The sequence below is a fragment of the Diplotaxodon limnothrissa genome, linkage group LG9, assembly GCF_057381915.1.
Source record: "Diplotaxodon limnothrissa isolate DT_005_m linkage group LG9, D_limnothrissa_male_GT1.1, whole genome shotgun sequence".
NCBI lineage: Eukaryota > Metazoa > Chordata > Actinopteri > Cichliformes > Cichlidae > Diplotaxodon > Diplotaxodon limnothrissa.
Window position 1 is genome coordinate 14,227,285 of NC_140604.1, and position 260,960 is coordinate 14,488,244.

At 40.7% G+C, this 260,960-nt stretch overlaps 5 protein-coding genes and 1 long non-coding RNA gene across 6 annotated transcripts; 2 read left to right on the plus strand and 4 right to left on the minus strand.

Annotated features, from left to right (window-relative positions):
• Positions 1 to 15,735: 15,735 nt before the first annotated feature.
• Positions 15,736 to 16,861, minus strand: LOC146625326 (uncharacterized). The gene is made up of 4 exons (XM_085362767.1): positions 16,710 to 16,861; positions 16,417 to 16,552; positions 15,977 to 16,049; positions 15,736 to 15,807 (listed from the first exon to the last, which is right to left on the minus strand). Exons 1-4 carry the CDS (start codon positions 16,783 to 16,785, stop codon positions 15,772 to 15,774), a joined length of 321 nt encoding a protein of 106 aa, XP_085218893.1. The 5' UTR covers positions 16,786 to 16,861; the 3' UTR covers positions 15,736 to 15,771.
• A 6,846-nt stretch (positions 16,862 to 23,707) lies between these two features.
• LOC146625327 (uncharacterized) lies at positions 23,708 to 144,568 on the minus strand. The gene is made up of 9 exons (XM_085362770.1): positions 144,476 to 144,568; positions 140,538 to 140,594; positions 135,617 to 135,722; positions 129,524 to 130,096; positions 129,159 to 129,271; positions 97,622 to 97,946; positions 56,212 to 56,463; positions 24,955 to 25,467; positions 23,708 to 24,629 (listed from the first exon to the last, which is right to left on the minus strand). The coding sequence occupies exons 3-9, from the start codon at positions 135,632 to 135,634 to the stop codon at positions 23,937 to 23,939; spliced, it is 2,487 nt and encodes an 828-aa protein (XP_085218896.1). The 5' UTR covers positions 135,635 to 135,722; positions 140,538 to 140,594; positions 144,476 to 144,568; the 3' UTR covers positions 23,708 to 23,936.
• Positions 35,303 to 190,925, plus strand: LOC146625328 (uncharacterized). Its single transcript, XM_085362768.1, has 7 exons — positions 35,303 to 36,066; positions 43,711 to 43,816; positions 45,853 to 46,449; positions 113,002 to 113,133; positions 113,302 to 113,766; positions 189,090 to 189,686; positions 190,012 to 190,925. The coding sequence occupies exons 2-7, from the start codon at positions 43,799 to 43,801 to the stop codon at positions 190,702 to 190,704; spliced, it is 2,502 nt and encodes an 833-aa protein (XP_085218894.1). The 5' UTR covers positions 35,303 to 36,066; positions 43,711 to 43,798; the 3' UTR covers positions 190,705 to 190,925.
• Positions 157,290 to 163,043, minus strand: LOC146625329 (uncharacterized). Its single transcript, XM_085362003.1, has 3 exons — positions 162,876 to 163,043; positions 158,534 to 159,130; positions 157,290 to 158,208 (listed from the first exon to the last, which is right to left on the minus strand). The coding sequence occupies exons 1-3, from the start codon at positions 162,891 to 162,893 to the stop codon at positions 157,516 to 157,518; spliced, it is 1,308 nt and encodes a 435-aa protein (XP_085218129.1). The 5' UTR covers positions 162,894 to 163,043; the 3' UTR covers positions 157,290 to 157,515.
• A 5,576-nt stretch (positions 190,926 to 196,501) lies between the features above and the next one.
• On the plus strand, positions 196,502 to 198,032 carry LOC146625330 (uncharacterized). Its single transcript, XM_085362161.1, has 3 exons — positions 196,502 to 196,953; positions 197,099 to 197,415; positions 197,624 to 198,032. The coding sequence occupies exons 1-3, from the start codon at positions 196,502 to 196,504 to the stop codon at positions 197,977 to 197,979; spliced, it is 1,125 nt and encodes a 374-aa protein (XP_085218287.1). The 3' UTR covers positions 197,980 to 198,032.
• Positions 198,033 to 223,507: 25,475 nt separating this feature from the next.
• Positions 223,508 to 226,603, minus strand: LOC146625331 (uncharacterized). The gene is made up of 3 exons (XR_014906494.1): positions 226,513 to 226,603; positions 225,721 to 225,826; positions 223,508 to 224,038 (listed from the first exon to the last, which is right to left on the minus strand). It is a non-coding gene; the product is annotated as an uncharacterized LOC146625331 (long non-coding RNA).
• Between the last annotated feature and the right edge of the window lie 34,357 nt (positions 226,604 to 260,960).

Below are 260,960 nucleotides of genomic sequence, written 5' to 3' on the forward strand. Positions count from 1 at the left end.
AGTTTAGGGTTTTTTTTTCGCTGTAAAAAGGTTTTCTTCCCACGCACGATGGACGCTAATGTTTTTGTCACTTTTTATGGAATCAAACTCAAAGTAAGGTCAGTACTTCCACACTTTAAACGCTGCACGCTCATACTCTCTCCCGCACTCGATATTATCCATTGTTGATCTGCACACAGCTGCTGTCACCAACGTCGCACTTGCTTACGTCACTGTCATGAGACATTCTCGCAAAAAAAATCACGGTTTTAGTAACGCAGCGTTCCTACGGGAAAGTAACGGTAATCTAATTACCGATTTTGCAATAGTAATCCCTTACTTTACTCGTTACTTGAAAAAAGTAATCAGATTACAGTAACGCGCCCATCTCTGGTTATGAGCAACTGTGACAATCACATTCAACTCCTCCCAAGATATTGATGCATCATTAGTCTGAAGCACTTACATGATTTCCTCCAGAGATAAATCTGTATTATAATCATCATCTGCTTGGGGCGACCATGGTTCAGGTGGTTGGGAAGCTCATCTGTAAACGGGAGGTTACAGATGAGGCTCGATCCCCCTGCTCTCTCTGTCCTGGTCGTTGTGTCCTTGGGCAAGACACTTCACCTACCGCATACTGGTGTTGGCCAGAGGGGCCGATGGCGCGATATGGCAGCCTCGCTTCTGTCAGTCTGCCCCAGGGCAGCTGTGGCTACAACTGTAGCTTGCCTCCACCAGTGTGTGTGAATGTGAGAGTGAATGAATAGTGGAATTGTAAAGCGCTTTGGGTGCCTAGAAAACCGCTATAAAAATGCAATCCATTATCTAAGGCTTCATCAATTAAATTACCCAAACTCCCTCTAACCCTGGCTGGAACATGGTCTAGACTATCTACAGCAATCGTTCTAAAATCAACACGCTGCTGCAGTTCTCTGGAATTAAAATCAGGTTTATCCTTAGTCCTAACCCCACCACCCCTCTGCACAGTGTCAACTTCAATCACATTATCAGCATTGTCAACTGATTCAAAATGATCACTAGAAGATGCTAGAAGATCATCAAACATCAAAATGACCTGCGGCTCTTGAACATCAGTATCACCCTTTGCTTCAAAATGATCACTACACTGTACAACCTCATTAGTTACCAGAACTTATGCCTCAAAAAACCAAGAAAGCTTGTAATGCTGTTAAAATCAGCCCAACTTTTATGTAAGAAAGTCTACCAGCCAACATACTGGACACTGTTCTGCTGAACAACAAACAGTTATGTTGCCATCATTGTTAGAATCTTACAGTGAAACAAAGGCTCAGATTTAATTATCCTGAAACTAAGTTAAGGCTTTCCACAACTTTGTTTTGCAAGTTACATTATTTATAAAATCAAAATAAAATGTATTTACGGTTCAGCCACAAGTGCAGTCTCTAGATCACACAACACATTTGTTTTGTATTCAAACACAGAAGCTTGGTATATTGTAATATTTCAGGGATTGCTTGTTTCCAGTCGTGGCATTACTGCTCAAATGACTGTCGTGGATTTAGGTGATCCAAATGTAAGTGCAGAAGAAAGTCTTTAACAGAACATAACTGTCAGAGTGATAATTTAGGATTGTCACTTGTATTTGGAAACATATCATCAAAAAAATGCACAGAAATCAATTATTTTTCAAGAAATATTAAATAGATTCAACATCTTTCTTCAACAAAATTGCAGACTGCACAGATGGTACCCTCTCAAAGGAAAAAGTACTATAGCTTACTAGGGTATATATATTAGACTTAATAGCTACTATATACAGTAATTGACTTCTATTCCTTTTACATCAAATTAAAACTTTGGGTGTCAGATAATTATTTATTAAAAGCTAGACATTTTAAATGAGAATAAGAAAGAAAAGTATGTCTTTGTGCCCCCTTTTCCCTGTTAATGCCCTATCGGCCCCCCTGGCTAAACTTTGCTAGATCCGCCCCTGCACAGTTACCAGCCGTCAGCTAGAAAAAGATCCTGGTGTAGAAAGAAATATTAACTAAATTCTAACAACAGCTTATCAAGCTTAAACGTGCTGCTGTTGTTCAGCCACTGGTTTCCTCTTTCTGGTGCAAAGTGGGCCAAAAACAAAGAGAGACAGACTCACAACAGAAAAGCCGATCAGCTGATCGTTAAGCCGTTTCATGATTGAAGTAGCAGCAAGAAGAGGCAGTCGCTTGTTAAGCTTAACGCAGGAATGCTTTACAAACATTCAGAGATGGACTTACACACTTGCTTTACTTCTCTCGGGGATAACTTTGTCGGAGATGAAATGCCGGGTTGCTAGCGAAGCTCCACATGCTATCCAGACCACCGACAGGTCCCGCATGCCACAGCCGCTCTATCACGTGATGCATACTGCTCCGACGTGCTAACGTTCTGAGGTGAGTTATGGCGTGTTGCAAGTTTTGCGAGGTGCTTTCGTGATATTTAATGGATCGGATTACATTTTTTATTGTTCTCCGATATCCGATCCAGTAATTTAGGTCAGTATCGGACCGATACCGATACTAATATCGGATCGGTCCATCTCTAGATGAGACTATGCATATTCATGTAATTGCAATAAAAGGAGCACTAACGGGAGTTTCTGCAGACACTCTGACGTGGTTCGAGTGGAAGGAACAGCGCTTGACCTCAGTTGGCCTCCCTCGCGCGTGATCACACGAAGAGCTGTGTTTTGTTTTGCTGCTGCAGTTGATTGTCTAATTGTTCCAGCAGGGTTTGTACTTAGATAAACCCAACAATAACTTCCCTTAAGTGCAGTGACAGTGGATGTGGGTTGGAGATGCAATGAGCTTGAACCTGCAGGTGACCATCTTCACTGACCAACCATCTGTGACAGAGGACTCATCTCCTGCTGCTGTCCTGCAAGCAAACAATCGTGTTTTTTAGAGCACCAACTTATTTGCTGTCTTAAAACCTTTTGTTCTGCATTTGCGATAGAACAGACTCCAATTTAGACAATCTCAGGCTCCCTCCCCACCGGAGTGGTGACCTTGAATGTCCCGCTTGTCAGTCTGGATAGCCCTGAGCACCACCTGACATACAATAATGTTGTGGAATCTTTTTTTTTTTAAAGGGGCTGTGCAATCATGGCCAATAACTTTTCATTCTGATGATCTCCAGAATAATTTAGGGACAAAACAAATTTCAATGTTCAAACACCTGCAGACTTCACTATATACAGTGTAGACAGTGTGGTCTCTCTAAACTAAGTTTGTGGGATATGATCTTTCAAGAAGTATTTTTAGAGATAATCAGGCCTTTAGCTACAGTTTGTTAGACAAAACTAAACCGCACACAGTTTAAGGACTGCAATGATTCCTCAAAAGTAGTTTTCATTATGAAAATCAGTGTGTGAATTAAGAAATCTAAAAGGTGTTTGTGACCCGCAGGAGGTACCTATTTCAATAGTACAGAGCTGCAGGCACACAGTCAGTTAAAAAGGGTTTCATGTTAATACAAAATAAAATTAACCATGTAACAGTAGTACCTAAAACAATTAAAAGCTTTACTTTATTAAATACGGTTAAAACTATAAAACTGTATCACAGTATGCGAGAGACAGGATAAGCGACAGTGAACTTGATAAAAACAAATCAACATGTGACACACATTAAAAAGGAGGCAACTCACAATTAAACCCCGACTTGGCAAAAAACTTTAAAAAGGTAAATCATCAGTGTCATCTCCCCTAAAGCTCAAGAGCGGCAATGTGTGTGGCATTGATTGATTATTTGTGTTTTATGGTGTTTTAGTCTTAACTTTTTATTATATTTTGTTAGGTTTTAAAGGTTGCCTGTGTGTGTTTGTTCCTTTTTCTCTGTTTATCATTTACTGAGTTGTTTTGTGTTTTATGTTGCTTGATTTATAGGTTTCTTTTATTTTGCTTTAGTGAAGGCACGGCCGCTTGCTGTGGGGGCTAGGGACGTGTGGTGGAATTCCCTCTGATGCATATGAGTGTACACACTGGGAAACAAGTATAACACACAATTTAAGTTACAGAAAGACTGCACGGTAGAGTAATTGGTGGCACCCTTGGGCACTCCGATCTGTAGGTTGCCTCCCCAGGTGGCCGGTCTCCACCATTTTGATTAACTATTTTATTGAGCTGCTATTTTTAACTAGGGCAGCACGTGGCAGCGAACCTTGTTCTTTTAAGTAATGTTTGTGTCTTAATGAAATGTCTTAATCTAAGGTTTGGTATTGCTAATCCTGCTATTTAAGTCGGTTTCTTATCTGCGGCTCTATATTGGTGGTAGTTTCTCTAATAAGTTGTCTTCTATGAAATTGACTTGCCAAACCTCTGCTTGTTAATGACGAGCCTGTGTGCCTTTTGTTACTGTTACAACGTTTAGACTGGCTGTTGTAATCTCTCCTGGGGTGTACTCCCTCCCCAGGTGGCACCCTTAACACTATTTAGTTACCTTTACCAGTTTTCCTCCTTCACACCACCACACATACAATAATAATAATAATAATAATGGATTGGATTTATATAACGCTTTTCAATGCACCCAAAGCGCTTTACAATTCCATTATTCATTCACTCACATTCACACACTGGTGGAGGCAGCTACAGTTGTAGCCACAGCTGCCCTGGGGCAGACTGACAGAAGCGAGGCTGCCATATCGCGCCATCGGCCCCTCTGGCCAACACCAGTAGGGGAAATGTCTTGCCCAGGGACACAACGACCAGGAGAGCCCGGCGATCGAACTGGCGACTTTCCGGTTCCAGGCTTTCCAACCTCCTGCGCCACGGTCGCATACAAGAGCCCATCAAGAACTATACAAACAAAAACAACTGGGCTGACTGCAATTTCATACGAATACATTTCAGGGCTGTAGCCAAATATTTGACTACACTGATACACATGACATTTTTTTAAATGATTTTGGTTTTTGCTTTGCTATTTTCTTTCAATCAGTTTTTCAACAACGTTTTCATGTTTTTAAGTTTAATTGAGGTGTATTTCCATTAACCATTTTTATGGTCACCACAAACATGCACCATATATATGTCTTTGGGAGGAAGCAGGAGTACCAGGATCATGCAAACTCCACACGGAAAGACAGTCTTGGATTTGAGGCCAGGACCTTCTTGCTATAAAGCAACAGTACTAACCACCACGCCACTGCAAGACCCTTACTGGCATCAAGCACTGTAGAGAAGTAGTTATTAAAAGCTGTGCACATGTCTGAAATGTTACCTCGCTTTCCAACATAGTGAAGTTCTTCTTTTACTGTTAAAAACAAGTTGTGATAGAATTAAAAATATGAAATTTCTTGGTCTGTAAGAAAAACCAACCAAGAAGTAGTGCAGGCAGATAGATAACAGTGTTTGCTTGGAATAAATGAACCAAGTGCTTCAGTTTATCTAACTACAACTTCTCCTCTCTCTCCACTTTTGCTTTCCTCTCTCACTCTCTACACCACAGGGAGAACTACAGTGTCCTAAAGGCATCTCCTACAAACACAGATATGAATTCCTGGATGAAGATGAAACTGTGACCACAGAGAAGCATCAATAAAATAAAAAATGCTGATTTTCAGGCTCATGTTAAAAGTTGTTACTGAGAATAAATGATCAATTTAGAAAGGTGACTCTCTTTTTCCTTTGTATTGATGATTCACTGTATTTCTATGCTTACTGTCTGCAGCAGTGACAGAAACACCGGAGTTATAAATAACCGATCAGCTAGTTCACTGACCTCAGAGACCATGTCAGCTCTGACATCAGAGGTGTGCGACTGACAGTGGTTTTACTAATACACATGTTATAAATAGAGTCATTGCAGACCTGAGCTTGTAAAGCTTTGCATGTTTCACCTCTGAAACATCTCATGACACAGCTTGAATACACACAGGACCAAATGTGTCTGAATTTCCACAAGAAATGACTTTGCACAGCCAACAATGAGCGCCATGGCAACGGTAGTGGTGATGAAAAACATATGAACGAGTGAAGAAACAAATTTAATTTCTAATGCGAGTTATGGACATCACATGTTGGTGTATTTTGTCGACAGCATAACACAGATTAAAACCATAACCTGACTGGTCAGCAAGAAAATGTAGCTTCTGTTGTGATGTCACTGTAAAATCACATATTTTATTCTAATATTTTAGACTCGTTTTGGCAAGACGGGATGTTACCTCAGCTTTGGAGCCACAGACACCTCTGGTATCATAACGCCTCCATCATTCAACATCAAACTGGATAAATCTGACAACAGCTTCCCATCTGACCTCTTCAAAGTTTTTAGTTGTTGACTTATTTACTTATTTTATATACAATTTAATGAAGGCATGTAAAATGAATCCTTCATACAGTTTCATTTTGACTCTGTTGGATTTCTATGTTCAGCCTTCAGATTATGATGAATAAACTAAATGTGGGACAAACACAGTGTTTGTGTGGGACAACAGCACATTACCAAAGCAGGGAGGCTGTCAAATATCTTATATTTTAATGCAATGTTTTAAATTCTCTTGCTAAGTCAATACAACAGGAAGAAAAGGAGGCTAAACTTTGTTGTTATGATCTCACACAATAGGTTGTATTTTATACAGCTGTTCTGCCTGGTAACAGTCTTTGGGTTTCAGTAATGATGTATCCATAGATCAACATGCCTTTTTTAGCCATTTCTGAATATTTTAGCAATTTTTAGCCAAGTATGACTTACAAATAATGTCACATCACATCATATTTTCCCTCAGTTTCTCAGAGTATATTACTGCATCATTTTCTTTGTGTTCATTTCCATCATATTTACCAAAATCTGCACAGCGTGTAACTTTCGTGACTTTCCCTGTGAGTCTCCGTGGGTATAGAATTAGACAGGCTAAACTTAATTTAAGTATAAGAAATGTTTCCATTCAGCTGCACTGACTAAAGCCAGACCTTATGAAAGTGCATGTCCTGCAGAGTCGGTCAAAATGTGGGACAGGGGGACATAAAATGTTGTGCAGCTGCGCTTAAAGAGGGACATCAGGTCACCCTATACAGATACAGGGTTCATGGCCCAGTGTCCTCATAAATGCACATAATGTACATGATCCAAAGCAACACTTTTCCTCAGTTTCCTCTTACGTGAAAGTTTTCTTTCATTATCAGCTTTTCGTTAATATTATTTGTAAGGATTAATAAAAATAATGGTTTTGCCTCAGCTCTGTTATGAACTGATTTCTACCTGTTATATTTTACATGTTAACAATTTGAAAGAAATGTGACACTGAGTCAGAACAGAAATTTCTCTGCACTGCCGCCCAGAAAAGAATCACCAAACTGCATTAGATTTTACTTTAAACATGATCCATATTTATTTAGAGTCACAAAGAACAACTTTTATTACTGTCATCTACAACAAATTAGGAATGATGTTGATGGCTTAAAGGCTAAAATAATAACTTACATAATAAATAAATAAATACATCTGCAAAAAGAATTACAATTAAATAAGTACAAAATGTTGTCTTTGCTCTGATGTTTTGTGGTCTCATTGTTGCTTCATACACTTATCACCGGAGGACATTTCAGTTCTCCCTGTGGAGAAGAAAACAGAGAAATATTTACAGTTAGAAATATTTTATTATTACTGTCTGTTAGGCTGATCTATAGTTTTGTTTTTGTACGTTACTTCACAGTGGGAGTCTGACATTATCATCCATCAGTTTCACACCAGCAGAGGCTAATGAGTGGCTTCCCCCTCCTACATTTTTAGAGGTTTCCTTTCATCCCATATCTCTTTATAAAACACTGACTTCACTGGATGAGCCACAGCAGTTGTGGCCAAATCTAAAAATAGCTCATTTTTCTTAGAGAAAGAAACAGTGTGTTGGAAAGTGTGGGTGTGCAGATTTATTATGAAATGGCTGCAGCTAATGACACCCAATGATTGCTCAGCACAACAGTCACTACGTACTCTTTTACATAAGTGGAGTGCTTTTACTGACCCACAGTCAAGTGGGTAATAAAAGCTTTAAATTGAAAATATGTACTTTAATATAAAAAATCCTCTTATAAATTAACCAATAATGTTGTACACATTTTGTGACAAGACGTAACAGCAGTAATCAGCTGCCTTGTTAGTTAGTTCCTAATTCCATAGTTGAACTCCACCTCCACCATGCTGGGATACAGTTGGTGACAGTCGCCAACCTCGTGTGCATAGTGACACCAGCTCTCCTGCAGGTCCTGGTTAGAGCGGCCCAAACCAGTAGCTCCCAGTGGATTTCCAGAAAAGAACGTCTGCTGTCACCAGGCACAGTTTGAGATGATGGAGCTGGAGTTCATTCAACCGCGAGATGAGAGATTTGAGGCAGCTGAAAGACGCAGCGACTAAACTAGACGGGAGGGGATTTTCCAGTGATAAATTCACTGTAGTCAACGTATCGTGCTGACTATGATGGAAGATGGACGTTTGGCAACTTAGTTTAGTCGGGTGTTTCCTTTAGTGGAACTCAATCCAGTAATCTTGTTTGCAGAAGAGTCACTTTGAGCGATGTCACCTTTGACTCACCTTCTCTATTTTGTCTTTGAGCCACTCAGAATTTGGATCAATGCACCATATCTTATTTTTATGCCGCTTGTTGATGATGCTAAAAGCAGAAACACAAACAATTGAAACAAGTTGTTACATCAGTGTCTCAGTGCAACATGTATAATGTACTCGTTATTAACATGGAAAATTCAGAGTTGTGTTTAAATCTAGGCTTGCTCACAGGAAGGCGTGTTGCCTGCAGCGATAGCGTGGTTTTTGTTCAAAGCAACTTTGGATTGTCTTTACTTCCTGGGTGATGACCTTGTGGCAGCACGGCAAATCCAAACTCTGAGCTGAGGAATGGGCTGCACGAAAAGAGAACAACAATGAGCTTAATCAGCATGACATGACACGAGTGTTATTGTAAGTATGAAATGAACTCATCAAATATTAGGAATACTGCTATTATTCATGATTATTAAATGTTCCTGAAAGACATTGATCATTTTCTCTTAATTTTGACATTAAATGATTCATTTCATTCAAGAGATTTTCTTAAAAGAAAAAGAAAGTGGGCTCTAGATCTTTACGTGACCCCTAGTTTCTGTTATCCAATAAAAAATTATTACAACTAAGCAAACAGGCATCAGGTTTCTCTTAAGAGGATCAAAACGTGAGATTTAACCTCTAAAAGTACATTTACTGATTGAATTGCTGTATTGAGGTTGTTTGCACTCACAATAAAACTGTCAAAACAATATTAAACATCTCTCTGGTGTCATTAAAGTTTGAGATACAATAAAGATAGTGTTTCCTTCTATATAGCGAAAACACTGCAAACACCATTAAAAGAAGAGCTGTACCTTTCTGCACAGAGACGAGCATCACGACAGGCAGACAGAGCAGGAAAATCCAGCGGCTGATGGAGAGAGTCGGACACATCTTCACGAGCTGAAAGGCGCCAAATCTGACTCTGGATCAGTGCTCTAAGCAAGTTTGTTAGGCTGACGCTTGTGTGATCTTATATACTGTAGTTTGTCACAAAAAGAGGAAATGTGGAAATTGAGCAGGTATTCTGAGGAAATGATGTACAGCAACAAACACTCCCACTGTGTGTTCTTCATGTCTTTATATGTTCACGTTTGTTGTTTTCTTCTCCTTTCTTCAAACTGGCCACATGCTGCCATCATCACCTCTTACTCGTCATCACGCTCATAGCTAGATTGATAAATTGTGGCTGATGTGCAATCCATGCATGTACTCATTTTAGCTCAATGACTACGTGCTGTTCAAAGTAGGCCGGACCTTGAACTTTGACCTGTTTCTTCACCAAATAGGAGTTATCATTGAAGGGTTTTTCAGATCCACATTTTTAGCTTTGAACAGCAGAATCCAAAGCTTGACTGTGTGGTTGTAGCAAAGCCTCCAATGAAAGGGATTTTCTTATTGTCTATCCTTTTTTAGGTTGGTTCCTTTCAGTACACCACCCTACAGTTAAAGTTACATGTTCAGTGGACATTTTTGTAACTTTTTGACTACAGACAGAGCTCATTTAAAAGTATACATTTACAGAGTAAATCAGGCCGCCAGTTTTCTGTCCGTAAGACATCACCAACTGCATAGAGCTGCCATGAAAACTGCTGTTTAAAATGAATTTTAAAAATCTATTAAGCATGTAAGAGCACAGAGTGTCATGCCTTTCCAGCCAATTAAAGCCTTAAAAACATAAAATCATTTACCAGAGTGCACACTACACCAGAAAAAGAGCTAGATCGGGAGAGAGGAAAGTGAAGTGTAGTTGGGATCCAATTGATCCAAAGGAGAGAGCGGAGTTCTATGTTCCTACCCTAACCTATGGCCACAAGTTGGGGCCATAGTATTGAGTATTGACTGAAGGAGTAAGATCAATGATTCATGGATTTCATGGATCTGGGTTTTCCTGTATTCCGACAGAGGACCCATGTATCATCCCCGAACTGCTGTTTTGTGAGCTCTTGTTCTGTGCATTTGCCCGGTGAGCCCAATGGTTATTTACAAGCCGATGGTTTTGTTGTTTTTGTAACGGCATAAACAATGAAAGGTGGTGGATTGGCCAGATTGTGGCCGATGTGTAAAAATTACCGAATTGTTTGGTGGTGTCTGTGGCGAAGCTTCCACAGAGGCCAGCGGGTGAATGAGGGAAAGGTGAGGCAGGAGGAGGAGAGACTCGAGGCAGGTGTCAGGTGAACTAAACTTTAGGTAAGAAGTTATGACCTGCAGTCTATCTGGGTCAGATATAAAACAAGTTTAGGTGTAGCACGAAAAAAACCTTTTCTTTCTGATTCTCATTTAAAATATCACGCTTTTATTAATTATCTAAATCGTATAAACAAAGTTTTTATCTGATGTAAAATGTATAGAAATCATATATTCCAACAAGACAGTGCACATCACTGTCACAACAACGTTTGTTTTCATTCAAAGGCTTTATGGCTTTTCCTATAATACCTGGTAGGCCGGTCTCTACTCAAAACGCCATGGTCAATTTTTTTTACCGACAGATCCATACAGACCCAGTACTGGTATTTTTTCTTATGCAGATGAGGCATTATTTCTGTACCATTGTTTAATTCCAGAGGTTTTTAAGTTATTTTTTCTTGCACGTGTTGACATGTAAAAGCCAATGTGACATATTTTATTTCACAACTCATTAACTGCACAGAGAAGGCATCGTTTAAATATGTTAAATATGTTTCTTTAAGCAAGTTCATCAGACAAGCTTTAACATGAAATACAATAAAGCTAAACTAGAAACACAAACATAAAAGTAAAAAATAAAACAAAACCAGGAAACAGAACCTGAATAATACCAGAAGGACAGCAGAAACACACAGTCCAGTGAGGGTTCAACACAACAACTGAGTTGAGAGTGACGCGGGAATGCGACACAGCAGGAGAGCAAAGCTGGGAGTGATCAGACCTAGACAAAGGAAGCAAAGCAGAATACTTTAACAAATGACAGACTGTCAAAGTAAAACAAGAAGTATAACACAGAGGTGCAGACGTGACACTGATATTGTTTATCAAAAACTTTGTAGCGTCCCCACAAACCACATCTGTGTCACTTCTGTAGGGAGAAACAGTGAGCACCCACTACCACCTCTGCTTTATACCCTCCCTAAAATCCCCTGGGTCCTAAAGCCTTTCCATTTACACTATGTTCAGGTTTGTTGCATCAAATTTAAACTCAGCCCTGTGTCACACGCTGCCAACATTACCTCTTACATGTCATCACATTCATAGCCAGATTGATAAACTGTGGGTTGACTTTTCAGTTTGATAACCACCAGCGTGTGACCGCTTACTCTGATTGCTTATATTAAAGTAAGAAAAACAAAATATGGAAAATAAATCCTCTAAAATATTCTTACCAAATTGGCTCTTTCTTCTGAAGACATTCACCTGGGACAAATCAAGATTTGAAAAAATAAAGATTAACTCACATCATCTGTTTGACCGGAACCACTAAGGTCTACTTGGGTTACGTGTACAGCTAGCAGAGGTGGGTCTGAGAGCAGTCTTCCTGACTTCATGTGAGAGGTCAGTGTGTCACAGCTTCTAAAAATCAGTTTCAGCCTTAAAGTGTATAACATCACAAATCAGACTCTGCAAGAGAAGAGAGAGCAAGCAAGAAGGAAGTGCTGAGTTAGACTGTGTGTGCTACTCTGTTTGTGGGTAACAGAGCCGAGTCTGACAGCAAAGCTATTAATTTACTGGCTGATTTATGTTCCTACCCTCACGTTTGGCCACATGTTGTGGGTAGTGATTGAGTGTGAGATCTGTTATTCGGGGGGTTTCCAAGAGATTTAGAACTGACAAACTAAAACGGTTAAATGTCAATAAGTCTTATTGTAACTAATGAAACTGAGATAATGCAAAGTGAACCTAAAGGATTGTCCCTCAGGAGACAGATTCAGTGTTTCCTGATGCAAGGACTCACAGACAGATGGTTCATTTATTCAACTGCATACTTTTCCCAGTTCTCCAAGATAAGCTCATCCAAAGCTCCTTTATAAAGTCCAAATCCTCTTGGAATGTGTTGCAAATGTAAAACTCTCTAAAACTCAAATGTATTAATCATACACAGACACACTTGATAGAGAGGGATGGCAGAGATCAACACCTGGAGGACAAGGAGGACTAGAAAGAGTAGATCATAGTTTAAAGCTGAAGAAAGGAGCTTTGTCTAATAGGTGTCTGGACTCATCCTCAGATCATTCAGGTGTTCACAGCAAAACTGATAGTGCCCACATCTAACAGAAAGAACTGAGGTTGTTTGAGCAGCTGACTAAGACACTTCCTTGGTAAGGTGTTTCTGGCCATGAATAGGAAAACTCAGAATATAGCAAATCATAAACAGAGAACACTACAGCAACATGAAATCACAGACCAAGAAAGGGTATTAGCAACAGTGCTCCATGTTGAAAGATGTCACAGTTCCTAACACCTTTAATAGACTGAGAAAGTGGGAAAGTGAGGCCCTCTTGAAGTATAACTGGTTTCATTCAGTGGGTATGATTCAGAAAAGGTCACTTTTAACTGGCATCACCTTAAGACAAGTTTCCAAATTTAGGATGTCCCAGTCTGTTACATCTCCTCTCCCCTCTCATGACTCTTCAGCTGTGGCCCAAAACGTCGGCTGCATCCTCTGGAGACATCATGGTCATGGCTTCCTCTGTCATTTAATACTCTTTATGACCCTTCCACCTGCTTTTTAAACATACATTTTCCCCTGAGTTCAAATGATTTATTAATACAGTTTTGAAATGGATAATCATGTATTTTGTATGTGATCAGTGGAGTATTAAAGATTACTAAAAAAAAACAAAACAGTAATCTTAAGCTAAATTATGGTGTATATTTGTTGAAAATGACAAAGAATAGAGGTGGTTTTTGTGGTGACCACTCATTAAAAGCTGTTAAAAACAAAAGTCATAGAGGAAAGTACTTTCAGATTTGACCACAAAACTGGGTCACCCATTAATTGCAGATGGTTGTTGAAAGGAAACCCCCATAAAGTTACATGTAGGAGGTGCAAACCACTAATAAAATCAACACCCGCAGGTTAACATGAACGAAACTGATCACGTCACAGAGAGTCCCTGTGCTCGGTCTGTGGAAAGCCCTTCCACAGACCAAGGGAACATCTCTCTTTCTCTCTCCATATATATATATATATATATATATATATATATATAGTTTGAGTCCGTTCAAGCAGGAGATGAGAGATTTGAAACAACTGAAGAACGACACTAGCAAGATTAATTAGCACTTCCCCTGCCGGTGGCGGACTCCCTCAGGTATCGGTGCGTTGGTGGTTCTTTGTATCTGGGGGTGGGCGTCCGGGTACACACCGGCTCACTCCTTGGCGGCCGCTTATTGGGGCTCGCTCGGGCCACTTCGGAGGTGGGGTGCCCCCGGCCTCTCGGCCTGGGGCTCGGTCACTCAGGCACAGCTGGCTGCCGGCGGAGCTCAAGGGCGCGTCACTGCAACTCCCCCTGGCTTCTGCTCCGCGGCTGCTGAATGAGCCCTCATCTGGGACTCTCCTTAGCTCTTACTGGGACAGTGGCGCAGCTGCCCCTCTGTGGGTCTTCCTTGGTCTCTTGTGTTCTGGGGGCCTCTGGATGTCTGGAGTTTTGATCTCCTCCATACCTGCTTGATACCATAGAGGACAGGGCTGTGGCTCCCCACACTCTATAGCAGATCATTACATGGAGAAACCTTTGGAATACAAGCATGCTGATCCACACAGGTGTACACATGGGTATTCACAGACGCGGACTACAGCTTTCTTGGCTGCTGCCTCAAAGCACACTGTGCGCTGTCTATCTTGCGTGCTGCACAATATCGTTTATTATTTAGTAACTATTGATATCTACTGCTAGCTAGTTTATTGTGATGGTGCTTTTTTTTTTTTTTTTTTTCTATTATTATGTTGCTCTTTGTTGTTTGCTGTCTCCCCTGTTTTTTTTTTGTTTTTCTCTCTCTCCATACAGGTGACCCAGGAGTTTTTTTGTTTTTTTTTTGTTTGTTTGTTTTTTTTTTCTCTCTCTCTCTTCCCCCCCTTCTCACCGTCTCTTCTCCCCTTTGGTTTTCTTTCTTTCTCTCCCCCTCTTTCTTTCATTCTTTCCCCCTGTCCTAAAAAAAAAAAAAAAAAAAAGGATGACAAAGGATGAACTGAAGCTCCGCCATCACGTGATGTCACATGCTGCTGTTTCTGATGTCACTTCCAAAAAAAAAAAAAAAAAAAAAAAAAAAAAAAGATTAATTAGCAGGGAGGTAATTACAGTAATTACATTTTTATATTTTGTCTCTCAGTGATTCAAAATCACTGAATCATACCTGTTTGTTATCCTAAAAGCAGAGACACAATACATGGCCTAAAATATTAGGCTCTTTGGCTCTGCTAGATATACAAACAATAATAGAAGGAGGACTCTTTAAAGATCAATAGCTTCAGTTATTTAAGCTGATCTCACTATTTCTGTTCCTGTGACTCAAACAAATAGGTTTGACATCACATTATTCTTTCTTACACTGACACCACTTTCACAAAAGTTTCAAAGATGACTGTTAAGATCCTGTTAAATCTATAGTTATACCTCCTCTGCTGCCATCTGCAGTGGGAGGGACTAAGATGTGAGGAGTGGAGTTAATTATCTGCAATCTAAGGAAGGACAAAGACGTATGTTTCTTGGCTGACTTGGGAACGCCTCAGTGTTTCCCTAAAGGAGCTGGAGGAGGTGGCTGAGGAGAGGGAGGTATGGGTGTCTTAATCAGTATGAATAAAATATGTATTTGTGAATAACTTTTCAAGTTATTTCTGAATGTTCACTTTTACTTCTGCCATATCGGTTAAATGCTGCCTCCTGGTGTCCTGTGATCATGACGTCATCATGAAATAATCACAACAATAAGTATTTTGTTGTCAGTTATAACACCTACAGCAAATAATAATTAATCACACAGACCATTAAACAAAATCTGATTGCAAAAACTTTTTTATTCATTTATCTTTGTTCTCAGATTGAAGACAGAATAAGAAAACTTCAAACATTCATACTTAATAAAATTTGTAACAATTATAAACAAAACTGTTTTTTAAAGCGCTATCAGTAATTACTGAGAAAAGTCAACATTTCTTAATAAATATTTCTGTTAAAGTGTGAATTAACAAGCAAAAAATACTAGGGTCTTGTTTCCTACAGCTTTTGTTTCATCGTTTCCATCATCTTCATTTAGAAATCACTGGAGGACACAGCAGAGTTCTCTGTGGTGGTAAAAGAATGAAGGTGACATGAAAAGAAGAAGCACCATTAGACAGATACACACAGTGTCTTTTTATTACCTATATTATAATCTTCACATATTTGATAGAAAGTCACTGCTGGTTTTTCTAAACTTTGTGTCCACATTTTTATTAATATTTCGTTTCTCACCTCATTTATTTTCCTTTTAAGCCACTCGGTGTTTGGTCTGAGGAAAAATGTTCTATTTCCACTTGTTTTGACCCTGGAAGAAAAAAACAGAAGGATAAAGAAAGAAGTTTAGAGCGAAGAAGACAAATCAAAGGATTAGACATTTTCACTTTATTGTTAACTGAACATGTGCAGGGTCCATTTTGCATTATGCTGTGAGAGAACAGCTCAGGTTTCCTCCAAGCTCATAAGCACAAACTCACAGATTCCCCAACGTCACCACATTAGAAACAATCACAGAGCAAACAGTAGTGCTGTATGTTAGAGAGGGGAACATTTATCTGCTACATCAAGGTTTCAGTGCAAATCTCATTTTCATTGTTGTGTTTGTGGATTTTTAATCAAGAATTAATTTCTACATTTTATTTGGTTTAAGTGTATTTAGAAGAAGTTCTACTTACACATAGCCATGAAGGCAGCCATGTCTGTCGTCTTCAAAGCAGCTGTTGATGTTTTTTGCCCATTTAGGTGTAGACATGTTTATTACAAGTCTGTTAGAATGTGTTTTATAGCAGGTTTTCCCCACGTGGTCAGCCCCTGCAGCACATCATCACACACATTGTCATTATTCTTCAGAGCCTTTCAGATATCATGGAGAATGAAATAAGCTGAACTCTCAGATGTTGTATAAATAATTTACTGATCTGTTAGCTGGTGTTACTGAACTTTGACAACAGAGAAATAAAAACTGTACCTGATACAGAGATGAGCATCATCACACTCAGGGAGATCAGAAGAATCAGGCGGCTGGTGGAGAGACTCGAACACATGTTGAGACGCTGAAAGGCACCAAATCTGAGTCTGGATCTGAGCCGTGAACAGGTTTGTTACCAGCTGATGAACTTGTCAAAGTGTGACAGCAGCTCATCTTATATACTGTAGCTTGTCACTGAATTAGGGGCTGTTTGGTGATGTATTTACACAAAAATAAACACTGATGGAAACACACCAACCATAAACTGCTGTGGTGAGCAGCTTCCTTCCTCATGTTTGTTTCAACAAACTTTGTTGAAATTTGTTGAACAGCTTAATGTGTCTGTAATTTGTTTAAACATGCTAATATGTATAGTAGTAGTATTAACATTACTAACAGCAGTAGTAGTGGTAGTAGAATCGTAGATCTTCAGACGACAGCCAGTACAAACAGATTATTTATTAAATACAATGTTGGACATGAAACACAAGTATACGAGTTTAACCGTAAACATAAGCTGCTGTAAAATCAATCCATTTAACACTGAAGGGAAACATTTTACTAATTATTATTTTTATTTTTGATATTTTTTCACAGTTTTCCAATAACACAGTTTTGTGTATTATGGGAAGCGATATTTCCAGAGCTGAGGGCAGCAGTGTTCAACTGGATTGTTGCACATCTCTAATAAACACATGGAGAATTAAATGCATCTGTTTGAATGAATGTTTTTGTTTCACTCTTTTGTTGACTTGTTGGAAACTTGCACTACTTTGTTTAATAGTGACAGGAAAGGTAAAGTTAGTTAGTTTATTACATACAGAGAAGTATTTGAATATGTTTTATTGATAAATGCTCCCTCGGTGTGTGGAAAGGATTTCCATTGGCTGAGCACGGGGACTCTCTGTGACGTGATCTTCCACCAGTTTCGTTCCTGTTGACCTGTGGGTGTCGGTTTTATTAGTGGTTTGCACCGCCCACATCTAAATTCATGGTGGTTTCCTTTCAAAGACATCTCAGAATAAAACAGTGACATTACTGGTGACCAGCTTCTGTGGCCACATTTAAGAGGACTTTCCCTGTGACTTTGTCTTTAATAGCGTTTAATGAGTGGGCTTCACAGAAACTGCTTTTAGTAACTGTCAACAGGTACAGACCTTAAATTACACGCTTAAGATTACCATTTAGTAATCTTCACTACCACACTGATCATCCTGTGATGATTTATTTCCAAACTTTATTGAGTGTTTGAACTCAGGGAAAAGGTATGTTTTTAAAAAGCAGGTGGAAGGGCCATAGACAGTATTAATAGATAGAGGCCATGACTGTGATGTCATCTACTCGTTTCGAGACTCATTATGAAGCATCATCACTTCAGCCATCGTGGTGTGTTGAAACAGGCTGTGATAAGTGAAGTCATTAGCCAGAAAGCTTCGATGGGGAATCGTCATTTCTGACTCTGAGTGTTTACACAGTTTACAAAAATTTATTTTTTGTTCTACTCAGTATTAAATTAGGAACGTCTATACAACAGGAAGACTTTTGTCAACCAGATGGTTTGCCCTCTGGTGGCCATTAGAAATATGGCAATTTCAAGGCTCTACATTAGCTCTACTCTTTACCTGGACATCTTCAGTAGTGGCTGTGGTTCCTCACTGTAGATTGGCAGATTTGAGCCCTGGTGATTTCTGGGTTGTTCCTTATCATCCTAATTAATTTCCTCTTAAAGCAAATGAATGACACATTTAAAGAATTTAAAGAATTTGTCTTTAAGTGCAATTGTTTGAACCTTTGACGTCACACTTTCTTATAAACAGCTTCACAAGTCATTCTAGAATATTGTAAATATACAATGCATTCCCCTGATTTTCCTGTCGTTCTCACCCATATGGAAAAGATATATATATATCTTATAAAGTTTGTATCTGTCTTGTGTGGAACTTGTATGAAAAGCATACAAGAGTGAAAACAGATTTAAGATCCCTTGAAAAATTATATAAATGAAACTTTGTATGTTTTGGATACTTACTAAAACAATATATGAAAGTAATGAGAAAGTGGCCACTTTCATGAGTAAATCATATAAGCCTTATATGATTCACTATATGAAGTCTTTTATACATTTTTTCTATTTCTTTTCCATATGGGCAGTGAGATCAATCCAACGAGTACTATGAGGCCAAAAACTGGTATTAACAAACCTCGCACAGAAACAAAGAAGAATGAGAACTTAGAGATGAAGCTCCATCTCTCTCTCACACACATACTCAGGCTCAGCTGTGTTCCAAACACAGCGGCCAAACTAAAGTGTGAGCAGGCCTAAAAATAAAAAATAAAATAAACACTCACGAGGCATTTAAACACAACAATTACCTTTCTGTCTGAGACTTAAAACAAAAGGTGACATGGAAAAATCTTTGAAACACCTGCTGTTATAGTGGTCCTATATATTGATACTGTTGAAGTTTTAAATCTATAAAAGAAAAATTACACTGCACATGTCTACAAACAACAATGCCCTGGACTGTCAGTGGTCATGTCCACAGACCAGCTGGACCACATACGCTGTACGCTGCCTTTATCAACACCAGAGCTCTAGGCAGGTAGATGGGCCGTTCCCAGACTGCCAGCAGACTGCAAATGTGCTCTCCACACTGAGCCATAAATTATGGCTGTACAACTCATGCTACAAAGGATATTAAGCAAAAACATGTTTCAGGCATTGCAGTTGTCAAAATTGAGACAATACAATTAGAGAAGTCAGAAAGACCGATTCATGCATCTGAACAACCAGTTGACGCACTGGAATTAATGGAGGATTTCTTCTCCCGACTCGATCTGCCTACCATACCAACAAAACAACAGACCACCCCCAATGCTCCCATTTCTAGAGAGGAAGTACTAAACGCTATAAAAACAGAAATGCCCCAAGACCTGATGGTGCTTTCAGGGCCCCGAAAAGCGCTGTATAAATGCAATCCATTATTATTCATTGCAATCCATTATTTAATAGTAAATTTTATAAAGAATTCAGTGAGCTGTTAATAGATCCATTAGTCAATATGTTTAATTATTCATTCTTGAATAATAGTTTACCTCAGACTCTAAGGGAAGCTAATAGTGTGCAGAGTCTTGTTCCTCTTATAGACCGATAGCTCTTCTAAATGTGGACCAGAAGATACTTTCTAAAATAGCTACTCGACTCAAAATTCTCTTGCCTATAATTATTAAAGAAGATCAAACAGGCTTTATAAAAGGCCATAATTCCCGTAATAATGTCAGGCACCTTCTCAGCAAAGGAACATGAGTGGTTTGGTTGTTTCTCTGGAAGCTGAAAAAGCTTTTGACCGGATAGAATGGACATACTTATTTTACACTTCGAATAAATTCAGTCTTGTTAATGATTTCATTAAGTGGGTAAATATTCTGTATGATACTCCTCTGGTGTCCATTTTGACTAATGGACTGAAATCAGATAGTTTCCCATTGTTTAGAGGAACGAGGCAAGGCTGCCCCCTGTCACCTATTTTTTTTGCTATTGCCATCGAATCGTTAGCCAAGGCTATAGGGAGGGCACCTGATGTACAGTGTTACGGCCCTGGGCCGGCTTTGTACTTTTGTTGTGCTGTGTCTTTAAGACTCCACAGGTCCTTCCCGATTGGAGAGCTGGCGGCGGCTGATTGGTCCCTGATCATGTGGCTCTTTTCAAAATCCCTCACCAGCAGTTGTTGTAGGGCCAGCCACTGACAGCAGCAGCAGACCTGACCCTGGCCTCATGCTTGTGATTCTCGTGAATTACTGAGCTTGTATATAGTGTGTAAATTAGTCTTCAATTGTAACTAGCACATTGTAAATAGACACTGAAACAGAAGGGGTGAGCTGCCTTATTATTTTTCTTGTACTGTTTTCTAGTGATAGTGAGATGAAGCCTCTTGATGAACTGAAGCTTTCCATCCATCTGGTCGACTCATGGTTTGAAACATTGTGATTTCATTTGCTCTATTCCGCCATCAAGTGGACGATTCAAGTGAAACAGGCTCTGTGATTATAATGATGTGATGTGTAAACCGCTAAACTGAATAAATAAATTGTTTTCATGGTTATTTATCACGAATATCGTCTCAGTATGTCTGATACAAAAGACAAAGTGGAAACTATCAACACAGAGTTTTGGTATGATTGTGTAACTGTGTAATCATGCTTATGTACATCAGGATAATGACACAAAGTAGTGTGTGGCGCTTCACTTTTTAATAAACTAAAAGAAAGAAATCAGATTATAGGATCTGTAGTGTTGTTTATTTATATTATGGTACTTGTGATATTTATTACTGTGTGCATACTATATTAGGAGAGATGAGATAAAAAAAAAAAAAAATCTTCCTTGCTGGTTCCATCGAAGAAGAAATGCTCAAGTAACTGTGTAGCATGTAGGTAATCCAATTCCACAACACAGCGTGATGAGGGAATCAGCTGTGTTTTGCTGCCCATTTTATTTCGAATCTGGCACGAACCGGCGAGCCAGTTTCTGAATCAGTCACGTGGTACGGACTGCCCGCGAGGCCTCGAACGTCACTGCATACGTAATCAAAGCGAGCCTCAAAAACTCCCCCGAGATTACCCGACACACGCTTCGAAGCTTCGAGACACAAGATACATCACTACTGTTTTCTCCTGTTTATTTCAGTTAGGGAGTTACAGACAACAGACAAAGAACAGACAAAATTTGTCTTTTGTTTGGTTTTTGTTTCACATAGGGTTTTAGATGGCACCTCTTCTCCTGACTTAGCTTGTTTTGTTTGTTATTTTGGCCTTTGTTTACCCCGGAGCTTAGTTTTCAGTGTAGATAAATAAACCACCATTTACTTAAGAAATTGTTTTTTCTGTGTATGGTTTTGGGGACCAGGGCGGGGTCACTTCCTTTTTTAACTCTTATGCTACGTTCCTGTACCCCTAGACTGGGGCGTAACAACGGGGCTTGCAAATTGATTATGAGCATAAGATCAGTTTATATGCAGATAATGTTTTAATATTTATTTCTGATCCAGAGACATCAATACCGGCTTTACTTAACATTATTGATACATTTAGTCAATTTTCTGGTTATAAAGTAAATTTGACTAAGTAGAAGGCTATGCCAATTGGCAGCCTTAATTCAGTGCCAACTGGACTGTTTTCTTTCCCCTTCAAGTGGTCGCCCACAGGTTTTGTATACTTAGGGATATTTATAATAAGAGATGGAATTCCCTACCCTTTTCCTGGCTAGGATGTATAGCTTTGGTTAAGATGAATATTTTGCCTCGACTGTTATGTCCTGTTCAAATGATTCCAGTTATATTTTCAAATACGGTGATGAAGGATCTGAACGGCTGGCTAAGGAGCAAACGCAGACCAAACGTATGATGGCTACACTACAACTCCCAGGTTCAGTATGGGGTCTAGATTTACCAAATATTAGAACATATCAATTGAGTACTCACATGTGCTATATTCATGACTGGGTCACAAATAACTCACACTCTATCTGGTTGGGGATTGAAACTTCTCTTTTAAAGTATTGTCAGGGTTCCTGGGTGTTCACCCAGTCAGTGTTTTCAGTTGTTTCATGTTCAGTTTATTCACCTGTTCACATTTCCTGTTTTCATGTTTGGTTCCTGTGTGTTATTAGTTCTATTATGATCAGCTGTGTTCTCACTGGTCCCTAATCGTTATCATTAGCCAGTGTATTTAAACCCTCAGTTTCCACCTGTTCCTTGTCGTGTCATTGTTGATGTTATGTTGTCGTTCCCGCCTGTGTTCAGTTCAGCCAGCCATTCAGTCTTTCAGTCTGTTGGTCCTTTTGTTCCTGCTCTGTCTATCCACTCATTCCAATAAATCATCATCACCCTGCACAGTGAGTCCTGCGTTGGGGTCATCTCTTCCTCGCCTCCACACAACCGCTGACAAGTATCCATTAAGGGTCTTACTGTTCTTTAAGAACTTTGAAGATATTAGTTCAAGCTAGGAAAAAATCAAATCACACTTAATACACTTTAGGCCTGGTGGTCAGTATGTCGACGGGAAGGTTGAAGTTAACATCTGTGTTCACCCCTATTGTGAATAACGTTGACTTTAAACCAGGGATGTTCGATGTAGGTTTTAAGCAATGAATTTGAAACTGCGTCGTACTGGGACCACAGGCATTGTACTGTATTGTATACTTGATTAAATGATTGATTGATTGATTGATTGATTGCGTGGATCTGAGCTGGTGTTTTGTTTTGTGCTTAGTTCTCAGTCTGTTTGTTTTTGTTGTTGCTTTGTTTTTGGATTGTTTGGTGGGGGTTTTTTGGTTGTTTTTTATTGTTCTGTACTTTATTTATTAACACTTTATTATGTTATGTAATTGTGTACTATTTGTGAAAATGAAAAAAATAGTTAAAAGATATTGTTTAAAAAACTGATCAAAGTCCACTGAATCTGGTAACCTAATTAAAACATTGTAAGTTCAGGTCTTCACTTTGCGTTTCTTTGTGAAAACAGCACAGCAAAGGAGACTCAGTGAAGTTTTGGTATAAGGGATAAATCTTCTGACCGAACCTGCTGGGACTGTGTGAGGTCCTGAGGCTAAGAGTAAGGATTTATCCACAGGAGAGCTGCGTTCTTACAAACCATCCCACTGTGTAAACCTGACATCTGTGGAACAGCTGAGCTGTATGATGTGTACAAGGACACAAAACATTATTTACCATCAGATCCCGAGCCCTCCATGTGTTAATCAAGACACTGCTGCTGTGCTACATCCATAAATAATGAATAAATTAGGAGCTGAAGCTAAAAGGACCGTTTATTTGTACCATCTTCATGTCAACACATTCAAGAACATCACAAATGAAAGAAACATTAAAAACTAACTTTTTCTTTCAGGTGGTTTCAGAAAAAACAGAAACATGAAACACCTCCAAGACTCTCTTTGAAAGAACTAAAAACCTTTATTCTCATGGTCCAATCATGAGTGAACTCCCCGATGAAGCCTTGTGTGCTAAAACATGTCAGAGTTTTAAAGGTTAAACATGAGTTTCCAAAACGTTTTGCTGGAGAACAATGAACTATTTGACTGAGTTTCAATTATTTACAGACGAGCAAAACCAGGACAGAGAAAAAAGGACAAAACTGACTCAGTAAAACGACAGAAAATAAGATCCCATGTAAATCTGTATTATGTAGAAGTTCAGCCCAGCAACCAGTTCAGTTCAACACAAGTTTAAATGATTCTATCTGAACTCTGTGGAGCCTGATCTCAAGCTTTTTGAGTCTGACACTGAAACCAGAGGATCTTTCTGTCTCTTCAGATTCACTGTGATCCAGTGATGGGAGTGATTTCAGCCCTGAGTGATCACGCTGATGTTTGCACAGAGCAGACAATGAGGTGAATGTTTGGGCACATTGGTAACAGTGAAACAGTTTATTAGTAACGTGGGATCGTTTGTGTGTGGAGTATGAACTGAGATTCCTGAAGCTCTTGTCACACTGGTCACAGCTGTAGTTTCCTTCCATGTGTGTACGTTCATGCCTGTTACGATTACCTGAATCTGAGAAGCTTTTGTCACAGTGTCTGCACTTGTATGGTTTCTCTCCTGTGTGGACTCGTTTGTGTCTTTTAAGCTCCCTTGCAGTGGTGAAGCATGACCCACACTGATCACAGAGGTGCTTTTTAACCCCACTGTGAATCCGTTCATGTCGTTTTAACTCAGTTGATGTGGGGAAGCTACTCCCACATTCTTTGCAGTATTTCAGTTTGTCTCCAGTGTGTCTACGTTGATGTGTTTTAAGGGTGTTTTGCTGACTGAAAGTTTTTCCACAAAGGTCACAATGAAAGTCTTTCCCACCACCACAGTGATGACAGGGTTGAGAACTGGATCCATCTGTGTCTCTCTGCTTCTAAACAAAGACACAAAGACAGTGTAAGTCAGTCCTTCAACACTTTTATCCTGAACGTCGCCTGAAATAAAGAGCATCTCTGCAGACGTCCAATTACATTTGACTGTTTCAGTTAACACACTCAGTTTACTGGGCTGCAATAACTACAATACTACCACCATAATACTACAGTAATACTAAAATCATAACTGACATGAAAATCTGAATAATCAGTCAGAGCTGCTTTTCCATGCAGTAGAATTGCTAACATGCTAACACAGTTTAATGAGCAGAGTTGTTCCAAACAGTCAGGCTAAAATGACAAGATAACAATACAAATACATACCTCACAGTAACTGCACTTGTAGAGTCTCTTTCTGGTGTGGATCTGTTGGTGTTGTCTCAGGTAATGTGGAGATTTAAAAGTCTTCTCACACAGGTCACATTTATAAGGTCTCTCCTCAGTGTGGCTAAACATGTGTCGTTGTAACTGTGTGTCTGTAGCAAAGTATTTGCCACACTGTTCACAGCAGTACACATCATGTCTGGTGTGAATGCGTAGGTGTATATTTCGGTTCCCTCTCTGGCTGAAAGTTTTTCCACAGATGTCACAGCTGTATGCCTTAATTCCAGAGTGGGTAACTAGATGACCCTGTAAGTAGCTACTGCGAGTAAAAGCTCTGCCACACTGATCACAGCTGTACGCTTTAACTCCACTGTGGATGAGATGGTGTTGTTTTAGGGAACTCTTCAAGGAAAAAGACTTTTCACACAAGTCACAGCTGAACGGTCTCTCTCCAGTGTGGATGACCTGATGCTGTTTTAGATTAGCCTTCAAAGTAAAACCCTTCCCACACTCGTCACAGGTGTGTTTTTTCTCTCTCTTTCTTCTGTGAGGTTTGTCGGCCTCCTGAGAGCGCTGACTTCTCGCTCCATGTTGGTCCTGCAGTGACAGAGATACAAACAGAGGCAGTGAGTGAAATGCAGTCGTGGAACAAACTCAACCTTCAAACTCCCTCCATTAACACTAGTTTTAAACCTGAAGGTGGAGTGTGGCACCAAACACCTTAAAGGTCTCTTATCCCCACCTACTGGTAGTTCTAACACATTACATCCAACCTGCTGTTAAAAATAATTCATGACTGTTCAAACACTAAAATCATGCCCATCCCTCCTGATTGTACACAGATATATAAAAATGTATACATATATAATATATAAATATTTAACAGGTCTATACTTTTTTACATTTCCTGTTGCTGTTCCCTATTATATATATTTCCATAATTTTCTAATTTATTCAATGATAATAAATCAAATGTAACAGTTACCAGCCTGGTTCAGTGAAGGAAAATGTCAGAGTCTGATTGTAGCCTCATGATTTCTTTAAAACTTTTACTCCCTACACATATCTGTATTTTCTACTCCTTACATTTTTAAAACAGGCTTGTTACTTTTGGTTTAAGCCATTTGAGGAGAGTAATGTCATCACTGCAGGCATCAAACATCAAACTGATTTGAACCTAAACAGTAACACATGAAAGGCAATCCTGATCGTGCACTAATCACCAGGGTATGAAACATAAAAAGAGATGAAAGAGGCAAAACTGTGTGCAAAACATAGTCAAGAGTTAAAGTGGACCAATGTTCTTTTTTGGCACAACACCTGAATCACTGCAGGTGCTCATAAGTTGCCGTCACGGTACTTCAGCATCCAGCTAGCAATACAGAAGATGAGCAAGAATAAATGGATTCATATCTTTTAAGTGGCAGGTAATTTAAAACGCAGCATTTCTATCAGCTCAAAAAACATCAGCAAACACACAAACTGACAATAAAAAAGTGTGTTGCTGGCTAAAGGTCCAGCTGCTGCACATCACAGGGAGAGAAAAGAAAGAGAGCTAACTTCACTCAGAGATGGAGAAAGATAAGACACACAGGACAGGAGAGGAAGAAGAGAGGTTAGATTTAAAGGGAAGGACTGCTCAGTGGGATGTGATCAACTGGAGATTAAAGTTTACATGTAAGTCCTCATGTGTTGAAATCAGATATTGGGTCTGTACATGTGACATTGTTTTTTCAGGTTGTAAAACTTGTTGCAAAACAATCTGAGGCAGACTAACTGTGTTATTTAAAGACTGCATGAAGATCCTCTGCAGGTTAGTGCAGGATAAACAGGTTCGTTTGCTGAACTGTGATGGATTTAAAGTAAAGAACAGTGTGTGACTGGTGCACAGTGACTGTGGTGCTCATGTCACAGTTAGATTACATCAAGTGTAGCAGAGATTCATTTAAACTGAAGCTCATGATGCTGACATTCATTCACTGAGTTCCACCTTCATACCAACAGTATAGTGTCTAATATAAAGACAGTGTACTGTCAGTGTAGAGGATGGAAACCAGCCAGGACAGCTCATGAAACATCTGCTGACATCTGGTTGAATTCAGTTGTGTACATCCACAGAGAGCAGCAGGTCAGCTGATCACAGCCTGTACTTGAAGAAAATCTACTGGAGCTCTCAACAGAAATTATTGTGAGCTGTGATTCTTTTCCCCACGCTGAGCCACTACAGCTGATTTTAGGGTTCCCACCTGCTCAATCTCACTTTAACCTCTTCCCTGCTCATGTTCCTGTTTAGAGGCAAAGTCACCCTCTACAGTGTAGGCAACAGAAAATACACACATGTTTTATTTTCCTTCATTTTCTACTTAACTGATTCAAACAGAGAACCTTTATTAGAAAGAAATAGTTCGTACTTCATTTACTAATCTTAATTTATTATTACATTAATAAAGCACAAGGTTCAGTTAGCTTTGGATAAAAACAGGTGGTAAAAATGTTCTTCAAGGAGCTACTTTTACTTTCTTACTCTGATTACATTTCAGAGCCCGTACTTTTCCACTTGAGTAAACAAGTTAAATCAGTACTTCAGCTTTTGATGGCATATTTGATGGAGTACTTCTTTACACTAGTATCTGTCACCTTCTGTGTTGAGCTCATTGTTTCCTCTGTAGTGACTCAGCTGAGCCCAGATGGCTGAAAATGTTCCTCTGCTGCTCCGTCAGACTCTTCTCCTCCTGCTGATCAGCTGGGACACAAAACAGATCTTTTTTAGGCTCCACACTGCACTGAAGAGTCAAAGTGTCTCATATGTTCATCTGACAACACAATGGACATATTTTAGTTTCCCTTTCACCTTCATGTTTCCCTCTCACCACATATCTAAACCAAATTCATGACCAGCAGCTTTTACAGCTGTGGCTCCAGCAAACATCAGCTGATAGTACAAAGTAATATTAAATAAATTCTAACAGCTTATCAAGCGTAAGCGTGTTGATATTGTTTAGCACGACATCCGCTGTTTTCCTTTCTCTGGACGCCTGCCATTTATACAGCCGTATTTCGCACATGACTATGAAAGGCAGAAGAGGAAGTAATTACTTCTAATGTAGACAATTCGGATGATATAGGTTGTGTCCCAATCCAGCGACCGCACGCTCCGGAATACGCATTTTGAGACCTATTACATCACAGCGACGCGACGACAGCTGTCCCAATCCGCAGTGTACTCCAAATGCGCCGTCGATTTCCCCAGATTTGAAGTGTGGTCCGGTGTACACTTTGTGGTCCCATATATCCCACAATTCATAGCACGGCAGTGGGTGTGGAGCAGTGTGTGAGGAAGAGGAGGAGGAAGAGGAAGAGCCAGCAGCAGCTGACAGATGGAGAGAATAGACAGACTGTTCCCTGTTTGTGAAGGACTGCTAGGAAAGTTTAAAATCACTAACTGTGTGTCCTGAATCAGTCTTATTAGGTAATGTTCAAATAATGTTATCATTCCAGTGTTTTCATTGTGGGAGAAAGTACTCACGGCCTTCAAGTTACACACTATGAAAGGCAGCAACAAGTTTAACATTCAGAAACCTAAAGTATGTATCAGCAGCAGAATGCAGCTAAAAATAAATGTTTGTTTCAGTTCTATGAAGCTTTGAGTATTTTGCATTAGTAGCACTGCTGTGTTTGTTGCATCATATTGCTGTAATTGTTTATATGCTTTATATATTCTGAGGTAAGTTGATCTATAGTGTTACATCATATTCTATAAGGATGTTATGTGTTTGTGTACTTTCTGCCCAGTTTGACCCATTTAGCAGAAGTCAGCCTGTTTAAGGCTCTGATATCTATTCTGTATGACTTAAAGCAGTTATGACATGGTATCAGTGTTGGGTGTAATGCATTACTAAGTAACGCGTTACTGTAATTAAATGACTTTTCCACTGAAAAGTAGAGTAACTGGTTACTGTTCATTTTTAGGTATTTTAATTACAGTTACTTACAATGTACTTGCGTTACATTGTAAAATAATTAAACTCGCTGAATATCATTATTTAATTTCAATAATTTATCTTCTAAACATAGAAGTAAACTCTGCCGCTTTAGCATCGCTGTAGTGCAGCTGCACGTCATTTCGCGCCAGTTTGCTGCGTAGTCGTATTCTACAGCGGAAGATGTCGGACTCGGCTGAAGCGAGTGGCTGTTTTATGAAATGGACATATTCCCGTCACTTCACTTTTCTGAAACAAGCAGACAAGAACATTACAGTAATATGTAAGCTATGTCCTGGGGAGAAAAAACTATCGGCTGCTGTTAATAGCGCGAGTAATCTACTGAAGCGCCTGACACGAGAGCATAGACGAACACTTCTGAGTGATCCTTGTTCATCATCCATGGATAACACCGCGGCAACTCCTGCTAAGCAGGCAAAACGTGATTTTACTTCAGCAGCACAGAAATAATAATAATAATAATGGATACTTTATTGATCCCCATGGGGAAATTACTTGTTTTTTCTCTGCATTTGACCCATTCACTCAGTGAAGCAGTGGGCAGCCCACTAAGCAGGCGCCCGGGGAGCAGTGTGTAGGGACGGTACCTTGCTCAGGGGTACCTCAGGGTAGCCGTTAAGTGGATTCGAACCGCCGACCTTCCGATCATGGGGCGACCACTTTACCTACTGAGCTATCCCTGCCCCAGAAAGCGTCTGAAGGTGAGCTTAAAAAATGATTGCGGGCTCCATTGTGGAAGCGATGCTACCGCTGCGTACTGTAGAGTCTCTGTCTTTAAAAAAATGTACTTATTATTTAAAGAGTTTAATTTCTATTGTCCATTGACTATTACTAAATATTAAAAATAATAAATGACAGATTTAGATATATTTTCATAAACTATTAATTTACCACATCAATAAACAGCATGGCAGGGCAAAATATTTTTTCTAACATGGCAACCTTTAAAAAGTGAAAGGAGACAGAAAGACAGGTGAGAAAGAATAAAACTTAACTGACTTTTTGATGCCATTTTACACAAAGTACTGGTGCAGTATCTATAAAATGTGGGAAAATACTGGCATCATGTACAGTACTATCTTCTGAAGAAATTATGTTGGGACCCTGAAAAAAATTAATATGTACAATAATGGATTTCTATACATTTGACATCAGATGAAAACTTTGGTTGTAAGATTCGGATAATTATTTGTTAAAAGCGAGAAATTTTAAACGAGAATAAGAAAGAAAAGTATTTTTTGTGCCCTCCTTTTCTTGTTAATGCCCTACCTGGCCCCCTGGCAAAACTTTGCTAGATCCGCCCCTGCACAGTTACCAGCTGTCAGCTACATAGAAAAGGATCCTGGTGTTATTTGTCTCTCAGAAACAGTTCATAGCTTTTCTTCAACCCATTCATGTAAACCTGTTTCTCCATCACCTGTTCAGCTCTGATGATTCAGTAAGGACATCTCCTGGTTTCATCTTCATGTTTTCCTCTCACTAGATATCCAAACCGATATCATGACCAGCAGCAGTGGCTCCAACAAACATCAGCTGATACTAGATATTAATATTATATAAATTCTAACAACTGCTTATCAAGTTTAAAGGCGCTTCTGCTGTTTAACGCGACCTCCGCTAGTTTCCTCTTTCTGGCGCAAAATGGGAGGTAAATAAGCAAGAGAGACGGGACTTGCAGCAGAAACGCCGATCAGCTGATCATTGATCAGTTTCATGATTGAAGTAGCAGCAGGAGAGGGAGGGGGGAGAATGAGAGAAGAAGAGGCAGCTGACAGCGTAAAGACGCAGAATAACTCCAACTTTTTGTCTTTGTTTATTGTAGCTGAAGTACGGGACAAATCGCGTTTATTTTCAGCTCAATACCAAACGCCTAATATTAACTCTGAATACCAGAGGATTCCGTTTTTTACAGAGGTAGGCGACTCTACTAACTAACCTTATGAATAAAATAAAGTTCACCAGTAACATCATAGCACCCACACAGCCACCTCGGGTCTCTCCTCCTCCGCCTCCCCTTTCCCTCATCCACCTGCTGGCCTCCACCACTTGCTAATTTTACTGAATCTGTAAAAGCTCCACCATAGCCACTACCAAACAATTGAGTTATTTTTACACGTCTGCCAGCATCTGTCCAATCCCCCACCTTTCACTGTTTACAGGGGAAAAAAGACAACAACAAAAAAAAATCGGCCCATTTAAAACGAAAAACTTCCATCGGCCCACCGGTGAACACCGGGCCAGTCCAGCTATGTTGAGAGCGGAAGCAACACATTGCAAGCAAGCGCAAATGCAAAACTTGAGCGAGAGGGGCTGCTATTGTGTGTGTGTGTGGATAATAGCAAACACTGAAATACATTTTTCTTGCACTCAGCAATGAATTTTGCTCCCTCAAATTTAGCTTTTCTTTGATCAAAATAAATTTCTCCTCAAAATGCAACACTTGCACCTGCAATTTTTTTTTACGTGCGTTAGGAATAGTGGTACAAATATAACACCATACTTATACACACACACAGCTGTGGTTTCCTGTTTTTGCTACATTCTGGAGAGCCTCGCCTTTAACGGTCTTCTCCCACCCCCTCTCACAGAGAGCAACAGAAAACTTCATGAACTCAGATCAATGTTACTTTGACACTTACCTCTAGATAGGCCGGAACAAAAAACTGGGAAACAAACAGCAATGAGCAGGAACTCTTTAGTTGTGTCCCAATCCAGCAACCGCACCCGGCGTTGGTCGAACAGATGTGTGGCAGTCTTGCGCTTCAGGAGCTGCCAAACCAGCAAAAAAACGCCAAATGTGTCACCTGTGACACTTGTGAGGTTATCTCAAACACACTCCGTCAGTCTTGATGCTGTTGAACAACAAAATGTTTAAAAATGTGGCGAGTTTACCTGGTGATATCCTCATTTAAAAGTGTTTAAAAACAGCAAACAATTAACACCACGCCGACGTTGTTCACAGGACAGCAAGAGTAAACGATCGGGAGACTCTTGTCGTCGTTATCGTGGTTATTTCTCCGATTTCAGCGTTTTTGCTTCACAGCTAAAGCCAGCAGTTTACTTTGTGCACTATGATGGACTCGAGTCAACCAGCGCCACCTCTGGCCAAGTGCCACAGCCTACAGCCAGATCAACCTGTGACACACATCTGCAGCACGTTTGAATTCGTGTCATGCACAACACATTTGTACCTTTCAATTGTGTCTGTTTGTGCGTCATGCAAATAAACCTTTGAAAAGAATGAAATGACACTAATATTTCACTAGTGTTGTAACATCACATGTCGTTAGCGTAGTCTGTCTGTGACTTTTCTCTGCGAACAAACATTTCAGAGTTGGTTGTTATATACAGTCTGTACAAGTGTGGTTAATCTAATAAACATTTGTAAGGAGATGGCAGTTACTGTGAATGTACAGCAGGTGATTAGTAATAAACAGTCAGACAATGACTGACAATCTCATTCAGTCTTGCAGATCGAATGCACCTCCTGTGGAAAGTGGTACCACACAGTGTGTGTGGACTTCCCCTGTGCAGAAGGTAGCTACAAATGTTGTGGGTGCTAAATAAACAGAAAGAATTGATCCCTGTTGTCTTTGCTTACTGATTGTTTTTAGCGTTGACAATCCACATTGCTGGCATTGCATCTTTCAACATGTTTGTGGGTAGATCTGGATGTACCAGGGGTAAGTGCAGCCACTCAGCCTCTACTCAATGTCATCATAGCAGCAGGTGCAGATGTGTTAATCTAGTAGTAGGCTGTGGTACTTGGCCACAGGTGGCAGCAGTGGACTGACCTCCATTTGAAACTGCTCCAGCTGCTATGTGATAGTGGATCTGCTACAAATTGAAGATCATAAGCAAGTTTTGGAAATCAACCCTTGTATTATGTTGAAGAACAAACAATTGACATTGATTTTGTTGCGGGTCATTTTGACCCATACTGTGTAGATCCACTCAGGATTATCCAAAAACTGCAATAAAACAATAGCAACTTTATTTTCCATTAGATAAACATGTAGAACATGTAGGACATACAACAGTTAGACTTTCCATAACTATTTTAGGAACAATTTGGTTTTTCGTTCTTACAAACACATTTCTTTTGAACTTGCCCAAATTCTCAGTTTTTCAATGCTCAACATTTTCTATTTTGTCTACATGATGGACAGAATGTAACTGTGTGCTTTCTGCAGATGTACTTCTTGCATTTCTCACAAAATGTGCTTGTTTTCAAACAGGAACCTTCCTAACTAAGATTTAAAACAAAAGATTTCTACGTCTCCTCCAGTCTCACAAACAGATGACAAACCAAGCGACACACCTGAGTCACTGACTTTCTTAAATCCACTCACTCTCACTGGCTGTTTATTACTAATCACTGTGTAACTGCTGTGAATTCACAGTAACTGCCATCTCCTTACAAATCTTCATTGGATTAACCACACTTATACAGACTGTATATGTTGCCCCCCTGGTGTGACAGGTGCCTGGGAGGGGTGCGATCCTAGATCCCACAGCTGTGTATTGAAATAAAGAGGCACAGATCATGAACTTGTTTACAATTCAACTGCAGGATTTATTCTGCAGATTTGCCTCCCAGGGGGGTTTACGCTCCTCCTGGCCGCTATGCGCCACCTAGTGGTATTTTTTTAAGTAATGCCATGGAAGATGTAAAGTGTAATTAGAAAATACTGAATCAACACTGAACGATATAACAAAGACCAAAATATAACTGGGGTGTTCCCTTTATTTCCTTGTATGAAGACATAAACTGAACTAACATCCCCATAAGTCTTTTTATCTCTTAACTTTTTAACTATTAGTGTAATCCAGATTTACCAGCCACACATTTCAACTTTTAAACACATATGTTAACATTTTACATATATAACTCTCCAGCCATGTTGATGGATTGCCTGTATTGGCTGGAAATATTCATTTCCAGGGAAAAGACACAGACAGACGATGCTTACAGGATGTGATGTGACAACACTAATGAAATATTGATGTGTCATATTTGTCCAAGGTGTACTTCATTGTTATGGAAAAAGAGAATATTAAAATCATGATGACCAATTGGAGTGGTGATTTCTATGACTTTGTGTATATAATTTGGAATTTTTTACCACTGTAGGCCAATAAGGAATATATGATATCATTTCATTCTTTTCAAAGGTTTATTTGCATGACGCACAAACAGACACAATTGAAAGGTACAAATGTGCATGACACGAATTCAAACGTGGTGCAGATGTGTGTCACAGGTTGATCTGGCTGTAGGCTGTGGCACTTGGCCAGAGGTGGCGCTGGTTGACTCGACTCCATGTTAGTGCACAAAGTAAACTGCTCGCTGTAGTTGCGAAGCAAAAACGCTGAAATCGGAGAAATAAACCGTGCGAGGGGAACGATAACGACGACAAGAGTCTCCCGATCGTTTACTCTTGCTCTCCTGTGAACAACATCGGCGTGGTGTTACTTGTTTGCTGTTTTCGCGATCGCGTCGCGAATGAGGATATCACCAGGTAAACTCGCCACATTTTTAAACATTTTGTTGTTCAACAGCATCACGACTGACGGAGTGTGTTTGAGATAACCTCACAAGTGTCACAGTTGACACATTTGGCGTTTTCTTGCTGGTTTGTCGGTAGCAGCTCCTGAAACGCAAGACTGCCACACATCTGTTCGACTAACGCCAGTTGATCTAAACGCCAGTAGATCTGGAACACCGGCGGCAGTAGCGGTTTTAGACACGGGCGGCATCACGGGCATCGGCAAAAAAAAAAAAATGCTGGTACTCATGCTGCCCCGACGTCTGCCAGCGCATATTGGGAATGGCATGAGCACCGATCGGTTTTCTATCGCCCATTTCCTGCAGCCACTGTGGAGCTCCACAGTAACCGGATACACGTGACCTCCACAGTAGCCATAAACACGCATGGATACCGTGGAAGTTACTGTGAGTGGTTAATAAGTTAAGTCATGGTGAAGGGAAAGTGGTGGTTTTTCGTTTTTTGAGAAGTACTGGTCTCATCAAGAGGATCTGGGGATTCAGGAGTGACTGACGGTTAACAGCCAGGAGATCGCAGTAATACAACAGTTTTGGATGCAAGCTGCCGTTAAACTTGACTGAAGAAGAAGAAGGAAGGTACTGTGGAGCTCCACAGTGGCTGCAGCCAGGTGCTCTTATAGACTTGGGACACAGCTACAGAGTTCCTGCTCATTGCTGTTTGTTTCTCAGTTTTTTGTTCTGGCCTATCTAGAGGTAAGTGTCAAAGTAACATTGATCTGAGTTCATGAAGTAACATTGATCCGTCCAAACTCCGGTCAATTTTTAATTGGCCCGCAAGTAATTTTATAAATACAATAGAATATGGCGCGCACTTAAACTTTTGCTTGAGTTTGTTGCACTTCTTAGTTTTAACAACAGGGGGAGCTGCTGTTGATCAAGTCAGTTGCGCCACCAAAAAGGACAATCACAGAAGAAAGTTACTAAACTTGGCAGAACCAAAGAAGCGAAAGGTAGAAAGTGAGTGCAGAAAATTTCAGACACGGTGGGAGAGTGAATATTTCTTCAAAGAATTCAAAGGGAAGTGTGTCTGTTTGATCTGCACTGAAACTGTGGCAGTTATGAAAGAGTATAATGTACTACGTCATTATGAAACCAAACATCAGGCCTATGCATCCTACACTGGTGCTGAGATGGAGCAGAAATGTAAGCAAAGGGTAGCTCTCCTGCAGGGTCAGCAACAATGATTTTTTTTCGTGCTCAAATTGTCCAGGAAAAGGCTCAAATAGCCAGCTATGAGGTCGCCCAACTCATCGCAAGACATGGCAAGCCTTTTTCAGATGGAGACCTCTTAAAACACGGCCTCGTTAAAGTCACCGAAATAATGTGCCCGGAAAACGTGCAGGACTTCAACAACGTCAGCATGTCCAGAAATCCAGTTGTGTGACGCATTGATGACTCATCAGCCAACATTAAACTGCAAATGTCTGATAAAGCTGTGCTTTTGATTTTTACTCCATCGCATGCGATGAGAGCACCGATGCCACAGACACCGCACAGCTGCTATTTTTTTGCGGGTAGTGGACGAGAGCACGAGCGCTTTAGGTGAGTAAAAGATATATTCAACAGTAACCGTGTGTTAATAAGCATGCATGTGCAGGTACACATGCTTCAAATATCAATAATGCGCATCAATTCTGTTTTTCGTATATGCGTTTTTCTTGTTAACACACAGACTACACATCGCTGTAAAACTCACACGCAGTCAGCTGATCTCATCTGATGCAGATTTGCTCCTTGATCAGCACCGCAGCTGGATGGCCCGATTTACATTCCCAGCGCAGCTGATACTCACCAGAATAGTTTACTAAAATTATATGCACTCCTGTTATTAAGTCCGGTTCAGTCTGTTAATGTTGATAATCGTTTCAAAACGAACGTTAATAGGTGTGTTGCTAAGCCTAATAACTTAAATGACAAACTTGAAATGTACCCGTCCCATTTTCCCCTTTATTGTTCTTTTCCTCTGTGCTGTAAATCTTCTGTTTAAGACGAAATCTGAGGCTGCTGTTCTGAGAATGAGCTACCAAAGCTTTTTCTGAATAAATCAATAAAGATCCATTTATGGAAAGCTGGGATGAAGGCAGTTTTGTCTTTAATTATATTCAACAATATAACACATTTGACCACTTTTAAGTGATTTTTCTAACTTTAATACACTAAAGTTAAGGTTATATACCTAATTTCTATTAAGTGGCCCAGCCCCTCCTATATTTTTATGTATGTGGCCCCAGGGCCGTTGCTAGCCATTTGGGTGCCCTAAGCACAAATGCTTTATGGTGCCCCCCCCCCCCCCGCCACTGAAAAAAAAAAAAAAAAACATTAATACTTTTGAATTTCTCAGTGGAATTTGTTTAATTAAATAACAACAAACATGACAGTTAAACAAATAAATAAGGTTAAAGGAGGTTAAAAATACTGTTACAAATAAATACTGAAACAAAAATTGAACATTGGAACAAGAACAAAGAGCCTGGCAATAATGTGTAATTTTTTTTATAAAAAAATAATATATATAATATAATAGTATTATTATTAATATATTTACAAATAGTTTCACAATAGAATTTAAATAAGAAACTTAAATAAGAAAAATAAGAATTTGAACACAAAAGCCACATTCCTTAAGTAACTATGTTAAACATTTTTACAATTCGTTGTCAGAGTATGCCCTAGACTCTAGGGCATACTCTGACAACCAGAAAATGCAGGCGTGTGCCTCTCTAGGGCCTAGAGAGGCACACGCCTGCATTTTCTGGTTGCAAAATCAGCTATAAGGTCATCATATGATAGCTTCTGAGCCACGTCACCATTGATGCTGATAACAGCCAGACCACTTAAACGTTCCTGCCCCATTGATGAACGCAGGTACGTTTTAATGAGTTTGAGCTTTGAAAAGCTTCGCTCAGCAGAGGCAACTGTGACAGGCAGGGTCAGTGCAATACGCAGAGCAATCCACAGATTGGGATATACCTCTTGAAGCTGATTGTCATGTAAAAATGACAGCATTTCCAAAGCAGACGTCTGTGGTGGCAGCTGAGGAAGGTTGATGATTTCCTGCATCATCTCAGGTCCATCAATGTCAGCTACTCCCTTATCTGTCAGTGTCTTCTGTACTTCAGTGCAGTGTTTTTTTTAAATCCTCCTTGGACATCCCATTCACTTTGCTGAAATCAAGCAGCACTCCATATTTCTCCTTCACTTGATTCATGGTCTCAAACCTCTCCTGTAGGGAGATTAAAGCAGAGTCCACAACACAATTGAAAAATGTGACCTCAAGCTTTTTAAGGGCATCATGGAGGGGCTCATCAACAGCTTCATATGCAAACTGCCTTTTTGTGCTCCTGAGCCTTTTCTCCTTCAACTGTGGTTCTATGTTCAGGGCCTCACAGAGTTCTTTGGCAGCTGACACAGCCTCATCAAACCCAGACTGTCTGTATTTAGAGAGGTTACTTTTGGCAGTGTCAATGAGCCTGACAGCAACATCGAGCTGCATGGAGCTGGACTGTAGTAACTTGTTCACCTGGTTTGTGATTGTAAGAAGTTCACACCACACGATGGAGCAAATCAAAAATCGAAATGAGGCTACTTCCTCAGCAAGCACTTGAGCCTCCACCTTTGCGACTGCATCACTTACAGCTTCTCTGGCCTCCAGGAGAGCATCCCTCACTTCTTTTGTCTGACTCCGGACAGCAGTTACACTTTGAAGCCTGCTTTCCCATCTAACGTCACTCCAAGATTTAAGTGTCAATTTCACATGTTTTGTTAAAATGGCCCATCGCTGGGTGGCACTGGAAAAGAAATTGAACAACTTCTGCAAATACCCAAAGTAGCCAGTTGCATCTGGAGAGGACTTGGCAGCATCAGCTATGACCAGATTCATCGTGTGAGCTCCACAAGGCACAAACAATGCTCTCGGGTTTAATTGTAGCAGTCTGGCCTGAACACCTTGCTTCTTCCCCTTCATGTTGGCCCCATTGTCATAGGCCTGTCCTCGACAGTTTTCAAATGGAATGCCAAGCTCCTTCAACTTGTCAAGGACAACATTGGACAGGTTAAGGCCAGTTGTTTGCTCCACATTTATATAGCCAAGAAAGTATTCTTTAATATCTGGTTGTGCTTGGAAACAAACAATGCGTACTATGACTGACATTTGTTCAGTGTGACTCACATCTGGAGTACAGTCAAGAATGATGGAGAAGTATTTTGCCAACTGGATTTGCTTCACAATGGCGCGGAATGTTTCTGAAGAGATAATCTGAATTAGTTCGTTCTGTGTCTCAGGGCTGAGGTAATGTGTGTGGGAACCTTCATCTTTTATGTTGGCCAAGTGATTTGCCATTACAAGGTCATATGTTGCCATAAGCTCTACTTCCTTCAAGAAGTTGCCATTGTCCGGCTCATAAAGACAGTCAGAAGAGCCCCTAAAAGACAAATTTCTGGAAGCCAGTGAGAGAGTTATTGAGAGTAATCATTTGAGAATCTCTCGCCACTTTTTCCTTTCTGCCTCTAGTAAGGTCAACTCCTGTTGATCTATTGCCATGCTTTTCTTTAGCCGTGTGTCCAGTTCTCTCCACTTAAGCATGCACTGTATGTGGTCTTGGCTACACTCATGACCCCTCAAACGGATGTTGATGTTCGACCAGTCACTGAAGCCCTCTGTACTCAGCTTTATATCCTTCACACTGAAAAGCTTACATGCAAAGCAGAACACAGCATTGTTCTGCGGTGAGTACACTAACCAGCTCCGGTGAACCTTTTCTCCATTGGGAAGAATTTTGAACTTAAGGCTAGTGTGAAATGCTCTTCCATCAGGCCCCTTTGGAAAATTAAAATCAGAGCTGACATTAAAAGGACCTCTCCGCACAATTTCAACACGATCAGCATCTACAATGTGAGCTGGCCAAAGAGCAGGATCGGTTGAAGGGGGCACACATGTCTCCACAGTGTCACTTTCTGATAGTCTCTCAGTGACAGGACTCTCAGTGGTACTTGTGTATGGAACTGTACCTGAACTGGTGGTTGATGGTTCTTGTTCTTCTTGGCTAGGGATTGTTGCAGGGTCTACAATGGCTGGTGGTTGATGTCCAGGGATGGCACTACTACTGGATGGTTCATCCTGTCCTTGAGATCCTCCTTGAACATATTTAAGCATTGACCCTGCATACAAGAGAAAATATTCAGGGATTTTACAGAAATACAATTTTGAATCTACAGTAGGCCTACGAAAGATTGCATTATAAGACTAATAAATTAAGTAAGTCACTGGTACATTTAAAAATTACTAACTATATTTTACATGTATAGATTTTCATAATGGCAAATGGCAATATAAACATGCTGTACATAATTTGATATAAATGCGCAAGTAGGAAATCTATATTACTGGAAGATATAGGTTTCATATTACAGTTTCATCAACAGATGTCGCCCTTGATCTATGAACCTAAAGAAAGACGAGAACTATTTATGTGTTCAGACGTCAATGGCATAAATAAGATATGCGTCTTTATAGATATCCTGAAATGCAGCAACATACAAAGTAATCTTGTCTAATCTGATAATAATACTTGACTGCATCACTGACCTATCCCAAAGTTAAGGTTAATCAGTAGCATGCATGACGTTAGCCAGCTAGCAACCTGAGGAGGGAAATGCTAGTCTCACGAATCACGATAACGTTAGCAATCGTGAGTCACGATTGCTAACGTTATCTGAAAACCGTCAATTGAGTGACCATGATGAGTTGCTTTTAGTAGTCCATTCTATATTCATATCCACAACGTAAACAAACTACCCAACATCAATCATTTGCAACATTTGTTAACACAGTATGAACACTGCTAACAGGAGCTATCACAGAGTTGACGGACATGAGCGTGCAAGCAAGGGCTACAATAATGAACTTTTTTTATTATTATTATTTAAACATTGCCTTACCGGCAAGCGACGCCTGAGTTTCATCACGCTTCCTCTTCTTCTTTCTTTTCTCCGCTCCCGACTCCTGTTGCCGTTTCGAGGCCATGTTCAAACAGGTGTTTACCAATTATAGAACAGACCACTGGGAGTGGGGGGGCACCAGGAGGAGACTGGAGACAGGGCACAAAGCAGATTCACCCCTTTTCTCGGGAAAATTGTTTTATGTTGCTTTTGTATTGTTTAACCATATTAATGCATATGATATTTATAGTATTAATATGGTTTACTTTTTTTTTTTACGACCCTGATTTTTTTGGTGCCCTACCGGCCATTTGGTGCCCTACGCAGTGTGCGTTATGTGCGTTTGCGGAGCTACAGCACTGTGTGGCCCTCAGTGAAAAAAGTTTGGACACCCCTGCTGTACACCGTTATATTTGTGCCACAAAACCAGCCGATCACAGACTTCGATGCAAAAAAATCTGATTGGCTGTTTTGGTCTCCAATCAGCTCGAAATGACGAAATGCAAAAATCCCAGAATGCATTTCGTCCAAAACTCAAGCGAGTAGCGATGGTAAATTTGATTCTTTTTACTGAATCGAGTTTCAATGAGTCACTCACCAAAGTGAATCGGTGCTACTGTGAACCGAGGAGCTGTTGTCTTGATGTGAGCTTTCTACTCAGGGTTTTTTCTTCCAGTTCACAGCAGAAATGTTTATGTTAAGAAACTGAATGTTGTTTTTCTCCATAATTTTAAACTAGATATATTTCTACTAATGAAATTAGTTTGCTAACAGCAACAGGGATGAGTCAATGAGTCATTTGTCAGTAAAGCAGGGCTTTCAAACCCGCCATTTGCGGCCCACGTCACCTCTACTTGCATATTGATGTGAAGAAATTATTATTTTTTAATTATTATACAAAAAATGATTTAATACGATGGCAGAGCGTTACAGGCATGGCCCTTTAAGACTGTAGCCTCATGGGCGGTGTAGTCCTTGCTGCAGGGAGAACGTGTGGGACCGCCCCTCCTGCTGTGTGTGTGTGTGAGCATGAGGGAGGGACAGTCGAGTGTTAATACTCGACTGTACACCGTGTTCATGTTTTCCTCCGAAACAATAAAGTTCTGCTGGAGCAGCCTTTCAATGCCTCTTTCTGTCTCTCGCTAGCAAAGTTGACGCAGACAGTAAAGCTAGTTCCCGACTACAAGCCCCCAAAGTATTAGCCAGAGGTCTCCTTACCACGGTTTGGAGCCGCGGACCTGGCCGAGGTAACAAGAGAGTGCAAACATGTTGAGGGATTGGCTGTGTTAGTTCAGTGACAGATTTATTTGGAAAGAAAACAATTTTCACTTGCAGTTGAAAACTAAAGTGTACGCTTATGCCTGCATTTTTATTTTGTTAAATACAAACAAATTTGTGGCAAAGGTGCTTCCACGTGTCTGGCCAGAAAGAGCTGTTTATTTGGTAGTTCAATGAAACTACTGTACTATATTGTACTATACTGCTGAGTGACTGTCTTCTGCTCGTCAAATATATTTCATTGCAATGTTGATCCTGTGCTAACTTGCATATGACAAATGAAACTTAAAGGCTTCAGATAGTTAAGAGTGAGAAAAAAATTCCCTTCATGTTTGCCATTTTGTCTTTCTTACACAATATTTGGAATTAAATAAACCAAACAAAACACTAAAATTTAGGAAATATTAGTGGGTGTTTTCGTGTTTGTTATTTTGTACTGCTAGGACACTAAAGTGGCCCTCCAATTAGATGACGGTCCCAGAAGTGGCCCGCGGCCCATGTGAGTTTGAGACCCCTGCAGTAAACAGACTCTCGAGTGTTGAACGATTTGTTCATGATTTGCACATCACTACAAGCGAGGCAGTGGCAGAGGAATGAAGAGTGGCGGAGTTTGAAATATTACTCTTTCTGGGTGACAAAATAAACGTTTAAGATGTTTTCAGGTAACAATGGTGCTGTGTAAACTTCGAATATCTGCTTCATTTATCAAGACATCACCTATTTGCAAAGTGATCTAACGTTTTCGGAGATCATGTTACCCACCAACTGACCGCATAGCTGGACTGGCCATTGGGCATACCGGGGATTTGCCCGGTGGGCCGATGGTGACTGTTAAGTCTAATTGTTGAATGTTGCCATTGTGTTTCTTAAATTTGTACAGTCTTAGTTCAAGCAGTAGGATCAAAGCCATTCCTTTGATCCTGACCACCTCTCCAACCACTCTGTACTGGGGGAGGTTTTATTGTAGATGCATCCTACCGGAAAGATCTGTTTCTTTTTATGTAAGCTTCCTGGGTTTATGACCCTTTGGTCAGCAGGAGGTCTGACACACACACACACACACACACACACACACACACACACACACACACACACACACACACACACACACACACACTCTCACAGAAGTTCACACATATACATAAAATGCTTTGTCTTAGAACAAAGGGGGCGTGGCTTTGTTCTGACGTGTTTTGTGTGAACTGTCTCCCAATAAAAGGCAGCAGGAGGTCAGATCTGGGGGTCATTTTCGTGGTGGACACAGACGAGGCCTCCCTTGCGCAAATAATCGATCGATCGACTGTCTTGTTTTCTTCATGATGAATAAGTCTCTAGAATTAGCGGGGCTTGTGGAAACACAGACCCAACAGTGACTTTTCATTTTTGTTTGTTTGTTTTTGTAACAGTGTAAACAGTAAAAGGTGGTGGATTAGCCAATTGGTCATGATCAACTCTGGGCTGGACCAATTACAATAGATCCGTATTGAGCTGAAAAAGAACGCAATTCTAGAAGCTAGAATAAAAAAAAAAACAGACACAAAGCTGGAGTTATTCTGTGTCTTTGCTGCACAGCTGCCTCTCCTCTCATTCTCTCCCCCTCCCTCTCCTGTTGTTACTTCAATCATGAAACTGATCAATGATCAGCTGATCGGCTTTTCTGTCCAAGTCCCGTCTCTCTTGTTTGTTTATCGTCCACTTTGCGCCAGAGAAAGGAAAACAACATCAGCACGCTTACGCTTGATAAGCTGTTAGAATTTATTTAATATTACTTTGTACTATCAGCTGATGTTTGCTGGAGCCACAGCTGTAAAACCTGCTGGTCATGAATTTGGTTTAGATATGTGGTGAGAGGGAAACATGAAGGTGAAAGGGAAACTAAAATATGTCCATTGTGTTGTCAGATGAACATATGAGACACTTTGACTCTTCAGTGCAGTGTGGAGCCTAACAAAGATCTGTTTTGTGTCCCAGCTGATCAGCAGGAGGAGAAGAGTCTGACGGAGCAGCAGAGGAACATTTTCAGCCATCTGGACTCAGCTGAGTCACTACAGAGGAAACAATGAGCTCAACACAGAAGGTGACAGATACTAGTGTAAAGAAGTACTCCATCAAATATGCCATCAAAAGCTGAAGTACTGATTTAACTTGTTTACTCAAGTGGAAAAGTACGGGCTCTGAAATGTAATCAGAGTAAGAAAGTAAAAGTAGCTCCTTGAACATTTTTACCACCTGTTTTTATCCAAAGTTAACTGAACCTTGTGCTTTATTAATGTAATAATAAAATAAGATTAGTAGATGAAGTACGAACTATTTATTTCTAATAAAGGTTCTCTGTTTGAATCAGTTAAGTAGAAAATGAAGGAAAATAAAACATATGTGTATTTTCTGTTGCCTACATTGTAGAGGGTGACTTTCCTCTAAACAGGAACATGAGCAGGGAAGAGGTTAAAGTGGGATTGAGCAGGTGGGAACCCTAAAATCAGCTGTAGTGGCTCAGCGTGGGGAAAAGAATCACAGCTCACAATAATTTCTGTTGAGAGCTCCAGTAGATTTTCTTAAAGTACAGGCTGTGATCAGCTGACCTGCTGCTCTCTGTGGATGTACACAACTGAATTCAACCAGATGTCAGCAGATGTTTCATGAGCTGTCCTGGCTGGTTTCCATCCTCTACACTGACAATACACTGTCTTTATATTAGACACTATACTGTTGGTATGAAGGTGGAACTCAGTGAATGAATGTCAGCATCATGAGCTTCAGTTTAAATGAATCTCTGCTACACTTGATGTAATCTAACTGTGACATGAGCACCACAGTCACTGTGCACCAGTCACACACTGTTCTTTACTTTAAATCCATCACAGTTCAGCAAACGAACCTGTTTATCCTGCACTAACCTGCAGAGGATCTTCATGCAGTCTTTAAATAACACAGTTAATCTGCCTCAGATTGTTTTGCAGCATCTTTCATAATCTGATAAAACATAATGTCACATGTACCGACCCAATATCTGATTTCAACACATGAGGACTTACATGTAAACTTTAATCTCCAGTTGATCACATCCCACTGAGCAGTCCTTCCCTTTAAATCTAACCTCTCTTCTTCCTCTCCTGTCCTGTGTGTCTTATCTTTCTCCATCTCTGAGTGAAGTTAGCTCTCTTTCTTTTCTCTCCCTGTGATGTGCAGCAGCTGGACCTTTAGCCAGCAACACACTTTTTTATTGTCAGTTTGTGTGTTTGCTGATGTTTTTTGAGCTGATAGAAATGCTGCGTTTTAAATTACCTGCCACTTAAAAGATATGAATCCATTTATTCTTGCTCATCTTCTGTATTGCTAGCTGGATGCTGAAGTACCGTGACGGCAACTTATGAGCACCTGCAGTGATTCAGGTGTTGTGCCAAAAAAGAACATTGGTCCACTTTAACTCTTGACTATGTTTTGCACACAGTTTTGCCTCTTTCATCTCTTTTTATGTTTCATACCCTGGTGATTAGTGCACGATCAGGATTGCCTTTCATGTGTTACTGTTTAGGTTCAAATCAGTTTGATGTTTGATGCCTGCAGCGATGACATTACTCTCCTCAAATGGCTTAAACCAAAAGTAACAAGCCTGTTTTGAAAATGTAAGGAGTAGAAAATACAGATATGTGTAGGGAGTAAAAGTTTTAAAGAAATCCTGAGGCTACAATCAGACTCTGACATTTTCCTTCACTGAACCAGGCTGGTAACTGTTACATTTGATTTATTATAATTGAATAAATTAGAAAATTATAGAAATATATAATAGGGAACAGCAATAGGAAATATAAAAAAGTATAGACCTGGTAAATATTTATATATTATATATGTATACATTTTTATATATCTGTGTACAATCAGGAGGGATGGGCATGATTTTAGTGTTTGAACAGTCATGAATTATTTTTAACAGCAGGTTGGGTGTAATGTGTTAGAACTACCAGCAGGTGGGGATAAGAGACCTTTAAGGTGTTTGGTGCCACACTCCACCTTCAGGTTTAAAACTAGTGTTAATGGAGGGAGTTTGAAGGTTGAGTTTGTTCCACGACTGCATTTCACTCACTGCCTCTGTTTGTATCTCTGTCACTGCAGGACCAACATGGAGCGAGAAGTCAGCGCTCTCAGGAGGCCGACAAACCTCACAGAAGAAAGAGAGAGAAAAAACACACCTGTGACGAGTGTGGGATGGGTTTTATTTACAAGTGTCATCTAAAACAGCATCAGGTCATCCACACTGGAGAGAGACCGTTCAGCTGTGACTTGTGTGGAAAGTCTTTTACCTGGAAGGAATCCCTAAAAACACACCAACTCATCCACAGTGGAGTTAAAGCGTACAGCTGTGATCAGTGTGGCAGAGCTTTTACTCGCAGTAGCAGCTTACAGGATCATCTAGTTAGCCACTCTGGAATTAAGGCGTACAGCTGTGACATCTGTGGAAAAACTTTCAGCCGGAGAGGGAACCGAAATATACACCTACGCATTCACACCAGACATGATGTGTACTGCTGTGAACAGTGTGGCAAATACTTTGCTACAGACACACAGTTACAACAACACATGTTTACCCACACTGAGGGACGACCTTATAAATGTGACCTGTGTGAGAAGACTTTTAAATCTCCACGTTACCTGAGAGAACACCAACAGATCCACACCAGAAAGAGACTCTACAAGTGCAGTTACTGTGAGGTATGTATTTATATTGTTATCTTGTCATTTTAGCCTGACTGTTTGGAACAACTCTGCTCATTAAACTGTGTTAGCATGTTAGCAATTCTACTGCATGGAGAAGCAGCTCTGAGTGATTATTCAGATTTTCATGTCAGTTATGATTTTAGTATTACTGTAGTATTATGGTGGTAGTATTGTAGTTATTGCAGCCCAGTAAACTGAGTGTGTTAACTGAAACAGTCAAATGTAATTGGACGTCTGTAGAGATGCTCTTTATTTCAGGCGACGTTCAGGATAAAAGTGTTGAAGGACTGACTTACACTGTCTTTGTGTCTTTGTTTAGAAGCAGAGCGACACAGATGGATCCAGTTCTCAACCCTGTCACCAATGTGGTGGTGGGAAAGACTTTCGTTGTGACCTCTGTGGAAAAACCTTCAGTTGGCAAAAGAACCTAAAAAAACATCAACGTAGACACACTGGAGACAAACTGAAATACTGCAAAGAATGTGGGAGAAGCTTCACCACACCAAGTGAGTTAAAAAAACATGAACTGATTCACAGTGGGGTTAAAAAGCATCTCTGTGATCAGTGTGGGTCATCCTTCACCACTGCAAGGGAGCTTAAATCACACAAACGAGTCCACACAGGAGAGAAACCATACAAGTGCAGACACTGTGACAAAAGCTTCTCAGATTCATGTAGTCGTAACAATCATGAACGTACACACGTGGAAGGAAACTACAGCTGTGACCAGTGTGACAAGAGCTTCAGGAATCTCAGTTCATACTCCAAACACAAACGATCCCACGTTATTAATAAACTGTTTCACTGTTACCAATGTGCCCAAACATTCACCTCATTGTCTGCTCTGTGCAAACATCAGCGTGATCACTCAGGGCTGAAATCACTCCCATAACTGGATCACAGTGAATCTGAAGAGACAGAAAGATCCTCTGGTTTCAGTGTCAGACTCAAAAAGCTTGAGATCAGGCTCCACAGAGTTCAGATAGAATCATTTAAACTTGTGTTGAACTGAACTGGTTGCTGGGCTGAACTTCTACATAATACAGATTTACATGGGATCTTATTTTCTGTCGTTTTACTGAGTCAGTTTTGTCCTTTTTTCTCTGTCCTGGTTTTGCTCGTCTGTAAATAATTGAAACTCAGTCAAATAGTTCATTGTTCTCCAGCAAAACGTTTTGGAAACTCATGTTTAACCTTTCAAACTCTGACATGTTTTAGCACACAAGGCTTCATCGGGGAGTTCACTCATGATTGGACCATGAGAATAAAGGTTTTCAGTTCTTTCAAAGAGAGTCTTGGAGGTGTTTGATGTTTCTGTTTTTTCTGAAACCACCTGAAAGAAAAACTAATTTTTCTTCCTTTATGTAGTGTGGAAGTTTTTAATGTTTCTTTCATCTGTGATGTTCTTGAATGTGTTGACATGAAGATGGTACAAATAAACTGTCCTTTTAGCTTCAGCTCCTAATTTATTCATTATTTATGGATGTAGCACAGCAGCAGTGTCTTGATTAACACATGGAGGGCTCGGGATCTGATGGTAAATAATGTTTTGTGTCCTTGTACACATCATACAGCTCAGCTGTTCCACAGATGTCAGGTTTACACAGTGGGATGGTTTGCAAGAACGCAGCTCTCCTGTGGATAAATCCTTACTCTTAGCCTCAGGACCTCACACAGTCCCAGCAGGTTCGGTCAGAAGATTTATCCCTTATATCAAAACGTCACAGAGTCTCCTTTGCTGTGCTGTTTTCACAAAGAAACGTAAACTGAAGACCTGAACTTACAATGTTTTAATTAGTTTAGCAGATTCAGTGTCTCCATGATCGAATCTGCTGTTTTTGTGCTGCTGTTGGTAGAAAGCCGTTTAATGCTGAAATGAACTGGCTGCATGCATCTCTGAATGTAAATTGGTGCACTATTAATAGATCACTCTGGAACGGTATCGTCACCATAATTTGCCCACTTAGTAAATCTCACTCATGGCCAAGAAATTGAAATAAATCTTGTTTCCCTGCTGGATAGTGATCCACTGTAACTCTGCTCCTCCTTCCTGTTTAGGATTTCTGTGGCTGAAGTAAAATTCCCTCCATCCATCACTTATCCCAGCTAACCCAAAGTAAAAGAAAGTTTTGCTCATCTTAAAAAAGCATTACAATAATGGGCATTACCAATGCAAACTGAATGATACAGAAGATGAAAGAATAGAGTTTGATCAGTTAATAAAGCTCATGATCTTGATTCATTGTGGCTGCTACACAGATACTTCTGGGTCACTTCTCTCAGTTAGGAGCTTTCCTACTACTTTTCACACCTACGGTCAATTTCAAATCATCAGTTAACCTAACCCTATGCATGTTTTTGGACTGTGAGAAGCCACCAGAGTACCAGAGAGAACATAAGCAGACATGGGAAGACTCCAGACAGAAAGGCCCTAGACCAGATTCAAACACTGGATCTTCTTCGATGAGAATTTCCTGTTCTTCCACATCTCAAAGGTTCGTGTTGTGCAGCCTCAGCAGAAGAAGAAGGGTGAGATAAGAGAAGTGAGGAAATGCAGCGGTTACATTAATAAGAAAGATGAATCGGTCTTTCTGACTTCTCTAATTGTAACATGTAACATGAGTTGTACAGCCATAATTTATGGCTCAGTGTGGAGAGCACGTTTGCAGTCTGCTGGCAGTCTGGGGACGGCCCGTCTACCTGCCCAGAGCTCTGGTGTTGATGAAGCCAGTGTACAGCGTATGTGGTCCAGCTGGTCTGTGGGCCTCTCTCGCATGTGCTTTTGTTGGTCTGTCAGCCGCACAGAAGAGTAAAGTTATAACAAACACAGAGCTGAAGTGAAACTAAGTGTTAAAAACAATGAATTGTGTCCTCTGCAAAAAAAAGTTCTTACTTTTTTTAAGAACAGGGTGCACTACCGCATGTTTAAAAGCAGTTGGGACACAGCCCACTAACAATGATAAATTCATTAAAAATAAGATGCAAGGCCCAATTTCCTCAAAACTTTCCTTGATAATTCAGGATGAAAGGATATCATGCACAGAATTTGAGTTTCTCAATTGTTCAATTATTCCCTTAAGAGTGAAGACTTAAGACTGAATTAAAAATTTTGAATAACATTCGGGGCTGTTAGCTATTAGTCTCAATAATATCTGATAGGAAAGCTGCTTTAGCTGCCTTTATGGAGTTCTGGTATAGAAGGCGGCTCCTACAAAGAATGCCATAGGATATCTGAAGCCTGTCTTTTTTCCACCTCCTTTCAGATTGACGGCAGACACGACGTAAAGCTCATATAGTGTCATTTAGTCATGGTTGATGAGAAGTTCTGGGACGTTTCATCTTTATAGGGGCCACAGTATCTAAGATGGAACAACAGGTGGATAACATAGCGTTGGCATAATCATCAACCAAGGGAGGTGTGTAACAGTTAGTATCAGTGAAATCTGGATCAAAAAAGGCAAAGTTCAAAAAGGCTGTAATGAAGTTAGCCACAGTCTCAGAGTTAATGATACGTACAGGGCGATGACAGCCTTTAGAATTTAAATCAATTGCACATAGCTCAACATCAAACACGAGCAAAAAATGGTCAGAAATACCAGCATTATCAACGTCCATAGTACAAATATCCAAAGCATATGAGAGGACCAAATCCAAGGTATGGCCTTTAAGATGAGTAGGTTCCCTGACCCACTGTGTAAGGTTAAAAGACTCAGTTAGGGCAAGAAAATCTTTGGCTAGGGGGTCATCAGCACAACAAATATGTATGTTAAAATATCCAGTAATAAGAGCTTGGTCATAACTTAATAAAAATGAACCTAAGAAGTCAGCAAATTCACAAAATAAAAGACCTATTATATTTAGGTGGTCGATAAATCACAGCACATAGAATCGTTGGGGGTCCGGCAAGCTCCAATAGTTGAGCCTCAAAACTACAATAGGTAGGAGAGGGCAGTTGCCGAACTTTAAGTTTGTTTTTAAAAACAGAGGCAACGCCTCCACCTCTTCCCGAGGGTCTCGGTGAACTAAAGAATACACAGTCCGGGGGAAGTAGCTCTGAAAAGGAAAAGGACTCACCAGGACGAATCCAAGTTTCAGTCAATAACAGAGCATCAAGCCAAGAGTTGAGGAAGAGGCCATTTAAGATGAAGGTTTTATTCACCAGCGATCTTGCGTTTAATAGAACCATCCGAGAGATAGGCATCTTATCTCTGCTGGAAGCACGTCTTAGTTGGCTTAAATACCTGTGACGAACACCATCACTTGGGGAACCAATCCAAACACGAACAGGCAGAGTGACTACCGGAGAAACCGGACAGGCTTGTTTACCGACCGGACAGATCCAGCGATGGTTGAGCAGCCCAAAGGACAATGGATCCCGAGCGGATGGAAGTCGTATAATCCCCGCGGTGGTGAGGGAATTAGCTGCAGCTGATGTTTTAAGGTAAGCCTTAAAGTGAACCCGAAACCCACTCCGTTTGCCCCGCTTCCTGTCACGCTTGTTAGGCGGGGGGCAGAGAGGGGAACCGTATGAACCAGTGGAAGAGATGATACGTGGAAATGTAGTGTCTCCCAAGATCCAACCCAGCATATGGGGGGAAAACAAAGATTTAACAGAGTATCCCGGTCATAGGTGATTAATGCATAACCATCTGGGGGGCATAGTGCCAGAAAGATAGTAAATAATAAACAAATATCAAGGAAAAGAGCTCGACAACAGAGACGAGGACGGCCTGCCGTACAATGGCGCCATCTTACTCTATTATTATAATGATATTATAATGAAAACATCTGTGATACATTCACAGAGGACGAGGACACAAAGGGACGACACGCAGAGGCTGTATTAAAGTCTACCATCCAAATCTTTAGTCCTAAACAGGCAGTGGTTACAAACAGGAAGACAAGCAGTCCATTAAACAGTCTACAGGGTCAAACATACAGAGAATTCAAACAGCAATAAAAAACATAACTGGACACTGAAAAACTTCACAAAGTGATGTGTGAGGCACCAAAGGGAAGCAGCTGAGTATATTCAATGAATTATCTTCAAATACAAAAGACAGAAACTCCTAAAGCTGCCTCCACCAGTGTGTGAATGTGAGAGTGAATGAATAGTGGTATTGTAAAGCGCTTTGGGTGCCTTGAAAAGCGCTATATAAATCCAATCCATTATTATTATAAAGGCAGCATGAAAAATGAGCAGGATACACAAAGGTCAGAGATTACAAATTAAATCAGAAAATGACTTCAAACTTACTGAGAGCAAGGCCTCTGTTACAAATCTGTCTAATAGAAAAACATGCTGTACAGATACAATAAGGTAAGTGTTCATGGTCATTTAAAAACTGGCTCTACCTGAACCACTTAAATATTTTATGAAGTCACTGAGTCGACAATTTCTAAAGTTTGTTTTCTTAATTGCAGTTAGAGTGTGGCTGGTAAGGATGAAAACACATACAGAGCGTAAACTGTCTTTGTTAGTAACAAACGTCAGGAAAGAAAAGACAAAACACACAAACACTCATGATATTCATGAATAATTAGAAAGCATCTAAACATTCTGGTTGCGGATTTTTACAGTCTTATTTGCACTCGGTCATCTTCATAATCATCCTGTTCAATACATGACAGGGGAGGTCCTGAGGTGGGCGGGGCTCTCTGGTGATGTCAGCATGAAAGGCAGGACCAGCATCTGCCACATGTTGGTGAAGCATCACAGTACACTGGTGTGGGTTCCTTTCCAGATGTTGGACATTTGATACTTCAATGTTGAGGCGAACAAGAAGACACAGTGTTGGGTCTTCTTGGCAAAGGTCTCGAAAAGCATCTCGTCTCTCACTGACTGTGAGGACACCCGAAGATGGTACTACTTCCCACTTTTCTTGGTCTCTGGTCTTGGATCTCATGAACTTTTTGGCAACCCTCCAGACCCACGCCACGGTCCCAATCAGCCTTCTCAGGTTGCTGAATCGCCTTGCGTCGATTAGCTGTTGGGTTGCTACTCCTGCCAGTGGTCTTCTCGACTCTACGTGTGCTGAGTCCTGAGCTGCCTTGATGTGGATTCTGGTAAGGACCGCAACAAAAGTCTTTTTCTGTAGCTTTGTGACCTTTTCTCGAGCTTGGGCAGCGACTTCTCCGGTGGATTTCTTCAACCACTCATCTTCAGGAAGTTGGAGAAACTTTGGACCCGACTGCCACTCGGAGTCCTCGGTTAGGGCATTTGGATTGGCCCCTCTGGTGAGAATGTTTGCAATGTTTGCTGACCCGGGAATCCATCACCAATCTTGGACATCAGTGGATGTCCAAATGTCTGGATTTCACCAATGCGGTTTGCGAAGAAGGTCTGGAAACCGTAGCTCTCACGCTGGATTGCACCCAAGACGGTCTGGCTGTCGACGAGGTGGTACCATTTTTTGACCTGGATTCTGCAGTGTCTCTGGAAGTAGATCTTCAGGCGGGCAGCAAAGACGGCGCCACACATCTCTGCTTTAACAGGATCGCCTTTGTGGTTGAGAGGTGTCAGTTTAGCTTTGGACTCTACTAGTCTCACACTATGGCTGCAGCTCCAGCAAAGGTACATCACTGCGCCATATGTATGTTCACTGCCATCAGAGAACGTGATGGGACTGGGCTCTGCACAGGGATCTGGTGGTCTGAAGCTTGTGAAGAACTTCTTAGTCATGCAGGACTCCTGTTCACTGCTAAACAGTTACAGCGTCACAGAAAGAACCTTGAGAGCAAACTGCTGCTGAAGCTTAACCATCACCTCACTGAGTGAAGAAATGGCACATTTTTGCTAAATATGCAGAAATAAATGCAACCCATACAATTTATGGTAAACTGAGCTTCCTTGTATGAACATGTGTTGAAGATGCCTCGTTTTAATATTTTCTCTGAAAACGTTTTGAAGATACTAAAATTTGTATATTTATTCATTTTTGTTTGTCTGATAGCATTTATTTATAAAATAAATCGGACATTTAAAACAGTTACTCACTGCTTGAGTAGTATTTTCACCAAATACTTTTTTACTCTTACTTGAGTAACTTTTTTGACAACTACTTTTCACTTTTACTTGAGTAATAATATTTTAAAGTAATGCTACTCTTACTTGAGTACATTTTTTTGGATACTCAACCCAACTCTGCATCCTGATCAATACATGACAGGGGAGGTCCTGAGGTAGGCGGGGCTCTCTGCCTTTCATGGTGACATCACCAGAGGACCTGTCACGGCCAGGAGGATCAGCAGGGTGCTGATAAGCTGTTTCTGCGTTTCTCTCGCTCTCGTGCGCTCTCTCTCATTCTGTCTCTCTCTTGCCGGGGTGGAACTCATTGCGGGTTCACGCCCTTGGCCCACGCCACTCAGAGGAACAAACGTCTGAGACTCATTAGTGTGCCAGCATTTAAGCCAGGGAGTGACTGCTGTTCTTTGATGGATCATTATGTATGATTCGTGTTAGTGCCGTCAAGTTACCCGCAAGCTTTCCCTCGTGTTCCTGAGCTTTGAACTAACAAATGTTTCCCTGTGGTGAGTGTCAGAGAGAGAGAGCCTGACCTTGTGCATGGATTGTTTGATGAGGAGCGAGTGTATTTTCCCTGGAGCCCTGTACCCCCACTTTTGTACATAGCACTATCTCTGCACCTTTTTATATACACCCAGTGAACCATGTAAATATATTCCTTGTGAGCTTCCTTAAACACTTCAAGTTGTAAGCTAATAATAGTTAAATAAGAGCAGATGCATGCTGGTGCAATAAACTATACGTTTTACGTCCAATGGATGCATGATCTTAGTCGATTAATTGCAAAGATAATCAGTGACTAATCGACTATCAAAATAATCCTATGTGGCAGTCCTAGTTCTTACAAACCATCCCACTGTGTAAACCTGACATCTGTGGAACAGCTGAGCTGTATGATGTGTACAAGGACACAAAACATTATTTACCATCAGATCCCGAGCCCTCCATGTGTTAATCAAGAAACTGCTGCTGTGCTACTTCCATAAATGATGAATAATTTAGGAGCTAAAGCTAAAAGGACAGTTTATTTGTACCATCTTCATGTCAACACATTCAAGAACATCACAGATGAAAGAAACATCTGAGAAAACTTCTACACTACATAAAGCAAGAAAAATAGTTTTTCTTTCAGGTGGTTTCAGAAAAAACAGAAACATCAAACACCTCCAAGACTCTCTTTGAAAGAACTAAAAACCTTTATTCTCATGGTCCAATCATGAGTGAACTCCCCGATGAAGCCTTGTGTGCTAAAACATGTCAGAGTTTTAAAGGTTAAACATGAGTTTCCAAAACGTTTTGCTGGAGAACAATGAACTATTTGACTGAGTTTCAATTATTTACAGACGAGCAAAACCAGGACAGAGAAAAAAGGACAAAACTGACTCAGTAAAACGACAGAAAATAAGATCCCATGTAAATCTGTATTATGTAGAAGTTCAGCCCAGCAACCAGTTCAGTTCAACACAAGTTTAAATGATTCTATCTGAACTCTGTGGAGCCTGATCTCAAGCTTTTTGAGTCTGACACTGAAACCAGAGGATCTTTCTGTCTCTTCAGATTCACTGTGATCCAGTGATGGGAGTGATTATAGTCCCGAGTGATCACGCTGATGTTTGCACAGAGCAGACAATGAGGTGAATGTTTGGGCACATTGGTAACAGTGAAACAGTTTATTAGTAACGTGGGATCGTTTGTGTTTGGAGTATGAACTGAGATTCCTGAAGCTCTTGTCACACTGGTCACAGCTGTAGTTTCCTTCCATGTGTGTACGTTCATGCCTGTTACGATTACCTGAATGTGAGAAGCTTTTGTCACAGTGTCTGCACTTGTATGGTTTCTCTCCTGTGTGGACTCGTTTGTGTGATTTAAGTTTACATGCAGAGGTGAAGGATGACCCACACTGATCACAGAGGTGCTTTTTAACCCCACTGTGAATCAGTTCATGTTGTTTTAACTCAGTTGGTGTGGTGAAGCTTCTCCCACATTCTTTGCAGTATTGCAGTTTGTCTCCAGTGTGTCTACGTTGATGTCTTTTTAGGTTCGGTTGCCAACTGAAAGTTTTTCCACAGAGGCCACAATGAAAGTCTTTCCCACCACCACAGTGATGACAGGGTTGAGAACTGGATCCATCTGTGTCGCTCTGCTTCTAAACAAAGACACAAAGACAGTGTAAGTCAGTCCTTCAACACTTTTATCCTGAACGTCGCCTGAAATAAAGAGCATCTCTGCAGACGTCCAATTACATTTGACTGTTTCAGTTAACACACTCAGTTTACTGGGCTGCAATAACTACAATACTACCACCATAATACTACAGTAATACTAAAATCATAACTGACATGAAAATCTGAATAATCACTCAGAGCTGCTTTTCCATGCAGTAGAATTGCTAACATGCTAACACAGTTTAATGAGCAGAGTTGTTCCAAACAGTCAGGCTAAAATGACAAGATAACAATATAAATACATACCTCACAGTAACTGCACTTGTAGAGTCTCTTTCTGGTGTGGATCTGTTGGTGTTCTCTCAGGTTACGTGGAGATTTAAAAGTCTTCTCACACAGGTCACATTTATAAGGTCGTCCCTCAGTGTGGGTAAACATGTGTTGTTGTAACTGTGTGTGAGTTATAAACTGTTTGCCACACTGTTCACAGCAGTACACATCATGTCTGGTGTGAATGCGTAGGTGTATATTTCGGTTCCCTCTCCGGCTGAAAGTTTTTCCACAGATGTCACAGCTGTACGCCTTAATTCCAGAGTGGCTAACTAGATGATCCTGTAAGTGGCTACTGCGAGTAAAAGCTCTGCCACACTGATCACAGCTGTACGCTTTAACTCCACTGTGGATGAGTTGGTGTTGTTTTAGGTAACCCTTCGTGGAAAAAGACTTTCCACACAAGTCACAGCTGAACGGTCTCTCTCCAGTGTGGATGACCTGATGCTGTTTTAGATTAGCCTTCAAAGTAAAATCCTTCCCACACTCGTCAGAGGTGCATGTTTTCTCTCCCTTTCTTCTGTGAGGTTTGTCGGCCTCCTGAGAGCGCTGACTTCTCGCTCCATGTTGGTCCTGCAGTGACAGAGATACAAACAGAGGCAGTGAGTGAAATGCAGTCGTGGAACAAACTCAACCTTCAAACTCCCTCCATTAACACTAGTTTTAAACCTGAAGGTGGAGTGTGGCACCAAACACCTTAAAGGTCTCTTATCCCCACCTGCTGGTAGTTCTAACACATTACATCCAACCTGCTGTTAAAAATAATTCATGACTGTTTAAACACTAAAATCATGCCCATCCCTCCTGATTGTACACAGATATATAAAAATGTATACATATATAAATATTTACCAGGTCTATACTTTTTTTTATTTCCTATTGTTGTTCCCTGATTTTTACATATACACATATATATACACACATATATTAAAAAAAAAAAAAGAAAACAAAACAAAACACCCAGCATGCCCCTGCGGGCGGTTTATCCTTCAAGCTCGGGTCCTCTACCAGAGGCCTGGGAGCTTGAGGGTCCTGCGCAGTATCTTAGCTGTTCCCAGGACTGCGCTCTTCTGGACAGAGATTTCCGATGTTGTTCCCGGGATCTGCTGGAGCCACTCGCCTAGCTTGGGAGTCACCGCACCTAGTGCTCCGATTACCACGGGGACCACCGTTACCTTCACCCTCCACATCCTCTCGAGCTCTTCTCTGAGCCCTTGGTATTTCTCCAGCTTCTCGTGTTCCTTCTTCCTGATATTGCTGTCATTCGGAACCGCTACATCGATCACTACGGCCGCCTTCTTCTGTTTGTCTACCACCACTATGTCCGGTTGGTTAGCCACCACCATTTTGTCCGTCTGTATCTGGAAGTCCCACAGGATCTTAGCTCGGTCATTCTCCACCACCCTTGGGGGCATCTCCCATTTTGACCTCGGGACTTCTAGGTTATACTCGGCACAGATGTTCCTGTACACTATGCCGGCCACTTGGTTATGGCGTTCCATGTATGCCTTGCCTGCTAGCATCTTGCACCCTGCTGTTATGTGCTGGATTGTCTCTGGGGCATCTTTACACAGCCTGCACCTGGGGTCTTGCCTGGTGTGATAGACCCCAGCCTCTATGGATCTTGTGCTCAGAGCTTGTTCTTGTGCTGCCATGATTAGTGCCTCTGTGCTGTCTTTCAGTCCAGCTTTGTCCAGCCACTGGTAGGATTTCTGGATATCAGCCACCTCCTCTATCTGCCGGTGGTACATACCGTGCAGGGGCCTGTCCTTCCATGATGGTTCCTCGTCTCCCTCCTCTTTCTTGGGTTTCTGCTGCCTGAGGTATTCACTGAGCACTCGGTCAGTTGGGGCCATCTTCCCAATGTATTCTTGGATGTTCCTTGTCTCATCCTGGACTGTGGTGCTGACACTCACCAGTCCCCGGCCCCCTTCCTTCCGCTTAGCGTACAGCCTCAGGGTGCTGGACTTGGGGTGAAACCCTCCATGCATGGTAAGGAGCTTTCTTGTCTTGATGTCAGTGGCTTCTATCTCCTCCTTTGGCCAGCCTATTACCCCAGCAGGGTACCTGATCACGGGCAGGGCGTACGTGTTGATGGCCCAGATCTTGTTCTTACCATTCAGCTGACTCCTCAGGACTTGCCTGACCCTCTGCAGGTACTTGGTGGTTGCAGCTTTTCTAGCGGCCTCTTCATGGTTCCCATTCGCCTGTGGGATCCCCAGGTACTTGTAACTGTCCTCTATGTCTGCAATGTTGCCTTCTGGTAGTTCAATCCCCTCAGTTCTGACTACCTTCCCTCTCTTTGTTACCATCCGACTACACTTCTCCAGTCCGAACGACATTCCAATGTCATTGCTGTATAGCCTGGTAGTGTGGATCAGTGAATCGATGTCTCGTTCACTCTTGGCATACAGCTTGATGTCATCCATGTACAGGAGGTGGCTGACAACTGCTCCGTTCCGTAGTCGGTATCCGTAGCCAGTCTTGTTAATGATCTCACTGAGGGGGTTCAGGCCTATGCAGAACAGCAGTGGGGACAGAGCATCTCCTTGGTAGATCCCGCACTTGATGGTGACTTGTGCTATGGGCTTGGAGTTGGCCTCTAGTGTTGTACGCCACATCCCCATTGAGTTCCTGATGAAGGCTCTTAGGGTCCCATTGATCTTGTACAATTCTAGGCATTCCAGTATCCAGCTGTGGGGCATTGAGTCATAGGCCTTCTTGTAATCAATCCAGGCAGTGCACAGGTTGGTCAGTATATATAAGGGGTGCAACGATACACAAAATTCACGGTTCGGTTCGATACTTTGGTGTCACGGTTCGATATTTTTTCGATACAAAAAAAATGTTCATGCCTTTTTAATTTGTCATTTATTAAAATTATAAATATATATTTTAACTCAAAAGTACAGTTTTTAAATTTAACCCTAACCCTTGTGCGTGTTTTTTATTTTGACAGCGAATGCGCACCTGCGGACCACTTATGTGCAGCCCTGGTTATTTAGCTCGTCATATTGCAGCCACAGAAATTCTTTTGTCCATGAAACCATAAAGCTGCACTTTCTTTTTGCCTTATAGTCTGATTTGTCATAACTTCTCCGTTTTGCGGTAAGCTTTTCTTTGGCTGTCAGTTCTTCACCCTGACCTGTCTTATTTGGCTCAGCAGAACTAAAATATATATCCTGCTGCTTTTACACACGCACTCACATAAGCTCAGCGATTCTCTGCGCGATCAACCTCTCACATGTTTAAGCTTGCTGCGGGAGATTTCACTTGTCATGTTTGCGTAGTAAGCTAACGATTAATAAGACGATGTCAGAGGAATTGGTGCACAGATTATCATCACTCACAGATCAGTGCTGTCGCTCTCTATACACAGTTCGCGCGATTGCAAAGTGAAAGCAAAAAAACGAGCGCAAATTCAAACGCGATTTCAATATGTCACATATTGACAGTGGCTCACCGATGCCAATGACATAATTACCCAGCTACATTTCTGAAAGAATGCAAAAGCATTGACATATATTTTTCCTTCCTACAATAGCCCGACGGGCAGGGAAGAGATAGATTTTGGTAGCCCGACTGAAAAAAATCGCTAGCCCCAGGACGTCGGGCTAGCGATATTGCGAGCCCTGTATCTGATTGAGGAATCACTCATCTTTGGAAAAGAGAGTTTATTACAGAGAAATGGCTCTTTCCAAAATAAAAGCTATACTATCCGCTTCTTCTGGGCTATATTCTCAGCAGCATAAGGAGAATCATGTGCTAACAGCTGTCTAAATGACTCGGCTAAAGTTAGTAGCATGCTTGTTGTTTTGGTCTTTGCACTAGGATGATGTCGGCGTAAATGTGCAGTCATATTCGTTGTGTTCCCACTAGTGCTTTCAGGTTAATCTCGTTGAAATGACCTTAACGCCACAACACGGCAAATCTCCGTTAACGAGCTACCGCCGATCGCCCCGTGCATGGGGCTAGACGGCCAACACGTTAACGAGCTAACTGCGCTAACACACTAGTTCCCACCCATGTAATTGAGCATTGCATGGCACATCCAACATACTGTTTTACTTTAGTCCATGACTCGCTTACCTTCAGGGTCATACGTCACATGAAAACCAAAATAATTCCAAACGCCAGATCTGAATGAGGGTGGGGGAGGTCCATGTTGCAAGGAGAGCTTAACTTCTGTCTCGCTAGCTTGCCCTGCGCTCTTCCTTCTGACATGCTGTCTGTGTTGAGCGCTCAGTGGATCTGCGCTCGACAGTGCAGCCTAGGCGGAGTAGTCGAACGCAGATTCACTGAGCGCTCAACACAGACAGCATCGTCAGAAGGAAAGTTGATAAAATAAATTACAAATTTTGTATTGTTCGATACATATGTGTACCGAACCGAAAGCACTGTATCGAACGGTTCAATATCGATACGAATATCGTTGCACCCCTAATATATATATATATATATTTTTTTTTTTTTTAATTATTTTTAGATGTTTACAAGTATTTACGGCTCCCAGTGTTTCCTTTTCCTTAGAAACTGGGTCCAAATGGCTCTTTGGGTTTTAAAGGTTGTTGATGCTTGTGCTAGATGACAAATCTTCAGTATGTTACGCTTTCCGCCACCCAACACATCCCTATACCGTTTGGAATGAATCTACACATGTACGTTTACTGTAATCGTTTTGGAAAACACTATCTAACATGATTAAGGTGGTGCTTGTGTTAGGGATCAGGTTATGGTCATAGCTGGAATACACAGCTGGAACGTGTATTACTGCCGGCAGCGCCAATCTATTGCTTTCCATCCACAACCCGGTGCATATCATAGGAATACAGAAGGTTAACTTTTGCGTGCCTGAGGAACGCCTCGGGATGTGACAAATCGTCGGTATGTTACGCTGTCGAATGAGAACAAGGTCGACACACAGGACAGGAGAGGAAGAGGGGGGTTAGGTTTAAAGGTAAGGACTGCTCAGTGGGATTTGATTAATATACATGTCTGTACATGTGACATTGTTTTTTCAGGTTGTAAAACTTGTTGCAAAACAATCTGAGGCAGACTAACTGTGTTATTTAAAGACTGCATGAAGATCCTCTGCAGGTTAGTGCAGGATAAACAGGTTCGTTTGCTGAACTGTGATGGATTTAAAGTAAAGAACAGTGTGTGACTGGTGCACAGTGACTGTGGTGCTCATGTCACAGTTAGATTACATCAAGTGTAGCAGAGATTCATTTAAACTGAAGCTCATGATGCTGACATTCATTCACTGAGTTCCACCTTCATACCAACAGTATAGTGTCTAATATAAAGACAGTGTACTGTCAGTGTAGAGGATGGAAATCAGCCAGGACAGCTCATGAAACATCTGCTGACATCTGGTTGAATTCAGTTGTGTACATCCACAGAGAGCAGCAGGTCAGCTGATCACAGCCTGTACTTTAAGAAAATCTACTGGAGCTCTCAACAGAAATTATTGTGAGCTGTGATTCTTTTCCCCACGCTGAGCCACTACAGCTGATTTTAGGGTTCCCACCTGCTCAATCCCACTTTAACCTCTTCCCTGCTCATGTTCCTGTTTAGAGGCAAAGTCACCCTCTACAGTGTAGGCATTGTATTATTACATTATTAAAACATTACATTACATTAATATAGCACAAGGATCAATAAGTTTTGCGTAAAATATATATCAGTACTTCAGCTTTTAATGGAGTTTTAGTTATCACTAGTATCTGTCACCTTCTGTGTTGAGCTCATTGTTTCCTCTGTAGTGACTCAGCTGAGTCCAGATGGCTGAAAATGTTCCTCTGCTGCTCCGTCAGACTCTTCTCCTCCTGCTGATCAGCTGGGACACAAAACAGATCTTTGTTAGGCTCCACACTGCACTGAAGAGTCAAAGTGTCTCATATGGTCATCTGACAGCACAAAGAACAAACTTTAGCTTCCCCAAGAGGGCAACTTGTTTGAAACAAACACAAAAGGTTTAAGCACCAATACCAAATTTAGCAGTATGGCACAGCAGTACCAGGAGAGACTGAGGCCTGTTATTAGAATCAAATGCCCACAGGGTTCGTACGCCTTTTTCAGGGTCAAATTCAAGCACTTTCTAAGCACTTTCAAGGTCCCTTTTCAAGCTTTTCCAGCGAACCCTGTGCCCAGTGGGCAGACACAACTTTGCGCCAATAAGATTAAGGCAGCTGTGTTTTAATATAAATAAATGGATTTCATTATAGCACTTTTCCGCCAACATACGCTGTTTTCCTCTTTCTGGGGCAAAGTGGGCGATAAACAAAGAAATGCTCGGTATGTCCGATGGCCAGTCCAGCTGAATTGTACAATACTGATACTTGAGAGTGCGCGTGTGCGATGCAAGCACGTGTAGAGTGTGTGTTGAGCGCGTGATCAGTAGTGACAAAAACAATTCACAAAGCGTGACCATACTATACTCGTGGCTCACTTCTAATCTATTGTTTTGCACACTTATACACATACCCAGCTGTTTAGCTACACTCTAGAGCCTCGCCTTTAACGGTCTTCTCCCGCCCGCTCTCACAGAGAGGAGCAGAAAACTTCATTCAGAAAACTTCATAAAGCTCAAGACTGACTGAACTCAGATCAAACTTACCTTGGCACTTACTTTTAGATGGGAGAGGGAAAAACTGAGAAACAAACAGCAATGAAACGGGAACTCTGTGGCTTCTTCTTCGTCGTTGTCGTGTTCGTCGTCTTCTTCTTCTTTTTGGCGGTCAGCGCTTTAAGGTACATTATCACCACCTGCTGGACTGGATGGTCATCCATTGTCCACAGACCCTTGGAAGTTTCTGTTCAGATTAAAAATGGAATTCAAGGATCTCGTGACTTGGGTTTGTGGCTTTCACTGTTTACTCTTTAATTTTCTGCCACGTGTAGCAAACCCCACAGCTCAAATCAATGAAGAATTTAGTATTTTTAAGATGTTCTTCGCAGCATTGCTGCAAACAACATACATAGCTGCAACCAGCAGCTATGTAGGCCTAAAATGTGGTCCAAACATGTGAAACAGGTTTACCACCAGAAGAAACAGACTGTAAATAAAAGACTGCGAAAATGAAAAAAATCTTACTCTGACTTTGGATTGCAACCACATTCCCATTTGTCTCTTTAGTCTTTTATTTATGGCTCCAATTATTTGTAACAATGTAACATGTAACAGTCCTGAACTCTGTAATTAACAAATGTGGCATTTTATCTTGAACGACTGAAATGGCTCCTTCAACTTGTAGCTTGAGATTTTTCACAAGCCTCCTTCTGATCAGAAAGTTTGTGTGGTCAGTTGTTTTTGTGTGTTTATCATACTGTAGGCATTTGTCACTCTTTTGAGACAGTTTTCTCGCCACATAAGTTCCTTGAATGCCTCACACACAGCTGCAGGACATTTAGCTAGCATCGGCTTTCAAGATATTCTTTCATACATTCTTCTGTCGTGTTTCATGTATTTGCTCCAACATTCAACATTGCTAAAACTGCATTGTTTCTGTGGCTTGTTGGTCTGGGTAATGATTGGGTGTGCAAGCTCCCGGGTTCAGCTCCTGGACAAGCCCATGTGGTGTTATATGAACCCTATAAAGACATTTGGTAGAGATATAATAACAACTTTCCAAAAATCTCAGCCAATTAATTCTCTCTATGAATATAATTAACAAATAAATTCTGCTGATGTGTTAATCCACAGCAGCTGGATAATAAAGTTTACTGTGTGAGCCATCTCACTTCATCTTTATTCCACCTTACAGGAAGCGTCTGCGTCTCAGCTTGAAAGTTTTTTTTGTTTTGTTTTTTTAATGCACCTATTTATTTTATTTTACTATGGAAATTAAAACTCATCAGATTAAAAAACCTCAAGCAAAACAATCAATAAAGCTGCATAAACTGGTAACATATACACAAACAAACAAATACATACATTAAGTACATTAAATACAGGCCATAAAAATTAGAAACTAAAACGACCAAAACTTCAGAATCTATAAAGAAGGAAAACTTGAACATGATGAAAAGTGATGAAAAGTGTCTAATGACAGAAAAAAACATAATAATATTCAGGTCAAACATTTGCAGGCTGAAATAGCTGCATCCAAGTCATTCAAGTTGAAAATCTCCTTAAGTCTATTAAGTGAGATCAGCTCATTCAGTTTTTGTTGATTTCAGCTGATTTCAAGAGGAAGGAGCTGCAAATCTGAACACTCTTTTTTCCCAACATAACTCTTTTGACACTGAGTTGGTAGTGGGGTATGTTCCTACACCTTTCATGACAACTATCCTCAGCCACATATTCCTGGATATGTATAATGACACCATCAACTTCCCATTTCACCATCATTGGCTTCTTTGATGTGACTTAGTGTTGACTCTGTGTACCTGTGAAACTCCATGACATTGGGTAAGAGGGCTTTATCATGTTATATGTGAGAGAATTTAGAGTAACAGTAGTCGAACATGCCAAATCACTCCACAGCTTACTGCCATTCCCCGGCTGTAACCTGCATATGCATCACATTAAACCTAAATCCTGTACCATAGCCACATGATGGGCATGAAGATGAGGTTCATGTTGCCAGATAGCTTCATCCCCACAAACATAAACATTCTTCAAAAAACAAAGGTTGTAAATATTTGCTGTATTTACAAGCATGTGCAAACAAACAAGACAATAATAAAAGAAAAATATATCAACATTTTACAAATGATACACTGAATGTAAAAACCAAATATGAGCACAACTCCACATGTACAATTGTCACTGCATATAAACATGACAGATGACATATTATAAGAAGTATAAACATATAATATACAATATGATCTGAAGCTGGTACTGGTGTATTTAAATTCCTTTTCTTTAGGCTCACATACACATTACTGCTTACCCTAATCATCTCATACAAGATGCTACTTACTTTTTGTGCAGTATTTACCTTAACATGCACTATGGTATAATAGCCCACTCACTTCTATAGTGCTGGTGATGTAGACAATAATGTCAGTTGATATGTAAAACTAGGAGAAGTAGACCACAAATGGGAGATATCGAGTGCTGGGAACACATTCTGTCTGATATTATTAATCTATCAGATTCTTGAATGTTTTATGTACTTAAGCCACAGTTAGAGAGTGAAACAGAGACTGACACTGGCTGAAATGTGTAGTAAATATTTTATTTTGAACTTTTATGAAGAAATACAAACTTTGAACTTTGAACTCTGGGCTGGTTTACTGTGTGTAATATTGCAAAGCACACTTTGCCTTTGTCAAGCAAACAACAACAATCACACACGCACACACAAACGTATAAAAACGATCACACAAAGAGGGACACAGAGGATGGAGACACAAGAGGAACCTAATGGACAAGGACCCAGAAAGGGAAAATCTACCACCATTCGCAAACGTCGTGTCGATTATTATACAGCAATAAAAAAGTTAATCCAGATACACACTTCAAATGTGAATTTGCATTTCATCTCATGTTTTCCATCGTTTGTTTTTTTTTAAAAAAAAAAACACTAGTGCTGTAATATCAATTCAAATTAGAATAAAAAAAATAAAGAGACGTACGAAACACTGTGGATGTGCTTTAATGTACTAGAAATACTACTCACCATCAGTTACAAATGAAAGAAATGAACAAAAGCTCGTTTTTGTCACGGGCCGGTATTTTGAGTTTTATGCCCGTTTGTATTATGTTCTGGTTTGTATAGTAGAGACTTAAACCTTCAGTTAGTTCTATGGTTGTGTTCTCTGTTTCCCTGTTTAGTTTTATCTATTTAGGTTACTCTCATGTCTGTGTCTCCCCACTATGTTTGTAGCATCGTGTCTTCAGCGTGTGTTTGTTGTGTCCTCTGGGTTTAAGTCTCCCTCACCTTTGTGTGTCCCTGTTATGTCTTTGTGTCTCGTCTGCCTGTTCCGTCCTTATGTTGTTGTTTTTTTGCCTGTCCCTTTTGGCTCTTTTGCCATCAGAATTATTGTCTAAAGGCAAAGAAAGATGCCCAACGGATTTACTTTACCAAATTGACCATCCCAGCCTTGCCATAATGGTCCATTTGATTCACCTTTTATTGTTTATTTTATTTTCACTTGCTGAATATGGGACAGACTTGACTGGAGGAAAGAAGGGGAGAAAGAAAGAGGGAAAGAGAAACAGCTGAGAAGAGGGACGGGGGAGAAGGGCAAAAAACAAAAACCAACAGAATGGGCAGGAAAAAAAAAGACAAAAAATGCATATATCGATCACCTGGATCACCTGATGAGAAAGAAAAAAGAAAGCAAGCAGAAGAGAACAAGAGTAATAGAATAAACAACATCACGATGATATATGGGAATATGACAGTAAATACTAAATATTAAACATTATTGTGCAGCACATAAGATCAACAGAACACAGTGTGCTTTGAGGTAGGAGCCAAAAAGGGTGTAGTTTGTGGGTGTGATCACCCGTGTGTACACCTGTGAGCATGGACACGCTTGTTTTTTTAAAAGGTTCCTTCTTGTAATAATCTGCTAGAGGGTGTGGGGGGGCCACAGCCCCATCCACCAGGGCATGAAGCAGGTATGGAGGAGATCAAAACTCCAGACATCCAGAGGCCCCCAGAACACAAGAGACCAAGGAAGACCAACAGAGGGGCAGCCGCACCACTGTCCCAGAAAGAGCTGAGGAGAGTCCCAGATGAGGGCTCACTCAGCAGCCGCGGAGCAGAAGCCAGGGGGAGTTGCAGTGACGCGCCCGTGAGCTCCGCCGGCAGCCAGCTGTGCCTGAGTGACCGAGCCCCAGGCCGAGAGGCCGGGGGCACCCCACCTCCGAAGTGGCCCGAGCGAGCCCCAGGCTCCAGGCCCCGATAAGCGGCCGCCAAGGAGTGAGCCGGCGTGTACCTGGACGCCCACCCCCAGACATAAAGAACCACCAACGCACCGATGTCTGAGGGCATCTGCCACTGGCAGGGGAAGTGGTGGTGGGGGGAGATAGGCCTCCAAACCTTGGAGGGCCTGAGATGTCCCCAGAGAGGTGGTGTCTGATACCCAACCTGACATATAGACACAGACATACAGGCACACACAGATACAAACATCCATTCCCCCCCTCATGCTCTCATATGCACTCACTCCACACTCAACCAACGTGCAGACAGACATAAAGAGACGCTGTACACACGATCACACTCCCCAAGCGTACTCTACAAACCGGGTCTAGGTACCCTTGCCCCTGGAGGGGGGAACTGCACCCAGACCCAGGTGGTGTTACCCTTTTCCCTGCGGTGGGGAGAGGCAGACCGCCCCGACTCCGCAGCAGCAGGGAGGCCCCACACTCCAGACCGCAGTCGGATGGCCAACTCCTCCTCCTAGCCCCCCCGCTCCAGCAGGTCGCAGAGAATGGGGGTGAGAGAAGACTCCAAACCTCCCTCCAACCACTCATATGTAGTGTTGATGCATGTGTGTTCTAAGGTGCATTTAAAACCCAGGAGGGCTTGGAGCTACCTGCCAGAGAGCAGCAGGTAAGCGCATGGTCCCTCCTGCTAGCCCTCAATGTCTACGTGTATTTAAAATTGAGAGGTGGGCAACGACGCCAGGGGTGAGGTGTACACCCTGATGGTACTTTGGATTCCGTGTATCGTTCCCACCCCCAAGATCCTATATGTATGTGTAATGAGAGTGTGAGTAATGTGAATGTCTAAGTTGTGAGATAAAATTGAGGCAGAGGCAGCCAGAAGGGGACAGAGGGGGGGGGTAGCCTCCTCTGTCCCCTGGTGACATACCCCTACTCCAAGGCCCTGCATGTGTGGGTGGTTGTGGTGGAGCGGGAAGAGGGAGGCAGCTAGAGATGGGGAGGGAAGGAAGGGAGGGGCAAGTGACCCCTCCCTGGGGCCAGCTCCCCCGCTGACCCCAGTAGGCACCCCCATACTCCGCGACCCGCCAGGGAAAGGGGGCCCAGGCCCATCCAGACCGGGGCTCAGTGCAGCAGCGCCTCCCGGCCCCACAGAGCCCGGGACAGTCCACCCAACCCCACCACAGAGAAAACTGCACCCACCCCACCATCCACTCATCTTCCAGACTACATAAGACAATAAACACCCAGGCTGAGATCTTCCTCCACCTCTCCTGTATCTCCCCTTCCTGCAGAGAGAGTTCCTGAAGAGAGGAAAGCTCCGTCCTTACGTTATCCTCCCTGTGTTTCATTCCATGTCTGTCATGTGTATCCATGTATATTTCCCCAGCTAATCTTGTCTCTCCCTCTCTCTCTCGTGTCCCCTCGACCCCTGTGTCAAATTCGTGTTGTCACAGTCTATGTCTCACTATCTCCTGATTACATTTTTACAAATATATTTTACAAATATAAATACACAATGTATTGACAACCACTGCACATGTAAGAAAAATCCACAGATACATAAATCAGCAGTCATATTGCAGTGTGTGTTAGAGAGAGAGAGAGAGAGAGAGTGAGAGAGCGAGAGAGAGCCCCCAGGAGCCAGAGGCATCCAGAGATGGATGCACATACAAACAGATGAAGTTTACTAAAGAACAAAACATGAACATACAGAACCAGGGGTAAAAAAATAATAATAATTATATGAGTATGCGAAAAAAATTCACATACATATACTGTATATGTGAATTTTTGAGGCTCTCAGAACAATAGAACTTTTTTGTTGGTTGAGTCTGATATTGATTGTATGTACAATTCCATATCCTTATAAAAAGGCAGAAATATGGTGTTTTATTAATAAACTTACATTTATGAATAAAATATTTAGCTAAAAGTATTAACAATTTTTTTTTATAAAAAAAACATTTATCATTCTTCCTGGAGAACTTAAAGAAACAGAATAAAAACATTTTCCCATCATTAAGAAAACTCCCTTAAAATATGGACATTAACAAAACTGCTAAATTCCTTCCAGAATCTCTGTGTAGAGGAACAGTACCAAAAAAGATGTGCCACACTTTCTGGATGATCCCCACAGAAAGTTCAATTAGTATTTATGTAGTGACTGGCTGGTTTAACATTTATGAAGAATTTTACATGAGATTTCCTTCACCTTGTTTACAATTAGATATTTATGGGATCATCCAGACGGTCTTCCAGGTGATATCTGGAACATGTCGGTTCCAGTAAGATATTATATATATGGGAGAGACACGATATCTTCTTGGAATAAACTACGTATTCTCTTATTGCTGTTACCAAGTTCCTGTGAAAAGCAGATTTTTCCCACTGCTGACTCAGCTGGATCAGGGAGAGTGACTGAGGTAGATATTGAACTGTCAGTGTTTTTATATAACATTAAAGTACCTGAGGGTATGGCACCAAGCACCATTGAGAATTCCCAAACACTGATGGGAAAATTATATAGTGTAAGGAATTCATTGTAAGTAAGTAGTGCTCCCTCTTTATTAACCAGCTGAGCCAAGGTCAAGGTAACTTTATTTATACCCATAGGCAAGGTAAATTTTCTTTACAGAAAAAATGACAGCATTTGGCATCCCTTTAAAAACACACATACCTAGTAAAGATATAAACCTCACTGTGGCACATATGTAGTAATTTTAATATTTCGAATCAAAAACAGTTCTTATTTAATTCAGTGACAGAAACGGGGACAAAGCTATTTTTATAACGCTTTGTCCTGCATCTCGGAAATAGAAACCTCTGTCCTGAGGGAAGAAGCTGAAATTCACCCCTTAGAGGATGGGAACCATTTTTAAGGATTGATAAAGCCATCCTCTGTACCTCCTTAGAGTACAGGGAGGCTAAACAAGACTGTGGCTCACCTATCAGACGACTGGACCATCTCACTATCTGATTTAGAGAGTTTTGCTCTGTGACAGAGGTCTGACGAAACCATGCCACCAAACAAAAGGATAAAACAGACTCAATAAAAGAATGATAAAACAAAGTTAAAATTTTTTGGTCAATGTGGAAATGAGCAAGTTTCCTAAGACAATAAAGGTGCTGGTGACCCTTTTTACAAACTGATTTGCAATTTTGATCAAAGTTCAGTTTTTCATTGATTATGGTCCCAAGATATTTATATGATTGTACTTGCTCTATTTTCTGACCTTTAATTAAAGTGACTGCATGCCCATTTTGTTGTTTCCTAAAATCAATCACCATATCTTTTGTTTTAGATATGTTCAGCTGGATATAAGACTCCTCACACCACTGAACAAAGTCATCAATGACTGGACCGTGGTTAGTTTCACCCTCTTTCAGTAAGCTGACAATAACAGAGTCATCTGCATATTTAATGATGGCCCTGTTTTCACATCTGCTCTGACACATGTTTGTATAGAGAATGAATAATAAGGGAGATAAAACAGACTCAATAAAAGAATGATAAAACAAAGTTAAAATTTTTTTGGTTTGGAGCTTGCAATGCGTCCTGTCACGAGGGAGGGGAGAGAGACACCAATGATCCTCTCTGCAGCTCTCACTATGCGTTGGAGGGTTCCTCCAACGCATAGTGAGAGCTGCAGAGAGGATCATTGGTGTCTCTCTCCCCTCCCTCCAGGACATTTACAGCACCCGTCTCACTAAAAAAGCCCTTTGCATAGCGGCCAATCCCACGCACCCAATGCAAAGCTTCTTCAAGCTGCTGCCGTCAGGGAGGAGACTGCGGAGTCTCCAGGCCAGGACCAGCAGACTGAAGGACAGCTTCATCCATCAGGCTGTCAGGAAGCTTAACTCCCTCCCGATTCTGCCCCCCTCTCCCCTCTTCTCCACCACGGTCTCACTGAACTCTGTCACACACACACACACACACACACACACACACACACACACACACACACACACACACACACTCACTCTCTGACGCACTCACTGGCCTGCTCCAGTCACTTTGTGGAGCATTGGACTGCCATTACCTCATAAGACTTTGTCTGTCACACTATCTTTTATCGTACATTACTAAATCTCCATCTGCACTATTTGCCTATTTGCACTACTCTGTCTGGTTTGCACTCAATGCCATTTACCCTTACCTGAATATTGTATATTGTATATTGTATAGTTTCTTGTTATATGTAAAATTGTATTGTATTTAGAGATGGACCGATCCGATATTACGTATCGGTATCGGTCCGATACTGACCTAAATTACTGGATCGGATATCGGAGAAAAATAAAAAATGTAATCCGATCCATTAAATATCACGAAAGCACCTCACAAAACTTGCAACACGCTGTAACTCACCTCAGAACGTTAGCACGTCGGAGCAGTATGCATCACGTGATAGAGCGGCTGTGGCATGCGGGACCTGTCGGTGGTCTGGATAGCATTTGGAGCTTCGCTACCAACCCGGCATGTCATCTCCGACAAAGTTATCCCCGAGAGAAGTAAAGCAAGTGTGTAAGTCCATCTCTGAATGTATGTAAAGCATTCCTGCGTTAAGCTTAACAAGCGACTGCCTCTTCTTGCTGCTACTTCAATCATGAAACTGCTTAATGATCAGCTGATCGGCTTTTCTGTCGCGAGTGAGTCTGTCTCTCTGGTTTGTTTTTGGCCCACTTTGCACCAGAAAGAGGAAACCAGCGGCTGAACAACAGCAGCACGTTTAAGCTTGATAAGCTGTTGTTAGAATTTATTTAATATTACTTTCTACTCGAGGATCTTTTTCTACGTAGCTGATGGCTGGTAACTGTGCAGGGGCGGATCTAGCAAAGTTTAGCCAGGGGGGCCGATAGGGCATTAACAGGGAAAAGGGGGCACAAAGACATACTTTTCTTTCTTATTCTCATTTAAAATGTCTAGCTTTTAATAAATAATTATCTGACACCCAAAGTTTTAATTTGATGTAAAAGGAATAGAAGTCAATTACTGTATATAGTGACTATTAAGTCTAATATATATACCCTAGTAAGCTATAGTACTTTTTCCTTTGAGAGGGTACCATCTGTGCAGTCTGCAATTTTGTTGAAGAAAGATGTTGAATCTATTTAATATTTCTTGAAAAATAATTGATTTCTGTGCATTTTTTTTCACACTGAATCAAATTAAGGTTGATTACATCGATTAACCCTTTACAGCCGATCGGAGCGGGCACGCTCTGTTTTGCGTAACTATTTTTAAATCCCGGTAGCTCTGCAACCAAGTAAGCTAGCGCAATAATTTTTTTTGCATATGAAACTGGAGGAGTTGTACTTACATCTTATGCCATCAGCTTGTCCTAGGTCACAGTTTCCTTCCACATATAGCTTTGCAAAAACTGCATAAAAATCACTTGCAGCAACAAAAACATGATATTCCAGAAACACGCTTCGCCGATCCATCAGCTGTTTGTAACACTTCCTACGTCCATCAGCGCGAACTATCACATGACCGCATGACCTGCCCGAAACCGGAAGTGACGTCATTTTGCGGAAATGTAGTTTTTTACGATCGGGGCCTTATGAGCTTGTGTTTTACTTGTTATGTGTTTTAAAAAGTTATGTTTGACTTTATGACTTTCTGTGTCGTTTCTGGGATGCTTAAGACTCATATTGCACTGCTGGAAATAGTTTATTTTGATGCATATGCTGTTATTTTGCAAATTTGCACTATAATATTTATTTTCGTTTTTCCTGCAGTATATAAAAATTGGTGTATTTCAAAAATAAAACTATGAAGACACTCAAAATAAATTTCCTGTGGTGGGAAACTAGTTTGTGTAACTTTTTTGTATTTACAGTTTTGAGGGATAAGCCTCTTAAATTTCTCTAACTAGAAATATATGTTAAAAAAACAAAAACGATTTTCAATTTTTTTGTAGTTTATTGCACTTTTTTGCAATTTATGTAATTACTATGCACCTAATGCAGACATATTATTAAAGTTTGGGCTATAATGGTTGTATTGATGTATAGCAACTTGAAATGCTCCCAAAAATGGCTCCACAGCATGTAAAAATATAATATAAGCTCTGGCGAACTTGGTTCTATGGTAGGTCTAAAAGGGTTAAGCATCATGAGGTGGAGTGTGAGGGGTGGTTCCCTATTTTTTATTTATTTATTTTTGTTGTTGCTGGGAGTTGGAACCCTATTAGTTAGGTTGCTTAATATTTATGCTAAGTACTCTTTAAAATACCAGAATAGGGAGGATGGTGTAGGTTTAAGTTTATTAGATTGATCAGTATTGCTGAACTATGAAATTTTTTTTTTTTGCATACAGGTATAACAGAATAGCTTTAGTGTAGTTGTTGTTTTAAACTTGAGTATGAACTTATACAAAATGCAGCAAGATATTTAAAAAAACAGTTTTGTTGATTAAAAAACACTATATCGGATTCATATCGGTATCGGCAGATAACCAAATTTATGATATCGGTATCGGACATAAAAAAGTGGTATCGTGCCATCTCTAATTGTATTTATTTAAATTTCTACTTTTTAATTATTTTACTTGCATTTTTTAATCACTCTCTTATATTTAAATGTTTATTTGCTATTCATCTAGGGGTTGAGAGTAACGAAATTTCAATTCTCTGTATGTCCTGTACATGTGGCAGAATTGACAAATAAAGCTGACTTTGACTTTGACTTTGATAAGACGCACCCTTGAGGAGAACCTGTGGAGGAGAACACTGGGTCAGACAGAATCCCATTTATTCTCACTCTTTATGACCTGTTAGTTAAAAAAATCTAAAATCCAGCCCATCAGGTTTTTCCTGATTTCAAACTGTTCTAAAAGTCTTTTAATTAAAATATGGGCCTGTATTGTATTAAAAGCCAAAGAAAAATCAATGAAAAGAAGTCTTGCAAAAGTCCCTTTACTCTCTACATGTTTAAGAATCAGATTTAACAAAGTCAAAAGTGCGTCCTCCACTCCTCTATTGGGCCTATATGCAAACTGCATTGGATCCAGCTGATGTTCAGTCTCTTTCATAATCACATTTCTGATGATTTTTTCAAAGACTTTCATTACAACTGAAGTGAGGGCAACAGGTCTGAAGTCATTTAGAATTTTTGGACGACTAGATTTAGGGACAGGAACCACGACTGCTTCTTTCCAAAGAGAGGGCACATGTTGTGTTTGCAATTTATAAGCATTCTTCACCGATCCGTAACAAAGGTCCAACATTTTATCCCGTCTGGTAGGACAGGATAGATATTGATACAGATTGCCCAAAGTATTTTTAAGAGAGACATGGTTAAAATCCCCCATTATAAAGTTTGGTGCGTCAGGAGAGAGCACCTGCAGCTTCTGCACTACGTCTGAAATGATGCTGCAAGTGGAGGCGTGGTGTGCCCTCGGGTGAATGTAAACTACGGTAATAAAAAGTTGTGGAAACTCACGAGGGAGATAAAAAGGGCGCAGTGACACGGATAAAAGTTCAACATCTGGTGTACAAATACACTCTCTAACACTCACAGCGCTACAGTAACGTTTGTTCACATACAAGCATACTCCCCCTCCTTGAGATTTCCCTGTTACCCGTGCATCCCGATCGCGGCGAAAGGGAGCTCCAAAACCGTCAATTGAAAAATCAGCGTCCTGATCCAGCTCCGTCAGCCATGTCTCAGAAAAAGCCCCATTACACAGCTGAAGTCTTTCTGGAACCTGACGTTTCCCTGGAGTTCATCCAGCTTGTTCCTAAGAGACTGAACATTTCCAAGGATAACAGATTGCAGGGGAAACCGACTGACCTGTTGTCTCCTCAGACGCAATTTAACACCTCCACATCTCCCTCTTTTCCTCTTCCTCTTCTCACTCATTCTGTTAGAGTCTTTATGTATAAAATCCGGCATACATGAGGTGACCTCGCGGGAGTAGAAATCCAACCACAATGAAGAAAAAAGAATCCATGACGTTCTCACTGTTGTGGAGCGTCACTTTGTAAGAAAACTGTCACTTCTTTCAACCAAAACACATGCCAGCGATAGAAACGAAAAGAAACGATAAGAACTTAAAAACTTAGGATGCCAAGCTCTCACTCACTGCCAGTCGCTGCGTGCGCATGCCACCAATAGGATCCCATTTTGGACCCAAGATTCCAGGAAAAGTGATTTATTTTTAAATAAAATATCTCTGTTGTTCCAGATGTATGGAACGCCAGGACTGCCATAATGAATTAATTAAATACACCATTAAATAATTAATTAAATGTGGCAATAATTAATTAAAATTGGAATTAATTAATTAAATAAATAGTTATGACACATGTAATTATTAATTATTGACACATTTAATTAATTATTTATGTATTTCACATTTTAATTAATTATTGACACATTTAATTAATTATTGACACATTTAATTAATTATTTATGTATTTCACATTTTAATTAATTATTGACACATTTAATTAATTATTGACACATTTAATTAATTATTTAATGATATATTTATTTATTTCATTTTGGCAGTCCTGACGCCTGGCTCTCGTCATGAAATAATTTTATCTGTCAGCCTCACCCATCAAACTCAGGGGGCGGGGTTAACGCTGCCCATGCAGCTTCTCTAACATTTGATTGGTTGCCGTGCAAAGTAAGTCAAAACAGGTCGATCCTAGAAAATCGATTGCTTGTGTAGACTTGGGGCAGCCAGTTATCCCAGAATGCAGATCAAATCACAAGCAGCAATGGTGGTGGTGTAGTTTTAAAATACCCCGTTTTTCTGTCACCAGCTACACTTTTAACAGTGTTTTAGCCGCGAATGTCGCGACGTATGTCTGGCCAGGTTGTCAACATAGAACATGCTTGCAAAAGTGCTCAGATGTTTTCAGAGATTTCACTAGCTCTGCTAACAGTTAGCATGCAGAGTGCACCGAGGGGGTTACGTTAACCGGTTTGTTTACATATTCCACTCTCCGTGTTCCACATGTTGCATTCGCAGATTCTCATTTTCACCGAACGATCGTCTCTTTCCGCCTGGTCTTGTGTCTCTGTGCTTCTGTAACATAAAGAACGAGCTGACATTTTTCTCACGAAACCAGCGATCAGCTCAACAGACCCTCAGTTTACCTGCATGCATCCTCCTCCTCATCTGTCAGTTGTTTAACACCTGCTGCTAATTCAAGAAACACGCCTAGTTACCTGGTGATAGTCACAGTTTAACTGGGCAGCCGGTGCTCGATATAACGCAATGTCAGCGCATTTTTCTGCACAAGATAAGTAAATATAGTGTTTTCCCCGAGCGCAGAGCTGCTGGAGCTTGTTTCCTTACAGAGCACTTTATAGGCGAGCCAGCTTCATCAGCGGCTGATGTCCAATCACCGGCACACAGCTTTCAAACCTCAGCTGAGTTTTAGCTCTCAGTGGTTAAACGCTGGACTTCATTCACTCAGGTTCTGTCTGTCGGGTCACGTTTACTTCGCTGTTTTATTTACAACTGAGCAAATCGGTTTGGCTGAGGTTAAAGTTACGTTTCATAACTGCATAGTTTCACAGACGTTTAATGGTTCACTGGCACATGTGTTAGACTGAACTATCATCTAAATATCATCTGTTTTTTAATAGTTATTCAACTGTATTCTAAGCACCAGCTGTCTGTTAGAATGTGATTTTTTTTCTCTCTCTGTTGGCAGAGGTATAAAAATGCGCAGGAAAATCTGACGTGCATGGCGAACTTCACCGACGATATTTAGGGAGGAATAAACACACAAACATAAATGAACCATTTGTCTGTCTCCATAATTGAGAGCATTTTCTCTTCTTATGTCAACACTCTCTCTCTTTTTTTTTTCTTTTTTTTTGCTTTTTCGGTCATGTTATGTTTACCTGTCAAAGGCTTGTTACAAACTATGAAACACATTGTGCAGACTTCTGGATGTTAGAAGAAAACTAATACTGCTCATGAATGAGACTAAAGGCAGGAAGGTGTCCTTTAAAACTAAACATGTTAATAGGACCTCCCTGTTTATATCATAGTTTATGATATAGCACGTGTATTTCAGTAATAGCCTGCTGAGGCCACTATACGTGCTGGCCTCATATCAAATGTGAAGGCAGACTGAGTCTATGTTTGACGTTTTTTATATCTAATCTTCCTTTTCAAACATTTAAACAGCAGCGAGTCTGCAGCTGAGGGAATACAAATTCAAATTGTCGGAACAGGTTTGCTCGTTTCTTGGATTCATTTGGTGATTTATTAAATGTATAACTGTTATTCTAATCTGCTGCTGAGTCTCTTACACTTTTCTTTATGCTGTATATTTTCACGTCTCTGGAATAGTTGGCAGTTAGATAGTCAGCTGGGAAACTTTGTGTTAACTCATGGAGCTGAGGATATCGTGGATATGCTGACCTCGCTGCGTGGTGTACAGAGCGAGGTCAGCATGATTAATATTCACAATAAAAATATTAGCCGAACATCATGAAGTCTGTATGTGTTTCACAGTGTCGAACAACCTTTGTACAGTTAAAGCCAGCAGTTACTACATGACGGAAACACCAACGTTATCTCTTTTATGTGTTTATACACAGGTCACGCTGATTACTGAACAAAAACCCAAAGATCAGATGTTAAACAGATTTATTTGCTCTCTCTCCTCCTTAAACATGTTTTTAATGTTAGTTATAATTCAGAATTGGCGACTGAAACACGTAGGACACATAAGAACATCAGGAAATAAAACATCGATAAATATAACCTCAGTAAAAGAAGTCAGCGGGGGTTACTACAGCTGTGTACCGGGGCCTGCGCTTTGTCGGTGGGATTGCTTGCGAGGCGAGCGGGTCTATCCCACGCTTTGCCGTGAGACTGGGCAGACATCTCCGAAATCATCGAAACACTTTTGCAAAGAGGCTGTATCTTGACAAACCGACCAGACACATGAAGATTAAACCACTACATTCTCGGCTAAAAAAATATTAAAACGGTATTTGGTAACACACAAACAGGGTTTTTCAAAGCTCAGTTCTGTTAGCTTCCACATGCCGGTTGTTGTGTGCTAGAAACAATGGCCACCAGGCCAAAGCAATGGTTTTGACTCGATCAGCGTTAACCCCGCCCCCTGAGTTTGATGGGTGAGGCTGACAGATAAAATTATTTCATGACGAGAGCCAGGCGTCAGGACTGCCAAAATGAAATAAATAAATATATCATTAAATAATTAATTAAATGTGTCAATAATTAATGAAATGTGTCAATAATTAATTAAAATGTGAAATACATAAATAATTAATTAAATGTGTCAATAATTAATTAATTAAATGTGTCAATAATTAATTAAAATGTGAAATACATAAATAATTAATTAAATGTGTCAATAATTAATTAATTACATGTGTCATAACTATTTATTTAATTAATTAATTCCAATTTTAATTAATTATTGCCACATTTAATTAATTATTTAATGGTGTATTTAATTAATTCATTATGGCAGTCCTGGCGTTCCATACAGATGAGGTGGACATCACAACAATGTGATTGGTCACTGGAAATGTTGAACCTGGAACAACATTTATTATGATGATGTGGGAACAACACCAACACGAGGAGATCATTCCAGGATGAATGTCAAAGGGAAAGTCCCTGGGACGCTTCCAGTTATGTTTGCATCTGGCGTAGTCATCTGACCGGTCTGTGCTATATCACCCCTCCTGACCCGGAGTGGTATAACATTTTGTAGAAAAGTTTGATCGATTCGCTCGCTCTCTCTCTCTCTCTTACAAAAATAATAAATTCTCTGGGGGGGTTTTCTCATAAGTTTATGGTACCCGACGGAGGAAGCATTGACCAGGACGGTTGTCTGACTTCTTCTTGATGTGCGTAAAACAAGGCCATTTTCTTTTAGGGTTTCTGTCTATTCTCTGTTAACGGGAAAACCCGTTGTAAAAGTAGCTATAAAAATGAAGAAAAACTCTTTACTTTGGTATGAGTGGCTGCACAAAACCAAAATACCTCATTGGGGTGTTTAAATAAAATTATTTAGTTTTGAATTTAGTTCTGAGTTCTGAATATGTGCGCGGTGCTTTTTTTTCCACTAAGGGTTATTTTACACGTACAAGGAGTTGAGGCCTGCATGAAATTCTTTGCTAGGTTACAAGCATTAAGAAATACTAATATCGATTAGAGGGGTTGTTGACGTCTTCTTGACCTGCGGTGTGTGCAAAATAAGACTGTTTTCTTTTAAGGATTCTATTTTCTGTTAATGAGAAAACCCGTTGTAAAAGTAGCTCAAAAGATGAAGAAAAACTCTTTACTTTTGGTCTGATAAGGAGTGGCTGCACCAAACCAAAATACCTCATCGAGGCGTTTTAATAAAATTATTTGGGATAGAGTTCTGAATATGTGAGCGGTGCTTTTTTTACTAAGAGATTTTTTTTACACGTGCGAGGAGACGAGTGGGTGGCCTGTAGGTTAATATAAGAAAGTAAAATAAATCCGCTATTGTAAAAAGAAATGGCTCTCTACAAGCAATAGAAAGTCCTTCTTCTCATTACAAGCGTTGGTGTAGCATGCCTCCACCCGGCTCTATAAATATAAATGCAATCCGTTACTAGTCAGATAATCTTAAAGGTTTTTATTTTATTGCGCCTGTAATAAGATTAACATAAGAAAGAAAAATAAAGCCGCTATTGAAGAAAGAAATAGCTCTTTACTGAGAAAAAGGTTATCAAGATCATTGTCATAATACTGAAACATTTAAACAGAATTCAAACTATGAGTTTGTCTGTGAAAAACGAACTGTCTTGATCATTCTGTCTGTCTCTATGCAGCATGCGCTCCGATCTCCGCTGACTCATCAGAAATCTGCTGCGTCACCGCCCTGAACTTTTCCTCCCCCCAGGAACCACCCCTCCTTTTTTCCCACCGGATGCAATTAGTCACACATATGGAATAGATTAGACACTTCCGGAGTACTTTCTGTAAGGTCAAAAGGTCAAGGCTAGGGACATCAATCAAACTGATGACACATGTTGTAGGGTTATGTTTTTTTTCAATAAGGATGTTATGTGTTTGTATACTTTCTGCCCAGTTTGACCCATTTAGCAAAAGTCAGCCCGTTTAAGGCTCTGATATCTATTCTGTGTGACTTAAGGCAGTTATGACATGGTCTGATTTTCTCACCCAATAAAGGAATATTTCATATATCATTCTACTCGTCATTCTATCAGACACAGTTATCACAGCTCGTACATTTTCTTTTTACACATATATGTAAGCACTGAGCCAAATTTAGTAATGCCAACATACTGAAGGAACAACATTTGTCTCTTATATATGATACATCTATATATACACTGTCAAAGATACTTGAGTGTCTTTGAGTGAAGATTTAAGGTGATAGGATATATAAATAGCTGCAACTAGTATCTTTACTGAAGCTCAGTATTTGACACAGAGTTCACTCACATGTGCTGTACCAGTTTACCTGCACATGTGATGTGACAATAGAAGTGATTTGATTTGAGAGTTCAAACTCACTGCTGTAATAACTAATAATGATTAGTATAATAACTATAATATTGGCCATATCATATTTACACTGACTTTAGTCTCATGAACAACATTAACTATTTGTTATTTACTAGCTAATCTTATATGACTGTTCAGTACATATATGAAGCCCAACAATCATGTTTTACAGTCCTGTGGTCTCAGCCTCAGATACTTATTAAATCAAACAAAGCTCATGTAGAAACAAACAAACGAACAAAATATGTTCTCCTTCATTTCTGTCAACCACACGTTTCCAGCTATCATGGTTGCTAGGCAACCTGGGCAGCGCGACGGAGGCTAGACCGTCCCATTTCACAAGCCTCACACTTCCGGCCTTAGCGGTCTTTGAGTACGCGGCGCTTGAGGACCATTGAGGCTGCGTACTTTAAGGCTGCAGACCCTGAATTGGGATACAGCCTATGTTAAAAGACTTTGAAGCGAGTTGCTAAAGAATCGAGGCTGCTGCTAGCTTACGTAGCATTAGCACTGTGCCGCAAGTTGGTCGCCTGTTTACGAGCGGCACCATTGTTTATTGTTGGTCTGCATATGGAAGACTGTTAATGCTTGCATATGGTTAAGAGAAGCTGGTTATAAATACTATTGTTACTGCTTAAGTTCTAATGCAGATTGATCATTTAATTTAGCACTTTAATAGAAAGCAGTATTTAAGAATACTCAAGTAAAATAATAATAATAATAATGGATACTTTATTGATCCCCATGGGGAAATTACTTGTAAATATTGTACTACAAAGCTTTATGCACTGCATTGATGTGTTAAAAAACATGTTTGGGATTGTTCACAGTATTTGCAGATGTGTGATAACAAACAATTTGTTTTTTGGTTTGTATTTAAAGGTTTTTCACCTATGGCTGACTATGACCGAAAAGAAGATTAAAGAAAAAGGAAAACAAAAGAACTGCCTGGTCATTGAGTGAAATCCAGTTAAACACCTGTGGTAGATGCATCAATCCCTTTCAAGCGGGGAAGCTGCAAAAACTTAAAGAGCTTGACAGTTTCAAAGATATTTAGTTTATATATTTTATATGAGACAGTACTTGTGTAAGAATGACTGATGTTGCGCCAAAAACTGATTGCCAAAAATTGATTTCCGGTTTTTGCCCTAAACTGATTGCTCGTGTGTGCGCGCCTGTGTGTCTGTGCACTCTCGTGTCTCTGGGACCATGCTTGTGTGTGTGAAAATGTGTTAAACCAGAGTAAAAGCGCTTAGTTAAACTTGTGCTTTTGTAACATTCAGTATGGCGAGACATACAGGTTGCATGCCTCGGGGGAAGACTTTATTTCAATTTATTTGCATTTGTATAATCCGAACAAGGAGATTTAGAATCAAAGTCAGAGTCGCAAAAAACTGTCGCCCTGGCTCCCAGCAAAAAACTCTTGAAAAAACTGCCGTCTTTTCTCCCAAAACGCACAACAACAACAACAAAAAACCCCTAGAATAACTCGATAGAACTCTCACGGCTCCCAACCCAACCCTTAGGCAAATAAGCAGGAAACCTCCTGGAAAACCCTCCGTCTTTCTCCAAAACACGCGCAACAACAACAACAAAAACCCCTAGAATAACTTAGGGAACCCTCTATTTCCCAAAACCTTATATTCAAAAACAGGGGAAAACTCCTGAAAAAATCCTTAGTCTTTTTTCTTCAAACGATCCCTCTTCCTCAAATTCTCAAGTTCTCCCTTCGCTCTTACTCGAACCCGCAGCCGCAGCCAGCGCAGAAAGAAAAAGTGTTTGTCCTACTCCCCGGCTTAGCTCCCGAATGCTGCTTAGCTCGTTCGAAAATTTGCGCCGGAGACCAACTCGTCTCTGAGGCGTGCCTAACTTCGCCCCACTGCCAATCACATAACAAATGGGCGGCTCCCCTCGCACCCCGGTTAGCCAATCGGATGCAGGTCCGATTTACATTCACAGCGATAGGTTTATTCTCTCGCTCACATTCAGGAGAAATAATTTAACATTTAGGCCTAAATTGAACTGTTTTTTTTTCCCTCAGAAAAAAGAAGACTTTTCTCTTTTTTCGCAAACAACATGAACGCCAGACCTGCCAACCTCACTGTGGTCTCTCAGACCCCAGTAACTAGCTACAGAGCCCCCGCGACTCCAGCGCAACTCACACGAATGCATCTTTGTAGGGTTCAGCCAGCACCCGCTAACCCAATGTAGGACAGCATCCGTCTCAGCTCCGGCGGATTTTGGGGCTATTCCTTCAGCCTCAGAGAGAGCGAAATCTATTTCTATCAACTAAAAGCAGGTGAAAGTTTTGGCCCGCTAACACCGCAGATTGCCTTTACTTCGTCTGACTGGGGTGTTTTGAGCCTCATCGCGACGCCCGAAGTGCAGAAGAGCCTGCGGGAAATGAGCTCGCAACAACCGGGAACCAGGGATCATCAACAACTGCCGTGGCTTTCCCTATGTACATATCAATCGGTAAGTGTTAATCTTCCTGTCTAACTACATTTTTGCATTTTCCTTTTGACCATTCTCTCAATCCTTTCACTTAAAAAAATATATCACAAGGGTTTGTAACACGTAAACAACATGGACGCCATCCATTCATTCGCTTCCGCTTATCCTTTTCAGGCTCTCCCTAGAAGACACAGGCTGCGCCCCCGCCTCCACCCAGTCGCCGCACGTTCGCTCAGGTCACCAGCCATCCAGCCGGTGTGCCGACGTTTAAAATCCCTCGCCGCCCAGCCCCGCAGGTCGCGGCCCAGGGTCCCCTAGGATCACAGAACCCTAAGACCCACTGGCCCAGGAAACATGTCCCGCCTGCTGCTGCTCAGGGTGCCCCATCACCAGCCAAGCAGTCGGACCACAAGAAGAACAACATGCCTAACATCCCCCATGGGGGAGATCGGAGCCGGACAAGCCCGGGCTCCAAGTTCACTCTAGGACACAGTTCCGGAGCCCGTTCGGAGAAGTGTGTTCTGCCTCCACCTTTCAGCGCCTGGGACTCGAGTTGGATCCCACAGAGTGAATGAATATAAATAATGAATGAATGAATGAATATGAATGAATGAATATTCTTTATTGTCATTGTCACAAGTACAATGAAATTGAAAGATGTCTCCGGTCAGTGCAACATCACGAAAGATAAATACTTAAAAAACTATAATAGATAGGATATAAAGGATAAAAATACATATAAAATACAGTATTCTCATACGGTAAATACACCCACGCAATCCAGGCCTAAGGCCCCATACAGACACTCAACATATAACCTAGTTGATATACCACTCAAACTATCAATCACTCAATCAGTTTGTTAGCGCATCCAACAAAACATGTCTAAAAGCATTCCAACATCAAGGGCACAAATGACAACCAGGGCAATGAGAGTCATCTACTTTTTGTAGCATTAAGACATGATATTGCAATTGGATAGAAACTGTGTTTGAGTCTGTTAGTCCTTGTGTGTGTTGTTCTATACCGTTTGCCTGAAGGCAGCAGTTCGAACATGGAGTGTCCAGGGTGTGAGGTGTCCTTTATGATGTTATGGGCTCTTTTGAGGCAGCGAGAACTGTGTAGATCTTTCAGTTTGAGGAGAGGGCAGCCGATTGTCCTTTGGGCAGCGTTGATTACTCCCTGGAGTGCTTTCCTCTGAGCCACTGTGCAGCTAGCGTACCATATGCCTATGCAGTACGTTAGTATGCTTTCGATGGAGGCTCTGTAAAAAGACACCAGCAGTCTCTGTGTGATGTTGTTCTTCCTAAGCACTCTCAGAAAGTACAGTCTCTGTTGTGTCCTTTTCAGTAGCTCAGAGGTATTCACACTCCAGGATAGGTTTCCCTCTATGCTGACTCCCAGGAAGCGGAACTCTGCCACCCTCTCCACATGGTCGTCGCTGATGATTAGTGGTTGGATTTCTGTCTTGTGTCTTCTGTAGTCAATTATGAGTTCTTTGGTCTTTTTCGTGTTTAGGAGAAGGTTATTATCCTTGCACCATGAAGACAGCCGCTCCACCTCATCTCTGTAGGCAGACTCATCTCCCCCAGATATGAGCCACACCACAGTAGTGTCATCTGCGAACTTTACAATGGTGTTGCTCTGGTGGGCGGGGGCGCAGTCGTGTGTATAAAGCGAGTAGAGCAGTGGACTAAGCACGCAGCCCTGTGGCGACCCAGTGCTTAGATTTAGGGCTGGAGATGTGTAACATCCCACTCTCACTCTCTGTCTGCGGTCAGTGAGGAAGCTATTGATCCACTTACAGGTGCTGTGAGGAAGCCCTAGTTCTTTTAGCTTGGCGTCCAGTTTGTATGGAAGAATGGTGTTAAATGCCGAGCTATAATCCACAAAGAGCATACAGAGAGTGCATTTCAGCAAAGAGACGACGAGACACTGTTCAGCTGAATCAAGCATGTCAGTCTCACAAAACATACTGTTTATTTACCCAAGATTAAGTCAAGACATATTGCTGATCATTAGTGGAAACTGAATAGAGAAGTGGAGCAAGGCAGCTGCCTTGGGGTAAACCGCAGTTCGTAACTGAGAAATAACCATTACAATAAACCTTCTGCTATCTTCTGTCCAAATAACTTTTCATCCAGCACAAAGCAGCTGGTGAAAATCCATAACATTTTAGTTTATCAATCAAAAGATCATCATTTATCAAATCAAATGCAGCACTAAAGTACAAGAATACCACTTTCCCATCATCTAGATGTTTATACCATATATTATCTGTCATATGAATTAGAGCTGAGCTGGTAAAATGACCAGCTTGGTTCAGTGAAGAAAAATGTCTGATTGTAACCTAAGGGTTTTTTACATTAAGAAAAAGAAACCAAACATCAAACCAATTTAAGCCTAAACAGTAACACATGAAAGTAGAGCAGGGCGATATGACCAAAAATATTTATCACGATATACATTTGAAAATTTGTGAAAACAATATAATTGACGATATAATTGACAACTTTATTAGTGCAAAAACACCATCAATGTATTTTCACTTAAACAAGCAGCTGTTTTTTATGTGCATTAGTTCAAGTTCAACTTTATTGTCACTTCAACCATATACAGTTTAAAAATACACAGTGAGGCGAAACAACGTTCCTCCAGGAACCAAGGTGCTACAAGACAAGTTAGTGCAAAAAAATAATAATATATAATATATCTAGTAATAATATTGTGCAAAAGAGCATTTACAGGTTGGTGTGTGCGATAGTTTGGTGGTGTAGGTCAGTGTGTTTGCGCTTGTGTTGGTTAGTCAGTCCAGTCTCAATGTTTTGAGGTATTTGAGTTAAGCTGAGTGATAATGTTAGTGTATGTGTGTGTGTGCGTGTTTATCAGTCAGTCCCTTTTTGCTGAGGAGACGGATGGCTTGTGGAAAAAAGCTGTTGCACAGTCTGGATGTGAGTGCCCGAATGCTTCGGTACCTTTTTCCAGATGGCAGGAGTGTAAAGAGTGTGTGAGAGGGGTGTGTCCGATCAGCCACAATGCTGGTGGCTTTGCGAATGCAGCGTGTGGTGTAGATGTCCTCAATAGAGGGTAGAGAGACCCCGATGATCTTCTCTGCTGTTCCCACTATCCGCTGTAGGGTCTTGCGGTCTGATATGGCACAGCTCCCAAACCAGACAGTGATGCAGCCGCTCAGGATGCTCTCAATAGTTCCTCTATAGAAGGTGGTCAGGATCGGTGGTGGAAGCCGGGCCTTTCTCAGTCTTCTCAGAAAGAAGAGACGCTGTTGGGCTTTCTTGTGCAGGGAGCTGGTGTTGAGGGACCAGCCGAGGTCCTTCTCCAGGTGTACGCCCAGGAATTTGGTGCTGTCAACGATCTCCACAGAGGAGCCATTGATGCTCAGCGGTGAGTGGTCGCCTCGTGTCCTCCTAAAGTCAACAACCATCTCTTTTGTCTTGTCAACATTCAGAGACAGGTTGTTGTCCTTACACCAGTCCGTTAGTCTCTGCACTTCCTCTCTGTACGCTGACTCGTCGTTCTTGCTAATGAGACCCACCACGGTCGTGTCATCAGCGAATTTAATGATGTGATTTGAACTGTGTGTTGCTACACAGTCATGAGTCAGCAGTGTGAACAGCAGAGGACTGAGCACACAGCCTTGTGGGGCCCCAGTGCTCAGTGTGGTGGTGCTGGAGGTGCAGTTCCCGATCCGTACTGACTGAGGCCTTCCGGTCAGAAAGTCCAGGATCCAGTTGCAGAGGGAGGTGTTCAGGCCTAACAGGCTCAGCTTTCCGATCAGTTGTTGGGGGATGATCGTGTTAAATGCTGAGCTGAAATCTATGTACAGCATTCGGACGTGTGAGTCCTTCTTGTCCAAGTGTGTCAGGGCAAGATGGAGTGCAGTGGAGATGGCGTCGTCCGTTGAGCGGTTATGGCGGTATGCAAATTGCATTGGGTCCAGCATTAAAGTTATATAAAAAATTAACAGTGCAAATGCAAATGGCTTGCTGACAGTTTAACCAAAAGGCATTTCCAGAGGAAATTGGCTGACATTTGCTCCAAGGCATTTGTATTTGCACTGTTAAATTTTTATATAACTTTAATGCACATAAAAAACAGCTGTTGGTTTAAGTGAAAATACATTAATGGGGTTTTTTTTTTTGCACTAATAAAGTTGTTGAGTTGTAAAGTATTTTGTCTCGGGTCAATCATATCGTCAGTTACATTGTTATCGCAAATTTTCAAATGTATATCGTGATAAATATTTTTGGTCATATCGCCCTGCTCTGTCTGTCACCTTCTGTGTTGAGCTCATTGTTTTCTCTGTAGCGGCTGAGCTGAGTCCAAGTAGCTGAAAATGTTCCTCTGCTGCTCCGTCAGACTCTTCTCCTCCTGCTGATCAGCTGGGACACAAAACAGATCTTTGTTAGGCTCCACACTGCACTGAAGAGTCAAAGTGTCTCATATGTTCATCTGACAACAAAAAACAAAAAAATTTTGCTTCCCCAAGTGGGCAAACAGACACAAAAGGTTTGAGCACAGATACCAAATTTAGCAGTATGGCAGACCAGTAGCAGGAGAGACTGAGGCCTGTTATTAGAATCAAATGCCCAGTGGGCCGACACACCGATTTGCACCGATAAGACAAAGACAGCTGAGTTTTATCCTGGAATACATTTTTTTTTACATTTCCTTGAAATGTTTTTCATTGTAGCACTTTTACCTCCAACTAGGGGTGCAACGATACACAAAATTCACAGTTCAGTTCGATACTTTGGTGTCACAGTTCAATATTTTTTCGATACAAAAAAAAATGTTCATGCCTTTTTAATTTGTCATTTATTAAAATTATAAATATATATTTTAACTCAAAAGTACAGTTTTTAAATTTAATGTTGATGAAACAACAAAAATAAATAAATCTGATAGAAAACTCAATCATCTTTGGAAAAGAGTTTATTACAGAGAAATGGCTCTTTCCAAAAAAAAAGCTATTCTATACGCTTCTTCTGGGCTATACTCTCAGCAGCATATTAAACATCAGGTCCCCATAAGGAGAATCATGTGCTAACGGCTGCCTAAATGACTCGGGTAAAGTTTGTAGCATGCGTGCTTGTTGTTTTTGTCTGCTTCCACTTGTCTTTGCACTAGGATGATGTCGGCGTAAATGTGCAGTCATATTCGTTGTGTTCCCACTAGTGCTGTCAGCGTTAAACTCGTTAAAATGACGTTAACGCCATAACGCTGCAAATCTCCCTTAACGAGTTACCATGGATCGTGTGCGTGGGGCTGTACGGCATCAACACGTTAACAAGCTAACTGCGCTAACGCACTAGTTCCCACCAATTGAGCATTGCGTGGCACATTCGACATACTGTTTTACTTTTGTCCATGACGCGCTTACCTTCAGGGTCATGCTTCACATGAACATCAAGATAGTTTCAAACGCCAGATCTGAATGAAGGTGGGGGAGGTTCAATTTCGGGTAGCGTTGAGGCAGTTGCCATATTGCAACGAGCTTGGCTTCTGTCTTGCTAGCTTGCGCTGCGCTCAGTGGATCTGCACTCGACAGTGCAGCCTAGGCGGGGTAGTCGAACGCAGATCCACTGAGCGCTCAACACAGACAGCATCGTCGGAAGAAAAGTTGATAAAACAAATAAAAGATTTTGTATTGTTCGATACATATGCCTACAGAACCGAAAGCACTGTATCGAACGTATTTGCTTGTTTATTTTTTTTAAAAACACACACTCCCTTCACCTCTTCTACATTCTTATGTTTCTCCCAGAGCAGATCTGAGGGGCAGCCCCTCAGTCATACACATATACTTTTAATCTCACCCTTAAGGGGTGGTCCCCAGGAGTTTCACAGCATGGTTTAGAACAGTGGTTCTCAAACTGTGGTACACATACCACTAGTAGTACTTAGTCTCTCTCTGGTGGTAAACGGAAAATCTCAATTTTTTTTAAAGACTAAACAATATGTAATTGTGGAGGTATGCAAAGACGACAAGCGTTCCCGGGGCTCTTCTAGGAGAGAGAGTGTACCAGAAAACGTCTCCCCGAGCATGAGTCCTCTATAAAGAGCAGCTTATTGCCAGTGGTGGGGGCCCCTTCTGCAAGTGAGTAGTAACCCTTTGCAGCCAGCAACAGTGAATTGGCGAAGCCAGCTGTCGGAGGAAGACTTGAGTGAAGAGGAATCTGCCGTCAAACGTCCCTAGCAAGGACAGTGTGCTCTACATGAGCTCAAGAGCAATACCGTCACCCAGGCCCGAGAGAGGAGTTTCTCGGTCCGAGGGAGTAGCGCTGTAGACGTGGACAAAATTGTTGGTACCCTTCAGTCAATGAAAGAAGAACTCACAATGGTCACAGAAAAAAACTTTAATCTGACAAAAGTAATAATAAATAAAATTCTATGAATCTTAACCAATGAAAATCAGACATTGCTTTTCAACCATGCTTCAACTGAATTATTTAAATAATAAATGGATGAAACAGGGCTGGACTAAAATGATGGTACCCCTAGAAAAGAATGAAAATAATGTGACCAAAGCGACATGTTAATTCAAGGTGTGTCCACTAATCAGCATCACAGGTGTCTACAATCTTGTAATAAGTCAGTGGGCCTATATATAGGACTCCAGGTGTTGTTTGGTGACATGGTGAGTACCACACTCAACATGGACCAGAGGAAGCAAAGGAAGGAGTTGTCTCAGGAGATCAGAAAGAAAATCATAGACAAGCATGTTAAAGTTAAAGGCTATAAGACCATCTACCAGCAGCTAGATGTTCCTGTGACTACAGTTGCACATGTTATTCAGAAATTTACGATCCATGAAACTGTAGCCAACCTCCCTGGATGTGGCCGCAGGAGGAAAAGTGATGACAGATCAAAGAGACGGATAATCCGAAAGGTAACAAAAGAGCCCAGAAAGACTTCTAAAGAGATCCAAGCTGAAGTTCATACTCAAGGAACATCAGTGTCAGATCGCACGAGCCGTCATTGTTTCAACCAATCCCCGGGTCTCGGACCGGTACCGGTCCGTGAGTCGTTTGGTACCGGCTGCGAGAGTTGAGGCTCAGGTGTGAAATGTATGGTTTTCAGGGTTTATATCGGTTTTCAGTGTTATTTTGTTATCGTTAACTCTGTTTAATGGGCGACCGTGGCTCAGGGGGTTGGGAATCGCATCTGTAACTGGAAGGTCGCCGGTTCGATCCCTGGGCTCTCTGTCCTGGTCGTTGTGTCCCTGTGCAAGACACTTAACCCTACTTGCCTACTGGTGTTGGCCAGAGGGGCCGATGGCGCGATATGGCAGCCTCGCTTCTGTCAGTCTGCCCCAGGGCAGCTGTGGCTACAACTATAGCTGCCTCCACCAGTGTATGAATGTGAGAGTGAATGAATAGTGGTATTGTAAAGCGCTTTGGGTGCCTTGAAAAGCCCTATATAAATCCAATCCATTATTATTATTCCTGGGTCTTTTCACGTGTGTTATGAATAAATCTTCTTTTTTTCGGTACCAGTACTAGTTTTATTTTGTTGTATCCGCGACACCTTAAACGCCGGTTCGTGAAAATATTATCGGGCATAAACCGGTCCGTGGCGCAAAAAAGGTTGGGGACCGCTGACTCAGACAACTTAAAAATATTATTGTTTGGCTTTTTTCAGTGTTTTATTTGTTCCTGACTAAATCAGTTAGGCTGAGATCAAAGTTATTAAATTAAATAAATAATAATAATAATAATAATAATAATGGATTGGATTTATATAGCGCTTTTCAAGGCACCCAAAGCGCTTTACAATGCCACTATTCATTCACTCTCGCATTCATACACAATAAAACATTATTATTCCCTCGGGAGGGTTCCTCTGGGAGTTTCACACAGCTGAAAACACGTCAAACAGAAAACTGATTAAACAAAAGTGTGAGATGGTCAAGAATTTATGCGTCTGGTTATATTTTAGATAGCAAGGAGCAGACGGCAAAGTTTCACTCCACTGAGAGAGGTTGTGATGCAATTCTGAAGGCTAGACCGTCCAACCTCACAATCAGTCACGTCCAGCCTACCAGATTTTCGAAGGACCTGGCCCACACCCACACACCTTTTGAATGTTGGCAAATATGTGTATGTGGTGTCTGTGAAGGTTCTCAGTCATCGTAGTCTAAGGAGCTTGGAAAGAAAAGTGTCTGGACTTCTTTAAGAAGCTTGAAATACATTTAAATCTGGGACTCTCCACCATTTGACCCTTAGAACGGAAGAAGCTTCTCGGATGATAAGAGGTGAAACGTCTTCATGTGTATGTGGTGTTAAATAGGCCTATACTACTGCGCTTTGATGTCGCTCGTAAGGGTGAAACTCATTGTGAAACGTTTGAGAACCACTGCTACAGAACAATGGTAATTTCCCTTATATGGTAACACCTGCAACCCACGTGACACCCAGAATAGAGATTGACAGACCACGTGACTTTCGCGCATTGCATGCCGGGTACTAGTGGCAAAACAATCAAACCAATGAATCAAATGCAAGCATTTGCAGCACCGCAAAACGTTCATTCTCCGGTTCCAATACCTTCTTGCTTTTTCTTTGCCCCCCAAAAAAGGTATGTAAAAAACAAAGGAGAACAATGCCGGTCCGTACAAAGACAGACTTGATGAAAAGTCAAAGAAAAGATACGAGGAAAAAATCAAACGAGTGAAAGGGTTAGACCCTGACGAGCACACAGAGTGGACAAAATACGTTAGCATGCTGCCCAACTTTCACCACGCTCATATTTATAATTATACGGTTCTTGGAGTGAGTGCATACACTCATGACGTTTTTAGTAACTTCAGGTCACTGCAACAAGCCCAGGTACAGTTTACCGACGGATGGGTACAGGACCTTGAAATGCACCGAAAGACCATCGTACGTATCATAAGTTTACCAGTCTCACAAATCGTCTTCATAAATACACATTCGTTAACAGTTTATTAATAGGACCTTTGAGCTCAACAGTAATTAATTAGTAGTGGAAATAATTTCTGGTACGCATCACAGAAATGTAGCAGTGACAATAATATTGTATGCTGTAATCGTACTGGCCAATTAGTGATACAAAAAAAAACTGTTTTATCCTGTGAATAAAAGTATATGTTTTTGTCAATGTACCATAATAACAGAAGCGAAACGCAATGTTGTGTCAGGACAATTCACCATTTATGCACAATAAACAAAGGACCATAGCGCAACAATTTCTGTTCAGCACCAGACTTGCTTGTAACTTATATCACCAATTATGTTATGAAAAATTACATGTTAACTACTACAAAACACTTACCTTTGTGGAAATGCTTGGAGCAGACTAACCTGTGAGCTGGAGTGTTCTGGGACGTTATATTTAGTCTTCGAATGGCTGCAATCCAGGCCATCCGTTGGCTCTTTGTTACTTCAGAAACATGGCTTGAACAATTTCTCTTCAACGACGTAATCCGATAACAACCGATCTCTTTACACGTCGGCTTCCCGTAGCTCTCATGTGACCGGCTATTGCTGTTAATAATACAACAGCTTCTTGCCATTTTTGTTTCTTTTTAATCGCTGTGTAACTGATTTCAATCCGGTCGTTAAGTGATGATGTGACGAATCCTACTTCCGGACCTAAAGTAGTCTGCGTTTAATATGGCTTTTGTGTTGTTAACATGTTTAATGTTTTGTATTTTCTTCTATTTAATCTCAAAAAGCTCCTAAAACAGTCAGTGATCACTGTTGACCTCCCTCGGCTTTTATTACCGCTAATCATTTATTTAAGCTCAGTTTTTAAAACCTTAGGATGTAACTACAGCCCAGCCCACGCAGCAGTATATGAATGACTAACCTCGTATTGTGGATGGATTATCTCAGTTGTTCTCCTGGCTGAAGTTTGGTCCTTTTACAGCATCCTGCCATGCGATTACATTTGTTCCTGACCACCGAGAACACTCACGTTAACTTTTATCGAGTGGAAAAAAAGTTAGCTTGTTTATATTATGCTAACATGGCTGTGTCGCTAGCGGTCACGTAGCACATCATTATATACCAGCTAGCCAAACTTCAGTAACCCTACAAACGTCACTTTAGTTTTCTGTCTTCATTTATGTTGGAAGTGATAACAGAGCTGTACGTTTCAAATTGTTTCCAAAACCCCGCAGTCAGGACATGCTATATTGTAGTTATGTCTGTGAAGGTTCTCAGTCATCCAGGTCATCGTAGTCAAAGGAGCTTGCAAAGAAAAGCGTCTGGACTTCTTTAAGCTACTTGAAGACGTTTCACCTCTCATCCGAGAAGCTTCTTCAGTTCTAAGGTCAAATGGTGGAGAGTCCCAGATATAAACCTAGTGGGAGTAACCCCCCACAGAGGGACCAAGATAAGATGTCCTGATAAGAAGGACAGACGCAACAACATTGTCATCCCCTATGTAGCCGGTGTATCAGAAAAACTCAGGAGAGTTTTCTCCAAGCATGACATCCCGGTGCATTTCAGACCCAGCAACACGCTCAGACAAAAACTGGTTCACCCGAAAGACAAAACCCCTTCCCAGACGCCTTAACGCCCACTCACATCCTGGGCCATCTGATCTCAGGAATTCGCATGATAAGGTGGGGCCAGGTTTCACAATGAACTCACCCGAAACTCTGGCTGATTGGGACCCACACCCAGTTTCACACCTTGTCTCAGGCGATTAGAGGATCATCAGGGGGTCCTTTTGTCCCTCTGTGGGGGGTTACTCCCACTAGGTTTATATCTGGGACTCTCCACCATTTGACCTTAGAACTGAAGAAGCTTCTCGGATGAGAGGTGAAACGTCTTCAAGTAACTTAAAGAAGTCCAGACGCTTTTCTTTGCAAGCTCCTTTGACTATATTGTATTTAGATAGAAGCTAGCGAGCTAACTTCCTGCTAACTTCTAACTCCATTAAATGTCATAAATTCAGTTTTCATGGATGGCTGGATGTTAAACTCAATTGTTACACCTGGTAGAGCAGAATGCTGATCATTTTATTAAAGACTTTAGACAGTTTTTCAACTAATAATAATAATAATAATAATAATAATAATAATAATAATAATAATAATAATAATGGATTGGATTTATATAGCGCTTTTCAAGGGACCCAAAGCGCTTTACAATGCCACTAGTCAATCACTCTGACATTCACACACTGGTGGAGGCAAACCACATTTGTAGCCACAGCTGCCCTGGGGCAGACTGACAGAAGCGAGGCTTCCATAACGCGCCATCAGATGAAGTTTACGAAAGAACAGAACATGAACATAAAAAAACAAGGGGTAAAACAATAATTACATGAGTACACGAAAAAAATCAACATATATAAATATTGTTCTGAGAGCCTTTTTGTTGGTTGAGTCTGATATTGATTGTATGCACAATTCCATATCCTTATAAAAAGGCAAAAATATGGCATTTTATTAATAAACTTACATTTATGGATAGAAAATTTAGCTAAACGTATTAAGAAATGTATAATAAAAAAAATTTATCATTCTTCCTGGAGAACTTAAAGAAACAGAATAAAACATTTCCCCATCATTAAGAAAACTCCCTTAAAATATGGACAATAACAAAACTGCTAAATTCCTTCCAGAATCTCTGTGTAGAGGAACAGTACCAACAAAGATGTGTCACAGTTTCTGGATGATCCCCACAGAAAGTTCAACTAGTATTTATGTGTCTTTTAAATGTTACCATATAGTGACTGGCTGGGTAACATTTATGAAGAATTTTATATGAGATTTCCTTCACCTTGTTTACAATTAGATATTTATGGGCTCATCCAGACTGTCTTCCAGGTGATATCTGGAACATGTCGGTTCCAGTAAGATATTATATATATGGGAGAGACACGATATCTTCTTGGAATAAACTACGTATTCTCTTATTGCTGTTACCAAGTTCCTGTGAAAAGCAGATTTTTCCCACTGCTGACTCAGCTGGATCAGGGAGAGTGACTGAGGTAGATATTGAACTGTCAGTGTTTTTATATAACATTAAAGTACCTGAGTGTATGGCACCAAGCACCATTGAGAATTCCCAAACACTGATGGGAAAACTATATAGTGTAAGGGATTCATTGTAAGTAAGTAGTGCTCCCTCTTTATTAACCAGCTGAGCCATCAATAGGATCCCATTTTGGACCCAAGTTTCCAGGAAAAGTGATAATAAAAGAAATAAAATATCTCTGTTGTTCCAGATGAGTTATATGTGTGGTGAGAAGTTGTGTTTATAAATGAGGGTCCACGCTAAGAGGACTTGCTTATGGAAGGATGAAAGATTTACAGGGAGTTTTCCAACACTGTAATTACAATTTAAAATAAAATTAAAGCCACCAAAATAGGAGAAAATATGATATGGTATAAAATTCCAGATAGAGGTAGGGTTTTAAGAAAATGTTTAGCCCAAATCATTTTGAAAGTGTTATTTAAAGTAGAAAAGTCTAAAATGTTAAGCTCACCTGATTCATAGTTATTCATCACAACAGATTTTCTAATATGTGTATGGTTTTTCCATATAAAATTAAAGAGCATGCGGTCAATGTCTTTACTAATTTTCTTATCCAGATGTAAGGAGAGAGCAGCATATGCCAGTCGTGATATCCCTTCAGTTTTAGTAATTGACACTCTACCTGTCAGAGCAACACGTTCTCACTCCCAACTCGTCAAATGTATGACACATGGTCAGGCTCCCTCTGCTTCACTTATCGACGTGCAGGGTACCCCCCTCGCATCGAGAATTGACGTGCAGGGTCCTCCCATTGAATACTATGCTGCTCCCTAATCGTTGTTTATTGACGACAAGAGATTTCCGCGGAAGAGCCTCTTGTTTGTATATTTATACATTTCCGAAATCACATTGTAGTGACATATACTGAACACAATATATTGTGTAATGTAAACAACTACCTGAGAAACAGCAGATAAATTCATTTTAGTTATTACTTCTGTATCGTGTATTGCATTTATGGATGGAGTGGTGTATGCTGGGTAATGGCACAGCTAGCGACTGGGTGACTTTATTCACCCGCTTCGGCTGTTATCAGTCCATACAATGGGCATTATTAGCACAAATCAATCCCATAGATATGGGCCATCTCCTTCTAGATTGTTCAGAAGGTTGTTATCATCCATCCACATGGAGGATCACTAACAGGAGCGTGGGAAGACTCCAGAATCCACTCTGGCTGGAATCCGGTGGATTTAGCAGTGTTTACAGGTAAGACCATTTAAACGGACAGCATTTATAGAATGACTATTAAAAGTCAGTGAGTGTCAATAATCATGAGTGAACTCCCCGATGAAGCCTTGTGTGCTAAAACATGTCAGAGTTTAAAGGTTAAACATGAGTTTCCAAAACGTTTTGCTGGAGAACAATGAACTATTTGACTGAGTTTCAATTATTTACAGACGAGCAAAACCAGGACAGAGAAAAAAAGGACAAAACCGACTCAGTAAAACAACAGAAAATAAGATCCCATGTAAATCTGTATTATGTAGAAGTTCAGCCCAGCAACCAGTTCAGTTCAACACAAGTTTAAATGATTCTATCTGAACTCTGTGGAGCCTGATCTCAAGCTTTTTGAGTCTGACACTGAAACCAGAGGATCTTTCTGTCTCTTCAGATTCACTGTGATCCAGTGATGGGAGTGATTTCAGCCCTGAGTGATCACGCTGATGTTTGCACAGAGCAGACAATGAGGTGAATGTTTGGGCACATTGGTAACAGTGAAACAGTTTATTAGTAACGTGGGATCGTTTGTGTTTGGAGTATGAACTGAGATTCCTGAAGCTCTTGTCACACTGGTCACAGCTGTAGTTTCCTTCCATGTGTGCACGTTCATGCTTGTTACAAGTACTTGAATCTGAGAAGCTTTTGTCACAGTGTCTGCACTTGTATGGTTTCTCTCCTGTGTGGACTCGTTTGTGTGTTTTAAGCTCCCTTGCAGTGGTGAAGGATGACCCACACTGATCACAGAGGTGCTTTTTAACCCCACTGTGAATCAGTTCATGCCGTTTTAAGTCACCTGATGTGGTGAAGCTTCTCCCACATTCTTTGCAGTATTTCACTTTGTCTCCAGTGTGTCTACGTTGATGTATTTTTAGGTCAGCTTGGCAACTGAAAGTTTTTCCACAAAGGTCACAATGAAAGTCTTTCCCACCACCACGGTGATGACAGGGTTGAGAACTGGATCCATCTGTGTCGCTCTGCTTCTAAACAAAGACACAAAGACAGTGTAAGTCAGTCCTTCAACATTTTTATCCTGAACGTCGCCTGAAATAAAGAGCATCTCTGCAGACGTCCAATTACATTTGACTGTTTCAGTTAACACACTCAGTTTACTGGGCTGCAATAACTACAATACTACCACCATAATACTACAGTAATACTAAAATCATAACTGACATGAAAATCTGAATAATCACTCAGAGCTGCTTTTCCATGCAGTAGAATTGCTAACATGCTAACACAGTTTAATGAGCAGAGTTGTTCCAAACAGTCAGGCTAAAATGACAAGATAACAATATAAATACATACCTCACAGTAACTGCACTTGTAGAGTCTCTTTCTGGTGTGGATCTGTTGGTGTCGTCTCAGGTAATGTGGAGATTTAAAAGTCTTCTCACACAGGTCACATTTATAAGGTCGTCCCTCAGTGTGGGTAAACATGTGTCGTTGTAACTTTTCGTCTGTTGTAAACTCTTTGCCACACTGTTCACAGCAGTACACATCATGTCTGGTGTGAATGCGTAGGTGTATATTTCTGTGCCCTATCTGACTGAAGGTTTTTCCACAGATGTCACAGCTGTATGCCTTAATTCCAGAGTGGCTAACTAGATGCCTCTGTAAGTTGCTACTTTGAGTAAAAGCTCTGCCACACTGATCACAGCTGTACGCTTTAACTCCACTGTGGATGAGTTGGTGTGATTTTAGGTGACCCTTCCAGGAAAAAGACTTTCCACACAAGTCACAGCTGAACGGTCTCTCTCCAGTGTGGATGACCTGATGCTGTTTTAGATTAGCCTTCTCAGTAAACTCCTTCCCACACTCGTCACAGCTGTACGCCTTAATTCCAGAGTGGCTAACTAGATGCCTCTGTAAGCTGCTACTGTGAGTAAAAGCTCTGCCACACTGATCACAGCTGTACGCTTTAACTCCACTGTGGATGAGATGGTGTTGTTTTAGAGCAACCTTCCAGGAAAAAGACTTTCCACACAAGTCACAGCTGAACGGTCTCTCTCCAGTGTGGATGACCTGATGACGTTTTAGTTCATTCTTCCTAGCAAAATCCTTCCCACACTTGTCACAGGTGTGTTTTTTCTCTCTCTTTCTTCTGTGAGGTTTGTCGGCCTCCTGAGAGCGCTGACTTCTCGCTCCATGTTGGTCCTGCAGTGACAGAGATACAAACAGAGGCAGTGAGTGAAATGCAGTCGTGGAACAAACTCAACCTTCAAACTCCCTCCATTAACACTAGTTTTAAACCTGAAGGTGGAGTGTGGCACCAAACACCTTAAAGGTCTCTTATCCCCACCTGCTGGTAGTTCTAACACATTACATCCAACCTGCTGTTAAAAATAATTCATAACTGTTTAAGCAGTGTTTAAAATCATGCCCATCTCTCCTGATTGTACACACACACACACACACACACACACACACACACACACTTTTATATTATTTTATAATTTATATTATTTTGTTGTTTCCTATTACATATTTCTATAATTTGTATAGATTTATACATAACTATTCAGTGATATTAAATCCTATGTTTGTTTATTTGTTTATTCATAAGGAACCCCATTAGCTTCCACAACAGATGTTGCTCGTCTTCTGTCATATACAATCACATGGAGGAAAAAACATGGCAGCGACGGAGAATGAGAAGGGTGAAAGCGGATCGTTGAATGAAACAGATGAACCAGAATTGGTTTGTAAAAATGCTGCAACTTCCGTGATGTGGAACTGGTTTAGCTTTCGTACGTCAGATACACAACAAACATTATTTGTGGTAGAGCATGCTAGCAGGCCGTCGTTATTACTGTGTTTTTTTAGAGTTGTAAAGTATTTTGTCTAGTGTCAATTATATCATCAGCTACATCATTAACGCAAATTTTCAAATGTATATCGTGATAAATATTTTTGGTCATATCGCCCTGCTCTGTCTGTCACCTTCTGTGTTGAGCTCATTGTTTCCTCTGTAGTGGCTGAGCTGAGTCCAAGTAGCTGAAAATGTTCCTCTGCTGCTCCGTCAGACTCTTCTCCTCCTGCTGATCAGCTGGGACACAAAACAGATCTTTGTTAGGCTCCACACTGCACTGAAGAGTCAAAGTGTCATGTGGGTGGCTGTAGCTCAGGTGGCAGAGCAGGTCAGCCCCTAATCAGAAGGTCGGTGGTTCGATCCCAGGCTGCATCCTGGCTGCATGCCAAATATCCTTGGGCAAGATACTAACCCCATGTTTGCCTACTGGTGGTGGTCAGAGGGCCCGGTGGCGCCAGTGTCCGGCAGCCTCGCCTCTGTCAGTGCCCCAGGGCAGCTGTGGCTACAATGTAGCTTGCCATCACCAGTGTGTGAATGTGTGTGTGAATGGGTGAATGACTGAATGTAGTGTAAAGCGCTTTGGGGTCCTATGGACTAGAAAAGCGCTATACAAATGCAGGCCATTTACCATTTACCATATGTTCATCTGACAAGTAAAAGAACACATTTTTGCTTCCCGAGGTGGGCAACTTATTGGAAACAAACACAAAAGGTTTGAGCACTGATACCTGGCATTGCTGGCATTGAAAGATGCAATGCCAGCAATGTGGATGGTTAAGACTAAAACAATCATTAAGCAAAGACTAACCCCCACCTAGAGCTGGGCGATATAAGATTTTTTCATATCACCATATGTTGTTTTTTTTCATTTCAGGCGATAACGATATCTATCACGATATAAGCCAAATAACTATATTTGTAAGATTTAAATGTGCCGTTGCTCACAAGTAAAATGTGAAATAATCAGCAGCTTGTTTTTATTTAAATATTTATTTCCCATAATAAGTTCAACAGGGTAGATGTACTTAAGGAACATGAGACTTTTTCAGATAAATAAAGGCAAATATTGGAAACTACACAAAAGGCAGCCGCTAAAGAGTTTAAGTTTCAAAATAGAACAAACGAAACAGACTAAATTGTCAATTCCACTTAGAAACAAAATTTTAATTCTAAAAATAAATCTTAGTTCGTTTTACAGAAGAACAGACAAAATTGACTTACTTTTGTCGATATCAAATAAACTGAGAACTAAAAGGAAATTCCCTATCTCTCCTTGTTTTATAGCTGAGCTTTTCAAACAGTTTTAACAGTTACTTTAGTCTGACAAAAGCCGAATGACGAATTAGCGCTTCCAGTCAGAGACTGAGCATGCACTGGTTTATTGTATTTCCAGACTTGCTTTCGGCACAATTTACAGTGCGCGCTACTCTGTTTTTTGTCAGACTTGAAATAGCCGAAATACCTTCACACTACGGAACTTCTATGGCTCTTCCATTCGACAAACTCTCCAGCATTGGAAACATAATTGTTTTTTTCTTCGGTAACCTTCGTTCACGCTCTCGGTTGATTTTTCTCTAGTCGGTGTTACGGATTCAAATATTGGGATGGAGACAAGAGGAAAAACCACAATAACAACACTGGTCCGGCCGGGTTGAGTCAAACGATGATTTTAATGAACACACGCGTGGGAGATGGACACCGTGCGCAGACAGCATCAGATCTCAAAATGGTGGAGCATTGATCAAACTCTTATAGCCTCTGGTGCCCCCACCTTATCATAAAAGCCTAAACATTCACATTCTTTCTCTCACACGGCGCCTAAGCTACGACCTTGGCTCCCCGTTTATCTGCTCGTGCTGAGATGGGGCAGAAAACTCCAGTATGCTCTGTTCTCTTCTAATCAGACAAATAAGGCGATGACTTTCTGCGAACAGTATTTCTTATAACTCAGCAATATAATGCATCATATAACAATATCATTCATTCACAACAAATCAGCAGTCTAATGTAATGCAACTCAGTTTAACAAATGCAATAGTTATCACCTTCTTCTAATTCAGGAGAATAATGCAAACTAAAACTACATAATCATTCACAATCTTTAATTAGGGGTCTAACATGGCATAAAATAATATTATAATCTCACATCGGCAAACTCATTTCCTTCATTACCTGGGCAGCCCGGCTGGCTGCTTCCCAAACAAATACACATGTGCGCCTTGGCGCTTGTGCTGCACGTAACAAGTCACGTGATGCTGCGGCTGTGATTGGTTCGGCTCTGCGCTACTTAATTTGGATTGGCTGTTCTTTTTTTTTTTTTTTTTTTTTTTTTTGAGAGGACAAGAGCGGCGAGGTCTATCGCGATAGTTTAATTTTTCTATCGAGAAAAAGTTATTTCGCAATACATATCATTATCGTTCTATCACCAAGCTCTACCCACACCACGATTTTTTGATATGGGTAACCGCCCGTGTCGCCCGTATCAAAAACCGCTACTGCGTGTCACAAGTTAATCTGGCTGTAGGCTATGGTACTTGGCCAGAGGTTGCGCTGGTTGACTCGACTCCATTTGAGTGCACACAAAGTAAATTGCACGCTTTAGTTGTGCAGCGAAAATGAAAATCGCCCGTATCAAAAACCGCTACTGCCTATACTACTGTGCTGTGATGTCGCTCGTAAGGGTGAAACTCATTGTGAAACGTTTGAGAACCACTGCTACAGAACAATGGAGATTTCCGTTATATGGTAACGCCCTTAACTCACGTGACGCCCAGAATTGTACAATACTGATGCTTGAGAGCGCGCGTGTGATGCCAGTATGTGTAGAGTGTTGAGCGCGTGATCAGTGGTGAGAAAAACAACTCACGAAACTTGACCTTTCTATGCTCGTGGCTCACTTGCACTTCTAATCTATTCGTTTGCACACTTACACACACCCAGCAGCTGTTTCCTGTTTTGCTACACTCTGGAGAGCCTCGCCTTTAACGGTCTCCTCTCACAGAGAGCAACAGAAAACTTCGAAAAACTCGAGATTGACTGAACTCAGTTCAAAGTTACCTTGGCACTTACCTTTAGATGTGAGAGGTAGCGATGGTCCGCTTGAAGCTGACGCTCCGGTGCGTGTGTCAGAAAGATAAACACGCTGCTTCAGAAGCACCGTGTCGAGGTTCGATTCGTTTGGCCAGAGTCACGTGATTAGTGACGTCTGAAGCTTCATTTAGAGTGTACTTTTTTTATTACTGAACTTTATTGAAACACACAATAAGTATACAACATACACGAAAGAACAGAACATGAACATACAAAATCAGGGGTAAAAAAAACTAATTATATGAGTACGTGAAAAAATCAACATATAAATATTGTTCTGAGAGCCTTTTTGTTGGTTGAGTCTGATATTAATTGTATGTACAATTCCATATCCTTATAAAAACGCAGAAATATGGTTTTTTATTAATAAGCTTACATTTATGGATAAACTATTTATCTAAAAGTATTAACAAATTTATCATTCTTCCTGGTGAACTTAAAGAAACAGAATAAAACATTTCCCCATCATTAAGAAAACTCCCTTAAAATATGGACAATAACAAAACTGTTAAATTCTTCCAGAATCTCTGTGTAGAGGAACAGTACCAAAAAAGATGTGTCACAGTTTCTGGATGATCCCCACAGAAAGTTCAATTAGTATTTATGTGTCTTTTAAATGTTACCATATAGTGACTGGCTGGGTAACATTTATGAAGAATTTTATATGAGATTTCCTTCACCTTGTTTACAATTAGATATTTATGGGATCATCCAGACTGTCTTCCAGGTGATATCTGGAACATGTTGGTTCCAGTAAGATATTATATATATGGGAGAGACACGATATCTTCTTGGAATAAACTACATATTCTCTTATTGCTGTTACCAAGTTCCTGTGAAAAGCAGATTTTTCCCACTGCTGACTCAGCTGGATCAGGGAGAGTGACTGAGGTAGATATTGACCTGTCAGTGTTTTTATATAACATTAAAGTACCTGAGGGTATGGCACCAAGCACCATTGAGAATTCCCAAACACTGACTTGAAAATTATATAGTGTAAGGAATTCATTGTAAGTAAGTAGTGCTCCCTCTTTATTAACCAGCTGAGCCATCAATAGGATCACATTTTGGACCCAAGTTTCCAGGAAATGTGATTTATTTTTAAATAAAATATGTCCGTTGTTTTTCCATATAAAATTAAAGAGCATGCAGTCAATGTCTTTACTAATCTTCTTATCCAGATGTAAGGAGAGAGCAGCATATGCCAGTCGGGATATCCCTTCAGCTTTAGTAATTAAAACTCTACCTTTCAGAGATAAATCCCTTTGCAGCCACTGGTTGAACTTTTTTCGGATTCTTTTTTGTATAATCGGAGTGAAGTTTGACGAGCATCTTGACTTTTGGTCTTTGGATATTAACAAATTTTTATCATTAGAGAAAAAATTACCAATAATCATCCCACAGATGTAATATTATCTACAGCTACTTTTAGTACCATCGATGTTAAGTTAGACTCTTTTTCTCCAATTGATCTTTCTGAGTTAACTTCAATAATTACTTCCTCCAAACCATCAGCTCTTTCTTTTGCTCTCGGAGGAGGTGGACGCACTTTTTCTCCTCTCCCTAAATCTTCCCTGCTTATGTCCTTGTCTAGTCTCGTGGGGGTTTTTTTGTATTTTCCCTGGAACACTCTCTCACAGTCTGTTCTCTAAAACCTAAAAGAGGAATTATGGATTGGATCAACTGGTCCCTAAATGCAATTGACACCCCTTTCTCAACGAGAAGTTTGGGCTTGGGTGAGCCTGAGTGCTGAAGATATCTACCTATTCGGAACCATGGTAACAGGGTTCTGGCTGATCGGAGCTGGCTTGGCCCTGGCTTATCGAAGAATTAAGAAAGCGGAATCGGCTGTTCAAACCCCCACAAGGCTGCCCACTGGGATTGGAACGATGGGAGAGGCGTGAGTTTCTCAAAATGGGCTCATTGAGTCAGCACGGATAAGATCTTGGAGAGGCTACGGCTGCTGTGAATACTCAGAATAAGATCTCTGACTGCAAACTGGATACATCTTGGAAGGGCTAGCTCGGAATAACATCTCTGGGCGCAAAATTGGATTACATCTCGGGGAGGCACACTGCTGTGAGTTCTCAGAAATTGGCTCCTTGAGCACAAGAAATGACAACATCACAGAACGCAAGCATGGCGAAGCTCGCGGCTCTCCAACGGGAGAGTGAGAGACCAGTGTTGGACTGTAGAACTGCTTTGAAATTCATATGAGCTGTTCACACTAAAGTAAAAAATACCATTACTTCATGCGGATACCCTCTCGGCGCCAGCTGCAAGGCCGGAGCTGAACACCCTGATAACGACTGTGTTTAGTCTGTTCCTTCCCATTCCATGCAAGGCCACCAGGGTTGGCTGGAAGACTGTTTACTTAGCCTGGCAGGGCGAAGGACACTGTCTCAGCTGAACTATGGACACGCACACGCACACACATACATATACTGATACTGATAAGCACTCACCGACGCATCACCCTCCCTACCCCGGATCCAACGCCACCTCCAACGCTTACCTCCCCTCTGATGTGGACATCGGGTCAGTTGGAGGCGCAATCGAAAGATTGCAGCGGTCCCAGATCAGATGTACACACTGGAACTCTTTCCCATGTTGCTTGTCTGTGTTTATTGTGCTATGGTGTGTTGATATCTGTGCATTCCTGTATTATCCTTTTGTGTTACACATTTCAATGTTTGTTCCTCGCTACCTAGCCTGACCTGTCTCCCCAATGTGATGTTTGTGTATTGTATGTACGGTCGGCAAGGTCTGTCATCTCGGTTGTGGGCAAAAGACCTGCAACTGACAAATAAAGGCTATCTCATCATCATCTCTCATCATCTCATCAACGTGTCTTTTATACCCCATTCCTACAAAACTGCTCAAAGACGTCCTGCCATTAATTAATTCTTCAGTCTTAAATATGATCAACCTATCTCTAATAATCAGCTATGTACCACAGGCCTACAAGGTGGCTGTAGTTAAACCTTTACTCAAAAAGCCATCTCTAGACCCAGCAGTCTTAGCTAATTATAGGCCAATCTCCAACCTTCCTTTCATATCAAAAATCCTTGAAAGAGTAGTTGTCAAACAGCTAACAGATCATCTGCAGAGGAATGGCTTATTTGAAGAGTTTCAGTCAGGTTTCAGAGCTCATCACAGCACAGAAACAGCTTTAGTGAAGGTTACAAATTATCTTCTTATGGCCTCTGACAGAGGACTCATCTCTGTGCTTGTCCTGTTAGACCTTAGTGCTGCGTTCGATACTGTTGACCATAATATCCTATTAGAGCGATTAGAACATGCTATAGGTATTACAGGTACTGTGCTGCAGTGGTTTGTATCATATCTATCTAATAGACTCCAATTTGTACATGTAAATGGAGAGTCCTCTTCACCCACTAAGGTCAATTATAGAGTTCCACAGGGTTCAGTGCTAGGACCAATTCAATTTACATTATACATGCTTCCCTTAGGCAGCATCATTAGAAGACATAGCATAAATTTTCACTGCTATGCAGATGACACGCAGCTCTATCTATCCATGAAACCAGGTAACACACACCAATTAGTTAAACTGCAGGAATGTCTTAAAGACATAAAGACCTGGATGGCCGCTAACTTTCTGCTTCTTAATTCAGATAAAACTGAGGTTATTGTACTCGGCCCTGAAAGTCTTAGAAATATGATATCTAACCAGATTCTTACTCTGGATGGCATTACCTTGGCCTCCAGTAATGCTGTGAGGAACCTTGAAGTCATTTTTGACCAGGATATATCCTTCAATGCACATATTAAATAAACATATAAGACTGCCTTCTTCCATTTGCGCAACATCTCTAAAATTAGAAATATCCTGTCTCAGAGTGATGCTGAAAAACTAGTTCATGCATTTATTACTTCCAGTCTGGACTACTGTAATTCATTATTATCAGGATGTCCTAAAAACTCACTGAAAAGCCTTCAGCTAATCCAAAATGCTGCAGCAAGAGTGCTGACAGGGACTAGAAAGACAGAGCATATTTCTCCTGTTTTGGCTTCCCTTCATTGGCTTCCTGTTAAATCCAGAATTGAATTCAAAATCCTGCTCCTCACATACAAGGTCTTAAATAATCAGGCCCCATCTTATCTTAATGACCTTGTAGTACCATATCACCCTATTAGAGCACTTCGCTCTCGCTCTGCAGGCCTACTTGCTGTCCCTACAGGGAGTGCAGAATTATTAGGCAAATTAGTATTTTGTCCACATCATCCTCTTCATGCATGTTGTCTTACTCCAAGCTGTATAGGCTTGAAAGCCTACTACCAATTAAGCATATTAGGTGATGTGCATCGCTGTAATGAGAAGGGGTGTGGTCTAATGACATTAACACCCTATATCAGGTGTGCATAATTATTAGGCAACATCCTTTCCTTCCTCAGAAAAGTCAAAAATAGTGAGACATCTTGCAGAGGGATGCAGCAGTCTCAAAATTGCAAAGCTTCTGAAGCGTGATCATCGAACAATCATTCAAAATAGTCAACAGGGTCGCAAGAAGCGTGCGGAAAAACCAAGGCGCAAAATAACTGCCCATGAACTGAGAAAAGTCAAGCGTGCAGCTGCCAAGATGCCACTTGCCACCAGTTTGGCCATATTTCAGAGCTGCAACATCACTGGAGTGCCCAAAAGCACAAGGTGTGCAATTCTCAGAGACATGGCCAAGGTAAGAAAGGCTGAAAGACGACCACCACTGAACAAGACACACAAGCTGAAACGTCAAGACTGGGCCAAGAAATATCTCAAGACTGGTTTTTCTAAGGTTTTATGGACTGATGAAATGAGAGTGAGTCTTGATGGGCCAGATGGATGGGCCCGTGGCTGGATTGGTAAAGGGCAGAGAGCTCCAGTCCGACTCAGACGCCAGCAAGGTGGAGGTGGAGTACTGGTTTGGGCTGGTATCATCAAAGATGAGCTTGTGGGGCCTTTTCGGGTTGAGGATGGAGTCAAGCTCAACTCCCAGTCCTACTGCCAGTTTCTGGAAGACACCTTCTTCAAGCAGTGGTACAGGAAGAAGTCTGCATCCTTCAAGAAAAACATGATTTTCATGCAGGACAATGCTCCATCACACGCGTCCAAGTACTCCACAGTGTGGCTGGCAAGAAAGGGTATAAAAGAAGAAAAACTAATGACATGGCCACCTTGTTCACCTGATCTGAACCCCATTGAGAACCTGTGGTCCATCATCAAATGTGAGATTTACAAGGAGGGAAAACAGTACACCTCTCTGAACAGTGTCTGGGAGGCTGTGGTTGCTGCTGCACGCAATGTTGATGGTGAACAGATCAAAACACTGACAGAATCCATGGATGGCAGGCTTTTGAGTGTCCTTGCAAAGAAAGGTGGCTATATTGGTCGCTGATTTGTTTTTGTTTTGTTTTTGAATGTCAGAAATGTATATTTGTGAATGTGGAGATGTTATATTGGTTTCACTGGTAAAAATAAATAATTGAAATGGGTATATATTTGTTTTCTGTTAATTTGCCTAATAATTGTGCACCGTAATAGTCACCTGCACACACAGATATCCCCCTAAAATAGCTAAAACTAAAAACAAACTAAAAACTACTTCCAAAAACATTCAGCTTTGATATTAATGAGTTTTTTGGGTTCATTGAGAACATGGTTGTTGTTCAATAATAAAATTATTCCTCAAAAATACAACTTGCCTAATAATTCTGCACTCCCTGTGTAGCTACTTTTTACAACAGGTTTTCCCATTAACAGAAAATAGACAGAAACCCTAAAAGAAAATGGCCTTGTTTTACGCACATCAAGAAGGAGTCAGACGACCGTCGGTTCAATCCCGGTCAATGTTTCCTCCGTCGGGTACCATAAATGTATGAGAAACCCCCCCCCCCAGAGAATTTATTATTTTTGTAAGAGTGAGAAAGAGAGGGAGAGAGAGAATCGATCCAACTTTCCTACAAAACGTTATACCACTCCGGGTCAAGACGGGCGATATAGCACGGACCGGTCAGATGACTACGCCGGATGGAAACATAACCGGAAGCGTCCCGGGGACTTTCCCTTTGACCTTCATCCTGGAATGATCTGATATCCTCATGTCGGTGTTGTTCCCACATCATCATAATAAATGTTGTACCAGGTTCAACATTGCCAGTGACCAATCACATTGTTGTGACGTCCACCTCATCTGGAACAAGAGAGATATTTTATTTAAAAATAAATCACTTTTCCTGGAAACTTAGGTCCAAAATGGGATCCTATTGGTGGCTCAGCTGGTTAATAAAGAGGGAGTACGACTTACTTACAATGAATTCCTTACATTTTATAATTTTCCCGTAAGTGTTTGGGAATTCTCAATGGTGCTTGGTGCCATACCCTCAGGTACTTTAATGTTATATAAAAACACTGACAGGTCAATATCTACCTCTGTCACTCTCTCTGATCCAGCTGAGTCAGCAGTGGGAAAAATCTGCTTTTCACAGGAACTTGGTAACAGCAATAAGAGAATACGTAGTTTATTCCAAGAAGATATCGTGTCTCTCCCATATATATCTTACTGGAACCAACATGTTCCAGATATCACCTGGAAGACAGTCTGGATGATCCCATAAATATCTAATTGTAAACAAAGTGAAGGAAATCTCATATAAAATTCTTCATAAATGTTACCCAGCCAGTCACTATATGGCAACATTTAAAAGACACATAAATACTAGTTGAACTTTCTGTGGGGATCATCTAGAAACTGTAGCACATCTTTTTGGTACTGTTCCTCTACACAGAGATTCTGGAAGAATTTAGCAGTTTTGTTATTGTCCATATTTTAAGGGAGTTTTCTTAATGATGGGAAAATGTTTTATTCTGTTTCTTTAAGTTCACCAGGAAGAATGATAAATGTTTTTTTATAATAAATTTGTTAATACTTTTGGCTAATTTTTTATCCATAAATGTAAGTTTATTAATAAATCACCATATTTCTGCCTTTTTAGAAGGATATGGAATAGTACATGAAGGAAACGGTTTCCAAGGCCTAATCCGTGGATCGACTTCCTTCGAGGCGTGGACGTCTATCAGCAGAGAATGTACCTTCACCTATCAGCAGAGAATGTCCCTTAGTCTGTAACACAGTCAAATATATTCTCAAGCAATATTCAAGCATGCCATTCAGCGTGTTAGTACGAGCTCGGGAGCAGCTTGGGAGAACAAGAAAACAGAGACTGCTTTAGATTGTCTTCCCAAATTGACTCAACTTTATTCACAAGTACAACAGTTTATATAGAGGGTAAAATTCATGAGATAGCAGATTATCAGTTTAAACCAGTACAGACCAAGATAAGGGAGCGTCTTCCTGCCCTTGGGTGAAGAAGCATCCTTTGTGTAGTTTATTAGTTCAGCTACAATTGTGATTATCTCAGCGACATATTTTCAAGGCACAAAACAAAGAGTTCTTTCATTAGTGAAATCTGAAACAAACCATTTGGCCTTCAACAGGCGTCTAAAAGATTAAGAAACTAATGTAGCTGAGGGAGTGATCTCTGTGGTATTTCAACCTTGTACCAGCCTGTGATTCTCACACATCAATTCTTGGGTCAAAGAGAAAAATAACTAAAACAAAGGGGCCTTATTGAATGACAGAGTTTTCCTGCATAATGTCACTATAAAACAATATCCAGTAAATGCTACCATGGTACTAAAATACCTAACAGTACATACAATCAATATCAGACTCAACCAACAAAAAGGCTCTCAGAACAATATATATATGTTGATTTTTGCGCATACTGATGAGATAATTTTTTACCCCTGATTTTGTATGTTCATGTTCTGTTCTTTTGTAAACTTCATGTGTTTGTATGTTGTATACTTATTGTGTTTCAATAAAGTTCAATTTTAAAAAAGTACATTCTAAATGAAGCTTCAGACGTCACTAATCACGTGACTCTGGCCAAACGAATCAAGCCTCGACACGTGGTTCTGAAGCAGTATGTTGATCTTTTTCACACACGCACCGGAGCGTCAGCTTCAAGCGGACCATCGCTACCTCTCACATCTAAAGGTAAGTGTCAAGGTAACTTTGAACTGAGTTCAGTCAATCTCGAGTTTTTTTAAGTTTTCTGTTGCTCTCTGTGAGAGGAGACCGTTAAAGGCGAGGCTCTCCAGAGTGTAGCAAAACAGGAAACAGCAGCTGGCTGTGTGTGCGTGTGTGCAAAAGAATAGATTAGAAGTGCAAGTGAGCCACGAGTATAGAAAGGTCAAGTTTCGTGAGTTGTTTTTCTCACCACTGATCACGCGCTCAACACTCTACACATACTGGCATCACACGCGCGCTCTCGAGCATCAGTATGTACAATTCTGGGCGTCACGTGAGTTGAGGGTGTTACCATATAACGGAAATCTCCATTGTTCTGTAGCAGTGGTTCTCAAACGTTTCACAATGAGTTTCACCCTTACGAGCGACATCACAGCACAGTAGTATAGGCAGTAGCGGTTTTTGATACGGGCGATTTTCATTTTCGCTGCACAGCTAAAGCGTGCAATTTACTTTGTGTGCACTCAAATGGAGTCGAGTCAACCAGCGCAACCTCTGGCCAAGTACCATAGCCTACAGCCAGATTAACTTGTGACACGCAGTAGCGGTTTTTGATACGGGCGGTTGCCCGTATCAAAAAATCGTGGTGGGGATTAGTTGTCTTTGCTTAATGATTGTTTTAGTCTTGACAATCCTCATTGCTGGCATTGCATCTTTCAATGCCAGCAATGCCAGGTATCAGTGCTCAAGCCTTTTGTGTTTGTTTCCAACAAGTTTCCCACCTCGGGAAGCAAAAATGTGTTCTTTTACTTGTGAGATGAACATATGAGACACTTTGACTCTTCAGTGCAGTGTGGAGCCTAACAAAGATCTGTTTTGTGTCCCAGCTGATCAGCAGGAGGAGAAGAGTCTGACGGAGCAGCAGAGGAACATTTTCAGCTACTTGGACTCAGCTCAGCCACTACAGAGAAAACAATGAGCTCAACACAGAAGGTGACAGACAGAGCAGGGCGATATGACCAAAAATATTTATCATGATATACATTTGAAAATTTGCGATAACGATGTAGCTGATGATATAATTGACGCGAGACAAAATACTTTACAACTCCACAAAAAACACGGTAATAACGACGGCCTGCTAGCATGTCCTACCACAAATAGTGTTTGTTGTGTATCTGACGTACGAAAGCTAAACCAGTTCCACACCACTGAAGTTGCAGCATTTTTACAAACCAATTCTGATTCTAATTTGTGTTGTACAGTTATTTCATTTTTAACCTTAATTTATATTTTATTCCTTCCTAGTTAAATTTACCCTTTTTAATTTTTCATATTTATTTCCTATCTTATTCATAGCCTTTTCCTTTTTTGTTTTCTTTAGGTCACGAGCAGTTGTCCAAGCATTTCACTACATATCGTACTGTGTATGACTGTGTACGTGACAAATAAAATTTGAATTTGAATTTGATTTGGTTCATCTGTTTCATTCAACGATCCGCTTTCACCCTTCTCATTCTCCGTTGCCGCCATGCTTTTTCCTCCATGTGCGTATGAAAACAAAGGCACTGCGCATGCGCGTTTTACCCATATTCTATCGTGATATTTCATTTTCTTATCGTTGCCCAACATTATACCGGTATTACCGTCAACGGTATGATATAGCCCAGCCCTACATGAAAGGCACCCTAATTGTGCACTAATCACACATTAAAATGATCAAAAGAGGCAAAACTGTGTGCCAGAGTCTCGGGTCAGCGTTTGTTTTTATGTCACAGCACCAGAACGATTGCAGGCGCTCATAAGAAGTTACCATAAATCACCACCTTTCATGGTCTCAGCACATCAACTGTTATTAAGAAAATGGGACAAGGCATAGCTATGGCTATGAAATGCTCTTTCTGTATCACTTCAATTATGAAAGATGTCATTAATGCACTAGTAATGTCTCATCTGGAGTATTGTTCAATCATTTGGTCAGCAGCTAATAAGACAGATCTACACAGACTTCAGTTAGTCCAGAATAAGGCGTCCAGATTAGTGTTAAGATGTTCATACTATAATAATATTGATAAAATGCATAATCAACTTTCTTGGCTTCCTGTACAGGCTAAAATATTCTATGGCTTACTTGTATTTATAAAGAAAGCAATTCTGTTAAACACACCACATTTATTTCTGCTCAGCTGCAGTATCCAGATGAAATACATAATCATATTACACAGTTTTCAACAAACTGCAATTTAGTAAATGCTCGAGTTAAAAGTAACTTTTTGTAAAACTGTTATATTTAGAGCAACGTTTAAGTGGAATAAATTGTCTTATAAAATTAGAGAATTATTCAAACTATTCAAAACTTCAACGAACACGTAAAAGCCGATTTACAGAACTTTTAGTTGTTGTAAATATTGTAAGAGATGATTTGTTTTTGAAATTTGTGCAATGTGTCTCAATGTTATTGATATTATTATTATTATTATTATTATTGATTGCTTATATTTTAACAATTGTGAAACCTCACTGTGGATGTAAGAGCCAAATTATGTGGATATCTTGAATCCACTTTATTGTATAATATTTTATGTGATAGTATTTGACGGAAGACGAGCAACATCTGTTGTGGAAGCTAATGGGGTTCTTTTTGAATAAACAAATAAACAAACATAGGATTTATTATCACTGAATAATTATGTATAAATCTATACAAAATATAGAAATATGTATTAGAAACAACAAAATAATATAAATTATAAAGTAATATAAAAGTGTGTGTGTACAATCAGGAGGGATGGGCATGATTTTAGTGTTTGAACAGTCATGAATTATTTTTAACAGCAGGTTGGATGTAATGTGTTAGAACTACCAGCAGGTGGGGATAAGAGACCTTTAAGGTGTTTGGTGCCACACTCCACCTTCAGGTTTAAAACTAGTGTTAATGGAGGGAGTTTGAAGGTTGAGTTTGTTCCACGACTGCATTTCACTCACTGCCTCTGTTTGTATCTCTGTCACTGCAGGACCAACATGGAGCGAGAAGTCAGCGCTCTCAGGAGGCCGACAAACCTCACAGAAGAAAGAGAGAGAAAAAACACACCTGTGACGAGTGTGGGAAGGGTTTTACTTTGAAGGCTAATCTAAAACACCATCAGGTCATCCACACTGAAGTTAAAGCGTACAGCTGTGATCAGTGTGGCAGAGCTTTTACTCACAGTTGGAACTTACAGAATCATCTACTTACCCACTCTGGAATTAAGGCATACAGCTGTGACGAGTGTGGGAAGGAGTTTGCTAGGAAGGATAAACTAAAACAGCATCAGGTCATTCACACTGGAGAGAGACCGTTCAGCTGTGAGTTGTGTGGAAAGTCTTTTTCCTTGAAGCGTTCCCTAAAAACACACCAACTCATCCACAGTGGAGTTAAAGCGTACAGCTGTGATCAGTGTGGCAGAGCTTTTACTCACAGTAGCAGCTTACAGAGTCATCTAGTTACCCACTCTGGAATTAAGGCATACAGCTGTGACATCTGTGGAAAAACTTTCAGCCAGAAGGGAAGCCGAAATATACACCTACGCATTCACACCAGACATGATGTGTACTGCTGTGAACAGTGTGGCAAACAGTTTATAACTCACACACAGTTAAAACGACACATGTTTACCCACACTGAGGGACGACCTTATAAATGTGACCTGTGTGAGAAGACTTTTAAAGCTCCACGTTACCTGAGACAACACCAACAGATCCACACCAGAAAGAGACTCTACAAGTGCAGTTACTGTGAGGTATGTATTTATATTGTTATCTTGTCATTTTAGCCTGACTGTTTGGAACAACTCTGCTCATTAAACTGTGTTAGCATGTTAGAAATTCTACTGCATGGAAAAGCAGCTCTGAGTGATTATTCAGATTTTCATGTCAGTTATGATTTTAGTATTACTGTAGTATTATGGTGGTAGTATTGTAGTTATTGCAGCCCAGTAAACTGAGTGTGTTAACTGAAACAGTCAAATGTAATTGGACGTCTGCAGAGATGCTCTTTATTTCAGGCGACGTTCAGGATAAAAATGTTGAAGGACTGACTTACACTGTCTTTGTGTCTTTGTTTAGAAGCAGAGCGACACAGATGGATCCAGTTCTCAACCCTGTCATCACCGTGGTGGTGGGAAAGACTTTCGTTGTGACCTTTGTGGAAAAACTTTCAGTCGGCAAAAGACCCTAAAAATACATCAACGTAGACACACTGGAGACAAACTGCAATACTGCAAAGAATGTGGGAGAAGCTTCACCACATCACGTGAATTAAAACGACATGAACTGATTCACAGTGGGGTTAAAAAGCACCTCTGTGATCAGTGTGGGTCATCCTTCACCACTGCAAGTGAGCTTAAAACACACAAACGAGTCCACACAGGAGAGAAGCCATACAAGTGCAGACACTGTGACAGAAGCTTCTCAGATTCAGGTAATCGTAACAATCATGAACGTACACACATGGAAGGAAACTACAGCTGTGACCAGTGTGACAAGAGCTTCAGGAATCTCAGTTCATACTCCAAACACAAACGATCCCACGTTACTAATAAACTGTTTCACTGTTACCAATGTGCCCAAACATTCACCTCATTGTCTGCTCTGTGCAAACATCAGCGTGATCACTCAAGGCTGAAATCACTCCCATAACTGGATCACAGTGAATCTGAAGAGACAGAAAGATCCTCTGGTTTCAGTGTCAGACTCAAAAAGCTTGAGATCAGGCTCCACAGAGTTCAGATAGAATCATTTAAACTTGTGTTGAACTGAACTGGTTGCTGGGCTGAACTTCTACATAATACAGATTTACATGAGATCTTATTTTCTGTCGTTTTACTGAGTCAGTTTTGTCCTTTTTTCTCTGTCCTGGTTTTGCTCGTCTGTAAATAATTGAAACTCAGTCAAATAGTTCATTGTTCTCCAGCAAAACGTTTTGGAAACTCATGTTTAACCTTTAAAACTCTGACATGTTTTAGCACACAAGGCTTCATCGGGGAGTTCACTCATGATTATTGACACTCACTGACTTTTAATAGTCATTCTATAAATGCTGTCCGTTTAAATGAGTTCACTCATGATTGGACCATGAGAATAAAGGTTTTTAGTTCTTTCAAAGAGAGTCTTGGAGGTGTTTCATGTTTCTGTTTTTCTACATAAAGCAAGAAAAACTATTTTTCTTGCTTTATGTAGTGTAGAAGTTTTTAATGTTTCTTCATCTGTGATGTTCTTGAATGTGTTGACATGAAGATGGTACAAATAAACTGTCCTTTTAGCTTTAGCTCCTAATTTATTCATTATTTATGGATGTAGCACAGCAGCAGTGTCTTGATTAACACATAGAGGGCTCGGGATCTGATGGTAAATAATGTTTTGTGTCCTTGTACACATCATACAGCTCAGCTGTTCCACAGATGTCAGGTTTACACAGTGGGATGGTTTGTAAGAACGCAGCTCTCCTGTGGATAAATCCTTACTCTTAGCCTCAGGACCTCACACAGTCCCAGCAGGTTCGGTCAGAAGATTTATCCCTTATATCAAAACGTCACAGAGTCTCCTTTGCTGTGCTGTTTTCACAAAGAAACGTAAACTGAAGACCTGAACTTACAATGTTTTAATTAGTTTAGCAGATTCAGTGTCTCCATGATCGAATCTGCTGTTTTTGTGCTGCTGTTGGTAGAAAGCCGGTTAATGCTGAAATGAACTGGCTGCATGCATCTCTGAATGTAAATTGGTGCACTATTAATAGATCACTCTGGAACGGTATTGTCACCATAATTTGCCCACTTAGTAAATCTCACTCATGGCCAAGAAATTGAAATCTTTTTTCTCTGCTGGATAGTGATCCACTGTAACTCTGCTCCTCCTTCCTGTTTAGGATTTCTGTGACTGAAGTAGAATTCCCTCCATCCATCACTTATCCCAGCTAACCCAAAGTAAAAGAAAGTTTTGCTCATCTTAACAAAGCATTACAATAATGGGCATTACCAATGCAAACTGAATAATACAGAAGATGAAAGAAGAGACTTTGATCAGTTAATAAAGCTCATGATCTTGATTCATTGTGGCTGCTACACAGATACTTCTGGGTCACTTCTCTCAGTTAGGAACCTTCCTCACCAAAACTGACTGTTGGACCACACCCCTGGTTTCATGAGAAGTTGTTTCAGCCATGATTTCTCTTCCTGTATTTCAGAGTAAAGACTGAAGTGACAAATGGAAACATGTTTAAAAAACGCAATGTGAGAGAGACGTTGAGGTCCTTGGAAGTTACCCTGGGTTTTTCTGTCACCCTGCTAGATGTTACACACCTTGTTATTGGACTGATTTCTACTGCTGGACTACTCCTGGGGAGAGTAACAATACTCTTACTAATTAGCTCCCTTTCACACCTTTGGGGATATTTATTTTTGTGCTTGCAGCGCTGTGAGCCAGAACAGCGAGAGAAAAACCTGCAACAGCGACGAGCCGAATGCTTAAGTGAATCCCAGCAGCTGCACATGTGCAACGCTGATTTAGAGGATATCTTTGCTCTGGATTTATATTTATACTTTTTCATTTCTATATGATTCTTCTTGCATCTAAACAAAGATGATTCAATTTGATAAATTTTGAAGGCTCTTCGTGCTCGGGTGTAAATGCGACGTAATATTTGCTCTTGGTTTGTTTCTCCTGTACAGAACCTTGCAGTACAACAGAAACCTAAAAACATTATTTGTAGTTGTTATTCTTAGTTGTTCTGCTGCCTAAATACCACAGGGTGTAATTATGAAGTTATTGAGCTGCACATACTTTACGACCTGCTTAAGTCCGAGGTCACAGCGTCTGTAGAGCAGCTGGAACATAATGAAGTCTACAAGGTTAAAGTTTTATCTTCTCTTATTGTTCTTTCTGCTGCTTGGTTTGATGGATCTGAGAGCTTTTGTTTTTATTACTGTTATTATAATTATCATTATTATTTTACTCTCTAGAAGCTTTAAAATAGTGTTTGTGTTTGAAAAAATTAATTCAAGAATAGGACAGAAACATCTGTCCTTCTGAAAATCGCCCAAAGGCATGGAGACAAACTCAAAGGATGCAACGTGTAACTTTCTCTTCCTTCATGTCAGCACCATCATCGATTATTTATATAAAATGCATATAGCAACAGTAACACTTTAGTTTGGATTTCATGATTTCTGTAACTGGAAAATATTTTGTTTAAAGACAGAAGTGAGTGCGTAGTTGCAACATTAAAGTGAAATATTAATTAATGAGCATTAAGTATATTTGTTGCTTAAGCGTTTGCACTATAACTTAAGTAGGATTATAACTTTTAAGCAAGGAAAGATTTCAGATATTTAGTTCACTGTTTCAGTCATTTTATATGAAATGAAAAAATTTACGTTGGTCAAATATGATCCTCTAAATCAAATAAGTTTGAAAAATACTTTTTTAAATTTCCTTTTTGAAAATAAATGATGTATTTTTAAATGTCGCAACAAATTTTCACAAAAAGTAACTAATAATTAAAACCAGTTAAACAAAATAAAACAATTTAAAAATAAAATTTTTGAATCATGCTTAACCAAATGCCAGGATGGAGAGCTGAACCTAAAGTATACGTAGAAAGATTTCAACATTTGAGCAGATTGTCCAGTTTTTAATGTTTTTATCACATATAAATGTCACAGTAGTGGGTCCTGGCCCAATGCTTTGTGTTTTTCGTTTAATATTCTTTGACTATTGTTTTTCTTGGTTTTTGTTATTCTTATTTATCAGGCTCTCAGTAATCTTAGTTCTCCCTGCCTCAGTGTTCTTCTTAGCCTGTGTTTAGTTTCTGTTCCCGTGTCCCACGTTTCATCATTTCATGTCGAGTCACCCCTGTCTCTATGTTCCCTGTTTCTCCCCAGTCAGCCCCGCCTCCCTCGGGCACTCATGTGTGATATAGAGTAATAAACCTGACTACATTTTCTACACTCTCTTTATTACCTGTTACTTTAAAATTCATACACTAATTATGTCTGCCCACCTCTCTAATGTGAAGGTCAAAGGTCAACATCCCAGTGACATAAGAATAATCCCAAAGGGGCAAGGGGAGCGGTTAATTTAGCATATTTAGCATTAAGGGTACAGCAAGGATATACTTTTACTTATTGTGGCAGGGGTGTGGTCTCTGGCCTGCTGCAGTGGAGGCTGGTGGCGGGACGTTGGACGGCACAGGTGAGGGTGATGGAACTCATGACTCTCCCCTTTATAGTGACTGAGGAGACTGGCGTGGGGGAAGCGTGTAGTGGAGGAAGCCGAGGAGAGAGCTGGTTTCTGGCTACAAAGACGGCGTCAAACCAGAAAAGATTGCTTGTGGTCAAATAATGTGTCAATCACCTCTGAATCAAACTCTGTGTGGGTCAGTTCATTTCACAGTATTGTTTAGTATATCTTCACTTGTCTCACTCTCCTTCTGTTCTGTCCATCAGGACGATCCTCAGCGCTTACACAGATCCTCCATCGATGTTTTGGATCCAATCAGTGATCAGTTCTACGAGGAGGCCTGGATGTTCACCAGCACTCGCTACAACTCCATCACCAGAAGGTGAGTGTACTCCTTTGTATTCAGATGAACTTTCTTTTTAAAAAAACATTTTCATATATGAGCTTTCTATTATTTCATGGGCAATGTAATCAATATTAAAATTACAAGCATATCAACAAAGGTAAAGCTGATTTTTTTCCACTTTCTGTCACACAGTCATGGAGGAATACAATAAATACATAATCAATCATAGATCCTGAACAATGAGATTAAAAGAAAGTCTGTGGCTCTAAAAACTAAACAGTATAAAGACATGCTCCAAGCTGCTTTTTCTCTCCTACTCCTCTAGGTTTTCCACTGTCGGCCATCCAGCGACGTTGGAGGGCTACCTGACCAATGCTGGCCTACGCAAAGAGGTCCCAGCTCGGGCTCGGAGGAGCTGAAGAAGATCCTTGCCTTCCTTGTCAGTTTCCTCTTCAGTTCCTGTCCCAACAAAACCTGCTTTCACCTATTAGCTCCAAAGAGGCTATGGTGCCCGTGGAGGTCTGGACCTGAGGCCTGTGCTCATCACGTGGAAGGTGAATAGAAAACACTCTGACACCATTTTGGAGGTCTGACGGGACTCTGACCAAAACACAGATGAAATAAAACTTGTGGCTGGAGTTTTTAAAATCTCTTTTTCACCTCATAGATTAATGCTCATGATTGCATGTTAGCAAGACAGCATCTGCCCAAGGTGAAACTCTCAGGATGACATTTACTCTTAAACTGTTATCTGGTTAAGACCACTTGAGGAGATCTTAGTAGCGAGTATGTGGATTTAGTCTCTTCACCAACAGCAGACAGACCCATGCCAAGAAAGCAGACATGTTCACAGAGAAAGCAGAGAGCAGAGATTGGAAAAAGCTAAAAAGAAAAAGCTGCAGCTTTAGACGACTATCTGCCTGTAAGGCTGAAAAATTCCAGTTACGCTCTATTTTGGAAAAGGTCCCAGTTTTGGTAACCTGGATTTTTATTTCTCCTCTTCTGCTACAGATGTTGACTGTGACCTCAGAGGCCAACTGGACCACAAAGCTGCAACAGGATTGAGGGAGAGAAGTCTTCATCCAGCTTCAAAGAAAACATCCAGGTAAAGTGATGTGGATCAGTGGATAAAAGTCTCCACATTCAAAGGAGATACTGTGAGAGAGAGAGAGACTATCTGAGCCATTTTAGCCTCAAATTATGGCCTGGCCTGTAAATGGCCTGTATTTATATAGCGCTTTACTAGTCCCCAAGGACCCCAAAGCGCTTTACATATCCAGTCATCCACCCATTCACACACACATTCGCACACTGGTGATGGCAGCTACATTGTAGCCACAGCCACCCTGGGGCGCACTGACAAAGGCGAGGCTGCCGGACACTGGCACCACCGGGCCCTCTGACCACCACCAGTAGGCAACAGGTGAAGTGTCTTGCCCAAGGACACAACAACCGAGACTGTCCAAGGCGGGGCTCGAACCGGCAACCTTCCGATTACAAGGCGAACTCCTAACTCTTTATAGTACTTTATAGTACAGCAACACTTTTAAAGGACAAAAATTAACTTTAAAATTAAAATGTTGACTGTGACCTCAGAGGCCAACTGGACCACAAAGCTGCAACAGGATTGAGGGAGAGGAGTCTTCATCCAGCTTCAAAGAAAACATCCAGGTAAAGTGATGTGGATCAGTGGATAAAAGTCTCCACTTTCAAAGGAGATACTCTGAGAGAGAGAGAGACTATCTGAGCCATTTTAGCCCAAATTATAGTACTTTATAGTACAGCAACACTTTTAAAGGACAAAAATTAACATAAACTTTGACTGTAATACAAACAAAGTATTGCATGTGTTTTTTAAAACTGTTCCTCAGATGGGCAGGATATCACTATTAGACTGTCCCACCAGCCAACTTCAACAAAAGAACACAGCAGCATTCAGTGATCAGCACAGATGAGCTTGTTCCTCTAACACTCAGCATCTGATCCCTGTTGGTCTGTGTGCTTCTGCTTTTGGTCAGTTAGAAACCCTGCAGTAACCTCACCCAACACTGTGTCTTCTTGTTCGCCTCAACGTTGAAGTGTCAAATGTCAAACATCTGGAAAGGAACCCACACCAGTGTACTGTGATGCTTCACCAACATGTGGCTGACGCTGGTCCTGCCTTTCATGCTGACATCACCAGAGAGCCCCGCCTACCTCAGGACCTCCCCTGTCATGTATTGATCAGGATGATTATGAAGATGACCGAGTGCAAATAAGACTGTAAAAATCCGCGACCAGAATGTTTAGATGCGTTCTAATTATTCATGAATATCATGAGTGTTTGTGTGTTTTGTCTTTTCTTTCCTGACGTTTGTTACTAACAAAGACAGTTTACGCTCTGTATGTGTTTTCATCCTTACCAGCCACACTCTTTTTTTTTTTCTTTTTTTTTGTCTGTTTGGTTCTTTTGCCATCAGAATTATTGTCTAAAGGCAAGGAAAGATGCCCAACGGATTTACTTTACCAAATTGACCATCCCAGCCTTGCCGTAATGGTCTATTTGATTCACCTTTTATTGTTTATTTTATTTATTTTTTTATGTTCACTTGCTAGATACGGGACAGACTTGAATGAGGAAAAGAAAAGGGAGAAAGGAGGAGGGAAAAATAACAGCAGAGAAGAGGGACGGGGATAAAGGGCAACAAAACAAAAACCAAGTAAATAAGCAGACAAAAAAATACATATATCAATCACCTGGATCAGCTGTTGAGAAAGAAAAAAGAAAACAAGCAGAAGAAAATGAGAGCAATACAATAAACATGCTTTTGAAGCATTCATGTCATTGGATGTTTGAGCTGGTAGATCTGAAATCTCTAGATTATTGCAAAGTGCTTGTTCTACATCTATCCAAGGATCATCTAAGAGGGTATGTTTTAGCCATCCTGAGATAAACTGAAGCCTGTTGGCTAAGAAGTAGTGCTGAAAGTTAGGTAGTTCTAATCCTCCTTTATCCTTGGTCTTTTGTAGTGTTTTTAAGCTTATACATAGGGATTTATTTTTCCAAAGGAATTTGGACATACATGAATCTAGAGATCTGAACCAATCTTGTGGTGGTTTAGTTGGGATCATTGAGAATAAATACTTTATTTTTGGTAAGACAATTTTAAAGTTCAGTATTTCAAAGCAGGAGCTATGAACAGTCATCATGTTGGCATTAGAATTATTATTATTATTAATCATTATTAATAATGCTTTTACTCATGTATAACTTTTATTAGTATACATGAATTTTATCAGTAGTAAAAAATAATGAATAATTCATGTATAAATTTTATTGTATTTTGTATATTAATTATATTTAAATAGAGATGTTGACCATAACTGTACAGTAGCATACTAAAACAAGCATCAATGTAACATACATTAATGGTCCAAGCTGTCATAAATGGGGAGCCTGATCTTTTATTATGAAAATATGACGAGTATTTTTCTTGTCAGTTGGGAAGAAGTTGGTCTTTTTTTCCCCTTCTTTGCTTCTTTTTGCTCAGTTTGTCTTTTCCTTTTCTTTTATAATTGAAACTCTGATCAAACCTACTCATGTTCACAGCATGTAAAAGCAACTGACAGTCCATGGCATTGTTGTTTGTAGATGTGCAGTGTAGTGGGAGCATAAATCAAAATGAAATAAAACAGTAACATTTATGTAATAAAACATTTTAATGAAAATGATTAGGCCCTTTATAAACTTTAAAGGGATCTGAAAACAAGGCTAGCAAGGTTCTCCAAGAGTTTCTCCATGGGTAGAGCTTCTAGCTCTTCCAGCACATCGGTGGCCGTGCAGGCTGCCAGTTTCTTGGTTGCTCTTTTTACCCCACTGGTTGTGAGTGTCTAAATACCCCCACTAGCTCGCTTTGGCTGCAGTTAACTTGGGAGGAAGGGGTGGGTGTCCCATGGCTAGATGAAAAACAATTATCTGGGATACATAATATAATAACATGCATATATCTCTATCAATTAAATCTGGCATGAGGTCTGATATTTTTAATTCACTTATTTCTCTCATAAATATTGGATCTAAATTGCAAATGTGTTACAGTTATACTGTTACTGTGTGACAAAGTGGATGAGTTGCAATGGTCTCCATTTGTCCCATATGTGTTTACTTTTTTTTTCACATTATACTGTTTCTATTTATTTGCTATGATTTGCTATTCGTTAAGTAACATTTCTTCACACACTATCCCAGGTTTGTGTGTGTAAGCGTTCAGTTGCCGGTAGTGATGGCCCGCTTGAAGCTGACGCTCCGGTGCGTGTGTCACAAAAATCGACACACTGCTTCAGAAGCACTGTGTCGAAGCTTGATTCGTTTGGCCAGAGTCACGTGATCAGTGACGTCCGAAGCTTCATTTAGAACCTAACCTCTTCGGTGTCTGATTCCCTGGTTTATAAGGAAGTGAATCATTTGCGGGATTTGTGGAGTGTTTTGATGGTGACAGATAGCGAACCACTGATATTTCTACTGAGAGATTTGGAGCCAGTGAGGAATAGAGGAGGTTCTGTTGTGTGGGAGTATTTTGAGTTGATTTTGGTCGATCGGGTGGGTTTTCCAGCTTTGTGTTCTGGCTGTTTGCTTTTGTTTTGTGGGTGTTTATTTTATCTGAAAACGGGAAAAACTTAAAATGTCAAAAATCTGATTTTCATAATATAAATATCATTAAATAACTTTAGAAAAACTTCCATTTGACTCTTTACATTTAATGTTATAAAAATATATATCTTTTTTTTAAATTAATCTTAAAATGTTAGTCTGCAAAATGTGCAGCAATTTAATTAATTTATTCTCTTTAGCTGATAGTTGGTGGGGCCCAGGTAGACTGTATAACTGCATCTCTACCAGTTTCTCTGCACTCCAGCCTCCTCTGTGCCACGTAATGGGATTTTCCTTAGTGCAGGAGAAATTATCTCCACAAAAAGGAACAAGTTTGGCCATCGCACACTAGAACAAATTCTCTTCTTAAATAAAAATGAAAAAGGGCTACTTTAAATGAATCATGTTTTTAATTTGCAAGTTCATAAGCATTTTCCTTTTCCAGTTCACAATCAATTCTACCCCCAGGTCAAAAATATGTATAGGAAAATGTCCCTAATATAATATTATTTATAAATATGCCTGTCCGGCGATTAATTGCATAAGTACAAGGAGGCTGGACCTCACAGCAGAAACATACTCCATAATGTGTTGTACATTATTATATGTACATTATATGTAGCGTGGTACTTTTCAATTATTGTATTTACCAACATCAAGAAGTCACAAGCAAAGAAAGACCAAACCACGGTGCATACTTAAACAAGGAAAGTTTACTGGTCAAAATTATGTATTAAAGAAATAAACAACATTTTTTTCACCCTCAAAAATACATGTTTAAAGCAACACAGTGGTGGTCCAATATCAGACAAAATTCCACTCTGTAGAGTGAGTGGGCAGTCATAATGAAGCAGTTGGTTTTATTTTGTGGATTCAAGCTGCTCTTCATATTTTTGGCCACCAGATGTCACCAGAGAGGACTGTGTTGAAAAGCTTCGAGTAATGAACCGTTTTTCAATACAAGCTTCAGTGCTTCAGAAAGCTTCATTTGGCCATCACTAGTTGCCGGCAAATCAAACATTCTGCAAATTAAGCTAAATACTCAGTTACATGTTTCTTTACATTTTATTATGTTACAGATTAAGTCATTTGTTCGTACTTACTTTGTTTGTCTTTTCAGTCTTCATAAGGGTCAGGGGTCCGTTCTTCGTACCTCGCTAAGTAAGTTAGCTGGATTTGATTGTTGACGATTTCGCGTGATCTTGGATCGTTCGGTTCTCCGAAGCTCATCCGGGACTTGCTGTCATAGCAACAGATCCGTAAGCGTAAACCTGCTCGGGAGCAGGCTTACTTTATGTAAACAGGATTAGATCGCGGCCACTCAGGTATGTCCGCTTCATTTATACGAAAGCAACAGCGATATTTTACCACTGTTTTTCCATAAATAAATGTTATCAATGTAACTAAAGATAATGCAGTACTTGATTCTTTTATTGATTTCATACAGATACATACAGGTCATTTCCTACAAAAAGGGAAATGTACCATTAATCATTCTATTTCATGTATTGGATTATTCCAGATGTAATTCATATTTTAGAGTAGTAATAGTAAATTACTTCATGTAAGCAAGATGAGAGACCACGGCTATAAAAGCGAAGGTGGATTTGGGAAGTCTGTCGCAGCCATGTCCTGTCCGTTTGTACGCGAGCCACCCATTGCGGAAGGTGCAAGATTGATAAGGAGAGTTTTCAGAATTCAGCGTATATTGCGGGATACACAGGATCCTTTAGCTACAGTGGGGCAAAAAAGTATTTAGTCAGCCACCGATTGTGCAAGTTCCCCCACCTAAAATGATGACAGAGGTCAGTAATTTGCACCAGAGGTACACTTCAACTGTGAGAGACAGAATGTGAAAAAAAAATCCATGAATCCACATGGTAGGATTTGTAAAGAACTTATTCGTAAATCAGGGTGGAAAATAAGTATTTGATCTCCTCCATAGATGTACACTCTAAAGTAGATAGTAGTAAACTCCTCCGATTTTTTGTTGACAAGATTAAAGAAATCAATGCTGAAATCTCCCCAAAGCTTTCTTGTTCTCCGAGTCAGGCACTCCCTTTGTACTCCTGGTCAACTTTTACAACTGCAAAATATATATTGAGATAGCAGCCCTGGTGGACAAAATGAAGCCACCTACAAGCCCCTAAGACATTGTCCCCACTAAGCTCTTCATCAATGCTTTTGACACCATTGATCCTTGGGTTGGGAACCTTTTTACTGTTTCTCTTCAGACTGGGGTGTTCCCCAGCTTTTTTAAACATGCCATTGTGGAACCAAGGCTCAAAAAACCCAACCTGGATCCAACACTACTTTAAAATTCAATCTCCAAACTCCCATTCATGTCAAAACTCCTTGAGTAGCTGTCCACCTCACAGCATACTTGGAGAAATATAACTTCAATGACCGTTTTCAATGTGGGTGCCATAAATTGCATTCCACTGAGACAGCACTACTGAAAGTTACTAATGATATTATGATGTCAGCAAACTCCGGAGAATACACAGTCCTAGTCTTGCTAGACCTTACCTCAGCCTTTGATACAGTCAACCATACCATCCTGATAAACAGACAGAGACCTGGTTGGGATGTCTGCTCTGTTCTACACTGGTTTTCTTTTGATATATCTGAAAGGAGTTTTAGTGTGTCTGCAAACCAGATCACGTCGGAATCTATAGAGTTGTTGTGTGGAGTTTCTCAGGGCTCTGTACTGGGACCTATTCTGTTTTTAATATACAATTTTCCTTTAAGCCAGATAATACAGCAGTTTCCTGAAGTATCTTATCATCTTTTTGCTGACAATATTCAGCTATATTATTCTTTTAAGCCTGCTGAAGCTCATAAGCTCTCCAATCTGATTGACTGTTTAACCAACATTAAACAATGGTTGAACAATAATTGCTTACAAATAAATCCGGCAGAAACTTTGATTATTGCACCAGACAGTGCCTGATATTAAACGGCGACTGGGTGAATTAGGTTCCTCACAGAAACATAACCTTAGAAACCTGGGTGTTATTTTCGATGAAGCTTTTTCTTTGGAGGGACATTTAAATCAGATAGTAAGAACCTGCTTTTTTCACTTGAGGAACATTTCTAAACTTAGATCCATCGTGTCAACAAGTGAACTCGAGATGATAATACATGCTTTTGTCTCTACAAGACTTGACTACTGTAACAGCCTGTTTACTTGTCTAAACAAGAAAGGGCTAGCTCGTCTACAGGTTGTTCAAAACTAACAGCGAGGCTACTGACCCACTCGAACAAGGGAGCTCATATGACCCGTTTTAAAGTCGGTGCACTGGCTACTAATCAGATTTAGGTTCCATTTTAAAATTCTACTTTTAACTTTTACATTACAGGAACTTTTCTCTTTGTGTCCAATATCAACACTGTGACTCCTCAGAGTGTAAACTTTACTTCAGCAAAACCAAAAACTGAGTTGTAGAAGTCGTCACACCAAATGTCTTAAGATAACAAGAAAAAATACATTTTCAGTGCACGGCCTGAATTTCTTCCTCAATTTCTTCTTCTTCCGTCAGCTTATGTTGAGATTATTTCAGTTTGTAAATGATCAGATTACATAATTGTAATTTACATAATTAAACTAAAGGGTAAAATGGCTCCAGTGTGTGTGCTTGCTGTTTACCTCTGTCAATTTTCTTACTGCTTGTTCTGTTTCTGATGTTTCTTGTCACTGAAATCAACTCAAAACTGGGGAACACCAAAAACCTTTAGATCTTCAGTTTTTTGCCATCAGCTTTCAGAGCTCTAATCAGAAGAAACAAACAGGGTATCCTCTGCTCCTGGCTGGTGTTCCTGATTACTTGCTACATAAAGTGCCACCACCTGCTCCGACACACCGCCACAGACACCGGGGTAAACGTGCCGGTCGGCTGGTGAAGTTTAAAGCTTGACTTCTCTTTTCTTCAGCGGCCGCTCCAGCTGGTTATGGTCCTTTCCGCCACATCCCAAGACGTCTCCTGGATCCTGTTATCTCCTGTCTGGTTACTGTTGTAGGCTTAGGTGTCCATAACCCTGCTCACCACTGTTTTTTGCATTGTGGGAGTCATGGAATAAACTTTTTGAATTTGCTCCCATTAACTTGGGCTTCACCGACAACTTCTACCCAGGCTCCAGCTCCAATGAAGATGGCTCTAACAAATGCGTGGTCCTTAGCAAATAAAGCTTCATTATAAATTATTTTTCCTCCAATGGATTGGATCTCCTTTTTGTGACTGAGACACAGATGAGAGTTGGTGAGTCTAGCATTATTTCTGGACTGTTACCCTCTGACGGCTCATTTCGTAATGCTCCAAGGATATCAGGTAGAGGAGAAGGAATATTGACTGTGTTTAAAAATAACTTTCACTGCAAACAACTCCATGTACCTGTTTAAACAAGTAACAATATTCACTAAATAAGCACTAATAATATATTAATTTTGTAACACACTGAAAACAGTTCATCTAACTGTGACTGTAAACATGTTTCCATTTGTCACTTCAGTTTTTACTCTGAAATACAGGAAATGACATCATGGCTCAAGTCTTTATCATTAAAATCTTTCTTTATTTAACATTTGAATTTTTTATTTAACATTTCCAAGATTCAATAACATAAAGAACCCGAACAAGAAGACATTTGTGTATCAAAATACATTAAAACAAATACTTTATAATAGGAAACAGAGTTTTCAACGAACTGATGAAAAGAAAGCTAACCACTCGACATGAACACTACAGTAGGACAGTTTTGAAAGCTTAAAATGGAACTAGGGGAAGAGTTTGATTCACAGCTGCCTCATCAGATTTTTACAGGAGATTCTATCTGAACTCTGTGGAGCCTGATCTCAAGCTTTTTGAGTCTGACACTGAAACCAGAGGATCTTTCTGTCTCTTCAGATTCACTGTGATCCAGTGATGGGAGTGATTTCAGCCCTGAGTGATCACACTGATGTTTGCACAGAGCAGACAATGAGGTGAATGTTTGGGCACATTGGTAACAGTGAAACAGTTTATTAGTAACGTGGGATCGTTTGTGTTCGGAGTATGAACTGAGATTCCTGAAGCTCTTGTCACACTGGTCACAGCTGTAGTTTCCTTCCATGTGTGTACGTTCATGCTCGTTACAATGACCTGATTGTGAGAAGCTTTTGTCACAGTGTCTGCACTTGTATGGTTTCTCTCCTGTGTGGACTCGTTTGTGTGTTTTAAGCTCACCTGCAGTGGTGAAGGATGACCCACACTGATCACAGAGGTGCTTTTTGACCCCACTGTGAATCAGTTCATGTTGTTTTAACTCAGTTGATGTGGTGAAGCTTCTCCCACATTCTTTGCAGTATTTCAGTTTGTCTCCAGTGTGTCTATGTTGATGTGTTTTTAGGTCAGCTTGGCAACTGAAAGTTTTTCCACAGACGTCACAACGAAAGTCTTTCCCACCACCACAGTGATGACAGGGTTGAGAACTGGATCCATCTGTGTCGCTCTGCTTCTAAACAAAGACACAAAGACAGTGTAAGTCAGTCCTTCAACATTTTTATCCTGAACGTCGCCTGAAATAAAGAGCATCTCTGCAGACGTCCAATTACATTTGACTGTTTCAGTTAACACACTCAGTTTACTGGGCTGCAATAACTACAATACTACCACCATAATACTACAGTAATACTAAAATCACAACTGACATGAAAATCTGAATAATCACTCAGAGCTGCTTTTCCATGCAGTAGAATTGCTAACATGCTAACACAGTTTAATGAGCAGAGTTGTTCCAAACAGTCAGGCTAAAATGACAAGATAACAATATAAATACATACCTCACAGTAACTGCACTTGTAGAGTCTCTTTCTGGTGTGGATCTGTTGGTGTTCTCTCAGGTAATGTGGAGATTTAAAAGTCTTCTCACACAGGTCACATTGATAAGGTCTCTCCTCAGTGTGGGTAAACATGTGTTGTTGTAACTGTGTGTGAGTTATAAACTGTTTGCCACACTGTTCACAGCAGTACACATCATGTCTGGTGTGAATGCGTAGGTGTATATTTCGGCTTCCTCTCTGGCTGAAAGTTTTTCCACAGATGTCACAGCTGTACGCCTTAATTCCAGAGTGGGTAACTAGATGATTCTGTAAGTAGCTACTGTGAGTAAAAGCTCTGCCACACTGATCACAGCTGTACGCTTTAACTCCACTGTGGATGAGTTGGTGTTGTTTTAGGGATTCCTTCCAGGAAAAAGACTTTCCACACAAGTCACAGCTGAACGGTCTCTCTCCAGTGTGGATGACTTGATGCCGTTTTAGTTCAGTCTTCCCAGTAAACTCCTTCCCACATTCGTCACAGCTGTATGCCTTAATTCCGGAGTGGGTAACTAGATGATTCTGTAAGCTGCTTCTTTGAGTAAAAGCTCTGCCACACTGATCACAGCTGTACGCTTTAACTCCACTGTGGATGAGTTGGTGTTTTTTTAGGTGACCCTTCAAGTAAAAAGACTTTCCACACAAGTCACAGCTGAACGGTCTCTCTCCAGTGTGGATGACCTGATGCCGTTTTAGTGAAGCCTTCAGAGTAAACTCCTTCCCACACTCGTCACAGCTGTACGCCTTAATTCCAGAGTGGGTAACTAGATGATTCTGTAAGTTGCTACTGTGAGTAAAATCCTTCCCACACTGATCACAGCTGTACGCTTTAACTCCACTGTGCATGAGTTGGTGTTGTTTTAGGGAATCCTTCAAGGAAAAAGACTTTCCACACAAGTCACAGCTGAACGGTCTCTCTCCAGTGTGGATGAACTGATGCCGTTTTAGTTTATAAATCCCAGTAAAATGCTTCCCACACTCGTCACAGGTGTGTGTTTTCTCTCTCTTTCTTCTGTGAGGTTTGTCGGCCTCCTGAGAGCGCTGACTTCTCGCTCCATGTTGGTCCTGCAGTGACAGAGATACAAACAGAGGCAGTGAGTGAAATGCAGTCGTGGAACAAACTCAACCTTCAAACTCCCTCCATTAACACTAGTTTTAAACCTGAAGGTGGAGTGTGGCACCAAACACCTTAAAGGTCTCTTATCCCCACCTGCTGGTAGTTCTAACACATTACATCCAACCTGCTGTTAAAAATAATGCATGACTGTTTAAACACTAAAATCATGCCCATCCCTCCTGATTGTACACACACACACACACACACACACTTATATTATTTTCATAATTTATATCATATTGTTGTTTCCTATTACATATTTCTATCATTTTTTTATAGATTTATACATATTTATTCACTGATAATAAATCCTATGTTTGTTTATTTGTTTATTCAAAAAGAACCCCATTAGCTTCCATGTTGCTCGTCTTCCGTCAAATACTATCACATAAAATAGTATACAATAAAGTGGATTCAAAATATCCACATAATTTTACATCCACAGTGGGGTTTCACAATTAAAATATAAGCAATCAATAATAATAATAATATCAATAACATTGAGGCACATTACACAAATTTCAAAAACAAACTCTTACAATATTTACAACAACTAAAAGTTCTGTAAATCAGCTTTTAAGTGTTCATTGAAGTTTTGAATAGTAGCTAATTCTCTAATTTTATAAGGCAATTTATTCCACTTACAAGTTGCTCTAAATATAACAGTTTTACAAAAAGTTACTTTTAACTCGAGCATTTACTAATTTGCAGTTTGTTGAAAACTGTGTAATATGATTATGTATTTCATCTGGATACTGCAGCTGAGCGGGGAAAAAAAAGTGGTGTGTTTAAGAGAATTGCTTTCTTTATAACTACAAGTATTAAATCCCAGTTCTTTGTTTTCCCTACGGCAAAGAAAGACACGGCTCAAAGTGGTCAAAGCTCAAAAGATGATCTTTATTTTTCATTCCCAGGAATGGAGACCTGAACACACGAACACATAAGCTCAGGTCTGAAGCACAAAAGGGAAGCCTAGTTATTTATATACTTCCTCTAGACGTCACACACACTTTAAGTTTCAATCAAAGACTCTGCTTAGATTCACTTTCTGGCTGCAGCTCCTATTTTCTGCAAAAGCATGTAGTTTCCTGTCAGTACTTTTTGGCACAGACTGTACTGTGACAAAGTGGAGGAGCAGTTGCAATGCTCTCCATTTGTCCCATATGTGTTTACCTTTTTTTGCACATTGTACACATTATTCTGTTTCTATGTATTTGCTATGATTCGCTATTTGTCAAGTAACATCGCTGCACTCACTATCCCGGGTTTGTTTGTGTAAGCGTTTTGTTGCCGGCAAATCAAACATTCTGCAAATTAAGGCAAATATTCAGTTACATGTTACTTTATATTTTATTATGTTACAGATTAAGTCATTAAGTTCATACTTTGTTTGTCTTTTCAGTCTTCATGAGGGTCACGTGTGGGGAAACACCCGCCTAGCATTTCCTCATTTTAAAGTCCTGATGATGTCACATATGACATCAGCAGGTCAAACCAAGTGGAGGGGTTTCTTTTTCCATAGAAATGCTTCCTTTTGTTGGTGTTAAGGTTTAAAGGGATTTGGGGGGGGGTTTGTTTTGTTTTTTTACTCTGGCACACAGTTTTGCCTCTTTTGCTTATTTTAATGTGTGATTAGTGCACGATCAGGTTGCCTTTCATGTAGGGCTGGGCTATATCATACCGTTCACGGTAATACCGGTATAATGTTGGGCAACGATAAGAAAGTGAAATATTACGATAGAATATGGGTAAAACACGCTTGCGCAGTGCCTTTGTTTTCATACGCACATGGAGGAAAAAGCATGGCGGCGACGGAGAATGAGAAGGGTGAAAGCGGATCGTTGAATGAAACAGATGAACCAGAATTGGTTTGTAAAAATGCTTCAACTTCAGTGGTGTGGAACTGGTTTAGCTTTCGTCCATCAGATACACAACAAAGCACTATTTGTGGTAGAGCATGCTAGCAGGCCGTCGTTATTACCGTGTTTTTTGGAAAATACGGCACACTTAAAATCAATCCTTTCATTTTTCTGAAAATCGACGGTGCCCCTTATAATCCTGTGTGTCTTATGTAGGAATTGTTGTTTACCAAACTGTTGTTGGAAGAAGTTGCTGTTGGAGGCGGTTTTGGTACCATTCTTTATTCATGGCTGTGTTTTTGGGCAAAATTGTGAGTGAGCCCACTCCCTTGGATGAGAAGCAACCCCACACATGAATGGTCTCAGGATGCTTTGCTGTTGGCCTGACACAGGACTGATGGTAGCGCTCACCTTTTCTTCTCCAGACAAGACTTTTTCCAGATGCCCCAAACAATTGAAAAGAGGCTTCAGTGGAGAATATGACTTTGCCCCAGTCCTCAGCAGTCCATTCACCATACTTTCTGTGGAAGATCAATCTGTCCCTGATGGGGATTTTTTGGAGAGAAGTTGCTTCTTTGCTGCCCTCTTGACACCAGGCCGTCTTCCAAAAGTCTCGTCTTCGCCTCACTGTGCGTGCAGATGCGCTCACACCTGCCTGCTGCCATTCCTGAGCACGCTCTGCACTGGTGACACTCTGATCATGCAGCTGAGTTCTTTTTAGGAGACGATCCTGGTGCTCGCTGGACTTTCTTGGATGTGCTGAAGCCTTAACAAGTATTGAACCTCTTTCCTTGAAGTTCTTGATGATCCTATAAATTGTTGATTTAGATGCAATCTTAGTAGCCACAATATTCTTGCCTGTGAAGCCATTTTTATGCAACGCAATGATGGCTGCACGCGTTTCTTTGCAGGTCACCATGGTTAACAATGGAAGAACAATGATTTCAAGCACCACCCTCCTTTTAACATGTCAGGTCTGCCATTCTAACCCAATCAGCCTGACATAGGGTCTGCAGCCTTAAAGGCCGCATTATAAGGCCGATTGCGTCACAGTAACAGCGAGGCTGTCCCAATTCAAAGGCTGCTCGAAATGCAGCCACAAATGCGTCCTTCATTTCCCTGAATTTTAAGAATGTGGCGGTGTAAACTTCATGGCCCAACATATCCCAGACTTCATAGCGCGGCGGTGGGTGTGGATAATTTTGCCAAAAAAAAAAAAAAAAAAAAAAGCTGAAGCGGAGCAGCCAAAGACTAAACTTTTAAAAGTGAGTACTGAATATTATTTCACTTATTTATGTGCAAATGTTGAACAATGAAGAACATTAAAACATTACTGTTGGCCACATGTCGGCAGAGTTATGTGACATTAGTGATGTTTGTACTAACTTGGCTTTAAAGCCTTTACTTTAAAATATTCACTGTTCAATAGTCGACCTTAATCTTACAGAGAATGTGATGATTTTGTGGATAATTAAAGTCAGTCATATATACACAAACACAACAAGCTGAAAGTCAGTGATGCTGCTCGGTTTGCAGTCCTGAATATCACGGCACAAGCAGGATTCACTGCACTGTTAATGTTAGCTATGTTATATTGCTGCCTCTGTTCGGTGGTGTCGAGCCAAACGCACTTTAACGTGTGTTTGAACGAGCTGACGGTTCACTCGTTAAGCTGAAAGAAAGATGCTTTAATCACAGGAGTCACACATGTGTCCACTGCACCATCTGGGAACTCTTCTTGTGTAGCACTCGTAATAACACAAACACTAAATCCTCCTTCTCTGGTGCTGTTTTGTAGCAGTGTGTACACCTGAGACTGTCACCCGTCTGTCTGTCCTGCACTCTCTCTCTTTCTCTCTGATTGTGGAATAAAAGTATGAACATGTGTTTATAAGTTACACTTGTGTTTGAATCCTGCAGCTTATCACACGTTTGATTTCCATGTGTGACAACTGCAAGTGTCCAGAGTGAGGACAGACTGAGGGACCCACTGCTGCACATCATCTGTGAGGCTTTGCACCCCTGATGATCCACCAAGACAAACTCAGCAATGTGTGAGGAAGAGGAGGAGGAAGAGCCAGCAGCAGCTGACAGATGGAGAGAATAGACAGACTGTTCCCTGTTTGTGAAGGACTGCTAGGAAAGTTTAACATAACTAATTGTCTGTCCTGAATCAACAAGTTTAATGTTCAGAAACCTAAAGTATGTATCAGCAGCAGAATGGAGCTAAAAATAAATGTTTGTTTCAGTTCTATGAAGCTTTGAGTATTTTGGATTAGTAGCACTGCTGTGTTTGTTGCATCATATTGCTGTAATTGTTTATATGCTTTATATGTTCTGAGGTAAATGGTAAATGGCCTGTATTTGTATAGCGCTTTTTTCTAGTCCCTAAGGACCCCAAAGCGCTTTACATATCCAGTCATCCACCCATTCACACACACATTCACACACTGGTGATGGCAAGCTACAATGTAGCCACAGCCACCCTGGGGCGCACTGACAGAGGCGAGGCTGCCGGACACTGGCGCCACCGGGCCCTCTGACCACCACCAGTAGGCAACGGGTGAAGTGTCTTGCCCAAGGACACAACGACCGAGACTGTCCAAGCCGGGGCTCGAACCGGCAACCTTCCGATTACAAGGCGAACTCCCAACTCTTGAGCCACGATCGCCCCGATCTATAGTGTTACATCATATTCTATAAGGATGTTATGTGTTTGTATACTTTCTGCCCAGTTTGACCCATTTAGCAGAAGTCAGCCTGTTTAAGGCTCTGATATCTATTCTGTATGACTTAAAGCAGTTATGACATGGTCTGATTTTCTCACCCAATAAAGGAATATTTCATATATCAGTCTACTCTTCATTCTATCAGACACAGTTATCACAGCTCGTACATTTGCTTTTTACACATATATGTAAGCATTGAGCCAAATTTAGTAATGCCAACATATTAAACAAACAATATTTGTCTCTTGTATATGATACATCTATATATACACTGTCAAAGAAACTTTTCTTTGAGTGAAGTGATTAATATAATAACTATAATATTGGCAATATTATAGTTCCATCACCAAAGTGAGTCGACTTTAGTCTCATGAACAAGCCTCGCACTTCCAGCCTCAGCGGTCTTTGAGTACGCGGCCCTTGAGGACCGTTGAGGCTGCGTACTTTAAAGCTGCAGAACCTGAATTGGGATACAGCCATGATGATCTCCAGCCTTGTGCTAGTCAATATTCTCTCAACATTATTTATGCAATTCTCAAAACTTTTGGCCACGACTGTATAACCTCTTTTTAAGTTTCTGGATATTATACATGGTTATGTTTAGGATATGTCGGCCAATTTCCACTGGAAATGCCTTTTGGTTAAACTGTCAGCAAGCAATTTGCATTTGCACTGTTAAATTTTTATATAACTTTAATGCACATAAAAAACAGCTGCTTGTATAACTGAAAATACATTGATGGGTTTTTTAATAAAGTTGTGGAGTTGTAAAGTATTTTGTCTAGTGTCAATTATATCGTCAGTTATATTGTTATCGCAAATTTTCAAATGTATATCGTGATAAATATTTTTGGTCATATCGCCCTGCTCTGTCTGTCACCTTCTGTGTTGAGCTCATTGTTTCCTCTGTAGTGGCTGAGCTGAGTCCAAGTAGCTGAAAATGTTCCTCTGCTGCTCCGTCAGACTCTTCTCCTCCTGCTGATCAGCTGGGACACAAAACAGATCTTTGTTAGGCTCCACACTGCACTGAAGAGTCAAAGTGTCTCATATGTTCATCTGACAAGTAAAAGAACACATTTTTGTTTCCCGATGTGGGCAACTTATTGGAAACAAACACAAAAGGTTTGAACACTGATACCTGGCATTGCTGGCATTGAAAGATGCAATGCCAGCAATGAGGATTGTCAAGACTAAAACCAGTCATTAAGCAAAGACAACAGGGATCATTTGTTTCTGTTTATTTAGCATTCACAGCATTTGTAGTTGCCTTCTGTACAGGGGAAGTCCACGCACACTGTGTGGTACCGCCATCCGCAGAAGGTGCATTCAATCTCTGTAAGAAAAACTAGATTGTCTGAGACTGAAATGTTATTAAACAAAAGGAGTGGTGATTTGTAAAACTTCAAGTGTATGATAAGGTGAAAACAAATACACAATTGCATGTCATGTAGTTGAAGGTTTTTTTTCTTCTTTTGGAAGACCGGAAAACACTGAAAGTTACAAATGTATTGTGCTTGAAACAAATTCAAAATAGGTGATAAAGCCAGCTGCACATGTGTGTCACAAGTAAATCTGGCTGTATAATAAACAGAAACAAGTGATCCCTGCTGTCTTTGCTTACTGATTGGTTTGAGTCTTGACAATCCACATTGCATCTTTCAATATGTTTGAGGGTGGATTTGAATGCACCAGTGTCAAGTGCAGCCACTCAGACTCTACTCAATGTAGTCATAGAAACAGGTGCAGTAGCGACACAGGCAGACTATGCTTACAGGATGTGATGTGGCTTTGAACTTTTGTTGTCCACCTTCCATTAGTTTTAATTTTGCACTCCAGGGGTCCGTTCTTCGTACCTCGCTAAGTAGGTTAGCTGGATTTGATTGTTGACGATTTCGCGTGATCTTGGATCGTTCGGTTCCCCGAAGCTCATCCGGGACTTGCTGTCATAGCAACAGATCCGTAAGCGTAAACCTGCTTGGGAGCAGGTTTACTTCATGTAAACAAGATTAGATCGCAGCCACTCAGGTATGTCCGCTTCATTTATACGAAAGCAACAGCGATATTTTACCACTGTTTTTCCATAAATAAATGTTATCAATGTAACTAAAGATAATGCAGTACTTCATCCTTTTATTGATTTCATACAGATATACATACAGGTCATTTCCTTAAAAAAGGGAAATGTACTATTAATCATTCTATTTCATGTATTTGATTATTTCAGATGTAATTCATATTTTAGAGTAGTAATAGTAAATTACTTCGTGTAATCAAGATGAGAGACCACGGCTATAAAAGCGAAGGTGGATTTGGGAAGTCTGTCGCAGCCATGTCCTGTCCGTATACGCGAGCCACCCATTGCGGAAGGTGCAAGATTGATAAGGAGAGTTTTCAGAATTCAGCGTATATTGCGGGATAGACAGGATCCTTTAGCTCAGCGCGACAGTGTGCTCATAGAGAGATATCGATTTTCCTGTGAGGGTATTATTTACTTAACCAACTTGTTGACGAGGGGGTGCAGGACCACCACCTGTCTTTTTTTTGCTCTGCCCTTTTCTTGGTTGCTGTTATAAACAAACAGATTATTTCAGGGTCTCTTTTCAAGAGACGAAAAGCAATATAAGTGATAAATATTACCATTCTGTAGAATATTCTTATATTTCACTTTTACTTGTTCCCATGTTCTAGTGGCTCCTGTTGTGGCTCTAATGTGAAAGAGGATAGGGCTGCTCGATTATGGCAAAAATGATAATCACGATTATTTTCACTGAAATTGAGATCACGATTATTTGACGATATTTATTTAACCCTTTAAGACCTACTATAGAACCAAGTCCACCAGAGCTTTTTTTTTTTTTAAACATGCTGTAGTGCCATTTGTGGGAGCATTTCAAGTTGCTATACATCAATACAACTGTTATAGCCCATATTTTAATAATATGTATGCATTAGTCCATAGTAATTACATAAATTGCAAAAAAGTGCAATAAACTACAAAAAAAAATTGAAAATCACTTTTGTTTTGTTTACATATATTTCTACTTGGAGAAATTTAAGAGGTTTATCCCTCAAAACTTTAAATACAATAAAGTTGCAAAAAATAGTTTCCCACCACAGGAAATTTATTTTGAGTGTCTTCATAGTTTTATTTTGGAGATACAGCAATTTTTATATACTGCAGGAAAAACAAAAAACAATCCTATGATGCAAATTTGCAAAGAAAACAGCATGTGCATCATTTCACTGTGGGAAGTGTTACGAACAGCTGATAGGAACGGCAAAGCGTGTTTCTGGAATATTATGTTTTTGTTCCTGCAAGCGCTTTTTATGCAATTTTTGCAAAGCTATATGTGGAACGAAACCGTGACCGAGGACAAGCTGATGGCATCAGATATAAGTACAACTCCTCTGGTTTCATATGCAAAACAAATTATTGCGCTAGCTTACACGGTTCAGGTTCTACAGGGATTTAAAAATAGTTACACAAAACGGAGCGTGCTGCTCTGACCGGCTTTAAAGGGTTAACAATGACTTTAAAAAATAATATAAAATAGTGTGCAACACCACTGAAGTTTTTTTTTTAAACTCTCTTTTCAACCAACGGCAGTCACTCTCCTCTCTAAATAACTTCTGCTTAGCTTTCCGAGCTTCCCTCGGGTCCTCTTAATCAGCGGTCTCCAACCTTTTTTGCGCCACGGACGGTTTATGCCCGACAATATTTTCACGGACCGGCCTTTAAGGTGTCGTGGATAAATTAGGGAGGGGCTAATAATCGGCTCAGTCATTTTTAATGATCGTTGAAAGCCCAGATTGTAATCGTGATTAAAATTCGATTAATTGAGCAGCCCTAAAAGAGGATATAATATAATATAATAAATTTACCCTACCGCCTACTGGTGTTGGCCAGAGGGGCCGATGGCGCAATATGGCAGCCTGGCTTCTGTCAGTCTGCCCCAGGGCAGCTGTGGCTACAACTGTAGCTGCCTCCACCAGTGTGTGAATGTGAGAGTGAATGAATAGTGGCATTGTAAAGCGCTTTGGGTGCCTTGAAAAGCGCTATATCAATCCACTCCATTATTATTATTAAATTACTTACGAGTTTAATTTGTCAGCAACTTTCTGCCAGCCCTCTCTCCTTGCTTTTGCAGCCTTTGCAGTGTTCCCTTGCGTTTTAATTAAACTCTGAAACTCCTGAAATCCCTCAATCGAGTTCTTGCTCTGCTGCCGAAAAATACTGAGCGCGCTCCTTCGACATTTTCGCCGACCAAAGGGTTGCCGATCAATGTTTCTACTATCGATGCGTAGCCCCTGTTAAGCCACCCAGTGATCTCACATTACTTCATCCAGCTATACTAATCGTCAACAACAGGTGTGTTCGGAGAACCGGAATTGCGAGCTCAAAGTTGGCGCGATGATTTGATCTTGGATGTGTCATTTGATCTTGGATGTAGTAAGCGAGGTACGAAGAACGGACCCCAGTATGAACACAAATCCCCCAACTCGATGATCACCACAACTTAACCTAATAGACCTACAGCTTAGTTCACAGATTCACTTTGTCTAAGGTTTATTTCTGGGATTTCACACAACCCAGTATTCAGATCGTGAATACATAATGGGCTTGGATTTACAACATTATGAATGAAATGTGCTCTATTTGGAAGCAGTATGTCCCCCTCCCCTTTCCAGGGGTTGTGTGTGACTTTAAATCATCAAACTGTAAATTGTTATTGATCCCTTTACCCCTGGTCCTAAAGTGTATATTTATTCTCTTACTCTTCTTATATTTATTGTTTGTTTACTTGCACTGCTGTAACTGGAGCCTCGTCGTCTCATCTCTCTATTTACTGGACTGTATGTAGCGGAGATGACAATAAAGTTTACTTTGACTTCAGCAGCGAGCACGCGCACCGAGGGCTCTCGCGCTCACTTTTCGTGTATAGAATTTCGAAAAAACATCGGTGCAAATTATAAGTCTGTATCATGATGTCTGGTGTGTTTTATTTTGCGAGTTGATTATAGAGATTGAAAATGTGACGTCATTCAGGGGTAAAACCGCAAAGGATTCTGGGAAGTCGTGGCAAGAGGTACTAGCGCACACAGGCTTTCAATTGAAATCGGTTACACAGCGATAAAAAGAAACAAAAAATGGCAAGAAGCTGTTGTATTATTAACTGCAATAGCCGGTCGCATGTCAGCCACGGGAAGCCGACGGGTAAAGAGATCAGTTGTTATCGGATTACGTTGTTGAAGAGAAATTGTTCGAGCCATGTTTCCGAAGTAACAAAGAGCCAACGGATGGCCTGGATTGCAGCCATTCAAAGACCAAATATAACGTCCCAGAACACTCCAGCTCACAGGTTAGTCTGCTCCAAGCATTCCCACAAAGGTCAGTCTTCTGTTGTAGTTAATACGTAATTTTTCATAACATAATTAGTGATATAGGTTACAAGCAAGTCTGGCACTGAACAGAAATTGTCGCGCTATGCTCCTTTATTTATTGTGCATAAATAGTGAATTGTCCTGACACAATATTGCGTTTCATTTCTGTTATTACCATGGTACATTGACAGAAACATATACTTTTATTCACAGGATAAAACAGTTTTTTGTATCACTAATTGCCCAGTACGATTACAGCATACAATATTATTGTCACTGCTACATTTCTGTGATGCGAACCAGAAATTATTTCCACTACTAATTAATTACCATTGAGCTCAAAGGTCCTATTAATAAACTGTTAACGAATGTGTATTTATGAAGACGATTTGTGAGACTGGTAAACTTATGATACGTACGATGGTCTTTTGTTCTACACGGTGCATTTCAAGGTCCTGTACCCATCCGTCGGTAAACTGTAACAACAACAACAACAACAATCTTTATTTATAGAGCACATTTAAAAGCCTTGGGCATACCAAAGTGCTTTACAGAAAACAATAAAAAATAAAACAGTTCACACATTAACATCAAATACATAAGAGTAACGGATTATGTTCACAGATAAAAGCCACCAATAAGAGTAAACTGCAGCACATAGGTTATAGCAAGGTAAGACTGTACCACCATGATAAAAGACACCAATAATGGAAAGATAGCAGAGAATTTAATACAATACAATACAATACAATAGGTCACTGCAAGCAAGCCAGCATTTAACTGGTAGAAAAGGCAAGTTTAAAAAGATATGTTTTTAGCCGTGATTTAAAAGAATGAATAGAATCAGACGCCCGGATGCCAATCGGGAGATTGTTCCACAGCTCCGGTGCAACTAGAGCAAACGATCGATCACCTCTAGATTTCAGTCGAGATCTGGGCTGAACCAACAGTAACTGTGAGGATGACCTTAAAGCCCTAGCAGGAGCATATGGGTTTAAAAGTTCCTTAAGATAGCTTGGTGCAGTGTTATTGGTAATTTTAAAAGTAAACAACAAAATTTTAAATTGAATACGATATTTGACAGGCAACCAGTGCAGATCAGCAAGGACAGGAGTAATGTGGGCAAACTTCTTGGTTTTAGTTAGAATGCGTGCTGCAGCATTCTGAACTGTCTGTAATCTATGTAAAACGGAAGAGTGGAGACCACAATAGAGTGAATTACAGTAATCTAGCCTTGACGTTACAAAGGCGTGGATGAGCTTTTCTAGGTCTTTATACGGGATATAGTGCCTGGCCTTAGAAATAAGGCGAAGCTGGTAAAAACTGGACCTGGGCTTGTTGCAGTGACCTGAAGTTACTAAACTTCATGAGTGTATGCACTCACTCCAAGAACCGTATAATTAGCATGGTGAAAGTTGGGCAGCACGCGAACGTATTTTGTCCACTCTGTGTGCTTGTAAGGGTCTGACCCTTTCACTCCTTTGATTTTTTTCCACGTATCTTTCTTTGACTTTTCATCAAGTCTGTCTTTGTACGGACCGGCATTGTTCTCTTTCGTTTTTGTACATACCTTTTTTGGGAAACAAAGAAAAAGCAAGAAGGTATTGGAACCGGAGAATGAACGTTTTGCGGTGCTGCAAATGCTTGCGTTTGATGCGGTACTTGGATTGTTTTGCCACGAGTTGCCGGCATGCAATGCGCGAAAGTCACATGGTCTGTCAATCTCTATCCGATTGTTCAGTCTGACGTCACTAGCCGTGTCTGGACCTAAACTCCGCTGCAGGTCCATATATCAAACGATCACTATGGCATTACTGAGAGTTGAAAAACTATCAAAAGTCTTTCATCTTTAATAAAATGATCAGCGTTCTGCTCCACCAGGTGTAACAATTGAGTTTAACATCCAGGCATCCTTGAAAACGGAATTTATGACATTTAACGGAGTTAGAAGTTAGCAGGGAGTTAGCTCGCTAGCTTCTATCTAAATCCAATATGTCCTGACTGCGGGGTTTTGGAAACAAATTAAAACGTACAGCTCTGTTATCACTTCCAACATAAATGAAGACAGGAAACTTAACAGCAGTGACGTTTGTAGGGTTACTGAAGTTGGGCTAGCTGGTATATAATGATGTGCTATGTGACTGCTAGCAACACAGCTATGTTAGCATAATATAAACAAGCTAACTTTTTTTTCCACTCGATAAAAGTTAACGTGAGTGTTGTCGGTGGTCAGGAACAAATGTAATCGCATGGCAGGATGCTGTAAAAGGACCAAACTTCAGCCAGGAGAACAACTGAGATAATCCATCCACAATACGAGGTTAGTCATTCATATACTGCTGCATGGGCTGGGCTGTAGTTACATCCTAAGGTTTTAAAAACTGAGCTTAAATAAATTATTAGCGGTAATAAAAGCCGAGGGAGGTCAACAGAGATCACTGACTGTTTTAGGAGCTTTTTGAGATCAAATAGAAGAAAATACATAACATTAAACATGTTAACAACACAAAAGCCATATTAAACGCACACTACTTTAGGCCCGGAAGTAGGATTCGTCGCGTCATCACTGAACAACCGGATTAAATGCCGCTCCAGCCAGCCAGAGGCTGTATCCCAATTCAGGGTCTGCAGCCTTAATGTACGCATTTCAAGGCTGTCCCAATTCAAAGGCTGCTCGAAATGCGGCCCTGAAATGCGTCCTTCATTTCCCTGAAGTTTAAGGCTGTGGCAGTGTAGACTTCATGGCCCAACATATCCCAGAATGCATAGCGCGGCGATGGGTGTGGATAAATTTGCAGAAAAAAAAAAACGGCAAATGAGGGGCGGCCGAAGAGTGCATTTTAAGTACTGAATATTATGGCACTTATTTGTGTGCAAATGTTTAATAACGAAGAACGGTAAACATTACTGTTGGCCACATGTCGGCAAAGTTATGTGACATTAGTGACGTTTGTACTAACTTGGTTTTAAAGCCTTTACTTTAAAATATACGCCGTTCAATAGCTGAGCTTAATCTTACAGAGAATGATCAAAGCTCGCGTAGAAACAAAGAAATGAACAGAAGATTTTCTCCTTCATTTCTGTCAAACAAAGCTATGACACGTTTCCAGTGGTTAGTATCATGGTTGCTAGGCAACCTGGGCAGAGCAACGGAGGCTCTTTTTTTTTTTTTACTTTATTGACAAACAACAGTATCAGCGCAAAGGAGGCTAGACCGTCCCATTACACAAGCCTCGTACTTCCGGCCTTAGCGGTCTTTGAGTACGCGGCCCTTGAGGATCGTTGAGGCTGCATACTTTAAGGCTGCAGACCCTGAATTGGGATACAGCCAGAGACTCCCCCGCCGCCCCGCCCTCTCCTCCCTGTGCCGCAAGCAGCAGGCGCACCTCGCAAACGGAGGGCGCCCTTACTCCCAGCAAATGGGTGATAGAAAACCGATCGGAGCCTACGACATTCCAAATATGCGCTGGCATGATGTCGGGGCAGAATGAGGAGCAATCTTTTTTTTTTCCCCGATGCTTGTGATGCCGTCCCGGGCAACCGCCCGTGTCGCCAGTTTCAAAAACCGCTACTGTGTGTCACAAGTTAATCTAGTAGTAGGCTATAGTACTTGGCCAGAGGTGGCGCTGGTTGACTGGACTCCATTTGAGTAGTAAACTGCACTAGTTGTGAAGCAAAACCGCTGAAATCCGCTGAGTAATAACACGTACGAGGGGAACGATGACAAAGACAAGATTCTCCCGATCGTTTACTCTTGCTGTCCTGTGAACACCATCTGCATGAGAATATTTTTAAACATTTCGTCGTTCTAGAGGAACAAGACTGACGGAGTGTGCCATATAGAGAGAGAGAGAGAGAGAGAGAGAGAGAGAGAGAGAGAGAGAGAGAGCCCTTTTGAATGTTGGCAAGTATGTGTATGTAGTGTTAAATAGGCCTATACTACTGTGCTGTGATGTCGCTCGTAAGGGTGAAACTCATTGTGAAACGTTTGAGAACCACTGCTACAGAACAATGGAGATTTCCGTTATATGGTAACACCCTTAACTCACGTGACGCCCAGAATTGTACAATACTGATGCTCGAGAGCGCGCGTGTGATGCAAGTATGTGTAGAGTGTTGAGCGCGTGATCAGTGGTGAGAAAAACAACTCACGAAACTTGACCTTTCTATACTCGTGGCTCACTTGCACTTCTAATCTATTCTTTTGCACACACGCACACACAGCCAGCTGCTGTTTCCTGTTTTGCTACACTCTGGAGAGCCTCGCCTTTAACGGTCTCCTCTCACAGAGAGCAACAGAAAACTTAAAAAAACTCGAGATTGACTGAACTCAGTTCAAAGTTACCTTGGCACTTACCTTTAGATGTGAGAGGTAGCGATGGTCCGCTTGAAGCTGACGCTCCGGTGCGTGTGTGAAAAAGATCAACACACTGCTTCAGAAGCACCGTGTCGAGGCTTGATTCGTTTGGCCAGAGTCACGTGATTAGTGACGTCTGAAGCTTCATTTAGAATGTACTTTTTTAAAATTGAACTTTATTGAAACACAATGAGTATACAACATACAAACAGATGAAGTTTACAAAAGAACAGAACATGAACATACAAAATCAGGGGTAAAAAAAGAAAAAAATCAACATATATAAATATTGTTCTGAGAGCCTTTTTGTTGGTTGAGTCTGATATTGATTGTATGTACAATTCCATATCCTTATAAAAAGGCAGAAATATGGTGTTTTATTAATAAACTTACATTTATGGATAAAAAATTTAGCTAAAAGTATTAACAAATTTTTTATAAAAAAAACATTTATCATTCTTCCTGGTGAACTTAAAGAAACAGAATAAAACATTTTCCCATCATTAAGAAAACTCCCTTAAAATATGGACAATAACAAAACTGCTAAATTCCTTCCAGAATCTCTGTGTAGAGGAACAGTACCAAAAAAGATGTGCCACAGTTTCTAGATGATCCCCACAGAAAGTTCAATTAGTATTTATGTGTCTTTTAAATGTTACCATATAGTGACTGGCTGGGTAACATTTATGAAGAATTTTACATGAGATTTCCTTCACCTTGTTTACAATTAGATATTTATGGGATCATCCAGACTGTCTTCCAGGTGATATCTGGAACATGTCGGTTCCAGTAAGATATTATATATATGGGAGAGACACGATATCTTCTTGGAATAAACGTATTCTCTTATTGCTGTTACCAAGTTCCTGTGAAAAGCAGATTTCTCCCACTGCTGACTCAGCTGGATCAGAGAGAGTGACTGAGGTAGATATTGAACTGTCAGTGTTTTTATATAACATTAAAGTACCTTAGGGTATGGCACCAAGCACCATTGAGAATTCCCAAACACTAATGGGAAAATTATATAGTGTAAGGAATTCATTGTAAGTAAGTCGTACTCCCTCTTTATTAACCAGCTGAGCCACCAATAGGATCCCATTTTGGGCCTAAGTTTCCAGGAAAAGTGATTTATTTTTGAATAAAATATCTCTCTTGTTCCAGATGAGGTGGACGTCACAACAATGTGATTGGTCACTGGCAATGTTGTACCTGGAACAACATTTATTATGATGATGTGGGAACAACACCGACACGAGGATATCAGATCATTCCAGGATGAAGGTCAAAGGGAAAGTCCCCGGGACGCTTCCGGTTATGTTTCCATCCGGCGTAGTCATCTGACCGGTCCGTGCTATATCGCCCCTCCTGACCCGGAGTGGTACAACGTTTTGTAGAAAAGTTCGATCTATTCGCTCTCTCCCTCTCTTTCTCACTCTTACAAAAATAATAAATTCTCTGGGGGTTTTTTTTTCTCATATGTTTATGGTACCCGACGGAGGAAGCATTGACCGGGATTGAACCGACGGTCGTCTGACTCCTTCTTGATGTGCGTAAAACAAGGCCATTTTCTTTTAGGGTTTCTGTCTATTTTCTGTTAACGGGAAAACCTGTTGTAAAAGTAGCTATAAAAATGAAGAAAAACTCTTTACTTTGGTATGAGTGGCTGCACAAAACCAAAATACCTCATCAGGGTGTTTTAATAAAATTATTTAGTTCTGAATTTAGTTCTGAGTTCTGAATATGTGCGCGGTGCTTTTTTTTTTTTTCACTAAGGGTTATTTTACACGTACTAGGAGTTGAGGCCTGCATGAAATTCTTTGCTAGGTTACAAGACTTAAGAAATACTAATATCGATTAGAGGGGTTGTTGACGCCTTCTTGACCTGCGGTGTGTGCAAAATAAGACAGTTTTCTTTTAAGGATTCTATTTTCTGTTAATGGGAAAACCATACATACATTACACAAACATCACATGATTCCAGTCCAGTACCAGCAGATTCTTGAGAACAATGTTCAAGAATCAGTGACAAAGTTGAAGTTGTGCCGGGGCTGATATTTCAACAAGACAACAATCCTAAAAACTGCTCAAAATCTAGTAAGGCATTCGTGCAGAGAAACAAGTACAATGTTCTGGTATGGCCATCTCAGTCCCCAGACCTGAATATTATTGAAATTCTATGGTGTGACTTAAAGTGGGCTGCTCATGCTCAAAAACCACAAAAACTGGCTAAACTGGAGATGTTTTGGAGATGGTCCAAAAATACCTTCAACTAAATCTAGACTGTCATTGGAAGCGATAGGAAGCAATTAGAGATTGTTATTTCTGCAAAAGGTGGATCTATTAAATATTGATGTCAATTTTCTGTTGGCGTGCCCAAATTTATGCAGCTGGCTAGTTTAAGATTACGAAATGGTAATCTTAATGGTAATCTTAAACCTCTAGATTAAGGTCTGTTGTCAACTACTAAGTGAAGAAGCAGTTTTTGTGAAGACCACTCATTAAACGCTATTAAAGACAAAGTCACAGGGAGAAGTCCTTTTGAATGTGGCCACAAATTAATTTAATTTACAGCGCTGCAGTGGTTTGAATCATATCTATCTAATAGACTCCAATTTGTGCACCTAAATGGAGAGTCCTCTTCACACACTAAGGTCAATCATGGTGTTCCACAAGGTTTAGTGCGAGGACCAATTCTGTTCACATTAAACATGCTTCCCATAGGCAGCATCATTAGAAGACATAGCATAAATTTTCACTGCTATGCAGATGACACGGAGCTCTATCTATCCATGAAGCCAGATAACAGACACCAATCAGTTAAACTGCAGGAATGTCTTAAAGACATAAAGACCTGGATGGCCACTAACTTTTTTTTTTCTTAATTCAGATAAAACAGGTTATTTTACTCAGCCCTGAAAATCTTGTAATATTTTCTGATTCCTGAAATATGGTATCTAACCAGATTCTTACTCTGGATGGCATTACCTCGGCCTCCAGTAACATTGTGAGGAACCTTGAAGTCATTTTTGACCAAGACATGTCCTTCAATGCACATATTAAACAAATATGTAGGACTGCTTTCTTCCATTTGCGCAACATCTCTAAAATTAGAAAAATCCTGTCTCAGAGTGACGCTGAAAAACTAGTTCATGCATTTATTACTTCCAGGCTGGACGACTGTAATTCATTATTATCAGGATGTCCTAAAAACTCCATGAAAAGCCTTCAGTTAATCCAAAATGCTGCAGCAAGAGTCCTGACAGGGACTAGAAAGAGAGAGCATATTTCTCCTGTATTGGTTTCCCTTCATTGGCTTCCTGTTAAATCCAGAATTGAATTCAAAATCCTGCTCGTGTATAGGAATTTCTTTTACTTGTGTATTAATCAAATTATTTTATTGTATAATGCCTTGGTGCCACTGGATTTTAACATGTCTGACACCCATACTGTAATAAGGAAGTTGGAGAAGCAGACCACTCCACAGGAAGAGTCTTTTGTCTCTTTGAGGACTCTGGGAGGTAGCAAGGGAGTGTGAACCTTAAGGTGTGAAACAGCTGTGTACTGCCTTTTGTTCCTGGAGAAGGTATTTAACTGAGAGCCATGCTAGGCTCAGGGAGACTCTTTTGGTTTATTTAAGTGGAAAACTTCCACAACAACCAGCCTGACATTTCTTCCTCCTAAGTTTAATGAATAGATGGATTGAACTTAAATCCTCAGCTCAGTTTTCTATTTTGACCACCTACACCCCAAGATACTGTTTTAAAAAGTGTTGTTTTCAGATCCTTTTAAAGTTTATAAAGGGCCTAATCATTTTCATTAAAATGTTTTATTACATAAATGTTAGTGTTTTATTTCATTTTGATTTATGCTCCCACTACACTGCACATCTACAAACAACAATGCCATGGACTGTCAGTTGCTTTTACCTGCTGTAAACATGAGTAGGTTTGATCAGAGTTTCAATTATAACAGAAAAGGAAAAAAGAAGACCAACTTCTTCCCAACTGACAAGAAAAATACTCGTCATATTTTCATAATAAAGGATCAGGCTCCCCATTTATGACAGCTTGGACCATTAATGTATGTTACATTGATGCTTGTTTTAGTATGCTACTGTACAGTTATGGTCAACATCTCTATTTAAATATAATTAATATACAAAACACAATGAAAGTTAGACATGAATTATTCATTATTTTTTTACTATTGATAAAATTCATGTATACTAATAAAAGTTATGAGTAACAACATTATTAATAATGATTAATAATAATAATTCTAATACCAACATGATGACTGTTCATAGCTCCTGCTTTGAAATACTGAACTTTAAAATTGACCTCATGAAAGATCACAATTCACAGTGGCCCACTGTCAGAATAATTCTGAATATAAAATCACTGTGTTAATCTGAAGCTTTGCTGCTGCAAGCCACTGTGGGAAAGCTGTGTTATTATAATGAAAACATCTGTGACACATTCACAGAGGAGGAGGTCACAAAGGGACGACACGCAGAGGCTGTATTAAAGTCAAAAATCCAAATCTTTAGTCGTAAACAGGCAGTGGTTACAAACAGGAAGACGAGCAGTCCATTAAACAGTCTACAGGGTCAAACATACAGAGAATTCAAACAGCTATAAAAAAATGACACTGAAAAACTTGACAAAGTGATGTGTGAGGCACCAAAGGGAAGCAGCAGAGTATATTCAATGAATTATCTTCAAATACAAAAGACAGAAACTCCTAAAGGCAGCATGCAAACTGAGCAGGATGTACAAAGGTCAGAGATTACAAAATAAATCAGAAAATGACTTCAAACTTACTGAGAGCAAGGCCTCTGTTACAAATCTGTCTAATAGAAAAACATGCTGTACAGATACAATAAGGTAAGTGTTCATGGTCATTTAAAAACTGGCTCTACCTGAACCACTTAAATATTTTATGAAGTCACTGAGTCGACAATTTCTAAAGTTTGTTTTCTTAATTGCAGTTAGAGTGTGGCTGGTAAGGATGAAAACACATACAGAGCGTAAACTGTCTTTGTTAGTAACAAACGTCAGGAAAGAAAAGACAAAACACACAAACACTCATGATATTCATGAATAATTAGAAAGCATCTAAACATTCTGGTCGTGGATTTTTACAGTCTTATTTGCACTCGGTCATCTTCATAATCATCCTGTTCAATACATGACAGGGGAGGTCCTGAGGTGGGCGGGGCTCTCTGGTGATGTCAGCATGAAAGGCAGAACCAGCGTCAGCCACATGTTGGTGAAGCATCACAGTACACTGGTGTGGTTTCCTTTCCAGATGTTTGACATTTGACACTTCAACGTTGAGGCGAACAAGAAGACACAGTGTTGGGTGAGGTTACTGCAGGGTTTCTAACTGACCAAAAGCAGAAGCACACAGACCAACAGGGATCAGATGCTGAGTGTTAGAGGAACAAGCTCATCTGTGCTGATCACTGAATGCTGCTGTGTTCTTTTGTTGAAGTTGGCTGGTGGGACAGTCTAATAGTGATATCCTGCCCATCTGAGGAACAGTTTTAAAAAACACATGCAATACTTTGTTTGTATTACAGTCAAAGTTTATGTTAATTTTTGTCCTTTAAAAGTGTTGCTGTACTATAAAGTACTATAATTTGGGCTAAAATGGCTCAGATAGTCTCTCTCTCTCTCAGAGTATCTCCTTTGAAAGTGGAGACTTTTATCCACTGATCCACATCACTTTACCTGGATGTTTTCTTTGAAGCTGGATGAAGACTCCTCTCCCTCAATCCTGTTGCAGCTTTGTGGTCCAGTTGGCCTCTGAGGTCACAGTCAACATCTGTAGCAGAAGAGGAGAAATAAAAATCCAGGTTACCAAAACTGGGACCTTTTCCAAAATAGAGCGTAACTGGAATTTTTCAGCCTTACAGGCAGATAGTCGTCTAAAGCTGCAGCTTTTTCTTTTTAGCTTTTTCCAATCTCTGCTCTCTGCTTTCTCTGTGAACATGTCTGCTTTCTTGGCATGGGTCTGTCTGCTGTTGGTGAAGAGACTAAATCCACATACTCGCTACTAAGATCTCCTCAAGTGGTCTTAACCAGATAACAGTTTAAGAGTAAATGTCTCCTGAGAGTTTCACCTTGGGCAGATGCTGTCTTGCTAACATGCAATCATGAGCATTAATCTATGAGGTGAAAAAGAGATTTTAAAAACTCCAGCCACAAGTTTTATTTCATCTGTGTTTTGGTCAGAGTCCCGTCAGACCTCCAGAATGGTGTCAGAGTGTTTTCTATCCACCTTCCACGTGATGAGCACAGGCCTCAGGTCCAGACCTCCACGGGCACTATAGCCTCTTTGGAGCTAATAGGTGAAAGCAGGTTTTGTTGGGACATGAACTGAAGAGGAAACTGACGAGGAAGGCAAGGATCTTCTTCAGCTCCTCCGAGCCCGAGCCGGGACCTCTTTGCGTAGGCCAGCATTGGCCAGGTAGCCCTCCAGCATCTCTGGATGGCCGACAGTGGAAAACCTAGAGGAGTAGGAGAGAAAAAGCAGCTTGGAGCATGTCTTTATACTGTTTAGTTTTTAGAGCCACAGACTTTCTTTTAATCTCATTGTTCAGGATCTATGATTGATTATGTATTTATTGTATTCAGAATCAGAATACTTTATTAATCCCAAAGGAAATTAGGGATTTGCAAAGAAAAGCGTCTGGACTTCTTTAAGTTACTTGAAGACGTTTCACCTCTCATCCGAGAAGCTTCTTCAGTTCTAAGGTCAAATGGTGGAGAGTCCCAGATATAAACCTAGTGGGAGTAACCCCCCACAGAGGGACGCTTGTGAAGTGGCTGTTTGGTCTCTCCAATGTAACATTGGAGAGACCAAACAGCCACTTCACAAGCGCATGGCACAACATAGAAGAGCCACCTCCACAGGACAAGACTCAGCAGTCCATCTGCATCTTAAGGATAAAGGTCACTCTTTCGAGGATGCCAATGTTCACATTTTGGACAGAGAGGACAGATGCTTTGAAAGAGGAGTGAAAGAAGCCATCTATGTCCACTGTGAGCGACCATCTTTGAACAGAGGCGGTGGTTTACAACACCAACTGTCTGCCATCTATAATCCAGTTTTGAGTTCCCTTCCCAGACGCCTTAACGCCCACTCACATCCTGGGCCATCTGATCTCAGGAATTTGCATGATAAGGTGGGGCCAGGTTTCACAATGAACTCACCCGAAACTCTGGCTGATTGGGACCCACACCCAGTTTCACACCTTGTCTCAGGCGATTAGAGGATCATCAGGGGGTCCTTTTGTCCCTCTGTGTGGGGTTACTCCCACTAGGTTTATATCTGGGACTCTCCACCATTTGACCTTAGAACTGAAGAAGCTTCTCGGATGAGAGGTGAAAGGTCTTCAAGTAGCTTAAAGAAGTCCAGACGCTTTTCTTTGCAAGCTCCTTTGACTACGATGACCTGGATGACTGAGAACCTTCACAGACAAATTAGGGATTAATTGTATTCCTCCATGACTGTGTGACAGCAAGTGGAAAAAAAAAATCAGCTTTACCTTTGTTGATATGCTTGTAATTTTAATATTGATTACATTGCCCATGAAATAATAGAAAGCTCATATATGAAAATGTTTTTTTAAAAAGAAAGTTCATCTGAATACAAAGGAGTACACTCACCTTCCTGTAGATGGAGTTGTAGCGAGCGCTGGTGACCATCCAGGCCTCCTCGTAGAACTGATCACTGATTGGATCCAAAACATCGATGGAGGATCTGTGTAAGCGCTGAGGATCGTCCTGATGGACAGAACAGAAGGAGAGTGAGACAAGTGAAGATATACTAAACAATACTGTGAAATGAACTGACCCACACAGAGTTTGATTCAGAGGTGATTGACACATTATTTGACCACAAGCAATCTTTTCTGGTTTGACGCCGTCTTTGTAGCCAGAAACCAGCTCTCTCCTCGGCTTCCTCCACTACACGCTTCCCCCACGCCAGTCTCCTCAGTCACTATAAAGGGGAGAGTCATGAGTTCCATCACCCTCACCTGTGCCGTCCAACGTCCCGCCACCAGCCTCCACTGCAGCAGGCCAGAGACCACACCCCTGCCACAATAAGTAAAAGTATATCCTTGCTGTACCCTTAATGCTAAATATGCTAAATTAACCGCTCCCCTTGCCCCTTTGGGATTATTCTTATGTCACTGGGATGTTGACCTTTGACCTTCACATTAGAGAGGTGGGCAGACATAATTAGTGTATGAATTTTAAAGTAACAGGTAATAAAGAGAGTGTAGAAAATGTAGTCAGGTTTATTACTCTATATCACACATGAGTGCCCGAGGGAGGCGGGGCTGACTGGGGAGAAACAGGGAACATAGAGACAGGGGTGACTCGACATGAAATGATGAAACGTGGGACACGGGAACAGAAACTAAACACAGGCTAAGAAGAACACTGAGGCAGGGAGAACTAAGATTACTGAGAGCCTGATAAATAAGAATAACAAAAACCAAGAAAAACAATAGTCAAAGAATATTAAACGAAAAACACAAAGCATTGGGCCAGGACCCACTACTGTGACATTTATATGTGATAAAAACATTAAAAACTGGACAATCTGCTCAAATGTTGAAATCTTTCTACGTATACTTTAGGTTCAGCTCTCCATCCTGGCATTTGGTTAAGCATGATTCAAAAATTTTATTTTTAAATCGTTTTATTTTGTTTAACTGGTTTTAATTATTAGTTACTTTTTGTGAAAATTTGTTGCGACATTTAAAAATACATCATTTATTTTCAAAAAGGAAATTTAAAAAAGTATTTTTCAAACTTATTTGATTTAGAGGATCATATTTGACCAACGTAAATTTTTTCATTTCATATAAAATGACTGAAACAGTGAACTAAATATCTGAAATCTTTCCTTGCTTAAAAGTTATAATCCTACTTAAGTTATAGTGCAAACGCTTAAGCAACAAATATACTTAATGCTCATTAATTAATATTTCACTTTAATGTTGCAACTACGCACTCACTTCTGTCTTTAAACAAAATATTTTCCAGTTACAGAAATCATGAAATCCAAACTAAAGTGTTACTGTTGCTATATGCATTTTATATAAATAATCGATGATGGTGCTGACATGAAGGAAGAGAAAGTTACAGGTTGCATCCTTTGACTTTGTCGCCGTGCCTTTGGGCGATTTTCAGAAGGACAGATGTTTCTGTTCTATTCTTGAATTAATTTTTTCAAACACAAACACTATTTTAAAGCTTCTAGAGAGTAAAATATTAATAATAATTATAATAACAATAATAAAAACAAAAGCTCTCAGATTCATCAAACCAAGCAGCAGAAAGAACAATAAGAGAAGATAAAACTTTAACCTTGTAGACTTCATTATGTTCCAGCTGCTCTACAGACGCTGTGACCTCGGACTTAAGCAGGTCGTAAAGTATGTGCAACTCAATAACTTCATAATTACACCCTGTGGTATTTAGGCAGCAGAACAACTAAGAATAACAACTACAAATAATGTTTTTAGGTTTCTGTTGTACTGCAAGGTTCAGTACAGGAGAAACAAACCAAGAGCAAATATTATGTCTCATTTACAACAAAGCACAAATGCCATCAAAATTTAGCAAATTGAATCATCTTTGTTTAGATGCAAGAAGAATCATATAGAAATGAAAAAGTATAAATATAAATCCAGAGCAAAGATATCTTCTAAATCAGCGTAGCACATGTGCAGCTGCTGGGATTCACTTAAGCATTCGGCTCGTCGCTGTTGCAGATTTTTCTCTCGCTGTTCTGGCTCACAGCGCTGCAAGCACAAAAATAAATATCCCCAAAGGTGTGAAAGGGAGCTAATTAGTAAGAGTATTGTTACTCTCCCCAGGAGTAGTCCAGCAGTAGAAATCAGTCCAATAACAAGGTGTGTAACATCTAGCAGGGTGACAGAAAAACCCAGGGTAACTTCCAAGGACCTCAACGTCTCTCTCACATTGCGTTTTTTAAACATGTTTCCATTTGTCACTTCAGTCTTTACTCTGAAATACAGGAAGAGAAATCATGGCTGAAACAACTTCTCATGAAACCAGGGGTGTGGTCCAACAGTCAGTTTTGGTGAGGAAGGCTCCTAACTGAGAGAAGTGACCCAGAAGTATCTGTGTAGCAGCCACAATGAATCAAGATCATGAGCTTTATTAACTGATCAAAGTCTCTTCTTTCATCTTCTGTATTATTCAGTTTGCATTGGTAATGCCCATTATTGTAATGCGAGAGAAGTGACCCAGAAGTATCTGTGTAGCAGCCAATGTTCCCTCTAAGCTGCTTGCATATGCAATTGCACACTGCTGGTACAGTCTCTGTGCAGAAAAAAAATCTGTGTTGCGCACAAAAAAAAATCTAACCTGAATTGAAATTTAAGCAAATATGTTAACAATTCTGTTTTGCAGTGTTAGTCAGTAAGTGACTGGCTGCTCCCGTATGGGATTAGAACGATGCCACCTTATCCCATAATCCAGCCAATGATGCGATTCACATTCGTATATACGCAGCTAATCAATGTCGCTGACAGGCTATGACAGTATCCTTATGTGCCGACACCGGTGTTTTAGCTAGCAAAGCGGCGTGGCTAATGAGGAGTGAAGCCACGTTAATGACAACGTGTACAAACATTGGAGATGTGAGCAGGACAGACAGAACAACTGATGGAAAAAGTGGTGACTTTATACCAGTTTTTAAATTGTGTTGATAGGCCACGTAAAACCAGAGTTATGATAAAAAAAATCTGCAATGTTTGGTTTTCTTCCTGAATACTATCGTTGTTTATATTTACTGCAGGAAGAAACGGTAAAAACGGCGTTTTATAAGGAAAACGCTCGAAAGCCAGTGAGCAAAAACAAAAACAAAACACCCAGCCTTTCACATTGGTCGACGTGGTACATTTTTCGACCAATCAAAAAATGATATGGCAACGTGGCATCTAGTTGTTAAGAAACGGGGGGAAGTTTTAGGAGTGACGGCGTGTTTTGAGATGTGAGAGATTTGAGACGTTTAGCGCAAATCTTGTGTAGTTAGTGTGTAGTGTAGTCAATAGTTTTGTTGTGTGTGTCAGAACAATGAGGCGACTGCTGAATGTTACAGGTGTTACAGGAGTGATACATCTCCTGCTGTCAGGCCTGCAGGTATCAGGCTGTTGTTCTCCTTTATTTCACAAATTATTTTTGGAGTGGCACAAATAATTTGTGTGGCATCAAATTTGATGCAGAACAGCTGATTGTTCTGTAAATAGTTTAAAATGTTTGTTTAAAAAACACCTTGGCTGCATTTTTAGGTAAACGGCTGCAAAAAACTTTTTTTTAAAGAACTATATAATTAATTGCCCAGCATTGGTCGTTATATACTGTATTTTGCAGACAGAGAGTTACAGGACTCTCTCCCAGACCACAGACTCATAATACAAGTCAGAGCTTTATAAGAAAAAGAAAGAAAGTTTTGTTTTCAAAATTGGAGTTCAAGTTATTTTTACTTTCCAATAGTGTTAACATGCTACACAGGTCATGAACAAGATTTTCTTTAATTTTCATTGTAAGTGGGCTAAAGCAGTTAATTAAAGGTCTAACATAAATGTAAATGCTGTAATTTGATTATTTTAATAAACCGTTTATCTTGGATGGATGCAACATCAGACGTGTGACCACAGTGCACACGTCTGATGTTGCTCACAGTGGTCCAAGGGATCGCTCAGGGAGTTTGTGCGGTCACTCAGACACATGAAAAATTAGAGGGAACATTGGTAGCAGCCACAATGAATCAAGATCATGAGCTTTATTAACTGATCAAAGTCTCTTCTTTCATCTTCTGTATTATTCAGTTTGCATTGGTAATGCCCATTATTGTAATGCTTTTTTAAGATGAGCAAAACTTTCTTTTACTTTGGGTTAGCTGGGATAAGTGATGGATGGAGGGAATTTTACTTCAGTCACAGAAATCCTAAACAGGAAGGAGGAGCAGAGTTACAGTGGATCACTATCCAGCAGGGAAACAAGATTTATTTCAATTTCTTGGCCATGAGTGAGATTTACTGAGTGGGCAAATTAGGGTGATGACACCGTTCCAGAGTGATCTATTAATAGTGCACCAATTTACATTCAGAGATGCATGCAGCCAGTTCATTTCAGTATTAAACGGCTTTCTACCAACAGCAGCACAAAAACAGCAGATTTGATCATGGAGACACTGAATCTGCTAAACTAATTAAAACATTGTAAGTTCAGGTCTTCAGTTTACGTTTCTTTGTGAAAACAGCACAGCAAAGGAGACTCTGTGAAGTTTTGATATAAGGGATAAATCTTCTGACCAAACCTGCTGGGACTGTGTGAGGTCCTGAGGCTAAGAGTAAGGATTTATCCACAGGAGAGCTGCGTTCTTACAAACCATCCCACTGTGTAAACCTGACATCTGTGGAACAGCTGAGCTGTATGATGTGTACAAGGACACAAAACATTATTTACCATCAGATCCCGAGCCCTCCATGTGTTAATCAAGACACTGCTGCTGTGCTACATCCATAAATAATGAATAAATTAGGAGCTGAAGCTAAAAGGACAGTTTATTTGTACCATCTTCATGTCAACACATTCAAGAACATCACAGATGAAGAAACATTAAAAACTTCCACACTACATAAAGCAAGAAAAATAGTTTCTTCCTATATGTAGAAAACAAAAACAGAAACATCAAACACCTCCAAGACTCTTTGAAAGAACTAAAAACCTTTATTCTCATGGTCCAATCATGAGTGAACTCCCCGATGAAGCCTTGTGTGCTAAAACATGTCAGAGTTTAAAGGTTAAACATGAGTTTCCAAAACGTTTTGCTGGAGAACAATGAACTATTTGACTGAGTTTCAATTATTTATAGACGAGCAAAACCAGGACAGAGAAAAAAGGACAAAACTGACTCAGTAAAACGACAGAAAATAAGATCCCATGTAAATCTGTATTATGTAGAAGTTCAGCCCAGCAACCAGTTCAGTTCAACACAAGTTTAAATGATTCTATCTGAACTCTGTGGAGCCTGATCTCAAGCTTTTTGAGTCTGACACTGAAACCAGAGGATCTTTCTGTCTCTTCAGATTCACTGTGATCCAGTGATGGGAGTGATTTCAGCCCTGAGTGATCACGCTGATGTTTGCACAGAGCAGACAATGAGGTGAATGTTTGGGCACATTGGTAACAGTGAAACAGTTTATTAGTAACGTGGGATCGTTTGTGTTCGGAGTATGAACTGAGATTCCTGAAGCTCTTGTCACACTGGTCACAGCTGTAGTTTCCTTCCATGTGTGTACGTTCGTGCCTGTTACGACTACTTGAATCTGAGAAGCTTTTGTCACAGTGTCTGCACTTGTATGGTTTCTCTCCTGTGTGGACTCGTTTGTGTCTTTTAAGCTCCCATGCAGTGGTGAAGGATGACCCACACTGATCACAGAGGTGCTTTTTAACCCCACTGTGAATCAGTTCATGTTTTTTTAAGTCACCTGATGTGGTGAAGCTTCTCCCACATTCTTTGCAGTATTTCAGTTTGTCTCCAGTGTGTCTACGTTGATGTCTTTTTAGGGCAACTTGCCAACTGAATGTTTTTCCGCAGAGGTCACAACGAAAGTCTTTCCCACCACCACGGTGATGACAGGGTTGAGAACTGGATCCATCTGTGTCGCTCTGCTTCTAAACAAAGACACAAAGACAGTGTAAGTCAGTCCTTCAACATTTTAATCCTGAACGTCGCCTGAAATAAAGAGCATCTCTGCAGACGTCCAATTACATTTGACTGTTTCAGTTAACACACTCAGTTTACTGGGCTGCAATAACTACAATACTACCACCATAATACTACAGTAATACTAAAATCATAACTGACATGAAAATCTGAATAATCACTCAGAGCTGCTTTTCCCTGCAGTAGAATTGCTAACATGCTAACACAGTTTAATGAGCAGAGTTGTTCCAAACAGTCAGGCTAAAATGACAAGATAACAATATAAATACATACCTCACAGTAACTGCACTTGTAGAGTCTCTTTCTGGTGTGGATCTGTTGGTGTAGTCTCAGGTAATGTGGAGATTTAAAAGACTTCTCACACAGGTCACATTTATAAGGTCGTCCCTCAGTGTGGGTAAACATGTGTTGTTGTAACTGTGTGTGTGTTATAAACTCTTTGCCACACTGTTCACAGCAGTACACATCATGTCTGGTGTGAATGCGTAGGTGTATATTTCGGCTATCTATCCGGCTGAAAGTTTTTCCACAGATGTCACAGCTGTACGCCTTAATTCCAGAGTGGGTAACTAGATGCTTCTGTAAGTGGCTACTGTGAGTAAAAGCTCTGCCACACTGATCACAGCTGTACGCTTTAACTCCACTGTGGATGAGTTGGTGTGTTTTTAGGTGACCCTTCAAGGAAAAAGACTTTCCACACAAGTCACAGCTGAATGGTCTCTCTCCAGTGTGGATGACCTGATGGTGTTTTAGATTAGCCTTCACAGTAAAATCCTTCCCACACTCGTCACAGGTGTGTGTTTTCTCTCTCTTTCTTCTGTGAGGTTTGTCGGCCTCCTGAGAGCGCTGACTTCTCGCTCCATGTTGGTCCTGCAGTGACAGAGATACAAACAGAGGCAGTGAGTGAAATGCAGTCGTGGAACAAACTCAACCTTCAAACTCCCTCCATTAACACTAGTTTTAAACATGAAGGTGGAGTGTGGCACCAAACACCTTAAAGGTCTCTTATCCCCACCTGCTGGTAGTTCTAACACATTACATCCAACCTGCTGTTAAAAATAATTCATGACTGTTCAAACACTAAAATCATGCCCATCCCTCCTGATTGCACATGCACACACACTTTTATATTATTTTATAATTTATATCATAGTGTTGTTTCCTATTACATATTTCTTTAATTTTTATAGATTTATACATAATTATTCAGTGATAATAAATACTATGTTTGTTTATTTGTTTATTCAAAAGGAACCCCATTAGCTTCCACAACAGATGTTGCTCATCTTCCGTCAAATACTATCACATAAAATATTATACAATAAAGTGGATTCAAGATATCCACATAATTTGGCTCTTACATCCACAGTGAGGTTTCACAATTCTTAAAATATAAGCAATCAATAATAATAATAATAAGATAATAATAATAATAATATCAATAACATTCAGGCACATTACACAAATTTCAATAACAAATCATCTCTTACAATATTTACAACAACTAAAAGCTCTGTGAATCGGCTTTTAAGTATGGAAGCCCGTTTTCGCCACTAAATAAAAAGAAAACAGCTAGTATCCATAAGATGAAATTTTGAGAAAAGTAACTCGAAATTTCGAGTTAGCTCTGCCAATCAAAAATATAGGGGAATGAGGTCGCTTTCTTGTTACCCGGAAGCATATGGCGCAGACGAACGTGCACTCAAAAACGGATCCCAACAAATTGGCGCTTTCGCGAGTACGTTTGCTGATAGTAACACCATGTGATTCAGCTAATAACACAGGGATTTCATCATTTGTGAAGCCAGGCTGAAAACACTCAGCAATCTGTGCATTCAAGACTGGATGTAATAACGGTAGCTTAGCTGTAGCATTTGTAGCTGAGGGCTTCAGCTTCCGGGTAACAAGGAAATGACGTCATTCACATAGATTACTGATTGGCAGCGCTAACTCGAAATTTCGAGTTATGGATCCTTTTTTTTTTTTTTTTTTTTTTAGTGGCGGAAATGGGCTTCCATAGTTAAGTGTTCATTGAAGTTTTGAATAGTTAGAATAATTCTCTAATTTTATAAGGTAATTTATTCCACTTAAACGTTGCTCTAAATATAACAGTTTTACAAAAAGTTACTTTTAACTCGAGCATTTACTAAATTGCAGTTTGTTGAAAACTGTAAGATGATTATGTATTTCATCTGGATACTGCAGCTGAGCAGAAATAAATGTGGTGTGTTTAACAGAATTGCTTTCTTTATAACTACAAGTAAGCCATAGAATATTTTAGTCTGTACAGGAAGCCAAGAAAGTTGATTATGCATTTTATCAATATTAGTATACAGTGGGGCAAAAAAGTATTTAGTCAGCCACCGATTGTGCAAGTTCCCCCACCTAAAATGATGACAGAGGTCAGTAATTTGCACCAGAGGTACACTTCAACTGTGAGAGACAGAATGTGGAAAAAAAATCCATGAATCCACATGGTAGGATTTGTAAAGAATTTATTCGTAAATTAGGGTGGAAAATAAGTATTTGGTCACCTCAAACAAGGAAAATCTCTGGCTCTCACAGACCTGTAACGTCTTCTGTAAGAAGCTTTTCTGTCCCCCACTCGTTACCTGTATGAATGGCACCTGTTTGAACTCATCATCTGTATAAAAGACACCTGTCCACAGCCTCAAACAGTCAGACTCCAAACTCCGCCATGGCCAAGACCAAAGAGCTTCCGAAGGACACCAGGAAAAGTATTGTAGACCTGCACCAGACTGGGAAGAGTGAATCTACAATAGGCAAGCAGCTTGGTGTGAAAAAAATCAACTGTGGGAGCAATCATCAGAAAATGGAAGACATACAAGACCACTGATAATCTCCCTCGATCTGGGGCTCCACTCAAGATCTCATCCCGTGGGGTCAAAATGATCATGAGAACGGTGAGCAAAGATCCCAGAACCACACGGGGGGACCTGGTGAATGACCTGCAGAGAGCTGGGACCAAAGTGACAAAGGTCACCATCAGTAACACACTACAACGGCAGGGAATCAAATCCCGCAGTGCCAGACGTGTTCCGCTGCTGAAGCCAGTGCATGTCCAGGCCCGTCTGAAGTTTGCCAGAGAGCACATGGATGATACAGCAGAGGATTGGGAGAATGTCATGTGGTCAGATGAAACCAAAGTAGAACTTTTTGGTATAAACTCAACTCGTCGTGTTTGGAGGAAGAAGAATACTGAGTTGCATCCCAAGAACACCATACCTACTGTGAAGCATGGGGGTGGAAACATCATGCTATGGGGCTGTTTTTCCGCCAAGGGGACAGGACGACTGATCCGTGTTAAGGACAGAATGAATGGGGCCATGTATCGTGAGATTTTGAGCCAAAACCTCCTTCCATCAGTGAGAACTTTGAAGATGAAACGAGGCTGGGTCTTTCAACATGACAATGATCCAAAACACAGCGCCCGGGCAACAAAGGAGTGGCTCCGTAAGAAGCATTTGAAAGTCCTGGAGTGGCCTAGCCAGTCTCCAGACCTCAACCCCATAGAAAATCTGTGGCGGGAGTTGAAAGTCCGTGTTGCTCGGCGACAGCCCCAAAACATCACTGCTCTCGAGAAGATCTGCATGGAGGAATGGGCCAAAATACCAGCTACTGTGTGTGCAAACCTGGTAAAGACCTATAGTAAACGTTTGACCTCTGTTATTGCCAACAAAGGTTATGTTACAAAGTATTGAGTTATATTTTTGTTATTGACCAAATACTTATTTTCCACCCTAATTTACGAATAAATTCTTTACAAATCCTACCATGTGGATTCATGGATTTTTTTTTTTCACATTCTGTCTCTCACAGTTGAAGTGTACCTCTGGTGCAAATTACTGACCTCTGTCATCATTTTAAGTGGGGGAACTTGCACAATCGGTGGCTGACTAAATACTTTTTTGCCCCACTGTAGTATGAACATCTTAACACTAATCTGGACGCCTTATTCTGGACTAACTGAAGTCTGTTAAGATCTGTCTTATTAGCTGCTGACCAAATAATTGAACAATACTCCATGTTGCGGCTCTTCCAACCAGTGGCCGCGGCAGGCTAAACATGAGGACACCGATGACGCGCAACAATTAACGCACAAAACACTTCTGTATCATTTGCTTCTTTATTTTCACATGCAACTGTCCAAACCACAAATCAGCACATGGGATCAACTGTCAAACAAACGTACAGACGGCACAAGCAAATAACTGCAACTTACGAATAAATGCACTAGCTACTGTGTCACATTACAAACTAGACTATGGCATTATAAATCTTTAACAGTGCAAATGCAAATTGCTTGCTGACAGTTTAACCAAAAGGATTTTCCAGAGGAAATTGGCCGACATTTGCTCCAAAGCATTTGTATTTGCACTGTTAAATTTTTATATAACTTTAATACACATAAAAAAAACAGCTGCTTGTTTAAGTGAAAATACATTGATGGGGTTTTTTTGCACTAATAAAGTTGTGGAGTTGTAAAGTATTTTGTCTCGCGTCAATTATATCGTCAGTTATATCATTATCGCAAATTTTCAAATGTATATCGTGATAAATATTTTTGGTCATATTGCCCTGCTCTGTCTGTCACCTTCTGTGTTGAGCTCATTGTTTTCTCTGTAGTGGCTGAGCTGAGTCCAAGTAGCTGAAAATGTTCCTCTGCTGCTCCGTCAGACTCTTCTCCTCCTGCTGATCAGCTGGGACACAAAACAGATCTTTGTTAGGCTCCACACTGCACTGAAGAGTCAAAGTGTCTCATATGTTCATCTGACAACAAAAACAACAAATTTTTGCTTCCCGAGGTGGGCAAACAGACACAAAAGGTTTGAGCATGGATACCAAATTTAGCAGTATGGCAGACCAGTAGCAGGAGAGACTGAGGCCTGTTATTGGAATCAAATGCCCAGTGGGCCGACACAACGATTTGCACCAATAAGACAAAGACAGCTGAGTCTTATCCTGGAATTAGAGCTGGGCGATAGAACGATAACGATATGTATCGCGATATAACTTTTACTCGATAGAGAAATTAAACTATCGCGATAGACCTCGCCGCTCTTGTCCTCTTTTAAAAAAAAAAAAAAAAAAAAAAAAAAAAAAAAAAAAGAGCAGCCAATCCAAATTAAGTAGCGCAGAGCCGAACCAATCACAGCCGCAGCGTCACGTCGCGTGACTTGTTACGTACAGCACAAGTGCCAAACCACACATGTGTATTTGTTTGGGAAGCAGCCAGCCACCGTACCGCCCGGGTAAAGGAGGAAATGAGTGTGCCGACTAGAGAAAAAACAACCGAACGTGACCGAAGGTTACCGAAGAGAAAACAGATGATGGTTCCAATGCCGGAGAGATTGTCGAACGGAAGAGCCATAGAAGTTCCGTAGTGTGAAGGTATTTCGGCTATTTCAAGTCTGACAAAAAACAGAGTAGCGTGCACTGTAAATTGTGCCGAAAGCAAGTCTGGAAATACAATAAACTGGGCGCCATGTTATTGTTTCGGTGAAATGAATTTCTACAATACTGTTACTGTTAATTCTACTCTCTGCAGTGCTTAAATGCTTACATATACACACAGTTACTGTCCCTCCACACATACGACTCGGTTCTGCTTCTATGCCCCAGCTTTGTTTACTTTTTCCCACCGAGGCTTCTAGACTTCCGATTGGCCAACATTTCTGCACGGTTAGGAATCTAGCTCCACCTGCTGCTTTGGCATGTTCATAGCAGCGTTTTCCTTCATTTCTGCCTTTATGTGTGGACGGGATAATTTTTTAAAATGAAAACGGAAAATCTCCGTTTTCAAAAATACCCGTGTACGTAGCCTCAGTCTCTGACTGGAAGCGCTAATTCGTCATTCGGCTTTTATCAGACTAAAGTAACTGTTAAAACTGTTTGAAAAGCTAAGCTATACAACAAGGAGAGATTGAGAATTTCCTTTTAGTTCTCAGTTTATTTGATATTGACAAAAGTTAGTCAGTTTTGTCTGTTCTTCTGTAAAACAAATTTTTTTAGAATTAATATTTTGTTTCTAAGTGGAATTGACAATTTAGTAGTCTGTTTCATTTGTTCTATTTTGAAACTTAAACGCTTTAGCTGCTGCCTTTTGTGTAGTTTGCAATATTTGCCTTTATTTATCTGAAAAAGTCTCATGTTCCTTAAGTACATCTACCCTGTTGAACTTCATCCATCCATTCGCGTCCACTTAATGGATGAACTGGGGTGGCTGTAGCTCAGGTGGCAGAGCAGGTCAGCCACTAATCAGAAGGTCGGTGGTTCGATCCCAGGCTGCCTCCTGGCTGCATGCCAAATATCCTTGGGCAAGATACTAACCCCATGTTTGCCTACTGGTGGTGGTCAGAGGGCCCGGTGGCGCCTGTGTCCGGCAGCCTCGCCTCTGTCAGTGCGCCCCAGGGCAGCTGTGGCTACAATGTAGCTTGCTATCGCCAGTGTGTGGATGGGTGAATGACTGAATGTAGTGTAAAGCGCTTTGGGGTCCTATGGACTAGAAAAGCGCTATACAAATGCAGGCCATTTAACTTATTATGGGAAATAAATATTTAAATAAAAACAAGCTGCTGATTATTTCACATTTTACTTGTGAGCAACGGCACATTTAAATCTTACAAATATAGTTATTTGGCTTATATCGTGATAGATATCGTTATCGCCTGAAATGAAAAAAAAAAATATCGTGATTAGAGCACGGCGATATGGCCAAAAATATTTATCACGATATATATTTGAAAATTTGCGATAACGATATAACTGACGATATAATTGATGCGAGACAAAATACAACTCCACAACATTACTAGTGCAAAAAGACAACCTTCCATTTATTTTCACTTAAACAAGAAGCTGGTTTTTATGTACATTAAAGCTTTATAAAAATGTAACAGTGCAAATGCAAATTCCTTGCTTAAAGTTTAACCAAAAGGCATTTCCAGTAGAAATGGGCTGACATATCCTGAGCATAACCATGTATAATATCCACTGAAGTTAAAAAGAGGTGCTTTGCAACATTAAACTGCAGTGTGCAGTACGCATTTTTCGGACCATAAGGTGCACGGGATTATAAGGCACATTAAGCGAAACAAAGCAGTCAGATAAATCAAACTTTATTAAACTCATTCTTCTTGCTTCCTCCACTTCTGTACCATTGATTCATTAATGTTGAATTCTCTGGCAGCTGCTCTGTTCCCATGTTGTTGCAGTATATTAATGACTAACCTTGTATTGTGGATGGATTATCTGGATTATCTCAGTTGTTCTCCTGACTGAAGTTTGGTCCGTTTACAGCATCCTGCCACGCGATTGCATTTGTCTCTTAACTATCAGGAACTTTAACGTTAACTTTTATAAGTGGAAAAGTGTTAGTGTTCGTCCTCCAGCTTCACTGTTTATGTTATGTTAACATAGCTGTGTCGCTAGCGATCACGTAGCACATCATTATATACCAGCTAGCCCAACTTCAGTAACCCTACAAACGTCACTGCTGTTTAGTTTCCTGTCTTCATTTATGTTGGACGTGATAGCAGAGCTGTACGTTTGATTTTTTTCAGAAATCTCTCAGTCAGAACGTGCAATATCATGCTTAGGTAACTAGCGAAACTAGCGAGCTAACTTCCGCTAGCTTCCTGCTAACTTCTAACTCTGTTAAATGTAATAAATTTTGTTTTCATGGATGCCTGGAAGTTAAACTTCATAGTTACACCTGGTAAAGCAGCAATGCTAATCGTTTTATTAAAGATGAAAGAATTTAGACAGTTTTTAACTCTCAGTGATGCTGCAGTGTTCGTTTGACCTGAAGCATACGGAGTTTAGGACCCAGATTACTCCCAGATTTAAGAGCATCTTAGTCCGACAAATACGACAATAACGACGGCCGCTTGCATGTTCTGCAAAAAAATGTGCTTTATCGTGTATCTGACGGACAAACACCAAACCAGTTCCACATCACTGAAGTTGCACCATTTTTACAAACCAATTCTGGTTCATCTGTTTCACTCAACAATCGGCCATGTGCGTATGAAAACAAAGTCACTGAGCATGCGCGTTTTACTCATATTATATCGCGATATTTCATTTTCCTATCGTTGCCTAACATTATACCGGTATTACCGTGAACGGTATAATATGGCCCAGCTCTAATCGTGATATGAAAAAAATCTTATATCGCCCAGCTCTACCTGGAATACATTTTTTTTTTACATTTCCTTGAAATGTTTTTCATTGTAGCACTTTTACCTCCAACTAGGGGTGAAACGATAAACAAAATTCACAGTTTGGTTCTTAAAAAACACACACTCCCTTCACCTCTTCTACATTCCTATGTTTCTCCCAGGGCAGATCTGAGGGACAGTCCCTCAGTCATATACATATACTTTTAATCTCACCCTTAAGGGGTGGTTCCCGGGAGTTTTTGAGAACAGTGGTTCTCAAACTGTGGTACACATACCACTAGTGGTACTTAGTCTCTCTCTGGTGGTTGTAAGAATGTTTAGCTCATTTTAGAGTTTAGAAATGTGTTAACATAGAATGTAGAATTATTGTAGAGACACTGACACTGCCCTCAATGTAATAAAGGCCTGACTGTGTCATGAACTTAGGAGTATAGGAGACCCTCCCTAGTTGAACTGTGAAAGTAAAACAGAGAGGAGTTAATGCTGAGTGGAAATTCCCCAGAGAATGTTTGGGTGGGGGTCTCAACATTTGTAACTGGATAACTGTGGTCTGGAAGGGAGATGGGTTTTTATGACCTCTAGGGAGTCATCTACACCCACGGTGTTTTAACTGTCACGCACACACATCCACACGCACACTCACTCATGTGCATTCACATTGTCTATGTGCACAAGCACGTGAATGCCTGAGTTTGCAGCACACCGTAGAGGGTTTTATGATGGGGACGCCTCTATAAAGCTGGCTGTAACTAACAAAGGGGTGAAGATTTTACAGAGGGACACACCGGCCTCATCTTCCCTTCTAGAAGTGCATGCTTAAATGAAGATGAATAAAGATTTTGTGAAATAACTACTGAGTTCCGGTGCAGTCTCTGGAAGTTTCGACGAATAAAAGAACCGGGGTGAAACTGATTTCGTAACATGGTACACGGAAATCTCAATTATTTTTTAATAAGACTAAACAATATGTAATTGTGGAGATATGCAAAGATGACACAAGCGTTCCCGGGACTCTTCTGGGAGAGAGGGTGGACCAGAAAATGTCTTCCCGAGCATGAGTCCTCTATAAAGAGCAGCTTATTGCCAGTGGTCGCAGCCACTTCTGCAAGTGAGTAGTAATCCAAACGTAGCACAAAGGTTTAACATCAAATTTGTTTGATTTGGATAATGTGGGGGGTTGACCTTTACATTTTCATTAATATCTTTAAAACAGAGGCAGCACAAAACGACACTTTTAGTAGCACAAACGTAGCACAGTTGATTGACACCAGTTTTCATTGCCCCTCCCGAAAATCCCCTTGAACCACCATTCTCCCAAATTTCTCCCGATTTTCCACCCAGACAACAAAATTGAAAAATCATATCACAGAATTCCTAGCGCGGCCCAGCTAATTCCAGTTTTCAACAATGGCGGCAGCAACTTAGTTTTAATATTACTCTTATTACTCTTTCTGAGTTGCAAAATAAACTTTTAAAATATTTTCAGGTCAGAATGTAGCTGTGTAAACTTAAAATATCTGAGCCGGCAAGAACAGCGAACTCCTGGCTTCATCGTTTTCAAACCCCCTGTGGTTTTTTGCTAATCAGGTTAAACATGATATATAAGTCATTTAGACAACTTATTATTATTGTTTGGCTTTTTTCAGTGTTTTATTTGTTCCTGAGTAAATCGGTTAGGCTGAGTCATTAGATTAAATAAAACATTATTATTCCCTCGGAAGGGTTCCTCCGGGGTTTTCACACAGCTGAAAACACGTCAAACATAAAACTGATTAAACAAAAGTGTGAGATGGTCAAGAATTTACGTGTCCGGTTATATTTTAGATAGCAAGGAGCAGACGGCAGTTTCACTCCACTGAGAGAGGTCGTGATGTAATTCTGAAGGCTAGACCGTCCAACTTCACAATCGCTCACTTCCAGCCTACCCGACTTTCGAAGGACCCGGGCCACGTGTGCGCACACACACACACACACACACACACACACTTTTATATTATTTTAGAATTTATATCATATTGTTGTTTCCTATTACATATTTCTATATTTTTTATAGATTTATACATTTATACACAGTCATGGAGGAATACAATTAATCCCTAATTTGTCTGTGAAGGTTCTCAGTCATCCAGGTCATCGTAGTCTAAGGAGTTTGGAAAGAAAAGTGTCTGGACTTCTTTAAGTTACTTGAAATCAGAGGTGTGGACTCAAGTCACATGACTTGGACTCGAGTCAGACTCGAGTCATTAATTTTATGACTTTAGACTTGACTTGAAAAAATGTTCTAAGACTTGTGACTTGACTTGGACTTTTACACCAATGACCTGGGACTTGAATTGGACTTGAACCGGTTTACTTGAAAAGACTTGATATTTTACCCCAAATATAAAATTTAACATGCATATTATATAGTAGGGCTGCTCAATTAATCGAATTTTAATCACGATTACGATCTGGGCTTTCAACGATCATTAAAAATGACTGAGCCGATTATTAGCCCCTCCCTCATGCTTTACTCTCGCGCTGCTCCATGTGGCAAATCAAGCGCACTGCTCTGCATTTCGAACACGCGTCACAACAATTAAGAGGACCCGAGGGAAGCTCGGAAAGCTAAGCAGAAGTTATTTGGAGAGGAGTGGACTGCCATTGGTTGAAAAGAGAGGTAAAAAAAAAAAAAAAACTTAAGTGGTGTGGAAACATTATGGCTTCGCGGAGTCAGACGTGGATCAAGTAGACACAGTGTGTAAACTTTGCTATGGTGTCGTAGCTGCACCACAGAGCAACACTGCAAAGTTTACATTTTTCATTTATTTCTTATATTTTAAGTGATTTTAAATCTAAACTACGAATCCTTGAGGCCAAGTCCATAACATGCAACTGTTTCAATTAGATTGATTGTCATTTTAACTGACTTTTTATTTTATTTGAATTTTATTTTTATTTTATTTGTATTCTTTCACTTATTGTTGCATGTGTGTTGTTGCTGCCTGTGTTTGAGTAATTTCTGTAACTGTGAGACATCTGCTGCTGCCTATCTTGGCCAGGTCTCCCTTGAAAAAGAGGTTTTTAATCTCAATGGGATCTTCCTGGTTAAATAAAGGTTAATAAATAAATAAATAAATAAATAATATTGCAAACATTTGCACTGTTATCAGTATTTGCACACTATTTTATATTATTTTTTAAAGTCATTATTCAATACATTGTTATTGTTAAACCTTTAAAGCCGGTCAGAGCAGCACGCTCCGTTTTGTGTAACTATTTTTAAATCCCTGTAGAACCTGAACGCTAAGCTAGCACAATAAATTTTTTTCCATATGAAACCGGAGGAGTTGTACTTACATCTTATGCCATCAGCTTGTCCTCGGTCACGGTTTCCTTCCACATATAGCTTTGCAAAAATTGCATAAAAAGCGCTTGCAGGAACAAAAACATAATATTCCAGAAACACGCTTTGCCGATCCGATCAGCTGTTCTTAACACTTCCCACATTGAAAAAGACCAACGTGAACTATCGCAAGTGACGTCATTTTTGCGGAAAATGTAGTTTTTTACTTGTAGGCCTTAGAACTCGAATTGCACTGCTGGAAATAGTTTATTTTGATGCACATGCATATTCTTTGCAAATTTGCATCATAGGATTTCTTGCAACTTTTTTGTATTTAAAGTTTTGAGGGATAAACCTCTTAAATTTCTCCAAGTAGAAATATATGTAAAAACAAAAACGATTTTCAATTTTTTTTGTAGTTTATTGCACTTTTTTGCAATTAATGTAGTTACTATGGACTTAATGCATACACATTTTTAAAATATGGGCTATAACAGTTGTATTGATGTATAGCAACTTGAAATGCTCCCACAAATGGCACTACAGCATGTAAAAAAATAATATAAGCTCTGGCGGACGAAATAAATATCGTCAAATAATCGTGATTATCATTTTTGCCATAATCGAGCAGCCCTATTATATAGAGATTGAAAATGTGACGTCATTCATGGGTAGAACCGCAAAGGATTCTGGGAACTCGTGGCAAGAGGTACTAGCGCACGCAGGCTTTCAATTGAAATCAGTTATACAGCGATAAAAAGAAACACAAAAATGGCAAGAAGCCGTTGTATTATTAACTGCAATAGCCGGTCGCATGACAGCCACGGGAAGCCGACGGGTAAAGAGATCGGTTGTTATCAGATTACGTCGTTGAAGAGAAATTGTTCGAGCCATGTTTCCGAAGTAACAAAGAGGCGACTGGATTGCAGCCATTCAAGGATCAAATATAACATCTCAGAACACTCCAGCTCAAAGGTTAGTCTGCTGTTGTAGTTAATGCGTCATTTCCATAACATAATTGGTGATATAGGTTACAAGCAAGTCTGGCGCTGAACAGAAATTGTCGCGCTATGCTCCTTTGTTTATTGTGCATAAATAGTGAATTGTCCTGACACAATATTGCGTTTCGCTTCTGTTATTATGGTACATTGACAAAAACATATACTTTTATTCACAGGATAAAACAGTTGTTTTGTATCACTAATTGCCCAGTGCGATTACAGCATACAGTATTATTGTCACTGCTACATTTCTGTAATGCGAACCAGAAATTATTTCCACTACTAATTAATTACCATTGAGCTCAAAGGTCCTATTAATAAACGGTTAACGAATGTGTATTTATGACGACGATTTGTGAGACTGGTAAACTTATGATACGTACGATGGTCTTTCGTTCTACACGGTGCATTTCAAGGTCCTGTACCCATCCGGCGGTAAACTGTACCTGGGCTTGATGCAGTGACCGGAAGTTACTAAACTTCATGAGTGTATGCACTCACTCCAAGAACCGTATGATTATAAATATGCATATAAATATGCTACGATGAGATAGCTGACTTCATCTAACTAGCAAATGTTTTCCAGGCTACGTTGGTGATGCAGTTTTTTTTTAATGTGTATGATATTTTTGTCATGCGATTTTAAAGCCGGTCCTACAACCGCATCTAAGAATAACATGCAGCTTATCTCAGAACTGTCGGTGAAAATTATTCTTGGAGCTAAGTTTAATTGAGCTGCATTTTAAAGAGGTGCAATTTCACAATTTGTGTATATTTTCTAAGTTCACTATTTTGTCATGTGTTGAGAAAAACACAGATTTTAAAATTACATGGTCTAATATTTACATTTAGCATAACTGCAACATGCTTTTTTTCGTTTTTTTTTAAAGACTCGAAAGGACTTGAAATTCAAAGTTTCAGACTTGTGACTTTACTCGGACTTTTACACCAGTGACTTGAGACTCGACTCTGACTTGCCTGACATTACTTGAGACTTGACTTGAGACTTGAGGATAAAGACTTGAGACTTACTTGAAACTTGCAAAACAATGACTTGGTCCCACCTCTGCTTGAAATACATTTAAATCTGGGACTCTCCACCATGTGACCCTTAGAACGGAAGAAGCTTCTCGGATAAGAGGTGAAACGTCTTCATGTGTATGTAGTGTTAAATAGGCCTATACTACTGTGCTGTGATGTCGCTCGTAAGGGTGAAACTCATTGTGAAACGTTTGAGAACCACTGCTACAGAACAATGGAGATTTCCGTTATATGGTAACACCCTCAACTCACGTGACGCCCAGAATTGTACAATACTGATGCTCGAGAGCGCGCGTGTGATGCAAGTATGTGTAGAGTGTTGAGCGCGTGATCAGTGGTGAGAAAAACAACTCACGAAACTTGACCTTTCTATACTCGTGGCTCACTTGCACTTCTAATCTATTCTTTTGCACACACGCACACACAGCCAGCAGCTGTTTCCTGTTTTGCTACACTCTGGAGAGCCTCGCCTTTAACGGTCTCCTCTCACAGAGAGCAACAGAAAACTTAAAAAAACTCGAGATTGACTGAACTCAGTTCAAAGTTACCTTGACACTTACCTTTAGATGTGAGAGGTAGCGATGGTCCGCTTGAAGCTGACGCTCCGGTGCGTGTGTGAAAAAGATCAACATACTGCTTCAGAAGCACCGTGTCGAGGCTTGATTCGTTTGGCCAGAGTCACGTGATTAGTGACGTCTGAAGGTTCATTTAGAATGTACTTTTTTTTAACTGAACTTTATTGAAACTCAATAAATATACAACATACAAACAGATGAAGTTTACGAAAGAACAGAACATGAACATACAGAACCAGGGGTAAAAAAAATTATGATATGAGTACACGAAAAAAATCAACATATATAAATATTGTTCTGAGAGCCTTTTTGTTGGTTGAGTCTGATATTGATTGTATGTACTATTCCATATCCTTATAAAAAGGCAGAAATATGGTGTTTTATTAATAAACTTACATTTATGGATAGAACATTTAGCTAAAAGTATTAACATATTTATTATAAAAAAAAACATTTATCATTCTTCCTGGGGAACTTAAAGAAACAGAATAAAACATTTTCCCATCATTAAGAAAACTCCCTTAAAATATGGACAATAACAAAACTGCTAAATTCTTCCAGAATCTCTGTGTAGAGGAACAGTACCAAAAAAGATGTGCCACAGTTTCTAGATGATGCCCACAGAAAGTGCAATTAGTATTTATGTGTCTTTTAAATGTTACCATATAGTGACTGGCTGGGTAACATTTATGAAGAATTTTATATGAGATTTCCTTCACCTTGTTTACAATTAGATATTTATAGGATCATCCAGACTGTCTTCCAGGTGATATCTGGAACATGTTGGTTCCAGTAAGATATTATATATATGGGAGAGACACGATATATTCTTGGAATAAACTACGTATTCTCTTATTGCTGTTACCAAGTTCCTGTGAAAAGCAGATTTTTCCCACTGCTGACTCAGCTGGATCAGGGAGAGTGACTGAGGTAGATATTGAACTGTCAGTGTTTTTATATAACATTAAAGTACCTGAGGGTATGGCACCAAGCACCATTGAGAATTCCCAAACACTGACTGGAAAATTATATAGTGTAAGGGATTCATTGTAAGTAAGTCGTACTCCCTCTTTATTAACCAGCTGAGCCACCAATAGGATCCCATTTTGGACCCAAGTTTCCAGGAAAAGTGATAATAAAAGAAATAAAATATCTCTGTTGTTCCAGATGAGTTATATGTGTGGTGAGAAGTTGTGTTTATAAATGAGGGTCCACGCTAAGAGGACCTGCTTATGGAAGGATGAAAGATTTACAGGGACTTTTTCAACACTGTAATTACAATTTAAAATAAAATTAAAGCCACCAAAATGGGAGAAAATATGATATGGTATAAAATTCCAGATAGAGGTAGGGTTTTAAGAAAATGTTTAGCCCAAATCATTTTGAAAGTGTTATTTAAAGTAGAAAAGTCTAAAATGTTAAGCCCACCTGATTTGTAGTTATTCATCACAACAGATTTTCTAATATAATGTGTATGGTTTTTCCATGTAAAATTAAAGAGCATGAGGTCAATGTCTTTACTAATTTTCTTATCCAGATGTAAGGAGAGAGCAGCATATGCCAGTCGTGATATCCCTTAGGCTTTAGTAATTAACACTCTACCTGTCAGAGATAAATGCCTTTGCAGCCACTGGTTGAACTTTTTTCACATTTTTTTGTATAATCGGAGTGAAGTTTGACGAGCATCTTGACTTTTGGTCTTGGGATATTAACAGTCCTGTGTATGTGACTTTTTGTTTAATAGAAATGTTACAGATAGCATTTGCAGTGCAGCCTTTAATAGCTAGTGTTATTCTCTATACTTTCTATGAAAACCTGCAGTAAGAACGGAGCCAGGAGATTAGAAAATGATTTATAAAACTCTGCAGTTAAACCATCTGTGCCAGGAGATTTGTTGGCCTTAAGTGCAGAAATAGAATTACAAACTTCCTCCACAGTCAGAAGCAGGGCTGGACTGGGACAAAAAATCGGCCCGGGCATTTTGACTAGAGACCAGCCCACCAGGTATTAGCCTTTGAATGAAAACAAACATTTTTGTGACAGTGATGTACACTGTCTTGTTGGTACATATGTATCAGTCTAATAAACTTAAACCTACACCATCCTCCCTATTCTGGTATTCTAAACAGTACCCAAAAGTAGACTGCTTGGTCGAGTTAACCTCATAAACTATCTACAACACATGGTGAGAACCTGAAATTAAGACAGAGAAGACTAGAGGTGAGACATGATCATTACACTGATGACAGATTTAGATATATTTTCATAAACCATTCATTTGCCACATCAATAAACAGCATGGCAGGGCAAAATATTTTTTCTAACATAGCAACCTTTAAAAAGTGAAAGGAGATAGAAATAATAAAACTTGATTGACTTTTTGATGGCATTTTACACACAGTACTGGTGCAGTATCTAGAAAAGTTCCAGTCTTGTTCCTCTTGAACAACAAAATGTTCAAAAATGTCCAGTATATAGAGAGACGAGATGACGAGGCTCCAGTTACGCAGTGCAAGTAAACAAACCATAAATATAAGAAGAGTAAGAAAATAAATATTCATTTTGGGACCAGGGGTAAAGGGATCAATAGCAATTAAAAATTATTAATTTACAGTTTGATGATTTAAAGTCTCACACACAACCCCTGGAAAGGGGAGGGGGACATGCTGCTTCCAAATAGAGCACATTTCATTCATAATGTTGTAAATCCAAGCCCATTATGTATTCACGATCTGAATACTGGGTTGTGTGAAATCCCAGAAATAAACCTTAGACAAAGTGAATCTGTGAACTAAGCTGTAGGTCTATTAGGTTATTTGTGGTGATCATCGAGTTGGGGGATTTGTGTTCATACTGGAGTGCAAAATTAAAACCAATGGAAGATGGACAAGAAAAGTTCAAAGCCATCAGGTGCTCAGTTTAGAAAAAATAGAAATGAAGAGGAGGAGTAACGAGCAAAAGATGCAGGTAAGCAGATGTGCCATTGGATAATTAAAGCTTTGTAAGATCCCAAAAGACGCAGGAATAAGTAGTAGGATTTAAGAGTGTAATAACGGACTGAAACAGAAGATGGCAGCACTGCATGTACAAGGATGCCAGCTGCCGTTAAATCCCGAAGAAGAAGAAGAAGCTGTGTCCCAGAATTCATAGCGCAGCCCAGCTCAGTTTCCAACAATGGCGGCAGCTAGTTAGTTTTAATATTACTCTTATTATTCTTTCTGGGTCACAAAATAAACGTTTAACATATTTTCAGGCGAGAATGTAGCTGTGTAAACCTCAAATATCTGCTCAGTTTATCAAGACACCGCATATTTTCAAAAGCGCTCCGTGTAAATGACCTTTAAATTTGGTAAATATTTTTACGTTTGTTTGAAAGGCACTTCGGTTTTATTTTGAAATCCATGCTTTTATTTTGAAACAGGAAACTGGCACAAAACCGTTAAAGGGCTGTTAGTAACGTTTCTTTTAGGATATGGTAAAATAGTGTGCCTTAAAGTGAAAAATATGTACGTTTACTTTGCCAATTAGTACCTGGCTGACAGTGGCACAAGGTTTGTTAATGTTTCCTTTAACGGAATAAGTTACATGCAATCAAAATGTCGTTTAATAGAGTTTATATTGTTAACCTTGAACTTGACCTTTATGTGTAGTGGTAAGTTAGTGAGGTGATACAATGAATTGAGTGATGTAAATTTGATGTATATGCTATATGTGAGCAGGAGAAATTTGTTTCCTTTGATCTTATGGTATTAATATTGCTGGTTTTGTTTTGCTCCTAGCTCTTACGGTGTCTTCACTGAATGTTTCAATAAAAACATTTCCAATAAAACCTCTGTGAAGCATCAGTATAAGAGACCATCATTCAGCCAGGGATGCTACAGTAAGAGCTTCAGCCTCACGAGTTTCACCTGACTGCCAAAGTCTATGATGAAAGAAGAGGGATTCATTGTGATGGTCTAAATGTGACACTCGCTCAAAATGGAAGCATCTCAGATATTAACTGCAGAAGCAGAAGGCTCAGATCAAATAAAAGACATCTGTCAAGCAAGCAAGGATGAGGAACTTCGCAGATCTGATCGCCCAAGAAATCCCACGGAGAAGATGCTTACATTTCAGAGAGAGGAGGCATACAAAAGGGAGAAGCGGCTCATGCACCTTTATGATCAATGGAAGATCCAGGCACGTAAGGCAAGAAATCAGCTAAAGCTAAACATTCCAGAAAGTGAAATCGCAGCTCTCATTGATATCTTAGAGAAATGCATGAATGATATTACGGACATTTATGTACAAATCAGAGATCACCTCACACCATCCAGTGAAACGAGACGTTGTGTTGATGCATGTGAGGCCGTAACAAAGGACATTATTAAAATTGCATATGAAAGAATATCAGGCATAGACGAAGACTATGATAGTGAAGCAGTCAAAGAACGCCTTCGTGAGCTCCTTAACAGAGACTATGCTCATTCCATATATGGATCCACGGTTTCACCTCCAAGTCAACACACTATAGACTCCATTGTCGCAGTAAAAAGAGCAGATGCTGCAGCAGAATTAGCAGCAAAGGAAGCAGAATATGAGTTGTTATTGGCGGAAGGAAAACAAAAGGAAAGGATCCAGCTCTTAGTAGAGCGACAGAAAAGGGATCTTGAAGCTCAAAAACATGAACTAGAAAGACTAAGGGCTGAAAAGGATATAAGAGCAGCACGAGCAAGATTGTCAATTTACAACCAAGATGTAATGCAGGAGGGCAGCTTGTGCTCTGCTAACAGCAAACTAAGGAACCAGGAACATATGCACCCACATCAAGCTGTATCTCTGGCTCCAGTTCAGCATCTCATAAGATTTCCAGCTTCACCTCCACAGACAGATGTGTCCCACTTAGCTCAAGCAGTACAAGACAGCATAGCCATGAACAGACTTCCAATGCCAGAGCCACCTGTATTCACCGGCGACCCAATCCAGTTCATTGAATGGAAATCTTCATTCATATCCCTCATAGATAAAAGGAACATATGTTCAGCTGACAAACTGCATTACTTGAGAAGATATGTGGGAGGTCCAGCACGAAAGACACTTGATGGTATCTTTTACAGGGAGGATGATGAAGCGTATAAGGATGCATGGGATCGCCTTAATAGCAGGTACGGTCAACCATTCGTCTTGCAGAGAGCTTTCAGAGAAAAACTAGCTAGCTGGCCAAAGATCCACTCAAAGGATGCAGAACAACTCAGAGCATTCGCCGACTTCCTACATGCATGTCAGCAAGCCATGCCTCATATTAAAGGGCTGGACATTCTGAATGACTGTGAAGAGAACCAAAAGCTGGTCCAAAAGTTACCTGAGTGGGCAGCTTCAAGGTGGAACCGCAAGGTGACCCAGTTTATGAAGGACAGACAGGAATTTCCAGCCTTTCAGGACTTTGTCAACTTCATGTCATTAGAAGCAGAGATTGCCTGTAACCCAGTAACTTCCCTCCATGCATTACGTTTATCAGACTTACCTGCAGAGAAACATCATCTGAAAGAAAGGAAAAATAAATCTACTGTTCTTCATACACAGACACTTACAGAGAATGAGAAGAATGTACCATCCAAGACAAGCTTAAAGCCCCCTTGTACATTCTGTCATGATAACAAACACCGCCTACATAGTTGTCCAGAGTTTAAAGGAACGCCTCTGGAAGAGAAAAGGAAGTATGTAAGGGAAAACAAACTCTGCTATGGTTGTCTGAAACCAGGCCATAATGTTAAAGACTGCCGCCACAGACACTTATGTGATATCTGTAAGGGACGACACCCAACTTGCCTTCATGACGACAGATATTCCAACATGAATGCTGTGTTAGCCTCTAATCAGAATACAGACGAAGCAGTTACGACATTGTCTCTCAATACAGAGACTGAGCACACATCTACGACTACATCCATGATTTTGCCAGTCTGGGTTTCCTCTTCCAACAACCCAGGAATAGAAAGGCTTGTCTATGCTCTGCTTGACACCCAGAGTGACACTGTGTTTATTGATGAAGATGTTAGTCGTAGCTTGACAACCAAGACCTATCCTGTAAGGCTAAAGCTAACCACCATGATCGGAAAGGACACAGTAACACACAGTGAAAGAGTCTCAGGTCTCAGAGTGCGTGGCTATACCTCCACAAATCACATTGATCTCCCTCCTGCCTATACCAAAGACTGCATACCAGTGAATCGAAGGCACATTCCTACCAGTGAAACGGCGAGGCATTGGAATCATCTCAAAGCAATAGCAGATGATATTCCGCCACATTTAGACTGTGAAGTTGGTCTTCTAATAGGTTATAACTGCTCACAGGCACTAGCACCAAGACAGGTCATCCTAGGAAGAGATAATGAGCCTTATGCAGTCCGCACAGACCTAGGATGGAGCATCATAGGCTGCTCACCACCTCACCTTGAATCTCCTCCTGTCGCCAACATATGCCATAGAGTAACTGTCAAAGAGCTTCCTCCAGTGACGCCATCCGATGCCATTAAAGTACTTGAGTCTGACTTTAAGGACATCAGCAAGGACAACAGAACAGTGTCTCAAGATGACATCCTCTTCCTCAATATGCTAAAGGAAAGCATTTACATGAACGCACATGGTCACTATGAGATGCCTCTCCCTTTTAAAGAGAGACCCTACCTTCCCAACAACAAGCAGTTAGCTATCATCCGGCTCAACCATCTCAAACGAAAGCTGCTGAACAACAAGAACTACAAGACTCACTACGTAACGTTTTTGAATGAGGTAATTAAAAACAATGATGCTGAAGAAGTTCTCTGTGAAGAGAAGGAAGGTGAAACATGGTATATTCCACACCACGGAGTTTATCATTCCAAAAAACCAGAGAAGCTCAGAGTGGTTTTTGATTGCTCGGCTAAGTACAAGGGAACTTGCCTAAATGATCATCTCCTGTCGGGCCCAGATTTGACAAATACTCTAACTGGTGTTCTTATCAGATTTCGACAGAACCATGTTGCTCTGATGTGCGACATCGAAAGGATGTTTCATCAGTTTCATGTGCGCGAAGCGGATAGAGACTACCTACGTTTCCTGTGGTGGAAGGATGGGAACTTCAGTGTGGAGCCACAGGAATTCCGTATGAAAGTTCACCTTTTCGGTGCTGCATCTTCACCGGGATGTGCCAACTATGGGTTGAAACATCTCGCTAAGGAGAACGAGAGCATGTTTCCTCTGGGCTCCCAATTCATTATGAGGGACTTCTATGTGGATGATGGTGTCACAAGCATAGCAGATGTAGATGAGGCTATTCAGCTTGCAAAAGAAGCCCGAAGGCTCTGTGCTATGGGTGGTCTGCGACTACACAAATTTGTGTGTAACAATGCGAAGGTGCTTGAGAGTATAGCACCATCTGAGCGTGCCACTGAAGTAAAGGCTCTTGATCTTGCCTTTAGTGATTCATCACTGGAAAGAGCCTTAGGAATCCACTGGCACATTGAGTCAGACAGTTTCAGGTTTCATGCCCGTTTGAAGGACCAACCAGAAACCAGGCGTGGTATACTATCCACTGTTGCCTCTCTTTATGATCCACTTGGGCTTATTGCTCCTTTCCTGCTAACTGGGAAAAGGGTTCTTCAAGAAATGTGTAGGCATGGTACAGGTTGGGATGACCCACTCATCAGTAAACTGCAACCAGTCTGGAGATCCTGGAAGAGTGATCTGGCAAATTTGGATAAAATCACCATACCCCGATGCTATGTACCAGCTGACTTTGGAAAGGTCACAAAGAGAGAGCTACATCACTTCTCTGATGCAAGCACGTATGGTTATGGCCAGTGCTCATATTTGAGACATGTGAAGGGAAATGGAACTGTTCATTGTGCTCTGATTATGGCAAAGTCCAGAGTTGCTCCAATCAAAGCTGTGACCATCCCCAGGTTAGAACTGACTGCTGCTGTTGTATCAGTTGCAGCAAGCAATACTCTAAAGGAAGAACTGGGAATTTCAGGGATTGATGAATACTTCTGGACAGACTCCAAGGTTGTACTGGGGTACATTAACAACGAGGCACGTCGCTTCCACACATTTGTATCAAATAGGATTCAGAAAATACATCTCAGTACAACTCCTCAGCAGTGGCGATATGTTTCTACTGACAAGAATCCTGCAGACCTTGCTTCGAGATGTTCTAGTGCAAGCAAGCTTCTGACATCGAACTGGTTTACTGGACCCAAGTTCTTATGGGAGAAAGAGGTATCACCAGAGGTAGAGGTAATCCCAGAAATCCCAGTTGGGGACCCTGAAGTTAAAAGGGTTCAAGCACTAAATTTGGAGTCTGCAGAACAAGTGACTCTTCCAGACCGCTTGTCAAAGTTTTCTTCATGGTGTAAGGTCAAACAAGCTGTTGCGCGACTTCTTCGCCGAACCAAGAGTGACAAGTCAACAAGCCACAGCACAGTTCAGGAGCGAGAGGTTGCACAGCGCATCATTATAAGAGATTTACAGAGACGAGTGTATCGAGATGAGATCCAGCTACTTAGTAATGGCTTACAACTTTCACGGCAGAGTAAACTGTTTCGATTGGATGCCTTTCTTGACAAAGATGGAATCCTCAAGGTGGGAGGAAGACTGAAAAATGCATCTCTCCCTGCCTCTCAGAAACATCCAATGATCATTCCAAAGGACCACCACATAACGAGGATGATAATAGCTCATCATCATGAACAGGTTAAACACCAAGGAAGGGGTATAACCATCAACGAGATCAAATGGATACTGGATCCCAGGAATGAACAGAGCTGTTGCATCTTATGTGCATCAGTGTGTCAAATGCAGGAAACTCAGGGGATCAGTGGAAGAGCAGCGAATGGCAGACCTGCCATCTGAGCGGGTGGATCCATCTCCACCTTTCACTTATTGCGGAATGGACTGTTTTGGGCCATTTTTTACAAAGCAAGGGCGTAAGGTGAATAAGCGTTATGGTCTGCTTTTCACATGCCTTTGTTGTAGAGCAATTCACATTGAAATGGTGAATGATATGTCAGCAGATGCCTTCATTAATGGCCTCCGATGTTTTGTTTCCATAAGAGGAGCAGTAGACAAATAAGATGTGACCAAGGAAGCAATTTTGTTGGAGCTAAGAATGAAATGTATAATGCGCTGAAACAGATGGATGTCAATCGTCTGACTGCATTCTTGGCTGAGAGGCAGTGCGACTTCATTATGAATGCTCCCCATTCAAGCCATGTTGGAGGTGTCTGGGAGAGACAGATCAGAACAGTAAGAAATGTACTTCGGTCCACTCTTTCACTCTCACCTGGAAGATTAGATGATGCCTGTTTGAGGACATTGTTTTACGAAGCAATGTCTATTGTGAACAGCCGTCCACTCACTGTGGATAACCTGAATGATCCAAATGGTCCAGAACCGCTGACTCCTAATCACCTACTCACTATGAAACCCACTGGAGCCTTACCACCTCCCGGGACGTTCATCAGAGAAGACATGTATGCTCGTAAGAGATGGTGTCATATCCAGTATCTAGCAGAGCAATTCTGGAACCGCTGGAGAAGAGAGTATCTCTCTAATATTGCCACTAGACAACGTTGGCATATTTCTAGAAGGAATCTGAAAGTTGGTGACATAGTTATCGAAAGGATGGATGATCTGCCACGGAACGAGTGGAGATTAGCCAGAGTTGAAGAAACAGTCGCTGATAAAGATGGGCTTGTGAGGAAAGTTAAGATTCGTCTTGGAGACCAGAAAATGAAAAGGGAGGGTCAATGTTCTGGCAAGCCATCCATTGTTGAACGGCCCATTCAGAAACTGATCTTGCTTTTAGAGGCTGTCTAAGACAACGACTATACCCTTTATTGTATGAAGACTTGTGGACATTACCTGCAGGCTCATGCATGGATAATTCTTTGTTTTCGTTATGTAAAAGGCCTTGTGGTTAAGGTCATTTGTTTTTAAAATTCATTCGTGTTATAGTTCTCCCTTTTGTTAAAACACTCATGATTTGGTGGGAGTGTAAATGACCTTTAAATTTGGTAAATATTTTTACGTTTGTTTGAAAGGCACTTCGGTTTTATTTTGAAATCCATGCTTTTATTTTGAAACAGGAAACTGGCACAAAACCGTTAAAGGGCTGTTAGTAACGTTTCTTTTAGGATATGGTAAAATAGTGTGCCTTAAAGTGAAAAATATGTACGTTTACTTTGCCAATTAGTACCTGGCTGACAGTGGCACAAGGTTTGTTAATGTTTCCTTTAACGGAATAAGTTACATGCAATCAAAATGTCGTTTAATAGAGTTTATATTGTTAACCTTGAACTTGACCTTTATGTGTAGTGGTAAGTTAGTGAGGTGATACAATGAATTGAGTGATGTAAATTTGATGTATATGCTATATGTGAGCAGGAGAAATTTGTTTCCTTTGATCTTATGGTATTAATATTGCTGGTTTTGTTTTGCTCCTAGCTCTTACGGTGTCTTCACTGAATGTTTCAATAAAAACATTTCCAATAAAACCTCTGTGAAGCATCAGTATAAGAGACCATCATTCAGCCAGGGATGCTACACTCCGACGTTTTCGGAGACGTCTGTTACCCACTAGCTTGATAGTTAGCTGGGGGCTAGGCTCACCAGAGCGCGTGAGAACACCGGACTCCCGGCAAATTGCTTTCAAACCCACCGCCGTCTTTCGCTACTCAGGTTAAACATGATATATAAGTCACATAGATAACTTAAAAATGTTATTGTTTGGCTTTTTTTTTGTATTTTATTTGTTCCTGAGTAAATCGGTTTGGCTGAGATTAAAGTTATAGTTTTTACACAGCTGAATAAACATCAAGCAGACAGCTGATTATCAGAAGTGTGAGATGCTCGAGAATTTACTCTGGTGTCCTGTTATATTTTAGATAGCAAGGAGTTTATTAAACTTCACCGAAACAATCTGCAAATTTCATTAAAATTTAATAAAATATCATCTTGTCTTTATTTTTAGTTAGCACAAACCTTAAACACTTAAAGCTGTAAGCTAATGATAGTTATATAAGAGCAGATGCTGCTGGTGCAATAAGCTGTTCGTTTTACGTCCAATGGATGATGATCTGATTAGTCGACTAATCGCAAAAATAATCGGTGACTAGTCGACTATCAAAATAATCGTTTGTGGCAGCCCTAGTGTGTGTGTGTAAAGTTTCACAATACATGTGGAATTTTCTATTTTGTCTGTTTTTGTGTCTTGCAAATAAACCTTTAAAATAAATTACATTTTATTATGTATTTATTTTTGGCCTACATCAGTGAGAAATGCCAAATTATACACACAAAGTTATAGAAATCATCACTCATTCATGATGATTTCAATAACATCACATAATAACATGTAACATCACATCCTGTAAGCATAGTCTGCCTGTGTCTTTTCTCTAGAAATGAACACTTTCAGCCAATATAGGTAATACATCAACATGGCTGCCATGGCTAAGTTAGGAATATTTATAATGTAATGTAATTTCCTTGTGACACACATGTGCAGCTGGCTTTATCACCTATTTTGAATTCGTTTCAAGCACAATACATTTGTAACTTTCAGTGTTTTCCGGTCTTCCAAAAGAAGAAAAAAAAAACCCCTTCAACTACATGACATGCAATTGTGTATTTGTTTTCACCTTATCATACACTTGAAGTTTTACAAATCACCTCTCCTTTTGTTAATATCATTTCAGTCTCAGACAATCTAGTTTTTCTTACAGAGATTGAATGCACCTTCTGCGATGGCGGTACCACACAGTGTGCGTGGACTTCCCCTGTACAGAAGGCAACTACAAATGTGAATGCTAAATAAACAGAAACAAATGATCCCTGTTGTCTTTGCTTAATGATTGGTTTTAGTCTTGACAATCCTCATTGCTGGCATTGCATCTTTCAATGCCAGCAATGCCAGGTATCAGTGCTCAAACCGTTTGTGTTTGTTTCCAATAAGTTGCCCACATCGGGAAACAAATGTGTTCTTTTACTTGTGAGATGAACATATGAGACACTTTGACTCTTCAGTGCAGTGTGGAGCCTAACAAAGATCTGTTTTGTGTCCCAGCTGATCAGCAGGAGGAGAAGAGTCTGACGGAGCAGCAGAGGAACATTTTCAGCTACTTGGACTCAGCTCAGCCACTACAGAGGAAACAATGAGCTCAACACAGAAGGTGACAGACAGAGCAGGGCGATATGACCAAAAATATTTATCACGATATACATTTGAAAGGTCTGGGCCTGTAACAGGGCAGCCCTTAGTGGCTGGAAACACAGTGAGACAGACCAAGGCAAGTGTAGTGGAACAAAGTATTTATTTGCTATATGGCTCTCCTTAAAACAATTAACTTGTCGAGCTTCTTCACAGCACAAAAATCCATCCTCTAATGAGGACTGGCAGCCTTAAATATGTTCAGCTGTCACAGACTTAACCATTATTCCACTCTCAGGTAAATTCTTAAATCCCAACCTTCCACCACAGTATACAATATATCAATAAGAATAAATAAATACATAAATACATCTTCACATTTACATATTAATAAATATTTCACACTTTAATGTTACACAAAACCCAATATTATAAAAACCCAGAAACCCAAGCACAAAAAGATTCACCACACTCTCTTTACCAATGGTCTCTCCCGGAACCTTTAAATGGTGTCTGGACCCCCGGGGAAACATTTGCCCAAACACCTTGAAGAGGACACAGGCAAGAAAGGTGAGTAATCATTAACTTACAAACACTTATTTGCACCACTTTTATCCCTAGATTTCACACACACATTTGCATTAGTTTTCCTTATTAGTAAACCTTAATCACAATCTCAATCACCATTCTTCTCTCCTGACAGACAACCACCACATTCCTTGATGAGGAGCAGCTGTGCAGGATCTGAAACAAGGCCACCAACTGATTTTAAAATTCCCAATAAATAGTCAATAAATATTTAAACTTCTTGTGTGCAAATCCATGCTTAAAGTGCAATGCTCATAAAGTGCTTGATAAGGTGCTTTTAATAAAGTGAAAGGTGTGCTCTAAAGTGCTATACAGACAATACAATATAAATAAATGCAGTAAGGGAGTCCTCTTCCTTACAGGGCCCCTTTGCTTAGGCTGCTGCCCCCGCGACCCGGCCTCGGACAAAGCGGATGAAGATGGATGGACATTTGAAAATGTGCGATAACAATATAACTGACGATATAAGTGACACTAGACAAAATACTTTACAACTCCACAACTTTATTTAAAAAAGCCCATCAATGTATTTTCACTTAAACAAGCAGCTGTTTTTTATGTGCATTAAAGTTATATAAAAATTTAACAGTGCAAATGCAAATTCCTTGCTGACAGTTTAACCAAAAGGCATTTCCAGTGGAAATTGGCCGACATATCCTAAACATAACCATGTATAATATCCACAAGACTTAAAAAGAGGTTATACAGTCGTGGCCAAAAGTTTTGAGAATTGCATAAATATTGGAAATTGGAAAAGTTGCTGCTTAAGTTTTTATAATATCAATTTGCATACACTCCAGAACATTATGAAGAGTGATCAGATGAATTGCATCATCCTTCTTTGCCATGAAAATGAACTTAATCCCCAAAAACCCTTACCACTGCATTTCATTGCTGTCATTAAAGGACCCCTTTAGACCATTTCAGTAATCGTCTTCTTAACTCAGGTGAGAATGTTGACGAGCACAAGGCTGGAGATCATCATGGCTGTATCCCAATTCAGGTTCTGCAGCTTTAAAGTGCGCAGCCTCAACGGTAGTGATGTGTCCTGTGTGTCGAAGCTTCGATACCTGTGTCGGGTAATCTCCGGTGAGTTTTTGTGAGAAGCGCGTATCGAGGCTTGCTTTGATTACGTATGCAGTGATGTTCGAGGCCTCGCGGGCAGTTCGTACCATGTGGCTGATTCAGGAACTGTCTCGCCGGTTCGCGCCAGATTCGAAATAAAAAGGGCAGCAAAACACAGCTGATTTCCCCATCACACTGTGTTGTGGAATTGAATTAAGCGAACAATTGATGAACATAATAGGTTATGGAGGCGTAGCAGGGAAAGGTTTTTTTGTTTTCTATCTTTTACAGGAGATTCCAGAACCAGAGCAAATCCACGGAGGGGTTGGCGAGAATCCAGGAACCGACCAGAGAAAGAGAAATCCTGAAAAGAAGCACAGAGAATCTCAGTTCCAGAGGATGTGTGGTTTAGGAGACTAAAAGCTCATTAGACACAGGTTAAATGTGAGCATAAAAGTAATGAAGAGTAATGAGAAGGACTTTAGTTATAGTTTTGCAGGATTTCTATGTTATGTAAATTGCCCAAGAATAGTGTTAAGGCCAGATATATGTTACCCGTAGAGGGGGTGAAAAACCAGGAGTAAATTTTAACTCTATAGAGGCTGTTTCCAAAGAGTGACAAAAAGCAATGTAGGACCTGTTATTAGGAAAAGCTGTTTGGATTTTACCGTGAGCAGTGAGGGAAGTCAGAAGGCAAGGCAAATTTATTTGTATAGCACAATTCAACAACAAGGTGATTCAAAGTGCTTTACAGAGACATTAGAAACAAAAACAAATAAAAAAGCATGATTTAAAATTGATTAAAACAAGCAAACAAACTAACTAACTAAACACACACATTTCACACCTGTTCGCGCGATCTGAACCCTTATCGTAAGGGGAGCTACCAGTCCTCCTGTGGACGAGCTACTTTCTATTTTAAATTCCCTGAATTTAAAATACTTTCTAGACCCAGTCTAGACCCAGCTGGGGAGCTACCCAGAGCTCTAAACCCACTTAACAAACAAACAAAACAGTATATAAAATCAGAACAGTAGATAAAATCAGTAGTTAATGTAAGTTTTGAAATTTAAGCTTAACTAATTAACAAACAAACAAAACAGTATATAAAATCAAAACAGATAAAATCAGAAATAGATAAGATCAGTAGTTAATGTAAGTTTTGAAATTTGAGCTTAAAAGTGTGGATTTGGTGCTTTATTCAAATGCAGCTGAGAATAGGTGAGTCTTCAACCTGGATTTAAATAAACTGAGTGTTTCAGCTGATCTGAGGCTTTCTGGGAGTTTGTTCCAGATATAAGGAGCATAAAAGCTGAATGCAGCTTCTCCGTGTCTGGTTCTGACTCTGGGAACTGATAAAAGACCGGATCCAGATGACCTGAGGGATCTGGAAGGTTCATAAGTGGGTTTAAACTGGGATTCTACTTAAAAAGGGGGTAATAATCACAGCCCAGCACAAACGTGAGGTGCTGTCTGGAGCTAGATGTTTGTTATATTTTAGCTATTACTGTCACATAAAAGTAAAACTTAATGGGATAAATTAGGGTTTATGTCGTCTTTTAAAAAAGACGAAAAGGGGGTCTGTTGGGATTTAAATATATATTCTTAGCGCTTATTTGCTGATTATATTGTGAGGCCCAACTCTGAGTACAGTCTGTGCCAAAAAGTACTGACAGGAAACTACATGCTTTTGCAGAAAATAGGAGCTGCAGCCAGAAAGTGAATCTAAGCACAGTCTTTGATTTAAACTTAAAGTGTGTGTGACGTCTAGAGGAAGTATATAAATAACTAGGCTTCCTGTTTGTACTTCAGACCTGACCTTATGTGTTCGTGTGTTCAGGTCTCCATTCCTGGGAATGAAAAATAGAGATCATCTTTTGAGCTTTGACCACTTTGAGCCGTGTCTTTCTTTGCCGTAGGGAATACAAAGAACTGGGATTTAATACTTGTAGTTATAAAGAAAGCAATTCTGTTAAACACACCACATTTTTTTCCGCTCAGCTGCAGTATCCAGATGAAATACATAATCATATTACACAGTTTTCAACAAACTGCAATTTAGTAAATGCTCGAGTTAAAAGTAACTTTTTGTAAAACTGTTATATTTAGAGCAACTTTTAAGTGGAATAAATTGCCTTATAAAATTAGAGAATTAGCAACTATTCAAAACTTCAATGAACACTTAAAAGCTGATTTAAAGAGCTTTTAGTTGTTATAAATATTGTAAGAGATGGTTTGTTTTTGAAATTTGTGTAATGTGTCTCAATGTTATTGGTATTATTATTATTATTATTGATTGCTTATATTTTAATTGTGAAACCTCACTGTGGATGTAAAATTATGTGAATCTCTTGAATCTACTTTATTGTGTAATATTTTATGTGATTGTATTTGAAGGAAAACGAGCAACATCTGTTGTGGAAGCTAATGGGGTTCCTTTTGAATAAACAAATAACCAAACATAGGATTTATTATCAGTAAATAATTATGTATAAATCTATAAAAAATATAGAAATATGTAATAGGAAACAACAATATGATATAAATTCTAAAATAATATAAAAGTGTGTGTGTGTGTGTGTGTGTGTGTGTGTGTGTGTGTGTGTGTGTGTGTGCGCGCGTGCAATCAGGAGGGATGGGCTTGATTTTAGTGTTTGAACAGTCATGAATTATTTTTAACAGCAGGTTGGATGTAATGTGTTAGAACTACCAGTAGGTGGGGATAAGAGACCTTTAAGGTGTTTGGTGCCACACTCCACCTTCAGGTTTAAAACTAGTGTTAATGGAGGGAGTTTGAAGGTTGAGTTTGTTCCACGACTGCATTTCACTCACTGCCTCTGTTTGTATCTTTGTCACTGCAGGACCAACATGGAGCGAGAAGTCAGCGCTCTCAGGAGGCCGACAAACCTCAACCAAGAAAGAGAGAGAAAACATACACCTGTGACGAGTGTGGGAAGGATTTTACTGTGAAGGCTAATCTAAAACACCATCAGGTCATCCACACTGGAGAGAGACCGTTCAGCTGTGAGTTGTGTGGAAAGTCTTTTTCCTGGAAGGTTGCTCTAAAAAACCACCAACTCATCCACAGTGGAGTTAAAGCGTACAGCTGTGATCAGTGTGGCAGAGCTTTTAATCGCAGTAGCCACTTACAGAGTCATCTAGTTACCCACTCTGGAATTAAGGCATACAGCTGTGACATCTGTGGAAAAACTTTCAGCCAGAGAGGGAAACGAAATACACACCTATGCATTCACACGAGACATGTTGTGTATTGCTGTGAACAGTGTGGCAAAGAGTTTATAACAGACACACAATTAAAACGACACATGTTTACCCACACTGAGGGACGACCTTATAAATGTGACCTGTGTGAGAAGACTTTTAAATCTCCACATTACCTGAGACTACACCAACAGATCCACACCAGAAAGAGACTCAACAAGTGCAGTTACTGTGAGGTATGTATTTATATTGTTATCTTGTCATTTTAGCCTGACTGTTTGGAACAACTCTGCTCATTAAACTGTGTTAGCATGTTAGCAATTCTACTGCATGGAAAAGCAGCTCTGAGTGATTATTCAGATTTTCATGTCAGTTATGATTTTAGTATTACTGTAGTATTATGGTGGTAGTATTGTAGTTATTGCAGCCCAGTAAACTGAGTGTGTTAACTGAAACAGCCAAATGTAATTGGACGTCTGCAGAGATGCTCTTTATTTCAGGCGACGTTCAGGATAAAAATGTTGAAGGACTGACTTACACTGTCTTTGTGTCTTTGTTTAGAAGCAGAGCGACACAGATGGATCCAGTTCTCAACCCTGTCATCACCGTGGTGGTGGGAAAGACTTTCATTGTGACCTTTGTGGAAAAACTTTCAGTCGGCAAAAGACCCTAAAAATACATCAACGTAGACACACTGGAGACAAACTGCAATACTGCAAAGAATGTGGGAGAAGCTTCACCACATCACGTGAATTAAAACGACATGAACTGATTCACAGTGGGGTTAAAAAGCACCTCTGTGATCAGTGTGGGTCATCCTTCACCACTGCAAGTGAGCTTAAAACACACAAACGAGTCCACACAGGAGAGAAACCATACAAGTGCAGACACTGTGACAAAAGCTTCTCAAATTCAGGTAATCGTAACAATCATGAACGTACACACATGGAAGGAAACTACAGCTGTGACCAGTGTGACAAGAGCTTCAGGAATCTCAGTTCATACTCCGAACACAAACGATCCCACGTTACTAATAAACTGTTTCACTGTTACCAATGTGCCCAAACATTCACCTCATTGTCTGCTCTGTGCAAACATCAGCGTGATCACTCAGGGCTGAAATCACTCCCATCACTGGATCACAGTGAATCTGAAGAGACAGAAAGATCCTCTGGTTTCAGTGTCAGACTCAAAAAGCTTGAGATCAGGCTCCACAGAGTTCAGATAGAATCATTTAAACTTGTGTTGAACTGAACTGGTTGCTGGGCTGAACTTCTACATAATACAGATTTACATGGGATCTTATTTTCTGTCGTTTTACTGAGTCAGTTTTGTCCTTTTTTCTCTGTCCTGGTTTTGCTCGTCTGTAAATAATTGAAACTCAGTCAAATAGTTCATTGTTCTCCAGCAAAACGTTTTGGAAACTCATGTTTAACCTTTAAAACTCTGACATGTTTTAGCACACAAGGCTTCATCGGGGAGTTCACTCATGATTGGACCATGAGAATAAAGGTTTTTAGTTCTTTCAAAGAGAGTCTTGGAGGTGTTTGATGTTTCTGTTTTTCTACATAAAGCAAGAAAAACTATTTTTCTTGCTTTATGTAGTGTGGAAGTTTTTAATGTTTCTTCATCTGTGATGTTCTTGAATGTGTTGACATGACGATGGTACAAATAAACTGTCCTTTTAGTTTTAGCTCCTAATTTATTCATTATTTATGGATGTAGCACAGCAGCAGTGTCTTGATTAACACATGGAGGGCTCGGGATCTGATGGTAAATAATGTTTTGTGTCCTTGTACACATCATACAGCTCAGCTGTTCCACAGATGTCAGGTTTACACAGTGGGATGGTTTGTAAGAACGCAGCTCTCCTGTGGATAAATCCTTACTCTTAGCCTCAGGACCTCACACAGTCCCAGCAGGTTTGGTCAGAAGATTTATCCCTTATACCAAAACGTCACTGAGTCTCCTTTGCTGTGTTGTTTTCACAAAGAAACGTAAACTGAAGACGTGAACTTACAATGTTTTAATTAGTTTAGCACAGGGGTAAGCAACCTTTGAGACCCAAAGAGCCATTTGGACCTGGTTTCCACGCAAAAGAAAACATCATCTTAAAAAAGCATTACAATAATGGGCATTACCAATGCAAACTGAATAATACAGAAGATGAAAGAAGAGACTTTGATCAGTTAATAAAGCTCATGATCTTGATTCATTGTGGCTGCTACACAGATACTTCTGGGTCACTTCTCTCAGTTAGGAGCTTTCCTCACCAAAACTGACTGTTGGACCACACCCCTGGTTTCATGAGAAGTTGTTTCAGCCATGATTTCTCTTCCTGTATTTCAGAGTAAAGACTGAAGTGACAAATGGAAACATGTTTAAAAAACGCAATGTGAGAGAGACGTTGAGGTCCTTAGAAGTTACCCTGGGTTTTTCTGTCACCCTGCTAGATGTTACACACCTTGTTATTGGACTGATTTCTACTGCTGGACTACTCCTGGGGAGAGTAACAATACTCTTACTAATTAGCTCCCTTTCACACCTTTGGGGATATTTATTTTTGTGCTTGCAGCGCTGTGAGCCAGAACAGCGAGAGAAAAATCTGCAACAGCGACGAGCCGAATGCTTTAGTGAATCCCAGCAGCTGCACATGTGCTACGCTGATTTAGAGGATATCTTTGCTCTGGATTTATATTTATAGTCAAAGGAGCTTGCAAAGAAAAGCGTCTGGACTCCTTTGACTACGATGACCTGGATAACTGAGAACCTTCGCAGACATTTATATTTATACTTTTTCATTTCTATATGATTCTTCTTGCATCTAAACAAAGATGATTCAATTTGCTAAATTTTGATGGCTCTTCGTGCTCGGGTGTAAATGAGACGTAATATTTGCTCTTGGTTTGTTTCTCCTGTACAGAACCTTGCAGTACAACAGAAACCTAAAAACATTATTTGTAGTTGTTATTCTTAGTTGTTCTGCTGCCGAAATACCACAGGGTGTAATTATGAAGTTATTGAGTTGCACATACTTTACGACCTGCTTAAGTTCGAGGTCACAGCGTCTGTAGAGCAGCTGGAACATAATGAAGTCTACAAGGTTAAAGTTTTATCTTCACTTGTTGTTCTCTCTGCTGCTTGGTTTGATGGATCTGAGAGCTTTTGTTTTTATTACTGTTATTATAATTATCATTAATATTTTACTCTTTAAAAGCTTTAAAATAGAGTTTGTGTTTTGAAAAGTTGATTTAAGAATTGAACAGAAACATAAAAATCGCCCAAAGGCACGGAGACAAACTCAAAGGATGCAACCTGTAACTTTCTTTTCCCTCATGTCAGCACCATCATCGATTATTTATATTCGATGATGGCTCAAGAGTTGGGCGTTCGCCTTGTAATCGGAAGGTTGCCGGTTCGAGCCCCGGCTTGGACAGTCTTGGTCGTTGTGTCCTTGGGCAAGACACTTCACCCGTTGCCTACTGGTGGTGGTCAGAGGGCCCGGTGGCGCCAGTGTCCGGCAGCCTCGCCTCTGTCAGTGCGCCCCAGGGTGGCTGTGGCTACAATGTAGCTTGCCATCACCAGTGTGTGAATGTGTGTGTGAATGGGTGGATGACTGGATACGTAAAGCGCTTTGGGGTCCTTAGGGACTAGTAAAGCGCTATATAAATACAGGCCATTTACCATTTTAAATGCATATAGCAACAGTAACACTTTAGTTTGGATTTCATAATTTCTGTAACTGGAAAATATTATTTTGTTTAAAGACAGAAGTGACCGCATAGTTGCAACATTAAAGTGAAATATTTAATAGTCTAATAACAGATTATGTGTTGAAGCTGTCGTTTCAGGAGGAGAGAAGCTGCAGAGAGGCGTGTAAGACTGCAACTCTGCTTCCTGGTCCCAGCTCTGGATAGTCATATTTTAGGGGGTTTAATAAATGTGTCCATATTTCTAGAAATGAGAGCTGCTCCATCCAAAGTGGGATGGATGTCGTCTCTCCTAACAAGACCAGGTTTCCTCCAGAAAGTTTGCCAATTATCTATGAAGCCCACATCATGTCTTGGACACCACTCAGACAGCCAGCAACTTAAGGAGAACATGTGGCTAAACATGTCACTCCTGGGCTGTATCCCAATTCAGGGTCTGCAGCCTTAAAGGCCGCATTTTAAGGCCAATTACATCATAGCATCGCGACGAAGGCTGTCCCAATTCTAAGGCTGCTCGAAATGCGCCCCTCAAATGCGTCCTTCATTTCCCTGAATTTTAAGGATGTGGCGGTGTAGACTTCGTGGCCCAACATATCCCAGATTGCATAGCGCGGCGGTGGGTGTGGATAATTTTGCCGAAAAAACCGGTAGAAGCGGAGCAGCCAAAGAGTAAACGTTTAAAAGTAAGTACTGTTATGATGTCTCAACTAGTGATGTGTCGGTCGCGAACGAAATGGCTCTTAGAGCCGGGTCTTTGACGTGAACGACGTGAGCCGGCTCCTTATCGCGAGCTGTGGGTTGTTGTTTTTTCTTTCTCTCACCCTCTCTCTCGCACTTTTTTCCCCGCTTCACTCCGCACGCGAGCCTTGTGCTTTGTGCTGGGCAGAGGGGGGAGGGGCGGTAGTTACACACGCAGTAGCACAGAGAGAGAAAGAGAGCCAGTGACAACAACGTCACATTAGAAAGGTATAGTAATCATCCACAACTGAGGATTCATAAAGTTTATTCATGCAGGCCTATATGACAGAGAATATGCATCTTCTTTTTGTTTTCATATTTTAATTTATATTTAATTGTGTTGTGGTTTGCAGTGTTTTGTGTTGTTTCACTTTAAATTTGTTTAAAAGGAAAAAGCTGAAAATTTAAATAGTTAAAAGTTGAAATGTGAATAGTTGGTTTTTGTATTATATGATCAGGGGTGGAAGTAACGAATTACAAATACTCACGTTACTGTAATTAAGTACATTTTTTGGGTACTTGTACTTTTACGAGTAATTTTTCAAGTGTGTAATTTTACTCATACTTGAGTACAACTTACACCATGTAATCTACTTCGCTACTTATAAAATCAAAAGTCACTACTGAGTACACCCACAATTTGACTTAATATTCAAACCTTTCGTCTGCATTTTTGCAGCCAATAACGCCGTGCAATCGAGACCGCGCCAATTTAAGACGTAAGCAAAGAATAAACTCCGCTGCAGCAGCAGGCACAGGTGTCTGGAGGTGCTAAATGGTGGAGTATAAACTACTTTATAGACGGAAGATTTGGAGACAAAGAAGCCAAAATGGAGACAGAGGACAACACTGTCAACCATGAAAACGACGTAGAAAAGACGGAGGACGCGTGCCCGTGGCCATACCTGGAGGAATTTTTCGTGTACAGAGGGAGAAAAGGAGACAGCGTCCAGATGCAGTGCAAACTTTGTTTGACCTCTACAGTCATTTCAGCTTACAAGACTTCAGCGTCTAATCTTAAAAAAACACATTGAGGTAAGAGCTTTTACAACTATACGTGTATGATATTGCTTTCTTATTTTTCATGTGTGTTAAGGTTACTAGTTTGGCTAAGATATTGTCACCACCATTGGTTAGCCTGATATTAAAATAAGACGGAGCTAGCTAATGTGCTTGTGTGTGCATGCATAATTGAGCTACAATTCGTAGGAATGTTTTAGCTTATTATTTGGACAACCACCGTCATTACAATAAATTAAACTTGTAGTCATTTAAAACTCACAGGCCTACAATCAGCTGCCCTATATTAAAAAAAACAAACAAACAACAAAAACTTGAACACAGTGCTGAGCTGCATCTCAAATTAATCTTCCAGCTCTCAGCTGACATGTACCAGAGCCCGATTGATGGATCAGTTGATCAGTATCATTGGCCTGATATAGGTCTATCATAGTGACATGGCTCTTAATCAGTAGGGTTATATGTTTCCCAATATGATATCTTTTTTTAAAGAACATAATGTGGATTGTTTTTATTTGTTAGCTGTATGGGCAGCATTTTTGTGTATGTGATCCCTTTTCTTAAATTAGATTTGCTAGATACACATATTTTGCTCTCTTAGTATTTTTAGGACCTGACTAATACTGAAAACTTTAGGGTGATACTGATAAAAAGGAGTTAAAAATTTAGATACTGATACATTGGTCGATACTCTTTTTACAGATAGTATACAGATTACAGAACTTAGAATGTATACAGAAATTCATGTTTTTTGCAATGATCGTTCAAAATTGGTTTACACTTGTGAATAAATACAGCAATATATCTGCAAAATTTGACCAATTCACCATTTTTTTATACTATGCTCAACAATCAAAGATTAGCTCAAGTCTAGTTGAATAATGTTTTAAAAATGTGTTTTCCTGTAGTGTTAATCACAGTGATGTTATGAAGTAATGTATGAACCTGACGTATGATAATATTTATCTCTACAGAGGAAACATCCATCGAAGATTGAGCAGTACAATATCACTGTGGCATCAACATCTCGACAGCGAAAGACCACAGCCACACCAAACAAGCTCTCAGCAAATACGCAAGCCAAGTTACCAGACCTGATGTTGAGAGCTGCAAACAAACATGTTCCACAAGCAACTGTTGACAAGCTTGTCATCAATTTCATATGTGAGGGTCTACAGCCATTTGCAGTGGTAGAACAGCCATCTTTCAAAGAATTGGTTACCACATTACAACCTCAAGCCAAAGTCATCTCCAGACCCACTGTCCGTGCCAGAATCTGTGAAGCTGCTTATCACATGAAGATGACTTTGGTTGCAGCATTGGATAAAGTCAAATTTGTTGCTACCACTACTGATTGTTGGTCAGCTCATCAGAAAAGTTACCTTGGAGTCACATGCCATTGGATAGAGGAAGAGTCCCTGGAAAGAAGATCTGCAGCACTAGCATGCAAAAGATTGAGAGGGTCTCACACATTTGACATGCTTGCTGGTGCGCTTGATGATATCCATTGCCTCTAATCTTGTATTGGCAAAGTTGTAAGAACCACAACTGATAGTGGATCCAACTTTGTCAAGGCCTTCCACATGTTTGGGGCACAAAATGATGCAGATGAAGCTGAAGATGAAGCAGACCCAGAAACTATTGACCTGACTGACCATATTGACTACCATGAGGCAAGTGCAATTCTTGATGAAGACTCTGGTTTGGAGTATCAACTTCCGCCTCATCAGCGATGTGCATGTCACCTGCTAAACCTTGTGGCAACAACTGATGCTGCCCTAGCAGAGAGCATGAATGACACCTACAAGAGGCTCTCCCGTGCAACTTTTGCAAAATGCCAGGCCATTTGGAACAAAACTGGCCGATCTCATTTGGCTAATGAAGTGGTAGAGGACAAGTGTGAGCTACAGATCATTCGTCCCAATGCAACACGGTGGAATTCAACCTACCTTGCCATTGAAAGGATAATACGCATCATTGATGAGAAGGGGGAAGATGCCATCAGGAGCATTTGTGAGGAGTTCAAGGTGAAAATGTGAGTAAAATTGGACACCTACCAATATGGTTTCAAATTTTGTGAATTTTCCTTAATGTATGGTTAAAAACGTGAGCAGACTCTTAATATTAAATCAGAAGATCCCTATTATAGTCATGGTGGGTTTTGTTGTTGTGTCTTACAGGTTGAGTCCTGCAGAAGTTGCATTCCTAAGGGAGTACTGTACCACCATGAAGCCACTGGTGAAAGCTTCAAACATCCTTCAGTCTGAGTCCACTTCCTTTATGGGATGGCTCCTGCCAGTAATCCAACAACTACTGTCCAAACTTAGCAGGCTGGAGACATCAAGCAAGACATGCGTGCCACTCATCAGAGTCCTGCAAAATGGCCTTCAAAAGCGTTTTGGAGCGATGATGGAGGATCCAGAGTTGGCTGCAGCTGCAGTCCTCTTACCCAAGTTCAAGACTTCCTGGACTGACAGAGCAGATGTAATAGAGGCTGGTAAGGATTCATGTGATCCCATTTTTGTGTATTTTTACATTTGAACACATGCTTAAGTGAGTATTTCACCTAATACGTTGTAAGTTATTGATGGTCTGTCCTGAATACTAAACAATCCTTTTTGAGAATTTGCCGATTTTAAATTTGTGTTCAGGAATAATCACTGAAATTTAAATAACAAAATTGTGTTATCTACTTGCAATTACAGCCTTGACATACATCAAACAACATCTTGAAACGACAGAGCATGAGAGTGAGGATCAGCAAAGAGAGTCATCTGATGAAGATGAATTCTTCTCCAGACCGATCTCCAGAAGGCTGCAAAGTGCAGCTGAGCTTGATGGTTACCTTGCTTGTGCCACAGACACCATGGAGCTGCTGCACTCCTTCTCAGCCATCAAAAACCTCTCTCTTAAACTGAACACAGCTCTGCCTGCTTCTGCTGCGTGTGAACGACTTTTTAGCTGTGCTGGTCTACTCTTCACTGCCAAACGAAGTCGGATTGCCTCTGTTAATTTAGAAAACCAGCTCTTGCTGAAACTGAACAAAAGGTTCAGAAAGTAAAGTGTGAAAGAAACGCTAAGAGTTTAAGACACTTACCTGCCTGTTGTTCAGTGTATGGGGAAAAGTTTAAATGGTTCTACGCATGTTCAGAAACATTTTTGTCATTGTTTTAACAAACAAAATTCCTTCTTTTATATCTACATTTATTTACAAAACAAGTTACCTTTCTATACCTTGTTCATCTGAAAAATGTGCTTTGAACATAAATATTTATACTGGTGAATCGAGTTGAATGCCTGCTATTGACGACAGAATAAAACATCAGTCTGTTAAAAAGTAATTAATACTCTGAGTAGTTTTTGAGAACAGTACTTTGTACTTTTGCTCAAGTATTTTTTAACACCAGTACTTTTACTTGTAATTGAGTACAATTTAACCAGTGTAACAGTACTTGTACTTGAGTACAAATTTTGAGTACTCTTTCCACCTCTGTATATGATTTATTTATTACATTTTATGTGGAGTGAATAAATAGAAGCATATTTACGGTGGCCCCTAGAGACAAAGCACGTGAAACTCCAAAACACGTAAAAACTCCAAAACACATAAAACTCCAAAACAAGTACAAAAGACAACAGAAGTGCTCCAGGATGCTAGGCGCAGTGTTGAGCTTTTGTTACCTAGTGGCTACACAAGCCAGCAAGTACCAACGACCGGATTTGGTGTCTGGTAGTAACAGGTAAATTAACTTTTTTTTAAATTATTTGAATATATATGAGTGCTTGCGTATAAATACACAAACAATACACATATGCTTTCAATTGTGTAATTTAAGTTATCTAGATAGCTCTGTTTTGAAGTTCGGTTAACTCTAGGAATGTGTTTTGGAATTTGTACATGTTTTGTCTGTAGGGGCCACCACATATATTTATATGTAAACATATATAAATAAAACCACTTTTTTTTTACATTTACATTTTTTAATTCCTTTTGTGCATAATTTTATATTATTGTTAATAATAAATTAATTAAAGCAACAAAACAACCTGAAGAGCCGGATCGGAGCCGAAAGAGCCGGCTCTTTTTAGTGAGCCGAACCGAAAGAGCCGGTTCTCTAAAAAGAGCTGGAAATCCCATCACTAGTCTCAACAGGACCTGGAAAAACTAGTCCATGCATTCATTTTTAGTAGGCTTGATTACTGTAACAGCATCTTTACAGGTCTACCTAAAAAAATCAGTCAGACAACTACAGCTCATTCAGAACTCTGCTGCTCGAGTCCTCACTAAGACCAAAAAAGTGGACCACACCAGTCCAGCTCTGAGGTCTTTACTCTGGCTGCCTGTCCGTCAGAGGATAGACTTTGAAGTTCTGATTCTGGTCTATAAAGCTCTGAATGGTTTAGGACCAAAATACATCTGTGACCTCCTGACCCAGTATGAACCTTCCAGATCCCTCAGGTCACCTGGATCCGTTTTTTTATCAGTTCCCAGAGTCAGAACCAGACACGGAGAAGCTGCATTCAGCTTTTATGCTCCTTATATCTGGAACAAACTCTCAGAAAGCCTCAGATCAGCTGAAACACTCAGTTTATTTAAATCCAGGTTGAAGACTCACCTGTTCTCAGCTACATTTGAATAAAGCACCAAATCCACACTTTTAAGCTCAAATTTTTTTTAATCAATTTTAAATCATGTTTTTATTAGTTGTTGTTTTTTAATGTCTCTGTAAAGCACTTTGAATGACCTTGTTGTTGACTTGTGCTATATAAATAAACTTGCCTTGCCTTACTGAATATTATGTCACTTATTTATGTGCAAATGTTTAATAATGAAGAACATTAAAACATTACTGTTGGCCACATGTCGGCTTGGTTTTAAAGCCTTTACTTTAAAATATACGCCTTTCAATAGTCGACCTTAATCTTACAGAGAATGTGATTGTGAAATGCACTACACACAGGTACACACACAGGTCTTTATCACCAGATTCCACATTTATTTATAGTTTTCCCTGGGTTATGACTGAACCCAGTCTGACAGCTGTCGGTCCCAGCTGATTTCCCTCTCCCTCCGCTCCTCTCCGTCTCACTATAAAAAGAGAAGGAAACCATCATCAGTCCAAATCGCCATCAGCTGTTCTCCCCTGCATCTCCAGCACCGCCCCGTTGAGTTCACTGCACCACTCCTCCCCTGCAGCCGCGCCCGGGACCACACCTCCGCCACACACCCCCACCGCCCGACTGAGCCCGGGGAGCCGTCCGGCCGAACCTACTCCCCCCCGCGAGCGAGAGAGGAAATCGGCCACCGCCATCTGTGCCCCCGGCCTATGGACCACCTTGAACTTAAAGGGCTGTAAAGCCAGATACCACCGGGTGATCCGGGCGTTGGCATCCTTCATGCGGTGGAGCCACTGCAGCGGGGCGTGGTCCGAGCAGAGGGTGAACGAGCGCCCCAGGAGGTAATAGCGAAGGGAGTCGACCGCCCACCGGATAGCCAAGCACTCCTTCTCCACAGTGCTGTACCGTCTTTCACGCTCTGCCAGCTTCCGGCTGATGTAAAGAACGGGACGGTCGGCCCCCCTTACCTGCTGGGACAAAACGGCCCACAGCCCTCTGTTCGAGGCGTCAGTCTGCAGAACAAAAGGGAGGGAAAAGTTAGGCGTGTGAAGCAGCGGCTCCCCACAGAGAGACTTTTTCACCTGCACAAACGCCGCCTGGCACGGCCCTGTCCACTGAACCAGATCTGGAGCACCCTTTCGGGTGAGATCGGTCAAGGGGCTGGTCAGCTGCGCAAACCCTGGCACGAAACGGCGATAGTAACCTGCCAGCCCCAGAAACCGTCTCACCTCCTTTTTAGTCTTGGAGCGCGGGCACGATGCGATCGCTGCCGTCTTCTCCACCTGTGGACACACCTGCCCGCCCCCCAAGTGGTACCCCAGATACTGTACCTCCCTCCGTCCAACCGCACACTTCTTTGGGTTGGCCGTGAGCCCCGCCCTCCTCAGGGTCTCCAGGACCGCGGCCACCCGCTGCACATGCTCCGCCCAGGTGTCGCTGTGGATGATCACGTCATCCAGGTAGGCAGCAGCATATGCAGCGTGCGGACGCAGCACCCGGTCCATGAGGCGCTGAAAGGTGGCGGGGGCTCCGAACAAGCCGAACGGAAGCGTAACGAATTAGTACAAACCGTACGGAGTGGAGAAGGCCGTTTTCTCCCTGGACTCGGCAGACAAGGGAATCTGCCCTTGGTTAAATCCAGTGTCGTGAAAAAACGGGCCGTGCCCAGCCGATCCAGGAGCTCGTCGATAAGCATCAAAACATGACACTTCATTCACCTTGCGATAGTCGACACAGAACCGTATAGACCCATCCTTCTTCACCACAAGAACGATGGGGCTACACCAGGCGCTGTGCGACTCTTCTATCACTCCCATTTTCAGCATTTCAGCCAATTCCCTCTGAACGATTTGCCGTTTATGCTCAGGAAGCCTGTAGGGCCGTGAACGCACCGTCACACCAGGCTGCGTTACAAAATGATGCTCAATGAGAGACGTTCGGCCGGGCAGGGGGGAGAACACATCAGCAAAACGCTGTTGTAACACGACAACGTCCGCTCTCTGGGCCTGTGTGAGATGGTCAGCAGAAGGGAGGGAGGCGGGGATGATGGAATTTGGCACCTCCGGCCCCAACTCATCTCTCTCCTTAACCAGGCTTACCAGAGAAGTGGTTTCAACCTCCCTCCACACTTTAAGGAGATTGAGGTGATAAATCTGCGTGGCCCCTCCCCTGTCTGACCGAGCGACCTCATAGTCAACGTCCCTGACTCGCCGTGTGACCACAAAGGGTCCTTGCCACTTGGCGAGCAACTTTGAGCTGGAAGAAGGGAGTAATACAAGCACTTTTTCTCCCGGTGAAAATTGCCCGAGTCTAGCCCCTCTGTCATACAGGCGTTGCTGACGCTGCTGAGCCTGGAGCAAATTCTCCCGTGACAACCTCCCCAAAGTGTGGAGTTTCGCTCTCAGGTCCAACACGTACTGAATCTCATTCTTGGCGGGGCTCGGACCGTCCTCCCAGCTTTCTTTAATCAGGTCGAGCACCCCACGTGGCTTCCTGCCGAACAGCAGTTCAAAGGGAGAAAATCCCGTGGAGGCCTGGGGCACCTCCCGCACTGCAAATAACAGAGGGTCTAGCCAGCGATCCCAATTGCGTTCATCCTCGTTAATGAACTTACGAATCATGGACTTTAAAGTCTTATTCAGCCGCTCCACCAGCCCATCCGTCTGAGGGTGGTAGATGCTGGTCCTAATAGATTTAATGCCCAGTAATTCGTACAGTTCCCGCAGTGTACGAGACATAAACGACGTGCCCTGGTCAGTCAGTATCTCTTTCAGGATTCCGACTCGGGAGATGACCTGAAACAGTGCCTGCGCCACACTCTTTGCAGAGATGTTGCGCAGCGGGACTGCTTCCGGGTACCACGTTGCATAATCCACCAGGACTAATACAAAGAGGTAGCCGCGTGCACTCCGATGAAACGGCCCGATGAGGTCCATGCCAGTGCGCTCAAATGGGACCTCTATGAGTGGGAGCGGGCGCAAAGGCGCTTTTGGTATGGCCGCTGATTAACAAGTTGGCAGTCCGGGCAGGACGCGCACCAGCGGCGCACATCAGCTCGGATGCCCGGCCAATAAAATCGGGCCGTTATTCGCTCCAGAGTTTTTTCGTATCCCATATGCCCTGCCATGGGGTTATAATGAGCCGCCTGGAAAATCGTTTCCCGGCGGCCCTGCGGCACCAACAACTGGGCGTGCGTCTCCTCCGTGCGAGTGTCACGACTCACTCGATATAACCTATCTTTTGATAAGATGAAGCGCGGGTAGGTCCGCACGGCTTCAGGGCGCACCACGTGACCATCAATCTCAATCACCTGGTCAAAGGCTGAGCGTAGGGTGTCATCACGAGACTGCTCCAGTGGGAAATCACCCGTGGGGGAAACATCCGGAGCCGGCGGGGCTTCCCATGAAGGACCCGCCGTCTCCCCCTCCCCGGAGTCAGTGTCGGACGACCCCGCATCACCGCTGAGCGCCGCGCAGACACTACACGCTATTAACGGTCGTGATCGCATCCCCGCATACTGTCCCAACAGATGATGAAACCCTGGCCAATTCGTGCCCAGAATTAGGGGATGCGACAGGCGCGGGCTAACCGCAGCCGTTACTCTATGCGTTTTGCCCTTATACTTTAATAACAGCGGCACTATGGGATACCTGTGAACATCACCATGAACACACTTCACCTCCACCCATTCTGCCTCCAGCAATGCCCGGGGGTGAACCAAGCCTTGGTGCACGAGGGTCTGCGTGCAGCCCGTGTCCACCAAAGCATGGCGTATACCCCCTCGAGTCCTTACCGGAATGCTGTATCTCCTGGCAGGCCTCCGCCGTGGCACGAAAAGTCTCCAGGAAAACCTGGGGGTCGTCCCCGTCACCCATCCGGGGCATCGCCACCGACAGCGGCGGAGGCTTCGGCGGAGCAGCGGCTCCAACCAGCCACTCCAGAACCAGAGTCTGCCGGACCGCCTGCTCCTGCAGCGCAGCCAGGTGAGCTCGCTGGGCCGCCGCTTGGTCTTGGCTCATCTTCGCCATCTCCGCCAGCATCTGCGCCAGAAACTGCAAAGGCTGGACGGGCGGCGCAGCCTGTGGGTCGGACATCCCCACGCCGGCTGGATCCTGGGTTTCGGCACCACTTGTGAAATGCATTACACACAGGTACACACACACACAGGTCTTTATCACCAGATTCCACATTTATTTATAGTTTTCCCTGGGTTATGACTGAACACAGTCTGACAGCTGTCGGTCCCAGCTGATTTCCCTCTCCCTCCGCTCCTCTCCGTCTCACTATAAAAAGGGAAGGAAACCATCATCAGTCCAAATCGCCATCAGCTGTTCTCCCCTGCATCTCCAGCACTGCCCCGTTGAGCTCACTGCACCACTCCTTCCCCTGTAGCCGTGCCCGGGACCACACCTCCGCCACAGTGATGATTTTATGGATAATTAAAGTCAGTCATATATACACAAACACAACAAGCTGAAAGTCAGTGATGCTGCTCGGTTTGCAGTCCTGAATATCACGGCACAAGCAGGATTCACTGCACTGTTAATGTTAGCTATGTTATATTGCTGCCTCTGTTTGGTGGTGTCGAGCCAAACGGACTTTAACGTGTGTTTGAACGAGCTGACGGTTCACTCGTTAAGCTGAAAGAAAGATGCCTCCGTGCAAGCTTGAACATGTTGCGTGTGCCGTCGGAACTTGATTTCAGTCTAAACTGATGTCCGTGTTGGTCCTGCAGAGAATCAGAGTTGGAAAAGTTGTTAATGTAGCAAAAAACAAAATGTAATGCATTTTGTTCATAATCTCTTTAAAGCCATGATCTTTTTTTATCGATGTCACTGGAGTGGGTAAATGAGTCTGAAAAGTTAAAAAAACAGATTTACATTTATTGTTTATTACTTTTATCGAACATCATCCCATCCCATTTATACTATTTAAGAAATAACGTGTAAAATAACCTTTTGTTTGCCTTTGGAGACTCGGCGTTTGAACCATCCCAAATATCGGCACCAGGGAACCAACTCCTCAAGCCGGTAAAAAGGTCAAGGACACAGTTACACGATCGCTAAACTAACCTGTTTTTGAATAAAACAAAACCATATAAGCATGATCCCTGGTGTTTTGGTAGATCCCTGGTTTATGATAGCAGCAACATTAACGAGACTGAGACAGCTCTGTCTTAACGTGGCGACTTCGTTTATTGCCAAGCTGCAACAACAAACACACACGACACAAGGGTGCTGCATGAACCATTGAATTAGTCCTTACCATAACATCCCCCCTTCTGAGTACATTATAAACTATAATATTTTCTGTAATAATCCACTTTTATGTCAATACTGAAATTACTGCAACTTAACTTGTAGCTGGATACTCCAAGGCTGTTACATTAACTCAAATCTGTAACAAACGTTTATTGCTTTTATTTATAACTATTATTTATTTAACTGTGTGAACTTATTCTAACTATGAAGGTGGGGTAGACAACCCAGTCCTTCAACTGAGTGAGGGGATTATTCTGCCCCGGGCGGGTCACTCAGGTGCTCGTGAGTACCTTCTACCTAAATCAAAGTCCTTAAGGTAACTCGGTGGGTTTCTGTCTCTTGTAGGATATCTTCTTTCAGTAGTCTGGTTACTTGGTGGTATAAGAGACTGCTGAACCTGGTTCGAAACAGGGCTGCTGCTGTTCTCTGGCAGGACAGGGATTTGTTGTTCAGTTGGTTCAGTCTTGGTCCCTTTTAGTGTGATGAGATGGCTCCTGTTTCGACGTAGAAGCCCCCTCGGGGTCTCCACAAGGTAAGAACGTGGTGTATCTGCTCTGCCTGATATAGTCCCATTTGGTTTCATGTCCGTGATCCAGACTTGATCTCCTGGGTGTAGTCCAGTGAGGTCTTGTGCTCTGTGTCTGTTGTTGAACCATTTCCACTGTTTTTCTCTCTCCTTTTCTTCTCTCTCTCTCAGTTTAGTGATGTTTGTCCAGCCTGGGTTGAGGCAGGATGGAAGTACGGGAACTGTGATACGAAGTTTCCTCCCCATCAGAAGCTCTGCAGGGCTATGTCCATTGCCAAGTGATGTGGTGCGATATGCCATGAGAGCGAGATATGGGTCTCCTTCTTTCTGTAGAAGGCTCTTTACTGTTCTCACTGCTCTTTCAGCCTCACCATTGCTCTGAGGGAATCTCGGGCTGGAAGTGGTGTGGGCAAAGCCCCACTCTGAAGCAAACTTTTGGAAGTGTTCTGAGGAGAATTGTGGGCCATTATCTGACCTTAACTCTATTGGCGTGCGAATATGGACTTTAAGTGGTCAATCACTGCTGCTGATGTGGTAGAGGACAGCTTAGCTATTTCTATGTACCGTGAGAAATAGTCCACTGCAACCAAATACTGGCTGTTACTCCACTCAAAAAGATCAGCACCAACTAACTCCCACGGCCATGTAGGAAACTCAATTGGCATGAGTGTTTCCCTGGGTTGCTGTCTCACCTTTGCACATGTCTCACATTCTGCTACCAGCTGTTGTAGTTCAGAGCTCAGTCCTAGCCACCATACCGACTACTTGGCTCGTTCCCTGGACTTTACAATGCCCTGGTGACCTGTGTGCAGTCGTGTCAAAACATCTTTTTGTAATATCTTTGGAATAACTATATGCATACCTTTTAGGAGAAGTTCATTTTCAGCAGTCAGGTCTCCTGCATGCTGGTGGTATGGGAAACATGGACCTGGTATTTTGAGTTTGTCCGGCCAGCCGTTCTTGCAGTAGAGTTTGATTTGTTTTAGTGTTTCGTCTTTGTCTTGCTGCTCTCTTATTTGTTGTAGTCTCTCCTCTGTTGCAGGAAGGCCTGAAATCACCTGATGTGCATACAGGTCTATTTCGTCCCTTAATGTCTCGCCACAAACCATCCTTTCTGGTGCTCTGGACAGCACGTCTGCAGTTGCTATGTGTTTGCCCGCGACATGTGAGATGGTGAAAGAGTACCTCATTAATCTCATTCTCAGTCTTTGTATTCGTGGTGGCAGTTCGTCTAAGTTCTTGGAGCCCAAAAGTGGTACTAACGGCTTGTGATCTGTCTCAACATGGAACTTAATGCCTATAAGAAAATCAGAGAATCGCTCGCATGCCCAGGTTATGGCTAGTGCTTCCTTCTCTATTTGAGCATACCTTTGTTCTGTGGGGGTTAATGCTCTTGAAGCGAAGGCCACTGGCTTGGTTGTGTCATCCTCTTGTTTCTAAAGTAGCACGGCTCCCAATCCATAGGAGGATACATCAGCTGATACTGTTATTTATGCTTTGGGGTTGTAGAGTGCCAAGTTCGGTGGTTTACTCAGTTCTGACTTAATGTTGTCAAACGCAGTTTGTTGAGCCTCACTCCAACACCACATGTTTTTGGTACTGAGTAGTTCTCTCAATGGCTGTGTTTTCTCTGCTAAGTGGGGAAGGTACTTGTCTAGATGGTTAACCATTCCCAGGAATCATCTCACTCCACCCACATCGGTGGGTGCGTCCATGTTGCTGACTGCTTTCACTTTTTCTGGGTCTGCTTTGACTCCTGTAGTGTCAATGATCTGTCCGAGGAACTTGATTGAGGTCTTTGCAAACTCACATTTCTCACTTTTCAGTGTCACCCCTGCTTTTGTGAGCCGTTCAAGGACTGCGACCAGTCTCTTGTCGTGCTGGGCCTGTGTGTCAGCATAAACCAGAATGTCATCCATTTGGCAGACAACTCCGTCCAGCCCCATCCAAAAGCTGAGACATTCATTTTTGAAAATGCTCAGGGGCTGAGGATATGCCGAAACAGAGTCTAATGAAACAGTACCTTCCGAATGGTGTGATGAAGGTTGTGAGGAGAGCTGAATGCTTGGACAAGGGTATTTGCCAAAATCCTGAGTTAGTATCGAGTTTTGAGAACAACTTTGCGCCCTCTAGCTGTCCTAGGGTGTGCTCAACTGATGGCAACATGTGTCTTTCTCTTTTCACAGAATTGTTCAGTTTGGTCAAGTCCACGCACACACGCACTTCATCTCTGTTTGGTTTAGGTACTGGAACCATTCCTGCACACCAGTCAGTAGGCTGCTCTGCTCTGGAGATTACCCCTAACTCTTCCATACGAGCAAGCTCTCTTTTGACTTTGGGCAACAGGGGAAGCGGGACCCTTCTTGGGGTTGACAGGGCAAATGGCTTAGCGTCTGCTTTAAGCTCAATTTTGTATTCCCCCTCCATTCGGCCTAACCCGCTGAATAGTTTTGGAAACTGCTGCTTTACTGCCTCTACCGAAGTGAGTGACACTGCTTCTACTCTGGCCACTAACCCAAGTGCTACACTTGCTGGGCAGCTAAGTAACCCTTGCATCAGGTCTGCTACTACATACACAGGTTGTACTGTAGTTTTGCTTGGAGTGCTCAGGTTAGCAGTAAATTTCCCTCTAACTGCTAGTGGAGACATTCCCGCCCCATACAGTTTCAGGTCTGTGGGCTGCAGCTGTGGTTTTTGTGCTTTTCAGGCAAGATGGTTACATCCGCTCCTGTGTCAATTTTGAGCCAGCAGTCCACATTGTTAACTTTTATTTTAGTCAACCACGCATCCTCAATTCTGTCTGAGGCTACTGTTCCCAAAAATGCTACCTCCCTTTCTTCACTGTCACCACCTGCTGCACGTATTTCTCCCACTGCCCCACACCTGCACACTCTTGCATAGTGAACTTTCTTTTTACACTGATTGCAGAGTACCTCTTTGGCTGGGCACAGGTTCTTGCTGTGAAAGGGTGTCTTTCCACATCGGCTGCATTGACTTTTCACATTCCTCTCTGTGTTTTGTGGCAGTCTTTCTTGGTTTGAAGTGTTTTACTTTTTCTTTAATGACGTCCACATTACAAGGATTTTCCTGCTTGAAGTTGTTTTTAAGAAGATCCTGCTGCTTCTTAACAAGCTCACTTTGGCAAATCCGTATCACTGCTTTTTCTAACGTGAGCTCCGCGTCCATTTGCAGTTGTTTCGAGAGCCTCTTGTCTCTTATTCCAACAACGAGTCTGTCTCTTATCTAACTAACTGTTTAGGGGGGGAAAGCAGCTAATAGTTAGTGGGCTCTGTGTTTGTTGTTTTTTAATCACACTAGGAGTGAACAAAAGCAGAAAAAAAAAACCCTGTAAAGATGCAGACTGTGAAAGTCTGGTATATATCATAAATTTTACCAGCTGTAACTGAGTTTTTTGTGGTTTAAGTTATAAGCACGTGTCAAGACTTCTGTCTCCCAGCAACATTGCCGATGTGATCCTTCTTTTTTGTTCCCTATTAATGATCTACGGTAAATTGTGATATTGCCCCCATAAAATAATAAGTCTTTAACGAAATCATTGTGATACAGAGATTTGGATTCTTGTGCGTGCAATGTGAATGAAGTAGATAAACAAGAATTTTAGTCAAGATTTGACGTACTTCTGTGTTTACTGGTGCAGACTGGTTATGTGGATTTGCTATATGAATATGCTCAAGAGTCTGTTTGAGCTAAGAAACTTGAAATATATACATATAATTTTAAATCAGTAACATAGATAAAATGTTTTTGGATAACAAACGAGTCACATTTTAAACACTGTTTGAATAATCAAAGAGACAATTATAAAGCGCAGGCTACAACAGACATGCTTAACGGGAGCAGAGAAACACACTGTGTTGTCTCTTCTCCTTAAGTTGCTGGCTGTCTGAGTGGTGTCCAAGAAACGATGTGGGCTTCATAGATGATTGGCAAATCTTCTGGAGGAAACCTGGTCTTGTTAGGAGACACATCATCCATCCCACTTTGGATGGAGCAGCTCTCATTTCTAGAAATATGGACACATTTATTAAACCCCCTAAAATATGACTATCCAGAGCTGGGACCAGGAAGCAGAGTTGCAGTCTTACACGCCTCTCTGCAGCTTCTCTCCTCCTGAAACGACAGCTTCAACACAGCATTTAAGCTGTTGTTAGACTATTAAATATTTCACTTTAATTTTGCAACTACGCAGTCACTTCTGTCTTTAAACAAAATACTTTCCAGTTACAGAAATCATGAAATCCAAATTAAAGTGTTACTGTTGCTATATGCATTTAATATAAATAATCGATGATGGTGCTGACATGAAGGAAGAGAAAGTTACAGGTTGCATCCTTTGAGTTTGTCTCTGTGCCTTTGGGTGATTTTCAGAAGGACAGATGTTTCTGTTCAATTCTTACAGACGGTGTGACCTCGAACTTAAGCAGGTCGTAAAGTATGTGCAGCTCAATAACTTCATAATTACACCCTGTGGTATTTAGGCAGCAGAACAACTAAAAACTAGAAAGCGAAAATTTCAGAAGAAATTTTAAGTGTGCCTATGCCGCTGCTAATCAGTGTAGTTTGCCATTCATACGGCTACAGAGAGCAAAACTCAGCAGAGCAGCCATTCTCCACCATGAACTATGGTAAAAACAAACACCGCTCGCGCCTCACAGATAACAGCTTACAGTTTTGTGTAAAGATGAGGTGACTTCGTACAGCCCTGATTTGCAGACGCTGTGCGCAGAGGTTCATGAGCAGAAGTCCCATTGTACCACAGCAGACCCGACAATGTTTGCATGAACATGTTTGAAGCATTAAGTTATGGACCACTTTTCACACATGGTTGGTGTACCCACACAGCCGGCTGTAGCTTTTCAACTCACAGCCCAACACACACCCAAAAAACAGCCGAGAGAGCACAGACTTTACGCCCGTAGGTCCACCTCCCCTGCAGCAGCACTGCAGACCACGCCCCGCCACACACATCAAACATGTAAGATAAATATTTATGCACTTTTGCATTCACTTTTTATTTTTACACAGTGTTCTGAATGATTAATAATGGTCTACAGCCAATCTTGTGTATTATTATACAAACTTTGGTTGTAAGATTCAGATAACTATTTAATAAAAGCTAAATATTTTATATGAGAGTAAGAAAGAAAAGTATATCTTTGTGCCCCCATTTCCCTGTTAATGCCCTATCTGGCCCCCTGGCAAAAGCTTTGCTAGATCCGCCCCTGCACAGTTACCAGCTGTCAGCTACACAGAAAAGGAGCTTGGTGTTATTCGTCTCTCAGAAACACTTCATAACTTCCCTTCAACTCCTTCATGTCACCTAAAAGGTAAACCTGTTTCTCCATCACCAGTTCAGCTCTGATGATTCAGTAAGGATATCTCCTGGTTTGGACCAGCCGTTTTTAAAGCTGTGGCTCCAGCAAAAATCAGCTGATACTAGAAATTAAAATCAAATGAATTCTAACAACAGCTGATCTAGCTAAAACGTGCTGCTGTTGTTTAGCGCGATAAATAAACAAGAGAGAAAAGCCGATCATCCACAAATAATGAATAAATTAGGAGCTGAAGCTAAAAGGACAGTTTATTTGTACCATCTTCATGTCAACACATTCAAGAACATCACAGATGAAAGAAACATTAAAAACTTCCACACTACACAAAGCAAGAAAAATAGTTTTTCTTTCAGGTGGTTTCAGAAAAAACAGAAACATCAAACACCTCCAAGACACTCTTTGAAAGAACTAAAAACCTTTATTCTCATGGTCCAATCATGAGTGAACTCCCCGATGAAGCCTTGTGTGCTAAAACATGTCAGAGTTTTAAAGGTTAAACATGAGTTTCCAAAACGTTTTGCTGGAGAACAATGAACTATTTGACTGAGTTTCAATTATTTACAGACGAGCAAAACCAGGACAGAGAAAAAAGGACAAAACTGACTCAGTAAAACGACAGAAAATAAGATCCCATGTAAATCTGTATTATGTAGAAGTTCAGCCCAGCAACCAGTTCAGTTCAACACAAGTTTAAATGATTCTATCTGAACTCTGTGGAGCCTGATCTCAAGCTTTTTGAGTCTGACACTGAAACCAGAGGATCTTTCTGTCTCTGCAGATTCACTGTGATCCAGTGATGGGAGTGATTTCAGCCCTGAGTGATCACGCTGATGTTTGCACAGAGCAGACAATGAGGTGAATGTTTGGGCACATTGGTAACAGTGAAACAGTTTATTAATAACGTGGGATCGTTTGTGTTCGGAGTATGAACTGAGATTCCTGAAGCTCTTGTCACACTGGTCACAGCTGTAGTTTCCTTCCATGTGTGTACGTTCATGATAGTTACGACCATATGACTGTGAGAAGCTTTTGTCACAGTGTCTGCACTTGTATGGTTTCTCTCCTGTGTGGACTCGTTTGTGTGATTTAAGCTCCCATGCAGTGGTGAAGGATGACCCACACTGATCACAGAGGTGCTTTTTAACCCCACTGTGAATCAGTTCATGTTGTTTTAAGTGATGCGATGTGGTGAAGCTTCTCCCACATTCTTTGCAGTATTTCAGTTTGTCTCCAGTGTGTCTACGTTGATGTCTTTTTAGGGTCTTTTGCTGACTGAAGGTTTTTCCACAGACGTCACAACGAAAGTCTTTCCCACCACCACAGTGATGACAGGGTTGAGAACTGGATCCATCTGTGTCGCTCTGCTTCTAAACAAAGACACAAAGACAGTGTAAGTCAGTCCTTCAACACTTTTATCCTGAACGTCGCCTGAAATAAAGAGCATCTCTGCAGACGTCCAATTACATTTGACTGTTTCAGTTAACACACTCAGTTTACTGGGCTGCAATAACTACAATACTACCACCATAATACTACAGTAACACTAAAATCATAACTGACATGAAAATCTGAATAATCACTCAGAGCTGCTTTTCCATGCAGTAGAATTGCTAACATGCTAACACAGTTTAATGAGCAGAGTTGTTCCAAACAGTCAGGCTAAAATGACAAGATAACAATATAAATACATACCTCACAGTAACTGCACTTGTTGAGTCTCTTTCTGGTGTGGATCTGTTGGTGTTCTCTCAGGTGACGTGGAGATTTAAAAGTCTTCTCACACAGGTCACATTTATAAGGTCGTCCCTCAGTGTGGGTAAACGTGTTGTTTTAACTGTGTGTCTGTTGTAAACTCTTTGCCACACTGTTCACAGCAGTACACAACATGTCTCGTGTGAATGCGTAGGTGTATATTTCGGTTCCCTCTCTGGCTGAAAGTTTTTCCACAGATGTCACAGCTGTATGCCTTAATTCCAGAGTGGGTAACTAGATGCCTCTGTAAGCTCCTACTGTGAGTAAAAGCTCTGCCACACTGATCACAGCTGTACGCTTTAACTCCACTGTGGATGAGTTGGTGTTGTTTTAGGGATTCCTTCCAGGAAAAAGACTTTCCACACAAGTCACAGCTGAACGGTCTCTCTCCAGTGTGGATGACCTGATGCTGTTTTAGTTCATTCTTCCTAGCAAAATCCTTCCCACACTCGTCACAGGTGTATGTTTTCTCTCTCTTTCTTCTGTGAGGTTTGTCGGCCTCCTGAGAGCGCTGACTTCTCGCTCCATGTTGGTCCTGCAGTGACAGAGATACAATACAAATACAATCACATAAAATATTATACAATTAAGTGGATTCAAAATATCCACATAATTGCAGGTTTTTAAACATATTACACACAAAGTCAACTACAACCCCTGAAATTGCCTTATTACTCGATGCTGAGAAGGCATTTGACCGGGTGGAGTGGGATTATCTGTTTTGTACTCTACATAAATTTGGATTTGGCCCCAATTTCATTTCATGGATTCAGTTACTTTACTCCTCACCTATGGCACGTGTTAGAACAAATTAGTTATTTTCTTTTTATTTCCCACTTCTCCGTGGTACAAGACAAGGTTGTCCCTTATCCCCTCTTCTTTTTGCATTATCAATTGAACCACTGGCGATTAAACTGGTTACCCACTCATACAAAGGTCTATATGAAAGAAACTTTGTCCCGCTGCTTAAGAATACTGAGACAGATCTTCAGAGATGGAACAATTTACCACTGTCATTAATTGGTCGCATCAATTCTATCAAAATGAACATACTACCCAAGTTCCTTTATTTATTTCAATGTATCCCATGCTACTTACCCAATAAGTATTTTATAACACTGAATAAGCACATTCCTCTCTTTGGCTCTCAGCGAAGGCGGTCGCACTTTTCTCCTCTCCTCCTCACCCTTATCTTCCCTGCTTAGCCTCTTATGTCCTTGCCTTGTCTCGTGTGCATTACTTTTCCCTAGAACAGTCTCTCACTGTCGTTCTCTAAAATCTAAAAGAGAATTATGGATTTGATCAACTGGTCTCTGAATGCTATTGACACCCTCTTCTCAACGAGAAGTCTGGGCTCGGGAGAGCCCGAGTGCCCTGGAGGGACTTTCCCTGCCGGATACACGATGGATGGGTGGCAGAACTGGAGGATCTTGTGCCTGGCGGGACTGTCTATCGAGGACGCTGAAGATATCTACCTATTCGGAACCATGATAACAGGGTTCTTGCTGATCGGCGCTGGCTTGGCCCTGACTTATCGGAGAAATAAGAGAACGGAACCGGCTGTTCAAACCCCCCCAAAGCTGACCGCTGGAATTGAAGCGATGGGACGAGGCGCGACCTCTCACACTGAACGCAGCATGGGCACCACCTTGGAGACGCTTACAGCTGCCGTGAAGACTCAAACCAACACCATTGAGCGTATGATGGGATACATCAGAGAGGGGCCTGCTCAAAATGACACCCTTGAGCGAAAGTTGGATCACATCGCGGAACGGCTCACTGCTACTGTGAGGTCTCAGAATCAAAAGAACGACAACACCACGGAACAGAAGCTTGATAACATCATGGGGAGGCTCGCGGCTCTCCAACGGGAGATCGAGAGACCAGTGTCAGAGTGCTAAATTCGCTGCTCGCATAAAGAAGAAATCAACAATATTCTACATTTGGACACCACGGCACCAGCTGCTCAGGCCCAAGGCTGGAGCCCACCAAAACAACTCCCTGATAACGACTGTGTGATGACTATTCTTCCCATCCCTGCAAGGACACCTGGATCAGCTGGAGGACTGTTTACTTAGCCTGATAGGCCGAAGGACACTGTGTCTCCGCTGAACTATGGACACGCACACACATACACTTACACTGATAGGCACTAACTCATCCCCCCTCCCCTTCCAACGCCTTCGATGCTTGTTTCCTGCGAGGGAACACGGCGGGTCTGTGTGCCGCGCTGGAATGGTAGCGCTGTGCAGGGCGGCTGCTGTGTTCGCTTCGGATTACTCCTCACCCCCCACCCACCCCTGTGGCTTGTCATGTCTTCACAATGTTGTGCTGTGGACATTTATGTGCTTTTTGTGCAGAGGAGTTTTTTTGTTTCCTGTTCTCATGCTGTCCTACCATGGAAGCATAGCATGAGTAGGGGTCTCTTTTTTTCCTCTTGTACTTTCCCCAGTGTAGTGTACATTTCAATGTTTTTCTCTGATTCTACCAATCTCCGACCTGTATCCCCATGTACTGTTTGTTCTATATGTGTAAGGTCGGGGAGGGGGGGGGGGTCCTATTTCACTGCAGGGCAACCTGCATGTGACGAATAAAGCTTTGATTGATTGATTGATATCTCTGCATTTATTTGGAATGGCAAAAGTCCACGAATTCGTAAAGATTTCATGCAGAGGACTAGGCCAATGGGTGGATTAGCCTTGCCAAACTTTCAGTCTTATAATTGGGCAGCAAATATTCGTAATATGCTGTACTGGATGAGTAATGTTACTACAGAGACTCCAGCTTGGCTCCAAATTGAGTCATCCAGTTGTGGCAAAATTTGCCTATCAGCTTTGTTGAGTTCAGCTCTCCCATTAGAACTCTACACCTATAAACGTAACCCTTTGTTGTATGACTCGCTCAGAATCTGGGTGCAATGTAGGAAAAGGTTGGGGTTACACTTAATGTCAATTAAAGCACCTATCTGCTCTAATCATATGTTCCCACCCTCCATGATGGATTCTGCCTTTAAAATATGGGAAAGTAATGGCCTTAGAAATATCAAAGACCTTTTTGTAGATGGGATTTTTGCCTCATTCACGCAGCTCCTGAAGCAGTTTAATGTTCCTCGGCAACATTTTTTCCGTTATCTACAAATTCGTCACTTTGTAAAGAGTCGATTTCCTTCATTTCCGGAACTACCTGAGGAAACTTCTTTGGATAAAATTATCAATATAAACATTCATAAGAGAGGGGCGATTAAAGAAATCTATGCTATATATCAGATCTTCAATCTCCTTCTCTCTTCATCCTTAAAGCACAGTGGGAGAAAGACCTTGGGATGACTATAACAGATGAACTCTGGCAATCTTTTCTCCGGAGGGTACACTCTTCTTCGATATGTGCCAGGCATGGGCTCCTGCAATTCAAGGTCCTACACCGATTACATATCTCCAAGGAAAAGTTAGCAAAGTTCTATCCAGGAGCTGACCCTCTGTGTAACAGATGTAAAGCAGAAACAGGTTCGCTCCTTCATACCTTTTGGACATGCCCCAATCTTCATAACTATTGGGTGTCTATATTTAACACTCTGTCAGAGATGTATAACGTTAAATATGATCCTTCTGCTCTAACAGCTATCTTTGGGGTGATACCTCAAGACATCACTTTGCCAAAACACTATTCGAATTCTATTGCCTTTGCTTCACTTATCGCAAGGCGCCTTATACTTTTAAAATGGAAGCAGGAAGCTCCTCCCACACATGAACAGTGGCTTGCAGAGCTCATGAGGTTTTTACATTTAGAAAAGATGAGATATACACTGGCAGGTTCAACCACCAAATTTCTTAAGGCATGGCAGCCATTCCTGATGTACATGGAAACATTTAAAATGACCACCTTATCATGACCGGATGCCATATCTCTATACCACTATCATAGTTAACTGTACACTGAATGTCCCTTATACATTTTATTTTTATATTTGTTTGTTGTTGTTTGTTTGTTTTTTTGTTTTTTGTAGGGGTTTCTTTGGTTTGTTTGTTTGTTTTCCTTCTCTATTTCTGTTATCTTTTGGGGTATTGTAAATACTGAACAGCAAACTACTGTATGTTCAATGTTTTGTTGTTAATATTCTGCTGTGACTGAAAATAAAATTTATTAAAAAAAATAAAAAATATCCACATAATTTGGCTCTTACATCCACAGTGAGGTTTCACAATTGTTAAAATATAAGCAATCAATAATAATAATAATATCAATAACATTGAGACACATTGCACAAATTCCAAAAACAAATAATCTCTTACAATATTTACAACAACTAAAAGTTCTGTAAATCGGCTTTTACGTGTTCATTGAAGTTTTGAATAGTTTGAATAATTCTCTAATTTTATAAGGCAATTTATTCCACTTAAAAGTTGCTCTAAATATAACAGTTTTACAAAAAGTTACTTTTAACTCGAGCATTTACTAAATTGCAGTTTGTTGAAAACTGTGTAATATGATTATGTATTTCATCTGGATACTGCAGCTGAGCAGAAATAAATGTGGTGTGTTTAACAGAATTGCTTTCTTTATAACTACAAGTAAGCCATAGAATATTTTAGCCTGTACAGGAAGCCAAGAAAGTTGATTATGCATTTTATCAATATTATTATAGTATGAACATCTTAACACTAATCTGGACGCCTTATTCTGGACTAACTGAAGTCTGTGTAGATCTGTCTTATTAGCTGCTGACCAAATGATTGAACAATACTCCAGATGAGACATTACTAGTGCATTAATGACATCTTTCATAACTGAAGAAGTGATACAGAAAGAGCATTTCATAGCCATAGCTATGCCTTGTCCCATTTTCTTAATACCAGCGTCGATGTGCTGAGACCATGAAAGGTGGTGATTTATGGTAACTACTTATGAGCACCTGCAATCGTTCTGGTGCTGTGACATGAAAACAAACGCTGACCCGAGACTCTGGCACACAGTTTTGCCTCTTTTGATCATTTTAATGTGTGATTAGTGTACGATCAGGGTGCCTTTCATGTAGGGCTGGGCTATATCATACCGTTCACAGTAATACCGGTATAATGTTGGGCAACGATGAGAAAATGAAATATTACAATAGAATATGGGTAAAACGCGCATGCGCAGTGCCTTTGTTTTCACACACACATGGAGGAAAAAGCATGGCGGTGACGGAGAATGAGAAGGGTGAAAGCGGATCGTTGAATGAAACAGATGAACCAGAATTGGTTTGTAAAAATGCTTCAACTTCAGTGGTGTGGAACTGGTTTAGCTTTCGTACATCAGATACACAACAAAGCACTATTTGTGGTAGAGCATGCTAGCAGGCCGTCGTTATTACCGTGTTTTTTGGAAAATACGGCACACTTAAAATCAATCCTTTGATTTTTCTGAAAATCGACAGTGCCCCTTATAATCCTGTGTGTCTTATGTAGGAATTGTTGTTTACCAAACTGTTGTTGGAAGAAGTTGCTGTTGGAGGCTGTTTTGGTACCATTCTTTATTCATGGCTGTGTTTTTGGGCAAAATTGTGAGTGAGCCCCCTCCCTTGGATGAGAAGCAACCCCACACATGAATGGTCTCAGGATGCTTTGCTGTTGGCCTGACACAGGACTGATGGTAGCGCTCACCTTTTCTTCTCCAGACAAGACTTTTTCCAGATGCCCCAAACAATTGAAAAGAGGCTTCAGTGGAGAATATGACTTTGCCCCAGTCCTCAGCAGTCCATTCACCATACTTTCTGTGGGAGATCAATCTGCCCCTGATGTTTTTTTGGGGAGAGAAGGGGCTTCTTGCTGCCCCTCTTGACACCAGGCCGTCTTCCAAGAGTCTTCGCCTCACTGTGCGTGCAGATGCGCTCACACCTGCCTGCTGCCATTCCTGAGCACGCTCTGCACTCCGATCCTGCAGCTGAGCCCTCTTTAGGAGACGATCCTGGTGCTTGCTGGACTTTCTTGGATGTGCTGAAGCCTTCTTATCAAGAATTGAACCTCTTTCCTTGAAGTTCTTGATGATCCAATAAATTGTTGATTTAGATGCAATCTTAGTAGCCACAATATTCTTGCCTGTGAAGCCATTTTTATGCAACGCAATGATAGCTGCACGCGTTTCTTTACAGGTCACCATGGTTTACAATGGAAGAACAATGATTTCAAGCACCACCCTCCTTTTAACATGTCAGGTCTGCCATTCTAACCCAATCAGCCTGACATAGGCTGTATCCCAATTCAGGGTCTGCAGCCTTAAAGGCCGCATTATAAGGCCGATTACGTCACGGTAACAGCGAGGCTGTCCCAATTCAAAGGCTGCTCAAAATGATTTTTTTCATATCACGATATGTTTTTTTCATTTCAGGCGATAACGATATCTATCACGATATAAGCCAAATAACTATATTTGTAAGATTTAAATGTGCCGTTGCTCACAAGTAAAATGTGAAATAATCAGCAGCTTGTTTTTATTTTATATATTTATTTCCCATAATAAGTTCAACAGGGTAGATGTACTTAAGGAACATGAGACTTTTTCAGATAAATAAAGGCAAATATTGCAAACTACACAAAAGGCAGCCGCTAAAGAGTTTAAGTTTCAAAATAGAACAAACAAAACAGACTACTAAATTGTCAATTCCACTTAGAAACAAAATATTAATTCTTAAAATAAATCTTAGTTTGTTTTACAGAAGAACAGACAAAATTGACTAACTTTTGTCAATATCAAATAAACTGAGAACTAAAAGGAAATTCTCAATCTCTCCTTGTTGTATAGCTTAGCTTTTCAAACAGTTTTAACAGTTACTTTAGTCTGACAAAAGCCGAATGACAAATTAGCGCTTCCAGTCAGAGACTGAGCATGCACTGGTTTATTGTATTTCCAGACTTGCTTTCAGTACAATTTACAGTGAACGCTACTCTGTTTTTGTCAGACTTGAAATAGCCGAAATACCTTCACACTACGGAACTTCTATGGCTTTTCCGTTCGACAATCTCTCCGGCATTGGAAACATCATCTGTTTTCTCTTCGGTAATCTTCAGTCACGCTCTCGGTTGTTTTTTCTCTAGTCTGCACACTCATTTCCTCCATTACCCGGGCGGTACGGTGGCTGGCTGCTTCCCAAACAAATACACATGTGCGGCTTGGCACTTGTGCTGTACGTAACAAGTCACGTGACGTGACGCTGCGGCTGTGATTGGTTCGGCTCTGCGCTGCTTAATTTGGATTGGCTGTTCTTTTTTTTCTTCTTTTTTTCCTTTTTTTAAGAGGACAAGAGCAGCGAGGTCTATCGCGATAGTTTAATTTTTCTATCGAGAAAAAGTTATATCGCGATACATATCGTTATCGTTCTATCGCCCAGCTCTAGTTTAAAATAACTAATTGTCTGTTCTCAATCAGTCTTATTAGGTAATGTTCAAATAATTGTATCATTCCAGTGTTTTCAGTGTGGGAGAAAGTACTCAGGGCCTTCAAGTTACACACTATGAAAGGCAGAAACAAGTTTAATATCCAGAAACCTAAAGTATGTATCAGCAGCAGAATGGAGCTAAAAATAAATGTTTGTTTCAGTTCTATGAAGCTTTGAGTATTTTGCATTAGTAGCACTGCTGTGTTTGTTGCATCATATTGCTGTAATTGTTTATATGCTTTATATATTCTGAGGTAAGTTGATCTATAGTGTTGCATCATATTCTATAAGGATGTTATGTGTTTGGATACTTTCTGCCCAGTTTGACCCATTTAGCAGAAGTCAGCCTGTTTAAGGCTCTGATATCTATTCTGTATGACTTAAAGCAGTTATGACATGGTCTGATTTTCTCACCCAATAAAGGAATATTTCATATATCAGTCTACTCTTCATTCTATCAGAAACAGTTATCACAGCTCGTACATTTGCTTTTTACACAGATATGTAAGCATTGAGCCAAATTTAGTAATGCCAACAAATTAAAGGAACAATATTTGTCTCTTATATATGATACATCTATATATACACTGTCAAAGATACTTGTCTTTGAGTGAAGTGATTAATACAATAACTATATTATTGGCCATATTATAGTTACGTTACCAAAGTGAGATGACTTTAGTCTCATGAACAACATTAGCTAATTGTTATTTACCAGCTAAACTTAAAATGACTGTTCAGTACAGAAATGAAGCCCAACAATCATGTCCAAGAATACCACTTTCCCATCATCTAGATGTTTATACCATATGTCATCTGTAACATGATTTAGAGCTGAGCTGGTAAAATGACCAGCTTGGTTCAGTGAAGAAAAATGTCTGATTGTAACCTGAGGGGTTTTTTTACATTAAGGAAAAGGCACCAAACATCAAACACATTTGAGCCTAAACAGTAACACATGAAAGTAGAGCAGGGCGATATGACCAAAAATATTTATCACGATATACATTTGAAAATTTGTGATAACAATATAACTGACGATATAATTGACGCAAGACAAAATACTTTACAACTCCACAACTTTATTAAAAATCCCATCAATGTAATTTCACTTAAACAAGCAGCTGGTTTTATGTGTATTAAAGATATATAAATTTTTAACAGTGCAAATACAAATTGCTTGCTGACAGTTTAACCAAAAGGATTTTCCAGAGGAAATTGGCCAACATTTGCTCCAAGGCATTTGTGTATGTGTGTGTATATATATACATATGTATACATACACACACACACACACACACACACACACACACACACACACACACACACACACGTATTTAAAAAAAAAAAAAAAAAATTATATATATATATATATATATATACACATACACATACACACACACACACACACTTTTCTTTTTTTTTTTTTCTTCAATGATAATAAATCAAAAGTAACAGTTACCAGCCTGCTTCAGTAAAGGAATGTCAGTCTGATTGTAGCCTCAGGGTTTCTTTTAAACTTTTACTCCCTACACCTGGGGTCAGCAACTTTTAACACCCAAAGACCCACTTGGACCCGGTTTCCACGCAAAAAAACCCACTGGGAGCCGCAAATACTTTTTGACATCTAAAATGAAGATAGCACTGTGTATGTTGTTTTTTTTTGTTTTTTTTTATCTTTATGCTTTGTGTGAACAACTAAAGTAAGTAAGTAAAGTTTATATATTAAGCCTTTTTCACAGACAGGCAGTCAAAATAAATGTAAATAATGTAAATAATGTAAATACGTCTATCAACAAAAGGCTTGTTTGAACAGAAAAGTTTTTAACTGCTTTTTAAAAGAATCCACAGAGCAACTAAAGTGTGTTGCTTATGAAATCCATCCATCTATTCGCTTCCGCTTATCGTTTTGTAGGGTCGCAGTCTGTCGCAGGACCAACACACAGGGACAGACAACCATTCGCTCTTACATTCCCTCGCATATTCACTATGGGCAATTTGGATTAACCTATCCCCACAAGCTGCATGGGGGAAGCCGGAGTACCTGGAGGAACCCCCCCACATGGAGAACATGCAAATTCCACACAGAAAGACCCCGGCCTGATGGTGGAATTGAACTCAGGACCTTCTTGCAGGGTAATAATAGATGAAAATCTTAACTGGCGTGCTCATGTAAGATATATTCATTCTAAAGTATCACTAAGCATTGCAATAGTAAACAAGCCAAAGCAGGTATTCGACAGAACATCACTTCATATTCTATACTGTTCACTGGTTTCACCATACTTAAGCTATTGTGCAGAGGTCTGGGGCAACAACTATAAAACGACACTACATTCACTTTTTATTCTTCAAAAAAGCAAAAAAAAAAGCAAAAAGGAAAAAAAAAAAGCAATTTGAATCACCCACAATGCAGGTTATAGGGAACATACAAACTCACTATTTTTGCAGTCTGAAATATTGAAAATTGACAATCTAGTGAAATTCCAAACAGTACAAATTCTATTCAAAGCAAAAAATATAAAGGTAATATTCAGAGTATGTTTTTTTTGAAAGAAGGAAGCTATAATTTAAGGGGTTTTGTAACTTCAAAACAGGGACGGTACGTACTGCAAGAGAAAGCTTTTGTGTTTCTGTTCATGGAGTGAAACTGTGGAACAGTCTGAATATGGAATTAAAGCCATGTCCAAAACAGTTCAAAAACAGTTATAAAAATATGATCTTCTCGAACTATAAAGAAAAGGAAAATATTGAAATTAAGTGAATGTCTCCATTTACAAAAACAAAAAATCATGATGTGATATTATAGTAAACAGTATATCAGAAATTGCTATTTTTATTACAAATTATATCACTAAGGAAGCAGACTAAATATTAACTGATAATTTATGGCAAAGGGGTGGGATTAAATAAGTGTTTACTTCTTCCCACTCGCTTTCAACATGTAAATTAATCAGAACGGTAGCTAAATTGAAATGTATTGATTTTTTGTATAGCCATTTGAGGGGAGTTATTTGGCTGCAGGCATCAAACATCAAACCAACCTGAGCCTAAACAGTAACACATGAAAGGCAATTATGATCGTGTACTAATCACCAGGGTATGACACATTAAAATGAGATAAAAAAGGAAAAACTGTGTGTCATAGTCAGGGACTGTTAAAGTGGGCCATTGTTGTGTTTTTGTCAACAATGGCCGCGGTGCTTCAGCATCTAGCTAGCAATACAGAAGACAAGCGAGCATAAATGGAGTAATAATTTTTTAAGTGGCAGGTAATTTCAAATGCAGCGTTTCCATCAGCTCAACAAACATCAGCAAACACACAAACTGTTTTTGTGCAGTTTGTCTCACAGTGTGTTGCTAGCTAAAAGTCCAGCTGCTGTATATCACAGGAAGAGAAAAGATCTTTCTCTGTCTCTGACTGAAGTTAGCTAAGACACACCAACACATTCCCAAAGTGTAACATTTTATGCTAGGTCAGAGGTCGGCAACCTGTGGCTCTTTAGTCTTTATACTGTGGCTCTGCGTGGTTTGGAGAAATAAATTATAAGTATTTAACTGAAGTGTATTTGTGTTAGTTCTAAAAAACAACTAACACAAGAAGACTAGAAGATTATTGTGATCTTGAAATATAAAAATAAAGTCATATTTTATTATTTTTCGTTGCTCAAAATAAGAGTCACACTTGTGGAAGCCGGTATACCCACTGAAACAACGTGCATTCATCGAGACTTTCAGCCCTAGGTAGGCCAAGTATGGAGAAATGTAAGAAAAGAAAGATATCTGAAGACAATACAACATTTAATGATGCCTGGGCAGATTCATTTGCATTTACCTCTGACGAGAGTGGCCTATCAGGACGCCTGATTTGTGGAATGTCAGTCTTCGGATCCACATCCGTAAGTGAGCAGCTATTCTCCACCATGAATTATGTTAAAAACGAACACCACTCACGCCTCACAGACGACAGCTTACCGCAGAAGTCCCATTGTAAACATATCACGGCAGAGCCGACGATGTTTGCATTAGCTTGCTCTTCAGCATCTCTTTATTGACCACTTTTCTCACACACACAGCCGGCTGTAGCTTTCCAGCTCACAGCCCGACACGTACAAACAACAGACTTAAGTCGGCGAGGCGTGATTCCGGATGCCGCTCAGGTGTGTGTGCCTCTCCTGCAGCGGCACTTTGGGCCACACCTGCGACACACATTAACCAGTTAAAATAAATATTATCATTATTATATAAATATTATATTATTATAATAAAAAAATATTTTGCAAATATTTATTTTTAATTTTTTAGGAGCATAGTGCTGTTTTCCAATTATTTTCTAAATTCAGGTCAAGGCTCCCCTATACTCCGAAAGCCCAAAGGCGATTTAAGGATGACAGCTCACAACAGTTTTTGTTTGCTACATGATAAATTAAAGTTTAGCTTTTTAATTCATTTAAAAGAGACCTTCAACTGGTTGTCTTTCTTTTTTGTTATTATTTTTTAAGAGTTGAAAATGTATTCATTACATAAATAAAATTACATTTTCTCTTTAGCCCTTCATGGATTTCATAAGCAACACACTATAGTTGTTTATACAAAGCATAAAGGTAAAAAAAAACAATATACACAGTGTTAGCTCCATTTTAGATGTTAAGAAGTATTTACGGCTCCCAGTGTTTTCTTTTCCTTAGAAACTGGGTCCAAATGGCTCTTTGGGTGTTAAAGGTTGTTGATGCTTGTGCTAGATGACAAATCTTCAGTATGTTACGCTTTCCGCCACCCAACACGTCCCTATACTGTTTGGAATGAATCTACACATGTACGTTTAATGTAATCGTTATGGAAAACACTATCTAACATGATTAAGGTGGTGCTTATGTTAGGGATCAGGTTATGGTCAGAGCTGGAACGTGTATTACCGCCGGCAGCACCAATCTATTGCTTTCCATCCACAACCCGGTGCGTATCATAGGAACGCAGAAGGTTAACTTTCGCGTGCCTGAGGAACGCCTCAGGATGTGACAAATCGCCGGTATGTTACGCTGTCGAATGAGAACAAGGTTGACACACAGGACAGGAGAGGAAGAGGAGAGGTCAGATTTAAAGGGAAGGACTGCTCAGTGGGATTTGATTAATATACATGTCTGTACATGTGACATTATGTTTTTTCATATACTGAAAGATGCTGCAAAACAATCTGAGGCAGACTAACTGTGTTATTTAAAGACTGCATGAAGATCCTCTGCAGGTTAGTGCAGGATAAACAGGTTCGTTTGCTGAACTGTGATGGATTTAAAGTAAAGAACAGTGTGTGACTGGTGCACAGTGACTGTGGTGCTCATGTCAGAGTTAGATTACATCAAGTGTAGCAGAGATTCATTTAAACTGAAGCTCATGATGCTGACATTCATTCACTGAGTTCCACCTTCATACCAACAGTATAGTGTCTAATATAAAGACAGTGTACTGTCAGTGTAGAGGATGGAAATCAGCCAGGACAGCTCATGAAACATCTGCTGACATCTGGTTGAATTCAGTTGTGTACATCCACAGAGAGCAGCAGGTCAGCTGATCACAGCCTGTACTTTAAGAAAATCTACTGGAGCTCTCAACAGAAATTATTGTGAGCTGTGATTCTTTTCCCCACGTTGAGCCACTACAGCTGATTTTAGGGTTCCCACCTGCTCAATCCCACTTTAACCTCTTCCCTGCTCATGTTCCTGTTTAGAGGCAATGTCACCCTCTACAGTGTAGGCATTGTATTATTACATTATTAAAACATTACATTACATTAATATAGCACAAGGATCAATAAGTTTTGCGTAAAATATATATCAGTACTTCAGCTTTTAATGGAGTATTAGTTATCACTAGTATCTGTCACCTTCTGTGTTGAGCTCATTGTTTCCTCTGTAGTGACTCAGCTGAGTCCAGATGGCTGAAAATGTTCCTCTGCTGCTCCGTCAGACTCTTCTCCTCCTGCTGATCAGCTGGGACACAAAACAGATCTTTGTTAGGCTCCACACTGCACTGAAGAGTCAAAGTGTCTCATATGGTCATCTGACAGCACAAAGAACAAACTTTAGCTTCCCCAAGAGGGCAACTTGTTTGAAACAAACACAAAAGGTTTAAGCACCAATACCAAATTTAGCAGTATGGCACAGCAGTACCAGGAGAGACTGAGGCCTGTTATTAGAATCAGATGCCCAGTGGGCAGACACAACTTTGCGCCAATAAGATTAAGGCAGCTGTGTTTTAATATAAATAAATGGATTTCATTATAGCACTTTTCCGCCAACATACGCTGTTTTCCTCTTTCTGGGGCAAAGTGGGCGATAAACAAAGAAATGCTCGGTATGTCCGATGGCCAGTCCAGCTGAATTGTACAATACTGATACTTGAGAGTGCGCGTGTGCGATGCAAGCACGTGTAGAGTGTGTGTTGAGCGCGTGATCAGTAGTGACAAAAACAATTCACAAAGCGTGACCATACTATACTCGTGGCTCACTTCTAATCTATTGTTTTGCACACTTATACACATACCCAGCTGTTTTGCTACACTCTAGAGCCTCGCCTTTAACGGTCTTCTCCCGCCCGCTCTCACAGAGAGGAGCAGAAAACTTCATTCAGAAAACTTCATAAAGCTCAAGACTGACTGAACTCAGATCAAACTTACCTTGGCACTTACTTTTAGATGGGAGAGGGAAAAACTGAGAAACAAACAGCAATGAAACGGGAACTCTGTGGCTTCTTCTTCTTCGTCGTCGTCGTCGTCGTGTTCCTCGTCTTCTTCTTCTTTTTGGATTCTTTGGCGGTTAACGCTTTAAGGTACATTATCACCACCTGCTGGACTGGGTGGTCATCCATTGTCCACAGACCCTTGGAAGTTTCTGTTTAGATTAAAAATGGAATTCAAGGATCTCGTGACTTGGGTTTGTGGCTTTCACTGTTTACTCTTTAATTTTCTGCCAAGTGTAGCAAACCCCACAGCTCAAATCAATGAAGAATTTTGTATTTTTAAGATGTTCTTTGCAGCATTGCTGCAAACAAATTGGCTTCTTTGATATAACTTAGTGCCTCTGTGCAGTGTTGGGGAGTAACGGAATACATGTACCGCCGTTACGTATTTAAAATACAAAATATGAGTAACTGTATTCCGTTACAGTTACTGTTTAAAAAGGTGGTATTCAGAATACAGTTACTTTGTTGAAATAAATGGATTACACTGCGGTACTTTCCTGTTTCATTTTGTCGCAGGTCAGGACTGTTTGGGTTTTGTTTGACACCTACGTTCTGTTGTTCCAGGCGGCAGGGTTACGGTTGCCATGGTTACAGGGCGACGCTCTCTCGCTCTCTGCGACTGTGTGTTTCCTGGGTGAGAGAGCGCCTTTTCGTTGTTGTTGTTGTGCTAAGCTAACAGGCAGAATGCTACAAGCATAGCTCTAAAGAATGTAGCATCATGGGCAGTGTAGTCCGTGTTGCAGGGAGAATGGACTGCCATACACGTTATGGGTCTGTGAGCGCGAGGAGGGAGAAAAAGGGGAGTGGAAAGGTACGAGTTGTCGTCGAGGAAAAACGGGAGCTGGAAGCATGTAAATATAATAATAACCACTGCAGCCAAGAAGAGTGCCTGACGAGCCCAGTTGTAAGTAAGCTATTAAGACGCAACTGTACACCGTGTTCGTGTTTTCCTCCGAAAACAACAAGTTCCGTTGGAGCAGTCTTTCAACGCCTCTCTCTGTCTCTTACAAGAAAAGTTGACCCACACAACAAAGTAAAGCTATTTTTCGGCTACGAGCCGACAGGGACCCCGCCGTATTAGTCAGAGGTCCCTTTACTACAGTTCGGAGTCGCGGACCTTCAGTAATAAATCACACAGCAATAGTACATTTACGTTGTTGTAAAAAGCATGATAATATATTAAGTAATCCAAAGTATTCAGAATACGTTACTGTCATTGAGTAATGTAACGGAATACGTTACAGAATACATTTTGGGGCATGTATTCTGTATTCTGTAATGGAATACATTTTAAAAATAACCTTCCCTCTGTGTACCTGTGAAACTCCATGACACTGGGTAAGAGGGGTTTTTCCTGTTATATGTGAGAGAATTTGGAGTAACAGTAGTCAAACATGCCAAATCACTCCACAACTTACTGCCATTCCCCGGCTGTAACCTGCATATGCATCACATTAAACCTAAATCCTGTACCATAGCCACATGATGGGCATGAAGATGAGGTTCAAAGGGCTGTGTCATGTTGCCAGACAGCTTCATCGCCACAAACATAAACATTCTTCAAAAAACAAAGGTTGTAAATATTTGCTGTATTTACAAGCACGTGCAAACAAACAAGACAATAATAAAAGAAAGAAATATCAACATTTTACAAATGATACACTTAATGTAAAAACCAAATATGAGCACAACTCCACATGTACAATTGTCACTGCATATAAACATGACAGATGACATATTATAAGAAGTAGAAACATATAATATACAATATGATCTGAAGCTGGTACTGGTGTATTTAAATTCCTTTTCTTTAGGCTCACATACACATTACTGCTTACCCTAATCATCTCATACAAGATGCTACTTACTTTTTGTGCAGTATTTACCTTAACATGCACTATGGTATAATAGCCCACTCACTTCTATAGTGCTGGTGATGTAGACAATAATGTCAGTTGATATGTAAAACTAGGAGAAGTAGACCACAAATGGGAGATATCGAGTGCTGGGAACACATTCTGTCTGATATTATTAATCTATCAGTTTCTTGAATGTTTTATGTACTTAAGCCACAGTTAGAGAGTGAAACAGAGACTGACACCGGCTGAAATGTGTAGTAAATATTTTATTTTGAACTTTTATGAAGAAATACAAACTTTGAACTTTGAACTCTGGGCTGCTTTACTGTGTGTAATATTGCAAAGCACACTTTGCCTTTGTCAAGCAAACAACAACAATCACACACAAACTCACAAACGTATAAAAACGGTCACACAAAGAGGGACACAGAGGATTGAGACACAAGAGGAACCTAATGGACAAGGACCCAGAAAGGGAAAATCTACCACCATTCGCAAACGTCGGTGTCGATTATTATACAGCAATAAAAAAGTTAATCCAGATACACACTTCAAATGTGAATTTGCGTTTCATCTCATGTTTTTCCATTGTTTTTTATAAACACTAGTGCTGTAATATCAATTCAAATTAGAATAAAAAATAAAAAAAATAAAGAGACGTACGAAACACTGTGGATGTGCTTTAATGTACTAGAAATACTACTCACCATCAGTTACAAATGAAAGAAATGAAGAAAGCTCGTTTTTGTCACGGGCCGGTATTTTGAGTTTTATGCCCGTTTGTATTATGTTCTGGTTTGTATAGTAGAGACTAGGGGTGTGTATTGGCAAGAATCTGGCGATACAATATGTATCATAATACAGGGTAGACGATACGATATATTGCAATACTAAAAGCCAGACGATATTTGTGTTTAGTAGGACTAAATTTAATTAGGAAAACTCAAGTAAACAGTCCAAACTGTTTAATGCTTCACATGAAACATCTGAAACAAAAACACTCTAAGTTCAAAATGAATGGAGAAATTAACATCTGCCTTATTAGAAGTCATGTCAAATAAACAAACAAAAACTACTTTACTGAAATATCAAGTATTTTTTAACATGAAAAAAGTAAACATGTAACACTGAAGTCTTTCTAAGTACTATGATTGTAAAATACTTATCCAAAAACTGCTCTATGGAGCATCAAAACAAAGCACTTTTTATGTGACCTTAACATAAACAAATATAAATCAAAAATGAAATTGCTTGAAGAATCCATCCAAGTAAACATTAACAAAAAATGTAAAGTGCTATTACAATTAAGTGTTAATAAAATAAAGTACAGCTCTGCAGTGTCCATCAATGGAACACTTTTAGTACAACCTGAAAAAAGGAATTTACTCATCTAAATAAGTGCTTATGAGACTCAACCAAAATGTCAAACATTCTCATATCAGAGATTTTACATGTGTAGTGTTTTCTCAGTGTTTATTTTTCAATTTCCAGATTTTTGTGCAGGAATACAAGCTGATCGACATGGTCAGCTCTCAGGACACTTCTCTGTGCATTTACTATGTCTCCTGCAGAGGAGAAAACTCTCTCTGCAGAGACACTTGTTCCAGGAATGCATAGGAAACTCCTTGCTACTTTGGATAGCTGAGGCAAGTCTAGCCGCGAGAGCCATGTTTGGTGCATTATCGGTAACAACAACAAGGTCCTTTGCGTTCAATCCCCATTCAGCCACAGCGTCAGTTAGTAACGCTGCAATGTGCTCACCTGTGTGACTGTCATGCATGGCTCGGGTTTGTAGTACATGAGACTGAAGGTTCCACTGGTCCGTTATGTGATGTGCTGTAACAGTTACGTACGATTCAGTGGCTCTCGAAGTCCAAGCGTCGCATGTCAGAGCAACTGTCTCAGCCGAGTTGAGAGAGTCCAGCACTGTCGCTTTGACTTCTTGGTACAACTTTGGCAGAGCGATGTCCGTGATGTGTTGTCGAGAAGGAACGGTGTAACGGGGCTCCAGCGTTTTAATCATATTACGAAATCCTTTATTCTCCACAACACTCAGAGGGCGCATGTCTTTGCAAATAAAAACAAGTACTGACTGCGTTATTTTTGTTGCACGAGTTGAAGTTGCTGGTAGTTTCGAAAAGTTAACTTCTTCAATTGTCCGTTGAGAGGGATCACCTCGTTTCGTTTTAAAATTAGCATTTGACGCTACGTCGCTATGGTGTCTAGACACGTGTGTTCGTAAATTTGTTGTGTTACTGGAATATTTGACTCTGGCGGTGCAGATTTTACAGACTGCATAGCTCTTGTCATAGTCTTTACTGCCTTCTTTTGTCCTAAATCCAAAATAAGTCCACACATCAGCTTTGAAAGCTGCGGGGGGCCGGCTGTATCCTCTCCTCTTCAGTCATCAGTTAGCTAGCATCACACACGTCCACTGACTGTTCTACTTCGTTCTTTTGGGAAACTAGACGCTTCTACAGTTATCGCGAGACCTCGTTTTTACGTCATAGTAAAGGCGGTGAAAACTGCAAACCAGTGGCCGGAGTTTGAATTCCAACATACAAAAGAAATAAACAGTAAATGCATGTCATTTTTCAATTAAAAAAAAAATCGATAACAGTGATTTTAAATATTGATTCAGTATCATTGAGCGAAATATCGCGATATTTCGTTGTATCGATATTTTCTTACATCCCTAGTAGAGACTTTAACCTTCAGTTAGTTCTATGGTTGTGTTCTCTGTTTCCCTGTTTAGTTTTATCTGTTTAGGTTACTCTCATGTCTGTGTCTCCCCACTATGTTTGTAGCATCGTGTCTTCAGCGTGTGTTTGTTGTGTCCTCTGGGTTTAAGTCTCCCTCGCCTTTGTGCGTCCCTGTTATGTCTTTGTGTCTCGTCTGCCTGTTTCGTCCTTACATTATCCTCCCTGTTTCATTCCATGTCTGTCATGTGTATCCATGTATATTTCCCCAGCTAATCTTGTCTCTCCCTCTCTCTCTCGTGTCCCCTCGACCCCTGCGTCAAACTCGTGTTGTCACAGTCCATGTCTCACTACGTCTCCTGATTACATTTTTACAACTACATTTTACAAATATAAATACACAATGTATCGACAGCCACTGCACATGTAAGAAAAATCCACAGATACATAAATCAGCAGTCATATTGCAGTGTGTGTTAGAGAGAGAGAGAGAGAGAGAGAGCCCCCAGGAGCCAGAGGCATCCAGAGATGGATGCAGAAGAACCGGCCTGTCCAGCACCTCTACGAGTAACAAAGACCTGAGGCCACAAATCTCAGTGACATCCGTGCGTCCATCCCAGCAGGAGAAGGAGGACGCTCCAGATTGGGATCCCACAGCTGAAGGGTGAGAATCCTGGAGAACCAGAGGTCAGGGGCAGCTGACTCCACTAGTGGCTGAAAACCCTTTTGTACAGGCCTGCCCACGGCACCCAAGAACACCTGCTCCATGACCATGTCCCACAGGGCCCAGGCCCAGCCATGCACACACACAGGCTATTCACTCTCACACACGCCTGGCCACTAGTGACGCACAGACACACACAAACCAACACACACTGGGACGTAGCTAGAGCGCCCCACAAAGGTGTAGGAAGATGAGGCAGCTATGATTTCTGGACTTGCAGTAAATACTCCTAGAGCAGTGAGTCAGTGTAACCGTTATGAAATCAGGCAAAACAACACATTGTTATTCACAGTGGCAGCCTGCATTAAGCTAATGAATATAACACAGTGACACATTTTGTCTTAGTATTTATTGTTTACTAAAATGCCTTTAAATCTCTAGTTTTAGTTCACAAAGAATGAGACTCAATTTGTTTTGTTTTCTTTCATACCAAATACTCTAAGGAGCTTGGAAAGAAAAGCGTCCAGAGTCCCAGATTTAGTCCCAGTGGGAGTTTCCCCCCAAAGAGGGACAAAAGGACCCCCTGATGATCCTCTACCTAATCATATGAGCCAAGGTGTGAAAACGGTTGTGGGTCACAATCAGCCAGGGTTTTGTGTGAGCTCATTTTGAAACCTGGCCCCTCCCTATCATGTGATTTCCTGAGGTCAGATGGCCCAGGATGTGAGTGGGCATTAAGGCGTCTGGGAAGGGATCTCAAAACTGGATTATAGATGGCAGACAGTTGGTGTTGTAAACCACCCGTTCTGTTCAAAGATGGTCGCTCACAGTGGACATAGATGGCTTCTTTCACTCCTCTTTCAAAGCATCTGTCCTCTCTGTCCAAAATGTGAACATTGGCATCCTCGAAAGAGTGACCTTTATCCTTAAGATGCAGATGGACTGCTGAGTCTTGTCCTGTGGAGGTGGCTCTTCTATGTTGTGCCATGCGCTTGTGAAGTGGCTGTTTGGTCTCTCCAATGTAGAGGTCTGGGCATTCCTCGCTACACTGTACAGCATACACCACATTGTTAAGTCAGTATTTTGGAGTAATCTGGGACTTAAATCTGTGACTCTCCGCCATTTGACCTTAGAACTGAAGAAGCTTCTCGGATGAGAGGTGAAACGTCTTCAAGCAACTTAAAGAAGTCCAGATACTTTTCTTTCCAAGCTCCTTAGACTACGATGACCTGGATGACTGAGAACCTTCACAGACATATGTCATGTGTTGAGTTTTGCTTCCCTTGCTCTCGTCATGTCAGATTACTCCCAGCTGTCCTCCCCTTCTGTGTCTCATGCCCTCGTTATCCCAGTGTGTATTTAAGCCCTGTGTTTTCCCTGCTCTGTGTTGGGTTGTTGATGGTCACTTCCTCCCTGTGCTTGAAAATTGTTCATGCGCTTAGATCTTGGTTCTGTTTGTGTGGGTTCTCTTGTTTTAGGTTCCAGTGTTCATCATTTTTTGGTTGTGTTTGAGTAATTTTTATTTCTCTGATGAGTCATCCCAGTGAATAAACTGCTATTTAAGTTAACCTCTTGGTAGTGATGGGCAGATGAAGCCCCATGAAGCACTGAAGCTTTTCATCCAATTGGTTCACCCCAGCGCAAAGCTTCTTGAAGCTTCATTTGCTCTAGTAGGACACCTACTGGACGTAAAAATATTAGTTGGCATGAATTTGAAGAGTGTGGCCTTTTGCACACAGTCAACAACAAAAGCAGTGTGTAAAACATCTATATTGTAGTGATGGCAGTATACTGTGTATATTTATACTGGTAGTATGGAAAATGATCATTTGGAAATGCTTAAAATGGAAATGATCATTTACTGTGAGGTGAGGTGTGGTTGGGGTGTGGACAGTGGTTGTTCTTTTGTAACGTTGAGGTATGGACAGCTACACACTGAGGCTTTGAGCCTCAGTCCTGCATGTTGACATTTTATTCTGTAAAAACTAAATTTTCACTGCTTTTATGACCTTTTAGTGGGGAGAACATAGCTAGGATTTAATGATTTAACAAATCTTTTGAATCCTTTGTCCTCCACAATGCTAACTGGCTGGGAGTCCTCAATCACCATGCTAACCAGGTCTTCATCTATTGGAGATTGTTCTCCTGAGGAAAGACAATAAAGACAAAGCACAAATATAAGTATCACACGTAACTTATTACAGTTGTATAATATTGTTATATCATTTAGTAACATTACTGCATGCTATATTATCATGGCATTTGATGGCTCACCTGGTCTTGCTCCACAATCGGTGTTCCCCTTATTCTCATGCAAAGCTCTGTAGTGCCTAAGCATGGATGAGGTGTTGTTGTTATATCCCAGCTCCCTGGCACATAGCAAACACTTCACCTTGTAAAAAAGTAAAGACAGCTTAACATAAGTTTTATGGCACCATCAGTATTATGAAAATACATCTTCTGTAGAAATTTACATACCTTGTTGGGAGGAATAAGATCACAATGTTCCCACACAGGGGAGGACATCCTCCTCTTCTTAGCTGGCTCCATTCTCTCCTGACTTTCTCTCCTCACTCTCATAAACCTCCAAACGGCCTCCAAACTGTCTCCAAACTCTCACTAACCGCAACTCTCCATCAAACACCCACATTTTTGAATGAAGTCTGAGGGGTTTATATCGCTGTCATATCTCGCGGCAAAGTTCGAACCACTTCATGAACCAGTCACGTGGTACAGCCGGGCAGCGAGGCTTCGGACGTCATCATTTTCAGCTCCTCCCATAAATGAAGCAAGCCTCGATACGCGCATCGCGGAAACGCCCCCTCCATTACTCGACACAAGCTTCGAAGCCTCGATACAGAACGTCACATCACTACCTCTTGGTTTCAAGTCCTGCATGTGGGCCCTCCATCCTACCTGCATCACAGCACACTACGACTGCTCCCTGACAGAACGACCCAACCAGTCATGGGCCCAGCAGACTCAGTGTGGTATCGGCGACCCGCAGTTTCTGCCTTCCTCAAGGAGAGAGTGAGGCAGGAGGCTAGGTGTGCCCTGGGCGCACGAGTCACCCTGCGATGGCTCTTGTTTGGCTCTGGGTGGGCCCCGCAGCTTCCAAACTTCGATGGCTACCACGGCAGCAGCTCCTCAGTTTTCTGGCGTCACTCCGAAAGAAGGATTATGTGGTGTAAGACACTGGGCTTACTCCACTGCAATCCTTCGCTTTGTTTTTGGGACTTCCACGTTTGGAGCTACACAAGCTTCCCGCCTCTTTGTCCCAGCCCGGCCCACCGGAGGACTTTCGGTCTGGTCCGCAGGAGGATTCACGGTCTGGCTTACCTCCATGTTCCTGGAGTGAGTGACGCTCACACAGCCACTTCCTCTGGGCAATCAGCAGTGGTGCGCAACAAACACTGTTTTTCTCATGATCCTCCTGAACTCATGAACGTAACAAACAATAAATCTACCCCTAAGACTTTGAAGACTAACTGCCAAGCAGGTGAATCTAAATCTGCTAACTTAGAGGTAGTTGATTCTTTGTTTGAACTCCTGCTCTGAGGATTTAAGAACCTGTTTTCATTCTGTACAATCTGAATCCAGTGTTAAAATGACCAAGACTGCTCTCCTTAAACCTGAGGGAAGAAATATTGGGGCTGCTGTGAAATTTCCCAAGGCTGCAAGTTCTGTTTCCATGTCAGCTGAAAGGGAGGTGGTTAATGTTTTTAAGCCAGGCTTTCAGCCATGTATTTTTCAGCAAGGGCCCAAGCAGCTGGTAGGGATGGAGATTACAGGAAGAGACTGTCTGTTTCCCAGGGACATTTAAGGACTCTAGTTGCCCCTTGCTAGAACCTATCAAGACTGTGGCTCCTCCTAGGTACTGTTCTGTGTCCAAGTTGAGTGTTTCTGAGACTGTCCAATCTGCAAAGACTATACAGGTCCTTCTCAAAAAATTAGCATATTGTGATAAAGTTCATTATTTCCTGTAATGTACTGATAAACATTAGACTTGGGTGCCATGTCAGCTGCTGGTGTTGGTCCACTGTGTTTTATCAAGGGCAGGGTCAATGCAACTAGCTATCATGAGATTTTGGAGCATTTCATGCTTCCATCTGCTGAAAAGCTTTACGGAGATGAAGATTTCATTTTTCAGCACGACCTGGCACCTGCTCACAGTACCAAAACTACTGGTAAATGGTTTACTGACCATGGTATTACTGTGCTCAATTGGCCTGCCAACTCTCCTGACCTGAACCCCATAGAAAATCTGTGGGATATTGTGAAGAGGTTGCTATATATGTTCATAACTCTATAAAATATAATGTTGTAACAACTATGTCTATGGCTATTGATGGAATTTTGGAATGTTTGACTATTGAGATTATGAATGAAAAAAAGAGAAATGTTATAATAAGTTGCATATATCGGACACCCAGTTCAAGTATTGACACTTTTAATGAATGGATAGAAAAAACGTTTGCTTCGGTGAACCAAAAATTACTATTTATCTGTGGTGATTTTAACATTGATTTGCTAAATCCAACAAGGTTAAAAGCCATTGATGACTTTACTGACACAATGTACAGCTTATCACTATATCCAACAATAACAAAGCCAAGCAGAATAACATCACATAGCGCCACTATTATTGACAATATTTTTACTAATGTCATGGATTTCCAAATTAATAGTGGCCTGCTTGTCTGTGATATAACTGACCACTTACCAGTTTTTACTTTGTGTGACTGTGATTTAAAAAAAATAGATACCAAGATCATGATAGCAAAGCGAACAATAAATGAAGAAGCAATTCATGCCTTCAATTTCGATTTAGCACAACAAGATTGGAGTTCGGTGTATGAAGAGTCAGATGTGGACAAGGCTTATGATAATTTTCTAGATATTTTTACTATGTGGTACAATAAACATTGTCCTGTAAACGAACACATGACAAAGAAAAAAAAGATAAAAAGTCCTTGGCTCACAAAAGGAATTATTAATGCTTGCAAAAAGAAAAACAATCTGTATAAACAGTTTATCAAAGTAAAAACAAAAGAAGTGGAACAAAGATATAAAGCATATAGAAATAAATTGACTGATATTATAAGAACGAGCAAACAACTTTATTATAGAAGAAGATTATATGAAAATAAAAACAATATAAAAGGAACTTGGGATGTGTTAAACAACTTAATTAAACAAGGATCTTCTGGAACATCATATCCTGAATATTTTACTGATGCAAATGGTGAAAATCACAACATGAGTAATATTGTCGATGGGTTCAATAAATTCTTCATAAATGTTGGCCCAGAACTAGCAGCGGACATCCCGTGTCATAAAAATGAAAATATCATTAATATAAAATCAAATCCCTTTTCACTGTTCCTCTCAGCTACAAATGAGCAAGAAGTAATAAATATCACATTAAAATGTAAAAGTAAGTCTTCAATGGATTATCATGACATAAATATGTCTGTAGTTAAACAGGTTATTCTGAATATTGCTAGTCCCTTAACATATATCTGTAATTTATCATTTCAGTCTGGTTGTTTTCCAAAAAAAATGAAAATTGCGAAAGTAATACCACTATATAAAAGTAATGACAAACACAGTTTTACCAATTATAGGCCTATTTCTCTACTGCCTCAATTCTCAAAAGTTCTAGAAAAACTTTTTAATTCAAGATTAGAAAAATTCCTTGAAAAACATCAAATAATAAATGTTGGTCAGTATGGTTTCAGAACGCAAAGAACCACTTCAATGGCGATAATTGAGGCAGTAGAAGAAATTACTGATACACTGGATAAAAATAAATATGCAGTTGGTATTTTTGTTGATCTCAAAAAGGCCTTCGACACAATCAATCACTCAATTTTACTGGATAAATTGGAAAGATATGGTATTCGAGGGAAAGCTGGTAACTGGTTAAAAAGTTACCTAACGGGTCGGGAACAATATGTTAGCATAGGGCATTACCATTCAGAGAAACTTGGTATTACATGTGGTGTTCCCCAAGGGTCAGTGTTGGGACCAAAACTTTTCAATGTATACATAAATGATATTTTTGATGTTTCTCAAGTACTTAAACTCATACTGTTCGCAGATGACACCAACATATTTTTCAGTAGCGATGATTATACTGATCTTGTAATGACCGTAAACAGGGAGCTACAATTAATAAAAAAATGGATGGACATAAATAAATTATCATTAAATATAAATAAAACTAAAGCAATGTTTTTTGGTAATTTAAAATATAATATAGAATTACCAATTATCATTGAAGGTGTACCAATTGATAATGTGAGTGAAAACAAATTTTTGGGAGTTATAATTGATAACAAAATTTCATGGAAACCCCACGTCAGACACATAAAAACCAAAATTTCTAGAAGCCTCGCAGTTTTGAACAAAGTGAAACAATTCCTTGATAAAGATGCACTTCGTACTCTGTACTGTACCCTGGTTCTTCCATATCTTACATATTGTGTGGAAGTGTGGGGAAATACATATAAAAATACAACTAATCCATTAGTCACAGTACAGAAACGAGCACTGCGTATTATTCACAAGGCTGGTTATCTAGATCATACTCACAAATTCTTTCTTCAGGCAAAGTTACTTAAATTCCAGGATCTGGTTAATTACAATACATCCATAATTTTTTATAAAGCTTTTACTAAACTTTTACCGGCAAATTTACAAACTAGATTTGAAATTCGAGAAAAGGTTTATAATGTGAGAGGCTTTGGAGAATTCAAATTACCCAGAACTCGAACAACCCGTAAAGGCTTTTGCGTGTCTGTATGTGGTGTGAAAATCTGGGACAGTCTGAGTTTACAATTGAAACAATGCAAAAATATTCATAGATTTAAATTTCTCTACAAACAGTTGGTCTGGTCACAGTATACTCAATGATGGGTTTTAGTGTGCTCTGTAATGTCTGTTCTCTTACCATTGCTGGTATGGATTCCAAAATAAAAATAAAAAAAATAAAGTGTGCGTATGTATGTACATATATGTACTTGTGTGTGTAGATATATATGTATGTATATGTATGTGTGTTTGTTACTTGTAGTTATTACTGCCTGTTACCTGTGGTAATGCAATTTATAATTTATATATTCTGTATTCAGTTATGAAGGCTCTAATTGTTGGTTGCGAGCTGCCGCTTAGATGCTTGTATGTGCCCGGAGCTGTTGATGGGTCTGTATGCAATGATGGGCGTAGCTGCGGGAAGTTTATTGTTTTTTTGTTGATGAGTGAGTATAGGGGTGGGATTTAATAAGTTTTCTTCGTCCCACTCCTTTTTCAGGCAATTTTTGTTTTTTGTTTTGTGTATTTTATGTTCAATATAGGTATTTGTTGTGCCTGAAAATGAATAAATAAATGAAATGAAATGAATGAATGAAGAGAAAGTTGAGAGACGCAAGACCCAACACTCCGGATGAGCTTAAGGTCGCTATCGAAGCATCCTGGGCCTCCATAACACCTCAGCAGTGCCACTGGCTGATTGCCTCCATGCCACGCCGCATTGAAGCAGTCATTTCTGCAAAAGGATTCCCGACCAAGTATTGAGTGCATAACTGAACATAATTATTTGAAGGTTGACTTTTTTTGTATTAAAAACACTTTTCTTTTATTGGTCGGATGAAATATGCTAATTTTTTGAGATAGGAATTTGGGGTTTTCATGAGTTATGTATGCCAAAATCATCAATATTAAAACAATGAAAGGCTTGAACTACTTCAGTTGTGTGTAATGAATCTAAAATATGTGAAAGTCTAATGTTTATCAGTACATTACAGGAAATAACGAACGTTATCACAATATGCTAATTTTTGAGAAAGATCTGTATGCCCAGACACAATTTGCTCAATTTGACACAATTTCTCTCCACCCGTTTCAGTTCCTTGGGTAGGAGGGACTGGTGTTCAGCTGGTGCCCTCACCTGTTCCTGTACAGGTACAGCAGTTTTTCTCGTGATACAGCAGTTTTTCTCGTGCTCAGAAGGCTCGGGGGGATTTATTCAGTCACCATACAACCTTTATTGCAGTCCATGACTCAGTCACTAGTTAGCTTTGGCTGCAGTTAACTTGGGAGGAAGGTACATAAAGGAAATAATGCATACATATATCTCTATCAATTAAATCTGGCATGAGGTCTAACATTTTTTAAATTAGCTTAATTCTGTATCTAAATTAAAAACGTGTTAGACATACTGTTACTGGTTAGTGTAAATGGGACATAGAAACCTTTAAATTTAATCACCTGATATCGAGTGTCAAAGAATATCAAAGCTGTAAAAGCTTTTTACAGTCAGAATTTATAAAAACTGTAACTGTAAACAAATTCAAACATGTGAGCTTTTCTCTTTGTGTCGAATATCAAAACTGTGACTCCTCAGAGTGTAACCTTTACTGGGTTGTAGAAATCGTCACTCCAAATGTCTTATGATAACAAGAAAAAACACCTTTATCTGCACAGTCACTTTATCTGCATCATGCAGCTTGAACGTGTCACGTAATGGTGTTGAATAGCCATAGTTATCCTTCTCCTGTGTCAGTGTGACTTTACTGTACAGCATATGGCTGATTTGTGAGGAATGCTTATGGAATAGGGTAAATGGAGTGATTCTTATATAGCGCTTTTCTACTCTCCCAAAGTACTCAAAGCACTCTATACAACATTAACCCAGTCACACAAGCACCTTCTAAATGGATACGTTCATACAAATTCACACTTCAATGGATGCATCTGAGGGCAACTTGAGGTTAGTATGTCACCCAAGGATACTTGACATACAGACTGGAGAAGCCAGGGATTGAACCAAAAACCTTCGGATTACTAGGTGACCTGCTCTACCTCCTTATCTACAGCCACCCCTTATTACTAAATGCATAAATGCAGTACAGAGACTTTTTTTCAACGTTTTTTAAAAAAATCAGCGTTCCAGACACTTTGTCAATCAATCAATCTTTATTTATAAAGCACTTTTCATACAAAAAAATGTAGCACAAAGTGCTTTACATGGTTAAAAGCAGCCCACCCCACCCTCCAACTCACTCCCCACACTCTCATTAACATAAACGATGTGAATACACGCATATCCCCCCCCCCCACACACACACATGCACACTTAAATAGTAAAATTGGGCTGGGTACGCATGAGCCAAGTGAGGAAACACTATAACAGGGAGCCGTCTGCACCGGGAGCCGGTCACAGACCACAGTCTCCAGGCTGGGCACACAGCAGGAGGGAGGCAAAGAAACCCCCCAGCCAAGCTGAGAGGACCCCCAGAGAACAGGTGAGTCTTCAACCTGGATTTAAATAAACTGAGTGTTTCAGCTGATCTGAGGTTTCTGGGAGTTTGTTCCAGAGATATGGAGCATAAAAGCTGAATGCAGCTTCTCCGTGTCTGGTTCTGACTCTGGGAACTGATAAAAAAAAACAGATTCAGGTGACCTGAGGGATCTGGAAGGTTCATACTGGGTCAGGAGGTCACTGATGTATCTTGGTCCTAAAACATTCAGAGCTTTATAGACCAGCATCAGAACTTCAAAGTCTATCCTCTGACGGACAGGCAGCCAGAGTAAAGACCTCAGAGCTGGACTGGTGTGGTCCACTTGTTTGGTCTTAGTGAGGACTCGAGCAGCAGAGTTCTGAATGAGCTGCAGTTGTCTGACTGATTTTTTAGGTAGACCTGTAAAGATGCTGTTACAGTAATCAAGCCTACTAAAGATGAATGCATGGACTAGTTTTTCCAGGTCCTGTTGAGACATCATAACAGTACTTACTTTTAAACGTTTACTCTTTGGCCGCTCCGCTTCCACCGTTTTTTTCGGCAAAATTATCCACATCCACCGCCGCGCTATGCAATCTGGGATATGTTGGGCCACGAAGTCTACACCGACACATCCTTAGAATTCAGGGAAATGAAGGACACATTTGAGGGCTGCATTTCGAGCAGCCTTCGAATTCGGACAGCCTGTCCCAATTCGCGATGCTGTGATGTAATCGGCCTTAAAATGCGGCCTTTAAGGCTGCAGACCCTGAATTGGGATACAGCCCAGGAGTGACATGTTTAGCCACATGTTCTCCTTAAGTTGCTGGCTGTCTGAGTGGTGTCCAAGAAACGATGTGGGCTTCATAGATAATTGGCAAATCTTCTGGAGGAAACCTGGTCTTGTTAGGAGAGACGGCATCCATCCGACTTTGGATGGAGCAGCTCTCATTTTTAGAAATATGGACACATTTATTAAACCCCCCAAAATAAGACTATGCAGAGTTGGGACCAGGAAGCAGAGCTGCAGTCTTACACGCCTCCCTGCAGCTTCTCTCCTCCTGCTACCCCCCCCCCCCCCCCACCCAATACCCATCTCCACAGAGACTGTGTCAGCTCCCAAACAGACAAAAAAACAAACTAAAAACCAGCAATAAACAATTTAAACATAAAAGATCACAAAGAAAGAACAATACAGTATCCACATCTGAACCAAAGAGTAAAACAGTGAAATGTGGATTATTAAATATTAGATCTCTCTCCTCAGAGTCCCTGTTAGTACATGACTTAATAATTGATCAACAAATTGATTTACTCTGCCTTACAGAAACCTGGTTGCAGCAGGATGATTATGTTAGTTTAAACGAATCAACGCCCCCGAGTCATTCTAACTACCAGAAATCTCGAAGCACAGGCCGAGGGGGCGGTGTGGCAGCAATTTTTCACACCAGCCTATTAATTAACGAAAGACCAAGACAGACTTTTAATTCATTTGAAAGCCTGATGCTTAGCATTGTCCACCCCAGCTGTAAAACTCAGAAACCAGTCTTGTTATCATATATCGTCCACCTGGGCCTTACACAGAGTTTCTGTCTGATTTCTCAGACTTTTTATCTTATTTAGTGCTCAGCTCAGATAAAATAATTATTGTGGGTGACTTTAACATCCATGTAGATGCTAAAAATGACAGCCTCAACATGGCATCTGTTATTAGACTCAATTGGTTTCTCTCAAAATGTAAAAGAACCCACCCACCACTTTAATCACACTCTAGATCTTGTTTTAACATATGGCATAGAAACTGAACATTTAACAGTGTTTCCTGAAAACCCTCTCCTGTCTGATCATTTCCTGATAACATTTACAATAATTGATTACACAGCAGTGGAGAGTAGACTTTATCAAAGTAGATGTCTTTCTGAAAGCGCTGTAACTAAGTTTAAGAATATAATCCAGCCACTGTTATCATCTTCAATGCTCTGTACCAACACAGAGCAGAGCAGCTATCTGAACGCTACTCCAACAGAGGTCGATTATCTTGTTAATAATTTCACCTCCTCACTACGTACGACTCTGGATACTGTAGCTCCTGTGAAAACTAAGGCCTCAAATCTGAAGTACCTGACTCTGTGGTATAATTCTCAAACACGTAGCCTAAAGCAGATGACTCGTAATCTGGAGAGGAAATGGCGTGTCACAAATTTAGAGGATCGTCATTTAGCCTGGAGAAATAGTTTGCTGCTTTATAAGAAAGTCCTCCGCAAAGCCAGAACATCTTACTATTCATCACTGATTGAAGAAAATAAGAACAACCCCAGGTTTCTCTTCAGCACTGTAGCCAGGCTGACAAAAAATCAGAGCTCTACTGAGCCAACAATCCCTTTAACGTTAACTAGTAATGACTTCATGAACTTCTTCACAAATAATTTTTTTTTTTATCATCATTAGAGAAAAAATTACCAATAATCATCCCACAGATGTAATATTATCTACAGCTACTTTTAGTACCATCGATGTTAAGTTAGACTCTTTTTCTCCAATTGATCTTTCTGAGTTAATTTCAATAATTACTTCCTCCAAACCATCAGCTCTTTCTTTGGCTCTCGGAGGAGGCGGACGCACTTTTTCTCCTCTCCCTTATCTTCCCTGCTTATGTCCTTGTCTAGTCTCGTGGGGGTTTTTTTGTATTTTCCCTGGAACACTCTCTCACAGTCTGTTCTCTAAAACCTAAAAGAGGAATTATGGATTGGATCAACTGGTCCCTAAATGCAATTGACACCCCTTTCTCAACGAGAAGTTTGGGCTTGGGTGAGCCTGAGTGCTGAAGATATCTACCTATTCGGAACCATGGTAACAGGGTTCTGGCTGATCGGAGCTGGCTTGGCCCTGGCTTATCGAAGAATTAAGAAAGCGGAATCGGCTGTTCAAACCCCCACAAGGCTGCCCACTGGAATTGGAACGATGGGAGAGGCGTGAGTTTCTCAAAATGGGCTCATTGAGTCAGCACGGATAAGATCTTGGAGAGGCTACGGCTGCTGTGAATACTCAGAATAAGATCTCTGACTGCAGACTGGATACATCTCAGAAGGGCTAGCTCGGAATAACATCTCTGGGCGCAAAATTGGATGACATCTCGGGGAGGCACACTGCTGTGAGTTCTCAGAAATTGGCTCCTTGAGCACAAGAAATGACAACATCACAGAACGCAAGCATGGCGAAGCTCGCGGCTCTCCAACGGGAGAGTGAGAGACCAGTGTTGGACTGTAGAACTGCTTTGAAATTCATATGAGCTGTTCGCACTAAAGTAAAAAATACCATCACTTCATGCGGATACCCTCTCGGCGCCAGCTGCAAGGCCGGAGCTGAACACCCTGATAACGACTGTGTTTAGTCTGTTCCTTCCCATTCCATGCAAGGCCACCAGGGTTGGCTGGAAGACTGTTTACTTAGCCTGGCAGGGCGAAGGACACTGTCTCAGCTGAACTATGGACACGCACACACATACATATACTGATACTGATAAGCACTCACCGACGCATCACCCTCCCTACCCCGGATCCAACGCCACCTCCAACGCTTACCTCCCCTCTGATGTGGACATCTTGTCAGTTGGAGGCGCAATCGAAAGATTGCAGCGGTCCCAGATCAGATGTACACACTGGAACTCTTTCCCATGTTGCTTGTCTGTGTTTATTGTGCTATGGTGTGTTGATATCTGTGCATTCCTGTATTATCCTTTTGTGTTACACATTTCAATGTTTGTTCCTCGCTACCTAGCCTGACCTGTCTCCCCAATGTGATGTTTGTGTATTGTATGTACGGTCGGCAAGGTCTGTCATCTCGGTTGTGGGCAAAAGACCTGCAACTGACAAATAAAGGCTATCTCATCATCATCTCTCATCATCTCATCAACGTGTCTTTTATACCTCATTCCTACAAAACTGCTCAAAGACGTCCTGCCATTAATTAATTCTTGAGTCTTAAATATGATCAACCTATCTCTAATAATCGGCTATGTACCACAGGCCTACAAGGTGGCTGTAGTTAAACCTTTACTCAAAAAGCCATCTCTAGACCCAGCAGTCTTAGCTAATTATAGGCCAATCTCCAACCTTCCTTTCATATCAAAAATCCGTGAAAGAGTAGTTGTCTAACAGATCATCTGCAGAGGAATGGCTTATTTGAAGAGTTTCAGTCAGGTTTCAGAGCTCATCACAGCACAGAAACAGCTTTAGTGAAGGTTACAAATGATCTTCTTATGGCCTCTGACAGTGGACTCATCTCTGTGCTTGTCCTGCTAGACCTTAATGCTGCGTTCGATACTGTTGACCATAATATCCTATTAGAGCGATTAGAACATGCTATAGGTATTACAGGTACTGTGCTGCAGTGGTTAGTATCATATCTATCTAATAGACTCCAATTTGTTCATGTAAATGTTGAGTCCTCTTCACACACTAAGGTCAATTATAGAGTTCCACAGGGTTCAGTGCTAGGACCAATTCAATTTACATTATACATGCTTCCCATAGGCAGCATCATTAGAAGACATAGCATAAATTTTCACTGCTATGCAGATGACACGGAGCTCTATCTATCCATGAAGCCAGGTAACACACACCAATTAGTTAAACTGCAGGAATGTCTTAAAGACATAAAAATCTGGATGGCCGCTAACTTTCTGCTTCTTAATTCAGATAAAACTGAGGTTATTGTACTCGGCCCTGAAAGTCTTAGAAATATGATATCTAACCAGATTCTTACTCTGGATGGCATTACCTTGGCCTCCAGTAACGCTGTGAGGAACCCTGAAGTAATTTTTGACCAGGATATATCCTTCAATGCACATATTAAATAAACATATAAGACTGCCTTCTTCCATTTACGCAACATCTCTAAAATTAGAAATATCCTGTCTCAGAGTGATGCTGAAAAACTAGTTCATGCATTCATTACTTCCAGGCTGGACTACTGTAATTCATTATTATCAGGATGTCCTAAAAACTCACTGAAAAGCCTTCAGCTAATCCAAAATGCTGCAGCAAGAGTACTGACAGGGACTAGAAAGACAGATCATATTTCTCCTGTTTTGGCTTCCCTTCATTGGCTTCCTGTTAAATCCAGAATTGAATTCAAAATCCTGCTCCTCACATACAAGGTCTTAAATGATCAGGCCCCATCTTATCTTAATGACCTTGTAGTACCATATCACCCTATTAGAGCACTTCGCTCTCGCTCTGCAGGCCTACTTGCTGTCCCTAGAGTCTTCTTGAACATTGTTCTCAAGAATCTGCTGATACTGACTGGAATCATGTGATGTTTGTGTAATGTATGTATGGTTGGGAGGGTAAGATGGCGCTGGCAAGGCTGGCAGCCTTAACCCTCTCGAGGCAGGCGTTGCCAATTTGTAACAGTTAAAAACTAACAACCTGATTACCCCACATACATATTTTATGATTTTTTTTTTTACTCAGAAGTACCACTGTCATGGCACAGTGGCCCGTGGAAATGGGATGGACTCAAGTGCCGTTTCAAACCCGGAGGCCAGAGGTGCGGTGTAACGAAAACGAGTCTTTATTTACAATGCTCAGAGGCTAACAGAAATTTCATACTAGAATTAAGGAACATAAACTAGACGTCTGAGGCGAGAGAAAATACTATGACTATGACTATGACTAGATGGCAGGGATAATTGGGTGCAGGGACTGGGCAGGGGAAACTGTGGCTGGCCAGGGCACTGAAAGAGGGGAGAGAGCAGTCAGGGGAATCCCACAGAGAGCTGCGAGTGAATCTGAGAATAATACACTGAGCTGTCTTACAAGTTGATGAGTCACCAAGGAACAGACGTGAGGCCGAGAACTGACTAAAGTTGGGAGATAATCTGGCGAAGACCAGTTGAGTGTGCAGGTCATAAATACTGCCGGTGTGATTGCCATCAGATGAGGAACAACAAAGACTCCACCCAGTGGGGAGGAGCCGATGCTGTGGAAAACCACCCAGACCATGACAACCACTGCAGGACTTGGTTGTGTATTAACAACAAAAACTTAATTTGAGCCTGAGAGGGTTAACCCAATTTCCCTTGGGATGAATAAAGTATTATCAATCAATCAATCAATCAACACCCGGTTACGCCAATCGGAGGTCACTAAAATCAATATTGAATCAGTGTGTAATTTTGCCAAAACAATGTCGGACTCCGTAGTTTTCTCTGGTCCCCTCCCCAATCAGACCAGAGCTGTATCCCAGTTCAGGATCTGCAGCCTTAAAGTACGCAGCCTCAACGGTCCTCACGGACTGCTCAAAGACTGCTAAGGCCGGAAGTGTGAGGCTTGTAGGCTTGTGAAATGGGACGGTCTAGCCTCCGTCGCGCTACCCAGGTTGCCTAGCAACCATGATACTAACATCTGTAAATGTTTCATACAGCTTTGTTTGACAGAAATGAAGGAGAACATATTTTGTTCATTTGTTTCTACATGAGCTCTGTGTGATTTAGTATCTGAGGCTGAGACCACAGGACTGTAAAACATGATTGTTGAGCTTCATTTCTGTACTGAACAGTCATTTTAAGATTAGTTAGTAAATAACAATTAGCTAATGTTGTTCATGAGACTAAAGTCATCTCACTTTGGTAATGTAAATATAATATGGCCAATATTATAGTTATTATATTAATCATTATCAGTTATTACAGCAGTGAGTTTGAACTCCGTGTCAAATACTGAGCTTCAGTAAAGATTCAAGTTGCAGTTATTTATATTTCCTATCACCTTAAATCTTCAATCAAAGACACTCAAGTATCTTTGACAGTGTATATATAGATGTATCATATATAAGAGACAAATATTGTTCCTTTAATTTGTTGGCATTACTAAATTTGGCTCAACGCTTACATATATGTGTAAAAAGCAAATGTACGAGCTGTGATAACTGTTTCTGATAAAATGAAGAGTAGACTGATATATGAAATATTCCTTTAATGGGTGAGAAAATCAGACCATGTCATAACTGCTTTAAGTCATACAGAATAGATATCAGAACCTTAAACAGGCTGACTTCTGCTAAATGGGTCAAACTGGGCAGAAAGTATACAAACACATAACATCCTTATAGAAAAAAAACATAACCCTACACCATGTGTCATCAGTTTGATTGATGGCCCTAGCCTTGACCTTTTGACCTTACAGAAAGTACTCCGGAAGTGTCTAATCGATTCCATATGTGTGCCTAATTGCATCCGGTGGGAAAAAAGGAGGGGTGGTTCCTGGAGGGAGGAAAAGTTCAGGGGGGTGACGCAGCAGATTTCTGATGAGTCAGCGGAGATTGGAGCGCATGCTGCATAGAGACAGACAGAATGATCAAGACAGTTCGTTTTTCACAGACAAACTCATAGTTTGAATTCTGTTTAAATGTTTCAGTATTATGACAATGATCTTGATAACCTTTTTCTCAGTAAAGAGCTATTTCTTTCTTCAATAGCGGTTTTATTTTTCTTTCTTATGTTAATCTTATTACAGGCACAATAATATAAAACCCTTTGAGATTATCTGACTAGTAACGGATTGCATTTATATTTATAGAGCCGGGTGGAGGCATGCTACACCAAAGGTTGCAATGAAAAGAAGGACTTTCTATTGCTTGTAGAGAGCTATTTCTTTTTACAATAGCGGATTTATTTTACTTTCTTATATTAACCTACAGGCCACCCACTAGTCTCCTCGTATGTGTAAAAAAATATCCCTTAGTAAAAAAAGCACCGCTCACATATTCAGAACTCTATCCCAAATAATTTTATTAAAACACCTCGATGAGGTATTTTGGTTTTGTGGAGCCACTCCTTATCAGACCAAAAGTAAAGAGTTTTTCATCATTTTTATAGCTACTTTTTACAACGGGTTTTCCCATTAACAGAAAATAGACAGAAACCCTAAAAGAAAATGGCCTTGTTTTACGCACATCAAGAAGGAGTCAGACGACCGTCGGTTCAATCCCGGTCAATGTTTCCTCCGTCGGGTACCATAAATGTTTGAGAAAACCCCCCCCAGAGAATTTATTATTTTTGTAAGAGTGAGAAAGAGAGGGAGAGAGAGAATCGATCCAACTTTTCTACAAAACGTTATACCACTCTGGGTCAAGAGGGGCGATATAGCACGGACCGGTCAGATGACTACGCCGGATGGAAGCATAACCGGAAGCGTCCCGGGGACTTTCCCTTTGACCTTCATCCTGGAATGATCTGATATCCTCGTGTCGGTGTTGTTCCCACATCATCATAATAAATGTTGTTCCAGGTTCAACATTGCCAGTGACCAATCACATTGTTGTGACGTCCACCTCATCTGGAACAAGAGAGATATTTTATTTAAAAATAAATCACTTTTCCTGGAAACTTGGGTCCAAAATGGGATCCTATTGGTGGCTCAGCTGGTTAGTAAAGAGGGAGCACTACTTACTTACAATGAATTCCTTACATTTTATAATTTTCCCGTAAGTGTTTGGGAATTCTCAATGGTGCTTGGTGCCATACCCTCAGGTACTTTAATGTTATATAAAAACACTGACAGGTCAATATCTACCTCAGTCACTCTCCCTGATCCAGCTGAGTCAGCAGTGGGAAAAATCTGCTTTTCACAGGAACTTGGTAACAGCAATAAGACAATACGTAGTTTATTCCAAGAAGATATCATGTCTCTCACATATATATCTTACTGGAACCAACATGTTCCAGATATCACCTGGAAGACAGTCTGGATGATCCCATAAATATCTAATTGTAAACAAGGTGAAGGAGATCTCATGTAAAATTCTTCATAAATGTTACCCAGCCAGTCACTATATGGTAACATTTAAAAGACACATAAATACTAATTGCACTTTCTGTGGGCATCATCCAGAAACTGTAGCACATCTTTGTTGGTACTGTTCCTCTACACAGAGATTCTGGAAGAATTTAGCAGTTTTGTTATTGTCCATATTTTAAGGGAGTTTTCTTAATGATGGGGAAATGTTTTATTCTGTTTCTTTAAGTTCACCAGGAAGAATGATAAATGTTTTTTACAATAAATTTGTTAATACTTTTGGCTAATTTTTTATCCATAAATGTAAGTTTATTAATAAAACACCATATTTCTGCCTTTTTATAAGGATATGGAATAGTACATACAATCAATATCAGACTCAACCAACAAAAAGGCTCTCAGAACAATATATATATGTTGATTTTTGCGCGTACTCATATAATATTTTTTTTACCCCTGGTTCTGTATGTTCATGTTCTGTTTCTTTTGTAAACGTCATCTGTTTGTATGTTGTATACTCATTGTGTTTCAATAAAGTTCAATTAAAAAAAGGTACATTCTAAATGAAGCTTCAGACGTCACTAATCACGTGACTCTGGCCAAACGAATCAAGCCTCGACACGGTGCTTCTGAAGCAGTGTGTTGATCTTTTTCACACACGCACCGGAGCGTCAGCTTCAAGCGGACCATCGCTACCTCTCACATCTAAAGGTAAGTGTCAAGGTAACTTTGAACTGAGTTCGGTCAATCTCGAGTTTTTCGAAGTTTTCTGAATGAAGTTTTCTGTTGCTCTCTGTGAGAGGAGACCGTTAAAGGCGAGGCTCTCCAGAGTGTAGCAAAACAGGAGACCACAGCTGGGTGTGTGTAAGTGTGCAAAAGAATAGATTAGAAGTGTAAGTGAGCCACGAGTAAAGAAAGGTCAAGTTTCGTGAGTTGTTTTTCTCACCACTGATCACGCGCTCAACACTCTACACATACTTGCATCACACGCGCGCTCTCGAGCATCAGTATTGTACAATTCTGGGCGTCACGTGAGTTGCAGGCGTTACCATATAACGGAAATCTCCATTGTTCTGTAGCAGTGGTTCTCAAACGTTTCACAATGAGTTTCACCCTTACGAGCGACATCACAGCACAGTAGTATAGGCAGTAGCGGTTTTTGATACGGGCGATTTTCATTTTCGCTGCACAGCTAAAGTGTGCAATTTACTTTGTGTGCACTCAAATGGAGTCGAGTCAACCAGCGCAACCTCTGGCCAAGTACCATAGCCTACAGCCAGCTTAACTTGTGACACACACAGTAGCGGTTTTTGATACGGGCGGTTGCCCGTATCAAAAAATCGTGGTGGGGATTAGTTGTCTTTGCTTAATGATTGTTTTAGTCTTGACAATCCTCATTGCTGGCATTGCATCTTTCAATGCCAGCAATGCCAGGTATCAGTGCTCAAGCCTTTTGTGTTTGTTTCCAACAAGTTTCCCACCTCGGGAAGCAAAAATGTGTTCTTTTACTTGTCAGATGAACATATGAGACACTTTGACTCTTCAGTGCAGTGTGGAGCCTAACAAAGATCTGTTTTGTGTCCCAGCTGATCAGCAGGAGGAGAAGAGTCTGACGGAGAGCAGAGGAACATTTTCAGCTACTTGGACTCAGCTCAGCCACTACAGAGGAAACTATGAGCTCAACACAGAAGGTGACAGACAGAGCAGGGCGATATGACCAAAAATATTTATCACGATATACATTTGAAAATGTGCGATAACGATGTAGCTGATGATATAATTGACACTAGACAAAATACTTTACAACTCCACAAAAAACACGGTAATAACGACGGCCTGCTAGCATGTCCTACCACAAATAGTGTTTGTTGTGTATCTGACGTACGAAAGCTAAACCAGTTCCACACCACTGAAGTTGCAGCATTTTTACAAACCAATTCTGGTTCATCTGTTTCATTCAACGATCCGCTTTCACCCTTCTCATTCTCCGTCACCGCCATGTTTTTTCCTCCATGTGCGTATGAAAACAAAAGCACTGCGCATGCGCGTTTTAACCATATTCTATCGTGATATTTCATTTTCTTATCGTTGCCCAACATTATACCGGTATTACCGTCAACGGTATGATATAGCCCAGCCCTACATGAAAGGCACCCTGATTGTGCACTAATCACACATTAAAATGATCAAAAGAGGCAAAACTGTGTGCCAGAGTCTCGGGTCAGCGTTTGTTTTTATGTCACAGCACCAGAACGATTGCAGGCGCTCATAAGAAGTTACCATAAATCACCACCTTTCATGGTCTCAGCACATCAACTGTTATTAAGAAAATGGGACAAGGCATAGCTATGGCTATGAAATGCTCTTTCTGTATCACTTCAATTATGAAAGATGTCATTAATGCACTAGTAATGTCTCATCTGGAGTATTGTTCAATCATTTGGTCAGCAGCTAATAAGACAGATCTTAACAGACTTCAGTTAGTCCAGAATAAGGCGTCCAGATTAGTGTTAAGATGTTCATACTATAATAATATTGATAAAATGCATAATCAACTTTCTTGGCTTCCTGTACAGGCTAAAATATTCTATGGCTTACTTGTATTTATAAAGAAAGCAATTCTGTTAAACACACCACATTTATTTCTGCTCAGCTGCAGTATCCAGATGAAATACATAATGATATTACACAGTTTTCAACAAACTGCAATTTAGTAAATGCTCGAGTTAAAAGTAACTTTTTGTAAAACTGTTATATTTAGAGCAACGTTTAAGTGGAATAAATTGTCTTATAAAATTAGAGAATTATTCAAACTATTCAAAACTTCAACGAACACGTAAAAGCCGATTTACAGAACTTTTAGTTGTTGTAAATATTGTAAGAGATGGTTTGTTTTTGAAATTTGTGTAATGTGCCTCGTTGTTGTTGTTATTATTATTATTATTATTATTATTATTATTATTATTATTATTATGATTATTGATTGCTTATATTTTAACAATTGTGAAACCTCATTGTGGATGTAAGACCCAAATCATGTGGATATCTTGAATCCACTTTACTGTATAATATTTTATGTGATAGTATTTGACGGAAGACGAGCAACATCTGTTGTGGAAGCTAATGGGGTTCTTTTTGAATAAACAAATAAACAAACATAGGATTTATTATCACTGAATAATTATGTATAAATCTATACAAAATATAGAAATATGTATTAGAAACAACAAAATAATATAAAATAATGTGTGTGTGTGTGTGTGTGTACACAATCAGGAGGGATGGGCATGATTTTAGTGTTTGAACAGTCATGAATTATTTTTAACAGCAGGTTGGATGTAATGTGTTAGAACTACCAGCAGGTGGGGATAAGAGACCTTTAAGGTGTTTGGTGCCACACTCCACCTTCAGGTTTAAAACTAGTGTTAATGGAGGGAGTTTGAAGGTTGAGTTTGTTCCACGACTGCATTTCACTCACTGCCTCTGTTTGTATCTCTGTCACTGCAGGACCAACATGGAGCGAGAAGTCAGCGCTCTCAGGAGGCCGACAAACCTCACAGAAGAAAGGGAGAGAAAAAACACACCTGTGACGAGTGTGGGAAGGATTTTACTGTGAAGGCTAATCTAAAACGTCATCAGGTCATCCACACTGGAGAGAGACCATTCAGCTGTGACTTGTGTGGAAAGTCTTTTTCCTTGAAGGGTTACCTAAAAACACACCAACTCATCCACAGTGGAGTTAAAGCGTACAGCTGTGATCAGTGTGGCAGAGCTTTTACTCACAGTAGCAACTTACAGAGTCATCTAGTTACCCACTCTGGACTTAAGGCATACAGCTGTGACGAGTGTGGGAAGGATTTTGCTCTGAAGGCTGAACTAAAACAGCATCAGGTCATCCACACTGGAGAGAGACCGTTCAGCTGTGACTTGTGTGGAAAGTCTTTTTCCTGGAAGCGTTACCTAAAAACACACCATCTCATCCACAGTGGAGTTAAAGCGTACAGCTGTGATCAGTGTGGCAGAGCTTTTACTCACAGTAGCAACTTACAGAATCATCTAGTTACCCACTCTGGAATTAAGGCATACAGCTGTGACATCTGTGGAAAAACTTTCAGCCGGAGAGGGAACCGAAATATACACCTACGCATTCACACCAGACATGATGTGTACTGCTGTGAACAGTGTGGCAAATACTTTGCTACAGACACACAGTTAAAACGACACATGTTTACCCACACTGAGGGACGACCTTATAAATGTGACCTGTGTGAGAAGACTTTTAAAGCTCCACATTACCTGAGACTACACCAACAGATCCACACCAGAAAGAGACTCAACAAGTGCAGTTACTGTGAGGTATGTATTTATATTGTTATCTTGTCATTTTAGCCTGACTGTTTGGAACAACTCTGCTCATTAAACTGTGTTAGCATGTTAGCAATTCTACTGCATGGAAAAGCAGCTCTGAGTGATTATTCAGATTTTCATGTCAGTTATGATTTTAGTATTACTGTAGTATTATGGTGGTAGTATTGTAGTTATTGCAGCCCAGTAAACTGAGTGTGTTAACTGAAACAGTCAAATGTAATTGGACGTCTGCAGAGATGCTCTTTATTTCAGGCGACGTTCAGGATAAAAATGTTGAAGGACTGACTTACACTGTCTTTGTTTAGAAGCAGAGCGACACAGATGGATCCAGTTCTCAACCCTGTCATCACCGTGGTGGTGGGAAAGACTTTCGTTGTGACTTTTGTGGAAAAACTTTCAGTCAGCAAAAGACCCTCAAAAGACATCAACGTAGACACACTGGAGACAAACTGAAATACTGCAAAGAATGTGGGAGTAGCTTCACCACATCACATCACTTAAAACGACATGAACTGATTCACAGTGGGGTTAAAAAGCACCTCTGTTATCAGTGTGGGTCATCCTTCACCACTGCATGGGAGCTTAAAACACACAAACGAGTCCACACAGGAGAGAAACCATACAAGTGCAGACACTGTGACAAAAGCTTCTCAGATTCAAGTACTTGTAACAAGCATGAACGTACACACATGGAAGGAAACTACAGCTGTGACCAGTGTGACAAGCGCTTCAGGAATCTCAGTTCATACTCCGAACACAAACGATCCCACGTTACTAATAAACTGTTTCACTGTTACCAATGTGCCCAAACATTCACCTCATTGTCTGCTCTGTGCAAACATCAGCGTGATCACTCAGGACTGTAATCACTCCCATCACTGGATCACAGTGAATCTGAAGAGACAGAAAGATCCTCTGGTTTCAGTGTCAGACTCAAAAAGCTTGAGATCAGGCTCCACAGAGTTCAGATAGAATCATTTAAACTTGTGTTGAACTGAACTGGTTGCTGGGCTGAACTTCTACATAATACAGATTTACATGGGATCTTATTTTCTGTCATTTTACTGAGTCAGTTTTGTCCTTTTTTCTCTGTCCTGGTTTTGCTCGTCTGTAAATAATTGAAACTCAGTCAAATAGTTCATTGTTCTCCAGCAAAACGTTTTGGAAACTCATGTTTAACCTTTAAACTCTGACATGTTTTAGCACACAAGGCTTCATCGGGGAGTTCACTCATGATTGGACCATGAGAATAAAGGTTTTTAGTTCTTTCAAAGAGAGTCTTGGAGGTGTTTGATGTTTTTGTTTTTTCTGAAACCACCTGAAAGAAAAACTATTTTTCTTACTTCATGTAGTGTGGAAGTTTTTAATGTTTCTTCATTTGTGATGTTCTTGAATGTGTTCACATGAAGATGGTACAAATAAACTGCCCTTTTAGCTTTAGCTCCTAATTTATTCATTATTTGTGGATGATCGGCTTTTCTCTCTTGTTTATTTATCGCGCTAAACAACAGCAGCACGTTTTAGCTAGATCAGCTGTTGTTAGAATTCATTTGATTTTAATTTCTAGTATCAGCTGATTTTTGCTGGAGCCACAGCTTTAAAAACGGCTGGTCCAAACCAGGAGATGTCCTTACTGAATCATCAGAGCTGAACTGGTGATCGAGAAACAGGTTTACCTTTTAGGTGACATGAATGGGTGGAAGGGAAGTTATGAACTGTTTCTGAGAGACGAATAACACCAAGCTCCTTTTCTGTGTAGCTGACAGCTGGTAACTGTGCAGGGGCGGATCTAGCAAAGCTTTTGCCAGGGCGCCAGGTGGGGCATTAACAGGGAAAGGGGGGCACAAAGATATACTTTTCTTTCTTACTCTCATATAAAATATTTAGCTTTTATTAAATAGTTATCTGAATCTTACAACCAAAGTTTGTATAATAATACACAAGATTGGCTGTAGACCATTATTAATCATTCAGAACACTGTGTAAAAATAAAAAGTGAATGCAAAAGTGCATAAATATTTATTTTACATGTTTGATGTGTGTGGCGGGGCGTGGTCTGCAGTGCTGCTGCAGGGGAGGTGGACCTACGGGCGTAAAGTCTGTGCTCTCTCGGCTGTTTTTTGGGTGTGTGTTGGGCTGTGAGTTGAAAAGCTACAGCCGGCTGTGTGGGTACACCAACCATGTGTGAAAAGTGGTCCATAACTTAATGCTTCAAAGCATGTTCATGCAAACATTGTCGGGTCTGCTGTGGTACAATGGGACTTCTGCTCATGAACCTCTGCGCACAGCGTCTGCAAATCAGGGCTGTACGAAGTCACCTCATCTTTACACAAAACTGTAAGCTGTTATCTGTGAGGCGCGAGCGGTGTTTGTTTTTACCATAGTTCATGGTGGAGAATGGCTGCTCTGCTGAGTTTTGCTCTCTGTAGCCGTATGAATGGCAAACTACACTGATTAGCAGCGGCATAGGCACACTTAAAATTTCTTCTGAAATTTTCGCTTTCTAGTTTTTAGTTGTTCTGCTGCCTAAATACCACAGGGTGTAATTATGAAGTTATTGAGCTGCACATACTTTACAACCTGCTTAAGCTCGAGGTCACAGCGTCTGTAAGAATTGAACAGAAACATCTGTCCTTCTGAAAATCGCCCAAAGGCACGGAGACAAACTCAAAGGATGCAACCTGTAACTTTCTCTTCCTTCATGTCAGCACCATCATCGATTATTTATATTAAATGCATATAGCAACAGTAACACTTTAATTTGGATTTCATGATTTCTGTAACTGGAAAATATTTTGTTTAAAGACAGAAGTGACTGCGTAGTTGCAAAATTAAAGTGAAATATTTAATAGTCTAATAACAGATTAAATGCTATGTTGAGGCTGTCGTTTCAGGAGGAGAGAAGCTGCAGAGAGGCGTGTAAGACTGCAACTCTGCTTCCTGGTCCCAGCTCTGGATAGTCATATTTTAGGGGGTTTAATAAATGTGTCCATATTTCTAGAAATGAGAGCTGCTCCATCCAAAGTGGGATGGATGCCATCTCTCCTAACAAGACCAGGTTTCCTCGAGAAGATTTGCCAATCATCTATGAAGCCCACATCGTTTCTTGGACACCACTCAGACAGCCAGCAACTTAAGGAGAAGAGACAATACAGCGTGTTTCTCTACTCCCGTTAAGCATGTCTGTTGTAGCCTGCGCTTTATAATTGTCTCTTTGATTATTCAAACAGTGTTTAAAATGTGACTCATTTGTTATCCAAAAACATTTTATCTATGTTACTGATTTAAAATTATATGTATATATTTCAAGTTTCTTAGCTCAAACAGACTCTTGAGCATATTCATATAGCAAATCCACATAACCAGTCTGCACCAGTAAACACAGAAGTACGTCAAATCTTGACTAAAATTCTTGTTTATCTACTTCATGCACATTGCACGCACAAGAATTCAAATCTCTGTATCACAATGATTTCGTTAAAGACTTATTATTTTATGGGGGCAATATCACAATTTACCGTAGATCATTAATAGCAGGGCTCTAGAGTGCGACCAATTTGGTCGCAAATGCGACCAAATTTCTCCATGGTGCGACTAATAAAAAATACTTGGTTGCACCGGTGCGACCAAGTAAAAAAAATACTTGGTCGCACCGGTGCAACCAAGTATTTTCTCGGAAAAAAAGTTTCAGCAACCCTGAAAGTCTCCGTGTGTTCAACAACAGGCACACATTATGCCCATGTCGTGTTCTAAACCAATCAGAGATACTCAGAGGCGGGGACCTCTGTGATTGGCCGTGGTCCAGATATTCCTGCAGACCTACTTGTGTTTACGTTTGAAAGTGCGGGCAGATAGAGAAGAGTGAGTAGCCCAGGTCAGAAGTGTATGAAGTTGGTATTGAGAAAATATGAAAAGAACAATTGATAACTTTTTCGTTAAGTTAAGGCCTGATCAGTCCAAAATTCTGAGCCAGCGCTCTGACACGGAGCCATCAACCTCTCCGTTTTTGTCAAACACTGGAGACGGCATCAGAAAATGAGCCACATACGATCGACTCCCAGCCGGAGTCCACTGAAAGTAAAAGTGAGAAAATGTATAGATTTCGAATCGAGTGGCTTGACCAGTTTCCCTGGCTAAGATACAGCCAAGCTGACAATATGATGCACTGCATTTATTGTCGCGAGTGTGGAAAGACCATGGCCGGCAACACAGCATTTGTCACTGGTGCTAATACGTTTCGAATTGAAACGCTGAAAAAGCATACAGCATCGAGAAGACACATTATATGCCGCGATAAATGCTCTGCCAAAATGTCCCCGCTCCCCACTGCCTTTCAGCGGCAGGCAGGAGTAAACAGGTCATCGGAGGAGGCCGAGATGATCATTAAGTTTAACATCGCCTACAATATTGCAAAAGAAGAAGTTCCGTTTACTAAGTTCAAGTCAGAAATAACTCTTCACAGGAAAAATGGCTTGGACATAAACCCCACATACAGCAATGATGTTGCGTGCGCCCAGTTTATAGGCGTAATCGCTGACACACTGAAAAAAAAGACGTCAGTGGAAATTGCAAACAGTACATACATGGCCTTCCTGATCGATGGAGACACAGACATCGCCACAAAAGAATGTGTCATTGTGTACGCTCGTATCTTGCAAAAAGGAAGACCAGCGAATATACTGATTGGACACATTGAGGTCCAGCATGCCCATGCCCAAGGTAAGCCATGTCATGTCACGTAGCCTATGTATATGATTAATAATATTACGTCGTGTTACTGAATTAACCATATCTAGCATGTTCTTATCATTGAAAATTAAACATAGCAATAATACATGAATATAGAAACTCAAACTGAAAAAGACTGCATTGTAAACTCTTGATCTGATAAGTAAATGGTATTTTTTTTTAATTTGTTTAGGAATTTATGCTGCCTCAAAGAAAGCATTTGCTGCTCTTGGGGACCAGTGCAGTAACTGGTTGGATAAAATCATTGCTATGGGGGCTGATGGAGCTGCTGTTAATTTGGGCAGCAAAGGGGGTGTCAAGTTAATCATTTTGAAAGGTTGTTAGTTAATCATTTACAAATCAAAAAAACCGTGAACATGTAAAACTGAGGTGTTAAGTAATGCAGTTTAAAAATTTGGGTACGCCTAACTTTTGTGCTTGTACGCCTAAATTTTGTGCTGGTGCGCCTAAATTTTATTTTTAGGCGCACCAGTGCAACCATGGCAAAAAGTTAGTCTAGAGCCCTGAATAGGGAACAAAAAAGAAGGATCACATCGGCAATGTTGCTGGGAGACAGAAGTCTTGACACGTGCTTATAACTTAAAACACAAAAAACTCAGTTACAGCTGGTAAAATTTATGATATATACCAGACTTTCACAGTCTGCATCTTTACAGGGTTTTTTTTTTCTGCTTTTGTTCACTCCTAGTGTGATTAAAAAACAACAAACACAGAGCCCACTAACTATTAGCAGCTTTCCCCCCCTAAATAGTTAGTTGACTGAGAGAAATGCAATCCATTATTGTGAACGCTGAAGGAGATGTGCTCCATAGTCAAACTTATATTTCCTTAAATTACATCCAATGTTCTGTTTAATTCCGGCATCCCTTCATGGTTTGATGGAAAATTGGTTAAACCATTGCTCAACTTATGTGTGAATGACAGCAGATAATTTTGATGAAACTGACCCCGTAAGTACATTGCAGCTGAGTCGAGGGCTCGTGGAAATAAGGTCAGGAGATGTCTGGTGTGACTGCGCGTGTGGTCTGTCCATTTGGGACGTCTGACAGACACATTAGTGCAACTCAGAGTGTGAGCAGCAACTCCTGTATACTAAACATAAGAAAAGTAATTTGTAGTGCTTCTTTTTTTAAACTGAGATTCCAGGTGTTATGGTACGGACTAATTCAATGGTTCATGCAGCACCCTCTGGTGGTTGTGTCGTGTGTGTTTGTTGTTGCATCTTGGCAATAAACGAAGTCGCCTTGTTAAGACAGAGCTGTCTCAGTCTCGTTAATGTTGCTGCTATCATCACCCGGTAATCTACCAAAAGATGGTGTCAGAAGTAATCAGGAGAGAAGAAGAACGTCACAATAACGAAAGCTTTCTCACCGGAGAGAACCTGCCCTGCAAGTTTGCATTAACAGCCACAGTAAGAGCTAAGCTAACAAATTAGCAAACGCTAAATAGCATCTCGCGACTAGCAGCATGGCAGCTGCGCCGGCAGCCTTCCAAGTATCACCGCCACCGAAGTTCGACTTTTCAAACCAGAAGTGTGGCCGAATTGGATCCGACGCTTTGAGAGGTTCAGGATAGCATCCGGACTCGAGCTACAATCGGACGAAAACCAGGTTATCACTCTGATATATACAATGGGCGATGAAGCTGAAGACGTGATCACTTCGTTGAACCTGACCGAAGAGGAGGCGAGTACCACACTCTCAAAGACAAACTTGAGGCACACTTTGTAGTCAGAAGAAATGTTATCTTTGAACGTGCAAAGTTCAACCAAAGACAGCAAGAAGCAGGAGAGACTGCAGACGGGTTTATTACATCGCTATATGCCTTGGCTGAGCATTGTGGCTACGGGGCGCTGCACAGTGAAATGATAAGAGACAGACTCGTTGTTGGAATAAGAGACAAGAGGCTCTCGAAGCAACTGCAAATGGACGCGGAGCTCACGTTAGAAAAAGCAGTGATACG

What these genes read in the sequence shown, in the direction of transcription:
- LOC146625327 (XM_085362770.1), bottom strand. An exon ending in TTAAGGCATACAGCTGTGAC is followed by an intron (nt 56,464 to 97,621) that starts ATCTGTGGAAAA and finishes TGCACCTCTGAC; the next exon opens with GAGTGTGGGAAGGATTTTAC. An exon ending in TTAAGGCGTACAGCTGTGAC is followed by an intron (nt 25,468 to 56,211) that starts ATCTGTGGAAAA and finishes CACACCTGTGAC; the next exon opens with GAGTGTGGGAAGGGTTTTAC.
- LOC146625329 (XM_085362003.1), bottom strand. An exon ending in ACAAGTGCAGTTACTGTGAG is followed by an intron (nt 158,209 to 158,533) that starts GTATGTATTTAT and finishes GTCTTTGTTTAG; the next exon opens with AAGCAGAGCGACACAGATGG.
- LOC146625330 (XM_085362161.1), top strand. Translation starts at nt 196,502, where the DNA reads ATGTTTGGGGCACAAAATGATGCAGATGAAGCTGAAGATGAAGCAGAC. An exon ending in GAGGAGTTCAAGGTGAAAAT is followed by an intron (nt 196,954 to 197,098) that starts GTGAGTAAAATT and finishes TGTGTCTTACAG; the next exon opens with GTTGAGTCCTGCAGAAGTTG. An exon ending in AGCAGATGTAATAGAGGCTG is followed by an intron (nt 197,416 to 197,623) that starts GTAAGGATTCAT and finishes TTGCAATTACAG; the next exon opens with CCTTGACATACATCAAACAA.
- LOC146625326 (XM_085362767.1), bottom strand. Translation starts at nt 16,785, where the DNA reads ATGTGTTCGAGTCTCTCCACCAGCCGCCTGATTCTTCTGATCTCCCTG. An exon ending in GGCTGCCTTCATGGCTATGT is followed by an intron (nt 16,050 to 16,416) that starts GTAAGTAGAACT and finishes TTTTTCTTCCAG; the next exon opens with GGTCAAAACAAGTGGAAATA. An exon ending in TTAAAAGGAAAATAAATGAG is followed by an intron (nt 15,808 to 15,976) that starts GTGAGAAACGAA and finishes TTACCACCACAG; the next exon opens with AGAACTCTGCTGTGTCCTCC.
- LOC146625328 (XM_085362768.1), top strand. An exon ending in ACAAGTGCAGTTACTGTGAG is followed by an intron (nt 46,450 to 113,001) that starts GTATGTATTTAT and finishes CTGTCACTGCAG; the next exon opens with GACCAACATGGAGCGAGAAG. An exon ending in ACAAGTGCAGTTACTGTGAG is followed by an intron (nt 189,687 to 190,011) that starts GTATGTATTTAT and finishes GTCTTTGTTTAG; the next exon opens with AAGCAGAGCGACACAGATGG.